At 40.2% G+C, this 288358-nt stretch overlaps 1 protein-coding gene across 1 annotated transcript; it reads left to right on the top strand.

The window, feature by feature from the left end:
- Nucleotides 1–124605: 124605 nt before the first annotated feature.
- On the top strand, nucleotides 124606–249140 carry LOC308386783 (polypeptide N-acetylgalactosaminyltransferase 10-like). The gene is made up of 12 exons (XM_080866559.1): nucleotides 124606–124903; nucleotides 158430–158532; nucleotides 159569–159707; nucleotides 169641–169807; nucleotides 204753–204938; nucleotides 209833–210016; nucleotides 220302–220419; nucleotides 228211–228318; nucleotides 236851–237072; nucleotides 237709–237825; nucleotides 242624–242773; nucleotides 243515–249140. Exons 1-12 carry the CDS (start codon nucleotides 124745–124747, stop codon nucleotides 243677–243679), a joined length of 1818 nt encoding a protein of 605 aa, XP_080722685.1. The 5' UTR covers nucleotides 124606–124744; the 3' UTR covers nucleotides 243680–249140.
- The last annotated feature ends 39218 nt before the right edge of the window (nucleotides 249141–288358 follow it).

Raw genomic sequence — 288358 nt, 5'->3', positions numbered from 1 at the left:
AGAGTTCTGGGCTGAATTATAACAACAGAGGCAGGTGAGGGAGGAAAAAAATCACCCTGAGAAGTTCAAACGGATTCTGGGAAGGACACAGCAATCACTGCATCTGTCACAACTGCTTTGTTTAATCAATATGTTTGTCAGTTGAAGACAAACACTCATCAGGTCTAAAACTCATTCCGGTTATACAAGGAAGTGTCATACAATGGATTAAATGACTTCCATTTACTGCTTCTCTGTATGCAAAAGCCATTTCTTTAATATCTGACTTCTTTCAAACATAAACGACTTTGTTGTCTTCCCCAGAATCGCCATCACTTTGCTTTCTGTACCTAGCTTTTACCCATACATGAATGTTTAAGCCACAGGAAGCTGGGAGAGAGAGATGCTGTATTTTGTTGCAGCTACCAACTTGTGTTTCACTCGGTTTTATAAAGTATAATTATCTCTCGTTTCCAGTTTGTTCATATTTAAGGTGCTCTGCTAACATGAGGAACAGGTATCTGCATTCAAAGCTGCAGCACTGCTGAGAACATTTCCCATCTGTTGCCTTTCATTTATCTAATCCAAGGTCGCAGGGCTCTAGGACAATGTACCTGCTGTCGAGAGGCAGGAGAACCCCCGGATGGGGACCACTTTATTCTGTTTTTCTCAGTGAGTGGTGCAGGATTTAAACATTAACAGTTAATTAGCTTCAGTAAAGAAGGCAGCGCCAGTTCTGGTTGATTCATATTTTTGCTGCTATAAATGACCACTCTAGGATTTGAGTTTCATTATATGTATTATATGTTACTGAGATGGCAGTTCAAATAAACAAGGCTGTCATCATATTTCTTTATAAGACTTTTAAACCCACTCACACAAATGCCCACAAGGATTTATTCAAACTTCATGTTTGCAGTTTACATGATCATCTTGAAACTAAAACTGAAATATAATGTAAAGTTAAAATATATATTTCTATAATGGCAGAAAAAAAACCCAAGTTAGTTGGTCCATTAGTTAATAAGCTGCTTTCTGATTCCTTTAAAAGAAAAAAAAATGGGTTGAATTAATACAGATCTAATGCTGTGAGCCCAAAAAATGAGCAGGATGGGAATGTCACCCTGGGAATACAGGCACGACTGTGCTGCACTCTGGCTCCACACAGCTGCTGGAGCTGATCGCATCTATTGAAGATGAAGCTTCCACCAGACATTCCGCAGCACGCTTTAGAATTACCCCACCACTGAGAATGAGGAGGGTAGGAAATCAGAACGCTAAAATAAAATAAAAACACTATGCAGACTAAATGCTCCGGGGTGATTTGAAAACAAAGATGAAATGAATTAACAAAAATGATGCCCAAGACACACACACACACACACACACACACACACACACACACACACACACACACACACACACACACACACACACACACAAATAAAATGCTAAATAAACTATAATATCATGGCACTGTGTTTTCATACAAATTACAATCACATGTCTAATTTACATTCAGATATACACTTACCACCCACTCCTTAGTTACACCTTGCTTCTGCTCGATCGGACCCAGTGCAGGGTTGGCAGAGATCCAGTAAGGTGCTGGAAACATTCTCCAGAGGTTTTAATCCATACTGACATGATGGCATTAAACAACTGCTGCCCATTTTTCAATTGCACGTTCCTTCAAACCTCCCATTCCACCACATCTCACAGGTGCTCTGTCGGATTGGCATCTGGTCACTGTGGCGTGGGGTGTTGTTTGAGAACAGTGAGCTCTATGCTGTCTCTAAGGATGAAATCCAGCAGTTTCTGGAAGACTTGGATTAACGTACTAACAACTATGCGACATTCACAGTCACCCTAAATCACATTTCTCCCCCAATTCTGATACTTGCATTGACCTTCATCAGGTCATCAGAAAGTACAACTTGTACAATGTATTTAAACACAGAGGTATTAATGCAAACAAGTTATGTTAAATGTAAGTTGTGTCGGTGGAATATGGAGTAGGTGTGCATGTAGAATTTATTACTTTGATATTGAACGCGTCTGTTCCGACCATTGGAAGTGTTTCACCGAGTGATATCTTTTCCTTGACAGATAAGAGCTAAATAAAAAGCTTTATGACTTCATAGGTCATAAGCTTTGTATTTCCTGAATGTCTTTTCTCTTTCCTTTACTTCTTCTCCCTCCAGTTCTCCCTTTTTTTTCCATCATTCTACGTTTCTCTTAGATTTTTCCTATCTTCTTTCTTGTGCCCCTTTCATCCTCTCTGGTTATCTTCTTCCCTCCTTCCCTTCACATAGCTTTGCGTTTTGTCTTTCCTCTCCTGATTGTCCTCAGTGACTACGTGTGTCCCTCTGCACCACAGCTCCCGCCTCAGCTGAAATATGAGGAACACTAGGCTGTATATCATCTCAGCAGGTTTCACTTAAGCTGTAGTTTAGTTTATATTGATGACTTGTTATATTTTTAGCACTTTGAAAAGTTGAAATGAGTATCATCCAATTTTAATTAGGATGTTTCAGTAGCAAAATCAAACAAAAAACAGACTCATTAGGACAGTCACCTCTCTTTTACACAGTGTAATTGATCACAATTAACTAATCCAAAATCCAGTCTGCTCACTGATTAAAAATGTCTAAATGATTTCATTGCCAGTTTCTTTTATTTAAGTGTGCCTCACATTTCAGGATGATATAATTTTCTCAGAAATACACATCTGTAAAGCTGCTTAGAAATAATAAACTCCAAAAATCATCAAGGCTGAAAGTTTTTTTTAATATCGAACTAGCTGACAAATAATACATGTTTCAAACAACATTTAATATTAGACAAAGATAAACTAAGTAAAAATGCAATTTCTAAACTATGATTTCAAAGTCCAGACTTACAGTTTTTTCTGAATGCTTAAACCCTAACTGTGATTCCTGTAGCACAATCTCTAAAACTATTCAGACTTATAGCAAAACCACTCACTGAGTTTGCAAAACTAAAAGCACAAAAACTGCTTTGCACTCAGTTTGCAATTTTGTAACACACACTTTGCAAAACTGTAGGCACAATTCACTGCACAACACTCAATTACCAAATTTCCAACACACTCCTAGCAAAAGTATACACATGTATGGCTATCATTAACACTAATTTGCCAACTGTCTGGCACACTTTCACATGTGAAAACTTTTTTAGATAATTAGTTCACTTTGCAATCAGCCTAAGCACTATAATACAGGTAAGCTGTGTGTGCGGAGTACAATGGAGGGAGCAGAAAGAGTGAGAAGTAGAGGAGGCCGAGGAAGAGGACGTGGAGGTGAAGAAGTAGGATGAAGAGGACGACAAGGACAAGGAGGAGCAAGAGGAAGACGAGGAAGGGGGAGAGGAAGGGTAGGAAGAGTAAGAAATAGAATTGCTGATGACATCAGAGTTACAATAGTGGACCATGTCATCAACCGTGGAATGACCCTGAGGGTAGCTGGCCAACGGGTCCAGCCTAACTCGAGCCGCTACACTGTAGCAAGTACCATAAGGACATCTTGAAATGAGAATCGGTTAGTACAGTCACTTCGCACAAAGATTTGTAGCACTGCCATATGCCAATGAGAAACACACCAATACCATTGATGTAAAAATACTGAAATTGTTACTTTACAGAATTGCTAGATGACCAGATGCTGGGGGCAGAGGAAGCATGTTCACTGCAGACCAAGTAACCCATATAGTCATTATGGCGATTGCAAATAATCCTATACTTGGAAATAAACACTTGTGTTTGTTTTGATGTGTTTGAATAAACACCAGTACTTGAAGTTTGGATCCCTCTATGCTTATGGATCTATGACAGAAGTATGAGCTCAAACTGACATAGCCTACCTTGTGCACAGAGAAAGCAAAAGCCAGATGTGTTTTGTATTCATACCATCAGTGTGCAGTTGGCGCATTGTGTGCTTAGTAGATGATGGCTTGTGTGTACTGTTTGATACGGAAACACCATTTTTACGAAGGTGTGAAGAGTTAATCCAGCTGTGTTTGCTTTTGCAAGAGAACTACAATGTTTTGATTATTGGGTGACAGGTTTTCTTATTTGTGTGAAGAGTTTTGCAAAATTAGCCAATAGTTACAAAAAATGTGCTTAAGCAATCAGAAAAAACTGTAATAAGATTGAGCTGCTTTGACATCACCTTAACAGGCCATTCATTCTTAAAAATGTGTTAATATTGTTAAATAATATGTTTTAAAAAAGGAAGTAAGTAAAGTAAACAGGACACTGTCTCTACTGTCAGAGTTTTTCAGATTCATTATCTACCCTGACCATTTCCAGTTACATATCCTTCAAAGGTTAGTACCTATTTTACTTGAAGAGAAACAAAATCTAAAGCCTGACCGTGAACACGAAACAGACAATTCAATTTCCCATCAAACCATAATTGTAATAGCAAATCAGAAGCAAATAAATGCCACAGAAGTGGAAATATGTGGAACCTTGCTCTAAAATATTTTTCTTCTCAGTTGGCTTCTGTGATTTTGTATTCAAATATATACGCTTTCACAGAATAACAATTATGCCCCTGATGTTTGCTGATAGATGTAGATGAGCTAACAGGGTATTGATTGAATGGCAACAACAGTTTCCCGTATTCATTTGAATGATCCTGCTGAGTGGAAGCCAGTGGTGGCACGTTCAGAAAAAACAAATCACAAAAAACAACTTGGGTTTTCTCATCCAAATAGAAAAGAAAATAAACTGGCAGATAGTGATTTACTAAGTGGAAAAGGGCTATTATAAAATCAGAGCTAAAAATTATGAGAGGACTACAGTATATCAGAAATTACTGATGCTGCTCATGAAGGCAGAGTTGGGATGACAGCGTGTACCAGAAGTAGAGTGAATTAATTTTATGTGAAACTTGACAATATTTTTTTCCCTGTAAAACTTTAATAAAAATTGAAAGGCGCCGAGTTTCTTCTGTCACTCTTTTACAACTTTCTAACACTTGTATGCTTTTCACCCATTTTCAGCACGTGTTGCTAGGCAACAGCACTTGCACCTTATATATATTTTTTCAAATAATACCACATACTAAGACAAAAAGTAATGCGTAATAATATTTTTATATTATGGATGTTTTGTAAATAAAAATAAAACCATTTTTATTGGACTGTCTTTCAGGGATGCTTTCTGGTTTCCCTTTAACAAACATCACAGGGACAGAATTTTTTTTATTTTTTATTTTTAAACAAAGTACAGCCTCATGGCACAAAGAAAGAACCCAAACTAAATCTGCACAGACAGACCTTGTTGTCTAGAATCAGTTCATTGGTGTTTTGTTTTTTTTTAAATCAAATTTTTTGATAGTAAGAAAAATATTGTCAGAGCTCTGGATAATGTATTGTTCCCTCTAAGTGCCAAAGACACTGATTTTCGTTAAAGGTTCATTTTATGTAAACATTTTACCTAACATCGCATCTGAAATCCCATAATATGCTTCTTATATGTGAACTGACAGTCATGACTACATTTGTGTACATTTTGGCAGTATGTTTCCTTTACTATATGTAACACGTCACTGTTTAACAGACACAGTGCCAGTTGGAGATGCATTACCATGGTAAAATGTGATTATTCAAGTGTCAGTTGTTAAAATTGATACTGTTTTGTTCCTTCAAATTCTCATACCCAGAGTGTTTAGCTCTGCATGGGGTCTTTTATTTTGAAAATACTGTAATACAAATCTCTTTACCCTTCCTGTGCGTGACTCCCTGTTCTTCCTGTGTGTGCTCTGGGCAGCTAGATGTGGCTTAGTTAAAAATGTAGTCTCTCCACCATTTTTAGTGGCACAGAGAAATATGCTGTGGTGATGGACTAGCAAAAATTGTTTGGAGTTTGTGTGATCAGCTCCAACAGCTGTGACGGAGCCAGAAAACAGTGCAGCTGCACCAGGTATAATTCTGAGGTATGCACTGTCCATACTTCTGGATACATACAGAGCTTTTTTTTTTTTTTTTTTTTGGAACATTAAAAATCTTTTCGAATGAAATTTCAGATAAAGAGTTTATTCATCTTTCCATCCATTTTCTGACACGTATCCTGGTTCATGGTACACAGGCAGCAGCCCAAGCAGAGAAGCCCAGACCTCACTCTGCCCAGCCACTTCTATCCAGAGAAGATGCTGAGGTGTTCCAGGCCAGCTGAGAATATAATCTCTCCAGCATATTCTGGGTCTGCCTCGGGGGTCCTTAGGTCATTCACAACAGACCTCACATAGGAGGTTTCTAGGAAACATTCTGGTCAGGTGCTGAACCACCTCAACTGACCCTTTTTGTGTAATACAAACTAGTAGTTCCAGTCGCTCTACTCTGTGCTTCTCCAGAATAACTAAGTTTCTTATTTCTAAGGCCGAGCCATTCAGAGAAAGCCAATTTCCAGAGCCAACAAAACCACATCATCTGCAAAGAGAAGAAATCTAGAGGCCAGCAAAGAGAACATCTTGCGTTTAAAGATGGTCATTCATAGTGGACATAGATGGCCTCTTTATTCCTCTCTGAAACCAGCAAAATTAACACAGTGGCAGCCTTGAAATAGTCACTTGAGTTAAGGAAGCTCTCAATTCCTGTTTTGCCATTTGTTTCCGGTGGTCTCTAGTTCATTTGGCAAATATAGCTTCAATAAAGGCCAAATTGTTGATAAAATATGTCCTGGTAACATCTTGAAATTAATTGCACCCCACAACCATATGTCCACATATATTAGCACAAGGGCTCGTTTTGTTTTTTGGGTTTTCTTTCTATTACTGTATTTCTGTCTTTACCCTACAAAATAAAGAGCCTTGAAGTGGCTGTTGTCGTAATTCGGTGCTATATAAATAAAGCTGAGTTAAACTGAACATTTTGGAAAAAAAATATTCTCTGCATATTTCTAAACTACTTCACACAGTAGTTTCGCGTCACTGTCTGCCATGAATGTCCAGCCTGGTCCAAAGTCAATCGAAACCCAACACAAAACAAACTTACAGTTTTTTCTGAATGCTTAAACCCTAACTGTGATTCCTGTAGCACAATCTCTAAAACTATTCAGACTTATAGCAAAACCACTCACTGAGTTTGCAAAACTAAAAGCACAAAAACTGCTTTGCACTCAGTTTGCAATTTTGTAACACACACTTTGCAAAACTGTAGGCACAATTCACTGCACAACACTCAATTACCAAATTTCCAACACACTCCTAGCAAAAGTATACACATGTATGGCTATCATTAACACTAACTTGCCAACTGTCTGGCACACTTTCACATGTGGAAACTTTTTTAGATATTAGTTCACTTTGCAATCAGCCTAAGCACTATAATACAGGTAAGCTGTGTGTGCGGAGTACAATGGAGGGAGCAGGAAGAGTGAGAAGTAGAGGAGGCCGAGGAAGAGGACGTGGAGGTGAAGAAGTAGGATGAAGAGGACGACAAGGACAAGGAGGAGCAAGAGGAAGACGAGGAGGGGGGAGAGGAAGATGAGGAGGGGGGAGAGGAAGGGTAGGAAGAGTAAGAAATAGAATTGTAGAGCTACAATAGTGGACCATGTAATCAACCGTGGAAAGACCCTGAGGGTAGCTGGCCAACGGGTCCAGCCTAACTCGAGCCGCTACACTGTAGCAAGTACCATAAGGACATCTTGAAATGAGAATCGGTTAGTACAGTCACTTCGCACAAAGATTTGTAGCACTCCCATATGCCAATGAGAAACACACCAATACCATTGATGTAAAAATACTGAAATTGTTACTTTACAGAATTGCTAGATGACCAGATGCTGGGGGCAGAGGAAGCATGTTCACTGCAGACCAAGTAACCCATATAGTCATTATGGCGATTGCAAATAATCCTATACTTGGAAATAAACACTTGTGTTTTTTTGATGTGTTTGAATAAACACCAGTACTTGAAGTTTGGATCCCTCTATGCTTATGGATCTATGACAGAAGTATGAGCTCAATCTGACATAGCCTACCTTGTGCACAGAGAAAGCAAAAGCCAGATGTGTTTTTTATTCATACCATCAGTGTGCAGTTGGCGCATTGTGTGCTTAGTAGATGATGGCTTGTGTGTACTGTTTGATACGGAAACACCATTTTTACGAAGGTGTGAAGAGTTAATCCAGCTGTGTTTGCTTTTGCAAGAGAACTACAATGTTTTGATTATTGGGTGACAGGTTTTCTTATTTGTGTGAAGAGTTTTGCAAAATTAGCCAATAGTTACAAAAAATGTGCTTAAGCAATCAGAAAAAACTGTAAACTGCCATCTTTCAGCATGCTGCCACCTTGTGACCAAAATTTGTAATATCAGGTGAACCTCTGGAAATCTATTTGCACCCCAGAACAACAAATCAACAACAAATGTTACAGTCAAAAAAATAATAATTACTTGCACCTCAGCATCCTGATGGAATATGTATTTGACCCAAGAAGGAATCTATATTAACAAATAATGATTCACGACAGAGCTACACAAATGCTCTCTCTCTCTCTTTTTTTTTTTTTTTTTTGTTCAGCTCCTCAGATCATTTTAATGCATTGGGGGTTTGTACTCAGCCTTACTATGCAAGTTTCAGTCTGTTTGCTGTTTGCAAATTATTTGTCAGAACAATAGGAAACGACAGCACATCAGAACATATCCAGTGTTGATCCTCTCTATAAACTATGTACAAGAGCATATCGAGATCACAGACGGCGGATTATTGATTTAATTATTTCTAGCATTAGCAGAGATAAAATCCTCAATGGCCAGGCTTTAAGGAATGGCAGAGTTGCTCTGTTTGTTTAGCACAAACAAAACGTATTAAGGGCTCACAAAACACTCAGTGCTCAGCTTCACAATACAGCTGAATGGATGAGAACAATATCTGTGACGCAGTCTGGATATCTCCTTCATGATGGCTCTGTGTACATTGCTCGAGCTCAGTGCAGCAAATCTGTTGTTGGGAAAAACGACAGGGGCCTTTTAGTGCTCTATTACCAAAGGAAGGATTCTTAATTGGTAAAATCTGCAAATAGGACAGTGACAGACAATAAGAAAACATGTTAAATAAGGTGTATATTTTAAGACAAAATATCCAGCCTGGCACTTCAGTGATTACGAGTAAATACAGTGAAGTGTCAGATGCATAATCCCCAAATCAAATTAGGAGTAATTTGCGTCACTTAAAATGAATGAGCTCTCACTTAAGAAAGAGTTTTTATTTGATCATTTCCCAAGCACCATTAGGGCCTGTGGAGAGGATCAAAAGTAACCCTGACTTGTGCATATCCACTTCCTGAGAGCACTCAAGATGCATGTAAATGTATTCAGAATCAGTGTGATGGGAGAATTACAAATTAATTTGATATTTGTGTGGGTGTTCTGTTTCACAGGTGGTGAAAATGGAGCCTGACCATTTGTCACCAATCACAGCATCAAAACCTAATGGGAGGCGTTGTCAGACCTAATGGCAGAAGGTGCATTCTGTGATAAAACAGGGTAATTCCACTTCACAATAATCACAGGGGGGCTATCAAGTTGATAACTGCGTTTACAGCAAATGTCTTTCTGCACAGAGCAGGCAATTTTCTCTCTTGCAATAGCCGGAAACCCATTTTATTCGGGGAGTGTAGGGAATTGGTGGGTGCTGAAAGCAAAATTTCCCAGGAGGGTCTGGACATATTGTGAAAATCACTCCTACTGGAATGTAGCCAACATATTGTCACACAGAGGAGGGTGAATTTGGGAACAATATTGTGTGCGCTCAAAGGAACAAATGCGCTCCAAGGTTGAAAGGGGCAGCTTGTCAACTCTGTGGCACTTTTTGGAATAATCTATTTGACGAAGGTTAGAGATAATATTGGTTTACCAAAATACTGCAATTCAAATTGATATCAGACTTGGTCTTTATTTGTCCAAGAAAGACTTCCCATTTATCTTCTGTTTGACAGCATTTAAGCAGGGACACATTTACCTCATGGGATTATATCTGAAAACAATCCAGACTTAAATATGCATTATTCTGTTTAAAGAAACCAATGGACACAAATTCTTTGGACACATTTGGCATCTTGCCTTCTCTAAAGGTCAACAAACCTAACATCATAATGGTCGGTCTATAAATCTGAAAAAGCCTTTGAAATTAAGAGTTTAAATTAAGCCAAGAGCCAGAGGTTGATATGATTAACCTCGTGGTGACCATTACTTTACCAACAGTTTTGCCACAAATTATTTATATTACAACTTGCAGATATGCCTTTCCTGTTGGTATTGTATAAAACATGAATGGAACTTGAATAAATATTAATATGCCCCCAGTACTGAGATAGAATCAATCTTGCTCTAACAGTAAATGGCATTGCGTTCCTCAATTCAGCTGTCTAACTGTCTAAACACAAGACGTCCACAGACGTTATTTTGGTGAGACATGACCTTTAAAAATATCTCACTATTTTCTCTGAATTTATTTGAAAAGTCAAATGTGAAAAGTCTCCAACAAAAACCATTTACCATTGTTCTACCAAGCAATTCTTTTCTGTCAGTTAGAGATACATAAAATCACAATATTATTCATAATAATATTATAAAACAATGATATGATTCAGGTGTTATTAATGTTTTATTATCAAAGATTTTCCCATGTATGCTGCATTTTGACACTATTCGGGCACATCATTAATCACAATCACAGCTACTTATTCCTTTTTATCTCTTCGACTGGTCACTTCCCATCAAAGAGATGCCAACAAGTCATTTAGAGTTTCACTGGATGGTGCAGAATTTCTTCTTCTCAGAACCTCTTTTGATGTGACAAATCACTTTGCCGACAGGCACGGTAATTTAAATGATAAGAACTTCTCTCTAACAAAATTAATTTTGATATGTATCTGGCAAGCGTAGCCACGCTATCGCAGAGAAGCAGCTGGCCCCAAGCTAAGGTAAAGCGCTCATTATTTTCCAATTAAACTCAGTGGTATCTGTCCAAATAAATGCTAAAGGCAGGTACAGGGAACCCAAGTTATTTGTTAAGTTGTCTAAGTGAACCTAATTAAAATGTTGTTACAGTTTTACGTGACCTAGTTACTATGTTTATTGTGTTTAAACTGCACATACAAATATATTTTAATACCCCCTTTTAGAGAGTTCTTTAAGGGATTTCCAGAGAAGTGAGGGTTTCCTCTTTTTGTTTGTTTTTTTACATTTTACATTTTACATTTTTTCATCTCAAAAGGTTTTACACTGGCGTGCACTGAAGTGGGGAATCATCTTTTTTACTCACTGGATACATTTAAGCATCAAAAACTACTTTTGTTAGATCTTGGAGAAGATCACAATTTCTGTGTAGTCATGAGTTGTGATAATGGATATGTGAGACCTTCTACATAAACCTGGTATGTGACAGCACACATCCTAGGTTCTTCTGGCAGTTTTAACATTGACCAATGTTATGATGATCATATGAAACTGTGGTGTTGTCTGCTCAGACTCCTCATCAAAGGAGGTGGTTTTTCTCCAGTCGGGTGAGAACTGTGCACAGTGATTCATTGTGCTTTGTTTTTCCCATATTTTTTAAACGTGATTGATTTTTCGATTTGACCAAGGCGCAGTTTTGCTAGCAACACGTATTTTAGTTGCTTCTCTGATGTTTTTGATGTTACCCTTCTTCTTCTCCTTTGTGTTGTACAGGTACAATGTGAGTTCAACCATGTGGGGTTTCTGCAACCCCTGGCTTGTGTTACAGCTGATGGGGACAATGGAAAGGCAAATACTGATCTGTTTTTGTGAGTTTTCTTTGTATTTGAGGCTTTTACACACCTCACAGCCCAAGACAGTCAGAATATTTTTCTAATACAGTCAGTGGACTTGGTGGGGTGAGTGTTGTCCTAAAATAGTTGTTTCTATATTGCTCGTTACAGTTTTTAGGTGCTGGAAGTTTTAGTTTATTACTCTTCGTAACAGAGAATATGAACAACATTGCTACTCAGCAGGTCTTTTTTATATAGCTATGTATCACCCATGGTAATTTCAGGATATGGTTTCATCTCCATGAGTCCAGTTTGATGGAGTTGTTTGGTACAATAATAAGCGTTTTGGATATAGAGAGTTGTGTTGACTGTCTGGTAATCCTGTAGCTAACAGAGTTATTGTCCGCTCGTGAAAAAATCAGCAATTCTGACTTCACAGTTGAATTTTTTTTTCTGGAACATCTCCTGAACTCAGATTTTCCACTTGGAAAGTTGGAGTGAATCAACATACCCCAAAATCCATAATGGCAGCACTGAACATAAGCAGTAGTAAAACTGGGAAAGTTTAATCTGTACTGCCACTGTTGTGTATTTTTGACTCACTAAGCCACTGATTAGGCTCTATGAATGAATGTGTTTGTTCGGCATAAAAAAATAAGTAATATGTTGTATTGCTAGTGATATCTTAATGGCTCTACCTTACTAAGAACCACAACAAATCCTGTTTTTCCTTGAACGCGCCAACTCAATTGTGATGTCACTCCCGAGTTCAAAAATGCAAATAACCTGAAATGAGGATTAATGCTTCACATGATAATGGATTCCCACCCCCTATCACTGTAGCTTTCCTTTTCTTGTTTCCCTGCATACATATAAACAGTTAGGCTGTACATCTTTACAGAGCACAGTAAGGTACAGATATGGAAGTCTGATGAAAGGTTTCAGACAAAATATGAAAAGCTGTCAGAGAAAACAGTTAATTATAAGTACTGAAGTAAAAACCTCACCAGTTTGCACATATATAGTGAGATGACAAAGAATCAAGTATTTTGGATGTAGTAATATAGCAACCTGACATTTTGAAGAACATGACAGCAGGAATGACTGAATTTATTTGGTAGGAACAGAAAATTGCAATAAAATTATATTCTAAACAGTTCATAGAGTATGTGGGCCACATCAATAAATCAAAGAAACAAATCCCGTATGGTGATCAGTCAGCTCATCAGGCAATCTGTCAAGAGACTAATGCACAAATATGACATTTATCTGTCAGTTAGCTTGTCAAATTGATAGAGCTAAGGATAGAACTGACAGTAATTTATTCTCTTGTCTGTTCTCTGCTATGAAATATCTTGGGTACAAGTTTCACTTAAAAGGAAAAAAGTTTTTTTGCAGTAAGTAGCAGTTCCTAAAATGCTGTCCCCTTACTACACAGATGTTACTGAAGATAGAAAATGTAAACAAATCTTTGCAGTAGCTCAAATGTTTTCCTTTCCCCTGCTTCCACTCTTTGGACTACACTGGTTAAACACGTTGTGGAAATGATTTTCATCTTCTCCTCGCTGCAAAGTACACTGCAGAGATGGTTCTGTTCCATGCAATGTCAATGAAAAGACTCAAGAGGCAGAAATAAAAGTCACTACAGGAGGTAGACACTGAGGCAAAAGTGCAGTGAGCTGGAAATGTATCGCTCGAGCAAAACTATATACTTCATGTATCTACTTCATAAATATAAAATATAGCGCTACACTCTCTCACATGTGGATGAAAAAAATGTATTAATGTGCATCATGCTGTTTCCATGACACGGAAAAGTGCTTCTGTATTTCTTTCAAGTCTTCTACAGCTTGCTTTGGTGGGTTTGTGTCGTGTTTAGCTTTTATGTAGTTATAGTTTCTTATTTTGTTCTGTACATGGTTTCTTTTGCAGGTAAACCCTTTATTCAAGATGTATTTATTGTTCTTTTAATCACCCACAACAGAGTATAGCCAGTACTGTTTGTGGTTATGTAAATTACATACATAACTACAAGTGTCTTATATGGATGCTGTGTTTTTCACAGTGAAAACTGATGCAGTCCAGCCCACGGGGTATGTAATGAAACTGCAATAACTATTGGACTTGTGCTAAGTCTGAAACTTGACTCCACTTCCTGCACGAATTGAGTTCCTGGATCCATAAGAATATCCATCCATCCATCCATCACTACTTCTCATCTACATCTGGATTGATTTTTTATTTTATTTTGTCTACACATAACATCAAGACAATGTCCATCTTTCCTTCTCATTTTTATATGAAACATGCAAAGTGTGGGGTTATCCTGTTAACTTCCTGAGTTCTTGTTTTTAGGTTTTGTTTTTTGGCTTCCCAGTGTTTATTCTGTGCTCCCTCTTCTCTGTGTTCCTTCTGTCTGTCCATGGTGTTATTTTGTCTGCTCATGAGTCTGCGTATGTTCTGTGTCTCGTCTGGATCTCTCTGTCTGTGGTGTGCTTCCTGTTTTACTTCGTAGGTCTGTGCCTTATGTCTGTGTGTTCAGCTTTGCGCTCTCCCCGTCTCGTCAGTGTAATCAGCATCAGCCGTGTCTCCCAGCTGTTTCCTCTTAGCTCTGTTCACCTCTTGTATTTTTGTTGCGTCATACCCTCATACCTCCCCTGTGCGATCAGTTTGCATACCTGCCTGCTTGCTAGTTTAGTTTTGTATTCCCAGTTCAGTTCAGTTTGTGCACATCAATACAGCTGCTTAAGGTTCACCCTTTAGTTCCTGCGTTTGTGAGTCCTGCATTTTGGGTCCTCTCTCCCTGCCTGCCTGCACACAGCCATGACAGTTATTCCATATTTGAGCTATATGTAGCAGGTTGAAAAAGCTACATGTTTATTTTTGTAAGAAAACCAATTACCCCCTTATTTTTTTGTTTATTATTGTGACTTATGTTGACATTGTTATGTGTTGCCAGACCATGGTTATATTTCATTATGCCAGTAGATGGTGCTCTTGCACTGCTGTGGAACTACCAGAGAGACTAGCTATAGGCTCTGCGCATGCGCAGCTCAGAAATAAATGAGCTCCGGCCTGAGCAAGACGCTAACTTCGGTGTCCTCTCTATTAATCCACAGGTACTGACAAACAAACTTTTATGTTACCGAACTGGTTCTAAATGTCATGTAAGTTGAGTAACAACTGTTCGGCTATATTTTGAGATGAGAGTGATGATGTTGTTTTGTGGTATTTCGTTGTAATGAGTATTAGTGTATCATCGGCATAATGCTATAATGCTACGTAGCACTATAAGTATATGCTATGACAGTGGCAACCTGCGACTTCCGAAAATGTGTTGTAGTGGTTGTTTTAGTGTTAGCCAAGCAGTACTGAGTACATGTATTAAGGGGAAAGCTTTTTGTTGGTGAAACAACGTTTGCAGTCGTCTGCCGCCATGTTGTGTTGCGTTCAAGGGACGCCATGTTCAAAAGTAATAGCGTATATGGCGCCAATGTGGGGAAAGGTTGTGTGAATGTGGTATGTTGTTATGCTTTAACCGTGAGTGTTTTGTTTAAGTTGTGAGTATGTAAAGTCATTTTGAATTAGTTTGTATTTATTTTGCTTTTGAGAGAATGCTTTTTGTAACTTCATTTTTGTTTATGAACTCTGTTATTTTATGGGAAGAATGCATGGTCTAGTGTGATTTGTATTGTGTATATGTAGAGAAATAAATGAGCTCCGGCCTGAGCAAGACGCTAACTTCGGTGTCCTCTCTATTAATCCACAGTTTGCTCATATTTGGCTACGCAGTGCTCTCTAGCCTGTGTGCCGCTTGCTGCCGGTCCAGATTCCCCTAGGTCTGGTGCCGGTAACAACTGGGGGCTCGTCCGGGATCGTCTAGTGGTGACGTGTGTGCCAAACGACCAGAACTGGTGTCCAAAGTCTCAGGGAAGGCTGCATTGAGTGTGTCATCCAGGGAGCCCAGGTCACAGTCAAAACGTCAAGATGGCCACTGTTACCCCACGGCGGTTGTTGATAGTAAAGATCCAGAAAAGACTTTGTGATTTGAGTGTGAGCCAGCTGCGCACTGTGGTTTCTTCAGTGGAGGATGGCAGTATGACTCGCAATCTTGATGGCTTAGATGAACCAGAACTGTATGACCTGATCGTTGAGTACATCAGAGGTGAAAAGTTGAGAGCATTGGAGGATGAAGGTATGGCCCAGCTCTTGCTCCTCGACGACATCGTGAGTGACCTGCTGTCAACGGACGTCGGAGGGGCTGGAGATCATCTGGCCGTGCCGCTTGAGATGGAAGACATTCCTAACCAGCAGCAGGAGTGCCCTACTTCACCCCACACTGACCCCACACATCCTGACAGACACCTGGCTATGCCAGCTGACCACATCCCCACTCTACCATCACACCCTAACAAAGACTCTCACACACAGCCCATTCTACCGCAGGACAGAGACATCTCTACCTTTCCCTCATCCGTGCTAAGAGACACTGATACGCCCACCAAGAACTTCAACATCCCAGCTTCAGTGTCACCGGCGCCTAGTGTCGCTGGGGTTTCCCCTGGCAGGGTGAGTCGTCCGTCCAGAGGATATGACCAAGTTTTGAGTCTCAGTGATGTGGCAGCTTTGTTTCCACGCAGAGAATTCAAGTTGCATGGTGGACAAATTTCAGATCTTGGCTCGGATATGTCCTACAGTAGTCTGTGCAAACAAATTGATGAGGGGTTACAAGAAGGGTTTACTGAGTGTGAAATAATCAGAACCGTGCTAAAGATAATGAAGCCTGGTACTCTCAAGGAAATGTTAACCAACAAAGATGATTTGACAGTTGATGGTTTGAAGAAACTTCTCCGCTCTCATATTCGAGACAAGAATAGTGCTGAACTCTTTCAAGAGCTAAGTAATGCTAAGCAGCAAGACAAAGAGAGTGCACAGCAGTTTTTGTACAGAATTATAGGGTTAAAACAGCGTGTACTATTTGAGTCACGACAGCCTGGTGCAGACTTTAGCTATGACAAAAAGCTTGTGCAGGGCACATTTCTTCATACACTTTATCAAGGGTTCAATGAAAAAAACAACTATGTGAGACAAGACCTCAAACCTTTTCTTAATGACTTGCAGGTTAGTGACGACTTTTTGCTTGAACAGATTACAAAGTCCACCAGTGAGGAAGCTGAGAGACTGAGGCGACTGGGTACAGCATCTAAAATTAGACCTGTGACTATAAGTGCCGCTCAGCTTGCTAACACTGACTTGACTGAGCAAGCGAAGGTTGACACTGAGCTACAGGCTAACCGTGCAGCTATTAGAGAACTGACTGCCCAAGTGTCTTCATTGACCAGACAGCTAACTAAAGTGGTGAGCCAGACTGATAGTGTGACATCTGGAGACTCCTGCTCGCCCCTGAACCACCCTCCAACACCTCCAGCTGAGAACCGGGGCAGATGTGGTGATTGTGTACAGCAAGGCAAAGTGAGCTGCCCCCACTGTTTTGCGTGTGGCCAGCCAGGACACCGGGCTATTGGCTGCCTGCGGCGTAAGGTGTCGGGAAACGGGGTGAGGTCACTGGAGAGGGGCTGCCAGTGACCGAACAAGCCGAGGAGTCCCCAGCACACACCAGTTTTACTAAGACTTCAAGTGTGGTGAGATCAAATGCACCCAGTCCTGCACCACCAGTGAAACCCACTGCACAGCTTATTGGGAACAGATGTATGGTCTCATGTGCCATCAATGGAGTACCACTTAAGATGCTGCTTGATTCAGGGGCCCAAGTGACCATGGTGTCAAGAGCATGGATAGAGAAAAACATCCCCCACATTAAGATCAAGCCACTTGAGTCCCTCCTTTCAGACGGAACTTCAAATTCAGAGTGTGAACTATGGGCATGTCGCCATACAAGTGCCAGTGCTTATCAGTCAGCACAACCTTAACTGTCCTATTTTAGGCAGCAACGTAATAGCTGAAATCCTAAAAACCAATAAAGAACAGAGAGGTGGGGCTGACCTGTCTGCGCTCCTCAAAGAAGCATTAAGTGTCAGCAGCAGTGCAGTAGATGCTCTAGTTTCAGCACTTCAGATGCCCACCCCTGATGAAATAGATCCTGAGTGTAGTGTGAGAACAGGAAAAAAAGGTGTAATGATTCCTGCAGGACAGATTTGTGAAGTAAAGTGTAGAGTCAGAGAATGGCCAAGAGGTGGCCCACGACTCTTCCAACCAAATCTAGAGAACAGCTGCCCCGAGGGTTTGGAGTTGTTCCCAGCTTTGGTAGATGTCCCCAGTGGGTTGACAAAAATTGTTAAGATTCCCATTCAGAATCCTACCAAACATGACATTTTTCTCTCCAAAAGAACAGTCTTAGGTACATTGGAAGAGGTGACTGAAGTAAAACCTGTCAAGTATCTCTCCGCTGACGCAGGGTCATCAGCCCATACAAATGTAAAAGTGTGTTCAGTTCAGCTAGGTAACGAAAAGCACCAGACAGAAGTCAATGAAGGTCAGAGATGGCATCCACCTGTTGATTTGTCCTACCTGACAGAGGATGAACAAAAGGTAGTTAGAGATATGTTGTATGAACAGTCAGATGTTTTTGCCCAAAGTGACTCTGACATTGGTTGCATCCCAAGCTTGCAGTTGAAAATTAATCTGAAAGACGATACGCCTGTCCAGACATCCTACAATTCGGTCCCCAAACCTTTGTATAAAGAGGTAAAAGAATATGTTCAGAATTTGCTGGACAACGGCTGGATCAGAAAGTCCACATCACCCTACTCATCTCCGGTGGTGTGTGTCCGAAAGAAAGACAAAAGCTTACGCTTGTGTATTGACTTTCGGGGCCTTAACCGTAAAACCATTGCTGACCGCCACCCACTACCACGCATCCAAGACCTGCTGGATAATTTGGGGGGCTATTCATGGTTTTCAATACTCGACCAGGGTAGTGCGTACCACCAGGGCTTTGTTGATGAAAGCTCAAGACACCTGACAGCATTCAGCACGCCGTGGGGGTTGTACGAGTGGATCCGCCTCCCATTTGGCCTTACCAACGCCCCAGCAGCATTTCAGAGATGCATGGAGGGGGTCCTTGATGGTCTGAGGGATGAGTGCTGCTCACCATATTTAGATGATGTGCTTTGCTTTTCCAAGACTTTTCATGACCATGTTGATGATCTGAGGCATGTGCTTTGCCGCCTGCGAGAGCATGGTGTGAAGCTACGTCCCAAAAAATGTGAACTGTTTAAGCGTCAGGTCAGGTATGTTGGGCGCTTGGTGACCAGTGAAGGTGTCCAGATAGACCCAAAAGATCTCGAAGCAGTGGAACATTTGAGAGACCGAGAGCCAAAGAACGTGGGAGAGGTCAGAGCACTCCTAGGGTTTCTAGGTTATTACAGGACATTCATTCAGGACTTTTCTAGAATAGCGAGACCACTGTTTAAGCTTATTGAGAGTCCCAGTGATCCTAGCCTGCAATGTAGCTCAACTAGAGCCAAAATCAAGTTAAAGCGCACAAATGGTGGTCAGCTTCCTTCCAAAACACCAGTGCAATGGACCGCAGAACATCGTACTGTGGTGTCACGTCTGGTGGATATGTTAACCAGTCCACCTGTCCTGGCTTACCCAGATTTCAGTTTGCCCTTTGTGCTACACACAGATGCATCAAATGAAGGCCTGGGGGCTGTGCTTTATCAGCAACAGGGGGAAAAGCTCTGTGTCATTGCTTATGGTTCCAGGACACTCACGCCTGCTGAGAAAAATTACCATCTCCATTCTGGCAAGCTTGAATTCCTTGCCCTGAAGTGGGCAATTTGTGATAAATTTAGGGATTACCTCTACTATGCACCCACTTTCACAGTGTACACAGATAATAATCCCCTCACATACATCTTGAGCACAGCAAAGTTAAACGCTGTGGGACATCGGTGGGTGGGCGAATTAGCTGACTTCCATTTCACTGTAAAGTATAGACCAGGCAAGTCCAACACAGACGCTGACACGCTCTCCCGCTATCCATTGCCACTCCAGGAACACCTCATGGAGTATACTGAGACACTGTCCCCAGAAGTGGTTTCTGCAGTCTGGCAAGGAGACAAAGCCATGAGAGACGGTGATGTACCATGGGTGGCTGCACTGCACTGTGTTGATGACACACCCCCTGAAGGTGCCCCTGTCATCACCCCAGAAAACATCAGGGCTGCGCAGAGGGAGGACCCCCCTATCTGTGAGGTGATAAATTTGAAAAGGAGTAGATGGAGTCCTAATAGTAAAGATAAGAGACAGCTAGGACAAGAGACACGTAGGCTAGTACATGAATGGAACAGACTTGTACTTGAGGAAGGAATACTGTACAGACAGACTGGACAAAGAAAACAGCTGATTCTACCCAGTAAGCTGAAGCAAACTGTACTGAAACACCTGCATGATGATATGGGACATGTTGGTGCTGACAAAGTCATTCAGTTAGCAAGGGAGAGGTTTTACTGGCCTTTTATGCAGCGTGACATTGAGGACTATGTCATTCGCCAGTGCCCTTGTATCAAACAGAAACGGCCAAATGTCCCAGAGAGAGCACCAATGGGCTCGATAACAACCAGTGCCCCCTCTGAACTCATTTCGGTTGACTATTTACATCTAGAACCAAGTAAAGGTGGCTTTGAGTACATTTTAGTCTTGGTAGATCACTTTACCCGTTTTGCCCAAGCTTACCCGACTAAGAATAAATCTGGCAAAACAGCAGCTGAGAAAATCTTTCTTGACTTTATCCCGCGTTTCGGGTACCCTGAAAAGCTGCATCATGACCAAGGCCGGGAGTTTGAGAACAACCTTTTCCAAAGACTCAAACAGCTGGCAGGAATAGGCCACTCTCGAACAACCCCCTACCACCCACAGGGAAATCCTGTTGAGCGTCTAAATAGAACACTTCTACAAATGCTACGGACTCTTCATGAGGAGAAAAAGGCAGAATGGAAGGATCATTTGCCCCATATAGTCCATGCATATAACTGCACAAGACATGAGGCAACGGGCTATTCACCTTTCTTCCTCCTTTATGGAAGAGCCCCACGCTTGCCTGTTGATCTGCTTTTTGATTTAAAACCTGAAAAAGAGTCACAGTCCAGACAGGAGTATGCACAAAAGTGGGCTGCACGCATGCAGGAAGCCTATAAAATTGCTTCAGAAAACAGTGCAAAGTCCTCTGCAAAGGGGAAAAAGCATTATGATCAGCACATCAAAGGCATCGCACTGCAACCAGGAGATCGAGTGCTTGTCAGAAATCTCTCCGAGCGAGGTGGTCCAGGCAAACTACGTGCCTACTGGGAAAAGAAAATTCACAGAGTTGTTGAGAAGATTGGAGATGGACCTGTATATAGGGTACAGTCAGAAACAGGAGACAAAACCTTTCGTGTCCTGCATCGAAACCTCCTGCTGCTTGTGACTGATTTGCCGGTAGAGCAAGATCAGCAGGGACGTCAGAAAAGACAAACACAAAGACTGGGAGAGACAAACCCCAGTGAAACAGTGGAACATGAGTCTGATCATTCGGATGAAGAGGAAGGGTACACATACAGCCTGAGAACTATACCTGTGTATCAGTGGAGGAGAGTTAACCCCAAAAGGCCTCAGCCGAGACCACACAGTGAACTGAGAGCTGTAGCTCCTGAGTTTCAGCCAATAAGACACGAAATGGAATCAGTGGAAGTGCAGCAGGGAAGTGCAGTCCCACCAGCTGTATCTACAGAACCAGCAGATTTCCCAATGCCTGTTGTTTCATCACCAACTGTGGAAACCCAGGAGGAACCTGCAACTGAGGATCTTATGGAGGACACAGGGTCGGAGAGCTGTGTGGATAACAGGGACCCTGCCCCAGAGACACCAGAATGGGATGTGCCACCAATACGGAGGTCGACCAGAGCTGTGAAACCGAGAGAGGTTTTTACATATAGCCAAATGGGACAGCCTTCATATCAGCTCTGGAGACCTGGAGCAAACATGATGCTTGCATATGTTCCCTGCCACATGCCACTTTACCCAGCTGTTCCTGACTGTTATTACCCCACACCAGTATGGACATGTTAGACTGGTGACCAAAAGACCTTTTGACATTACTCCTGGAACTGTAATAGTTTTGACTATTAGACTTTAAAGACTTTGGGCAAATGCCATGAAGTGTGTTAGTTTGGTTCCAGATGTCCGGAGCCATCTCTTAAAGCAGGGGAGAGTGTAGCAGGTTGAAAAAGCTACATGTTTATTTTTGTAAGAAAACCAATTACCCCCTTATTTTTTTGTTTATTATTGTGACTTATGTTGACATTGTTATGTGTTGCCAGACCATGGTTATATTTCATTATGCCAGTAGATGGTGCTCTTGCACTGCTGTGGAACTACCAGAGAGACTAGCTATAGGCTCTGCGCATGCGCAGCTCAGAAATAAATGAGCTCCGGCCTGAGCAAGACGCTAACTTCGGTGTCCTCTCTATTAATCCACAGGTACTGACAAACAAACTTTTATGTTACCGAACTGGTTCTAAATGTCATGTAAGTTGAGTAACAACTGTTCGGCTATATTTTGAGATGAGAGTGATGATGTTGTTTTGTGGTATTTCGTTGTAATGAGTATTAGTGTATCATCGGCATAATGCTATAATGCTACGTAGCACTATAAGTATATGCTATGACAGTGGCAACCTGCGACTTCCGAAAATGTGTTGTAGTGGTTGTTTTAGTGTTAGCCAAGCAGTACTGAGTACATGTATTAAGGGGAAAGCTTTTTGTTGGTGAAACAACGTTTGCAGTCGTCTGCCGCCATGTTGTGTTGCGTTCAAGGGACGCCATGTTCAAAAGTAATAGCGTATATGGCGCCAATGTGGGGAAAGGTTGTGTGAATGTGGTATGTTGTTATGCTTTAACCGTGAGTGTTTTGTTTAAGTTGTGAGTATGTAAAGTCATTTTGAATTAGTTTGTATTTATTTTGCTTTTGAGAGAATGCTTTTTGTAACTTCATTTTTGTTTATGAACTCTGTTATTTTATGGGAAGAATGCATGGTCTAGTGTGATTTGTATTGTGTATATGTAGAGAAATAAATGAGCTCCGGCCTGAGCAAGACGCTAACTTCGGTGTCCTCTCTATTAATCCACAGTTTGCTCATATTTGGCTACGCAGTGCTCTCTAGCCTGTGTGCCGCTTGCTGCCGGTCCAGATTCCCCTAGGTCTGGTGCCGGTAACATATAGCATTGGTAGAAGGAGCTTCTGGGTTTGGAAAGGCAGTCCAACACAGAAGTGCCTAAAACCTGCATTCTTTTTAATGTTCAACAGAGGGACACATCTGTGGTTGCACAAAGACTAATGGGCTTATAGAAGTAAATTGGAAAACAGCCATCAGACCATACCTCTGTAAATACTTTAATGGTAATTTATTGGCTCAGTCACTTATTTTCGGTCATACTGAATAACATAAGTCTTTTTTTTTCTTTTTACAATTTTAGGATTCAGAAAAGAAAATCATCCAGAATAAGCTCACTAGCCAAAAACATGTGCTTGACAAGTTGCTAGCCAATGAGCTTGTGGGTTTACAGTCAGAACCATTATTTGACTTGCAAGTTTCAAAACAAACAGCTTTCATAGGCAAAAACGCAACTGTAGAGGCTTCACAATGGGACATCACAAACCAGCAGGTGATGTTAAGTTAGGTACATGAATCTTTTATACTTCCTGTATTCTGTCTATAATTAAAGCTTTTTAGAAGCTGGGTGTGGCTAAATAACTAGTTTCCCTTTACACTTTTAATTATTACTGATTTATAGAGATTGACAGACCACGTGACTTGCATGCCGTGAACTCGTGGCAAAACAATCCAAGTACCACATCAAATGCAAGCATTTGCAGCACCGCAAAACGTTCATTCTCCGGTTCCAATAAATTCTTGCTTTTTCTTTGCCCCCCAAAAAGGAATGTACAAAACGAAGGAGAACAATGCCGGTCCGTACAAAGACAGACTTAATGAAAAGTCAAAGAAAAGATACGAGGAAAAAAAATCAAACCAGTGAAAGGGTCAGACCCTTACGAGCACACAGAGTGGACAAAATATGTTAGCGTGCTGCCCAACTTTCACCACGCTCATATTTATAATTATACGGTTCTTGGAGTGAGTGCACACACTCATGAAGTTTAGTAACTTCAGGTCACTGCAACAAGCCCAGGTACAGTTTACCGACGGATGGGTACAGGACCTTGAAATGCACCGTGTAGAACGAAAGACCATCGTACATATCATAAGTTTACCAGTCTCACAAATCGTCTTCATAAATACACATTCGTTAACCGTTTATTAATATAACCTTTGAGCCCAACGGTAATTAATTAGTAGTGGAAATAATTTCTGGTTCATTACAGAAATGTAGCAGTGACAATAATACTGTATGCTGTAATCGCACTGGACAATTAGTGATACAAGACAACTGTTTTATCCTGTGAATAAAAGTATAGGTTTTAATCAGTGTACCATGGTAATAACAGAAGCGAAACGCAATATTGTGTCAGGACAATTCACTATTTATGCACAATAAACAAAGGAGCATAGCGCCACAATTTCTGTTCAGCGCCAGACTTGCTTGTAACCTATATCACCAATTATGTTATGAAAAATGACGCATTAACTACAACAGCAGACTGACCTCTGTGTAAATGCTTGGAGCAGACTAACATGTGAGCTGGAGGGTTCTGGGACGTTATATTTGATCTTTGAATGGCTGCAATCCAGGCCATCCGTTGCCTCTTTGTTACTTCGGAAACATGGCTCGAACAATTTCTCTTCAACGACGTAATCCGATAACAACCGATCTCTTTACCCGTCGGCTTCCCGTGGCTGTCATGTGACCGGCTATTGCAGTTAATAATACAACAGCTTCTTGCCATTTTTTGTGTTTGTTTTTATCGCTGTATAACTGATTTCAATTGAAAGCCAGCGTGCGCTAGTACCTCTTGCCACGAGTTCCCAGAATTCTTTGCGGTTTTACCCCTGAGTGACGTCACATTTTCAATCTCTATTGTGACATTTCTGCAGTCTCAACAATGCAATCAAAATAAATGTGCCCGTTTCTTTAACACAAGTTCTAATATTACTTGCTATTCACACTTCAGTTAAATATTTAAAGGCAGTTTGTGGATGACCAGCAGTTTTTTAATGATTCTGTTTAGCACTGCTGCACAGAGGAGGTTTTTACGATTCATATATTGAATCATAAAACTCATATTTTTTAATAAGAAAGGATTATATTTAGTGTCTGGCTTGGTAAAAGCCTTGCTGCAATATTTATATATGCACATGTAAATTTTATCTAGTTTCATATTATTTATGCAGAAACTTTGTATTAAATCACACAGAGCTGAGAGGCTATAAGGCTGCAATATATCATTGTTCGGCTGCTGTCACATGATGCGGCTTTCTACTCTCTGGATAATACTTAAATTACTTTGGCTGTGGTGTTCTGAAGGTAATGATGTCATTTATTTGAATTATTATAAGAAACAATGTGGGGTGCTGCTTTCTGTCAGGTGACACAGACAGTCTGTCAAATATGTTTGCCTACACAGTTTGATTTGGTGGATGGTGAACTGAGCAGCTCATTCTGATGGCTTTGAATAAAAAAAAATGGGCAAAATTTACAGCTGTTCTCTCCAGGGAGCAGGTAAAACTTTGATTAGTTCTTTGGGAAGTGAAAAGGGTGGAAGTGGAAAGTTAGGGGAGGATCTGTGTGCCATGTCACTACTAAGACTGAATTATTACTCTAAATAACAGATTCAAAGCCTGCACTAACTACCTCTTCTATCACAGCTTGTAGATTACACATATTCATCAGCACATAAACAATTGTTCTTTAATTACATATATTGTATAATTTATTAACTCGCTGGCACATCTTTGAAACAACTGCTGATGGATTTGAAGGCTCCTATCTGAAAGAGCCGAGCTTTAAAATAGCAAAATAATTCATGTCCTTTTTGTCCCAGTGACATCAAAGAAACCACACAAGGCTGATGGTGCTTTAATGGATTTTTTTTAAGCTGTAGCTCATAGACTGCGCTGTATTCATTGCAGCATTCATGAGACAAGGATGTGGTATGAAAAAGTTCTGAGCGGAAAAATCCTTAACCAACATAAATGTCTGTGTTCCTGACAAGCAAAACCTCTTTTTGGCCTCTAAGTAACAAATACTGAGGTAGCATGACATTTTTATTGCCACAATAACTCACCAAAGTCTGATCAGTCACAGCGTTTGAGAGTGACAACTATAATTCATGTCTATCTCCTGGAAGCACTTTTTGGTTTCACTGTTGAGTATCCAGAGATAAACAGTAGCACTTCCGTCAATTTTCAGAAAAATCACTCATTTATTCTGGTCTAAATCAGAGCTTTGATGGTCAAATGAAGATCACAGGATTTTGGTTTAGAATCATAGATGAGAAACTGGGGAAACGAGAGATTCAATCAATTAATGAATAGGAAAGACACATTTGCTGCACTCACCTCAAAACCGATTTTTTGCATCTGAACTTGCTGTGTGTGTGTGTGTGTGTGTGTGTGTGTGTGTGTGTGTGTGTGTGTGTGTGTGTGTGTGTGTGTGTGTGTGTATAATATATTAGTACTGTATGTTTGTAAGTTTTCACAGAGTCTATAATAATTGTAAAGAAAAAAAAGTTGTCACCTATCGCGGGTTATTTTTAGAACTTAACTCCTGCAATAAGCAGGATATACAAGCTGAATGTGGTCGTAGGCAACCATGGGCAGTGATGAGCTGTCATTGGGAGAGTCTGAATTCTTGTTGGGAATCCCGCAATTGCGGCCTCAATTGTGGGAGAGGCAGAGGAATACTTTCATATACCTGAGTAAGCAGTGTCAAAGGTAAAATAGTTTTTTGTTTGTTTTTTACTACTGAAATGTCATTGTGTATTCAGCACTGGTTAACGTTTGAACTATGAGCGCACTTGTTGCCAAATGAAGCCATCTTATTGGTCAGATTTGTTTAATCTTGATAAGAAAAATGGAAAAAAATGGTTAAATGGTCAGAGTATCATTTTTTAAATTATTATTAGCATACCAAATTTACCAATTACCATAAAACACACACAAATATAGAAACCTGATTGGAGGTTTGGCACATACAAACACCACCACCTTATTGGTGCTACAGCCATCTACTGAAGAAACTCCACCCAATGATTCAATATTTGACTCATATTTGGTAATAAAGTCCTGTGGCTGCAAAACAAGCTCAAATTATGATCTCACCACCACCATGCTCAGCACTTAAGGAAGAAAGAAAGTTAAAGATTAAGGATTTTACACAAAACTTGACAAATGGAAAACCCTTTTTTAATCAATAAATGAAATGTGTTCCACAAATGTATCTTTGACAGCTGTGTGCTTTCATTTAAACTGTGGGGGAGCTTGTTTTAGGTAGGCAAAAAACAGTGGCTGAAACAATATAACACGTAAATAAACAAATCCTAGTAGACTCCCTAATATGAAATTATGAGCCAGGAAATTAGCATTATGTAGGCATTTTAATTTGAATGATAAAACGAGTCTTTTAATTCAAAGCTAAAAGTAAAAAAGGTCAGATGAAAGTGGTTTGTTTGTTTTTTTTAAATAAATGAAGCCCTGTAGCAGCAGCCACCATCTGGCTACCATAACTGCCCACAGGCCATTGTCTGGATGAGAACCATGAGTCAGCAGGAGGGAGGCAAGCAGAGGTCAACTAGAGCTCTAGGCAAGGTCACCTGCAGGACTGGACAAGCTGGCATAGCTCTTGGAAGACACACACACACCACAAACAGATGGCCAAATGGTCCACTGACGCTTCTGTCGATCCATCTGCGGATTATTCTTATCATTTCCAAAAGGTGAAGATATTGATTTTTCCAGGGTTTGGCTGAAAGTGTTTGTGTGTTTGACTGATGCTTATCTCAGTATGCAGCATATCACCTGTCTGTCAGTGCCAGCCTGCAGAACCATCCAGTGTGGAGAAAAATCTGCAAAAGTTTATACCTGAGAGATTTCGCAGTTATCACTGAGCAAAATGTACATTCCTCTTCTGTACGCACAATGAACTTATGGCTTTGAATAGCAATTAGCAGCATATTACTAATGTAAAAGATTTTTCATATAGAATTTCTCAAAGTAGCTAACAGAGCTGTAAGGAAGCCTAATGATCTGTGTGTGTTCTGCAGGTGCACTGGTCTATAAATAATTAATTAATTAAAATAATTATGTGAAAGGCAGCAGCTTGAAAAATCATCCCAGCATCTGCCACACATAGATAAAAAGCAAATAAGTGCTCCATAAGCAATGTCAGTAGAACAATTTTTCATCATATCCATTTTACTGTGAACAAAACAAACCACAACCAACCGTAGTCACTGTGATGTATTTGTGTGTTTCCCATGGGGAGCATTAAACTGAAAAATTCAATTTGCCAGTTTTCAAAGTGTTTCAAGGATTTTACTTTATAGCATGTGTTACTGACTATAGGGAAGTCCAAATTAGAAACATCCTAGTCAAATTAAATGAACAGTATACTTCCAGCTTACAGAACATGTTGCATGATGTTCATGTTCTCCAGTGGTTATTAAATCAGATTTACACACATGAAGCCCTCAATTATTTTTATTAGTTATCTAACTATCATCCATTTGAGGGGGCCAGCTGAAATTGGGCAAAAGTGAGCTATACCCCCGACAGACAAATCCCAACAATAGCCGCCTCAAGGTGCTTTATATTGCAAGACATTACAGTAATAGAGAAAAAACACCAACAATCAAACGGCAAGCTGCCAAGTGGGAGCAGTGGGAAGAAAAAACTCCTTTTTAACAGGAAGAAACCTCCAGCAGAACCACTCCCATCCACACCTGTCTTTAAAAAAAAGGGACACATTTTTTCCACAGTTCATGGCTAGCTTCTGTCAATGGCCAGATGTGTTTGAGGAGTGGACCCAAAAGCAGACTGGCGAGAGACACGATGAAGTTTAAGAAAAAGCGAGCCATTTATTCAGGCTGATAACTGTCATGGTCCGGGGTCGTGTTTCCTGTTTTATTTTGAAAGAGTCTGTTCCTTGTTCACTGCATTTATTTTACTCTCCCCTGTGTTGTCATTATGTTTCATTCTAGTCAGCTGTGTCTCCACTTTCCCTGATCACCTCATGTGTGTATTTAGTCCTCAGCCTTGCTGTGTTCAGTGTCGCGTCGTCTGTGTTCTCACCCACCATGTTTGTATTCATAGTTTTCTGAAGAGGGAAGTGGACACACATGGGGAACACAGCTGACACAAATGAACATGACGCCACAGGGTAAACAGGAAACATGGAGAGACGTAGACACCTGGACCAGACAACATGGAAACAAACTTAAGTAAACATACAGTTGGTGCTAGAAATAACATAATACCAAATGACAGAAAAAATAAAACAAACACAAAGAATTCCAAAAAAATCATAATCTCAAAAATGCTGGGTAACATCCACATACCCCCTGACAGCTTGTACATTTTGAATGGCTCCTCTGAGTGACCATAAAAGAGTTTTGTTTTTGTTTTGTTTTTTTTGATAATTGTATCCACTTGTGAAATATTTCTCCATAACTTCAAGTTATCTGCTGCACTACTAAGCATTTGTAAAAATGTTGTCTACCCCTGTGCTGTTAGTTTTTTCACCTTTTTCAACTGGCACTTTTTATGGACTCAAATACACTTGCACTGCATGAACAACCTGTACCACAAACATTGGTTTGACGCTTTTTCCACTACTAGAACCTCTCAGCCGGCACCACCACAAAGTGTTTTTCTTTGTAGCTAAACCTCTGCTTACTTCACTTCTATTCAGCTGCTCTGTGCTGCTTTTTATTATATTTTATTTATTTATTTATTTATTGTGCATGTCTTGAGAAAGTCATTTTTCTCTTTTGCTGCTTTCAGCATAGTGTAAATGTTGCTTACAGCTGCATAGCCTGTGTGTCCTTTAAAGGAAAATATGCTTTATTTTATATTTTACATGCAGTAAATCATGTTTCAGTGTTAGTTGTTATACAAATACATGTATAAATTTTATTTGTATCCTCACGTTGCTGTGTATGCATTTTTGTTATGTATTTTATGTAATACTGTGTGTACTATTATGCAACAAATACTTGTTTCTTTTCTGAGATAGTCCCCTATCATAAATATCAGTTTGGTGGTTTGCAGACAGGAATCAATCAGATCGAAGCAGTAAAAGAATAACTATTTAAGACAAACCTAAAACAGACAATTTCTTGAATCAGTGATAATAAATAAATAAATAAATAATATATTCCTCATTTTATTAGGGAATGACAAAAAGGGAAAACCAAGACCAGCTGTTTGTCAAATCCATTAAATTAGTGTTTTTTTACCTGAACATGTTCTCTAACACTGAATGAAGTTCTTTTTTATACCTTATAACTTTCCAGTTGTCGACATGTCATTAAAGTATTCTGAACTGCACAAAGAAATTAATGTATTTTCAGTATAAAGTCTGATTTTTGTACTAAATGAGGCTGTTGTTCTGCAAAAGTATTTCACAGCAGTCGTGCCAGCCTGGAAAAGTGAGATTACAACATGTCTGGAATAATAAACAATCAGCCTGTCATTTGTTCAGACTAGTACATTCTTTCCTGTTAAAGACATTTTTGTTATTTGTTTTTAATTAGCGCCACAATTTTTCCCTTCAACATATTTTTTAAAGTATTTACGAGTGTTCCAGGGTATTCTTCTCATATTTTCTGGGTTTGCCTGACAGTCTCATCCTATAAACAGCAATGCCAGACAGCCAAGACTTAAAGCTGCTATCTGATTTAGTGGAGAGCTGTATTTGGTGCCGCAGTAAAGTATTGAGCTGCGTGAAGTTGGTGTCACAGTGAGACGGGAGATGCTAGTTAACCTGCTGTGATGAAGTGCTTCAATGCCATTTGCCCAGCAGCAGACTGTGACATTCCAGTTAAACTCGGGGGGGGGGACAAAACATATAAATAAAAGACTTTCATACAGCACTAAATGGTGTAAAAGGTCAGATTTATTTCCAACACAAATCAATATTGTTATCATCCTGCAGGAGTTGGGCTTTCTTTCTTTTCTGTAATTTGTAACAAACACGGGCTTTGATCACAGAAACACTGTCTAGGCAGTGTATTTATGAGTAAAATCAGAAATTGTTTTATTGTACATTAAATATGTACTGTGTAATTTATAAAGGGTGAAAAAAATGTCACACCAGGGAACACACTACCTGAATAAGAGTAGTTATAGGCACACAGGCCATGACAAAGAAAGGTAATGCCCTACCAGCCATAAAATTGCACACAAATTTCATAGAAATTGAATTCTTATTTATTTATTTTTTACAGTCAGCAGCATAACTTAAAAACTAATGAAGTTAACTTGGAAGTATGTTTCTTGTAGAGCTGTCGAATGGAAGAGTCACATCATCTCCCTTCCCTCCAATGAACTATTTTTTTTACAGCAACGGTGGATCATGGAGCTTCTCAAGAGTTCTGAAAGTTAGCAATGTATGCTAGCTAAACCATAGAGATATAGCAGTAAAGAAGTTTGAGATGCATTTTTAAAAGGTAAGAAATGAAAAAACAAGTCTGTTTGTTATCAGCACACATTCCAACTGCTCGTTCAGCACTTGAGGGAACTATTTGAAGGCTAAATGACCCACATGATGACCTTGGATTCTGAACCAGACTCTGGACAGGACAGAATTCAAACTTACTCAAGGCCTCTGGATTTGGAAACCATTATTTATATTAATAATATTTTAATCCAAACCATCATCTTTTCCTTAGCAAAAAACATGTTTTTTATATTGGTTATTCTTAACCAAGTACTTTAGGTGCTCATTCGACAAACCTAATCACAAAACAAAGTAAAGAGCAAAAGAAAAAGCATCTGTGTAAAATATGTCTGTGAAGGTTCTCAGTCATCCAGGTCATCGTAGTCAAAGGAGCTTGCAAAGAAAAGCGTCTGGACTTCTTTAAGTTGCTTGAAGACGTTTCACCTCTCATCCGAGAAGCTTCTTCAGTTCTAAGGTCAAATGGTGAAGAGTCCCAGATATAAACTTCACAATGAACACACCCGAAACTCTGGCTGATTGGGACCCACGCCCAGTTTCCCACCTTGGCTCAGGCGATTAGAGGATCATCAGGGGGTCCTTTTCTCCCTCTGTGGGGGGTCACTCCCACTAGGTTTATATCTGGGACTCTCCACCATTTGACCTTAGAACTGAAGAAGCTTCTCGGATGAGAGGTGAAACGTCTTCAAGCAACTTAAAGAATTCCAGACGCTTTTCTTTGCAAGCTCCTTTGACCATCTGTGTAAAAGTAATATCAAAAGTGTGAAAATGACCAACTCAGCCTGAGGTCTCTTGTGTGAGGGATGGAAACATTCCAACAAATCTGAACTTGTAATTTGGTAAAAATGCTTCCCCCAAACCCTTAAGTCTGGCTTTTTAATGAGACACCTGCAAACTTACCACAGCATCTCCACAACATGATGACGGTGCTGCCATACAGCAGTACCTGGTTCTTTGCTTCGCTGAAGGTCTCACACTGAGGGAAATGAGCTGAGCTTGTGATGTGTTTTTTGTTGTGGAGGACATTCTACAAGGTTCAATCTGCTATGAAATAAGGCAAGATCAATACAGAGGTAAATGTTACACACACAGACACACACACACACACACACACACCATTTGGACAACATCACATCTACAAGAAAGTGCAAAGGGGTTTTTCAGTTGGTAATGCAATTTTTATCTGCCTTGAGGTTCCTTTGCAGAGTGTTTCCTCATATCATTTTTTTAAAGGTTTTTCCGTTGTCATTTCAGGATGTTGTGTGGCAGATTGAGATGATGGAAATCAAACAGTACGTCAGGGGTGGGCAATTCGAGGCCTCGAGGGCCGGTGTCCTGCAGGTTTTAGATGTCACCTTGGGTCAACACACCTGAATCACATGATTAGTTCGTTACCAGGCCTCTGGAGAACTGCAGGAGCTAATTTAGCCATTTAAATCAGCTGTGTTGGTTCAAGGATACATCTAAAACCTGCAGGGACACCGGCCCTTGAGGCCTGGAGTTGCCCACCCCTGCAGTACGTAGTCTATGTAGCTGTGCACAAATGTATACAAAATGAGCTGAAGAAGACTTGAAATGTTTATACTGTTGTTCACTCATCCAATGTCTAAGGCAATAAACACTAGAATAATATGCAAAGGACATCGGCTCAGGTCACATAAATTATACTTCTCTAAATGCTTCTGAGACCTTGACAACGCTATAGACTCTAGTTGCACTGTTCCTATGTCATCTTCATGTTTGCACAGTCAATTCACAGCATTTTATCAGATTAAGGAAAACACTCTCTTTCTTAGACTTGCTGCTGTTCAGAGAACCTGGCTTGAGGACAGTTATTGTAAAATTCCAACTAATAAAACCACAACTATGAAGAACCATGGAAGAGCTTCTTTTACTTCATCAGTGAGATTGATTTGCTCCACAAAGCTTTTATTTTGGGCAGAGAGAGAATAGATACAAAACTCTTAAACTCCATGTTTTGCAGCAAAAAGGAAGTTGATTAAGGTTTTAACGTTTGTAAATGAAAGATTAAAAAGTGAAAGAATAAGTGAAAAGATAACAAATTTTATAATTCTATCACAAAAACTCAAATTCATCAATTCATGGTCAGCTGAGGTTAACATAACTGGCAAGAGTTCTTACAGTTTTTGCTCGTTGCTTGAACACTATAAACCCATGCTTAGACTAAAGTAACACAACTTGAAGCTTTTGTTACCATACCCCAAACACATGTACCCATACCTTAAACAAAAGTGCTGCTTTGCACTCTGGTTGCAATTATGCAACACACTTACTCCTTTATGCAACACACATGGTCCTGCATACTACACTCTATTTCATACATAAGACACTTCGTTCAAAAATGAAATTTCAGGGTGCCATTTGGAAAACACATGTATCCAAAATACAAAACACATCGGGTAATTGCAACCACTCAAATATACACCTGAAGGCACTTACTTGCAAAACTGAACACCAATTAGCCAACCACAAAAAGCCCTCAGTTTAGCCATTTCAAGAACTTTGCAAGCATGGATGGAGGGAGAGCAAGAGGAAGAGGAGGAGGAGGTCAAAGAGGCCATGCACGAACCCATATTTCTGATGATATAAGAGCAACTTTGGTGGACCATGTCATCAACCACGGCCTGACTATGAGGGAAGCTGGGCAGAGAGTCCACCCACATCTAAGCCGCTTCACAGTGGCATCTGTAATAAGAAAATTCCGACTAGAAAACAGGTCTGTCTTCATCTCACTGCCTTCTACTCTACTCAGATGGTTTTCATAGTACTGTTCTACAGTTACCATATCAAGTGTACAGGGTATTGCAGGGTGCTAATGCTCCTTTTGCAGCCAAAGTGGTAGTTTCTGTGAAACATACCATGATTACTTATATTGAAGTACAGTGTTGTACAGTGGATGATACAGTATATACAGTGAAGTACTGTAAGAAAAATAAGCAAACCGATGACAATATGTGGTTGTATTTCTCTAGAATGACTCGAAGACCTTCTGGGGGAGGACGCCAACGCCTGTTCACACAACAGCAGGAACTTGCTGTTGTGGACCTAGTGAGGGCAGACAATGCCATCCGTCTCCACCAGCTACGACGGAAAATACTTGCAGACAGGCGAGTGTTCAGCAACATAGACCATGTGAGCATCACCACCATCAGACGCATCTTGGGTAAACACAGCATCACCATGAAGCAGCTCTACAGAGTCCCATTCGAGAGGAACAGTGACAGGGTCAAAGGACTTCGAGCTGAATATGTACGGGTACGTGTAACTGTCCCTTACATTTACAATAGAGTATTGGTGAAGTCCAGTAGCAGCTGAATATGTACCATATCAGTACCACATGGATCTATTCTGAGAGCTACACAGGTACCTGTGTGATGGGGTGAGGGTGCTGTATGTGTAGCACTGTAGTACAGTGATATGTTCCCCTTTTTTTCAGAGAATCTTGGCCATGGATGGAGCTGCACAGCCTCATGAATACATTTTCATTGATGAAGCTGGATTCGACCTGAGCAAAACAAGACGACGGGGTCGTAATGTAATTGGCCAAAGGGCAATTGTGCACGTCCCAGGGCAGCGCGGGGGAAACATCACATTATGTGCCGCCATATGCCTTCGAGGGCTTCTGCACCATCATGCAATACTAGGTCCATACAATAGCCAACACATACTCACATTTCTAGATGCTCTCCATGATATAGTTGTACAGAACAGACCAGATCAGCCCAGGTTTGTGGTGATATGGGATAATGTCAGTTTCCATCGGGCTGCTCTGGTCCAGGCCTGGTTCTCCAACCACAGTCAACTTGAAGTGGTATGCTTGCCCCCTTACTCACCATTTTTAAACCCTATAGGGGTTACATGAATTAGGCGAGTGGCTCCAGCAGATCCCGGGAACAACATCGGAGATCTCTGTCCAGAAGAGCGCAGTCCTGGGAACAGCTAAGATACTGCAGGACCCTCAAGCTCCCAGGCCTCTGGTAGAGGACCCGAGCTTGAAGGATAAACCACCCGCAGGGGCGTGCTGGGTGTTTTTATATAAAATGTGCAATATACAAGACATGACTAATATGTAATAAATAGTGTTATGTATATACAGTTGAGTTATTGCACATAGAATTGGTATTGCACAGTGGTGGTCCATAGAGGAAGTGGGAAGTGGGGGGCTGTGTTATCTGTGCATGTGTGAGTTCAGGGTGGTTATCGCTTTGGGGAAGAAACTGTTTTTGAGTCTGTGGGTTTTGGTGCTGATGCACCTGTAGCGCTTCCCTGAGGGAAGCAGGCTGAAGATGTTGAAGCCAGGGTGGGAGCTGTCCTTGATAATGTTTGCTGCTCTGCTGAGGCAGCGGGAGGAATAAATGTCCATCGGGGAGGGGAGAGGGCAGCCGATGATCTTTTGTGCTGTCTTGACCACACTCTGAAGCCTCACTCTATCTGCTTTGGTGCAGCTGCCGTACCATACCGTGATGCAGTAGGTTAGTAGGCTCTCAATGGACGAGCGGTAGAAGGTCAGCAGCAGGTTGGAGTTCAGCTTGTACTTCCTGAGGACTCTCAGGAAGTGAGCCACTGTTGGGCCTTCTTGATGACCGCTGAGATGTTTCCTGTCCAGGAGATGTCAGCAGAGATGAGGACACCAAGGAACCGGAAAGTGTGGACCCTCTCCACACACTCCCCGTTGATGTAGACGGGGGCCAAGTCAGTGCTGTGTCTCCTGAAGTCAACAATGAGCTCTTTGGTTTTCTTAGTGTTCAGTGCCAGGCTGTTCTCTGAACACCATGCTGCCAGCTTCAGGAATTCCTCTCTGTACTCTGCCTCGTCTCCCTTCGAGATGAGTCCGACTACCGTGGTGTCATCAGCAAACTTGATGATGAGAGTGTTGTTGTGGGTCGAACTGCAGTCGTGGGTGTAGAGAGAATACAGGAGGGGGCTCAGCACACAGCCCTGTGGGGAGCCGGTGCTCAGTGTGCGAGTGGAGGAGAGATGAGGGCCGAGTCTTACAGTCTGGGGCCGGTTTGTGAGGAAATCCTTTATCCAGGCACATGTGAGAGGAGGGAGGCCAAGAGCGACCAGTTTGGTGATGAGGATGTCCGGGATGATTGTATTAGAGGCTGAGCTGTAGTCCACAAAGAGCATTCGGACGTAGCTTTGCCGCTGCTCTAGGTGACTCAGCACAGCGTGGAGGGCTGTGGCGATGGCGTCTTCTGTGGATCTGTTTGCACGGTATGCAAACTGGTGAGGGTCGAATTCTGGGGGGAGGTAATCCTTGATGTGTTGAAGGACTAGTCTCTCAAAGCATTTCATGATTACCGGTGTGAGGGCCACAGGGCGGTAATCATTCAGGCTGGAGATGGGAGACTTCTTCGGCACTGGGATGATTGTGGCTGATTTTAGACAGGATGGGATGGCTGCCTGATCCAGTGAGAGGTTGAAGAGTCTGGTGAAGATGAGGGTGAGCTGGTGTGCGCAAGGAAGAAAGAAAGAGGGAAAGTAAAACAGCGGGGAAGAGGAATGGTGATAAAGGGCAAAAAACAACAAAACAACAAAACAAACAGACAAAAAATGCATATATCAATCACCTGGATCACCTGTTGAGAAAGAAAAAAGAGAAAACAAGCAACAAAGAAGAGAGCAATATAATAAACAACATCATCGCGATGATCTATGTGAATATACCAGTAAATACTAAATATTGAATATTATTGTGCAGCACGTAAGATCGACAGCACACCGTTTGCTTTGAGGTAGGAGCCAAAAAAGGTGCTGTTTTTGTGTGTGAGCGCCCGTGTGTACACCTGTGAGCATGAACACGCTTGTATTTAAAAGGTTCCTTCATGTAATGATTTGCTAGAGGGTGTGGGGGGAGCCACAGCCCCGTCCTCCAGGGCATGAGGCAGGTATGGAGGAGATCAAAACTCCAGACATCCAGAGGCCCTCAGAGCACAAGAGAACAAGGAAGACCAACAGAGGGGCAACCGCGCCACTCTCCCCGATGTATGTCATGTATGTTTCTCAGGGTGTCATGCCTTATTGCCTGAGCCTCTGGAATGCTTAACTCTGCTGCACCAAGGGAGGAAGATCCTGCATCAGGTGATCGGAGGAGTTTGTGGAAGTGTCGACGAGGGCAAGAGTCCTTTCACTTTTATACCGAATTCAGGCCATTTCCTTGACTCCTCAAGACACCTTCCACTTTTTGACCTATTTCCAGATTTATTTAAAGGTATTGCAGAGTTATCCTCCGCATTATTTTAGTTAGTTTTAATCACTTGATAAAAAAGTAAAATCATCATGAAACTCAAGACAATTTTATATTGCATATTTTTCTATTAAAAAAAATGAAAAAAAAAAAAAGTTTCATCCACTATATAATAATGGGTAGAATAATGGGTCAAAATGTTAGTATTAATAGGGACATCTACAAGCATAAGGAGACAAGCTCCAGCAAAGAACACTGGGTAAACTTCAGCACCTTGGACAGAGATGCAACCAATCAAAGTGTCTTAGCAAGATGAACAATACCATTGTCTGCATATGGCCATCCAGACCCATGTATGGCCCCATGTTTTTCTTCGTTTTTTGGAGACCATACACTGGAGCATTTTATGCTGCTCAGGTACACATTAATGATGTATAGTAGTGTGATTTAAAGCGATTCCTTGTGCACTCAAATAAATCTTAGTGTAATGGAGGCTTTAAGCATTATAAACTTCTCTCAAAGTGATATTAGATCATATTTTTCTCTTTGAATTGGACAGCGGATACAAGCAAGTGATGGGACAATAATAACCCAGCCTTTCCAATTGCAATTTACTACAGTAGCTGGAGAAAGCAATCAGTGGCTGTGTGCATTGATGGGTTTGTCTGATATTAAGGCACAGTTTCACTGACTTTTCATTGACTTTGACATACACATTTTTCACATACACTAATGAGACCGTGGAGTTTGTTTTTGTACAAACATGCACAGATATCCCTAATCACAGAGATGACTGCATCTGATTATGCTTGATGCACCTTTGTGATGGAATTCTAATGAATGGGATTCAATGGAAAGGAGAGAAAGCACATCCGCGTCTGCATAACGCTCTCAGAGGGGGAAAAAAGAAAAAAAGGAAAGCAAAACAGGGACAAATACACAAATTTTTCCGACATAACAATTTGTCATTTCATTAGTTTGCACAATACCAGCAGGATAGGCACCTGCTGGCCCTGGCTGTACCATCCATCATGAAAATATGCCACCAGTGTCCATAATCACTCTGTGCAGACAGAATAACGAAACAATAGGCCACATTGCATTCACTTCTCCCTAACCCCACCCCCCATCTCTCTCTTCTCTCCCTTTTTTTCTATACCCAAGACGAGGGAAAGGTTGACCCGCTGTTTTCTGTTTGCCATTTAGTGAGCATCTATTATGGAGATGTCAGAGCACAGAGACTTGGTCTCCAGCAGGCAGATATACGTGAACTTTGTTGCCACACTTCTCTCCATCTCTCCAGTCGCGAGCAGCTTTCTTATCTAATAAAGTAGAACCGACGTGAAAAACAACCTTTAATAACAGAAGTGACCTTTTAGCAGGGAAGATGGTGTGTGTGTGTGTGTGTGTCGTGGGAGATGGTGGTTGTGAGTTGTCTAGATCACGACCTCGGGTGCTTTCATCTGCCTGCATGGCTCTGTCGACATGGTGGATGTATACATTTTTAACATTTCAGGAACCAAAAAGCATACTTGTGATCCAACAGAATATTGGTGTGAATACAGTCTGGTGACGGAGAAATTACCTCTTTAGATGATGTTAAATACCAACATTTGATCTACATGAGGTCATGTAGCATGGTAGCACTAAATGGGTTTTTGCATCAGTGCTGGTTATGCTGCCATCACATGAACTCCAAGGTAAATCATATGTTTGAACAGTTTGTTGTGTTTCTTGAGGCTTTGTTCTGGCTTTTTTGACCCAGTAAAATAACATAAAGCGAAAAGAACAATATAGAAGAGTATGTGGCTCTGTTGTGTTAATTGATTTGATTCATTCCCAAAGTCAAGAAAATCTTGAGAAGAGAAAGTGTAGATAATCATTATGGGCATGGAAGCCATGAAATAAATTCTACCTTTACAATGTATTTAAAGAAAAATATGAAATTCTAAAATGAGCAGTAAGAAAGTACACATTTGCATTAATAAGAAGAGGGACTGGAGGGAAATAAATGAATTCTTACATCTCCACTGCTTCCAGCATCCACAGCTTGTGCCTTCACCTTTTTTGTTTACCGAATAAATCTGTTTCCGTTCCTGCCTACACTTCAGGCATCTTTGTATGCGTCTCCGGCTTTGATGAAGTGATTAGCACCATGCTGTTACCCTTAATTGACTGGCATCAAGGAGAGAAGGAATGAATATTAGGAAGCCCGGCTGAAAGATGGAAGACAGGGGTCACAAATTGCAAATAATTTTGTGAGTCCTGTGTTTATTCGGGGGTAGCAGGAGTCACATGGCATATGGTGTTGTTGTTTTTTTCATTAGCAAAAAAAAAGGAGGTAGATGTTTGGAAAATTAGTCGAAAATTTAGGCCAGCTGCATGCTCCGCAGGAAGAAATGGCATCAATTAAATATAAGGGAGAAAAGTGAGTGCAGGAGCTGTACTTGTATACCTGCATTCATTAGAAAGTAAACCTTTTTACTCCACTTAATGCAATTGTGTTGTCTTGATTTCCTAATGAGAGGTTGTACTTGAACCATTAAAGGACTGTTTCTGTGTCTGCTTTTCAGCATCTGGATGAGATATTTTTGCTGCCCTCGCTTCAGGCAGCTATTTAATGCTATTAAGGCTCTGATGAAGTGATTAGCAGCATGCTGGCTCAAAGACAAAGAGACTAAGCAGGGAACTGTGATAAATAGCAAAGGTCAGATTTTGAGATTTTGTTTAAAATAAATATATGGATCCTGAATTGGATAAGCAGAGGAAAATGGATGGATGATTTTAGGGCTTCGCATTTTGTTCAGTGTCATTTACTTAAAAAAAAAAAAAAACTTCACAGTTAGAATATAACAAAACTATTTTTCATATTAATATGCACTAAGGAATATGTTAATAAAAACACAGGGTTATTATTATGTCTGTAACACCACCCAGAAATCCAAAGGCCTTCATTCAAATTAAGCAACCATTTGGATTTTCCCTTTAAGTGTATCAACCATGTCGGGAACATTTGTCTATTTCATTTAATAAAAAAGTTAAAATATTTTTAGCATTTTTTTTAAACGTACATCATTTACCTTCCTACAGCATACAGTCACTGATGACTGTTGGGCTGAATATTGAAGAGTTGAAGTAGTAACGCAGAGTAACACTTGATAATGGTTATAAGGATATTCTCTGGGCCAAGGGGAATTCGAACCGGATTTCCTGATCTAGATAGTAGTAGGATAATTAAAATAAGAGATGTGTTAAAAAAAAAAGAAGCTAACTTTAGCTAGCAAAAACGAGCTTAAAAAAACTGAGCAGATAACTCCTTAGACTACTGCTATTGTTGTTATTATGATTATTATTTGTAGTTGTAGTATCAGAACATAACAAAGTGAATGTAATATTGTCATCATAGCCATACACAAGCATACAATTAAAGGATGCACATTTTAAAATATAATTCTGTGGGAGTTGACTCACTTTAGGCACCAGCCTCAAGTTGTCATTTGAGGAAATGCAATTTTTTTGTGCCACACTTTATTCTCCAGAACCAGAGGTTGCCACGTGGGCAAAGCTTAAATTGTACTGTATACACAACTCTCCCAACATTTAGCATGCACAAGATCTTAGTGCTGCTTTCTTATTGGCTGAATGTTTACAAAATAATCCAGCACAATATTTTAAGAAATGTTTGATCCATTTGTTGATTAAATGCTTTCCTTCGAGAATGTTTTTCAGTGAATATTTTGTTACCATAGCAGTCATTATTCTTAAAATATGTAAAGCAAATATGGCAAACATAGTTTAAATTTCCATTAAATTAGGATACATGAGTTACAGTAGCTAGAGGAAAAGAAACTAGCTAGCAGAGAGGGGGGGACAACAGGGGGCCATAATTTAGGAGTGACAGGCCTCTGTGTTAGCCTATAAATAAGCTGATTTGTGGAAGGCTGCGTGTCTGTCATTAGAGTGAGCTGGCCTGAGAAATGCTTGCAGAGAGGGACTTTAAATCTAGATGAAATCTTCCTTTGTGGCTGCACCTGCTTGTGATGGAGTAAATATTAGACAGTAAATGAATCACCGTGGATGGAGAAATGGTGGGAAGGTTCTTGTTAAATCAGGGCCCTTCGAGAGCCTCTACAGCCTGCGCTGTTCCAGAACAATAGCGAGAGAATGTAAATCACATGCAGAAGTAAACATATGACAGGACAGATAACGGTGAAGAAGGCTGGTTGGAAATGTCACCCTAATGAAAGCAATGGTTCAGCTCTCCTCCTTGTTTAAGTGCCATATATATATATATATATATATATATATATATATATATATATCTTGAAAGAAAAGCGACAGCAGAGCCCTGTCTGTTGGAGGAAAGCAACTGCACACCCTGCTAGAATCTGCAAACATAAAGAGGTGGCTTGGCTGGCTTGCACTGTCCCTCCAAAGCCTAATAGCTCAGCATAATTACTCTGATGTAAAGAAACTGCCTACCACCCACCAAAAGTAATGAGTCAAATGTGCTGTCCTCCCATCAAAGTTCATTTATCTCAAATGAGGGAATCCATTACTGCGGCATCTTAGCATTGCAAATGCATCTCATGGAAGTAATTTATTGTACAAGGATTTACTTAGGCCAGCATAATGTTGTCATGATTCACAGTTAAAACACACACACACACACACACACACACACACACACACACACACACACACACACACACACACACACACATATATGTATATATATGTATATATATATATATATATATATATATATATATATATATATATATATATATATATATATATTCTTTCGAATGTATCTCCCCCCAGGTCAGGGGGGAGATATCATCACCCCCACCCGAGATTGGGTACATAGCCCCAAGTGTGATAGGAGAAGGATCGTTGAGTGCGAGAGGAACTGACCTGAAAAATAGGATCATGGCCAAGCTTGAAACCTGGATCCCGCGTAGCCGGTTACCAAGATTACGTGAAGTTCCCTCAGAAGGTCTGCTAGATGATGTTAATGCAGCACTACGGGCAATACCTACAACCACGATTACCGACACTAACAAGCTGATCTACAATACGGCAGCAGTGATCAGTGAGATGCTTGGCTACAAGTTGAACAGCGACAAGGGGCAGTACCCTCCATGGAGAAGGAGGCTAGAGGGCAAGATCAAAGTAGCACGGAGGGAGGTTAGCCAACTAACGGAGTTGCAGAAAGGTGCGACAAATAAGGTGCCTAAGAAATACAGCAAGCTGTCCATACCTGAGGCCTTGGAAACTGCCAAGCAAAGACTCACAGCCTTGGCCAGCCGCTTGAGGAGGTACACCAGAGAGATAGAAGGCAGGAGAATTAACCAGCTGTTCTCCACAGAACCAGCAAAGGTGTACTCTCAGTGGCAAGGGAACAATAAGAGAACAGCACCACCAAGGCTGGAGACGGAGCAATACTGGAAGAGCATATGGGAGAAGGATGCAACCCATAACGGCAATGCTCAGTGGCTAGAGGATCTGAGGGCTGACCACAGCGACCTCCCTGAACAGGGTCCAGTAACCATCACAGTGGCAGATATCCAAGAAAGGGTCTCCAGTATGAAGAGTTGGACAGCACCAGGGCCCGACATGGTTCACGCCTACTGGCTGAAGAAGCTGACTGCACTCCACGAGCGTCTGGCAGCACAAATGAACCAGCTGCTAGTTAACGAGAGACACCCGGAATGGCTAACTGAAGGCCGGACGGTCCTGATCCCCAAGGACCCCAAGAAGGGACCGGTCCCCTCCAACTACCGACCAATAACCTGCCTCAGTACTACATGGAAGCTCCTGTCAGGCATCATATCGGCTAAGATGAACAGGCACATGGGTCAATACATGAGCGGGACACAGAAAGGAATTGGCAAGAATACCAGAGGCGCAAAACACCAGCTACTGGTAGACAGAACAATCAGCCGAGACTGCAAGACCAGACTGACCAACCTGTGCACTGCCTGGATTGATTACAAGAAGGCCTATGACTCAATGCCCCACAGCTGGATACTGGAATGCCTAGAATTGTACAAGATCAATGGGACCCTAAGAGCCTTCATCAGGAACTCAATGGGGATGTGGCGTACAACACTAGAGGCCAACTCCAAGCCCATAGCACAAGTCACCATCAAGTGCGGGATCTACCAAGGAGATGCTCTGTCCCCACTGCTGTTCTGCATAGGCCTGAACCCCCTCAGTGAGATCATTAACAAGACTGGCTACGGATACCGACTACAGAACGGAGCAGTTGTCAGCCACCTCCTGTACATGGATGACATCAAGCTGTATGCCAAGAGTGAACGAGACATCGATTCACTGATCCACACTACCAGGCTATACAGCAATGACATTGGAATGTCGTTCGGACTGGAGAAGTGTAGTCGGATGGTAACAAAGAGAGGGAAGGTAGTCAGAACTGAGGGGATTGAACTACCAGAAGGCAACATTGCAGACATAGAGGACAGTTACAAGTACTTGGGGATCCCACAGGCGAATGGGAACCATGAAGAGGCCGCTAGAAAAGCTGCAACCACCAAGTACCTGCAGAGGGTCAGGCAAGTCCTGAGGAGTCAGCTGAATGGTAAGAACAAGATCCGGGCCATCAACACGTACGCCCTGCCCGTGATCAGGTACCCTGCTGGGGTAATAGGCTGGCCAAAGGAGGAGATAGAAGCCACTGACATAAAGACAAGAAAGCTCCTTACCATGCATGGAGGGTTTCACCCCAAATCCAGCACCCTGAGGCTGTACGCTAAGCGGAAGGAAGGGGGCCGGGGACTGGTGAGTGTCAGCACCACAGTCCAGGATGAGACAACGAACATCCAAGAATACATTAGGAAGATGGCCCCAACTGACCGAGTGCTCAGTGAATACCTCAGGCAGCAGAAACCCAAGAAAGAGGAGGGAGACGAGGAACCATCATGGAAGGACAGGCCCCTGCACGGTATGTACCACCGGCAGATAGAGGAGGTGGCTGATATCCAGAAATCCTACCAGTGGCTGGACAAAGCTGGACTGAAAGACAGCACAGAGGCACTAATCATGGCAGCACAAGAACAAGCTCTGAGCACAAGATCCATAGAGGCTGGGGTCTATCACACCAGGCAAGACCCCAGGTGCAGGCTGTGTAAAGATGCCCCAGAGACAATCCAGCACATAACAGCAGGGTGCAAGATGCTAGCAGGCAAGGCATACATGGAACGCCATAACGCCATAACCAAGTGGCCGGACTTCCAGATACAGACGGACAAAATGGTGGTGGCTAACCAACCGGACATAGTGGTGGTAGACAAACAGAAGAAGACGGCCGTAGTGATCGATGTAGCAGATCCGAATGACAGCAATATCAGGAAGAAGGAACACGAGAAGCTGGAGAAATACCAAGGGCTCAGAGAAGAGCTCGAGAGGATGTGGAGGGTGAAGGTAACGGTGGTCCCCGTGGTAATCGGAGCACTAGGTGCGGTGACTCCCAAGCTAGGCGAGTGGCTCCAGCAGATCCCAGGAACAACATCGGAGATCTCTGTCCAGAAGAGCGCAGTCCTGGGAACAGCTAAGATACTGCGCAGGACCCTCAAGCTCCCAGGCCTCTGGTAGAGGACCCGAGCTTGAAGGATAAACCGCCCGCAGGGGCGTGCTGGGTGTTTTTTTTTTTTATATATATGGCTGTTGACATGTGTCAAGACATGTCAGGATAAAGACTGGGTGAAAGTCTTTATCCTGACATGTCAAGAATCCAAACATTTCTGTTTGGAGCCTGCTTGTGGTTCAAGTTCTATTAAACAGTCATTGTTGAGGTTGCTTCGGTTGAATTCAGGTAAACTGTGTGTGTAAAACAAATGCACCCAGAAATTGCCCACAGAGACTCAGTCAGCAGACTAGCTGCTGGGATTCCTGATTGCTTTCATTCCAGCCAGTTTAGTTGAGCCAATCCTCTAACAGACAGACACATGAATAGCAACAGAACCTTGCTCCAGCACCAGAAGATAATGTGTTCTGTGCAAACAATCTTGAAGCAAAGAGGCAGGTGTGTTTCTCTGTATCAATCTGCCACAGCACTCTGGCTTAAAAAAGGGCATCCAGTACAGTTTGCCTAAAACAGCTTTGTTTTAATGCCAAGGGACTATGTCGTGCAAATAATTAGAGGCCTTTCTCACTTGCGATGAAGCACTGCGACATTCTCATATGGCCTTAGAAAGCATGAGGGATAAGGTCATTGAGGATGACTGGGTAAGCCATGTGCCTAAATTCAACACGGGCAAATGCAGAGCATTTTTTAAAGGCATAGCCCTGCTGTTGGCTTTTCATCATCTAATTGTCATCAGCTTCTTACAGTTAAATCAAAATGTTAGGGATTACAAAGAGATCATCTTTATGGGGATTCAGTCTTCCAACTCATTCCTTGTTGCTGCTCAGAGATTTTAAAGTCACAGTATTTAAAATCTCACAGCTAAATCTCAGTAGATTGAAGTCAGCTGAATTCTGTTTTCTTACCTTCTTTCTCAACTTCTTCCTATCTTTTAAGTACTTAATCCCGACTACTGTGGCCGCTGTAGGACAAACATGATTTAGTCAGCCACAAGAGCTCAAAACATTAAATTTAAACGGTTCCCCATAATGATCATGGCTGGCATGTTTCTACTATTCTTTGCGGAAAAAACACACTTTTTCACTATATTTTAAGATAGTTAAATGAGATCAACACTTAGCAATAAATCAGAATTGCTGCAATTATTGTTCGGCCGTATTTAACACTTTTACCTCATAGTCTCCTCAACAATGCAAAAATAAAAAAAGTGAGCAAGGCTATCAGTCCACTGTTTACCTCAGCTTGTGTTCATGTCTAATTGTCACAGTTAAATGCAGGAAGCTGTAAATTTTATGAAAGCAGTCTGATACAGGTTGATGAGTCGGTGAAGCTCACTTACGGCTAACGACAGCAATACTGTGGTGAGAAAGATCTTGAACTTTTCTGTTGGAAAGCACTGCTGTTTTTCTCACTGTTAGCTGGCATTAGTAAAACTTTCTTTGAGGTTAATCTAACATTGTTGGACTTGGACACTTAGCAAATAAATAATACATTCTCATATAACTTGAGAATGTAAGTAAATTGCTTATCAGATGGAAAATGTTTTAGGACATTCAAGCATAACATTAGGTCTCTGACACACTGTGTACAATTATAAAACTAAATAAATAAAACAACTGAGATTTGGTTGCAGTGAAGACTTTATTCTTTAATTCATTGAGTTGAGCAAAAAGATTCCATAAAAATGTGACGAAACAAAGCATTTTTTAACACAATCCCTTCATTTCAGGGACTCAAAAGTAATTGGACAAATTAAATAACCAAAAATAAAATGTTCAAAAGAATGTTTATTGGATTAATTCTTATGAGAACGAATTAATTTGTTGGATTGTAGGATTGTAATTACACACTAATTAATGTATATTTATTAGTAAGATTTTTCTGACAGTGCTCCAGGTCGGGTCTCTTGTCACGTGGAGTGACCTTGAAAAGGACATGTGCAATTATATCACTACATCTCGAAGTCAGCAGTCTAAGCAGACATGCCCAGACTTCCACTCTACAAGGTCACTGCCTTCAGTTGTGGATGAACACCAAAGCAATCAAACGCCAGCCTGGTGACATGTGCCCAGAACACATCAACTGGCTCTTCATTGTGGAAGAGCAGCAACTCTACTCCAAGGACCTTCGATTGACCAAGATCCTCATCCTAAGGCTGAGTCCAGCCACCTTTCTAAGAAACTCATTTTGATCATTTGTATGTGCAGTCTCATTCACACCCAGTCGATCAATCGACAAGTCTTGCTTTTTTACTCTCACCTCAGTCTTCACCACAACAGACAGCATTTGCATCACTGCAGACACCACTAATCCATTTGTTCTGATCTGATCTATCAATCCTTCTAGCCTCATTTGTTAATAAGGCCCTGAGAAACTTACATGTTTCCACTTGAGGCATCAACTTGCCCCTGACCCAGAGTGGGCGTGCTAGCTGTTTCTTCACACTCATCCGCAAACGACCCCAGTGCAAGCTGGAGGTGATTGCACACTGAACGACGTCATGTGCAAAATGCAGAGATGAGATCCTGAGGTCAGACACCTTCAGAAATATTTCATTTTGCATATAATGAATATAAATAACATGAAAGATTTTAATTACATTTTGAAAAAATATTATATTCTAAGATATTCAGATGCACTAATAAATGTTTGGTAACTGCTGAGAAGCTCTACTTAACATTTTGAAAAGAAATCAAGAGTCTTGGATCTTGAATCTTGAACACATGCATGTCTAGTAAAGTTAAGGTAATGAAGCTGGTGCTACAGCCCAGAAACTGCAACAGGTTTCAGTGTTTCCCAGGAACACATTTCAAGGAAATGTCAGCAGTATCAGCTCTCAATACTGACACTGTAACCTAACATTTCCTTATTGTAATGTAAAACATTTCAACTTAATGGGATTCCAACCCCAAGCTGACAGTTCAATTTTATAGTTAATTATAAAGAAATGTGTAGTTTTTGTTGGCTTGTTTGTTTCATATGAAACCATCATGAGCTCCAATGTGTTTATCTTTTTAATAACAGCCAAAGAATATCGTGGTTTTGTTTGTTAAGTTTTATTCAAAGTACACATCTGGCCTCAAATGCTCTGCATCTGGGCCCTCTCCCTGGAAAACTAGTCACACCAGCAGTCAATTCCCATTTGTTCTCTTAGGAAGAAAGAAATAATCAGCAGGAGGGTGATCCAAAAGTATTAAGTGTTCATGAATAACTGCCTGCGCCAACGGGCAAAGATTACCAGATAATGTTTTCATGTACTAGCAGAGAGATTCTCGCTTTCATTGAGCACAGAGTTCATCCTTAACAAAGTGCCTTGGCTTTAGCTTAAAGGCAAGTTTTCACCCAACCCTACTGACAAAAAAAAGAAGTACTAACCCTTCACACTTTTTTTCTGTTCTGACTGCCGGGAAAACAGAGAAACAAACTACTGCAGAAAGCGATAGGCAAAGCAAGCACTATGTTGACAGTAGAAAACATCTTCCAAAACAATGTCACCCAGTAAACCTCAAAAAAAATACATATATATCATTTAGGTTTTATCCGATACCGGTGCCAAATCGGTACTTTTGAAACGGTGCCGGTGCTCAAACGCTGCTCAAACGGTGCTCAAACCGGTGCTTAAAGAATGGAGAACACAAAATTGGTCCAAAAACCTCTCATGTTCAGCTGTTTTTTTGTAAAAAGATAACAATGTTAGCCTTTTCTGCAGCTATAGGGCATATATGGTATCACTCTTGGCTGGAAGCAGTGCTTAAACAATGGAAAAAACACAAACTTTGTCCAAAAACCTCTCATGTTTAGCTGTTTCCCTCTTTTTCTTTGGTCATTTTAGCCTTTTTTGCCAGGGTGAAGGGAGTATCTGCCATCAAAGAAGAAGACAGCCGCATGTAGCTATGATGATGTTTGCTAGTTCACCTTACATGCATTAATCTAATAACGTGGTTAGCCTACTCAACGTAAATTACACACGAACAACATTAAGCTACTCACGCAGAGAAGAACGGCTGCTGCTGCCATCATCATCCATCATCATTTCTGCTACACTGGCAGGGCTAGGGCCCAGGACTCTCCTCCTCGGGTTTTTGGGGGATGTTGCTAAATCCGGGTCCGATAACAGGCACCACACCCGCAGTAGATGTGCTCGTGTGAGGTCTCGCAGCAAGCTATCAAATACGGCACATTTCTCGGCTTTTAAAAAAAACCGCTATGCGTCGCCAGGTGTTTCATCGGATTCGAGGTGTTACCTCCTCTGACAGTATCACAGTATCAGCTTAAAGCACTTGTTGCAGGCTGCTGAGTTTGCATATTTTGCTGTGAAGTACAGCCAGACTTTTGACCGCCTCGCCTTGGGCATTTTTAATCTGTTGCTCTACTCTAAAAGAACGTACGTACCTGGACCCGCCTACTATCCTCGGAAACGTAAAATGATTGACTAGAATCTGAAGTGTATCACAGCTCAGGAAAAGAAAGCACCGAAATAAAGCACCGAAATAAAGCACCGAAAGGTGCGTTGCTTTTCGGTCTGGTTACTACCGTTTATGTCAGAACCGGTGCCATCATGGCACCGGACACCGGTACTCATCCCTACTCAGGGATTTCCCAGTCGTCTTAAGGTTTTCACTCATGTTACAAGCTTTTGCTCCCATGATGACTCTATCTTTAGCCAAAGCTTCCAGTTTTGCTTCCTGCAGGAATCTCAAAACATGTTGCCTTCTAATACAGTAACAGCCCCAGGCAGCACTCCACAATATTCACATTGCAAGGGAGCAAATTTATTTTTGACCTGAGAAACAAAACCAAAAAAAATATGCCTAGTATCGCTAGTATCGCACATAGCAACATTGGTATGGCCTGGATCTGGTGGATCTGGCCCAAACAATGTGCTTACATATGGCCCACATACCGCAAAGGATGACGGCCATTTGGTGGCCCAGATCAGGTTTGCCAGAGGTGGCCCACACATGGGCCAGCACAGGGCCAGTTGCAGACACACTGGTGGCCCTCATTTATCAATGAGCACTAGAGTATAAAAGCTAGGGAGATTAGCAGGCTGACCCCAGCTGGCCAGCTAATGTGCTGAGCTACTAGTGAATTGTGGTGTCTTCAGGCTGTAGAGAAGTCGGAGGGGGTTTTATGACTCTTAAATCCCTTTCTTTCCGATTTCCCCATCATTTTGGGGTTTGTTTTTGTCTTGAAAGACATGGTAAAGCCATCTCTTTAATTTAAACCTTTTAATACAATCTTGTTTTATTTGTTAATTTACCTTGACACTGTTTTTTCCACCTTTTTAAATGTGTCCCTGCTGAAACACCTGAATAAATTTAGTGGATCATTAGCAAGACTTGAGTGCATGCTGAGGTGGCAACCCTTGACTCTACTCAAGTAAATTTAACCTCCTAGGAGCTGGCGTCCACATATGTGTTACCACATATCTGCTGTAACGTGACTGAAATGGCTGAATAGCCACCTCAGCATGCAGCCATGTTCTATAGAGTCTTGCTAGTGACCTACTAATTTTATTCAGGTGTGTTGCATGTACCATTGCTTCCAGTCTACACCCTGCCAGTTTGTTAGTTTAATTATTAGGGTGTAAACTGTATAATTCTAGTTTTTCCTTTGTGTAAATTTGCTTCTGTTCAAACTTTCCTGTGGCTTTTGTCTCATGGTTACTACTCAGCCTTGCCCGTCACTCTCCACTCATAACAGCCAGCCAGACTTCCTGACTTCCCTCAACTATGCCCTGACCTCAAGGCCAAGACTCAATGTGTGACTCAGTACTTGCATTAAACATTTCCTGTTTGCTGGAACATCAATATCTGTGCTCTGCTTCTGGGTCTCTTTAATTTGTGTGACAGTTATTGGATTTTTTTTTTCTGTGGGTTTTTTTTTCTGTGTGCCAAAGGTAAGACTTCCACCCAAGTATTCTTTCACTTCTTTTTTTTTTTTTTTTTTTTTTTTTTTTTTCCGCCTGTCCCATTTGGTTCTTTAGCCATCAGAATTGTTGTCTGAAGACCAACAAGGATACCCAATGGATTTACTTTGCCAAATGGATCATCGTGGCATTGCCGTATTGGTCCATTTGGTCGATCTTTGTTTTTATTATTTATTATATTTTATTTTCAGATGTTACAGACGGGACAGACATGAGTGAGAGATAGGAAAGGGAGAAAGAAAGAGGAAGGAAAGGAAAAACAGAAGGGGAGAGGGACAGTGAGAAAGGGGGGGAGAAAAAAAATCTCCTGGATCACCTGTTGAGAGAAGAATAGAAAACAAGCAAAAAAAGACAAAAAAAAAAAAGAAACAAAGCAACATACTAAACACAACACCATCGCATTAATCTAGCTAAGTGTAAACAGCAGTAAATACTAAATATTCAATGTTGTTGTGCAGCACGCAGGACAGATGTGCTTCGAAGTAGCAGCCAAGAAAGGTGTAATTTGGGTCTACGAGCAGTGAACACCCGTGTGCATACCTGTGTGGATCAGCGCGCTTGTATTCCAAAGGTTTCTCCATGTAACAATCTGCTAGGGAGTGTGGGGGGGCCACAGCCCCGTCCTCCAGGGTGTGAGGCAGGTATGGAGGAGATCAAAACTGCAGACATCCAGAGGCCCCCAGAACACAAGAAACCATGGAAGACCAACAGAGGGGCAGCCGCGCCACTGTTCCAGTAAGAGCTGAGGAGAGTCCCAGATGAGGGTTCACTCAGCAGCCGCGGAGCAGAAGCCAGGGGGAGTTGCAGTGACGCGCCCGTGAGCTCCGCCGGCCGCCAGCTGTGCCTGAGTGACCGAGCCCCAGGCCAAGAGACCGGGGGCACCCCACCCCCGAAGGGGCCCGAGCGAGCTCCAGGCCCCGATAAGCGGCCGCCAAGGAGTGAGCCGGTGTGTACCTGGGCGCCCACCCCCAGACACAAAGAACCACCAACGCACCGACACCTGAGGGAGTCCGCCACCGGCAGGGGAAGTGGTGGTAGGTGGAGATAGGCCTCCAAACCTTGGAGGGCCTGAGGTGTCCCCAGAGAGGTGGCGTCTGATACCCAACCTGACATATAGACACAGACATACAGGCACACACAGACACAAACATCCATTCCCCCCCTCATGCTCTCATATGCACTCACTCCACACTCAACCAACGTGGAGACAGACATAAAGAGACGCTGTACACCCGATCACACTCCCCAAGCGTACTCTACAAACCAGGTCTAGGTACCCTTGCCCCTGGAGGGGGGAACTGCACCCAGACCCAGGTGGTGTTACCCTTTTCCCTGCGGTGGGGAGAGGCAGACCACCCCGACTCCGTAGCAGCAGGGAGGCCCCACACTCCAGACCGCAGTCGGACGGCCAACTCCACCTAGCCCTCCCGCTCCAGCAGGCCGCAGAGAATGGGGGTGGGAGAAGACTCCAAACCTCCCTCCACCCGCTCATTGTAGTGTTGATGCATATGTGTTCTAAGGTGCAATTAAAACCCAGGAGGGCATGGAGCTACCTGCCAAGGAGCAGCAGGTAAGCGCATAGTCCCTCCTGATAGCCCTCAATGTCTAAGTGTATTTAAAATTGAGAGGTGGGCAACGACGCCAGGGGTGAGGTGTACACCCTGATGGTAATTTGGACTCCGTGATTGTGCCCACCCCCAAGATCCTATATGTATGTGTAATGAGAGTGTGAATAATGTGAATGTATAAGTTGTGGGATAAAATTGAGGCAGAGGCAGCCAGAAGGGGACAGAGGGGGGGGTAGCCTCCTCTGCACCCTGGTGACATACCCCTACTCCAAGGCCCTGCATGTGTGGGTGGTTGTGGTGGAGCGGGAAGAGAGAGGCAGCTGGAGATGGGGAGGGAAGGAAGGGAGGGGCAGGTAACCCCTCCCTGGGGCCAGCTCCCCCGCTGACCCCAGTAGGCACTCCCACACTCCGCGACCCGCCAGGGAAAGGGGGCCCAGGCCCATCCAGACCGGGGCCCAGTGCAGCAGCGCCTCCCGGCCCCACAGAGCCCGGGACAGTCCACCCAACCCCACCACAGAGAAAACTGCACCCACCCCACCATCCACTCATCTTCCAGACTACATAAGACAGTAAACGCCCAGGCTGAGATCTTCCTCCACCTCTCCTGTATCTCCCCCTCCTGCAGAGAGAGTTCCTGAAGAGAGGAAAGCTCCTGCAAGATGTGACCATCTCCCCCACCAGTTGAAGAGCCCCCCAGGTGGTTCGACGCACCGGCGGCACCCTGCTCCAGGGCCGGGCCCCCATGCACCCACCCGCCCACAACCCCGGTAACACACCAACCAGGATCCAAGCCCCCGAGGCCCGGCCCGGGCCCCAGCCCAGAGACGGAGCGCCCCCAGAACCTCACGCCCATCCCGGACCCACCCAGGGCCAGCCAGGCTACCAGGTCAGTAACCCACGTCCGTCAGCACAGACCCTCCCCTAGCCCCGCTGCACGCAGCCGCGAGGAAACAGTCACCTGAGAGCCAACAGAGCCCCCAACCGGACATGACCGCTACCCCGGGTTGAGCCCCCCAAGGAAGATGCCTCCGGGGAACCCCCCGACGCCCTAAGCCTGTCCCTACCCCCACACCAATCACAACAGTGAAGGTGGGACCAAATTATGACCCCCCACCCCCACTAGGTGATGGAGCTGATAAAAGGAGTCCAGAGCAATTGATCTGATGTGGTGGCAGAGGCTGTATCAAGACTAATGTAATCTAATAGATAATTTCTATATTGGTTAGAATTAAGATTATTTTTATTTTTCCAGTTCATGAGGACTGTTTTCTTGGCTATGCATAGGGCAGTGAAGATCATATGGGCTATATTCTTTTCTGAAGTGACATTATCTAAGCTGCCCAGTAAACACACTAAGGGGGAGGTTGGAATGTTACATTTCAGACACTTTGATAAGTCTTCACATATCTCGCGCCAAAACTTTTGCACTGGTGGACAGAACCAAAGAGCGTGGATGTAATTGTCTGGTGTACTGCCTTGACAGTGTGAGCAGTTGTTGGAAGATGTAAAGCCCATCTTGAACATCCGATGACCTGTATAGTGCACTCTATGTAGTATTTTGTATTGTATTAATTGCAGACTGGGATTTTTAATTAATTTAAAGGTTTTTAAGCAAATCTGAGACCAGAAGTTTTGGTCTAGGTTGACTGATAAATCTGCTTCCCACTTTGCAATAGGAAGGGATATTGATTCATCTAATTTAGAAAGTGTTCTGTATATTTTAGATAATAATTTGGGGGATTTAAGAGTAAGAAAATGTGCCGCACTTAGTGGTGTTTGTAATTCAACTTGACTGAGGTTAAATTTCTTTTTTACTATGGATTTAATTTGTTGATATTCTAAAAATCTTGTCTTGTTGATCCCATATTGTGCAACTAGTCTGTCAAATGGAATAAATTCTGTTCCCTCTAATATATGTTCTAAGTATTTAATTCCTTTACAACTCCATTCTGGGAAATTAATCATATTATTGTTTTGTAATATGTCAGGGTTATTCCAGATAGGTGTACGTTTGCATGGGATTAATGAAGACTCCGTTATTTTTAGAAACTCCCACCATGCTGTCAGAGAAGAGCTGATGTTGATACTTTTAAAGCATTCATGTCTTTTGATGTTTGAGCTAATAAATGGTAGATCTGAAATCTCTAGATCCTTGCATAGTGCCTGTTCAACATCTAGCCAGGGCTCAACTAAGAAGGTATGTTTTAACCATTCTGAGATGAACTGAAGCCTGTTGGCTAAGAAGTATTGGTGAAAATTAGGCAGATCTAATCCTCCTCTATCCTTGGTTCTTTGTAGCGTTTTTAAGCTGATACGCGGGGGTTTATCTTTCCAAAGGAATTTGGAAATATATGAATCCAGAGATCTGAACCAATCTTGTGATGGTTTGTTAAGGATCATCAAAAATAAGTAATTTATTTTTGGCAAGATCATCATTTTTATAGTGGCGACCCTTCCCATGAGTGATATGGGTAAAGATTTCCATCTAGTCAGATCGCCTTCTACTTTCTTTAGAAGTGGGATGTGGTTTAATTTAGTTAAGTCTGAAAGCTTAGGAGAGACATTAATACCTAAATATTTAATATTTCCGGATTGCAGTGGGACAGAGGAAGAATTATGGAAGGAGCAGTTAATGGGGAGAACTGTAGGTTTTGGCCAGTTAATTGAATAATCTGAAACTCTTGAAAACCAGTTTATTAAAGTAATTACCTCAGAGAGGTTGGTTTGTGTGTTTTGCAGAAAAAGCAACACATCATCCGCATAGAGACTGATTTTATGTTCTATGTTCTTACATTTTATGCCCTTAATTGTTGTAGCCTGTCTAAATGCTGCTGCTAGAGGTTCGATAAAAATTGCAAAAAGTGAAGGGGAGAGTGGGCATCCCTGTCTGGTGCCCCTCAGAAGATAGAAGCTGGAGGATGTCTGGTCATTTGTTCTGATACGAGCTGTTGGGGAATTGTATAATATTCTTATCCAGTTTATGAAAGAGTTTCCAAAACCAAATTTGTGTAAAGTTGCGAATAAAAATTTCCAGTTAACTCTGTCAAATGCTTTTTCTGCATCTAGAGATAATATTATGGTTTCGATGTTTTTATCGTATGAGTAGTCTATTAAATTAAGTAATCTACGAGTGTTTGTTGAGGAGTGCCGACCTTTTATGAAACCAGTTTGGTCAGGATGAATTAAGAGGGGGGTCATTTTCTCTAATCTCTTTGAGAGAGCTTTGCAGATTATTTTAAGGTCTACATTTAAAAGAGAAATTGGACGCAAGATGGAAGGAAATTGAGAAAGAAATCGAGGGAAACAACATTCAGATTTTTATCTCTGACAAACATTTAATGACAAAGAATAAAAGTGGAATGAATCAAATTGTGAAATTTACATTAGACATATGGCACACAGTAATAGAAAAATGTCAGTTAAAAGAACAATTATTTATACTCAGATGGTTTAGACATGATAAAAATTTCAAGGCAGGACAATTGGACCAAACATTCAAACAGTGGGAACTAAAAGGGATTACAGCAGTTTGTACCCTTATGAAAAACGGAGGACTAATGAGTTTCCAACAACTAAAAAACAAATACAAATTGGAAAATAGAGATTTCTTTAGATATTTGCAAGTTAGGGACTACTACGCAAAACAAATAAAATCTGACTGGCTTGGGAAACCACTGGGGGTTGTCGGAAAAGTAAAAGATTGCTATGAACATAAACAATTTAAAACTATTTCCACCTTCTATAGGTCATTAGAAGAAAATAGACAAGATTCAACACTCTATATTAAAAAGAAATGGGAAGTTGAACTGACCATAAAAATAACAGAGAAAGAATGGCTCAATATGTGTGAATTGCAACACAGTACAACTAATTCGCCGTTGTGGAGGGAATTTTGTTGGAAAAATTTGACACGTTTTTTCATTACACCCAAAATAAAAAGCAAACTGACCTCAAGTTTACAAAATTGTTGGAGATTGTGTGGAGAAATGGAAGCGGATCATTCTCATGTATTCTGGAAATGCATTAAAATTAAAAAGTATTGGGAAGACTTAAAAATGAATATGGATAATATTTTGAGTTATACATTCCCAAATACTTGCCAAGTGATGTATCTAGGAAACATAAAAGAATACATACAAAAAGAGGACGTGTATTTAGTCAAAATAATTCTGGCCGCAACAAAAAAAGCAATTACAAAGAAGTGGTTACATCCAGATCCTCCCACCCAGCGGGATTGGATCAGTATTGTAGAGGATATCTCAGAGATGGAAAAAATAACACTCAACATTAGACTGATGGGAGGTAAATACGACAGACTATGGAGGAAGTGGAAAACATTCAGAAGTGACACAAATGAAATAACATAATAGGTTTTCTTTTCTTTTTTTTTCTGCAACGTGATAAATGGAGAAAGATATGTAAACTCCAGACTCTATGTTTGTTTATATGTATGTCTGTTTGTTATTTTCTTTACTGTATGTCCACAATGTCAAATTAACCTAATAAAAATCAAAGTAAAAAAAAAAAAAAAAAAAAAAGAGAAATTGGACGATAGCTTGAGGGAAATAAAGGGTCTTTGCCTGATTTTAGCAGGAGACTAATGTTGGCAGAATTCATATTTGGTGGTAGTCTGCCATTTTCCTCGATTTCCTGCAACATGCCGTGGAATACTGGTGCCAAAATTATCCAGAATTCTTTGTAGAATTCTGCAGGGAAGCCGTCTGGACCTGGAGCCTTATTATTGGGCATACTTATCAGGGCTTCCTGGAGTCCACTTGGCGTCAGTGGCGAATCCAGTTCCATTGCTTGACTATCTAGTAATTTTGGAAGAGTTACGTTGTCAAGAAACAGATCAATTTCATTTTTAGATGGGTTTATTTGTGGTGAGTATAAAGTTTCATAGTATTCTTTCACTTCACTTAAGCACTGTTGTCAGTTGATTTGATTTTTACCTTCATGCACTGGCCTCTGGAATATAGTATGCTGACAGTTAAAGCTCTGTTTTAAAGACATTTAAGGGTACATTTGTAGGGTGAAGTGGTGTCACAACATTTGCCTTTTGTTTTGCTTTGTATCCAGTTTCCAATTTATTTTCACCACATGTCACTGGTTCAAGTTCAGGCACTAAAATATTTTAATAGTTTTACACAATAAAAGCATTCCATTAATGAAAAGACTGAAAAGATTGGATGGTTTTTCAGGTTTACATTAACCCAGCAAAATTTATATTGTGAATAATGCCCCAGGAATAAAAAGAAAAGCGACTTAATAGACCAAAACATACTTTAACTTTGAGATAGACTGAGCAGCAGAAAGGAGAGAATGATTAGGAAATGTGGCTGATGTCATCTGATTTCAATTCAATTTTATGTATGTGCCACCAAATCACAATAGCATCACAATAGCATTTGCAATAAGGCGTTTAATATTTTAAGGTAATAACAGTGAGAAAACCCCAAGAATCAGACTACTACCCCCTTTGAGACTGGTGTATGCACACATAGTGAGTGAACAAGAAACAAACAATTACTCAGGGTCACCTGATCAAGTCTTAACTATATAACTTTATTGCTGTATTTAATCCGTTTAAATCAAACTCTCCTTCGTTTCCTCACTTGAAATGGTTCATTTGTGCACGTATGAACAGAGTAATTGCACTCGTGTGAGGACCAAAATAACCACACCGAGTGCACCGTTGGAACAACTGGCCTCCTTACAGGTCCAAACAAATTCCAGAGTGGTTTGTTTATGGTGTGAACATGATGCAACCCCTATCTGAACCAACTACCAGGTATACATTGCAGCTTTGCATTCTCAGTACTGGAAGGTACCGCAGATGTGCAAAGGTCTGTACAAGCTAGCAACTAGCTTTTAAATGAACATAAATTCTCTATGTTCTCCAGCAGTCCAGACATAAGCACCTTCTTCCTGTATTTACGTTTGTTGTTCCTGCCCCAGAGACATCTGGACACTGGTTTGTACTGACACATTTTGGTTGGCTTGGAGTTCACTTGAATTTTTCTCTGTGTGAAAATAATTAAAACCACTGGAAATAGCTACAAGTTTACATGCTCGTCAACTCATTTGGACCAGAGTAAACGAACTGGAGGTGTGAAAACTCCCTTAGACTTCAAGCCTATTTAACAAAAAGTACAATTAAGGACCTCTTAAGGGATATAATGTTTGACCAAACATTTGCAGTCAATGCAGCGTGGAGGGTTAATACTAAAGCGGGCAAAGAAATACTAATACTTTATAAAAAGCAGGGCAAACTGGGAATGTTTATATATAGCTTTGTTGGGGTTTTTTTTATAATAAGCACCTTTTTTAACGCTGTTTTTGTAATGCCTGAGTTTTAAACAGACTGGAGTTGTACAACACATTACAAATCCATTACAAGGCATGTGCTTTTAAAAGGTAAACCCATTGTGAAATAAATACCTGGAGGACAAAACTGCTGCTGAATTTCACTCTTTTGTGCAAAGGTCATGTCTTTACATCTGTGCGGGTGAATAGACTGAAAACCCTCTTTAGGCCGTCATGTCTCTTTCAGCTTCACCACCTATTCATCACTAAAGTGGTTTTAAAGAACCACAGCTTTTCTATTTACCTGCACAAGTGTGCTTACTTGACTTAATTTAGAGAGCAGGGCAGGTCATTGTTTTACCTTATTCTACTTTGTACAGGTCCCTTTATTGTTAAGATAAGATAAGATACCTTTATTAGTCCCACGGGTGGGAAATTTCTGCTTGTGCAGTTTTGTTATTGCACAAGCAGATTTTAAAGGTGTTTGCACTGAAAGGAATGCATCCACTCTAATCATGTTCATAGTAAAGGAATTAAAAATATGAGTGAATGAACCAAAATTACAATTTGACAATAAAAATGCATTTAAAATTAATGGAAAATAGATCCATAATGCATTAATATGCGGTGTTTTCTTCTCAAAAACACTATAAATGTTACCATTAACTGATCTAAAACCATGTATGTTTTTTTAATTCTTCATTTAATTTCAAATAAATCCAGCCAGATAACAGTAGTCACCATTCTGCTCAACATCCCCATCATCTTATTTTCACCAGGAACCACAGCAACCGGGAAGTTTAGCTGATCAGTAATCACAATCTCAGATCTCCTTCTTCAGAGTCTCTCCCATATCCAAGGATTAACTTTAACAACTCAGCAGGAACTGCTGTAGATAAAGCAGTGTGGTCTGATTCATGCAGTGGCTGCAGGTACAGGAGTTTCTGTTGTAATATATCACCATCTATGTTAGAGAGATTCTGTTAATGTACTATTGCGTATCATTTGTTTTCAGATTTATCAACACAACACAAATTAGTGCTACATAAACTGGGATAAGCTGTGGCCCGGGAGGTATTGCCCTTTATCCACTAAGTGATTAGTACATAAGTGGTTAGTAAAGACTAGAAAAACACAATCTATACATGCTGGTACATTTACCATGGATATTCCATTTACACTCAGCTTCTTAGGACTCATTCCTGGAAGTTTTGTGTGTTTCTACAGTATATGCAGACTATGATTCTAATGAGTCCATCTTAATTAAAAGAATTATTTGTGTATTGTGAGATCCTTTTTAAAACTCTTTACCATTGCATGTCTTCAGGAGTAGCCTCAAGGCGCTTAATGTTGTAAGGTAGACCCTACAATAACCCATACAGAGAAAAACCCAACAATTATATGACCCCCTATGAGCTAGCACTTTGGTGACAGTGGGAAGGCAAGGCAAGGCAAGGCGAATTTATTTGTATAGCACAATTCAACAACAAGGTGATTCAAAGTGCTTTACAGAGACATTAGAAACAAAAACAAATAAAAAGCATGATTTAAAATTGATTAAAACAAGCAAACAAACAAACTAACTAAACACACACATTTCACACCTGTTCGCGCGATCTGAACCCTTATCGTAAGGGGAGCTACCAGAAGGAAAAACTAGATAGAAGACATGCTGTGGAAGAGAGACGGAGATTAATAACAAGTATGATTCAATGCAGAGAGGTCTATTAACACATAGTGAGTGAGAAAGTTGACTGAAGAAGAAATACTCAATGCATCATGGGAATCCCCCAGCAGCCTACACCTATTCAGGGTCAGCTGGTCCAGCTCTAACTATATGCTTTAGCAAAAAGGAAAGTTTTAAGCCTAATCTTAAAAGTAGAGATAGTGTCTGTCTCCCAAATCCAAACTGGAAGCTGGTTCCACAGAAGAGGGGCCTGAAAACTGAAGGCTCTGCCTCCCATTCTACTTTTAAATACTCTAGGAACAACAAGTAGGCCTGCAGTGTGAGAGTGAAGTGCTCTAATAGGGTGATATGGTACTACAAGGTCATTACGATAAGATGGGGCCTGATTATTTAAGACCTTGTATGTGAGAAGCAGGATTTTGAATTCAATTCTGGATTTTAACAGGGAGCCAATGAAGGGAAGCCAATACAGGAGAATTATGCTCTCTCTTTCTAGTCCCTGTCAGGACTCTTGCTGCAGCATTTTGGATTAACTGAAGGCTTTTCAGGGAGATTTTGGGACATCCTGATAATCCAAGACATTAGCATAGTGTTGGAATACACTGAGGTTGTTCTTTGTCACTAATCTTGTTTGTGATATTCAGAGACAGGATCTCAAATTTTAGCCAGTACAGAAACGATGGTCATTTGTGGAACTGCAGTTTGGCAACTTTTCTTTTGGAAGATGTTGGCTTAATCAGAATAAAACTGACAACACACACTAGAATCAGCACTTCCAAATCTATATGTTTCCTCCATAGGCTGGCTGGACTCATCCTTAAAAATCGAGATGCTTCTTAAGTACCTCCCCCTTGAAGGTTTTACAGAATTTTACAGAAATACCAGCCAGGTCAGTCTTGTAAAATGACTATTAGAGATGCATTTATAGTGCAAGGGCTGGAAGATATTGCTTCTCACTGGATGTACTGCCTTCAGATTTGGACACTGTGAGTCAAGTGAAAACAGTTTTCAATTGAAACCTGGTTGAATAGTGAAACTGCAGTGGCACTGCAAACAGTCAACACTGAATTTCCAAGAAGCAATGGAAGAAATGTCCAGATATGCCAAAGAGGTTGTACAACATAGAGGTATCGCCATGTAGCCGTTTGGTTTCTAGTTATACCAGAGAGTTCAGTTTAAATTAAAATATACAATCATATCAGTGCTTTTAGCAGCATCTGATAGTTCGCGTGTTATGCAACTTTGTGGACATTTAAATTAGAATTTGGACAAAGAAAATCAAAATAGAAGCATGAGGCATATGGATGGCAGATGAAAGAAGAAAAAACAAACCAATACAAAATAAAAAACGCCTGTTCTGATAATCTGCATTAAACAACATTTTGCATTGTCTCAAGTGCCTGAGAAATCACAAAAGACATGTTTGACGTAATTCACTTCGTTATCCCTGCAGAGATCTCCTTTGCATCAAATAAATGTGATAGGCTGTGTGCAGCAGACAAATCACCAAGCAGCTGATAAATATTCACTTAACCTTGTGTATGCTAGTGGCTGTATGGAGCTGTGACACAAACAACCAATTATAATGTAGGAGCCTAATTTAGTTAGGAAAACTGTCAACCGATGACTTAAAAGAAAACATTTGAAGTTAAAATCTCATGTGTTCCCCTTACTTCCAGCATATCAGTGACGCAGATCTTTTATCAGTAATCTGATCTTTCATCTCCGTTGAAGCCAAAAATAACTCACAAAACTCATCTCTTTCTGACATCCGTTACTTTGTGTGTGTTTTCTCTGATAACACCGCTGGGCTGTGTTCACCATGACTTGTGCTTTTAATCAGATGTACCTCCCAGCAAATGCAGCTCCCTCATTAGCATTCACTGTGTTCACCTCAGTGCACTGCTGGCCGCTCACACTCCCACTCACAGTGCTGTCTTCTTCACTGTAGGATATGATACATAATGCATGTACTCCAATGGCTCCCCCCTTGCTCTCTCTCGCTCCTATTCTATTCCCTTATCCTCCGGTCCAATGAGAATAATGGCGTAAGGGACACAATATTAACAAGAAAAGAAGGAGATTCATTACCTGGTTATCCACTCAGCTGAACTGACCTCAAGCACTATATGAGCAGCCAAATGGCCTTTATGCAAATGTTGTTCAAGTCAACAGAACTTGTGCTGTGATAAACTGCTGAGGATGGGAAGGATAAAACATAACGACTGGGGAAGAAAAAATCAGGTTTGCTCAAGATAAAGTAAAATAAAGCTAACAAAACAGGCACAAACATAAAAGGGCTGTCAGGAAGTAACAGCACTATGCAAAGTTCTTAAGCCACTGCTCGTTTCTTTAGATTTTCACTTCCAAGGAGTCAGACTTGCTTGTATTGTTGTTTTAAAGTGGTCTTAAACAGTAGTTCTCCAGGTTTTCTTAAGGTGTTTCAAAATGTTTCTTTGGACATTAGTTCCTTTTACACTCATTTTCAGTCTAGTCATTGTTCTTGATCATTTTCAGAGGAATGTGGGGTTTGTTAACTTGGACGTATTAATTAGTCCATCTTCTCCCATCTTATCCTGGGCCAGGTCATGGGGGCAGAAGCCTAAGCAGAGAATCCCACACCTCCCATGTTCCCAAGCAAGCCGAGAAATATAATCTCTGAATTTTTGAATAATTCAAGCATAAAAAAGACACCTTATTTAAGAGAAGTGTCATTGCTAGCAACCTGTCAGAAACCCCCAGGTTGGACTGAAAATCAGTGGCAACAGGTTATATGGAGTGATACATCCAATTTTGACATTTTTTCTTAGAACCTTTGTGAACATGTATGGAGTAATAAGAGTAGTACAACAGCAAGTAGCTATCTCTAAAACATTATGGCTACTCTGCCATGATTTGGCACTACATTTCAGCCAGTGGTGTCAGGGATCTTGATTATCAATATCACTTATTGATTCTAATTGGCTCCATTTTGAGAGTCACCACCATCTCTAAGAAATAGAGAGAAAATAAAGGAGGAGAAACAGAAAACAGCAGGTGGACAAAGGACAGTCAGGGGACACTGACAGTAAAGACGTGAGTGGCTCACAGTTAGCCTAAAAAGTAGCTAGCTAGCCAGCTAATATCAATTTTATCCATTCAGTGTCAGATGGATAAACATCAGTGTGGGACAAGATGAAGGGACTGAAAGAGAAAGCAAATGAATGTGGAGGTGAAAGAGGAAGAGCCATTACTGCCCAGTGTCTGCAGGACAGGAGGACCATTATATTCTGGTATAACAGCTGGCCTGATTACATTCAGTCTGAGATAGTTACCGCAAAGATAATGCACGTGTGTTTCAGTAATTAAAGCGTAAACCACAGGCTCCATAAACACCTAACCTGCTTAGAATTTAAATGTGGTATCAGTGGGATAGCACATTTAATTTTTATCTAACTGAATTCAAATCCATTCAAACTCAAACACAAAGTCTAAATAGAAGTGGATTTCACAATTCTTTTTGTATGCTTTGGCAGAAAAGTCAAGTGAGAAGTCATCGAGAACTAATACAAATGGATGGAAAGGACAACGAGGACACCGAGTACGAGAACACTGAGACCGAAATGCATGAAACAATGTAAAGTTGAAGGCAGAGAGATAAAAGGAGAACAGAGAGAGGGAGTAGAGAGACACAGTAAAGGAGCTCAGGAGACAGAAAAAGAATCAAAAAGAGTCAGAGACCACAGAAGTCATTTTTACTCTCCAAACATCTTAAAATGCACATATAGATCAAGGAAATCCATTTTTCCTTCTGTACACACTAGTGCACCTCTGCTAATTTCAGATGCACCCCAAGTCATTTTTTTTTCCAGAAAAAGGGTTGATGGTCCCTCTGCTGTCCTCAGGTTGTGCAGAACCATGCTAAAAAAACAAAAAAAACAACAACAACAACCCATAAATAAAATCTTAGAATGTGAGGTTCATTTACACTCAAGGTCAGGATCTGTCAGCCTTTTTTATCCTTGGGGAGAGGGACTAAAGGACTACAAGGACTAATCCTTTTAAATAACAATAAATCTGGTATGGAGGAATGTAATCACCTCAATATTAACAATATTATCCACTTTTATATGACATCTACAGTGTCTGAGGGCTACATAGAAGAATCAAAGTTTGAGAACTTCTGGAAATTTTGAGAAGTCCTTGACAACACCGACCTCTGTAAAACCGTATATAAGACTTATAAGATGTTTTTATTTCACTGACTTGCTGTGGAACGAGGACAATTGTACATTTAATGATGCTTTTCTTTTCCCTGTGCTGTTTATTCTACCAAAAAAGAAAATCAATAATGTGTGGTTTGGACTGTTTCATTTGAAACAGTTGTTGGCTGTTTGCTTTTAGCCTGTGATTGACAATAGCTTATGTGATTAGATTTGTTTCTTAGCAACAATAAAAGGACACTGCTGGTGCTTTTGCCTGTGCGAGGTTGTGAGAATACTGTGAGAGTCGTGCTCATCCGTACGTCTTTCCTCTTGGCTTCCATCACGTTCTTCTCGCACCGCGAACACCTTGTACGAAGTAACTAATTCCCTTCAGATTGGAAATTCCATTAGCACTCTTTACTCCTTCTCCCTCTCCTTATCTGTCAGTGTTCCTCTCTCTGTCTCCCAGCGTTCATTCTGCTCCTCTAAATAAACCTCATCAATCCACTGCAACAACAAAGTCGCTACAGTCTTCAGAGGCGGTGAACATCATGCTCTGCTGCACCTCAGACACCCCTCCGATCGAGCCTGGAGGTGAGAATTCACATTTCGGCCGAGAAACTGCAATTCAAGGCTGTTCGTTGGACAGTGGGAAAACAAATTTTGTACCACCAGCTCTTTTAGAGGGTAACATTATCATTTTGTATTGGAATTTGTAAAAAAAAAAAAAAGAACATCTGGAAACCAGAGTTGGTCGTCTACACGACTGCTAAAATTAAACTGTTATTCTAACATGTGGCCTTTCACTGATGTCTCTCTAACCTCGACATATGAGACAGAAAATCAAAGAGGAAACTCGGTGTGATTCCATAGAAATCAACCCAGCAGTTGCTTTATATACTTTTGCGAAATTGAGAAGAGTTTGTTAAATTTCAGCCTTCACTGGCTTTGCGGTTGTTTTTCTTGGCTTCTCTTCATCGGCTCCCTGTTTAATCCAGAATCGAATTTAAAATCCTTCCCCTCGCATACAAGGTTTCAAATAATGTTATTGTTGCAAAACCGTGCAAAGAGAAACACAGTAGTAGTAAAAACATGACAGGCTATAATTTTATAAATTCAATCCTGTCTCAAAGATGCTCATAGGCTAACTTTGTTTATATCAATACACTAAAGCAGCACAGTGCATGCCCCAAATCCTCACATTAATTCTTTTTGCAGATACAATGCTAACAATTAGCAAATCAGACATGAGGCTTCCATCTAATATGATCACTATTTTGATGATAATGGAGTTGTTAGCAGCCATGCATGAGAAGCACTATATTGTGAATTTATTACTGAACCCTCTGTTTCTTTGGTTTTATAAATATTAGATACTTTTGTATCCCCAAGCCTGATAAATGTTTGTCGAACTGGACCAGAAAAGGATCCAGCTCAAAATAATAAGAGCTAGAATATCAACAAGGGCACCTTGGGACCAAGAACCATGCACTCCTATTAGTTCAGCCTCAGTGTTTGCTTAGGGCTCCCACTAGGTCAGGAAAAGCCAACAATAAAATCAGAGCCGCTGGTTTACAGTCACGTAAAACATGATTTAGGTAAAATCAATAGAAGTCGTTTAAAGAAAACCAAGAACTAGCATGATAAAAAAAACAACTACACAAATAAATACAAACAATAAAAATGTAACTATGATTAAAACGAGGCAAAACAGTCTGTGGCAATCTTTGTTCTGCCGTTACATGAAGACTTACATGAATTTTGGACACGTTTAATCGCATATATAATAAACCAACCTGACCAACCATACACAGACAGCACTGAACCACTGGATGAGGTTTTTTTCTCTTGAGCTCATTTCGGGGGTTGGAATAGTGGCGGGAGAGAACGAAACAACTTTGTCATACTGCGGTTAGTGTCTCATTTTATTTTGTTTTGTTTTTATTCATATTTTTTCTCCTGCTTTCACTTCTTAGTTCAGTTTAGATACAAAAAAATGGATAGTTTGCCATATCACAGTAAAATACGGCATAACTGTCGCATTTAAATATGACTCATGTGGGTCATTTGTGACTGTTCTTATGGGAAGATTTGGGAGTGACAGCTAAATTGTTATGCTTAGCATGAGCAGGGACACCAGGGAGCAGTAAACAAAAAACAGCCTTTTTTCCAGCAGTCAAAGAGGAAGTTCAGCTCTTCTATTACTACGGGGTGTTTATTTCCAGGGGAGTGATGGAAATTGTGTTACAGTTTTTGCCCGTTGCCTGAACACATTTTGCAAAACTTTGCTCATTCTGCCAAAACCCTAAACACAAGTAAACATGACACAACACTGGGAAATATACCATTCACATCTGCACCAAATTGAAACTCTACTCTCAAAACCTAAACTCTGCTATCAAAACCTAACATTCCTTTGTCAAAATGTAACTCTGTTGACAAAATGACACATACTTGCATCATATGCAAACACTTACAGAGCAGGAGGAACACACTAGTCTACTTTATATAAAGCACTGCAGTCTTTGATTTCCATTGTTCATTCAGAAGGCATTTTTTCAGGAGACACATTTGCAAACAACCAAAAAAGCAAATAGACCTACTCAATATTGTACATTGCAGTACCATGAATTCAGATAAAGCAAAAAAAACCAAAACATTAAAAAAAAACCCATAATACAGTAATAGAAAAGACACTATACTGTAAACAAAAAATCATGACAATTGTGCATACGTGGGCTCATGGATCCCGCCGTCTGTTGGGGTCTGGCCACAGGACCTCATCAACATCGCAAGCAATGTCTTCTCCCGCTGGGCACCGGGGAAAATATCCTCTTGCATGTCGAAACCATCCATGGATTGCTGTCACCTGAATGTCGCCGCAGGCCTGTTCCATTGCCTGCAGAAGAGGCAAGCAGGCATGTAGTTGGCGGTCATATACACGCCATCTCCAAGCCGAAAAAAATTCCTCTATAGGGTTTAAAAATGGTGAGTAAGGGGGCAAGCATACCACTTCAAGTTGACTTTGGTTGGAGAACCAGGCCTGGACCAGAGCAGCCCGATGGAAACTGACATTATCCCATATCACCACAAACCTGGGCTGATCTGGTCTGTTCTGTACAACTATATCATGGAGAGCATCTAGAAATGTGAGTATGTGTTGGCTATTGTATGGACCTAGTTTTGCATGATGATGCAGAAGCCCTCGAAAGCATATGGCGGCACATAATGTGATGTTTCCCCCGCGCTGCCCTGGGACGTGCACAATTGCCCTTTGGCCAATTACATTACGACCCCGTCGTCTTGTTTTGCTCAGGTCGAATCCAGCTTCATCAATGAAAATGTATTCATGAGGCTGTGCAGCTCCATCCATGGCCAAGATTCTCTGAAAAAAAGGGGAACATATCACTGTACTACAGTGCTACACATACAGCACCCTCACCCCATCACACAGGTACCTGTGTAGCTCTCAGAATGGATCCATGTGGTACTGATATGGTACATATTCAGCTGCTACTGGACTTCACCAATACTGTATTGTAAATGTAAGGGACAGTTACACGTACCCGTACATATTCAGCTCGAAGTCCTTTGACCCTGTCACTGTTCCTCTCGAATGGGACTCTGTAGAGCTGCTTCATGGTGATGCTGTGTTTACCCAAGATGCGTCTGATGGTGGTGATGCTCACATGGTCTATGTTGCTGAACACTCGCCTGTCTGCAAGTATTTTCCGTCGTAGCTGGTGGAGACGGATGGCATTGTCTGCCCTCACTAGGTCCACAACAGCAAGTTCCTGCCGTTGTGTGAACATGCGTTGGCGTCCTCCCCCAGAAGGTCTTCGAGTCATTCTAGAGAAATACAACCACATATTGTCATCGGTTTGCTTATTTTTCTTACAGTACTTCACTGTATATACTGTATCATCCACTGTACTTCAATATAAGTAATCATGCTATGTTTCACAGAAACTACCACTTTGGCTGCAAAAGGAGCATTAGCACCCTGCAATACCCTGTACACTTGATATGGTAACTGTAGAACAGTACTATGAAAACCATCTGAGTAGAGTAGAAGGCAGTGAGATGAAGACAGACCTGTTTTCTAGTCGGAATTTTCTTATTACAGATGCCACTGTGAAGCGGCTTAGATGTGGGTGGACTCTCTGCCCAGCTTCCCTCATAGTCAGGCCGTGGTTGATGACATGGTCCACCAAAGTTGCTCTTATATCATCAGAAATATGGGTCCGTGCATGGCCTCTTTGACCTCCTCCTCCTCTTCCTCTTGCTCTCCCTCCATCCATGCTTGCAAAGTTCTTGAATTGGCTAAACTGAGGGCTTTTTGTGGCTGGCTAATTGGTGTTCAGTTTTGCAAGTAAGTGCCTTCAGGTGTGTATTTGAGTGGTTGCAATTACCCGATGTGTTTTGTATTTTGGATACATGTGTTTTCCAAATGGCACCCTGAAATTTCATTTTTGAACGAAGTGTCTTATGTATGAAATAGAGTGTAGTATGCAGGACCATGTGTGTTGCATAAAGGAGTAAGTGTGTTGCATAATTGCAACCAGAGTGCAAAGCAGCACTTTTGTTTAAGGTATGGGTACATGTGTTTGGGGTATGGTAACAAAAGCTTCAAGTTGTGTTACTTTAGTCTAAGCATGGGTTTATAGTGTTCAAGCAACGAGCAAAAACTGTAATTTGCAGGTGTGCTTGACAGTGACTGAACCTGGCAGTTATAGCTGTAAAATGTCAAAAAAAAATAGAAGAAAGAAAACAAAACATACCACATATATATTTTGTGGATGATGAAATACATTTTAAAGATACATACAATTATTTAGCGAAACAAAAAGAACTCATTGTTGTGGTAGTAATGCCACTAATGGAAGCAACACTCCCCACTCATGGAGCTGCAATATTTGAAAATGTCTTTTGTAATACTCAGTAGCATTCACTTCATGCAGCAAGGAAATAGAGATAAAGGGAGAAAGGGAGAGGCAGAGAGCATAAACAAAGACTGAATAGGCAAATTGGAAGCAGAATAGTTTAGCAAATTAGGTGACAATGAGTGCTTCACCCATCACCGGGCCTCAAGGCTCCCCTGCTGTTTGCTTGAAGTCGTTTAAAAGAAAAGAAAAACATGTCATAATGATAATAAGCTGCTTTGAAATGAAGGAAAAGCATTTAAGGTCCTGCGTTGTTGTCTCTCAAAACTCAAAACAACTTGTAGCCAGTTGCACCTCAAGTGATTTATATAATCTTAGGTGAAGAGGTTATAGGTATAAAATAGCCAGGTGATTATTTAAATAAATTGTTGTTGTTATTGTTTTATTAAGGGGGCGGGGATTATTTATCTGTATGCGAAATAATCACATTAGCATTACTAAGCAGTTATTACATTACATGCATTACATAATTTCTTTAATTATGCTGTGCATTCACTCTTTTAGTCCAAAGAATGATTTTAATAGATTCGATCCACCCCACATAAGGGTGGATCTTTCCACTGTGTCCTTAACCAAACAAAGCTAAGAGCTTTATGTGCAAAGTGATGTTAAACCTGAGTTATCCAAGCTTCATCTTCAGGTAACGAAAACAGTGATGAGCAGCTCGGCTTGTAGCATTAAAGCCTCGATTCCTACACATTTTCGTTTTCAGCTTTTCACAGTTCCTGTGTGTTTCCCTATGAGGAATTGTGTCCATGTGTTGGATTGTTTGTTGTTAACTGATAATTATGTGACTGTATCTGAGGCCATGTCAGCAGGTACTAAATATTTTTTCAAAAGTATTAAATACTGGGTGATGTAATTTTTAAATGTACTTTTCTTTATATGTAATCCTCTAAAGTTACTTTTTATGAAAACAATCATTTTTATGCATTAACCAAGTTTGAATGCTCTGTGCTGTTATGTAACTGACAAAGTTCCAGTACAAGTATACACAGCCAGACGTGGCCAACATAAATAGCCCACACAGTCACATTTGTATTAGATAAGGCTCTGTGGGTGGGAGGGGCTGCCATAATGTCACTGCAGCTGGTGGATCATCTTCTAAGGTTAAAATGTCCACTGCTCTGGGTGACTTTAATCTGCCCTGGTGCTGCTGGAATGCAGCAAGCCTCATCTCTGCCCGACCTAATCTTCAGTGTAATCCACAGACCGACTGCTTTCCCAGCACTATCCTCTGCACCCACCACATGAGCTATTTGGAGGCATTAGAAAAAGCAGAGAAACTGTCAAAGGCGCTGGCTTTGTCTTTTACTGCAGAGTAGACCAGTGCTTTTTAGATTTAGCTGGCCTGAAAATTCACTGGATTTTTCTGTCTTAAAATCAGATGCCACTGAGGACACGCATAAAGCCATCGTCTGAGACACCCATATGGCTTAGGAGGCAAACGCCTTATCTTTTAGGCCACTGGGGCTAATAATACATATATAGCAGACTTTCGTTTATTATGCCATTACAGATGCCGTTTCTTAAACTTAACCAAGACTATAAGACTTGACACATGTTTATGCTAGAGCGAGTTTTAATGTCAACTGGAAGGGAGGAGGGCAAGTTTGGGTTTGACTGTGAACTGAAATCAGCTGAAAGAAGCCGAAGATTTGACCTGTGTACACAAACTTTTAGGTCAATTATTTTATACTCTTACAATATCATATGTTTCATGTTAGAGAGTAAAATGGTGAAAAATGATCAAGACTAATAGATGGCCTCTTTTTAAAAATTTCAGAGTTCAGTCTGCGCTGAATTTATTTTATTATTTGTAAAATAGTTAGTACAGCCCTTGACCTCAAAATTCTGCTGGACTCTCAGATGGCTCCGCCTCTATAAACTCTCAGTCTGACACAGACTGCACTGTATTTTATTTTATGTTATTGCTTATCCAAAGCCATGACTGTGAGGTGTGGCTCATAAATGAAAAATGTGGATGCTGAAACAAATCAAACAGACAAGGCCAACTATTATCAGCAATTTGAATCAAATGTGAAACCCTCCACCAAAGTGAGGACAGGCAAGGAATTATATATTTAGGAGAGCCACGGCAACTCTTGAGCCACAGAGGTGCTCGCGTGGCTTCACGAGAGCGATATTTTTATTTGGAAAAGCGGCTCACGGTTTATCAGTGTGTACAGTGGTTTTAAACTGATACACGCTCAAACTTTAATGGATTAGTCTCACTCATTACACTGTCTGTCCGCTCTACTTACCAAAATACACGTTTATCTTCGGAACAGGAGAGAAGGTTATCAAGCTCGGTGTAAATAATTTTACCTGTGGCACTGCTGCTTTATGGTGACGTTCAAGGTGAGAGCAAATTGAAATTTTAATGAATTAGTTCCACTTGTTTCATTGTGGTGCTTTATGGATGTGGGTCAAATGGGGGTTATCGGGATGATAGTCTCATGGCGTGAAGACAAAAAGGTGAGGGAGAGCTGAGAAGTAACAAACTGAAACTTTGCTTTTATAACCTCACAACATCTGATAAGATGAAACGATTCGAAGCTGCGATCGCACACCCAATGAAACTCCCAGTACCTGCTTTCCAGATGGACAAAGGGCAGAACAATGAAAGGAAAGTGTCTCCTGCTGTGTCTCTACAGTTCTTCTCCTCTAAGCAGAAAGCTCCACAAAGAGAGGGAATTGCGACAAATGTAATCTGGGAGAAGATTGAGCTGCTTTTTAAAGTCAGCACCGTCTCACAATGAAATGCAGCACGCCGCGGCGAGGTGTCTGCAGCTCCCAGGGGAGTTATGGACATCAAGTAAACAGCAGTTGAGTTGTAGCTGTCAGGGATTTGAAGGTCAGCTACGCTTTCCTTTTTATGCGTCCATCACCTAAATGCACATTTTCACACACCAGTTAACGTCACTCAGAAAATAGTGCGCTGTCAGTTCTGCGATCTGGTGACTTAAAGGTTCGTTTTATTTTAGCTGGGAGGGGAACTGATCCATACATCGTTAAATGAGGGAAACCTTTAAAACAAAGCCTTAGTGGAGTCCGGGTGCTGTTAACAGTTTTTACAGACTCGATCAGCTAAAAGTTGAATCTTTTTATGCATCTTTATTCAGATAAAAATAAAACTGAGACATGCTATCAAGTTTCGATCTGAAGTCTCCAAACCTCATGGAATTACATGTTTCATAACGTGCCTTCTTCTGTCCCCTTGTTGGAATCTGAAATTCCCGATCCATCCAATATCTTGAACATCACAAGAAAGAGGTCAAGAAGTCACCTGAAAAAAAATCTAGATCGATCATATGGCTGTGGCCAGTGTGCTTCATCACTCTAAAGCTTTTGTTTTTATTAAGTCTCAGAAAGTATGAGATTAAATGAGAGGGAGCAGAGTTTATTTCTCTTAAATTGTCTTGCTATTGATTTTTGAAGTTCCTGTTTCTCTTTTTTTTCCCCCCCTCTGGGTTTCTATAAGAAATTAGGCACAACAGTACAATCACCTGCACAACAACATAATCAACTTACAGGGGAAAGAGAGCCGTTCGATGAAGCCCATATTTCCAAAGAGTTGATTTTACAAGGTTTATGATTAGTTCAGTAATGGAGTGCATTTTCACTACGGACCAAAAGCAACAAAAACAAAGCCTACTCTACGAATCCCTGGAGATCTGTGTTGAGTCTGACTTCTAAATGTACTCTTCCCATCTCCTTCCCGACTTTTCATCCTTTCTCTCCGTCTATCTCTGCAGTTTTGGAGGTTTGTGATGCAGATCTCGGCTCCTGCGCCCCTCTGCCCCCGAGTTATCAGTCATTTGTGTTCTAATCGCTGTGTCCAGGAGCAGCCCTGGTCTGGCTCCAAATGGTGGCAGCTCGCCCTTTATCACAGCACAGAACCCAGCCAGGTTACACACCGCTGAAAAATCAACATGACGGTGAACAAACAGCGAGACATGTTAATATCTGTTTACACAAAACTGTTCGAGTTTTTGATGTAACAAAAGAGAAAAAACATCCTCTTCATTCACCTAACTCGTCTATTTTTACATAGGTAATGAATATAAACATATATCAGATCCACTTTGAGGGGTTTTTGGAGGTTTAGTTCCTGTTGGGGTTTTTTACCTTTAATTACAGTTTTTGCTCGTTGCTTGAACACTATAAACCCATGCTTAGACTAAAGTAACACAACTTGAAGCTTTTGTTACCATACCCCAAACACATGTACCCATACCTTAAACAAAAGTGCTGCTTTGCACTCTGGTTGCAATTATGCAACACACTTACTCCTTTATGCAACACACATGGTCCTGCATACTACACTCTATTTCATACATAAGACACTTCGTTCAAAAATGAAATTTCAGGGTGCCATTTGGAAAACACATGTATCCAAAATACAAAACACATCGGGTAATTGCAACCACTCAAATACACACCTGAAGGCACTTACTTGCAAAACTGAACACCAATTAGCCAACCACAAAAAGCCCTCAGTTTAGCCAATTCAAGAACTTTGCAAGCATGGATGGAGGGAGAGCAAGAGGAAGAGGAGGAGGAGGTCAAAGAGGCCATGCACGAACCCATATTTCTGATGATATAAGAGCAACTTTGGTGGACCATGTCATCAACCACGGCCTGACTATGAGGGAAGCTGGGCAGAGAGTCCACCCACATCTAAGCCGCTTCACAGTGGCATCTGTAATAAGAAAATTCCGACTAGAAAACAGGTCTGTCTTCATCTCACTGCCTTCTACTCTACTCAGATGGTTTTCATAGTACTGTTCTACAGTTACCATATCAAGTGTACAGGGTATTGCAGGGTGCTAATGCTCCTTTTGCAGCCAAAGTGGTAGTTTCTGTGAAACATAGCATGATTACTTATATTGAAGTACAGTGTTGTACAGTGGATGATACAGTATATACAGTGAAGTACTGTAAGAAAAATAAGCAAACCGATGACAATATGTGGTTGTATTTCTCTAGAATGACTCGAAGACCTTCTGGGGGAGGACGCCAACGCCTGTTCACACAACGGCAGGAACTTGCTGTTGTGGACCTAGTGAGGGCAGACAATGCCATCCGTCTCCACCAGCTACGACGGAAAATACTTGCAGACAGGCGAGTGTTCAGCAACATAGACCATGTGAGCATCACCACCATCAGACGCATCTTGGGTAAACACAGCATCACCATGAAGCAGCTCTACAGAGTCCCATTCGAGAGGAACAGTGACAGGGTCAAAGGACTTCGAGCTGAATATGTACGGGTACGTGTAACTGTCCCTTACATTTACAATAGAGTATTGGTGAAGTCCAGTAGCAGCTGAATATGTACCATATCAGTACCACATGGATCCATTCTGAGAGCTACACAGGTACCTGTGTGATGGGGTGAGGGTGCTGTATGTGTAGCACTGTAGTACAGTGATATGTTCCCCTTTTTTTCAGAGAATCTTGGCCATGGATGGAGCTGCACAGCCTCATGAATACATTTTCATTGATGAAGCTGGATTCGACCTGAGCAAAACAAGACGACGGGGTCGTAATGTAATTGGCCAAAGGGCAATTGTGCACGTCCCAGGGCAGCGCGGGGGAAACATCACATTATGTGCCGCCATATGCCTTCGAGGGCTTCTGCACCATCATGCAAAACTAGGTCCATACAATAGCCAACACATACTCACATTTCTAGATGCTCTCCATGATATAGTTGTACAGAACAGACCAGATCAGCCCAGGTTTGTGGTGATATGGGATAATGTCAGTTTCCATCGGGCTGCTCTGGTCCAGGCCTGGTTCTCCAACCAAAGTCAACTTGAAGTGGTATGCTTGCCCCCTTACTCACCATTTTTAAACCCTATAGAGGAATTTTTTTCGGCTTGGAGATGGCGTGTATATGACCGCCAACTACATGCCTGCATGCCTCTTCTGCAGGCAATGGAACAGGCCTGCGGCGACATTCAGGTGACAGCAATCCATGGATGGTTTTGACATGGAAGAGGATATTTTCCCCGGTGCCCAGCGGGAGAAGACATTGCTTGCGATGTTGATGAGGTCCTGTGGCCAGACCCCAACAGACGGCGGGATCCATGAGCCCACGTATGCACAATTGTCATGATTTTTTGTTTACAGTATAGTGTCTTTTCTATTACTGTATTATGGGGGTTTTTTTGTTTTTGTTTTTTTTGCTTTATCTGAATTCATGGTACTGCAATGTACAATATTGAGTAGGTCTATTTGCTTTTTTGGTTGTTTGCAAATGTGTCTCCTGAAAATGTGCCTTCTGAATGAACAATGGAAATCAAAGACTGCAGTGCTTTATATAAAGTAGACTAGTGTGTTCCTCCTGCTCTGTAAGTGTTTGCATATGATGCAAGTATGTGTCATTTTGTCAACAGAGTTACATTTTGACAAAGGAATGTTAGGTTTTGATAGCAGAGTTTAGGTTTTGAGAGTAGAGTTTCAATTTGGTGCAGATGTGAATGGTATATTTCCCAGTGTTGTGTCATGTTTACTTGTGTTTAGGGTTTTGGCACAATGAGCAAAGTTTTGCAAAATGTGTTCAGGCAACGGGCAAAAACTGTAAATTAACAGCATTGATTGCTATAAAAAAAATCATGTACTTTTAAATAATGTGTTATTTGGACTGCTGCTATTAGAAAATATCATTTTAATTTGATTTTTGTTGAACATTTAGAGCAAGTTGACATTTTGTAAAAATCTGTGAAAGGACAAAAACTATATAAACAAAGAGCCTGATAGAATTGGATGTTTCCAGTCTTACTGGCTATTCAAAGCACTTTGAACTGCAGTCTACATTAAACATGTTTTTATCTACCTCACACGGTTATACGTGGCTCATTCAGGACATAACCGGTGTTGGGCAGGTTACTTTGAAGAAGTAATTAGTTATAGTTACTAGTTACTTCTTCAACAAAGTAACTGAGTTAGTAACTGAGTTACAATGTTACTAAAGTAACTAATTACCAGGAAAACAAACTATTGTGTTACTTTAAAATATGTTTAAATATGTAACTTAGATCCCCTCTTAATGGAATTTACTAAAATATCAATTACTAAAGAAAGGAGAATAGCAAAAATAATAATAATTATGTGCTAACATGCAACTAAAATTAGAAATAACTACAACACAGGTTGTCTTTCTGCTTTGGTTCTTCACTGGGTGCCAGCCTTCTGTGAGGAAGGATAGGAGGAGCTGTTTATGAAGACCTGGACAACAGGAAACAAAAACAGGCCCACAAACAATAACAAGGCCGGAGCCATCACAACACAAGTGCCCTATTTTTGTAGCCTTACATGTCCTACCCTGCACGTCCTGGGCTGGGAGAAGACCCAAACAGCTACAGGGCAAACGTGCAAACTCCACAAAGAAAGGCATCGGCAAACCAGGAACCGTCTTGCTGTGAGGCGAGAGCCCTAACCTACAAGTACAGTGTCACAGCTTAAATAAGCTTCCTGGCTGACAGCAGTCATATTTGACTATAAAGAAATAAGGACAGTTTCATTTTGTGTTATTCAGAGTTGCAAAACTGCCAAAAAAAGGCACAAGCGAGTACTGGAGATGATGTGGCTGACAAGCCAGAAAATGACTCATTCTAATTACATTTTCTACAGCTCGAATAAACTCAACAACCTGTAGGTGAGTGATTGATACACTGCTTGGCCTGAATATACACATTACTCCACTAATGCATTCTGAAAATTTTACAACAGTCTTTAGACTATATGAAAACAGACAGGGAAACACCTACAGAAGCACATTAATCCCATTTAATCACAGGAATAATATTCTTTTACGAAGCTCACAGAGAATACAGAGTGTTGTTGATGGAAATGATTGAACTAATTTCACGGGGAAAATTGCAGGTTTGACACAGATAGCACTTTGAGGCATTTAATTTGGTTATTAGAATTTCTAATAGCTCTCGCTCATACACACATTTTCACTGTGAACTACTCACCACGCACAATTGTGTAGATGCGTCCTTTCTAGTCGAGCATCAGCACCCATTGTGTTCAAGTCCCATTGTCAGATTTGACACATGATGAAATGAGTATTACAGCACTGAAAGGGAGAGGACCCCTCTGACAATAGCCACTGCTGTGGTATGACAATAATGAGGGATAATGGAGAATTGAGCTCACCATCCTGCTGTGTTCTGACCTGACAAGTGACTGTGGAACCATGGTGGAAAAACACAGAACGGTTAACATTTCACCTGATTCTCCAAGAAGGCTGACAGACTGACCTGAGCCAAGTCCAGTGATAAAAAACAGAGAGGAACACAATGACAGTATCAGTGTGCACATATCACAGAGTCACAGGTGAATTGGTCACACTGAGTGATTTTTCTTTCTGTGCCTTCTGAGAGCTTTTCAGAGTCCATTCCAAATGTGTGTTCATCAACAATAGGTGTAAACATTTAATGAAACTCTGAATCAGTGGCGCATGATACAAACACAGTCAGCTTCATGCACTATTGTTTCCATACCTTCTGCATTTACTCATCCTGAACCGGTGATGCTATCTTGAGCTTCACCACTATTGGTGAGTCAGACCTTTGCAGGTGAATGCACTTGTCATGAAGTGCTTGTTTACACTTAATTAGTGTCACTTGTGTGTAAGTAAATGTGCATTAAGTTGCATTAGTAAGTGCGAGGCTTTATCATTAGCATAAGAAACACTCCTGTCTTGACTGCATTAATGAAACATTACCCCCTTTTCTTCATAAGAAGCTGTTGTATGGAATTATATTTGTGTTATGAATAGCGTGCAAGCTAAAACATAATCACAAGCAAACAATTTCCCTTCACAGGTGCAGGTATTCATTCCCATTCGTGCAATTAAAATCCTTGTGCGTGAATTCAACAACCCGCACGTGTAGAACTCATCAGCCAAAGAAGCAGAAAGTACAAAGAAGCCATCGCTAAGACAAGAGCCTCCACTTGATGAAGGCTGCAGCAGATTCAAGCAGCTCTCACATGCAGGTCTGCTCTCAAAGCTGATTTCTGTTCGCTCAGATTAATCAGACTTTTGATATTATGAAAGCAGAAGCCGACGGGAGGAAGACCCCTAATGTGACTGGTCACTGTCAATGCAGTCACGCTACAACATCTGTGATTGATGCGTTCAGGCTACATCAGCAACATGTTTTATACCATATTTATTTACAATTTAAAGGCAGAAATTTCAGAATTTGCTTTTGAATCCTCTGGTTTTTAAGATTTCTCCAGCATTAAAATATTCCACAGATTGTTGCCACAGCAACAAAGAACTGTTATTAATTCATCAAACTTCCTATTCCAAGTTGTAATCACAGTAAAATGAACTCAGTGACAGTTTGTTTAGCATCACCACTTTGAAAATGATCGGTCACATTAGAACTCTGGCCTCCTTCAGTGTGACTGTTGTGGATTCACTGCAGATCTCCACATGCAGACTCTCTTTTACACACCTGGTTTGTTTACACAGGAGCACTGTTATTGCAGTGTGCACCTGTGCCTGTGAAATAACATTTTTTGCTCATGATTACGTTTCATCTCACATGAAACTTTTGACACAAATATAGTTCCCTCGGGGTAACAACTACTGGCTAACAGTTCATCGTTTCACTTTTAAACATGAACACAGTTCAGAATCTGACTGAATGTAAACCTGGGGCATTTGTACTGAACTATTTCGCTACTTTCTGCTCCACTTCCCTGTCTTCTTTTCCTTCACTCTCCAACCAGTAGCAGCAGATGCCCCAAGAGCTGAGTTGTTTTAGAGGTTGTGCTCATTCACACAGAATTGTTTGTTGGAGTTTTCTCTATAATATTGTAGATTCTCTAAATTAAAATACCTTAAAGTAACTAGCAGCTATTTAAGTTGTACTGAATTGACATGTTTAGGTGATATGTGGAAGGTTTTTCCATACATTTACATTTGGAAGAGAGGCTGTCAGGTTAGTACCCAAATGCATGGCACTGAGGCATGAGACTCGGTAGATCAAGGATCAAGCCTATATTCTGGCTACAAAATACTAATCTAACTCAAACCTAAAATGCAGAGTAACAAAGGAAGCTAAAAATCAAACTGAATACTTGAATAATCATTTAATCGTCCAAAAATATAAAAATCCTCGGTGCAAGAGTCAGGTATATCTGTGACGACCCACTCCACTCTGCCCTTCAGCCTGTTGTGTGGCAGGTCTCATCTGCAGGCATGGACAGGTGGTGTGGCTTGTTTCCAGTCAGTGAGACTGGCAACACCTGGGCCCAGTGTGCCAGTGCTCAGCTGCTGTGTGACTCTCCTGCCTGGGACACCTTTTTGGAGTTTGGGGCTGTTTTGGTTTAGTTTTCTGCACTAAACAACGTTACATACACCATTTCTGTCCCTGATTGTACTGATTACATACAGAATGGTTACTTTAAGTTCTGACCTTGTTTCTTTCATTTAAAGTAATGTTTATTTCTTCTAATTGGCACTCGTGTGCATTTCCCTCGTTGTCGTGGCTGTGCGGCACGGTTGGTGACACTATGAAAGAGGCAAAAAGAAAATAACCAAAGAGGAAAAAACAAAGAAGGGAAGAAAAAAAGGATAATATGCTCAAAATCATGACGAAAACCCCTGCCTGCTATCATAAAATGGCCTATAAATAAAACTCCAGTATTCCTCTTTTAAGCATCAGCTGCTCTCTGCATGTTATTTCACACCATGTTGTGTGACTGCACTCAAACACAATCCTGTACTCAAAGCAGTTTGCACTAAAATTGCATGTTATACATACATAAACCCATGAAAATCAAAGCATTACATCCAATAGCATCAATAATTGGAAATCAGCTGCTTTTCACATTTGGAATACTGAAAACTCCCTAAAGTTCATGCATTGGTTCGTTTTTCTAAAAAAAAAAAAAGAAATTATATCAAATAAATGAAAATCGTGTTTTCTGTCATGTTAAAAAGATGTCAAATATGTGTTTCTCAAATATACATCACATCAAAAAGAGGGTTTCATCAACATACTTCTCCTTATCATGCAGAGACAGAGAGGTTTCTTATGAAGAAAAAGGGAAAAAAACACTTTAAAATAACTGATGGTTTCATTACCAAATGCTGCACTTCAATTTAGGTAGAAACGCACTGCTCAGGACTTAATAGTTCAGAACAGCAGACGATTGTGTCTTTGAAATGTAACTATTTTGTGACTAAAGCATCCCACTTTGCAAATCACTTCAATCCCCCTGCCACACGGAGTTTCATTTTCATGGCAAAAATCATTTTGTCTGAGCAGGCGTCTCATTTCAGATGGTGAATTTCACTGTGAAATGAGGCTTTTCAGAGGAACAAGTCGCTGTTTGCTGTGATTACACTTGAATGTCAAACACTTGCAGGAGCTATCCGAGTACTGCGTACCAAGTATGGAAATAAAAACCCAAGGAAGAAAAGGCATGTATGGAAACAGACAAATTCATATTCAAACTCCGTGATGATATTTTACTGATTAGACTGAAAATCACAAAAACAAAGGACAAATATTTTTTGACATATAATTTTTACACTTTGGGGGGTTTATCTGGAGAGAAACATCAGGAAGAATTTGACCACCTAAGATGACTCACTTGTGTAAAATAAATAGGTACTTGCTCTGGTAAATTTTATACTCTCTGTCCATATCTGTTTTAAATGATGTGAGTGTATACACACACACACACACAGAGGGATGCTTTAAAAATAATGTTGGGACTCTAGTGTGTGGAATTACCTTTGTTTGACTGTAAAATCTTTATGAAACTATCCCATTTTTCTTTTCATTTTAAAATAAAGTCAAAGGAACGAGCTCATCTGTCGTCTTCACAGATCGCAGAAGGAGGTACTATAGGTCAGCTTTCGCCTGCATACAGTTCCTGCAATACTGCAAACCTCTTTGAAACCCACCTCTGCCACAGCTCATTGTTTCATGTTGCACATAATCAAACCAATGTGATATGTGTTGTTACTAATGCCTGCTCTGCTGCGTGAAGGGGACTTTTTAAAGTGCTCTTCTATAAGCACTCCAGGTACACACATGGGAGGTTTCAGAATAGAGCCCTATAGCCAAATGTAATGACAATGGTAGTAATAGAGGACTTGACCGAAATAAATATAACACACGTGTTCGTGGCCATACCTTTTCCACGTATCGGAGCAATAGGTTCTTCTAAACAGCTTAAAAAATGAACTACAGTATTTTTGTGGATTTGGATACAGTCTGTCTCTTCATCTAATCCAGACTAGCCCATGGTTAAAGTTGGGGCGGAGTTGGGTCCAGACAATGTGTTGCAAGTCACTTTGTTCCTTTCGTCATTGAAGCTCTGTCTTAATATCTTAGTATGTTTGGAATCTTGCTTCAAAGTTAATCTGGGAATCTAAGTATTATTTGTAGTAGTACATGGCAGCAGCTGCAGTGACAGATTATAACAGGAGATGGTAATGTGGCGTCTTACCAACTTTTGCTGTTAACTATTCATTTTGTTTCCTCCCAGCTTGTTGAATGGGTTACTGGCAGAACCCACTGGTGGTAACCCACTCAGTTTGCTGTAAATTTTTATTTTCCTAATGTGAGCACATTTGTCTTACTCTGTTTTGACAAATAAAAAGAAAAAACAGCAGCTCAAATACTTCAAACAGTTAGTATTTGTCTTTGAAGTATTTAGACTATTTTGCACTCAGAGAAAAGTTAAGCTGAGAGGATGTGGAGATCTCTCCACTTTTTCTTTACTTATCTTTATTTGTACCTCAGAACACTCCACTCTCCATCTTTGGCCCCTTTTTTTTCCTCTCTCTGTGTGTCTCTGCACCAGGCATAATTAATCGTCCACAGACTGCTGTTTACACTGTCTGATGGTTTCAACAGAAGGAAGCTTCTCTTAGGCAAAACTCTCTACCTCAGCAGAATCAAAAACACTCCTAAAAGAAGAGAAGAAGAGTTTATTTCCCGATGAGTCCTACAGGGGGTCGGTTGGGGAAACATACACCCGCATTTAGGAATTTTCACAGACTTTGAATGTGCTTTATTTTTCTTTTCATTTAATTAGCACATTTCCATATGTGGAAAATATTTTTTTCTCGACATTTACTTGGATATTAAATAAAAGAGAAGAATTACATGATGTAGGTTTCTGTTTGCAAGCTTTGTGATTACATCTGTGTTTTTAGCTGACATACTCCCACTGACGCATTACATAGATTTAAGTTTCCTTCATCAGCATCTGTTTAAATGTATTGTTCTGAAGTCATTTAATGGTGAAAATAAATTGTACTTTGCTTGATTATATACAGCAACGCTGCTGTTGAAACTTCTTTTCTGTCACAGTTTTGGATTTTGCTGTGTTTCTGTGATTCATCATATTAGGGAAGCATGATAGCCCATAGTATATATGTTACCTGTTATGCCAAGTGAATCAACTGAAAGGGATACATTTAACCTCATTAGCAAATATTAGCTTAGTATATTGGTTAATTCTATTTAAAGCTCTATTTAAAATATGTTTAGATTACCTAACTGTTTATTCACTACATTTAGCTATTATGCTCTAGCATACAATTTCAATTGTTTCTGTTTTTTTGGACATAGTATGTATTTATTTATTCATTTATTTATTACCTAGCTATTTCAACTTGTATTCCATTACTGACCCATTTAAGTTTTCTTTTTTGGCCTTGTACTAGTTATCCATTTCTTTTATGTAAGTGTTTTCTTTCTTCTCTAAAAGCTTCCCCTAAAGACCTTTTGGAAGTCACTTCATTGATGCTGTGGCATCATAATGTTCTGATACATCTCCTGCAATTGAATTTGGTGTTTATATCCAGAATTGTACAAATCTTGTGCTCAGTGGAAATAAAGGAAATCCCATAAATCAAATTCTGCTTATTCCAGTTCAAACATATTTAACATTTGATGTTTATATGGAACATAGTGCAAAATGTCATGATAAATACTAACGTTGATGAGCCTTTATTTGTCGCTGCAATGTTACACGTACATGTTACATGCAGTGAAAATTGGACCCCTTCCAACCATATATACAAACGAGGCTAATCAAGAGCAGCTGTGTCCTGGGGAGAGAGGAGAGTGAGAGAGACAGAGGGGGTAGGAGTGGCAAGAGAGGAGGAGGCAGAGAGAGCGGGCAAACACCCCACCCACACACTCCCACAGCCTCACAGGATGTAACATCCCCCCCCCCCCCCCCCCTTACATTCACGCTCTACCAAAACAACAACAACACCTTATTGTGAGCTGCGTGACAGTGCATCAGCTACTATATTGTTAGTACCTTTCTTGTGTTTGATCACCAGATTATAATCCTGGGCCAGCAGTGCCCAGCGCATCAGTCGCCGGTTGTGGTTGTACATCCGGTTCAGAAAAACGAGGGGATTGTGATCTGTGAACACTGTCACAGGGGAAGAGCTGGAGCCCACACACACTGCAAAATGCTGCAGAGCTAAGGCTTCCTTCTCTATGGTAGAGTAGTTCAGCTGATGGCATTTGAACTTCGCAGAGAAATAACAGACCGGATGGCACACACCCTCCTCATCATCCTGCAGTAGAACAGCCCCGGCTCCAGTGGCACTGGCATTGACCTCTAGCTTAAAGGTCGAAAGAAGTTAGGAGCCACCAAGACAGGGGTGCTGCACAGGAGGGATTTTGCTGAGTCAAAAGCATCCCTCTTGTTGTCCATTTCCCTGATTGCTCCCTCTAGATATTTAAGCCCTGTGTTCCCGTTTGTCATGTCGTTCTTCCCCCCGGTTGTATTTGTTTGGTGTTAGATGTAATTAAATGGCCTATTTTTGCTTTGATGAAAGTCTGTGTCAATACTTTCGTTTTTTTGGGATTTTTTTGGAGACCCGTGTTAGTCTTTTTTGCTGGCTCGCCCTCCTCAAGAGCGGTGAGCGTGGGGGCATTTTTCCCTTATTTCTATTTTTTCTGTGTTGCACGCCGGTTGCCTAGGCCGGGGTGTAACAAACAAGTCAAGTACATCTTTACACTGGGACGGAGGAAGATGAGACAGGTGGGCCTCGGCCTTAGCTAAAAAAAACAGAATTTGACAACCGCCCACATTGCTGTCCCTCAGAAAGGGTACCCAGATCATCATCACCCTTAACTTCTACACTTAGCAGGGTAACAGGGACTGAACCGGGGACAGCCGTCCCAGCGGTGTCGGATGGTTCTGTCATGCTGGTGTCTCTGGTATGGTATGATTTCAGCATGTTAACATGACATAGGCGAGTCTTCCTTCTGCGTTCTGGGGTGTTGAGAATATAGCTGGTGTCAGACACTTTTTTCACTATCACATAGGGGCATGAGAAACGAGCCATGAGGGCAGAATTAGGCACGGGAAGCAACACAAGAACTTTGTCCCCAGGCTGAAACTGTCTTTCCACTGCTTTTTGATCAAATTGTCTCTTCATGTTTGCCTGGGATACACAGAGAGACTCTTTTGCTAACAAAGTGCCCGTTGCCACCTGTCCTTGCATGTTTTCACCACATTAGTTTTAAGCACACAACTGCTGAGAAAACTCTCCTTCAGCACATCATTTCGTCTCCCTGTGGCTGTGTCCTGACTGCTATTCGCATCTTTGTTGCATCACAAGCCTGGAAGAAGCTGTAATGTTGTAGCTCAGCGGTCCCCAACCCCGGGCCTCGGACCGGTAGCAGTCCGTGAGTCGTTTGGTACCGGGCCGCGAGACTTGAGGCTCAGGTCTGAAATGTATGTTATTTTGTTATTGTTTTTATCGTTAACACGGTTTTCCTGGGTCTTTTCACGTGTGTTATGAACAAATCTTCTTTTTTTCGGTAACAATACTAGTTTTATTTTGTTGTATTTATCCGCGACACCTTAAGGGCTGGTCCGTGAAAATATTGTCGGGCATAAACCGGTCCGTGGAGCAAAAAAGGTTGGGGACCGCTGTTGTAGGTGGAGCAGTTTTGTGGTTTGCTGTTTCAGATAATTTTGAAATAAATGTTTAGAAGTGCAAATGCAATCATGAGATGATACATATTTGCATATAAGAATAGATCTACGGTGAGCACAAACACACAGGTATCCAGGTTTTTGTGGTTTTGTCCATATTCTGAATATGGCATCTACAGTAGAGCATAGTTTTGTTGATCAACACTCCTAACTGGCCATATATCGAAGCTCTGCAATTAATTTTATGTTCCTTGTGCACAAACAAAGGGCAATTACTGCTGTTTTTTTCACTTTAGGGTACAATGTGTATATGGTTCCTAGATTAATTATTGTGCATGGAGGGAATGACTCACTTCACTTGAACTATTTAATTTAGGTTTGGTTGCCATAAGAACACAACTGGCATAAAAAAACACAGTGTAAATTATTTGACGGGTAGTTTTTCCATCCACACTTGTGCGCCTTCTCATTTATCACTCTCCTTATTTTCAGATTTTTACTAACAGTAAAGTGTTGGGTTTTTTTGTTCAAATTCTTTTAAATGTGTAAATAGAACACAGAGCCATTTGGGAGAGATGGAACATAAAGGTGTTATGCAAATGTAAAGCTTACACTAAAATATCACTCAATATTTGCAGTTTTAGAGCCTAAAAAAAGAGCGGAGGAGAACTGCACGATTCGATTCAATTCGATTTGAATCTGGGAAATTTTGCCTCAGACAGTCAGAAATATTATAATTCAGATCAGTACATTGACATATTTTTGTATCTATAAAAAGGAAGCTGACACACGCAAGACTTTATCAAAGGTGTGAGCATCACAGCAGATGCCTTTGTCTCAAAGTAGCTGAAGATAAAACACAGAAAAACATGAAGGTGATTTTCCTGGGATTTTATAAAAATATTCTGCAGTACATCAAAAACGAAAGAAAACCATTAATCATCATATGAACATTACCTCTGAAGTTACAGCGGTTTTATTAGAGACACAGCTAAGCATTTTGCATTTTGTATAGTTTTAAAAAGTTTAAATTTGTTCAGAAGCCTGTTGAACGGCAGAAATTAGGTTTTCTTTTTGGAAGTATGTAAAAGGAAAATAAAACAGCGTCCGACAGCGCTGTAAACAACAGTAGACTTGTGCGTAACAAACAAGCGAATAATGCAGAAAACAGATTTCGGGGATAGATGGGAAACTGTTCTTGAAGTACAGAGAGAGAGAGAGAGCTGTGCATGAAGTGTGATTTTTATTGTGGTGGAAGCAAAACAGTAAAAGTCAGAGTGAATTCATGACGATGTTTATGTGAAGCGTAGTTTGGATCTTCTTTTGCTGCTGGTTCAGTCAATATTGTTTGGAGAGAGATAAAACTAACAGCTTTAGAATCAGTGCAAAAAGGACGTAAACACAAAGCGCAGACCCGCCGAAACATCAGAATCAGCGAGCTGTCGTCTTTCAGCCCCGACGGTGTCCGTGCCGTCGGGTGAGAAAGGCGACATCTCAATGATTCTGATCCGTCGGCGGGTCCGCGCTGTGTTTACGTCTTTGTGCAGAAGCCGTGTTCCTGCTCTCATTTACTGTTTTAGCTGTTTGGTGGTTGTTGAAATTTTGTGACGTTTCACCTGAGATTCTGGAATTTTGGGCAAAATACATTTATATAAAAAAATCGATTCAGGATTTTAATGAATCGATATCACGTTATCCAAGCCAGAATCGATTTTAATCGATAAATCGATTATTAAAACCCACCCCTACGCTACGTCTGCCTTCTGTCCGCAGCTCGGACACAAAACATTTCACTGCATCTTGTACTCTGTATGATTGTGTATATGACAAATAAAGTTTGTTTATAAAATTTGGACACCTCTGGACACTGGCAGAGGGAATTATGTTAGGATGCTGTTCGTGGACTACAGTTCAGCATTCAACACAATAATTCCCTCTAAGCTTTTCACCAAGTTGACGGATCTAGGACTCAGCTCATCACTGTGTCAGTGGATCCTCAACTTCCTCACAGACAGACCCCAATCAGTGAGGGTGGGAAAACAAGTCTCCCCCTCCATCTCACTCAGCACTGGAGTGCCTCAGGGCTGTGTTTTAAGCCCCCTGCTGTACTCACTGTACACTTATGACTGTGTAGCCACATCCGACACCACCTCCATTGTCAAGTTTGCTGACGACACTGCTGTTGTGGGCCTGATCTCCGACAACATCGAGACGGCCTACCTGGAGGAGATTAGGAACCTGGAGACCTGGTGCCAGGAGAATAACCTCCTCCTAAACATCAGCAAGACTAAGGAGCTGATCGTGGACTTCACTACAAAGCAGGCGAGGAATTACAAACCCCTCATCATCAGTAGCACGCCAGTGGAGAGAGTGGACAGTTTCCGATACCTGGGTGTCCACATCACTCAGGACCTGTCATGGTCCTGTCACATCAACACCCTGGTTAAGAAAGCCCGTCAGCGTCTCTTCTTCCTCAGAAGACTTAGAGACTTCCATCTGCCACTGAAGGTGCTCAAGAACTTCTACTCCTGCACCATCGAGAGCGTCCTGACGGCAAACATCTGCACCTGGTTTGGGAACAGCACCAAGCAGGACAGACGAGATCTGCAAAGGGTGGTGCGCTCGGCAGAACGCATCATTCAATCAGAGCTCCCTGACCTGCTGTCCATCTACACCAAGCGGTGCAAGTCCAAAGCTAGGAAGATTATGATGGACCTCTCCCATCCCAACAATGGACTCTTCTCACTGTTGAGGTCTGGGAAGCGCTTCCGCTCCCTTAAGGCCAAAACAGAGAGAATGAGGAGGAGCTTCTTCCCCCAGGCTATTCGGGGCCTGAACCAGGTGTAGGACTGGACTCTCACACACGTCACTATAAGACTGGACTCTCACACACGTCACCACACGCATCACCACACATTTCCTATAATCCTATAATTCCTATAATTTATAATCCTTATCTTTATAATCTCTTCTGCTATTTGCACATTCTTTACTGTAAATTCCTAAGCTAATTTGTAAATTTTTGTAGTAAACTGTAAATTGTAAATATTGTAAAACTTTTCTTCTGTCATTTAATGGTCGGGCATTGTACAGCTACAAGCATTTCACCCCCATGTCATACTGTGTATGGTTGTGTGTGTGTGACAAATAAAATTTGAATTTGAATTTGAAATTTGTTTGAAAAAGACAAATTCGACTCTTTATAAACATGGAATAACAATTGAATAAGGTGAGTCATTAAACCAAATTCAAAAATCTTCATGTTTTCATGAAAATCATATCTTCATGTTCATACTTGTTTGGCCAAAGAAATTTCAAAAAACTTTTTGCTCTGACCAAAACAAAATTTGTGTTTTTTGTGCAAATGTTAATATTTTGAGTTTTTCCCCAGCCACACTGTTCACTTTACCCCACATTCTTTACTAATCATTTTCATTATTGATATTATTGGGGTTTTTTAAGATCTTGTATGAATCAACTTGTATGTTTTTGATATTTAATTTCAGTATACCATTTCTATTTCATGAGATCTCTGTATAGTACATTTTTCTTTTTCCATGCTTTTTGTCATTCACATCAAGTCAGTACATTTATGTTTTCCACCATATACTTTAAATCTATTTTTGAATAAGCACAAACTTGTAGAGCAATGCTAAATGTTTTCAGTAAAATATCATATAAAAAGCTATTCTCCCAGTTATGCATGCACTTTTTCCAGAGACCGTTATTACACCAAATGAAGTAAGCATTTGGATTTGACTGCCTTTGAGTTTTAATCTCGGTTTGCAGTTCGACTCTGCAATGCAGCAATCAATAGTGTATAATTTCTTTCCTGTGGTTCCAGTTTACTCATCCCCAACAAGTGCATTAATATGCCAACTGTTTATATGTTTGCACTCCTTCCTCGACTCAGTCTCGAAATCTCTCTGCATGAGAAGGAATTATTAATCAGATACTAGTTTCCCTGACTGCTTCCTACTGTTATACATTAACTGTTGCATCAAAAGCTGTTTGTGCAGCTTATAAGTCGAGGATGCGCTCTCCTCTGTGTATTGCTTCTACGTGCAAGAGGAGGAGAAGGAATACCCTTCAAACACACATCCCAAAAGTAATTATATCTGCTCCTCTTTTTAGTATTTTGTAAACAACAACTGAGCAGAAGTTGGATTTGTTTTGCCTAAAAATGAGATCAAAACATAAGACACAAAATAGCCCCTACACTTCTAGTTCATTTTTAGGTTTGCATCGCATCACATTGGTTAAAGTTTTTCATCTTTTCGAGAATGTCTTGCCTCGGCTATCAGTGGTTGCTGAATATAATGTTCTGTAACAGTTTATGAATATCTAGATGTTAAATTGTCACACATATATTTAATCTGGTGCAACTTCTTATATGGATTTTACCAAGCATACAGTTCCTTTATATATTTGTGCACAATCTGGTAACCAGAACACGTATTTGCACTGGTATGTGAGTGTAGGTACTTTTCCACAGACATCAGAGACCGTAATAGTGTTTGTGTCACACTCCATATATTTTTGACAGTTCCAAAATAAGAAATGAGGGAGGCACAGTAATCAGACACTATCTCACCATAGCACTGTAGTGCAAATGTCTGTTTTCATTATAAAGTCCAGTTGTGAAGTATTAACGAGACTTGATTTCCCTGCATGCTTTTATTGATGTGAATGCAGAGAATGCAGGGCCATTCTCACACAGACTCTATCAGCCAAAGTATTCTCTCGTCTGCCTTCACACGCATATGAATTTAACTGACATCCCATTCTTAATCTGTAGTGTTTAACATGATGTCGGCGCAACCTTTGCAGCTATAACAGCGTTAACCCTTCTGGGAAGGTTACCACATGGTTTAGGAGCATTTACAGGAATTTTTGACCATTCTTTCAGAGCCACATTTGTGAGGTCAGACACTGTTACTGGACGTTGGATGTTGTTGGACCAGTCTCCGCTCTAATTCATCCCAAAGGTTTTCTATTGGGTTGAGTTCAGGACTCCGTGCAGGCCAGTCAAGTTCTTCCACACCAAACTCGCTCATCCATGTCTTTAAGGACCTTGCTCTGTGCACCGGTGCACAGACATATTGGAACAGGAAGCGGCCATCCCCAAACTGGTTTCACAGTTTGAGGATGAAATTGTTCAAAATGTCCCGGTATGCTGTAGCATTGAGTTCCTTTCAACTCCTGAAAATCGCCAAATCCAGATGTCAATGGACAAGCAACTACTTTTGACAATATAGTGTATGTTTCACACTATGATTTACTCATGAAAGGTATCATCAGTTCTTTAAGAGTTTTGTCATTGTTTTTTCTTTGTTTGCCCATTTTTATTTATTTATTTATTGTACCTTGTGTGACTCCTTATTTTAGTTTCCTGCCTTTTTAATTGTCTGGCCTGTCTGAATTCATTTTCCCTATGTATAAGCACCTGCTCTCATTTCCCAAATCCACACTTTCAATCCTTGGACAACAGACATTTAACAAAACCTGGAGTCTCATGTTAAAGTGATGTCAGCTAAATACGATGATTGACATAACTCCGTAAAAGTATTGTGTTATAACACGACTACTGCTGTGTTGTTTAGGGACAATAACATTTCCGAGGAAACACGTAACCTTCTGAGTTTCATGTAATCATAGGTGATAATCCCAACTCTAAGCCTACACTAACCCTACAGTTTGGAAAAAGGCAAAACTGACTTTAAGGGGGGGGGGGGTGAAAAAGTGTTTATCTGTGTCAGTTAAAATATTTTTCTTCTTAGTTCTGTGATTGCTGAAACTTTTGAGAAAATTTATTAAAGAACAAAAGTTAACCTAGATGAGAACATGCTGTACCGAGACAAATTAACATGACACAGGCAGGAATGACAGAGAACACAAGAACGTACAAATTAGAGAAATTAGAAAAGGTTGTAATTTTATTTATTTTTGTCTTTGTCACTAGCAGTTCTTTATCTGGTCTTTGCAAAAGATTTGTTCACTAACATTCCTGGTTTCAGATCTGAATATAGATCAATAACTCTAAAGACTTTCCCCACGCAAATCTGTCCAGAACTTTGAGTAATCCTGCTATCTAACAAATACAGAAAGAAAATCAAATCACATTCTGTACTTGATGGAGGGAGGTGAGTAAAGAGATGCGACAAAGAAGAATTTTTGAGGAATTCAAAACAACAAGTCCTATAAGACTTGGGAATAACCTAGCTGTCCCCATTCCCTTCAGTAGTGAAGGCTTGTTTTATATTTCTATTCCATACGTAGAGAGGAATATTACATAATCTAGATTGTATCATATAACTATGTCCCAAATGGTCTCAGCTTCTTAGTCACCACAGGTCACATTAATGTTTACAGATCTTGATTTTTAGTTTGAAAGCACATTTTCAATCATTAACCATCTGAACTGTACAGATGGTTATTCCAGGTGTCCAATAAGCACAGTAAAATCCGCTATGCACAGCTTTTTCTTCTCATTATTGGTTAATGGCACAAAAAGTTTGAGCCGAAAAGCCATGACACTGAAATTACTGATGGTGCAGATTGTATATGAATATATTCTTGTTATCAGCCCACTGAGAATACAGGATCACGTTCAGATCGGTTAAGCCATGACGATGAAACAGATGAATAATGTTTAGGTTGATCATGCTCTGGGACTCAGATTTAAATACTGAATTTAGATGGTGATGGGAAATAAAGCGAGTTGATAGGGCTCAGGGGTAGTATCTTTGAAAGGATGAGCTCATTCCTAAATAATGGTGAGCTAATTCCTATACACACTGTAAAAGTTGCACAACCAGCAGCTTGTGAGACTGTCAATAATGAAAGAACGAAGGGGGGATGCTGAGGGGTTTAACGTTCTGATTATTGCATATCCAGTGTGCTGTCAGCTTTTTTACTGCTCCAGCAGATTTGTGGCATCTGACAAAGCCCCGGGTTTAAAATCTTGAGTCAAGCATTGTTTCCATTGACATAAAGCTCATTGATTCCACACTGGACTGCCTCACTCTTGATGACCTGCTTGACTTGCATTCACTGTTGCCATTGTAATACTGTCCTCCTGCACTGGTTGCAGAGGGGAGGCATAGGGAGCCATTCAGACCTGAGAATCCCTATTTGCGATGAAAAGAGACAGAAATTTCTTCTTTAAATTGGACAATTGTTAGAATAGAGTCCAAGCAGAGGTAAAGGCACTGGTACTCTACGGTTGCTTTGTGGTTTCTGGCACAAAGAAGTTGACAATGGTCACCTTTCAGCCCAGTGGTTAGAGGTGTTGGGCAACCAGGTTGGTGAACACTCTTGGCTTTCTGTTTCCTGAGCAGATTTTTTCATGTTTTATCGTGTCATATTGCCTCGATTAAGAAGGTAAATAACAAAAGGAGGTGTAGTTTGCATCAGAGAAGAGGTGACCTGAGTGTAGTTTGGATGACTTGATGATGAAATCCCACATGTTGGGAACGATCATAAAGGAAACCCTTTTATTTTAGGCATTTGTACAGCTAGTTTTGTAATGGAGAAAAGCTTTTCCCAAATTGGGCCAAAAATAAAGTGGTGCATTATTAATTTAGTTCAATTCAATTTTATTTACATAGCACCAAATCGCAACAGCAGTCGCCTCAAGGCAATTATTAAATCCTTTGAGTGTATTATTTACAAAGTGAATAGCTTATTCACCTCTATCGTTTTCTTACTGGTTTTTCAGCTATGGTGGAAACGGTCCTGGAGCAGGTCCCACTTTTTTTTGTTCATCACAATCTGGGCAGGACTGACAGAGAGAGTCACAGAACCATTCAGGCTCACATCCACACTAAGGCTACGTCCACACTAATGCATTTTCGTTTGAAAACGCATCGTTTTCTCTCCGTTTTGGCCTTCCGTCCACACTGAGACGGCGTTTTCCCCAAAGGAAAATGCATCTTTTTGACAACGCTCTTGAAAACGAATCCATTTGAAGACGGTGCTTTCGCGTCACAATGTGGACAGCAAAAACTGAGACTTTTAAAAACGATGATGAATTTTAGTCATGTGACCAATTAAACAAAGATAGTGGAGGGGATTATACAGCACTTGTTTTGTTTGCTCTCAATCTTGACAGCCCTATTAAAGATTAATGGCCTGTATTTATATAGCGCTTTACTAGTCCCTAAGGACCCCAAAGCGCTTTACATATCCAGTCATCCACCCATTCACACACACATTCACGGCAAGCTACATTGAAGCCACAGCCACCCTGGGGCGCACTGACAGAGACGAGGCTGCCGGACACTGGCGCCACCGGGCCCTCTGACCACCACCAGTAGGCAACGGGTGAAGTGTCTTGCCCAAGGACACAACGACCGAGACTGTCCAAGCCGGGGCTCGAACCGGCAACCTTCCGATTACAAGGCGAACTCCCAACTCTTGAGCCACGATCGCCCCAGATTAATATCAGTCTGTACATGCTCCAGATAGCTTTTCTTCAAGTTCTTTAATTCTCACTCGCTTTTGCAGCTTTGTACTTTTGTGTTACTCGCAGCAACAACTCCACCTCATTGTTAGTCCATTTAAAAAACTCGGTGCTTTTCCTCAACATTTTGCCGCGACGTTTTGAGCCGCAAAGTAAATAAACGGCAGACAAAAATGAGGCAAGCCGAATTTTCTTGCGTTTCACGCATGCGCAGTACAGGAATGTAAGCGTTTTCGGCCGTTTCAATGTGGATGCACAACTCTGTGAAAATGACTGAAAACGCTAGTGTGGACACGGAGTGTTTTCAGATGAAAACGCCGTTTTCAAATCTATCCGGGCTAGTGTGGACGTAGCCTAAGATTAACCTAAAATTCACATGTCTGCACTGTGGGAGGGACCCTACGCCACCCAGGCACAGGGAAAACATACAATTTCCATTCAGAAAGGTCACAACTGACCAGCAGGGTCAAACCCAGAACCTTTGTGCTGTGAGGCGACAGTGCTAACTACTGCACAATCATGCCACGTGTAACCTTCAAAGATACCGTATGAGTCACTTCTTTTTTATTGCTCAATCCTGATAAAAGATGCTTCCTATAAATCACATCAGTTTTCTTCCATACTGTAAAAAGTCCTTGCTGTAAAAAACTCTTGTGGTTTGGCCATATTTCAACCATCCTCTAAACATGTTGCTGGTAACAAGCATACACTGTTCCAGCTACATACAGACATAATTTGCTCTCGCAAAGCTGTCTTGTACTGCAGACCTGCCTTGTCTATACAAATGACCAGTGAGATGATGAATGCTGTTGTCATTTCTACACAGCACTGCAGTTCTGGTGAGAGACGAATCAATGTAAAAACTCCCCAGGGATCCATGCTTCTCTCTATATCCCTGCCACAACACATACACTCACAATGACCACAGCATGACAGTCCCAACAATGCCTCGTTTATCATTCAGTCTTTGTGCCCCTCTCATTGTGAGCGACAATGAGAGGGGCACACTTTTCTCACCTTGAATTACATGCATGTAACAAATGAATGCCACAAACACGCTCCTCTGTCCTGTGAATGTGAAAACATGACCTACACTGTAACTCACTTCCCCACTGATCTCACATCACAGTGTTTTCAAACCTTTAAAATACTTTATCCCGCTTAGTATAGAGTGAATAAAATACCTGTTTTTTTAACTGTACATTATAATTAAGGGAACCTGACTGACATATAGAAGTCATTGACATTTGTAACCTAGCATCTGATCAATCACAAAGCACCCGTGCATGAACCAAACCCTTATTTCTTGATTATTTTACTCTAAATGTCACCATAATTTATAAAACAAACATTGTGCTGTGTTAAGTAAAACTCAAAACTTTCCAGTCCAACAAATAAACTCATCAAAAAAGTTTTTAATAGATGGATCAGGTGAGTGATAGTGTCCTTCTGCCATAGACCTCAGACTTGTTTTTGCTAGACGATTGGCCCCCTGCTGGCTATTATGCAGCTTTATAGAACATGACACTGTTTTCTGACCCCACATCCATATTTTATGGACTCTTTAATTTGTGAAAACATTTGGTTCTTAAAATGTAAGAAAGCAATAAGACATATTACATTTTTTGTTTTTGACACATGTTGATTGAACCATGTTCCTTTCTTGTCTAAATTACATGTATTTTATTTTAAGTACCTATTTTAACTGCCAACACTACAGTAAGGGAAAGCTTAAATCAAATTCCTTATTCTTGGTTAAATATGTACAATCCCACTTCCAAAAAAACTGAGACGCTGTGTAATTGTTTGCTTATTTTACCGATTAAAATGTGTCCTGTTTTGGGAATTGTGTTTGTTTTTCACTATGCTGCTCTTGGTTGTATTTGATGTAATTAAATTGGAAGGAGCCAATATATTGAAATACTTGGAGCATCTTAAAAAAGGCATTTCCAAAACATAATTACCACTCTCATGTCTGTAAACTAAATGTGAAGAGAAGCCAGGGTGTGAGTTTAGCCAAGTGCTAACACTGGGGAGAACGACGGGCTCTGCGCCGCTCTGTCCAAAATGACTCTCTCTACAAGCATCTGTCTGGATCATTTATGTCTATTTTTGCTGGTGTTTATATGACACTGTATACATACACACAGGCAAGTTTGTGTATGCCATCTGTCTAACCATACAGACTGGAAGAGTCCAGCCCAAGTCCAACTCTCGGCCTCACACACTAGCTCAGGCTATTTCCCCACTAGAGAGATGATATTCCATGTCCCAAGAACCAGTTTCAGCAACTGGAGACCAGTCTGCCAAGATACACATTGCACCGAAACCATACAGCACTCCAGGAGGTGTTGGGTCCACCTGGAGGGCTGACCCATGTGCCTCTGTTAAACTGAACCTACCTGCTGGGCCCCAGTGAGCTAGACCTCAACTAGCAGGAGCTCCCCAGTGAGCCCCTTCCTGCCTCCAGGGACGGGCTCCAGGGTAGGGCCCCAGTAACCCAGATCCAGGCCCATGGTTTTATTTTTCATCAAATTAGTCTTTTAAAGGCTTGTTCTGGCCTCTTACTCAGGACCAGTTAGTCTTGAGAGACCCTAGCACAGACAAATTTCCCCCAACAAGATAGTCCCTGTGATCATTAGGACATACAGACTCCTGTACTACAATAAAGTGGTGATTTATGAGGGGAGATATATATTTTTTTTTCTAATAGAGTTTTTGCATGACTTTTACTAGTTCACTTTTTTGTCGTTGAGAGGGTGTACATGCTGACAGCCTTTGGGAAGGTAGGGCTTTTCAAAAACTGCAGACCTCAACAAGCAAGTATACATTTAAGTGGTGTGGCTTCTTGAAGTGACACAGAAGTCTGCATATGACTGCTGTCAAGTGTGACTAAATGTAGGCTTATTTTTGAGTTATTTCAAAAGTCTCCTGCTGTTCATATTTCAGGATTTTGCTCTCTGGCGTTTCCCCTTCTTCCTCTTCTTCAGACTTCCTGCTGTTTTAGAAAAAGAACAAAAACACCGTTGATGAATAAAAGAAAACAACTTTCCTCAGCACATAGCACCTCAAGCTTTTTGTGGCCGACACAAATCAGTGTGATATCGGGGAACACAACAGGTGATCGCTTTTTTATCAGAACAGTAATAAAATATGATATATAAAAACCTACAGTTTAGTTCCTACCTGTGGTTTTATTATACATGATTCTGCTGAGATAGTGTTGTTTACTTTCCCACACTGTGAGGGAGATGTGGTCTGGAATTTGGCATTTCACTGTCAGGAGTTTTATTTAGTTAATCTCAGACCACATTTTCATTGTTCTTCCCTGACCAAAGACTAGATGATAACAAGTTAGCAGACCATCACAAACTGGAGAAAACGGTATAAATGCACAGCACACTTCAGCCGGAGCCTCGCTTTTAAAGTTTCTGCGCATAACAGCAGCTCCAAACAGCACTGAGAGGGGGGTTTTTTTGCTAGAAATTGTTGAGCAGAAGTCCAGCAGTGTCTCGTCAGTAAGGTGCACAGACCCTGCTCTTGTTTTTCCAGCCCAGCCACTCTGTGCTGTTTTATAGAGACAAGGTAGGGAAAATATTTGATGTTATTTACTGCAGCTTTCTCTTAGCAAGGTGCTCTACTGACACTGGTGTCAGCCAGTATATACCACAGTCGATGTTAATTTCAAATGTAACTCCATTGCTTTGTCATTGGAAATGACAGCATGTTGGTTCAATTAGTGAAAACTGGAATTAGGATGTCTTGTACTGGATGAATGTAGAAGCTGGCAGTAAGTTTGAAAATACATGACTGAAAATAAAGTTTTGCATACAAAACTTACATTATGTTCACTTGTGCTCAGCATGCTGTTGTTATGTAACTACGGGCAACCATGTGAAAGTCACAAATCCCCCCCTTTCTAAAATTATCCTCAAAGAATTCAAGGAAGGAGGTATTAATTGTGATATTGATGAGTCAACCATTTAGCACAGAGAGCAAATATCAACCTCTGTGTCAAACATGTTCACCTTTCACTGGTGACAACAGCTGATACAGCCCAGAGATATTAAAACACAAAGACGGCACAGCTGAGTGGACACAACCAGTCCTCTCTTTTTCCCCGCAAAATTCACGTACCTTGAATGCTTTCCAAAGGGTCAGACAACAAACGGCCTCCACAGTGCACCCATGCATGCCAACGTACAAATCTGAATAGGCAAAGTTTGTTACCAATACAGCAACGTTGCCACAATACCATCAACTTTTTCCAGAAATGAAATTAAGGTTAAAGGGTTCTCTTTACTAACACACATAAGTACCTCCAAACAACTCAAACACCACAAACACACTACTGCTAGGACTCTTTATGACTAGTATTGACAAATTGGTGTCAAAGGAAAAGTTATCACAATGAGGAAATGGGCGGTGTGAATATTCATGAAATTCCACACCACTCTCACCTTCACAGAGGGACTTCACCGTGAAAACTAAAGTTTGTATCAAGTTGTAGACATTTTTCCTCACTTGTCAATTAAATATTATAACAACGGAAAACATAAATAGGTCTTAAGTCTTTTCATGCCTGAAATAGTGAAAAAAATCTGAATTCTCTTTTGCACTTCAGAGTTTATATCCTCTAGGACACATGTCTAGGCTCCAAATTCATCACGAATATAATGCGGTCCTGTAATATATCCATAGTCCTTCCCCCGCTTTCAAAGCTGGTGTGACAACTTGAGCATTACACGACATCTCATGAGACTCAGGGAAATGGGCCACGCTGCAAAGGCAATATCTCCCAAACTATGAAGACATCACTGATTGCTGCGGACTACCAAAGCTCATAGGATGCCAAGGGAAATGATTAAGGGATTAACGTTTAGAGAAATAGTGCTTTAGCATCATCAATGAGGGAGACAATTAAAGTAATATAAAACCCACAACAAGAAGTGACAAGGGAAGGAAATTAGAAAGCTGTGGGCAGTAAATGTTCCCAAGGAACTTATTTAAAAATGACTATCATGTCTGGAATGATGGAAAACAAAGGAGGAAGGAAAGAAATGTTTGCCTGTGAGAAATTCAGAAAGGACAACCAGAAGTTTGTACATTGTAAGAAAAGGAACTAAAATGTATTATATTTATATTCCAACATTTTAAGTTTTTTTTAAACTGCATGCCACGGTGATAGGGTGATTATCCCAGCTGTCATAGGAGGGGGAAAAGACGGGTACATCCTGGATGGGTTGCCAGTCTAGTCCACAGTACAGTGACAGACCCTCACATTCACAAGTACAGACATCTTGGAATTACCAGTTAACCTGATATGCATGCCTTTAAAAAGAAGATGCAAATACATAACAAAGAAACTGGTGCTAACCACTATACCACTTCTTCCCCATCTGAGGCCATACTTGTGCTTTTCATGCAGTCACAGGTATGCTCTTAGATTCCATTTTGCTTTCTACCAGATTCATCAGTATTTCACTGAAAAATGAAAAAGAAATGCGAGAGCATACCTGTGCTTTTCATGCAGTCACCCAGGAAATGCAGCTCACACTAAAGATTGAAATACATCAGAAGGTCTGAAATCCAAATTCCTCAAAAAACTGGAGATGAGTCATTCAAAGCACAAACATTACAAACAGACATAGAATTATATTTCTGTTTCTGTATTTTGTTTAAAAAAAAGTCATCTTTTGCCATCTTGCTAACTAAAAATCATGTAGCAGTCAACAGCTCTGTTTGTGATCCGCAAGTTAGCAATTTTAGCGAACTAGTTTGGAAACTTGCTCCTGAATAACACATCATAATATTAATAATCATAATAATAATAATATTTCCCATGGTGGAGTTTGTGAAAAACTGGATAAAGTCAGCTTATACATGTGCACCCATGTATCTGTATCGCCTGCTCTGCCATTACAAGCAAACCTGTGCTGTTCATGGTGGAATTGGAGCTAAAACCAAGAATAACACCATATGTGCACTGATGCAATACCTTGTTATAAAGCTAATAAAGCAGTACTTTATTATAAAGCACACTGAGCAAGCTAGTTTTACAACCCATCACCCATTTGGCATCATCGTACCTTCAACGTATTTTTACAATTGATATCTACAGTTAAACATTTAAGCAATGCCACATCACTTACTACATATTACACTAAAGAATTCTTAAATAACATAAGAAAATACAATATTAAAAATATTAGTTAACTATTACAGAGTGGTTAAAGACAGTCTTGTTGCTCCTTCCAAGCCTAGCCTCCCAGTACTTGTGCCTACTTTTTTCATCTCTCTATCTCAGTTTTTTCCTAACCTCTTTGTTTGGAATACTCTGTACTGTAACTTCCTCTTTCCACCACCAAGTCTCACCTTCTTGGCAGTTCCCGTCACCACTCCAGCTGTGCTTTTCCAGTCATGTGATAAACCTTTACCTACTACTGAGTCTGTCTCAGCCCCTCCCTGAACTCTGTGCAACCTATTTTTAATCTATTTTTAAATTTGGATTATCATAGCTTAAATTTCATGTGTTTGAAGAGCAACACACATGCATTCATTCATACATGAATTTTGCCTTTCAGACTTCACTGAAAAAAAAATGGAAGGACAGAGGAGAGAGAGGGGGCAGCTAATTGACTCTCAAAGGATATCGCCCCTGCAGGATTTTATCGATCTCTGTGACAATTTCACTGACGAGCAGATAAGGACCCGTGATCCGATCATTCCAGCCTCACCTGTGCACTCTGCCTGCAAGCTCAGTGTCCTTGACGTTTGTGCTGCAGAGAACTAAGCATTAATTATCAACAAGGGAAGGGTAATTGCAGTGACACAGATAATATGTTACCATGCTATTACTTATACATAAATGCATTTCAATACAGAGAAATCATTTGGAAAAACTGAACATGTTTTGTTGAGATAGAGAAAATAACTAATGTATGTGGTGATTAGATTCCAAGGATCTCAGCAATGATTTAAGAGAGGACCTCCCAGAGTCTAGACTGGACGTGATGAAGATGATTGGATGGAGCTCTGAGTGACTTGGTTGGACTAGTGTAATGATATTAGTTTGGAGTTTGATAGTGTGGGAAAGTAGCAGTGGTGTAAAGAATAGACTAGCAGTTTAACATCCAGGAAAGCAGGGAGATGAGTGATTACAGATCTTCTTTATTGAACTTATGCATAATCTTGTTTTCATTGAATTTTATGTAAATTATTCGGGCATTGGTTCAAAACAAGTGGTAAATATTTCCTAGATTAAACAGAAAAGGCCAAAGGGTTCAGTTTTTGTTAGTCTCCAGAAAGCGAATATGCCCTCGTTCCAAAGAGCTTTATCACTCAGGGATAAACATTGACCATGTATTGATTTATATATGAAAAAAAACAAAACAGAGAGTATCGATGTTATGTCTGCAAACTGCCCAGAAGCTGCCGAGCCTTTGCGGCTCAAAACGCCGTGCATTAAGATGTCACCATGGAGCCAAAAGTGCACCAAGTACACAGACTAAATCAAACACCTAAGCCACTGGCTCGAAGCAGCAGATGAATGTGTTAATTGATCACACAATCACAGCTGTCTGCCTGCAAAGTTTTTCTGCCACCAAGTGGTCAGAAAAATCAATCAGTGCAACTTTAAAGAAGCAAATCAAATTGTCACCCAGGTTGGTTTATCTGTTGTTCTTTAAGAGTCATTTTCAAACGTTCAAGCTACTGCTGAACATTTTCAAGGTAATCAGCCTGCTTCTCTGCACCTCCATCCACATCTTTAAAGTTTGTGCATGTGTGTCACGAGTAAAGAGAGGATCAAACATGAGTTCATGAATTTGTTTGATGTGCTTAAACCGCAAAATATTGACGTGCAAAAAAGGAGCTATGGATCTTTCCACCTGACAGAAACAATTATGCTTCCTGAAATGCTTCCTAAAATGCCAGCATTCCTGTTTGCATAGCATTTGCATCACAGTCAGTGATTCAGTAGAATATAATAAGATTAACTGGATTAGTTAACCGGAATTGATTTTTCCAGCCCATAAACCCTAATGAAGATTCCACTGAATCAAGCCATCAAATAACAAGCAATCCAGATGCCAACAATAAACACCAATTGCCACCTTCAGTGGCAACTGCTGTGTTACATTCTCACTGTGAAGGTTGAGGACAGTGTGCATGCCAAGCTCTCCATATGGAGCAGCTGTTCCAATCTAATCAGATGCTTCTACTGAGGCCTTTTTATTGCATCAATATCTAGAAGATTATTTGGGTTTAATGGACAGGTGGCCTCAAGATAGCACATGTGAGAGGTTTAAAATGCCAGACTTTGGGCCACAGGCGTTATTTAAAACTGTGCACGGAAAAAGACAAACTGTCTTACTCGGTCCTTTCAAAGTTCCACAGTGTAAGGCTCACTTGATATTTTTTGTTGATATTTTGTGTTTTCTGATACATGAAACACAGTGTGGTGGATCCACATACACCGTACGTTAGTGCCGAGAATTTAGACATTTTTCAGATAAATTTTAATAGCTGTTTTCTCAAATTCCCAAAATCAATTATTTAATACTTGAGTGTTTGTATTCTTGTTAAATTTGAATATATATATATAATATATAATCAATCAAATGCAAAAATCTTTGCCAGTGAATTCACTGGTTTCAGATCTTTCACAACTAACTGTCAAACATCCAAGCATGAACTGAAACTTACAGATAATTAGAAGGTAAAATAAATCCAATTAAAATCTTCTCTGGAAATGTGGAATTGATCATGCATCCATCTGGTGTTAGACTTAAGTTAATTTTTAACAGGGAAAAATGGGAAAAATGAAAATCAGAAGGTTGCCAGTCACTGAAATTTTGGTAAATGACCTGCGATGCTGTTACCAAAAGATGGGGGTGGGGGTCAGGGAGCTTGGGGGGTTAGGGTGCTTGACAAAAATAACCTTTACCTGATTCAAATGTGTTGAATTTCCTATTCATTGTCAGATTCTCAGACATGTTGAGAGGACTTCCTGTGCAGCAGCTGTTTTTAGATCACTCCATCAAAGTTCTGTTATTTCTCCCTGTACTTGTGATGTGCAAGTCAAAGATAACCTTTAGTGATCTTCAGCTTGACTTTCATTTTCATGAAGTTGGTAAAGTGAAAGGAAATCTATCCAAGTCTGGCCAGCAGGCTGTTTGTCAAAGATTGTGTTTGTGTGGCCCAAAGCTTCCTGCATTTTCAGACTCTGCTCGTATATAAAGGCACTTTGTCACAGACCAAACTGCAGGTAGTTTAGACTGAATGTTTTCCTTAGAAGCGCCACAATGTTACAGTAGAAACTGCAACTGATATAAGGTGCGGTAAGCTGAACACAGCTTCAGCCGACTGTTTGCTGAAAAATAGTGACGTGACCACACCACATTTTCTTGTTAGTAACAGTAACAGCATTGTAATGATAACGAGTAATTAGTTAGATTACTCGTTACTGAAAAAAGTAACGCCGTTATTCCCATCACTGCAGTAGAACATCACATTTTGAATGTTGTCCTCAGGCTTGGAAAGTGTGGACTTTTTAACTGAAAACTGCTTGATTATAGCCAGAAACACAGCTGTCCTCATCAGTGATGATGCTTGATATGAAATTCGGGTCATTCTGAAGAAGAAGTTGATGCAACCCACGACATGCAAACGGTGAGAATGGGACATCCAGGTAACAATATGGAAAAAAGGAAGGTGCACTAGTCCCACTAGAAACATGATTTTGTTTGTTTTTGTTTTTTTGTATTCCCAGATGCCAGGGACCAAGCAGTAAAGCATAGAGGACACAGGTGTTTAATTCAAAAGTGGGGTTTTATTTACCCAAAAATATGAAAAATAATTAACAAAGCCAAAAATTTAAAAGGGCAGATCAATAAAAGAGGTCAACTCAATAAACTAAACTCAAAATAACAACTAACAAAACCTCCAACAAACATAAGACAGAATGCCTTCCTGAAATGACACATAAGGGAACTTAAATAATTGAATATAAATAATAATTAACTAATTTTCTCACTCACTATGTGTTAATAGACCTCTCTGCACTGAATCATGCTTGTTATTAATCTCTGTCTCTCTTCCACAGCATGTCTTTTATCCTGTCTTCCTTCTCTCACCCCAACCGGTTGAAGCAGATGGCCCCGCCCCTCCGTGAGACAGGTTCTTCCTGGTAAAAAGGAGTTTTTCATTCCCACTGTCGCCATAGTGCTTGTTCATAGGGGGTCATATGATTGTTGGGTTTTTCTCTGTATGTATTACTGTAGGGTCTTTACCTTGCAATATAAAGTTCCTTGAGGCGACAGTTTGTTGTGATTTGACGCTGTGTAAATTAAATTGAATTGAATTAAATACTGCTTAGCTAAACCATCTGACACTCGAGGGGAAGCCTGCCATATAACCAACTAACACAAAAAAATAAACAAACTCCAAACACCCCCCAGGCAATAAAGCATGAGGCTGTCAGCAGTACTTCAGGTCCCTCAGCCCTTTGACACATTTTGCCAACCAGGAAGGAGAAGCCAAACCCCTAGGTAACTCAAACAAAGAAAGATGTATTAATACAACATAAAACAGAACTTTGACCTTGCGCTGTCCGTATGTGTGCACCCAATAGAATAGAATAGCACTCAGAATAGAATAGAACTCAACTTTATTGTCAATGCACATGTCACAAGTACAAGGCAACGAAATGCAGTTTGCATCCATCCAGAAAGTGCTTCAGCAATAATATAGATATATTACAGAATATGGATCTATTATAGGTATGTTACAGTGTACACGGTATGAAGGTATGTTATGAATATGCTATAACTATAAGTATGTACAGACATATTTATATATCCATATCCATATTTATATAAACATTGTAAGGTGTGATGGAAAAATAATAAACCAATTTAATAAAGAAACAATACATTGGACAATAAGTAAAATATATTTAAAGTAGTGACTGCAAAAACAAAATAAAGTGAAGCAAACTAGTGGTGAGGTGTGGATCTTACCGTGTGTGGCTTGCCATCACACCAGAGCACTTCAGATTATGTGTTGTATACTGGAAATTACTATCAGCTTTTTATGTACAGGTTCTGAACACCAAAACACAGCAAATCACACTCCTCCATATTCTTATATGATCCACTTCCATCGTCAAAGTTGGAAAAACTCCCAGATCAGGAACAGATCAGAACAGCTTAATACACAGTACATATGCATAATTTAACCAGGTCCTTGACCTTTTGAAGAGAATATGAATGTAGCCCAGGAGTGTAATTTATTTTTATAGTATAATATGCCAAGTGAGGTTATGGGAGTCAAGGTGGTGACAGGTAATGGTTCAGACATCCAAGGTTGTGACAAGCGTTTGCATCCTGTCGTGAACCTGGAATTAACATCTGCCCTAGTACTAGCTACAGTTAGGATCCTTCTGCATGATGTTCAGTTGACTTTCACTTAATCAGATTTTATTTGTTATAACCTTGATTATTCACTGACATTAACAATAATGAAAATTCTATGCACAGATATTGCTGAGTGTCAGTCAGGCTTTATAAAAATCCATCAAATCTGACAAAAGCTATTCAATATTTTACCTTCATACAATGAATGTTTTCCAAGTTACAGCCAAGTTACAGGCCCTTACTCTAGATAACTGGATGCATTTGTACTGTATGCTGCTTCAATTTTCCCAGCATTTCAAGCCCTCAGAACTTCAAAAGGACACAAGAGAGCCACATGAAATTTTTAGGACTGAAAAATACTTTTTGGCTCTTTGAAAAACTGTAACCAAATTAATTTTAGACCAACACCAAGTGTCCCAGTGTAATTTCAAATCTTGTTTTTATTATCCAAAATTTTACATCAAATATGGACTATATCAAAGATTCAGTGGGAAAATTGCACCAGTCTCGTGTGTATAACACAGAGGATTTTTTTTTTTTAAAAAGCATTGGTGCTGAGGCTGTTTGATCTGTTTAATGAAAATTCTCTGGAGAAAAATTCAAAAAGTGCATTCTGGGTAAACTTTAAAGGGTTACATTATCATGTGGGATATGTGGCTGATCAGAACATGTCATAACATGTGGAAGGGTTTCTTTTTTAACTGCATTTTGCTACGTGCGCATCTTCTACCTGTGATTTCATTTGTGTCAAAGTCATTTTTTTAATTTGGTACTTCCTCGCAGTCACTAGCCTCCCATACCCACCTTGTGTACCATTCCTCCCTCAGCCGTGTTTCGCTTATATCATCAGTCTTTTCTGTCATTTCTACTTATGTTGTTATACTTTTGTCACTTAGTAATCTGGTCATGTTTTCTGCCAAGCCAGTAAAATAAAGTCACTGAACTGAGTCTGCCTGTTTGCACACTCTTTACCTTTTGTCATAGTGGGGACAATTTTTCTTTGAAAGGTACACAACATCACCAACAGAACACACATTAACATAATAACATAACATAACTTTCTATGCTCGCTTCGAGGCTGCAGCTAAGGTCTCCAACAATGCTAGTGTTAGCGGCGCTAACAGCTGCAGACAGGAAGATACTGCCAGCACCGGAAATGTGCTCGTCATCTCCGAGCATGAAGTAAGGAGAGCCTTCAAGAGAGTAAACACCAGGAAAGCAGCAGGACCAGACGGCATCCCAGGTCGTATCCTAAGAGACTGCGCATACCAGCTAGCTCCTGTGTTCACTGAGATATTCAACATCTCTTTATCTCAGTCGGTGATCCCCACATGCTTCAAAGAGTCCATCATTGTTCCTGTCCCGAAGAAACCCCACCCTGCTTCTCTCAATGACTATCGCCCTGTAGCCCTCACCTCAGTAGTGATGAAGTGCTTTGAACGCCTGGTCAGAGACTTCATCATTTCTTCACTACCAGACACACTGGACCCACTACAGTTCGCTTACCGTCCAAATCGTTCCACAGACGATGCCATCTCTCATCTCCGCCACACATCACTCACTCACTTGGACACTAGAAGGGGGAATTATGTTAAAATGCTCTTCATAGACTACAGCTCTGCATTTAATACCATAATTCCCTCCACACTCACCACCAAGCTGGAGCATCTGGGACTCAGCTCATCTATGTGTCAGTGGATCTCCAACTTCCTAACTGGCAGACCACAGGCAGTAAGGATGGGCGGACATGTCTCAGCCTCCACCACTCTCAGCACTGGAGCCCCCCAGGGGTGTGTTCTGAGCCCCCTGCTGTACTCTTTGTACACATATGACTGTGTGGCCACTACCAGCTCCACCACCATCATCAAGTTTGCTGACGACACCGTCGTGGTGGGCCTGATCTCTGATAACAACGAGACGGCCTACGTGAAGGAGATTAGGAATCTGGAGAACTGGTGCCAGAGGAACAACCTCCTTCTAAACGTCAGTAAGACAAAGGAGCTGATAGTGGACTTCAGCACTAAGCAGGAGAGGAACTACCAGACCCCCGTCATCAACGAGTGCCCAGTGGAGAGAGTGGACAGCTTCAAATACCTCGGAGTTCACATCACGCAGGACCTGTCATGGTCCTGTCACATCAACACCGTGGTGAAAAAGGCCCGACAGCGTCTCTACCACCTCAGACGCTTGAGAGACTTCCAACTGCCCTCCAAGGTGCTCAGGAACTTTTACTCGTGCACCATAGAGAGCATCCTGGCGGGAAACATCTTAACCTGGTTCGGGAACAGCACCATGCAGGACAGACGAGCTCTACAGAGGGTTGTGCGGTCAGCTGAGCGCACCATCCGCTCCGAGCTCCCTGACCTGCACTCAATCTACAGCAGGCGGTGCTGGACCAAGGCCAGGAAGATGGTGAAGGACCTCAGCCATCCCAACAACAGACTGTTCTCTCTGCTGAGGTCAGGAAAGCGATTCTGCTCCCTGAAGACCAACACAGAGAGACTGAGGAGGAGCTTCTTCCCGCAGGCGATACGGTCTCTCAATCACACCACCACACAGTCCTGACCCACACATATGGTTCTTACACACACACTGGACTTTCTGGACATTGGTTTTGCACAACACTGGTCACTATATTCTTCATTTCCGGTTAATACTTGTACAGCTGCTGTTATTGTGTATATATTTATTTATATTTAGATTTCTTCATACATTCTTATATAGTTCTATATTGTGTATTGTGTATTTTGTTGTACAGTTATTTTATTTTCAACTTTAATTTATATATTTTATCTTATTCTTCCCAGTTAAATTTACCCTTCATTCTAATTTGTGTTGTACAGTTATTTCATTTTTAACCTTAATTTATATTTTATTCCTTCCTAGTTAAATTTACCCTTTTTAATTTTTCATATTTATTTCCTATCTTATTCATAGCCTTTTCCTTTTTTGTTTTCTTTAGGTCACGAGCAGTTGTCCAAGCATTTCACTACATATCGTACTGTGTATGACTGTGTACGTGACAAATAAAATTTGAATTTGAATTTGAATTTGAATTTGAATTTGAATTTGAACATCACCAACAGAACACACATTAACATAATATCACTTCTTGCTGGGAAGAAAAAACATGTTATTGACTTGAATTGAAAAGTCGAGTTTTTCCTCAAAGTATTTTTGTGAAGCCAGCACTGGACAAACCACGGAGGCAACGCATTCATCCAATTCAATTCAATTCAATTCAATTCAATTCAATTTTATTTATATAGCGCCAAATCACAACAAAAGTCGCCTCAAGGCGCTTCATAGATACAGAGAAAAACCCAACAATCATATGACCCCCTATGAGCAAGCACTTTGGCGACAGTGGGAAGGAAAAACTCCCTTTTAACAGGAAGAAACCTCCGGCAGAACCAGGCTCAGGGAGGGGCGGGGCCATCTGCTGCGACTGCTTGGGGTGAGAGAAGGAAGACAGGATAAAGACATGCTGTGGAAGAGAGACAGAGGTTAATAACAGATATGATTCAATGCAGAGAGGTCTATTAACACATAGTGAGTGAGAAAGGTGACTGGAAAGGAAAAACTCAATGCATCATGGGAATCCCCCGGCAGCCTACGTCTATTGCAGCATAACTAAGGGAGGATTCAGGGTCACCTGGTCCAGCCCTAACTATATGCTTTAGCAAAAAGGAAAGTTTTAAGCCTAATCTTGAAAGTAGAGATAGTGTCTGTCTCCCGAATCCAAACTGGAAGCTGGTTCCACAGAAGAGGGGCCTGAAAACTGAAGGCTCTGCCTCCCATTCTACTTTTAAATACTCTAGGAACAACAAGTAGGCCTACAGAGCGAGAGCGAAGTGCTCTAATAGGGTGATATGGTACTACAAGGTCTTTAAGATAAGATGGGGTCTGATTATTTAAGACCTTGTATGTGAGGAGCAGGATTTTGAATTCAATTCTGGATTTAACAGGAAGCCAGTGAAGGGAAGCCAAAACAGGAGAAATATGCTCTCTCTTTCTAGTCCCTGTCAGGACTCTTGCTGCAGCATTTTGGATTAGCTGAAGGCTTTTCAGTGAGTTTTTTGGACATCCTGATAATATCCGGATAACATCCAGGAGCACGTTTAACATGCTGGGTCAATAAGACTTTACATTTCTACTGCCGTGGACCTGTCGATCACAGAGTTATCATTGACTGGTTTCACTGCAGGAGAAAGGAGAGGCCGTGCTCCACACTGGGGGATCAAAATGAAACATCATCAACAACATATGTTCAATCAGTCTTGCGCAGCAGAATGTCCATTAGAAAGACGTGCATCAATGTTTATATGGGTTTAATGAGCAGGTGAAAACTAAGTCTGGGAATTCAAGGCCCATTCACACACAGATGCACACTCACACGCAATCTTTACAAACACAGTGAACAAGTCTCCGAGGATTGTGTAGGACTTTAGTGGGATTATAAACAGATGTTGGGTACTGTAAAAGTCAAATGAAATCTGTACAGTGAATGAAGGTCAAGGACGTACTTAAAATGTGTCGACATCACACTTTAATCATATTTTAACTCCGTAATGCCAAATGTATCATATTTAATACATTAATTTTAATAGATAACTAATTTTAATTAGTTTTTGAGACCTCGACATTATCAGTGGGATTCCCTACTGAAGAACCTGAACAAATTGCACAATGAATTTTGAAGGAATAAATTGCACAGAAATACCAAAAAATATCAGATTCAGCTAAAATTATACTTTTCTTTAATTTATGTATTTATTTGTCAAAAGGTTAAAAAAAAACTCTGTATGACATTAGCTTAACCACAGTTTAACACTGCAGCAATAATGCATTATAAAGCTTAATCACAGACTCTATAAAAAAGATGGACATGGTTACCGTGCTGTTTTCTTTTACATCCATCCTCTTATCCAACTTTAGGGTCACAGGGGGACTAGACCCTATCCCAGCAAGAGATAGACGCTGGACAGAAGGTCAGTGTGTCGCAGAGCCGACACCTACAGTTAATTTAGAATCACCAGTTAACCTAACCCCACTATCTACAGGTTTTCTAACTGTGGGAGGAAGCCAGAGTACCTGGAGAGAACCCCCAGAATTGTGGGGAGAGCATGCAAAGTCCACACAGAAAGGCCCCGGCCAAATGGTGGATTCGAACCCAGGACCTGATTTAAGTTACCAGTGCTAACCATCATATCCTCACCATCGCAATGTTGTTGATTTGAAGCCAGATGTGATCACAAGGTAATGTTTATAATTGTGATTTGGATAGTTTTCCCCTTCATAACTGTGCAATGGGTAATCTTTTTTATCTTTTGATACCTTTGAGCTTCAAAGTTGGCTGCTGTGACTGTCAGATGTCCTGGCCGGATGGTAAGGCCCAGCAGACAGTTATCAGCTGTTTGGCTGCTCCCTTGTAAAAAAAGAGTTGCTACAGAGGGACATGCTCTGCATGTTTGATTTGACAGAAATTTATGCTGGACGTCTCCAACTGGAATTGAACCTGCAACATTTCACTTGCCACGAAAATGTGTAAACCACATACCCCAAATCTGACCAAATCAGACCTCGGGTACATGAAATTCCAAAGATGAGGCTTAAAAACGGTCTGTTTTAACCTTTCGGTCAAGTACATCATTTTTTTTCCTTTCCTTCAAAGTAAAAGCCTGATTACTGCCATCCTGAAAAAAAGCAAAAAGTGATGTGGCATTCCTCCTAACCATGGTATCATAAACCAGCTGGGTGTATCTTTTGGCCTGTATGAATACTCATGTTCAACATGCTGGCATGTAACCGGTCATTGTGGGCAAAGATTAGCTCCATTAAAAGACAGAGTGGAGCTGGAGGTGTTGGAATTGCTCTCTGTACTAATTCTGCTCTCTCTATTCAGGACTTACAGGGAGATAATGGCTCATTCCTTTCTCGTTCTCCTCGTCTGTACCAGCCCGAGTTGTGACAATTCAATCTGTTCAGTGTCTTCCAGCATGAATTATGGATGAACCCCGCAACCTCTGAGTGTGGTGGGGATTTACGTTGATCGAGCAGCCTTTTGCTCCGTAACTCCTCCTTTTTGTGTCAAAGGCTCGGTGTGGATTTGAAAGAGGTCAGAGAGAGAGAAAAAAAATCAAGGTAATTTGCAGCGCATCAAAGCAGAGTATCCTGTTAACATGCCGTTACTCCCGCGGTGGCAGACTAGTGATTGACTGCTGGGAGCTGAAACCCATTAGCTGTGTTCATCCTGCCATCGAGCCCCTTCTGACAAACAATTAGTACACATCAGCCCATTTAAGCAGACAGTGCTTTGATGGTGCAGCCCAGGTCAGGTAAATAAAAGGCACTGATTTGCAGAAAGATGTTTTTATCTATAATCCTGTGGAATGCAACTACAAAAAATTCTGAGGGTGAAGATCAGTGCTAAAAGTTATCAAAAAAAACAACTGCAAAGCATGTCTGTTTCTATTACCAGCTTTGGAGAAATTCTGACTTCTTCCTGTTTTTGTGGCTATACTCTAGAGATGCCAGTGTCGACTTGCCAGTTAGTCAGCAGGCCCATCACTTCAATACATCAGCAGCTATGGGACGGATTAAGATTAAATGCTTATGCCCATTTACAGTGTCTACTTTGGTACCCAGACTCTTGACCTTCCAACGGCTTAAAATAATTCAATTTTGTCAAAGGCTCCAACAACCCATGGTGTCCTTTGATACTAATGCCATAATGCACTGGGTTATTAAAATATAGAGATGGATGTCACTCCCACTTCATCATATTGTTAGGGACCCCTTTATTAAATTTAAATCTACCAGGTAAGATAAAGGATGTGTTTTTAATGAGGGCATTTTAAAGTAGACTATGATCTTTAACCTAAAAAAAGAGTAAAAAGCAAGTAAAGAAAACTCCACTAATCAGTGTGTGAAAACTAAACAAACGGAGTGTCGAATCTGAACTCTGGGTGACAATGTTGTAAATTTCTCAGCCAGGAAACCAAAGTGTTGGACTTTGCCTCTCAAAGCCTGAGCCATGAAATAATTGCCAGAAAAAAAAGTAAATACCAGCTACATCTGACATTGTTTGTGCATTTTGTTTAATAATGTAGTGTGCAATTTATATGCTGATGATACAGAAGGCTCAAACACTCACAAAAACTCATGTAGATGATACACTTACAGGGTTAATTTCCAAATTTAGCTGTTTTCAGTCCCATTACCACAGATGTATAAAATCAAGCACCATTTAAGAGCTCACTTTATTTGAGCACGCTACTGTAATATGATGCCCCCATTACTAAAGTCATTTTGTGAAATTTTGCTAAATCCAACAAGGTTAAAAGCCATTGATGACTTTACTGACACAATGTACAGCTTATCACTATATCCAACAATAACAAAGCCAAGCAGAATAACTTCACATAGCGCCACTATTATTGACAACATTTTTACTAATGTCATGGATTTCCAAATTAATAGTGGTCTGCTTGTCTGTGATATAACTGACCACTTACCAGTTTTTACTTTGTGTGACTGTGATTTAAAAAAAATAGATACCAAGATCATGATAGCAAAGCGAACAATAAATGAAGAAGCAATTCATGCCTTCAATTTCGATTTAGCACAACAAGATTGGAGTTCGGTGTATGAAGAGTCAGATGTGGACAAGGCTTATGATAATTTTCTAGATATTTTTACTATGTGGTACAATAAACATTGTCCTGTAAACGAACACATGACAAAGAAAAAAAAGATAAAAAGTCCTTGGCTCACAAAAGGAATTATTAATGCTTGCAAAAAGAAAAACAATCTGTATAAACAGTTTATCAAAGTAAAAACAAAAGAAGTGGAACAAAGATATAAAGCATATAGAAATAAATTGACTGATATTATAAGAACGAGCAAACAACTTTATTATAGAAGAAGATTATATGAAAATAAAAACAATATAAAAGGAACTTGGGATGTGTTAAACAACTTAATTAAACAAGGATCTTCTGGAACATCATATCCTGAATATTTTACTGATGCAAATGGTGAAAATCACAACATGAGTAATATTGTCGATGGGTTCAATAAATTCTTCATAAATGTTGGCCCAGAACTAGCAGCGGACATCCCGTGTCATAAAAATGAAAATATCAGTAATATAAAATCAAATCCCTTTTCACTGTTCCTCTCAGCTACAAATGAGCAAGAAGTAATAAATATCACATTAAAATGTAAAAGTAAGTCTTCAATGGATTATCATGACATAAATATGTCTGTAGTTAAACAGGTTATTCTGAATATTGCTAGTCCCTTAACATATATCTGTAATTTATCATTTCAGTCCGGTTGTTTTCCAAAAAAAATGAAAATTGCGAAAGTAATACCACTATATAAAAGTAATGACAAACACAGTTTTACCAATTATAGGCCTATTTCTCTACTGCCTCAATTCTCAAAAATTCTAGAAAAACTTTTTAATTCAAGATTAGAAAAATTCCTTGAAAAACATCAAATAATAAATGTTGGTCAGTATGGTTTCAGAACGCAAAGAACCACTTCAATGGCGATAATTGAGGCAGTAGAAGAAATTACTGATACACTGGATAAAAATAAATATGCAGTTGGTATTTTTGTTGACCTCAAAAAGGCCTTCGACACAATCAATCACTCAATTTTACTGGATAAATTGGAAAGATATGGTATTCGAGGGAAAGCTGGTAACTGGTTAAAAAGTTACCTAACAGGTCGGGAACAATATGTTAGCATAGGGCATTACCATTCAGAGAAACTTGGTATTACATGTGGTGTTCCCCAAGGGTCAGTGTTGAGACCAAAACTTTTCAATGTATACATAAATGATATTTTTGATGTTTCTCAAGTACTTAAACTCATACTGTTCGCAGATGACACCAACATATTTTTCAGTAGCGATGATTATACTGATCTTGTAATGACTGTAAACAGGGAGCTAAAATTAATAAAAAAATGGATGGACATAAATAAATTATCATTAAATATAAATAAAACTAAAGCAATGTTTTTTGGTAATTTAAAATATAATATAGAATTACCAATTATCATTGAAGGTGTACCAATTGATAATGTGAGTGAAAACAAATTTTTGGGAGTTATAATTGATAACAAAATTTCATGGAAACCCCACGTCAGACACATAAAAACCAAAATTTCCAGAAGCCTCGCAGTTTTGAACAAAGTGAAACAATTCCTTGATAAAGATGCACTTCGTACTCTGTACTGTACCCTGGTTCTTCCATATCTTACATATTGTGTGGAAGTGTGGGGAAATACATATAAAAATACAACTAATCCATTAGTCACAGTACAGAAACGAGCACTGCGTATTATTCACAAGGCTGGTTATCTAGATCATACTCACAAATTCTTTCTTCAGGCAAAGTTACTTAAATTCCAGGATCTGGTTAATTACAATACATCCATAATTTTGTATAAAGCTTTTACTAAACTTTTACCGGCAAATTTACAAACTAGATTTGAAATTCGAGAAAAGGTTTATAATGTGAGAGGCTTTGGAGAATTCAAATTACCCAGAACTCGAACAACCCGTAAAGGCTTTTGTGTGTCTGTATGTGGTGTGAAAATCTGGAACAGTCTGAGTTTACAATTGAAACAATGCAAAAATATTCATAGATTTAAATTTCTCTACAAACAGTTGGTCTGGTCACAGTATACTCAATGATGGGTTTTAGTGTGCTCTGTAATGTCTGTCCTCTTACCATTGCTGGTATGGATTCCAAAATAAAAAATAAAAAATAAAGTGTGCGTATGTATGTACATATATGTACTTGTGTGTGTAGATATATATGTATGTATATGTATGTGTGTCTGTTACTTGTAGTTATTACTGCCTGTTACCTGTGGTAATGCAATTTATAATTTATATATTCTGTATTCAGTTATGAAGGCTCTAATTGTTGGTTGCGAGCTGCCGCTTAGATGCTTGTATCTGCCCGGGGCTGTTGATGGGTCTGTATGCAATGATGGGCGTAGCTGCGGGAAGTTTATTGTTTTTTTTTGTTGATGAGTGAGTATAGGGGTGGGATTTAATAAGTTTTCTTCGTCCCACTCCTTTTTCAGGCAAGTTTTGTTTTTTGTTTTGTGTATTTTATGTTCAATATAGGTATTTGTTGTGCCTGAAAATGAATAAATAAATGAATGAAATGAATGAATGAATGAAATTTCCTAAAATCCTAGCTATTCCACAGTTGACTTTAAGTGGTTTTACTGCAAAGTGGGAATGTTATGAGTTATGATGATCTGCCATTTTAATGTGCAGAAAGAAGTCTCCCACTGCTGCCAGTGCTCCTCTAGCAAGAATATGTATACATATAAAACCATCCAACATATTTATGCAGCACTGCTGCCTCTAGATAAAAGATTTCCCAGTTCATCCAAATGGGTCTTTTCTGGGCTTTTTAATATCCTCCCAGGCTACCCCACCTCTCACCCTCTGACAGCTGGGACAGGCTCCGCCACCATTAACTGGCTAAGCAGGAAAATAGATGGATGATGTCATTAAAAATGGCCAAAAATTCAAATATCGAGGTCAGTGTTTGTCCAGATAATGAGCCTAAAGCTCAAACTGTTCTAAACATTCTGTTCATGGCTTGATTTTAAATTATTGGTTGTGTTTACTGTTAATGAGAGCAGCAATTCCTAATATGGTCATCTTAAGCACACGGCTCTGGCTTTGAGCTCACGTTTGTTGGAAAACCCAAATAAATATAGATTCCTTCCCTCGTGCAGAAACAACACACAGACAAGCAGTTGTTACAATTAAAATTATATGAACATAAAAGTGACAAATCACATTAAGTCTAACAAATCAATACGTTTAATGGGCATAAACTAGAACTAAGTCCACAGTCATGTACCTGCAAAGGCAGCAACACTCACTCTTTTTTGAACTTAAAAGCCTTACAAATATGAACAACAGTATAACAACATAAATCCAGTAATCACATCACAGTTATTTCATTATCTGGTTATTATTTATCACAAACACTGTTCAGTTATCTGCACACTTGCACTACAATCAGCTTACAGGAAGGAGGAAAACGATGGCGTGGTCTGCAGCTGCTGACATTAGTTTTATTTTTATTGCATCAAAGGACAAGAACATGATGGCAAAATACAAACTGTAAAAGAAAGATGTGCTCCCTAAGTCTAAGGTTTTGTTTGTTTAATGATCTCAGACCACGTTAGAGAGTAATGCAAACATAATGTAATGAATTAATTTCCCCAGGATGTAATTAAATAATAATATAGTACTTCATTGCTTTTTCAACAAGGTAACATGTAAAACAATATATATATATTGAGAAACAACCCCTGGGTCACAGCCTACGTGTGGTGCTTGCACATGAGCCTGAAATGATTTCATTTCTTTCCGATGAATCAGCTCTGTCTCCAGCTAGTACAGTCTAGGAGTCATTAGGGATGATCTAACGTCAGATCAAATTTTATTTAGCACTGAAGAAGAGTGATATCACTGTGTAGTTTGTCATGTAGGATGGCCGGGGCCTGCAGGATACAATTCATCTTAACAAACATGTCGCTGGGACTTTATGTCTTTAAGGGGAAAAGCTGACAGGGTTGATTAAAGGATTGCTTTGTATTTTCTTCCCGAGTCTTTCTTAAAGCAGCACTCCCATGCAGTTTTCTGTTGCTGTATTTGTCCATACTGGGCGTGACATGATTGCTTCCTAATGCATCTCTTGTACAACTGATAGATATGTGCAAATTTGCATCCTAACAGTTAACAAGACTTAAACACAGCAGTCATATTATCAAATGTTTAAATAAAACAAGAATTGTGCGCTACAGGCCATGTTACGGCAATGCCCACACCTGTTTTATGAGGAGATTTGCTATTTGTTAATCAGTCACAATGTTGTGCACTTCGCACATCAGTATCAGCTTATTGTTATCCACATAAATCCAAAATGTTACCCAACCCAACATCTATTGGGGCCGTAAAAGAGTACGTCTTTCCACATCAGATCACAATATATGCTTTCCAAAATGCCTAATTAAGTTAATCTTTATTATCTAAAGCTTATATATTATTTTAAAACATCCTATAGTGGTGGAAGGATGTAATCTTTATATAATATAGAAATTAATCTATTCAGAGATTGGGTTCAGTACTGTCTGACAGCATGCTGTATGGCTGTGCATGTTTCAAAGAATTCTCTGATAGTAGGTCATCCTTCATATTTTCCTTTTTGTTCAAGCCTGTTGTGGTGTCAGCCACACCCTGTGGTCTGGTGTCACATTGAGTTTTGCCAAGTTTTTTTTTTTTTAATCCTTAACTGTGCTGGTTGCATGCAGAGACAGACAAGCAGCAGTGGTGTGGTGCTAACACTGATGCAACAAACACTGAATAAGAGAAAGTCAGCAGGCATACAACAGGGCATCTCAAATTAAACTGAAAGCACCTTCTTTCCCCTTCCTCTAGACCATCGTATTGCCATACTGTATAGTATGTAGGAAACGGATATAATGCGTTCCAATGCATAGTACAAACTCAACTCTGAAAAAGCTGTAACACTGTGTAACATGTAAAGAAAAAACACAATGCCATGAACTGCAAACTTTATAAACCTATATTTTATTCACAACAGAACAAAGAAGACATACCAAATGTCTAAAATAAGAAAATGCAGCATTTAAAAAATATATATTAGCTCATTTTGAACTTGATGACAGCAACATTTGTTAAAGATGTTGGGACGGGGCCATGTTTACTTCTGTGTAGTATACCCTCTTCTTTCAACAGTCTGTCAGAATAATGTTCTGAAATATGTCCATCAAATTGAAAATGAGCCAATATTTTTCTTAAATGGTAAATTTTTTTGTTCAGTTCAAATATTTTCTAATCTTTTCTTTCCTATATTCTGTGGTGAATAAAATACAGGATTGTAGATTTACCTGCTTAATCACAAACACAGACTGTATATAAAGAATGGACGTAGGCACCACAGCATTACCCACTGGTTAACTGGCTCCAAATTCTGAAGTACCAGTGTTGCTGTTCATGTTTGTTTTTTGGGCCCAAAACTCAATATATTTGCAGGAGAGGATTAAGGCTTAAATAATCAACTTAGGCTAGCTAGCTTATAGGGGTGGTGGGGGGGGATCGATGCAGCATAGTATCACGATATTTTGTGTGCCAATGTTGTATCGATACAGGGACAGCAAATATTCACCAGATAAATATTTTATTAAATAAATTAAAATTCTCTAGATGGTGGTTCATGAGGTGAGCCCTCATGTTCTTAGTATTTCCAAAGATAAGGTTTGCCAAGCAAACTTAAAGTTAATCAGCTCAACCAAAAGAAAAAAACAAAAAAACAAAAACACATCCCACACTGGACACACTCAGGTTCACAAATCTGCCTTCTAATTCAGAGCAAACAGTAAAGTAAGTAAACCTCCTTACATCTATTAAATACATACATTGGTAAATGGCCTGTATTTGTATAGTGCTTTACACTACATTCAGTCATCCACCCATTCACACACTGGTGATGGCAAGCTATATTATAGCCACAGCTGCCCTGGGGTGCACTGACAGAGGCGAGGCTGCCAGACACTGGCACCACCGGGCCCACCACTAGTAGGCAACAGGTGAAGTGTCTTGCCCAAGGACACAACAACCGAGACTGTCAGAGCCGGGACTTGAACCGGCAACCTTCCGATTACACGACGAACTGCCAACTCTTGAGCCACGATCGCCCCATTGTTCACATTTTTGAACAATGGTGACTTCCTGGTGATTGTACTGAGGGCGAGGCCCACTTATGGTCAATTTTGATAGCAAGGGATTGCACAGATCGCCTGATGGGAGGCAACCTTTCAGCAAACAGTTGCACTCAGACTTGGAAAGACTGCAATCACTCAGAGAAACTGTTGCATGTTGACCGATAATTGCTATCTAATTTATGAATACAGATGGCTTGCCAACATGTTGCCATCAATCTGAATGAGTCTGTCAATGAGGACAACTCGAGAGGATTCGACTCAACTAGCTGCCTGCTGGTTGTATTCTGGTTATATTTCTGTACAGCAGGAAGGTTGCTGTGAAGTTCTGTTAAATGTCATTTTCTTTGTAGACAGCAGCAGTGTGATTTTTGATAATTTATCACAGTGAATTGCTGTATTATCAGAAACAGATTGCATGTAATTGCCAACTTCACCCTATTCACTCTCAGATTGATAGCACCAGCCATAAGTGATGGCATAACATTTATAGCAGGTTTTACAGAGTTGCCATGTTTGACAGTCAAGATAACTTTATCTTATCAGATAAAACAGATACTGACAAAGTTTAACTGTGACGACCTTGAAAAAAGGAGATAAACTGTGATAGATGTGCAATACTCATCATAAATGGAAAAACACAATAATATTGTCTTGTGAGTGAGGTATTATGATAATATCGTATTGTGGGGTGTCTGGTGATTTCTGCCTCAACTAGCCTGGTTAGCAAAGTACATCCATGACTCTTTGGATGAATCTATACTCCATAACACACAAATAGTATAGGAGTATTTCCCTCTTAAAAATGGAGCACAGGCTTCTCGGACAGTCTACTGATCCAATTAGCAGCAAGAATATTCTTATTATTGTTATATATAAAAAAAATTTGTTCAGTTCAAATATTCAGCCACTAGCTGTCTCATTATGCTAATGCCATCTGTTTCTGTGCTTGACTGTTAGTCAAAGTGGCCATCCCCCTAATAATGCAAACCTTTATACTTCATCGAAAAATAAATAAAATAAAATAAAACTGGTTAATTATTCAAAGGTTCAGACTTTGCACAGATTTCATGGATGGAGAAGTTTGCACTTCAGACCAAAACTACATTTTTGCCCCTGTGCTGTAAATTAGCTTATTTTTGCTGTAAAGATGAGCATTTTAACACGGCAGTTTGAAGAATGACTCACAGTCAAATTCAACATGTTCTTGGGACGCCTGGTTTCATAAGACTAAGAGGATGGTGGGAAAAACTGTTGAAAGAGGCTTTGCAAACTAGTCCTGATGCCACAAGTCTCAAGCTAAAGGCAGCGACAGAGATATAGGACAAGAGGATGAATGATCAAACCCAAAAGAAAATCCTTGTTTCCTGTTTGTTCACACATAAATAACGACTGAAAAGGTATTGAATGGTGGGACGTGAACAGCTCCCAGACATTCCTCAAGTAATTCCAGCTTGCAGCTTGAACTTTTGCATCAGCCCTAACCAAGCCCAGTGTACCCAGAATAAAAGCTACAGGCCACAAATCAATTTTCTCGTAGCAAGTTGCTTTGCAGGGCATTATGGGTTTCCAGATGACTGGAGACAAGGAGTTAGTCAGAAGCTGTTTTAATGCAGATGAGGTGGGAAAGTTGTTGATTTTTTCTTTCTGTTTGTCAATTTGCCACAAGACTGACAAAATATGTGATATACTGGTGGGTCAGGAAGTTCATTCATTACTTGTTGTAGGTACATGTCCACCGGGGAGAAGATAATTATTATACTGTGTTTATTTCATGCCCAAACATCCAACTAGGCCAACTCATACAGAATTGATGTTAATTAGCTGCAGCTGACTTAGTCGTCATTTATGGCTGGTAAAATCAATGGCAGTATAGCTGATTAATTTCACCTTGGACAGCTCATTAATACACTCTTATAATTAATGATATTCTGTGCATATGGCTTTGCCTTTAGAAGCTCGCACTATGAAAACTCATGTGACAGTCTCTTCTCTGCTAACAACAATTATTTAAAAACTACACTCACACATGCCCACAGCAGACTACAATACACAACTAATGCTTAAAAAATAAGTGTGCTGGCTGCTTCTGTCTCCATTACAGGCACGGTTGCTTAATTTCTTCCACCACTGGCTCTACCTCAGCTGTATTAAAGGGCTAAAGGTTGATTTGGACCATGCTGGATCAGTAAATACTAGGGGTGGGTTTTAATAATCGATTCATCGATTAAAATCAATTCTGGCTTGGATAACGTGATATCGATTCATTAAAATCCTGAATCGATTTTTTTATATAAATGTATTTTGCCCAAAATTCCAGAATCTCAGGTGAAACGTCACAAAATTTCAACAACCACCAAACATTTAAAACAGTAAATGAGAGCAGGAACACGGCTTCTGCACAAAAATGTAAACACAAAGCGCCGACCCGCGGATCAGAATCAGCGAGATGTCACCTTTCTCACCTCACGGCACGGACACGGTCGGGGCTGAAAGCCGACAGCTCGCTGATTCTGATGTTTCGGCGGGTCCACGCTTTGTGTTTACGCCCTTTTTGCGCCGATTCTAAAGCTGTTAGTTTTATCTCTCTCCAAACAATATTGACTGAACCAGCAGCAAAAGAAGATCCAAACTAAGCTTCACATAAACATCATCATGGACTCCCTCTTACTTTTGCTGTTTGCTTCCACCACGATAAAAATCACACTTCATGCACAGCTCTCTCTCTCTCTCTCTGTACTTCAAGAACAGTTTCCCGTCTATCCCCAAAATCTGTTTTCTGCATTATTCGCTTGCTTGTTACGCACAAGTCTACCGTTATCAGCTTCCTTTTTATAGATACAAAAATATGTCAATGTACTGATCTGAATTATAATATTTCTGACTGTCTGAGGCAAAATTTCCCAGATTCAAATCGAATTGAATCGAATCGTGGATCAAATCGATTCAGGACCTTGTGAATCGATATCGAATCGATTCTCGAAATCAGTGACGATACCCAGCCCTAGTAAATACCTTCTCTCGCTCTCTTTTTTTTTTTACTGCGATGTGCAATAGCTTTCTTTGAAAACTACTCCCAATACATCTTCCAATACAATCGTTACACTGAGATTTTAATTTAAAAAAACACCACTGACAGTATTTTATTAGTGATCTGCAATGATATGATGAAGTTGTGCATGCATAAAATAGAGCACATAAGTCAGTTACTACATGCAGAAGGCCAGGGGTTTTCTTTTCTAACTGTAACATTCGTAATTTGTTAAAAGAAGTTTTGTAAACTGTATTTTTTGTTTGTTTGTTTGTTTTTGTATAGTACATACTACATGTTTCACACATCACCGAGATGTAGTGAAGATACCAACTCTGCATCTGTGGCATTGCTCAGTTTAGTAGATATGTTTGCAGTATAGCTGTTTGGGGTGTATTTCTTTACTGTGACATCACTGAAAGCACAGAGGTAATTCCCTCCTGAGTGGCAAAGACAAAATAACCAGCGTCATTCGCAAACACTACTAAAATTGGAAAGTCCTGCCTGTGAAATCGACTGCACAAATATCCATCCATCCATTCTCTTAACCACTTATCCAATTCAGAGTCACAGGAGGGTATCCCAACTGACAGTGCGCAAGAGGTGGGGTACACCCCGAACAGGTTAACAGTCCATCGCAGGGCTAGCACGTAGAGAGAGACAACCACATGCTCTCACATCCACACCTACAGCCAATTTAGAACCAGTTACCTTAACAAGGTTAGGTTGGGATCGTGGCTCAAACATGGAACCTTCTTCATATAATGGTGGAAATGGTGGTGCACATTATCACCTAACTTCATCAGAGTTCCTGGTTCAAATCCTGGCTGGGGCCTTTTGGTGTGGAGTTTGCGTATTCTCCTTTTGCATAGATGAGTAATCTCCAGCTGCTCCAGCTTCTCCCAGTCAGACAAAGTGGTGATTTTACATTTTTCATGGATGTGAGGCAGTTAATTGCCTTAAATCAAGCGGTCTACGCATGGTTAAATGGCTTGTAGTCTAAACTGCTTTGAGTGGTCAGTAAGACTAGAAAGCACTGTACAAATACCAGTCCACTTCCACTACACCTGTGGAAATGCGCTGTGGACTTTACACATCAAACGACTAGCTGTATAGAATTTCTAGAAGCAGCCACCCAATAGCAGGAATCAGCCACCATAACAAGCGACTTCTTATGTAGCCATCAAAGGGAGTATATCCAGTCTTGACTTCCTAATAAAATTAAACCTAAATGTTGTATAATTTCAGTTGTGACATAAAACATAGAATTTTTTTCTTCAGAAGCATGAAATAATTTTAGACAGCTGCATTCACTTCTATTCATTTAAGACGATCTTCTAGGTAACCTACAAACAATTTCAGTACAATGCCACAAATAAGATTAAATGAAATATTACCCAAATTAATGCTGCTTCATAAATTACCAGGGGGCATCAGCTGAGATGAGATCTGGTGATTCAGAAGGTCGCACCATGTGACTCATATGATTTATTTAAATTCATACTAAATCATTAAACGACTTCCCCCCTTCTCTCTGTGGTAGACAAGTAATTATGTCTCAAGCAATGCTGGATTCCCAAGTTCAGGATAATTTTTTGAAAACTTGCCTTTCTGATTATTTAGCTTTCAGCTCATACACACAAATCGGTCAACGAATTCAATATCAAAGCAACTCTAGCAGTCGTACACACAATCAGGTGCTTCAGGGTCAAAGTTCACGACTTTATAATCTCTCAGTTTCACGTGCAGAAGCAACTCGAATATGGCGGGTTTCACATGTGTGCCGACACTTTCAAGCAAAGTTGCAAAAATAAAACTGGACTGATAAGGAGAAGGCAGCAAACGCTCTTAAAGTTTGGCATATTTACGAGGCGTATTTAAAGGCAGCACAGGCCGTCGGCTGTTTAGAGAACTTTCCGGGCTCATAGACGGGATGATGGTGCTGTAGCTTCACTCTGTTGGCTATAAGTACACAACAGAGACTTTTAGTATGAAGAGTAGTCTTAGTTTCTCTTCGGAAAAAAAGAAAGGGAAAAAAAGTCATCTGTTGAGGTTGAACCTCCAGCTTCCCTCCTCCCCCCCCCCGCTCTGGTTTAACTCCTCACTCCCCCTAGCGGCGGAGCTCCCAGCCGAAGAGCGTCACAGTGCCGGTGTCGGTCCCCACAGTCGGAGTGAAAGTTGTCTCCGCTCGGAAAAGCGGGGGTTCGGGACTCGCCAGTTCGCACCGCCGTAGATTCACGCGCTTACTCCCGGAGAGATGAGGCGGAAAGAGAAGAGGCTGCTGCAGTTCGCTGGGCTGCTCATAGCGGCTCTTCTTTTTCTCCCAAATGTCGGGTTGTGGTCTTTGTACAAGGACAGAGTCTTCGACAACTCGCCCGACTCAGTGGACGGTCCGGGCGGCATCCCCCAGATACAGGTAAGGGAGGCTCGGCCGTAGCGGCTTCTGTCGCCGTGTGACCGCGGTGGAGGTGTCCGCGAGAAACACTTCAAATGGGAGTTTGTTCGCACTGAGGAGGCGCAGATTCCGCGGAGTACACACTCCACAGTGCCCCTGTTCTCGCTTCGGAAGGTTTAAGCCCGATATATCAAGCTTTTAGCTGCATTCCCATGCTGTGCGTGCGTGTAACATGACTTGCCAAGATGGACTGTGTTTTAGCGCTGTCTTAGCAGTGGGAAGACAGCGGTTAGAGCGACTAGGATGAACGGGAAGCCACGTAGCTAACCCCGACCTGAGCGTGGCAGTAAACTTACAATAACACAGACTTCAGGAAGTTGTCAAAAAATGTGAAGCTCGCCGTGCTGCGTTCACAGGGTGACAGACGTCAGATCGCGGTTAAAAAGTGCAGGGAAGGATTACTTTCACGTGATCGTTCCTTTGTATCCAGACTCTGTTCTTTATCACCTACAATGTATCGCTTTATTTAAAGAATATGAAAAGAACCACCTATGTGTAGGCCTACATAAACGCATGTAGCAAAACGAGGCTCTACAGTCTGCTGGCTAGTTTCAACACAGACGCCCAACCTCTTTTCCCCCCACAGCTCAAGGTATCAGCTTCAAACTGCGTGTACTGCCCAAGTAAGCGAATGACAACCAAAGATGTTCAAATCAGAGTGACATAAACCGTGAAACACTCCCGGGCTTGTCATACTGGGAAGCAGATACGTGGTGGCGGTGTTGTGAATCCATTTTTGAGCGCTCTGTAGAGAAATTGTGCCACAATTTGCAAAATGTTACTCATTGCAGAGCTTCTGCAAGTTCTTGTTTGACAAGATTTTCATGGGCAGCCACTCATGAGAAATAAATGAACATCCTTACAGGCTCTCCGGTCAGAAAGTAGTAGACAACTTTCTAGCTCTGTGAAACTTCACATTTTGCCTAAACACAGTTTTTCCCTCAATGCTTTCACATTATGTGTATTATGTGTTCAGTGCGTAGGTTCTCATTGGGCCTTCATCTTAAGGTGATGTTGAAGCAGCTGATAAAGTTGGACTGAGATATTTAGCAGTAGCTGCTATGGTTAGCATCAGCTAAAGTATGAGTAGGAATGTTAGACGCCTGCATGTGTGTAAAAAGAACTTTGCGTTGTTATATCGCAGCATTGTATTTGCTGACACAACCCTTTTTTTTGTGCAGTGAGTCATTTCTGTTACATGAAACTGACTGAACCTGATGGGTCACATTTAGAATAGAATAGGACAATAGCTTTTAGTTGTCATTGTACATGTACAACAAAATTGTAGGTGCTTCCTGTGTCTTTGCAGTAGCCTACATAAATGTAGTGTGATGGCACACACCCACATATAGCACTGCTTGAGTGCCATGCCATATAGTAGCTTGTTATGCCCCTCTGCGGCTGCACTGCCAGAGACTTTAGGTGTTGTCTGGGTCTAATTGCTGATTGTCTAGCTGGAAAAGCAGGTCTTTAAACACACCTCGTCAGCTGACACAAAGGCGTGTCTGAGGTTAGCTTGGAGGAGTTGGCACTACTTCTAATCACCGTGCTTTTTTTTTTTTTTTTTTTCTTAAAAAAAAAAAGCTTAGGTTATTACTTAATTTAAAATAAAAGCCAATATTTCATCAAACTCTGTCAGTTTCCACTTTATGTTGCAACTTTGAGCTGTGTTGTAACTGTATCTTTGATTCCTTTGCTCTAAGAGACTATGAGAATTAAACCAACACATTGGTTGTGCAGGCATGCAGTCGTAAAAGACAAGACGCACAGCTCAGGGGGGATGCTCTGGATGCTACGCATTGGTCACATGCTAATTGGCACCTACAGACTAACAATGCACAGCTGTGTGGGGTTCTTCTTGAACATCACTCATCCAGCGTGTGTGGAGACGTTGCTGGGTACTCTGGCTGCCCAGAAAGACGACAAATGAAAGACTGCCAGAATATTCCTAGTGGAGCTCATGCTCAATAACTTGGATATAGATTTCTGAAAGTAATTATTTGGCTTGTATGGAACACCAAACTAGTGTTACATGATATTTGAGATTTTCTCTTACATTGTGCATTTGTATCCTAATGTTGTATGGGTAATGTTGTAAATTTGTAACCACACCCTGAAGGTTCAGCAGCTAACAATGACTAATGATATATTATGATGTACTTGGTTTGAAAAGTGCACTAAACTGGCAACCTGTAGAAGCCAAAATAAAAATCTGTTGACAGATGCCTCCACTTTCAGCCTGTAAATGAACATACAGGTGGGGATAACATGACATTGAATTTGTCTCAACAGCCAACAGAATGTTTCTGCAGTAGGGTAGAAGAGTAAAAAGCTTTTGGAAATAATGTCATCAGATTCAGTTAGCATGGGCTGACATAAGTTAAAAAGGAATGAACAAGTGAGAGGCCCAAGCTGATGCTGGGTAAGTTATGTTGGTCCACTTTCCTTTTTTTTTTCCCCAAGAAAATGAAAGGGCCCAACAAATCAGACCACATTTGGTAGACAATGGCAGCTTCTCTAATTCAAATGAGCCAAAATCTGCTGAATAGAGGCTTTCATGGATGTACGGGCTTGCATGTGTGTTAGTGTGAACTTTGTGGTGGTTGCCGATTGCCAGTTGCCCAGTCTAGCAAACTTGGCTGGAGTGGAGAGGACAGAGAAAAGGCAGCTTTGGTGCATCAGTTAGAACTTCTTTCATATCTCTGAATTAATCAAACCACTTTGCTATTTAGCCCGCAGATGTTAATAAATGCCCCCTCAGAAGTCCACAGTGGTGTCTTCTGTGTCTTGTTGTTATCTGTGAATAACATTGCATTGTGGGAATGATAAAGCCAGCCTATTCTGCACAGATCTCTACGGATTACTTTCCCCCGCTCAAGTTTGTATTTGATATCTTAAATGACAAAGAAATGTTTTGAATGGGGATTAAAGGACATCCGCAAGGCAGGGAAAGCCTGTTACATATTAGCAAGCTGTGTGATAACAGCTGTCAGCCGCCACAGCGGTTTGATAAGGGAGTAGACGGCCTGATCTGAAGAATGAAGCCAACTTATACCATTAATAGAAGAGCATTTAATGGCACAAGAATGCTGCAAGTCATTTAACAAGTTCCGTCTTTAACAAAGACGCCAACTCAACTTTTTCGATGTGGCACCTTCAGTGTAGATGGACATGTTCATCCATGGCACTCTGCACTCTGCTAATATAATTCTGTCTGCATCAGGTGCACGTAGTGTAAGCTGTAATCATGTGCCCGTGCATATGGTCTCTGAATGAGTAGTCCACACTGCTCCAGAAAACACAAGCTGGCTTAGCTCTTCCCCACCGTGACAGTGACAGAAAGGTAATTTGCACATTTCCTGGCTCATATTAAGGACTCGTGTTGAAGCAGAGGTGGCTCAGCTTCCTCCTGCCTGCTCCAGCAGTTCAGGTTAAGTGGAGGTTAGAGAAGATGAGAAGAGAGGGTGGAATTAAAAAAAAAAAGAGGCTGTGTGGTCTGACCTGCTGCCGGTTGTGCTGAGCAGCTAACTGATTGCATGAGTGGACTGGCTGATAAAAGCATTTATGCTAACTTGCTAAAGCTTTTAATTGTTCTTACACAGTGTTTTGGTATTTTGCTAAAAATGTTTCTTCATAAGCAGAGTTTTGGTCAGGTCTTAACTTCCTCATCAGGAGTGACATCATTGACCTTTCGAACTTAAATACTATTCTTAATGGTCTTGAATATTTTTAAAGCTATTCAAATCAAGTTGCCTGATTTTTTTTTTTTTTTTTTTTTTTTTTTTTTTTAAACATTAATCTCATTTGTAAAGGGGGCCTTTAATGCTCATTTTCAGAACATACTTTTATCCCCCTTTGGCAGGCAGCACTGTGGGCATCCAAGTTTGTGAATACTAACTCGAATGGAGCCACGTAGGAATATTCAAATTGACACCATAGATTTATCCACTAAAAATCTCAGATGAGTTTGAATATGAGTGCCCTTGAGGTCAGGTTTTCTGAGAGTCTTGCCATAACCAAAGAAGGAAGTGACCTAGGATTTTGAAATTGATACGATAGGTGTATCAACTTGAAATGTTGGATGAGATCAAATCTTGGTGATTTTGACTGTAAGGTCAAGTTTTATGAAGATCTCATGAACATGATTACTCAAACGATGCAACTTAGAATTTAGAAATTGATTATCATAGATGCATCAACTTGGAGGCTAAGGGGTAGCCACTATTTTTATCTTTACAGTAGCTTTACTGAAATAGCTTCACATCATTGTGTGGACAAAATAATCTGTATACTCAGGCTTGGTGTAGGCCTTCAGGTCACCCTCTGTCTGTAAGTTCTGCTCTCCTTCTAAGGCTAGTTTTCCTTTAGCTCGGCTTTCTTCTGATTGGCTTCTGCTAGCTCTGTGCTTGCAGCCAGAGTTGAGTGCCTGAGATGACCAACGTTATTGTCATCATGCTGAGCTGAGATTAGGAAAAAATGTGTAAAGTGATGCATTTAGAGCAGTCTGAATCCTGAGCTTTTGGCTGCGGCCAGCATGATTATGAATCTGAATAAAAGGTCATTTTAAATGAACAATCTCCAAATGTCACCGCTTATAGTTTGAGCAAAAACCAAACACAGGGGACAGCTGTACAGCATCTAGCCTTTATTGGTAAACGTGAGTTGGGGCGATGTGCAAGTGTAAGGCAGGTCTTACAAGTCTATCACAGGGTTAAAAGAGAGAGACGGAGACCAATTCACACCCACTTAACATGTATCTCTGTGGATTGTGGGACAGAGCCGGAGTACCTGGAGAGAACCCACTCGGGCACAGGGAGCACACACAGGAAGCCGTCAGCTTTATGACAGGTTCAGACTCTGCTGTGAGGCAACGCTCCTATTCACTGCACCAACGTGCCGCCCACAATTTTTCAGAAAACCGCTGATGATCATTTTATGACTGGGGCTGCTGCTACCAGATGTGCCCAGCTGTTATGTAACAGATAACTATGTTTGGGCCAAGACTTTCCATTCATTGCACCTTTCGCTGATAGAATCTAAGGATGAATGCAGGTAATTAAAGCTAGCGAACATCGAAGGCCTGCTCGAATATCATTGGTCAATCATGCCGGGACTACAAATGACTAAAAGCAGAAACTGGAAAGCTTTGGCACAAAGTGTCATCCCTTGGCTGCAGATTCCTCGCTGCCACTATATGTTTATAGAGGTGATGATGGAGAGACTCATGCTGTGTTTACTTAGTTTGTTCAACGCCTGGAAACAGCTGGTTAGCAAGAAGAGATGTTCACAAATAGTGTTGCAGTCTGTCAATATTTACTGCCAGTGATAAATGTACTCAGGCCAGGGGAGTGTCATTGATACAGTATATCGGTTGTGTTTTAATGTCACTGGAGATGTGTTACACCTTTGTGCTGCAGGCTACGTCAACATCACCATCGCAGTGCTGCTAAAATTACCAGTACTTGTTTTTTGTCTTACAGTTTTGGTTGTCGATTTTTTTTATTTATTTATTATTTTTTTAAAGAAAGTCTTTGAGGTATGTGTGTGCGTTTGCTGATTTTGGCTGATTCGCATTTCTGGTAACATCTTTTTACTTTAACCTCTTTTTGACTGTTTTGCATTGGGAAACCTGATTTATAATATTTCTCGGTGTACTGTGGAAGTTATAGGAGTGACACTTTCATTACACGCATACTACATGTAAATGTAGTGATATGAAAACAGGCTGGGTCTTTTTTTCTTTTTATGTGTTAAAGTGTTGATGAAAAACATGTCATAGCGGCAGTGATTTTTAGGTAGCTCTGCTCTACACACAGCTCTGATTTTATGGCTCTGAAGTGGTTAAAACTTGAATTTTCACCATTGCAGATACTTATTGTTTTGTTTTAGGCACTGATGTGATGTTTGTGAAATTTCATGTGATTTTTCTATTGCATTCCAAAACAGCTGATGGCAGTTTCTTTGTGCCTCCTGACTGTAAACAGAGATATAACATTAAGGTTGAATATGCAGCAATAAGTACTCACCACATCAAGTAGCTCCACATGTTGGACTTTTTAGCCTGGATGCCCTTCTTGATGTAAACTGCAAAGGGATTTGTTTCTCCTTCCTTTGAGCTTTCACTTGTTAGGCGAGTGTGTAAACAACTATGGAGCCACTGATTATGCAGTTATTTAAAATTTTCAATGATCATTAGGACAAATACTGACCTGGAGGAAACTCAAGCCCAGCTGAGCCTAAAACTAGATTGAACTCCATATACTTGTTAGTCGTCCTAGGTCAGGTTCCATTTATACTGGCTCCTGCTAACTGGATGTGATCAGTTCTGATAAGTCCAGAAGATATAGTGTGCACTTGGAAAGAAAGTTGGCCAAGATTCACAACCCTGTCACAGCGAAATGAGAATCATACAGGCTTCTGTACACTGGAGGCTACATTTATGAGCCACACACTATAGGGTGGGTTACTGTTCATTCATCACTGCAGGACCTTGTGCATTTCGCCTCTGACACATGTGCAGTGCGGTACACTCCTTGACTCACACGTACTTGCATATACTGCTTTTACAGTCAGCAGAAGGTCACTCAATGACAGCCTGGTCTTATTAATGAGCAGAGCTCATAGTAAACAAGGACATTTATGTAGAGTGCCTCAGGAAAAGGGGAATCCTAACAGGGGAAAAATATTGCAAGAACATCTTGTTTAAAATTTTTTTTTTTTTTAAACTGCAGTTTGTTGAACCACAGCTTACTGGACAAATTACTCGAGCGCACGCTAGTTTCTGTATAAATACCCCCAGTGCTTCAGTCTGATTTTGAATTCCCTGGCTGTCTGCTTGTGATGTATTCCTACCCCACAGTCACAATGCAAATCAGATATTTGTTTGACCCTTCTGTCCTCCAGGCTTCCCACGGGCCTCGAAAAACATTGAAAGTCTGACATTTGTACTTTTGGGGGAAATAAACAAACCTTTGATGCTTTATTTACTTTTTATTAATTCCAAAGAACCATTTACGGGCTGTTATGTAGCTGCGGCTTCACAGACGTATGATTCGACCCAATGAAAGGATTTTAATTGGGAAACTGCATTTTTAACCTACATTGTTATAGACGAGCAAATACTTTAATGGCAGTGTATTGTACGCAGAGACTCTCTGTACATATTAGCATAATGTGGGTGTTACTTATGAAGCCCCTTGAAAAACATAACACGTTAAATAAATGATATCTCCTTTGGCAGCCAAAACTTCTATAGGGAGATGTGTAGAAGTAAGACTTGACATTTTTCTCATCTACAAAACTAAATTCTAGGAACTGGGCCAGCTAGACACAAAGTCATCTAAATGCCCCAGATTCCGATGCCCCGGAACGATCGTCTTCAGGGCCTGGTCCCTGCTTTTCCTCAAACTGTTTGACCTGGAGCTATGTGTCTGTTTCCACTGTTGCTATTCTGATAAACATTAAAGTTGAATAAGAGTTTAGCCTTTGGTCCTGTGAAAAAATCTCTTTTCTGCTCTATCGACATTATGTGGGAGAGAGGGAATGATGTTTCATGCCAATAGCAAGCAGCGATTTCAGAGTGCTCGGGAACCTCGAGGCTGCGCCTACAGGAAATCTGAATCCAAAGTGTGCAGAAACAAAATTGAAATTGAATGGATTTAGGCTGCCCTCGCAAAACATGTTCTTGCACCAAAAATACACGCACACAGGTCTGGCCTTCCAGGCACGTTTCTGGAATTGGGAGTAATTTTAGGCTGCACTGAATTTCTTTATTTAACAGCAAGTGTAGGAAATGCAAGCTCTCTGCAATTAAGGAAATCACATCAACGCTCCGAATCCTGTGGGGTTAAGAGCAATTAGAGGGGCTGTGAGTGCAGGATTAAGACAATTTAACATGGTTTATGATAACCGCTGTGCGAGTTCATTACACTGCACACAGCTGTACATTAGGATTTGGTGAAAATAAGAGCTCCGCACTGCATTTATTTTGTACTCGCTGAGGTAATTGCTGAGATCGTGAATGTGGATTTAAAAAAAACAAAAAAGAAAGATGAAGAACTTGTTGGACCTTTTTTTTTTTTTTTTTTTTTTTTTTTTTTAAAATTAGGATTTTTGTGTGCATGTATTGCTTAGTTTTAGATTATATGAAAATTAAGTATTTTAATGTAACTCCTTACGTGATTTGCTGTGTTGGGCTGTGCATTTAAATAAAATGCTGCCAAGTTCAAAGATACGAGCACTTCTTTGTTGTTGCTAGCATGGTCCTTTACTTTAGCTAGAGCTTAAACACGGATGTGCTGCATTTAGTCACATATTTCATTCTTTAACTTTTCTTTTTTAGCTGATGCACTGAATGCAACACTCTGCTGCTGATTCCAACACGCAAACCTGGCGCATAACCAATGCCAATATTTATTCTGCTTTTGTTTAACGTTTGTATTCCAGTGAAACAACTGTTGTTATATGTCATTTACCCGCTGAGTGATCTTTCACCTCTTAATCATGCTATCACCAGCACAAAAACACTCACCCACCGATGACTGTAAATTCCTATATATCGGCTGATTTATGGAGATTGGCGCGCGGGTATGTAGTAAAAAATGCACTGATTGCAGTTTTCTTGGTCATTCTGGTGTTTTTAAACATTAGTAAGTTGCACGATCTTCTCTCACTTCCTCACAACAACAGGAAATAAAGCACTCTCTTCTATAGGAAAGAAGTACAGATAATTAACAGGGGAAAATGTTGTGTTTTCTCACTTTTGCCTGACATATTTTACTTTACTAAGCAAAAGTAGGTGCAACAGGTTTGTATAACAAAAAGCCAGCAACTCCATTTTCTGGTGTTTCTAACTTCACAACGTAACGTGATGTCAACTCCTTCTGTTTGTCACTCGGCTCCATAGTTTTCCTTGTTTCTGCTTTGATCCTGTGACTGTTCATAATGAAGCTCCTGGCTTGCGGCTGGCTCTGAGCTCTGGGAAGCTTTAGCTTTAACCACTTTTTCCCTTGTTAGCTGCTTTTAAAATGTCCATGTTGAGCTGTTACAACTCCACGGTTTGCTTCACTAGCAGCTGCCGACCTGTTAGGTGCGACTATTTGCCTGTGACGCTGGCTGTGTGTAAAGCATGAAAGGGCCCAGCATATAAACAGACTTGCGATCACCAGTCTGAGCTGAGAACGCTAAAAATCATCCAGCTCTGGTCAATCTCTAATGTGAAAATGTCAGGGGGCATTCTTTTCATATTTACATATAAAAACATACAATGCGTTAAAGTGCAGGCAAACACCTTTGCCATGCTGTGTAACCCCTAGAGGGTGCTAAAAATACAAAGCAGAAACCCCACAGATGTCAAACAGGATGAGGGTACAGAAACTCAAAATATGTTGAAATGACAGTGAAGACTACTGATCATCTCACAGCCATGAATGATCGAGGCGAGGTAGGTAACAGAGATGACGTTGTGTTAGCAGCATGCATGTATGATTTATTGATTAGAAATACGAACCAGCAGTGAGAATATGCCACTTGCATCTTATCTGAATCTTCGGTGGGAAGCTGTGACTTCTTTTTCTGGACTGAACGTATGAAAATTGGACAGTTTACTGTTTCGTATGGTAACGATGAGCAGCATATTCTGTTTTTGGAGAAGATGGGAACTGAGAATGTTTTCTGCTTGTTCTGCTGGAAATTAATTAGTTGCACGATCCATCGAGTGCTTGTTTCAGCAAACACTAATGCGATGGTGCTGTTTTCATACAGTTCCACAGAGGGCTTTTTTTTTTCCTGCTCTGCAAAAGCTGAAATTTTCAATGAAATGCAAAATATGTAATAGAAGCAGCGAATTGTAACATGAGATGTGGTCGTAGTGAGATTAGAGCGAATCACCCGGCTGCAGGATTTTGCGATCAGGAGAAAAGCTCTTAACATCAGTACCTGATGCAGTCTCACTGAGCTGTGGGCTAGCTGTGCTGCTAGACTGGGAAATGAGATTTTATCTTTAATGTGTTAAGCCTCTGGAAATGAGGGAGACTGAGGGGTGAAAGTCATTTGCAAAGACAAGTGGAGTTACTCGCTGCAGTCTCAAGTTGTTGTACTTTATCACTCTGAGCGGAGAGAGAGAGAAAGGAGGGAGGAAGGGAGGGGAGGAAACACCTCAGGAGAAAAAGGCAGAGCACGCGGGTAAAAGAGGTGTTTGTTCACAGTCTGACTTTGTTGGAGAGCGTTTCCTCCCCAGGTTCCTCACACAAGGCAGACGTTGAATCGCTGCTGGCTGCGGCACAGACTGAGCGCGTGCAGAGGCTGCTTTGTATGCCTGGCAGGGATCTGCTGCCCCAGATCAGCACAAGGAGCCAAAAGAGGGACAGGTGCAGCTGAAAGCCTGTGGATACAGAGCAGGGAGTCAGGCTTTTAATTACAGCCACGTGGGTTATGAAGCCGCTTTTTTTTTTATGTTCAGATGATTAAGCTAATCCCTGGATGCTAATTTAAGGCCCACACTGTACTTCACTGTGCTGAGCCTCACACAGAAGAAGGTGCACTGTTTTATGTGGACTGTATAATATGTGTTTATTTATATAATTAGAGTGGCCTATTTCTAACATAAATTTGTCTTTAAATCTACATAAAGTCACACTAACCACTGGTCAGGTGTTTTAATTTCCCCTTTCAGAGGTTTTTCCAGAAACTGTTCTTCCGTATTATTTCACATAGAAATGGTGGCCTGAATAATTTAATCACTGATGCAATAGTTTTTCTGTTAGTTTTAAACACAAGCAGAAAACCTGCGTTATAAACTCTGGAACTTTAAAAAATCTCAGCACAGAAATGAATGATTATATTGAATTAGTTCCTATTAGGTTATCGCTGAGTGTTGTTTGATTGGATACTGTTTGTGTGGTACTAATTTGGTGTCAGACCACCTTAAGAATTCCACTCAATGGATAAATAGTTGGAATTGTGTCACAGGTTGGGACTGCCCTCCTATCTTTTGTGTTGAGCTTGAATACAGACAATGAGTCTCAGCATGCAGTAGCAGCCAGTGGGGAAACCCTGGACTGAAGGCATTTGTGTAATGGGTGTTGACTTGTTCCCTCATGAAGACGACCTTTGATGACCTTCCTGTACCCTTAATGAGGAGCTTTGGCACCTTAAATATATTAATAAAGTTATGGCTTAATGGCCATTAGAATAGACTCTGAATTTTTTCCAAGGGTAGCTGTAGAGGCAGATACTGTCACTAGTTCTGATGCTATTAGCAGACTTGAAATGTGACGTGTTTCTCCTAGTAGGGTTTTAAGAGGTAAAGTGTAAAATACTGTAGGACAAAGCACCAGTGTTGACACCCCTGTTCTAGGTTATTCTTGAGTGAGTGTCATGTTGCTATATTTGCTGCAGACACCATCATTTAATAGCGTATGTTACACCTAGGGCTGCTCGATTATGGCAAAAATGATAATCACGATTATTTTCACTGAAATTGAGATCACGATTATTTGACGATATTTATTTAACCCTTTAAGACCTACTATAGAACCAAGTCCACCAGAGCTTATATTATTTTTTTTACATGCTGTAGTGCCATTTGTGGGAGCATTTCAAGTTGCTATACATCAATACAACTGTTATAGCCCATATTTTAATAATATGTATGCATTAAGTGCATAGTAATTACATAAATTGCAGAAAAGTGCAATAAACTACAAAAAAAATTGAAAATCGCTTTTGTTTATTTTACATATATTTCTACTTGGAGAAGTTTAAGAGGTTTATCCCTCAAAACTTTAAATACAATAAAGTTGCAAAAAATAGTTTCCCACCACAGGAAATTTATTTTGAGTGTCTTCATAGTTTTATTTTGGAGATACAGCAATTTTTATACACTGCAGGAAAAACAAAAAACAATCCTATGATGCAAATTTGCAAAGAAAACAGCATGTGCATCATTTCACTGTGGGAAGTGTTACGAACAGCTGATAGGAACGGCAAAGCGTGTTTCTGGAATATTATGTTTTTGTTCCTGCAAGCGCTTTTTATGCAATTTTTGCAAAGCTATATGTGGAACGAAACCGTGACCGAGGACAAGCTGATGGCATCAGATGTAAGTACAACTCCTCCGGTTTCATATGCAAAACAAATTATTGCGCTAGCTTACACGGTTCAGGTTCTACAGGGATTTAAAAATAGTTACGCAAAACGGAGCGTGCAGCTCTGACCGGCTTTAAAGGGTTAACAATGACTTTAAAAAAATAATATAAAATAGTGTGCAACACCACTGAAGTTTTTTTTTTTTTTTTAAACTCTCTTTTCAACCAGCGGCAGTCACTCTCCAAATAACTTCTGCTTAGCTTTCCGAGCTTCCCTCGGGTCCTCTTAATCAGCGGTCTCCAACCTTTTTTGCGCCACGGACCGGTTTATGCCCGACAATATTTTCACGGACCGGCCTTTAAGGTGTCGCGGATAAATGAGGGAGGGGCTAATAATCGGCTCAGTCATTTTTAATGATCGTTGAAAGCCCAGATCGTAATCGTGATTAAAATTCGATTAATTGAGCAGCCCTAGTTACACCCACCTGTTTTCTTTTTGGAGCCAGGTTTGTAAAAGTGCAGCTGCAGGCCAGCCATAATATAGACTAAAACTTCCTAACACTGACAAATAAAAAATGTACAAGCTGCTGATGGTTTTAAAAAGCAAACAAATAAAAAAACAAACAAACAGAAATTAACACAGGCTGACGGATGCTAGTATAAAGCAACACTCTGGTTACTCACATTATATTTATATTTTGTACTGAAAGTGTTTGACTGCCACAAAGAAGAAGAGAACACAATGATAATCCGGCTCTTAAAATTGGTACTCAAAGCGTAGAGAACCTTTTTTTTCCCGTTTAAAAACAGTAATAATGATGCAGAATGTTGTTTTGTTTTTCTTTTCTGCTTCAGTTTTGCTTCTGGAGGTGTCAGCGGGTGGGCTGAACATGCACACATGCATCCACCCACCGTTTGGTAATGTATCAGGTTTCTGGGTGATTTTAAAATATGACCCAACCCTAATCTACACTAACCAAACAGGTTGCTGTTGCCATCTGGATTACCGTACCATGAGAATGGATGAAATGTTTTCAGTGAATGGAAATCCCAAAGCTTCCTGTCCAAACCATTACCGATGTGTCTGTGCCGGTGGGCGATGGGGAAATATTTTCAGACTGCCAGCGAGCTATTGTTGCAGGTTATCTGTCCCGCTCCAAACGCTGCCTACATTGTAGATTATCTGTGTTTGTTACATTAACCATGTGAACACTGGCTCTGCCCCTTGTACTCCTCATTATCAGCTGCTTGTAATTGAGATGAAGTAGGAATTAAAGGTCACCTACTGCTAACTGCACTAGCCATTAGTGTTACTCATCAGCTGAATTCCTGAACTGTAAAACGTTCCTGATTAACTCGTAGCACTGAGAATATGTTATTAACTGTTGCTTGAGCTCTTCTTCAGACCAGGTTGTCGGTGTTGTGTTTGCTCACAGAGCAGAGACTCGGTTTCCTTTTTCTTTGCTGCAAAAACTCAGTGTGCACTTGACCGCAACGCCTGACTTGTGATGAGTTTATCTTTCTCAAGGGAAAAATGCACCATTGTAGTTTTTCTAGAGAGATTATTTTTGTTTTTGCTTGTGTTCTTTCAGTGTTGAGCTTTAAAGTGTGACGTGTGTGTGCCTTTCTGCAGCATGTTCTCTGAGTCTGTGCCTTTTAAAGGTACTCCGCTGTGGGCTTTGTGCATATGAGATAAAAAGCTCTGTGTGTGTGCGCACAAGCACAAAAGACAAAGCAAGATCTTTTCTACATCACCTGCCTGGCTGCACAGCAGTAAAGATAAGTTGATAAGGCAAACTGCAGGCATGGCAGTTAAGTCAGCCAAGCATCATGGAGGAGGAGGGCAGGCGTCGGCGTCCTTAGCACGTGATCCACTTCATTCGAGGCAGGTTGCTGCTATGGTATGTTTTTCTCATTCAGCTGTGTCCATTAACAACTGAGCAGAACCTCAGAGCACTGCGGTGTGTTCACATGCCTTTCAGTATTGTGGTTATTCTCCTCTCTGGGGAGGAATGTGAATCAGAAATGCCAGTGGGAAATCCGGCTTCCTTTTCCAGGTTCAAGGATTAAGAATAAGTCAGTGAAATAAATGTGGATTTCTGTGAGAGAAACACATTACACGGCTTATAAAGACTTCCTGACTGAATTTATTCAGGTCCTCCAATATTTATTTTTTTTCTCACAAAATTTACATAAAAGTTTTTGCAGAGCGAAAGCACTGCCTCGGCAGGAGCATAGCTGAACCATGGCACAACTAAGACTGTAGTGAAAGACAACTGGTTATATAATGGTGCTCATAATTGAATAAGTGTTTCCCCAGATTGTTCAGTGATAGAACCAGAAATGTAGGGGTTTGTTTTTCAACACTTCTGAATGCTTAAAACACAAAACTCATGTCTAGTGTTGAAGTGATAATGGCTGATACTGCATTATATTGAACAGTCTAATATTCTGACCCATAAACGAGGGGGGCACAATATTAAAAAATCCAAGACCTTACCTGATTTCAATTATGACACCCTATTCCTCTTCAGCACGTCTCCTTGGCTGGCAGTGCACTGCTTCTAGTGCTCCTGCTTTAGTTCACTTCCTGGAAGAATGACCACTTGCGTTTGAGCATGTGAGCATCCCCCCCCCCCCCCCCCCCCCCCCCCCCCCCACACACACACACACACACACACACACACACACACACACACACACACACACACACACACACACACACAAAAAAAAACCCTGCTTATTCATTGAAATGTGAGTGGTCACTGATCATTATTCAGGTCAGCTGCTTGTGGCAAATCCTCTGGACTTTGTAGTCAAATTCTGCATGGACAGTCTGGCCACTGGTTAGCCTGCTTAGCTTCTGGGGGTAGCCGGCAATCATCCAAAAAAGTGTAGCATTCCCCCCTCAGCTCGCCAATGAGACAATAGAACAGGGACTACAAATGTAAATGGCGCCAACGCCCCTTGCCTATGTTCATTACTATAATGTCATAACTGCCCAACCTAAGTTTGGAGTCCATATTAGTGAGATAAGGATGTTTTTTTTTTTTTTTTTTTTTTTTTTTTTTAAATTAAATTAAATTTTATTTATTTAATTATTAAAACCATTGACTCACTTTTTCATTCGCAAGACTCTTCGCTTAATGCTTGTCATTATCAGCATACTGGATTTATTAAAGGATCATTTTTCAGCACTAGAGTTGTCGCAATGAAACTATTAACACAGCAGTATTAAAAGCATACATTTCTCCATCCCTCTGCTTTCAGTAACACCTGATTAAATTCAAGGAAAAAAAGAAAAAAAATCTGAAAAACCTGCTCGCATATAGAGCCCGGTGGGGGCTTCCAGCGTTCCTGCATAGCCTGATTATCCAGAATAATCCATGTATGAATGAATGTAAACATAGCAACGAAGGCTTCGGCTCTCTCCTCGGTGGCACATCAGCAGCTGCTTCTTGCATAGCTTTGTCGAGCTTGCCTCGCTTGCATTCCCACAGTCGTGATTCATGCCATCAAGTTTCCAGAATGAAACCTTTCTTCTCTCACCATTAGGCTATTGCCATCCCGGTTCCCTGTGAAGTGTGATGCCTTCATTTCATTTCTGACAGACTGTGGTGCAATAGATGTTTCCTCTAGTTCAGACGGCTTCAGAGGGCTGGTTTGAACTGAGGTAGTCGGCCTCGTTTCCTAGTCTTAAAGTACTTTTTTTTTTTTTCTCCTCAAACTGCAAAAAAGGCTGCCACCACACCAGCACTTCTGAACAGCTGTTTGAAGATTGACATGCTGTCTCTGGAAGAAATTGCTGCATTTTTTGCTCTGCTGGACCATGGCCTTTCTTACTGAGCCACTCACCGAAACAGCAGATGATGTCACTGCCAGAATTCATGAGATTTGAATTGTGTGTATAAATATATATAAAAAAGAAACACCGCCACCAACAGAAGCAGCCTACTGGGCTTGAATTATAGTAAGGAGAACATGTCCTATTTTCCTTGTCTAGGTAAAGTGAATAAATTGATTAGTTATGCAAGCTGTGTGGGTGAGGAAAAGATAAAATAAGCAATAAATGTTAAGATTTATTTCTAAGCTGAGGCAATATGGTAGCTGATGCAATGTACAACAAGTCCAGTTTAATGTCAGCACCCTGTCGCCTATCAGCTGCTTTGCACTGAGCAACTTTTTGCCGTTTTCTTTCTGCAAAATTGCTCCAGATACCCGTTACTTGTACAATTTGTGGTATTATGGACATAATTTAACATTTGTTAACACGTATACTAGAACAAGAAACCATGAATGCAGATCACTAAATAAACCAGTGAGCCACTCAGTAACTGGAAGGTCAAGAAGATCAGCACGAGTTGCTGTTGCTAGTTGGCACAACGTTTTCTTTCCTCTCTCTCCTCAGGTTTGCCAAGCTGAACCAGCATGACAGTCTTCACTAGTGGGGATAGTTACAAAGCTTTCTTCATTATGAATGAGCTTACATGTTTTTATTGAACATTTGAAGAACTAGCAAAAAAAACACAAACTCTTGTAGAGGACACAAAGTCCGAGATAGAAACGACAAGGAGCAGGTGCATCTAGTACAGGTAGAGCTGCTGCAAAAACCCACAGAGTTCAGCAGCCAGCGCAACAAATTCTGGATCCTTGGCTTTTAGTTGGCAGTTAGCAGCACATCCTGCGTCCAATGTGAAAGGACCTTTATGCTGTGCACTGTAACTCACAGCCATGGTCCTGGGTCAGCCCTGACTTTGTGTTAAAATAATCCTAAAGTAATAATGGTATTTCTAACCACTGATATACTAAAACTTTATCCTTTCAACAGCTGCTGAAAGTTAGGGGATCTAACTGCTATCGGATATTTATATAGAGATCCTCCGGCTTCAAACTGTATTACCCTTCAAGGACCTGCAGTTCAAAAAAGCGCCCTTCCGACAGCCAAACCATCTGTTCTCTGATTTGATAGTTACATTTGTGATTGACATGACATTGGCCAATCAGATGAAAGGAAGAAAAATAGGGTCAAAATTCGTACTTGTAACTTGCAGAGTTTCACCCGTATTTTTTGGCTAAGCCCACACACAAATTCTTTTTACACAAAACTGATTTACAAGTACAAAATATTTATGACCACAATTTGAGCCCATAGATGTCTGCCTTCTCGGAAATGATGAGCACAGAGCTGATTGGTGAATCACCTGTGTTGCTGCATGTGGAAATGGGATTTGAGTTTCTTTCAGCTATGAACGGTTGACTGGCACGTATGAATTAAGCTCATGAGAAATATGTCATGCTGCGTGAAAAATAACTCATCATCTTAGCTGTCATTTAATTTTACCATCCTGCCCCTGAGAAGATCCCACACGCCTTTAGTGTCAGCATGTTTCCAATTCTACTGGCAGCAGTTCAGCTTCTATAAAAGTCGGATAAATAATCTCGGCGTTAGATTTACCCTTTCAGTGGAGGTCAGAAGGGTTCTTCTTTATGTGTGTCTGGTGGTTTTTGGACATGGACGACACCCAGCCTCAGTGGTTAATGTCTTTGCTTAATGTTTACAGGTTTTTTTCTTTCTGCACATTAATGAATAAGAAAAATACTGTTGATGTGAAATGAAAATGCAATCTTAATCTCTCAAAGTAATAATGATTTTTATTTTGTATTTTAATTAAGATTACACCGTGCCATTTAGGAAAATTGCTGCTTTCATAGAAGGAGGCAAACTTTTTCTTTAGCGAAACCTTCTACTGCCCTTCTTGAGCAAACCAAATGATAAGGAATGATGGCAACAAAGTCTGTAACCTTTAGAAAATGCTAATTGCTCTGCATAACTGGGGGGAACAAAGAGCGAACCACGGTTCTAACAGGCTAAATCGTTGAGTGCGTTAAATGTCCTGCCCTGCATTATTTGTCAAATGGTATTTCATTTGTGTAGCTCGAAATATTAAAGCATAAAGTGGGATGACTTTCCAGAAATCTCTGCTGGGGTCAATATTTTTCTTTTTGCATCTAGAATTGTCCTGTAAGAAAAATGGTAACTAGCTGCATCTATGAATCACCGAACTTTCTGTAACTGATCAATCCTTTGATTTGAAGAGGGGAAAAAGATATTAATGACTATTCTACTCAAACCCTAGAATAATAAACATCCTGAGGGTGTTGTTTTTTTTTTTTTTTTTTTTTTTTTGGTTCAATGTTGTTTTTAGAAAAGCTACTGATAATTGAAGGGAGGTTAATCCCTTATTAAGGAATCAGCTTAAATTATTATTGTTGAACACCCGCATTCACAAACCAGTAGAGTGGAAACTACTGTGAACTTTTCATTTTTTTATTTGAATCTTGAATCCTTCCCCATTTCTTCTTCCATTGTTGGGTCCCTTCATTGCTTAGGGGAACTGGTGCTTGTCATTTGTCTCTGTACCCAGCCCTGATGTGTGCAGCAGGCTGAAACAAATTTGTAGATGTTCAGCTTGTTATTCTATTATGAACCAGCCACTGAATAGGGTCTTTCTAAATATTCACAAAGCGTTGCCTCTCCCTACTTTGTTTCACATTATGTTCTCATATTGGACTGTTGTCTGCTGAACCTCGAGCTATCATCCGGTGGCCTGATTGTCCCTTTACTGAAAAATGTTGATAATTGCCTTCCAGTGGAGCTGTAAAAGCTCTCCCTGCTGAGTCCATTGATTGGCTCTTTCTAACCAGTAGTGGGAAGGAGCAACTTGCCTGGGGCTCTCTGGCTCTGCACAGCACAGTAAGCTTGGCATGGCTTGGCGAAGCAGCCGTAGGGAGATGTATGGAGGGATGCTTGCAGGATTAGGGGCGCTGAGAACTGATTTGCTGATCATTATGTAAGCCACATCTGTCCTCTGTCCCCTCAGTGGCAGCCGGCCTCCCACGCTGAACACAGCCAAACCCGGCAGCAACGTGAAGCGATGAGACTGAGTTCTGCTTACAGAGTGGAAGCCAGGGGATGGGGGGGGGCGCTGAACATTGTCCTGGCTACTCGTCAGGAAAAAACATGAAGCAGCACGAAGATAGGGGTAGCTGGAAAAATGATATCCATATAATGGTGCTTTTAATTTTAGTATAAAAGCCTGCAAATGGATGTAGTAAATCATATTATCTTTGATTTAATGCTGTAAGAAAGTTGTTTTGTTCAACAATTTGTCTATATTTTATCATTTAGTCTGGAATTGTCATGACTGTTGATTATTCAAATAGTCACGATAGTCATGGCTCGTTTGAAATTTTACCGCATTTTGCTTTCAGAACTACCTAAATGTTTTCAGATCCTCCTTCTGGGTTGCTGAAGATTTGTCATCTGCAATTCCATCACATCCCATTAGTTTGAGATTATTTGAGCTTTGTGACCTAGTATCCTTCTTGAGGCAGCCATTCTAACATGGGTACACTGTGGTCATAAAGTGATAGACACGATGAAGAGAAATAGACCTTCATATGATGCTCACCTGGTAGCATGGGGCCAAAACACTCATGTAGACAACTTGCTGGAAAAATGCGTCCTTTTGGTTTTCTGCAAAAGGAATGATATGTAGCGTGACAGGACAGAAATTTATTGCCTTGCTTAAGGATACCACATCAGTGCACGTGGTTTCTATCGCTGTACCTTGATTGGATGTAGGACTGAAAGCAGTTTGTGCTTTTGCATTTTAAAAAAAAAAAAACGAGGACCGTGGGATGACGACATCTAGCTCAGTTGGATCAACAAAATGCTCTTTGAGCTGGCAGTATTATAGTAGTGTAAAGTATTTCCATTCATTCACTTGCTCAGATGGGATATTAAGGAGCTTATCTGAATGTGTTTTCTCTGATAGGTTTGGACAAGAGCCAACAAAGGCTGTGATCACAGCCATGGCATTACTATTGGAGTGCCTTAAACATCCATTATATTATCTGTCCTCTGATAATTACGTTCTTTTAAATGGCACGGTGTAATCTAAAACCTTTCTAGAAACAAGTCCTGTCACTTGGCAATCATCTCAGTAATACCTCTTGGCAAATTTTTGGGCAGTTTTGTTTTTTAAGCATTATCTAAATTAACTAACTTCAATGGTTATCCTAAAAAACAGACTGCATGTGTTAAATTGCCAATTTCCTGACCTTGGTCCAATTTAGGGATTTATTACTGTTAGTTTACCAGGAAGTCCCGTTGAGATCACAATCTCACAATCAAAGTGTGATCTGGGCTAGGTAGCTGAAATACAACCCGACATATCTCAAAAATGGTACAAATACAACAAAAAAATATAAAATCTATAACAAAATGCACTATATATAATATCCATAACATAAAACGTTAAGTGGCTTCATGAAACAAACGTCCATAAGTCTTCTTCCCTGCATCCGTATAACTTCATTCATGTTCAAATTTAGGCCTTTCTGTAAAGTATTCCATGTCCAACGTGCATACTCAGAAAATGCCATTTTCCCAAGATCTGTCAGAACTCTTGGTTCATAAAAACAAACCATTCAGAGAGTGAAGCTGGTGACTATTGGTACTGGGAACAGGGATGGGTTTATAGGTAAACTATTAGTCTAGCCATTTAGAGGAAAATATACAAGTGCTGTTTTCTTTCATTGGTTAGTCAATGCCAACATGAAAAATCATAAGACATGCAATTATGAATCAGAGACGTTGCATTTGTAATCAAGCATGGTTTTAAAATTCTGGTCCCCTCAACCAGATTTTCGCAATCCTTGCTGTTGCAGAATCCTTCCATAGATTCCAGTACCTCTCTCACAGAGTCTTTGGTGTAATTTCTCTTTTTCAATTGCATTCCTCAGTCTCTTCATTAATAGATGTATATTTCATCTGGTACTAATTTTTTTTTTTTTTTTTTTTAGTACCTTCAAACTGTCTTCACATTAATGAACTAGATAAAACACTGACAGTTTGTTTTTTTTAATTGCAAAATAAACATCATGCAAGCGGTGAAACTGTTCACACAACATTTTAAAATCTCGAAATTGCCTTTTTTTGTGTCTGTGTGTCACGCTTCCAAGAATTAAAGAGTTTTGTGCCAGGAGAAGGCAGAGAAGCAGCCATCTGTCATGGCCTTTGTCCAGTCCTCTGCTCAGTATCTGTGGTTGCAGCAAAGCTGTGGATAATGACTCTTGTTGGTAGCTGAGACTGTGTGGCAGAGCAGCTGGGCTCTTTTTTCAGGGAGGTCTCAGCGCCTCAGTCGCCGCCCTGAGAGCCTGGTCTTTAGCAGTGGAGCTGGAGCCCAGGGGACATTTGAGAAGAGTCAGAACTCCCAGTCGGCTTTTCTTAAACTCAGTTTTTGGGTTGATGGGGGAAAAAAAGCTACAAACACTTTATTTTTAATGGCATTAAAATATTCTACTACTTGTATTATGTTTGTACTCTTTACTGTCGCAAGTTGCTCATCTCTTAAATTGCATTTTTTTTTAGAAGTAATAATTTATCCTTAAGGTTTATTTATCTATTACCTGTTCTCTTGCATATTGGTTTGACACCAAAGGAGATGCCCACATCTACAGTTTTGTTGAATCTCAGGCAATTTTGGCTGGTGGTATTTACAGTGGTACAGTGCTCTGCCTTTAGAAAGTACAGTCTAATGCTTCTATGTGATGAAGCAGGACAGCTGGCGCAAGCTGACGTGCCCGTGAAGAGGAGGGAAGAAGTGGAGGTAGAGGAGGAGCAGGGGGTGAGGTGAAACAGGAAAGGCAGGTAATTGTGTCTCTTGGGGTTGAGGTGGATCTGCCTGTGATCTGACAGAACAGGAAAAGGAATTAAAAAAAAAAAAAAAAAAAAAAAAAAGCACAGAAAGGTTTCCTCTTCTCACGCTGAGCTACTGACTGCTCTCAGCAGGTGGAGAGGAAAGAGAAAAGAGAACTATTGACCCAAGGTGGTCTGATTCATCCTCCTCTGAGAATGAATGGGAAGTTCTGTTCTCATCACATACCGCACCGCTGGTAATACCAGCTTTCCTTCTACTTCAAACATTATCCCAGACACCAGATTTCTTTCTTTCTTTCTTTTTGTCATGAAAATTCAGTTCCTCAAATGCAGGAAATCTTTCTGAAGCAAATACACGATTAAATTGCAAAATTCACTAACAGAAAGTATTCACGAATATTAGGTGATCTTGATCCTGACTTGATTCCTAGTCTGTGTGATGTCATATTACGTCGACGTGTGACCAGAGTAGTGAATTTTCCAGCGCGTGTACGACTAGCTAGCGCGCATGAGGTTTGCCCATCTCCTCCTCCAGCTCTGTTCAGCCTGTGTTGGAGTCCTTCTATTGGAACTGAAGCAGGCTATTTCATTGGCCTGCGATTCTCCCAAAATCCAAAAAGTGGTCACCTTTCATTTACCATTTGAATCTTTGGTAAAATGATCAGTTTCTTGGTCCTCCTCCTGATTAAAGCTGTTCCTCCTCGATTACTAGTTTCACAGTGTGTCTTTTGTTCTGTCTCCTTCTCCTCACCTGCCCCTCACCTCCAACGGGTCGTGGCAAATGGCTGTCTCTCCCTAAGCCTGGTTAAGGGAGTTTTTCCTTCCCGCTGTCACCAGGTGCTCATAGTGGGTCATGTTCTCCCCGTGTTAGCGTGGGTTCTCTCCGGGTACTCCTGCTTTCTCCTGTAGTCCAAAGACATGCAGTAGTAGGGTTCTGTTAATTGGTCATTCTAAATTGCCCATAGGTACGAATGGTTGTCTGTCTCTGTGTGTAAGCCCTTCGACAGACAGTCAACCTATCCAGGGTGTTCTGTCTTTCACCCTATGGTAGCTGGGATAGACTCCAGCCCACCCGCGACCCTGAAAAGGATACGCAAAAGAGAATGGATGGATGGATATATGAAAATAAACATGGATTTACTAAAGTCAATTGTTACAATTTCATGTGCAGTAGCACTCAGCGGTCACTGCGGATGAGGCTTTTTTGTGGAACGGCGGCTGCAACTTCTGAACAAAGGTGTACGTGGATGCTGGGTTGGATCCAGGAGTGGCTGGGCTGGATATGAATAGAATCACTGAGAGTAAAATAAATTAGAAATTTTTGGAGGACATTTGCTTAAGGACTACTTTCAGCTGCGGTCAAAATCCAGAATTGAATAGCTATGATCTTTGTGCAGCAAAAAGCAAAGTAATCAGATTTTGAGCTAATTTTGCCTGCAGTTTGATTGCAATCTTTGTGGGTTAGGAAAATCCATCAGGTGGACACAACAAACAGGAATTCAAACATCTGACTTTCCTCAAATTGTCTTTCTTTTAAAAAAATAATTTTATTTTTATTTTATTTTTTTTTTACAGTCAGTAGGCAAGAAAATGAATTACAAAACGAGAGGAAGAGGGAAATACGGGACCAGTGCTTTTATTTTCTTCCGTCCTTTTCAGTCCTTTTAAGGTGGCACTATTACCTCGGCATTGTATCCGTACAAATAAAATACCAGTCTGAAAACGTGTCAGTCGCCAGCTCACATGTGCAACCGATTCTGCCGTGGGTGTCACAACAACCTTAGTAGAAAGACTGAATTCAGCTTACATGAGGGGCAGTGTTTTGTTCAACTTTCTAGTTGGATTTAAAAAAAAAAAAAAAAAAAAACTGTTCCGGCTTTCATGAATTAAAAAAACAACATCTGTGGTTCATCTGTGAAATCCCAAACCTCAAGCAGTCTCTGTACCCACGGATGGGAAAGAAATAATAAGACACAGAGCGGAAAAACAGAAATGAATGTAAGCCAGACATCTGTCTCTGAGTGACCACACATACACTACCTTTGATTCCTTTGCTCAGGCAGAAGCAGACCTACTGCTGCTTTTGTGAGCGTCTCTGGCATGTTGGAACTGTGTGGCTCTGATGTCCCTCAACAGCTGCTGAGAGTCTAAACCCACAGCACCAGCATCAGTCCCACTATCTGACCAAATAGCAGACATAATCTGCTGTTGGGCAGATTAGCAGAAGACCACATCTGCATGGAAATGAGGTTAGGCAGCCAGCGTTTCAGAGAGCCTCGCCATAATCTGAAAATCCCTCCATCGAGGTCACCAGGAGGAAAACCGATGGACCAGTGACTACAGTTTCACTACCCTTAAAAATGCCCCCAATTCAGGTGATGCCCAGGCTGAATATATGCTATCCTTATTAATTTCCCTCATATCATTAAAACATGTGGACTTCTTTTTACGCAAGATGTTTGCATGTAGGTCATCAGTAGCCACTGGCACATTAAATCACATCATTGCTGTGGAAAATGCTCCTCTTTGAGTGGCTACAAGTCGTCATAGTTGCCCTGCCACATAACAGTTTGCCTTCATGTTGCAGCCTATGCTCTTTAGGTATACATTTTTCTCTTTGAGTAAACTGATGCTATTGTAGTATGTGAAAAATGTGCAAAACACCTCTCCCACGAGGCATCCTAACCCTGTGCCTGAAACACATCAACCCCTTTCCAGAACAGAGGAACGGCAGCTCTGTTCCCACCTCTAAGCGAGTGAGTTCCTCAGCATGCTTCAAAGGAATCAGAATTCTACCACATGTATCTACAATTGACTTCTTCCTGTCACTAACAACAGTCCATGGGCACAGGTGAGGGTAGGAGTGTAGATGCACCTGTAATCTACAGGTTCAGCTTCACGCTCAGTTGTCTTTAACAAAAACAGATCGGTTCTACGATGGCCGAGGCTGCGCCGAGAGCTCTGTAAACCGTCTGATGTTTGGGAGGAGGAATACAGGGAGCAGTCTAGAGCTCAGTATTCAGAGGGAGACACCTTTTTAATAATGCGTGTCGCTCCAAGGAGACAAATTCGTCAATTTGGACAGACTGATATCACATTTTTAGGTAGATTAAGGAACGCGGCTTTGTCTCCATGTCTTATGCAAATACTCACACATTTGCTGCCTGATACTCTCGGTCTGTCTTTTATGAGTCTGTGTGCAAACACTGACTGACATGTGGCCTTTTGTCATCAGTTAAATAGACCACTAAAAGGCTACATTAAATTTAATGAGGGCTCATGGTGCCAGGTGACAGGAGTTACATCCCTGTGCTTTCAGCTCTCTCGCAGCTTTTCTTCTTCTCTTCCCTCTGCTTTCCTTTAGAGCATTTGTTCCTGTTTGCGTTGCATTTAAGACGTTTTGGGGGCCTGTCAGTTAATATGAGAGTGCTGCATGGAGACAATGTGCCCTGTGAGGATCATGGTGTCACTCTTTTAGTGACTTATCAGGGTGTTTGGGCTGAGTCTTAAATATTGATGGAGCCGAAAAGTGCCCAGAGTGGAATGAGTTTGTGGCAGCGTGGATGCTTTGTGATGATGGTGATTAGCAGAAAGGAGGGAGGCAATACTCTGCTGTGGAGTACCGCAGAGACGCAGATGATCATGTCTGGTATCGCCTTAGTTTCCGTTCCCTTTCAAGCCGCCTCTGGTCCCGTTGTGTGTTGCTCATGAATATTCATTCTCCGGCTGAGATGAAACTAAATTTAACTTTCACTATTGTCAAAAAGATGGTTTAAAGGTACTAAGGTCATAATAAAAGTAATCATTTATATTACAATATTTTAATGTGGTCGTTTCACATTGTTTAACAAATATACAAGGTAGAATATGAAAGTACTTTATACAAACTGTATGAAATGTACTGATGCTTGAGAGGGTCTAGACAAACTAATTTATAAACATTTTCTTCAGTAAAAAAAACAAAAAAACCTCACAAAAGAATGAAGTCGTTAAAGGGTTTGTGTTCTGTGACAAACTCTTTGCTGCTTCTGGCTGCATGCCTGCCTTTTGATCAGCGGTTTTACATTTTCTTCAGCAGATTTAGCAGCTATTCAAACCAAAATCAGCCATGCATTAAAGCAGCACAGCTGGCTTTGTTGGGAGAGTCTTGCTTCAGGTACTTACGAAACATGAAATACAAAAGATTTAGCAGGTGTTCAAACCAAAATCGGGTTCTTGAATTTTAAGCTTTTTCACATCCTAAATCGCTGAACAGTAGTGTATCAGTAGTTTGTCTGGGTAGACCCGGAAGTTTGGAGTTCTGTGTCTATCCTGCGGTCGTCTGCCAGCTACTTCTGTTTGAAGCAAAGGAGCAGGGGCTATATTTTAGGGTGAGGCTGGACATCTATCGCTAAGGCAAAAGAAACTCATTCTGGATGCTTGTATCCAACACACCGTTCTTTACTACCCAATCTCATCACCAGAGCTGATGAAAATAGGTTAATTGATTGACGAATTAAAAGTTTGCTCTCGCTTGTCCACAGTGGGCCAGTGCATCCGTATGAACTCGTCAGGTAGGACCTATAGTGCTATACCTGGAATCGAAAACCCAGGCACTACACCCTAGACTACGGGTGTCAAACTTGTGGCCCCGGCAAACGAAATAATTTCACGTCAGCCGGTATGTGTGAGCCAAATCTTCAGCCCTGCTAAGAATCCATACAGGCAAATGCGAGACTTTATTTTGATGGGCACATGTTGTAACCAATCACGTGCAAAGATGGACTGGGGTCAAGAAAGAAAGAAGGAAGGGGTGGGCAGATGTTCTGGGGAGCAGAGATGCAGAAATGTGTGCATGTAGCACAGAGTCACAGCTCAGTGTCTGAGTGTCTAAATGAGGTTCGCAGGCCCAACTGTGTGCTTGAAGCCATTTATAATCTAACTCGCCGTAAACAAGCAAGCAGAAATTTTGGACTTTTAACTGTATTTTAATAAGTTTTACAGTTTTTTTTCCTACGGATTAAAAACCTCCCTTGGCCATTCATACTACTCAAAGTAATGAAGCAATAAACAACTAAAGATTGAAACGTTTGTTTTTCACTTTCTACTATAGAAATGTCAGTTGTTTAAAAAAAAAACAAAAAAAAAACCAAAAAAAAAACGACTACAGTTAAAAAAACAAAAAACGAAAAATGGGGAAAAAAAAAAAAACCTGACCAGGCTGGGCAACGAGCTACCAGAAGTTTCTTACAATTTGAGTTCAGAGTTGTCAGCTTTTTCTTTATCGCGTAGAAAATGCAGTTAAATGTAACTTCTTTACACTGAGAGACAGGGGAGTTTCACTGGTCTGGCCCACTTAAGATCGAAGTGGTCAGTATGGACTGATTCTTATATAGCGCTCAGTGCTTTCTAAGTACATTCACACACACTCATACTCCGATGGATGCACCTGCTCTACCTCCTGAGCCACCCCTTATTATGTGGCCTATGAGTTAAAATGAGTTTGACACCCCTGCTCTAGACCCTTCGTGGAGCTCTAACCTGTGTCTTTCGTAGCTGAGCCTTGAGCAGTGTTTCAGGTTCAACCTAAATAAATGACATAGATGCAACACCCTGGGTCACGATCCCTGCCATTGCAAAGTTGTAAATTAAACTACACAAATTTGGCACCCTCATTACAAAAAGTAATTTACCACAAGCTTGTGTGATTGGACAATGCTGCATTCTTTCATGTGCCATTGAATTTGAGTTTGGCTTCATTAAAATTTGTCTGCTACTGTAAATCAGCTCTGGGGTTACTTGTAGAGCTTTAGGAAAATGTGTGAAATGTAATGAAATCCTGCTTAATCCTGTGAGGGCTAAATCCTTATAACAGTCACTGTAACCTTAAACATAACTGGTGTTTTTGAAGGGGGGGGGGAATTTTTTTGTAAGAATTGCAGATAGTTTGTATGTTTCAGAATGTTTCTCTTCCTCTAAGTCCAGTCTGAATAATGAGCACAGCATATAACCTTGCAAGGAGCAGCAGTAACCAGTTGGTTGGTATGACACGCAGTGAAGTATTCAGGTCAAGTTGTTTTATTTTCCCGAAGTAATGACATCTCCATGAACCTTAGCAACAAGAATGACTTAACTGTAATACTCCATGCCTAGCTGTGCCACAATCCAGTTAACTAAGAAAAAACAAGTAGATTTTAAATGAATACACTCAGTTTATGGGGTTTTCTGGTGGCCCTCCTTACCTTCTTTTACTCATCCAGACCATGTGGGCATCACTGTTAACCATGGCCACCTTGAGCTGAATTAATCCTGTTTGCTTGTTGTGTAGAGAGAACTCTTTTATATCCTCTACCTGACTCTAACCAAACCTAACAGTTTAGTGCGACTCTGATGTGAAGGTTTTTGCATCTAGATATCAGCTTTATTAGTTAGTAGAGATGTTCACTTTTAACTGCTGTTGTTCTTCACATTTCTAGCTTTTCAGTGACAAACTTGCAGGCTGCTTTTAGTGTGAAGCTCTTTTAGTCACTGTGTTGTTTTAACCTGCCACCCACAGCACAAAACCTTAAAACTTTGCAGACTTTTACTTTTTCTTTTCCTCTTTCATTACCCACGTGTGGACAGTTGTTTTCATGCCCATCCTTTTCCCGTCTATTTCAATTACTTTCTTTCCTTTAACCACCCGCCCACGTCCTGCGTCCACAAAACTAAACATGTGCACACATTAGCTGAAAACTTTCCCCCCTCTCCTTGTCTTGTTTTTCAAGGTCTTGTTGAGCAGCAGGAAAAACCCCAGAGGAATATTGTGGCGATGTGCGCTGAAATTTTAATCAGGAGGAAATGGGGCGGCACAGTACTGTTCCTTTATAGTATGAATTTGCACAGATGGACTCTTGCTGCTTGTCAGATCCATATGCAACACACTGAAGGTGTCTGCAACAGAAAGGGAATGAAGTAGTGAGATCATGGGGTCGGAAAAGGGAGACCATGAAAGAAAGGAAGGACGAGTAAATGGAGCGGAATCAGTTTAAAAACAAACAAAACTTATTTCATTTATCCACACCGTCTAGTCAGTCATCTTACAAATGGGCTGAAGGTTTTCTTCGGTTGACCTAAGAGGTTGAGTACTTCATGAAGGGATGATGTCTTGGAGCACACAAGTCTTCATTGGAAAAGTCAGAATTTAGATTGAATCGTGAGTTGATGCAGTTTTCTTCACACAATTTAATCTGCTCTAATCAATGTACGAAAGCTGTCCAGTACAGTTATTACAGCTATTAAAGTTACAGAGTATTCAAGTACAATTCAAGTTTACCATACTAAAATTGGAAGTCTAATTCAGGCACTGAGAATGTTTGCGGTGCCATTTATCAACAGAAGCTATTACTGGCTGCCCCGTTATTCTCAAGGGGTTGTTACAGCGGGCAACTCCGCATGTCTGATTTACCAAATCAAATCAAACCTTTCCTTCTGCAACCCCAAAGGGATTTCTCTCTCTCTCATCCTGGGACTGAACCGCAGATTTTCTGCTTGTTAGCCAAATGTGTGAACCATTAAACTATGCAGCCATGCTACGTATCAAAAGAGGATATAGTAGTAGTTCCTGTATTTCAGGCAGCCCCAGTTGCCTAAGTATAAGGCCTCCCAACTCGGGGATTGCTGGTTTTTGAGCTTCGTGTGGTGTGTGAGAAGCATGGCAGGTTATTTACTTGGTTAACTAATTAACTGATAAAACATAAGCATTACAGGGTTAGCTGGTGGTTTGATATCCACTTTCTTCAGTCTGTATGTCACAGTCGATGAGGATCAGTTTATCGCAGTGTTGCATACAAATATTGCCTCTGACATTAGTGCCAGTTTTGTGATACCACGCCAATGGCAGCATTTTGGCAGTAACTGTTGTCTGATAGACTGGCATAGAATCTCTTTTAGTTTGAGGAGGGTGTTGGTGGAAAACTGGTATTTGAGTGGTCAAAAAGACAATAAATATGCTGTTCAAGGTTTTCCACCCCAAAGTTTACCAGCCAGTTTCTATGGTTTGCTTGTTTTGTAGTACTCATGGCCCCAAGCTAGAGCATGGCCCCTGGATGTGTAACTATAAATTCCTCTTTTGTCAGATTTGGTCATCTTCAACCGTCATATTTGTTACACCAGAAACGCGTTGTTAAGCTTGTGGGAATGTTTTGCCCCCAGATGGAGCAGAAAATTTCCCATACAAGGTCATACTGAGTAATAGAGCAGGGCGATATGGCCAAAAATATTTATCACGATATATATTTGAAAATTTGCGATAACGATATAACCGACGATATAATTGATGCGAGACAAAATACAACTCCACAACATTACTAGCGCAAAAAGACAACCTTCCATTTATTTTCACTTAAACAAGAAGCTGGTTTTTATGTACATTAAAGCTTTATAAAAATGTAACAGTGCAAATGCAAATTCCTTGCTGAAAGTTTAACCAAAAGGCATTTCCAGTAGAAATGGGCTGACATATCCTGAGCATAACCATGTATAATATCCACTGAAGTTAAAAAGAGGTGCTTTGCAACATTAAACTGCAGTGTGCAGTATGCATTTTTCGGACCATAAGGTGCACGGGATTATAAGGCACATTAAGTGAAACAAAGCAGTCAGATAAATCAAACTTTATTAAACTCATTCTTCTTGCTTCCTCCACTTCTGTACCATTGATTCATTAATGTTGAATTCTCTGGCAGCTGCTCTATTTCCATGTTGCTGCAGTATATTAATGACTAACCTCGTATTGTGGATGGATTATCTCAGTTGTTCTCCTGACTGAAGTTTGGTCCGTTTACAGCATCCTGCCATGCGATTGCATTTGTCTCTAACCATGAAGAACCTTCACGTTAACTTTTATAAGTGGAAAAGTGTTAGTGTTCGTCCTCCAGCTTCACTGTTTATGTTATGCTAACACGTAGCACATCATTATATACCAGCTAGCCCAACTTCAGTAACCCTACAAACGTCACTGCTGTTTAGTTTCCTGTCTTCATTTATGTTGGAAGTGATAGCAGAGCTGTACGTTTGATTTTTTTTCAGAAATCTCTCAGTCAGAACATGCAATATCATGCTTAGGTAACTAGCGAAACTAGCGAGCTAACTTCCGCTAGCTTCCTGCTAACTTCTAACTCCGTTAAATGTAATAACTTTTGTTTTCATGGATGCCTGGAAGTTAAACTTTATAGTTACACCTGGTAAAGCAGCAATGCTGATCGTTTTATTAAAGATGAAAGAATTTAGACAGTTTTTAACTCTAAGTGATGCTGCAGTGTTGTTTGACCTGAAGCATACGGAGTTTAGGACCCAGATTACTCCCAGATTTAAGAGCATCTTAGTCCGACAAATATGACAATAACAACGGCCGCTTGCATGTTCTGCAAAAAAATGTGCTTTGTCGTGTATCTGACGGACAAACACCAAACCAGTTCCACATCACGGAAGTTGCACCATTTTTACAAACCAATTCTGGTTCATCTGTTTCACTCAACAATCGGCCATGTGCGTATGAAAACAAAGGCACTGCGCATGCGCGTTTTACTCCCATTCTATCGCGATATTTCATTTTCCTATCGTTGCCTAACATTATACCGGTATTACCGTGAACGGTATAATATGGCCCAGCCCTACTGAGTAATGCATATATTAACTTGACAAAAATCTAAACCTAACATAACCCTTAAATTGTCAAAATGATCTCTGGGTCAAAGGGGTGGGGGTGGGGGGGGAGTCTGTGCCTGAGTCTGAAGGCTTAATCAAAAAGATTAACCTAAAACGAAATCTTTGTGGTTATATACTGTCCATTAGTTTGTTATTCAGGGTCGTATTCCTCTAAGCCAGCAGTCTGTTTAATAATTCATAGTATTTCATGCAGTCAGTGGTGCCATTTGTATTTAAAGTGTTTCACTAATTGCCTCCTCCCATCGAGCTAATTATTTCTCCATTGTGCTGTGATCCTGTAATTCACAATGCAGAGTCACTGAAAGTCACTCAGCATGTAGAATGACTAAGTGCAAGAAGAAACAGCCTCCACCTTTGTGTGTGTGTGTGTGTGTGTGTGTGTGTGTGTGTGTGTGTGTGTGTGTGTGTGTGTGTGTGTGTGTGTGTGTGTGTGTGTGTGTGTGTGGGCATTGATATTCTCCTCACAGGGTTGTCAAGCATGAAATAGAAGAGTACATTTTCTGTGGATGAACTCTCAGCAGAGCATTGTTAGATAGTGAGAGCTGATGCTCTGGAGAAATCTCTTAGCTGACACAGATACTGACGGGGTGAGGTAAAAAAGACTGAGTGTGCTGCTCTGTTGTGTAAACGACTTATGTTGGTTTTTCACATTTTATCTCATTAACAACAAAAAAGGTGTCTTTTACCATCCTCCTGACCATTTCTGTGTGCGAGGTGGCTGAGCCTTTGCAGGTTTGGCGTGGGAGGTTGTGCGCTGGTTTGGAACAGAAATGTCTAGCACTTGAGATTCAGCTTCAGTCAACTGGACAATCAATGATTATGTGACTTTGCCGTTTTTACTCTTCAATCAATCTCCAATTTTCACTGCACTTCCACATTACTAACCGCTGGCAAACGTTATTTTTGGTGCACATCCAAATTGATCCCCAATCACTGGATTAGCAGATGTTTTAGAGACGTGCTATTCTTCTGTTAGTCAGTCACAACTCTGCTCATCCTTGTTACCACATTCATCTAAGGGCCTCCCCATGCCTGCCGCCTAGTGCCGGGCAAACGGCACCTTACGAGAAAGCTGACGCCAAATTTACATCACATCCCCTGTCGCAAGCCGCCATTTTTGCTGATCGTGCACGTTTCAACTGACTTTTACTGAAATGAAGAGATGAGTCGACAGTCATGTCTCTTTTATATATATCAGTCCAGAAGCTCAGCGATTCTACAGGTGGAGGTGCTGCAATAGTTTGAAAAGATGGGATCACTCTGTATTTCTTTTGTTTCTGTTTTTGTTTTTTGCTTCCACTTTTTTTTCATATTCACCTTCTTGTACCAATCCTGATGTGGAGGTTTTGTCTGAGTGATTTAGTTATTTACACAGCATTACAAGCTTGGCCCAGAAAAGAACCACTTCTTTTGGGCTGCCAGCAACCATTTGATGTGGTTTGCGTGTCTGGCCTGGGTGCCACCTGGATACCTCCTTGGTGAAGTGTTTTCGGCATGTCCTACTACTTACTGGGTCAGTTAATGCGTTTCACCTAAGCATTTACTTCATTGATACACAGTCTACGATGTGGCACTTATTTCCAAAGAATTACTAAAATAGGAGGAACTTGAGGAGCAAAGTTAAACCAAGATACCAACTTGCAAGCGTGCATAAGAAGCAGCTGGTTGTGACTGAAGCTAGAAGTTCTCTTACATTGCTTGCTTAATAGCTTCAAGCTGAAATTGGTTGAACATGTTGTGAATGATTGTTATAAATCAGGAAGTTCTGGAAGCTCTTCCCTACTTAAAATATCCTTTTGCCGTACAGTTGTAAGACACACTGGAGTACAAAATATGAACATCTGTGGAAATGTGTGCTGTATGTCCACATGGCAGCCAATATACTGTTCACTGGTTAATCCAGCCATCAGAGCAGAGCAAATGCAGATGTGTCTGTGTGTATGACGGTGCTCATAACCATCCCTCTGTCCAATTCTGTTTTTTCCATCAGGGAGTGAATCGTGCGGGGAAGGGCGCTCAGCTGGGACGCAACGGTGTGCGGCGAAAAGACTGGCATGACTATGAAGCAATCAAAAGAGACGCATCTCGATCTGGTTTGTCAAAATCTCTTTTTACAACTCCTGAAAAAATGAAACTTAATGAAGAAAGATGCTTTTGGATTTGCACACACACACACACACATCCAGAGCGTTGCTCTCCTGGTATCCAGCAAGGGTGTAAATCTGTGCTTTGGATACATTACTGGTGCCATAAATACTGTTTATATCTTCTACAATCATCACTGATTGGGTTTAATTTTCTGTTCAGGGAAAACAGCTTTTACACACGGAGTGTAAATTAGTCCAAATGGGTTTATCTCCTGAAATGAGCCGTTAAAGGCTAAAAGTTATTTTCCACTCTTCTTTCCTTTTGGAGGGAAACGTGGGTAATTTCTGCTTAATGAAACATGCATGTCTGTAGATGATTAGAGTTGTTTTTTGTTCTCCACAGGACCATACTTCTTCTTTTAATGAATCCCCAAAATATGGTGATGTAATATTATCCTGTGTGGCTTTTTTTCTTTTGTCGTTTTGTTCTCAAACATTAATCTCCGATTTATATATCCAGAGACAAACTAATATATTTTAGATTAGTTTTGACTTCAGCTATAGTTAACAAGTGGGTGTGGAGAGTGTTCTAGGATGGATGCAGCTTCTAGGTCTAAAAGGTGGAGCTTTCTAAGCATGAGAAGGGGGCGACTCCTGTGGGCCCAAAAGGGGTGGGTGTGTGTGTGTGTGTGTGTGTGTGTGTGTGTGAGAAAACATTTCCTGATGAGGTCATGGACTCAATTGCTAATTTGAAGTGTTCTTAAATAAAACACAGCATTCATTTGAGTAAATTGGTATTACAGTGAATATAATTTTAATTCCAGTTATAATTCTGTAATTCTAGTTCGTTAAGTTCTTTTCTTTATCTCGTGCACGCCTCTCTTCCTGTAGTGATGCAGTCACTAAAAGCCCAAATTCACTTACTGTTTAATTTCTCCCCTCTTGTTGAATTTCTGTGAAGAGAATGACGTGTGAGATTTGCTTGCTCCCTTTTGGTCTGTATAGATTGAAGTTTTTGTGATGAAATGTTGTTCATTTGTAGGTAACGGTGAACAGGGGAAGCCGTTCCCCCTGACTGATGCTGACCGGGTCGATCAAGCCTACAGAGAAAACGGCTTCAACATTTACGTCAGCGACCGCATCTCCCTGAACCGCTCTGTTCCTGACATCCGCCATCCAAAGTGAGTTATGTGTGTTTTCGGTAGAACACCAAAAAACTTGTCACTTTATAGTCTTATTCATATGTTTAAAGATAAATCTGCAGAGTCTCTAGCGTCACTCTGTATATGAGACTGCACATTACTGGCCTGCGTAGTAAAACACTCAAAGTTTTACTACACGAGCTGCCATTTGATTAGCAGTAGAGTTTTTACAGAGGTAGACTTCATGAGTCAGTGAATAACTGAGTGTTGTTCAGTGCTGTTCCAACAGGCTTATGTTGGGGATTTTTATCACATCTCAATCTGCCATATCAGTCATTTCTATTGAGTGTGAGGTGGGCACCAGATGAAAAGAAAAAGAGAAAACACTTCTTAAAATTTCTAGCGAAGTGGCCAGTAGCCTCAGGCAAAACTGCCATTTTCTACAAAAAATACATCTCTGTTGGTGTGAGCATTTTCATCATAGAGGCAAAAATGGGCCACACAGGACCAAGGGTCTGCAGGTTTTCATTCCAGCCAAAGACTGCAGCAGGTTATTTTACAGATTGGCATTCCATCAACCGGAGAGGAAAAAAATGAATCACCTGCTGCAGTCCTTTAGCTGGATTGAAAACCTGCTGGTTCTCAGCTCTTTGTGTAAGATACATGTTGTGCAAGGCTAATATTTGAAATCAGTGATTCAGATAAGCTTTCTGCTCAACAAGATGCTGATTTACACTAATTAATAGTGAAGGTCAGTGGAAATGTTTTGTTTTTTTTTGCCTTGAAAAGGACGGGAAAGGCGTTCATAATGTTTAGGTTTAAGCATAAAACTGTGTATTACAGTGCTTTACAGAACAGAACACAGGCATACTCGCACAAACACAATCAATGTGTTCATTGCTGTTTAGCTGAGAGTACGGATGTCAAACATGAGGCCTTGGGAGTAGCCAGCAGGCTGGCTTTTGGCTTGAAAGAAAAAACAGTGAAACTTGCAGTGAAATATATTTTAAAATGAAATGCATTGCTGTTACCAGCATGGCTATGTTCAGACAGTAAGACTATACAGGAGTGAAAATGTATGGAAAGTCCACACATCCTCACAGGAAGCTGGCAGCAATGTGGTGACCACAGGCCATAGAACCAAAAGAAACAAAAAACAACTTAACTTAACTTTGGACCTACTTTAAGCTTCGGCAGAGTGATTCAAGCAACTACTGATGAGAGTGAAGGATACTGCTGATTGACATTAGAGGGATACAAATAACCACTAAACTGGTATGCAGTTGTAAGGAAAGTAAATGTAATTAATGTGGAGACATTATGATGCAATTACATTTATTTTACTGAGACATCAGGCTGTTCTTCATATTTGTAGGATGCACTTGTAGTTCTTTAGAGAGGGCATTTTATTCTGTTCTTTTCTTCCTTCCTTTTGATGTTTGGTTTTACTACCTCAGGGATCGATTCGGGCTGTATGTGGCCCATGAACTAAAATAAGTGTGACACCTCTGGCTTAGAGCTAGCATATAGTTGGTACATTCGCTGTTTGGGTCAGATAAGGAGGTCAAATTCCTACCAATGATTAACTGTGTCTGAAGACAACTTTAGGCTTAAACACTACATTTGGTTTAGTTTGAATGTCCAAAAAGAGCCTTGATATGTCCGTCCGTAACGTCATCTGACTGGTTGTGTTACTTGAACAAAGAAGAATCGACTCTAAAGTTCAGACCTGATGAAATTCCACAGCAATAAAAGAGGAAAAATGTTGTAAAGCTGTTTAACCAGAGTGAAAGTTTAATGAGTTTGGAATGGGTACTTTTTCTGCAGTATATGGTAAATGGCCTGTATTTGTATAGCGCTTTACTCAGTCCCTAAGGACCCCAAAGCACTTTACACTACATTGTATAGTAGTGTATAGTGTATATATAAATATTATGCTATTTAGCAACTTCAAAATCCAAATGGTTAAATATCCTTCTTTTAATGCACTGTTTAAAAAGTCTCTTTAGTCTAATTTATTTTTAAACATAACAATTTTTAACAGATTGAAATCTTTTGATTAAGTGACAAATGTTCACTTAGATCCACAAGTTTGATGTTTGACAATCACCAACAACTGCATTATGTTCACGTTATTTTCATTTTACAATGACCAGAGCTTAACTGTATCTGTGCTGAAATGGACGTATTCATCAACCCAGCAATCCACAGGTTCCATACAGGCATCATCCAACTCTCCTGACACGTGCAGACATGATAAAAGTAGTCAAAACTGAGAAAATTGTCACAGAAACTCAAGAAGCTTAAATTAATTTAATTTCTGAATTCATTAACACTACTTATTGAACTTAAAGAGTAGGTGCATTTGGGTTTAGCGTGTGGTCAAAATCTGCTATGGAGGCTTGAAAGAGTTTAGTGATTTCTAGAGGAAAAAATGCAAAATGTCCAAAGTGAAGCAAATACCGATTTCAATGTAAAGCAGAAAGCCATTATTAGACACCAGGACAATTCTGCCCTAACCAAAACCTACTTGGTAATGTTTGCACCTTTATTATCCAGGCTGGCTTTGGTCCAACTCATTACGACGAGCACTGTTTCGAACAATTGCTCCGATTATCAACCTGACCAGCCTATTAACAGGAGAGAGTTGGCTTTACACACAGAAGTTGATAATGCACCATGTGTCGCCCATGTACTTGTAAACCATGTTCTTGATAGTAATTAACAGTGTCATTGATGTCCCCCTGTGTGCAAGGTGTTAGGAAGTGACAGAACATGTGTGCCACGTTGTACGGGAGCAGCTTTCCGTCTGGCTGCTGTGGGGCTGCGAATATTTTTCAACCAGGATTTTCTTGGGAGGAGAATGAGTGCAGAGGATGGAGAAAGTGGAAAGTCTGGCTCTTTTTGATTGGTCACAGTGAAGCAACAGGGAAGCTTAATAAACGAGACAAACTCAAAAACCCTTTATGACCCCCATTTCCTGCCATGGTTATTGAACTGGATGGAATGAATAACATATTGATGATTTTGCTAATCTGTGGCCAAGAGGCCATTAGAGTCCAATGGGATTATCTCCTTTGGAGTTTAAATAAATGTCTGGCTTTACTGTTGGAGTCTGCAGAAAGCTCGTGGAATAAAAATGGTGTGAAAACAATTTTGTTCTGTGGGAACATGAATGTGCATAGCAAACGCCACCCATCAGTTCTCATGTTTCTAGTTAAAGGAGGGGTTCATTTGTAGAAGCATTCAGAAGGCAGATTTTATGAGCAAGAAGTGTAATGTGTTAACTTCATTGATTGGAGGTCATTTTAATCAATTCTGTCATCTTTGTTTGATTACTCCGAGATGGAAGATGATCCCAAAGGCAAAGCTTTGCTCAAACTTCTAATAAAGCCAAATTCTGCAATTCCTGAAATGGCCACTTGAGGCTCTCTTCAAAAGCAGGTCTATTCCCGTAAACATCCATGGAAAATGCCGCAGCTTTGTAGCAGAAATGAATGCCTTACTAGCCTGGTACAAAAGGCGGTTATATCTCGGTTGCTAGTTCAACATCTTCATAACATCTTTATAGGAGTTATGATTTTTATAACGCATCTTTTTAAATTTTATCGAGGCCTGTTCATTATTAAAGGTTTTACCTGTTTTGAGTGACATATTCGTGCGAAGTAGGCTGCTAGCAGTCCACTAGGCCTCACTTCAGCTCACTGACTGGGCCTTGTTTTGTTTTTGTTTTTTTAATGCTGTTGCCTTATGTAACGCATTTAATATCTGACAAATAAAAACTGCTGTGTGGTACAGTCCATCCAAAAAGTCTGTGCTTCAGTTTGGACAATGACATTGTAGAATATTAAGCTGTTTTGCAGCACTGATTAGCAGAAAAAAACAAACCATGCTGGGGACCAGAATTGGGAGTCGGACCCAGCACGCTTTTGTTCTAGAATTTATGCCTAAAACTAGAAAAGACCAGTTGAAGAATAACATGAACAAACAACAAGTGCAACAGCTAGCACTTAACTACTACTTGGCTTGTCTCATCTTATTCATGAAGAGTAAAGATGTTTGCTTCTTTGTTTACTGCCCCGGTGTCGTGGACTTGATGCGATGACGAGGTGCACATTAAGCTGAGCATTTTCTAGTATTCAAAGTATTCAAAGACAGATGCTGTAGAAGCACGGTGAGCCATATGGGCCCGTGTTTGCAGTACAGAGTGCTGGGTTCTCTCCAGCTTCTCCTCTGACTCATTTAAGAACAAAATACTGAAAATAAACTCAACGGCAACATTATAAATATCATCTGCTTAACAGCTTTGGATCTGGTGACCCGATTCGTCACAGATCAGCCTTGAGCTCTTTCCCTCTACCTGACAGGGCTGTTCTCTGACCCTGCTGTCACTTTCTTGTGGGAAGCAGTTTTAAATGCTTTCCCTCGCAAGGTCCCTCCAGGACAGCATTTATGTTCTTTCTGATCCCCCCCCCCCCCCCCCCCCCCTTCTTCAGATTTATAAAGTTTCCACATCCTGTGACCTTTATGAAGCATTTTCCATCACAGAGCCAGTTTCCACCAGTACGGCATCACGGTGGCACACTTTATCAAGTTTATATTGGACAGAGAACTCTTTGCTTGTTATAGCTGTCAAGGGAATAGAGTTCAAACTTTGCAAACTCACAGGCAGCAGTATTGTGAAGCAAGCGTGGAATCAAATGTCAGAAAAAGCAGATAAGTGAGAAATTTCCAGTCGAGAGCTTCAGGTGTGCCCGGCCTGCTAATGGTAGGATGATTTTAAAGGTTGAGCTGTTGTACATAGACACAGGGATTACTTTAAATTAGTCTTTAGGTCTTTGGTGTTATTTTTATCCTGATTGCATCAAGGGAGCTTTCTGAATATGCTAAAATAATTTGGCAATGGTTCAGAACATAATGATTCTGCTAAAGTGAGCTGAGGGAAAGTCTTTATTCAGTAAAGGTACAGGTGCTGGCACAATGATAACTTAATAGAAAAACTTGGAGTTCTTGTTCTTGCCTTTTTTCTGGTTCAACATTTTGGACATGTCTTTCACAACCATTATTTTAGAAGAGGTTTTTCATTATATATGACAGCTTTGAGTTCATAACTGGATCTTTGCTCAGCCAGAACCACCAACGGGCGATGGTTAAAATCTGACTCAACAGAGTTCTGTTGAAGACTGAACATTTTTATTGTCTAGGCCACTTGGGCTTGTGGGAAACTAGCATGAGGACCCAGATGTAGGGCTGGGTATCGTCACTGATTTCTAGAATCGATTCTATTCCGATTCACAAGGTCCTGAATCGATTTGATTTGAATCTGGGAAATTTTTCCTCACACAGTCAGAAATATTATAATTCAGATCAGTACATTTACATATTTTTGTATCTATAAAAAGGAAGCTGACACTTTCCAGACTTTATCAAAGGTGTGAGCATCACAGCAGATGCCTTTGTGTCAAAGTAGCTGAAGATAAACACAGAAAAACATGAAGGTGATTTTCCTGGGATTTTATAAAAATATTCTGCAGTACATCAAAAACGAAAGAAAACCATTAATCAACTTATGAACAACCTCTGAAGTTACAGCGGTTTTATTAGAGACACGGCTAAGCATTTTGCATAATTTAAAAAAGTTTCTTTTCGGAAGTGAGTAAAGGGAAAAAAAAAAAACATCGGCCGACAGCGCTGTAAACAACGGTAGACTTGCGCGTAACAAGCAAGCAAATAATGCAGAAAACAGATTTCGGGGATAGACGGGAAACTGTTCTTGAAGTACAGAGAGAGAGAGAGAGAGAGAGAGAGAGAGCTGTGCATGAAGTGTGATTTTTATCGTGGTGGAAGCAAAACGGCAAAAGTAAGAGGGAGTCCATGATGGTGTTTATGTGAAGCGTAGTTTGGATCAATATTGTTTGGAGAGAGATCAAACTAACAGCTTTAGAATCAGTGCAAAAAGGACGTAAACACAAAGCGCAGACCCGCCGAAACATCAGAATCAGCGAGCTGTCGGCTTTCAGCCCCGACCGTGTCCGTGCCGTGAGGTGAGAAAGGCGACAGCTCAATGATTCTGATCCGTCGGCGGGTCCGCGCTTTGTGTTTACATCTTTGTGCAGAAGCCGTGTACCTGCTCTCATTTACTGTCTTAGCTGTTTGGTGGTTGTCAAAATTTTGTGACGTTTCACCTGAGATTCTGGAATTTTGGGCAAAATACATTTATATAAAAAAATCGATTCAGGATTTTAATGAATCGATATCACGTTATCCAAGCCAGAATCGATTTTTAATCGATGAATCGATTATTAAAACCTACCCAGATACTTCACACAGGGGTAACGGGGATGGGGGAGGCCAGCAGGTGTATCTGTTTTACTGGTCAAAGTAACAGAGTGACGGGTGTCCGACAGCTGTGTGCCAAATCTATTCACATCAGGCCCGGGCACCTCTACAGGATTCGTATATCCATTTCGCTCTCGCTCACTACCTGAATGACATGATGGAGAGACACAGAGGATGGGTTTCAGGCAGCCACACGGGCCTTGAGAGACTTAATTACTGCCGCGATAGATTCTCCTCTTGATCTTTCAGAGAGCGAGAGAAAGAAGAGACAAATGTCTAGAGGGGCAAGCCAGCAGGTGGTATGCTTCATTAGATCTTATTAAAAGAGCAGCTCATTGTTCAGGTTGGGCTGGTAGAGGGCGCACAGCAGTACAGCAAGGTAAAGGGCAGCTCCACAGGTTCCAGAAGAATTTCTACCACGCTCTCCATTAGCATTTTAAATAATAACCCCAGCACAGAAACACATGGAGGATTATTCTAACTATGTGGTAACTGCATTTTGGTAAAGGCCAAACAGACATGATGATGAGGCTCTATTAACCTTTGTTACAAAGAGAAGGGCTTACATGTACAATGTACCCAAAGAAAAGGTTGTATAGAAAATCCGATGAACTTGCAGAGTTAAAGGTAAAAGAATAAAACATTTTACAATGCTTGCCACTGAACTAATGAGTGTGGGCATGCCTGTTGCTAACACAATACTATAGTACGCTAGTATGCTACATTATACAGTGGGGCAAAAAAGTATTTAGTCAGCCACCGATTGTGCAAGTTCCCCCACCTAAAATGATGACAGAGGTCAGTAATTTGCACCAGAGGTACACTTCAACTGTGAGAGACAGAATGTGAAAAAAAAATCCATGAATCCACATGGTAGGATTTGTAAAGAATTTATTCGTAAATTAGGGTGGAAAATAAGTATTTGGTCAATAACAAAAATACAACTCAATACTTTGTAACATAACCTTTGTTGGCAATAACAGAGGTCAAACGTTTACTATAGGTCTTTACCAGGTTTGCACACACAGTAGCTGGTATTTTGGCCCATTCCTCCATGCAGATCTTCTCGAGAGCAGTGATGTTTTGGGGCTGTCGCCGAGCAACACGGACTTTCAACTCCCGCCACAGATTTTCTATGGGGTTGAGGTCTGGAGACTGGCTAGGCCACTCCAGGACTTTCAAATGCTTCTTACGGAGCCACTCCTTTGTTGCCCGGGCGGTGTGTTTTGGATCATTGTCATGTTGGAAGACCCAGCCTCGTTTCATCTTCAGTTCTCATCAGTTCTCACTGATGGAAGGAGGTTTTGGCTCAAAATCTCACGATACATGGCCCCATTCATTCTGTCCTTAACACGGATCAGTCGTCCTGTCCCCTTGGCAGAAAAACAGCCCCATAGCATGATGTTTCCACCCCCATGCTTCACAGTAGGTATGGTGTTCTTGGGATGCAACTCCGTATTCTTCTTCCTCCAAACACGACGAGTTGAGTTTATACCAAAAAGTTCTACTTTGGTTTCATCTGACCACATGACATTCTCCCAATCCTCTGCTGTATCATCCATGTGCTCTCTGGCAAACTTCAGACGGGCCTGGACATGCACTGGCTTCAGCAGCGGAACACGTCTGGCACTGCGGGATTTGATTCCCTGCCGTTGTAGTGTGTTACTGATGGTGACCTTTGTTACTTTGGTCCCAGCTCTCTGCAGGTCATTCACCAGGTCCCCCCGTGTGGTTCTGGGATCTTTGCTCACCGTTCTCATGATCATTTTGACCCCACGGGATGAGATCTTGCGTGGAGCCCCAGATCGAGGGAGATTATCAGTGGTCTTGTATGTCTTCCATTTTCTGATGATTGCTCCCACAGTTGATTTTTTCACACCAAGCTGCTTGCCTATTGTAGATTCACTCTTCCCAGTCTGGTGCAGGTCTACAATACTTTTCCTGGTGTCCTTCGAAAGCTCTTTGGTCTTGGCCATGGCGGAGTTTGGAGTCTGACTGTTTGAGGCTGTGGACAGGTGTCTTTTATACAGATGATGAGTTCAAACAGGTGCCATTCATACAGGTAACGAGTGGGGGACAGAAAAGCTTCTTACAGAAGACGTTACAGGTCTGTGAGAGCCAGAGATTTTCCATGTTTGAGGTGACCAAATACTTATTTTCCACCCTAATTTACGAATAAATTCTTTACAAATCCTACCATGTGAATTCATGGATTGTTTTTTCACATTCTGTCTCTCACAGTTGACGTGTACCTCTGGTGCAAATTACTGACCTCTGTCATCATTTTAAGTGGGGGAACTTGCACAATCGGTGGCTGACTAAATACTTTTTTGCCCCACTGTATATCTCCAGTCCATCTGCAATTTATTTAGGTTACACTTCATCGAGCAGGTTGAAAAGGAATAAAGCTATTTTTGCAACTTTTTTGGTCATTAAAAATATTAAAAGTTTATTAGGAAAAATGTGCAAATCTTCCTCCTAACTTCTAAAAATAAAGATTTCTTCCTCTTCTTGTAACACAACAGCTCATTGAATGTCCTTGAATGTTAGACTGTAGCTCAACAGAATAAGACATCTGAAAATGTCGTCTTCACAAAAATCAAAAACTGTCCCTGATTTAAATTTGGCCAATCAGTGCTCATAGGTCATGTCATTGTGTGCTTCAAACTTGCACTTGTACACAGAAAGTATTTAAACTGTTAATCTGTTTTAAGCTGGCCTTTTCAAGTCAAGGACCTTCACTGGTGATGAGAGCTGGATCTCAAACTCCAATCCAGAGACCAAACAACAGTTTTCAGCTCGCAGCATCCAAGCTTGAAAGCAACGGTCAGGTGACCAGTAACGTGTTTGTTTTTCCAGCGTTCACAGGGTTTTGCTGTGAAACTTGATGTTCAGACTGTCAATGCAGTGTTCTGCTTTAACAAACTGAACTATGGTGTGTATCTACCATAGTGTTTTGGCACAAAGTGGATGGAAAATGCAGGCCATTACTGGTCACACCAACACAGTCGTTGCTCATCAACCACTTGTTCCAAGATTTATCTCCTGTAGATGTATTACCCATGTGAATACTGTAATAGGGACAACTTTGATCAGAACAGACCAATAGTGACCAATTCCAGGGAGCAATCCAAAATTACATTTCTGTTGGGGCCAAACGAAAAGGCCTATAATCCTTTATGGAGTTGGAGGCCTTTGTTATCACGCCTTGAATTATAGCAATTTTTCACTATTGTCTGTCATTTTCTAGATGAGATTTCAGAGTACTACTGAGCATTGGATTGGTTTGTCATTACTGGTACCATCCAGTGTTTACTTGGTGGCAAGGTTCCCTTCTAGGATCCCCCGCCCCCCACCCCTTTGCATGTACTACACAGAAAGCAGAAGGCGGGAACCGCAGTAGCAACAACCGATTTCAGAATACCACTGAGCTTTGGATTGATTTTTCCTAGAAAGAAGTGTGTGTCGAGATTGTTCGTGGTTGTTAGTATTACTAACAGTAATTGGGCATCGAAGTCATCAAACTTTGTCCAGTAGTTAATGAGATACTTCACACTGGCTAAAAATATATTATTACATATTTCCCTTTTGTCTATTTCCCCTCTTATTTGTGTCTTCCATGTGTTTGTGTAGCTGTAAACACAAGCTGTATGCAGAGAAGCTGCCCAACACCACAATCATCATCCCGTTCCACAACGAGGGCTGGTCGTCGCTGCTCAGGACGGTTCACAGCGTGCTGAATCGCTCTCCCCCACAGCTCATAGCCGAGATCATCCTGGTCGACGACTTCAGCGACAAAGGTACACAGCGCACACACGCTCATCACTACTGAGGAGAAAACACCTGCGTTCGTGTACATACGCACAGTCTGTGTGGCTTGCTACAGATAACTGAACTTTAGGTGAACTATTTCTGCTGTTCTGTCCTCCCCTGCTCCTTTCCATGCACAAACACAAACCACTGAATCATTTGTTTGCTAGTAATGTTGACTGTTGCACAAATACCGAGCTGCTCAGAAGTAAACGTGGCGGCCAGCTTCTGCGGAGGCCCGAAAGTGATCCCAAGACACTCATGCGTATGTATATTATAAACAGACCGGGAGAGAAATGGAGACACACTCTCTCATAGTGGTGAGTCAGGATTTCAGAAATGTATCTCACTGGGCCTGTCGGCCATTTCTTAACAAGACTAGAGTCTTGTTGCTGAGAGCCTTGCCTAAATTCACTTCTGAGCATTTGGTTGTTCTTGCCAGTATGGTCAGTAAAAGTACAATAAAATAAGAAACATAATGCATACTGCAGAAATCTTATTTGTAACCCATTCAGTATAATTCCAAGAATATTATTTCTATCTGCAGTAGTAATACTTGGGGTCAAGGCTGTTTTCTAGGTCCTTCCTATTAAGCTGGGCCATATCATACCGTTCATGGTAATACCGGTATAATGTTGGGCAACGATAAGAAAATGAAATATCGCGCTAGAATATGGGTAAAACGCACATGCGCAGTGCCTTTGTTTTCATACGCACATAGCGGCGACGGAGAATGAGAAGAGCGAAAGCGGATTGGTTTGTAAAAATGCTGCAACTTCAGTGGTGTGGAACTGGTTTGGCTTTCGTCCGTCAGATACACAACAAAACACTATCTTTGGTAGAGCATGCTAGCGGGCCGTCGTTATTACTGTTTTTTGGAAAATACGGCACACTTAAAATCAATCCTTTGATTTTTCTGAAAGTCGACAGTGCCCCTTATAATCCCGTGTGCCTTATGTATGAATTCTGGTTGTGTTTACTGACCTCGAAACGATTTTATGTACACGGCGCTCGAAAATCTGTCAAATGTTTCAGTACGACTTTGCTGAGCTACGAAGCCGCACCGCTTGATGGATTGTCGGAGCATTACAGCTATCGTAGGCAGGCGCCTCGCGGAGTGATACGTACTGTGCTTCAACATAATGTTACTGTATTGTGTGTGTATAACCTCTTTTTAAGTTTTGTGCATATTACACATGGTTATGCTGAGGATGTGTCGGCCAGTTTCCACTGGAAATGCCTTTTAGTTAAACTGTCAGCAAGGAATTTGCATTTGCACTGTTAAATTTTTATATAACTTTAATGCAGATAAAAAACAGCTGCTTGTTTAAGTGAAAATGCATTGATGTTTTTTTCCCCCTAATAAAGTTGTGGAGTTGTAAAGTATTTTGTCTAGTGTCAATTATATCGTCAGTTATATCGTTATCACAAATTTTCAAATGTAAATCGTGATAAATATTTTTGGTCATATCGCCCTGCTCTACTTCCTATCCTCGTTTCAACTTACTTTACGCAGGCAGCTGTAGCAAAAACCCAACACAGACCACTTAGAACAGCTATGATACTGAATAAGGCAGAAACAGCAGGAAAGGGACAGCTGGGTTTCAAAGAGGCTTGCAGTGGCGCAGCAACTTAGAGGAGTTGGTGTGGTTCAGCTAATTTGGTGGTGGCCCAAACTAATATTACACTTGGTTATATTAAATGCAAGTCCTAACCAAGCTCTATGTGCGAGCTCGTAACATCAGCTGAGCTTTTTTGTATCATTGTAATAATGCCAGGGCAAATGTTTAGCTTAAGCAGCTAATGCTAGATGTTTGTCATGGCTGTTTGTGTATTTTCCTTCTAAAATCGACACCGTGGGTTAGTTTTCAAAGCAAAGCCTAAAGCTTCCCTGTCTGCATAAAAAGAATTTATATTGTTAATGTGTTCGGAGCTGCTGCCTGCAGCCGTCTCTGAACAGATGCTGATGATGAGGGGGTTCTGTGGCCCGGCTAGTGTTAGCGAGGTTAGCAGCAGAATAATCTACTTTCTGGTGTGAACCGGTATTCTCACACAGACAGCTTAATCAGTTTGAACTCTGGAATTAATGTACAGCTTTGAACCCTTACATAATAAATCGGGGGGACAAGTGCAATGTTATCAGCAAGGCCTCGATGGAGGTGAGAACACGATATTAATCACGAAGCCTGCTGCAAAGCCACCGTGTGATGCATAATTTCAGGTTCACTTTTCCAGCTCCTTAGATATTAAATAATTTATGGAGAAAAAAGAAGAAGAAGAAACTGGCATGAAGGAGGATTTTTACTCGACTTTCAGAGGTGAACTGCTCTTGTCGGTTGTTAAGGAGACAGGTAACCGCTCACATTTTATCAAACCCTGTCACTTTCTTTCAGGCTGATTAACAATCTCCGTGCTCCATGGCAGCAGGCTAGCCCGCAGAGTTACTGATGGCCTGTTATATTAATTGGCGCTGTTTTGTTTTGGTGCCTCACTGCTGACATGAGGAAGATAAACAATTGATGAGATGTTTTTGTCAGTGCAGTTATATTTTCTGAGGTGCTAATTAGTACCAGGTTTATATGTTGTGTAATTATAGCCTTGTTGCAGAGCGGCGTTTCAGGAACAGCCTCTTCTCTCCTTTTAATATCATAATTAATGCAACTATTCCTGTTTGACTTAGAGGATACCTGATGATTTATATTATCTCTGTGCTTGCTGTGCTCAGCTTTGTGTTGTATTGACGCAACAGAACTTTTCTCTTTGGGTTCAGGAAAGTTTTAAGTGGATTGTGAACTTCTGCTCATTTCAAGCTAATTTAACTTCTTGTGATGTTATTTTTAGATGTTAAAAGTGTAAGAATCTTAAAATAGATTAAATTAAATGTGAAATTAGAGTACTGTTGTTCCCAGTTTACATAAATTGCAATTTTGTAATGTGCGTGTAGGTGTGTGTCAGCTTCAGATCAGTTCTTGTGCTCAAAAGTTAGAATTCAAAAGACTATTATTGGAACCGAACATCATGTTTAATGAATATGCAGATGAAAGATGTAGCTCTAAAGTTATATACTCGATTAAATCCTCCCCTGAAAATCATTTTCTTGCGTCTTTTGAAGATAACATTGTTTATTTAAGTTTAATGTGTTGCTATAGATTTTCACTTTCTTTGGTCAACCAAAAAGGAAAGGGAAGCGGTTGCTGGAGCTGTACGTGGAAGTCATCATTATTGTAAATACTAAGAAGGGAGTTTTGGGTAGGAGATTTTCTTTTTTTTTTTTTCTTTTTTTATTCTAATGCATTATTTTAAAAAATGGGACCAGACATTGACTTAAGATACTTAAAAACAAGTCGAATTAGTACAAGCACTGTGACAGGTTAGTGAGAGTGAGGGTTATTGCTTTGTAACAGAAGGCTGCAAAAGGAGGTGGGAAAGAAGGATGATGAAAGTTGAGGGGAAAAAAGGCACTAGGAAGAGATACTTTAAAAAAAAAAAAAAAAAAAAAAAAGATTATACCTGTCAATATTTTAATCGTTAAACTGTGGCTGCCTTGTTGGGATGCATAGGTGTAAGATGCGTTACTTACAGGTCTTTTTGGTAATTTGTCAAACTGTGGCACTCTGGTTTGGGGCATCTTTGAAAATTTTGAAGTTATTCCTGACGTGACTTTTTGTTTTGGTTTTTTTTTGTTGTTTTTTGGGGGGGGGGGGGTTGGTAGCATCAGAGAATCCTAAATAATGTAGATGTCCAATGAATAATGCCAAATTATTGTTTCTTAATTCATCAGCTGTTTTGAATTTGTGTGGTAATGCATGTATTGTGAAAAGAATAGATAAATTTACATATTTGAGTCCCAGTTTGGTTGAAGCTTTAAAACATTCAGGTCACTCAGTACTCCAAATCATTATTATTGCAGCTGGTCCACCACTGTAATTCTGCCTCTAGATGACAAATAAACAAGCACGTTTTTGTTTTGTGATTCTGAGAAACTGACAAATTAAATCTGTCTCATGCAGTGTTGTAAAGTTTCAAAATCCACTCTTTCCTTGTGCTCCTTCTAATTTGAGGGTTTGAACTTCTTCACTCCAGCTATGGAAGAACTGTGAAATCTAATACAAGCTTATTGTAGGTTATTTCTTTCTTTTTTTTGAGTGACTCAGTCAGTTATACTTTTTTGTATATTGACTGATTGCAAAGCACAGCCTGCCTCCTAACACAAAGAACAAAGCCACACAGAATAATTGACTGTGGCTGCTGAGCATTCACACCTATAGATGATTTCAGGAATACCTTAATGGGTTCTGATGCCTAGTGGTATTTAGTTGAAAGAGACTTGAATATCCACAAGTAATCTGAAGAGAAATAAATCAGTGTCATTATAAAATGAAGCCCAGAGGACGATCAATGATGAGACCTAGAAGTGTGACAATAATGTGGCTTTATAGTGTGAATTATCTAACTGAGTATTGCAAAGGTTGTTGTGATGACTCATGCCTATGACCACACAAAGGTCACTGTTCAGTTGTTTTTGCAGTACCATATGGCATTTCCAGGTGTCAACATTTTATAAAAAAAAGAAAAAAAAAAAGCAGACTTTATTTACCCTCTAATATGTTAAAGAAGTTTTATTCTGAGCATATTATCATAAAAAATTCAAATAAAATTGAAGGAAGAAACTGGGTAAATGGAAATGTGCACAATTTCTGATGATTTGGTAAGATTTTATTTTTATAATTTCTTACTGTTAAAAAAAAAAAAAAAAAAAAAAAAAAGTTAGACTAGACTCTGTATTGTCATCATACATATACAACCAAATTGTGGAATATTAAATACAATCTTTGTAGTATCTTCAGTTCTCAACTGTGTTCAATCCAGGATCATTCATGAATTTTAACCAATGGGAGATGAAGTGAGGATAATGTCATAGCAATACCAAAAACAGAAAAAACACTTATTACATTACATTTTTGTAATACCATTTACAGGTGTGGATTCAAACGGTAAACTTTTAGATTTTTGTATGTTAAAGCAATTAATAACTTCATAAGTGAGTTATGCCACTACTGGGCAAGTAAAGTACTGTAATGTACATAAACAACGTCTTAGTATATAGAAAATAATGTCGTATAATATAGAATGAATGGTTTACGGTATAGCTGTAGCTGTATATACATAATTTCTCCATAGGCATCAGTATTTACAGTGTTTAGATGTGTTAAAATGCGCTACGTTGTTGTCAAAATGTCCTATAATTGTACAACAGTTTGTTACAGTGCAGTAAAAATGCAGAAAATCTATTTCCAGAGTTAATTTATTGTGTTTAAAAAAAAAAAACACCACTTAAATAAGTAGTGTTGGGGAGACACAGTCTAAAGTTCTATATACAAGAGAAGTGCACTGTGGTAACCTCGTATTGTACATTTTGCTTGTACAGGCAGCAGTTCAATAAAGCTGGGACTGTGACTTGAAGCTTCTCAAAACCAGCAAAGACTGCTCCTCCCAAACTGAATAAGCAATGTAACATTCACAGATGTTTCTTTTTTCAGTTTATCAGGCGCAAAAAAACACATACTGAGTGAATCAGTTATTACAGAGACAGCACACTGGGATAGATGGGGTATGATTACAGTGGTGTCCTCAGGCAACCGAACAAAAGTGCACAAGAACATAAATTCAGTTCCACTGCAAAGCAGACATGGGCGTTTATCAAGAGGTTGATGTGCAAATTTATGCATCGCTCTGTGATGAAATGGGAAATAATTATAATGGGGGGGAAAGGGGAATTTAATTTGGATGAGATGGAGGATGGAGAGATATGGATAAACTCATCAGAACAAGCTGGAGGAGAGAACTTCTGTTGTAGCTCTGAACTAGAACACATCAAAGTGGATTATAAAATAAGAGCACTTTTTATTTTTTATGGTTTCCCACATTATTTATTATGCTCATGCATTTATGTCTTCATTTCTAAATGCCAAATAATGTTACAAAAAGTCATGAATATATCTGAGCAGTTCAGCAGGCCATCAGTTACCATGGCAGCTTGAGGTGATCATTTATTATGAATAGGAAGAAAAGTTTTTTTTGTTCAAACTATAGAAGGGGTGTCAGGTCCCTATGCTGTAATCCAGGTAAGAACATCCCAGGTTGATTCTGCTCATCTGAACACAACATATTTATCACGCAGTTGATAAAAACACTGCAGTCAGATGAGCAAAATCATCTTTGTGTCTATAATCATGTAAATTTCTACTGATGTTAGCATTTGATTGTAAAATTGAATTCAAACTGCCAATAATAGCTTGTTGATCTTCAGGGGTTTAGGTTTGGGATATTACAGGTTGTGCTGTGCTTGTGTCACCTTGTTAGCGGGCTAGCAGCTGAAAATGTTTTACAGGCATTGCCTGATAAACTTGCATGTGGTGTTGTTCTGTCTTAAGTGGCATCTTCAGTGCAGAAGAATTAGTTATGTATTCATCTTGTGTCTTTTATAAGAAGAAATTACTTAACTTTGAAGCCTTCTTTTAGATTTATTAATCTCATTTTAAGTCTATAGATGTCATCACAAGTACTAAACAAAACAAATTATTCATACTTATTTTTAGCTAATGAGAAAACATTTGTTAATTCCAGACATTGTGTGAACTTGACATCTTAGCAGGGTGAACATTTGTCCACATTGGTTTGTCCTTCTGCAGTGGGAACCAGCTGCACCAAGGACAGCACAGGTAACTTTTAAAATAATCTGCACTCTGAGCACCGTGGGAAATATATATAGACTTCCCACAAAACCCATCTGACCCCTGCCTTGAGTGTTATGATCCTAGACTCATGAACAAGCCTAAGCTACAGGAAAGCTTTTTGCTACTCCTTTGTTCTTTGATTCTCATCGTTACTGTTTACCTTTAAACAAAACAAAAAACTAACTTGCACAACATAATCTCTCTTTAAACCAAAGCCCAATGTAAACCAACCCCACAAAATAAGCTATTTAGTGTATCCGAAGCCAATGCGGTCAACACAGCCAGACTCCAAAGCAGCAGATTAAAATATACATTTGAAGTTGTCCTTTTAAATGTCATCTTTAATTATGCAACCTGTTTGGGAAAATACAAAAAAAAAAGAAACGTTCACACTTTTCTGTACAAAATGTTCGCTGCCAAGTAATGTTTGTGTAAAATCTCTGCTGTAATTGTTGCCACCCACCGGCGTGGAAGAAAAATATTACATTTAGCAATATTTGCATCCACATTCATCTGTTTTTCAATACGTTGCACCTTGTCAGGGTAACGTGATCCCTACCTCGCTGTACCCTTCTCACACACGCTCGCCCACGCTTACCTCTGAGCTGCTGGAGAAGTTCATTCAGGCAGAACACTGACTCATAGGTAACACGCAAAACACTGAAACCTGCTGTTTTTGTCTTCTGTCTTCTTTTATCTCCTGTCTTCCCTCCCGTTCTTCTTCTTTTTGCTGTTCTCCTTCTCTGCATTTTCCCTGCATGTCTCTAATCTTTTCTTTGAGTGTTCACGTTTCTGTTTTGTCATTTGTTTTGTCTTATCTTTAGGATAAGACATGTCTGCCCTGTTTCATCTCTTTGACGTCTCATCTTGTTTGTGCTTCTCCTTTCTTACTTTTCAACTGTACCAAAAATAAAAAATAAGATGAGTTAATGTAACTTATTTTAACACAGCTGTTACTAAATTAAATAGTAAAGTTAATCCAGCACAGTATGTGAAATTTGTGTGGCTCATCCTGTGTTTTAAGTCAGCTCTGCTTATTTGCAAGTTTAATGCACTTAATGCTATTTTTTTTAGTTAATGTTTGCACTATATTCCACACTAAGGCTGTTCAATATAAGGATATTTATCGGATGATAATATAAAAACATCTATCGTTTCATTTTACGCTATCGTTTGTTTCATGGTGTCGCAAAATAAACTGTTTACGGAAATATTTTTCATCGTTTTGATGGTCATTATAGTGGCTATATTAATTTGTTAAAGTTCTCTCTTATATTTAATATGACAACACTACGGACAGACAAGCAACTGTTTTTACGCGTTGTCGTTAGCAACCACGACGGTAAAACAATGGCGTTGCTCCGCCTTCCGCTTGTTTGTTTTGCAAATAAACCTTTCACAATAAAGCTCAAGATCCTGTTGAGGCTTTTCAAAATAAACTAAATCGTGAAAGAGTATGCGGAGTTTTACGGATGAGAAACAAAAAAGAGGCGTTAGGTGCTAAAAAATAAACCTTAGACTCAAACATTAGAACAGGCTTTCTAGAGCACGCCGTGTAATAAATACTCGCAAAGAAAACGGCGTCCGTTACAACTTATGTCTAAAAATGTATAGCTAAAAGTCTCAACTTTAGGTACACAGCACCCAGCTGAACACACTTCATGCAAGTCGAGCTGCTCAAGATTCACAGAATTTACAGAAAATGTAAAAATTTTGTGATTTATATCGTTATCGGGATGATAGATGTCTTATATTGGGATATGAGATTTTGGTCATATCGCACAGCCCTATTCCACACACTGCAGAAGTACAGTGACACGGTACACAACATAAGTTATTGGGGAAAAAAATACAGTCCCGATCCAAAGTTTAAGACCACTTAAAAGTTTAGGACCACACCTCCAAAAAAAACTCTAGTTCAAGAAGACAAGGCCTTTGTTTTTGAAGCTCTTCAGTCTCAGATTCTGATGGTTATGGGTCTGCAGTCGACACCAGTAACACCCTTAATTTGGGTCGACGATCGTCCAGTGTCTTGACGGACGGCCAATTGGAACCATCAGCGCAGTGCTGGTTACATTTCTTTGGGGGTCTTCCACTTGACTTTTTTTGTTCCATAACCATCAGGATCATTTAAGAAATCCCAAAAACCTGTCTTACTGCATCCCACCTCAGCAGCGATGGCACACATTCAGCAACCCTTTCCCCTTTGCCATCAGAACATCATGACAGTGTGACTACCTGACAGAAAATGACACATTTTTGCACAGATTTGGCCTTTTTAAAGGCATGTGGTCTTAAACTTTTGATCAGCTGTGAAACTGCTTGTTTCATTTTAAGTGTTGTTTTCAGTAAATTGCATGCTCAAAAAATGTTTTGTCTCAGTCCCACTTCTTCTTGTTGCATGTTGAAGCTCTACTTTGGAACCTTGTTAAGATCCAACCATGCAAAGTATGAATTTTTTTTCTTCTTTTCTTTCATTTTATTTTTGGTGCCATTTTTTTCAAGTGGGCTTAAACTTTTGATCAGGACTATATGGGAACACACCTACAAAGCTGAGTGTAGGCAACTACGCTCTTCTTTAAATGAAGTTAAATGCACAAATTTAGCTCAAGCTATGACTGCATTATGTGGCTTTGAATCCATTTCAGTGTGGTGGGTTTACTTTTTTTTTTTTTTTTTTTTAGTGGTTTAATATCATATGTTATCTGACTTTGACATTTCTTCATATTTCAATTCTTGGTTATTTCTGTTGACTCTTGCTTGCTTGTTTTATTTGCCCTGACTGTTGCAAAACTTTCCAGCGTCGTTCATTTGTCATCTCACATTAATGCATTGTTGTCCTTTTTATTTACATTTTTTTTTTTTTTTTAAATTAGTTTTCTTGTGGTCTTTTACCTCACGGCTGTGACATTTTGCAGTTGCAGACAAAGAACAAAACCCGCCAATGGGCAAACTATGTAATGGATCTTATTGGAACACACAAACCTGACATTCAGAGAGTAGTTCCTGTAGTGCTTTTTCCCCTTTTTAGATCTAAACAAACATGTTTCCTGTCTAATTGCTCGATGTTGTCAGTAATGTAGTAACAGCAGTTCTGAGCAGTCTCCCTTTTCAAATGACTTCCTGAAACAGATTCCCTTTGTGAGCTAAATGGAAATAAATTTCTTTGTATCAAGTCTGCTGTGTTGCAGTAAAATCTTGGAGTATTTAGTTAACAAGTAGTTTATAATCACTTTTCATTTGTTATTTGTTATTTTGAGTATTTTAATTGCTGTATTTTTTTTTTTTTTACGGTATTTTTTTACTGTTGCCTTCAGCTGCTGTTTCTCAATAATTTTTCAAATTTAGGATAAAACGTTCTTTCATTTTTTTTTCTTGCCTTCCTTCCCTCCTTCCATTCCTTTCTCCATCCTTCTGTCTTCCTCATCCATCTTTGCCTTCTTCTTCTCTTCCATTGTTCTTCTTCTCTCTTCTTCCTTCTTTTCATGAACACATTTCATCAAAAGTCATCATATATAAAATCATAAAATTTTATTTTTAATTAATTTTTTTATGCAACGGTTTCAAAAGGACAGCCATCAAATTCCAAAGAGGTCATTTTCCCCCCAGTTTAAACCAGGTTTTCTTTTGTAAATGAAATATGGGTTAATGAAACCTATAAATCACTACATCATGTTAATTTACACACTGTCACGGCTTTTTTTTGCAGTATGATACATGTGAGCATGAATAGCTTTATGTATCAATATTCGCTCAGTACAGCAAATTACATTAGGTGAAGAGCAAAGCTGAGTTTAGTGCAGATCAGGCATCTAATCAACACACAGCTTGCTGGTTAAGGTCTCAGTCAATGTACATTGATCTGACAGAGTGGATTGGTGGATCTTTTCTAAATTACCACCACTGTTAGTCATGATATGTGTACACTCAGTGCTGTGCATGCCTGTGAGAAGCTAAAGGAATATAAAACTGGCCACGGTGATGCATTGGTGTGAGTCTTAAAATGATCCTGAGTTGTCATCGTAATGTTTTCTGCTTGTTTCTTCTTCTCCTCTTTTTTGGGACTGTGATATGTGTAATCTGTGGGAGTGATCTCCTTCTCTTCCAGGCATCAGATCAACAAAGCTCCTAAATCTGACTCTGGTGGAGCCTTGAGCCTGATTGGCTGCTGGGATTGTTGGCTGCGACATTACTAACCTCAATTCTGCTCTCTTCTAATCTCTTTTGCTGCCGACATGGAAAAACTTTAATCATTAGAAAATGATTGGCAGTAAATATCAGTTTTCATTGTATTTCAATCAAAGAACAAGTGTTGCTCTTTTTTTTTTTCTTACTTTTTTTTTTTTATTGCCACTGACATTCAACAGTCATAAAGTAAGAAATTCATCATAGAAAAGCAAGAGGGACCAATTTCCCCTCCTACAATGGTCTCAGTAGAAAATGATATGATGTACCCTCAGCACCTGCTGGGTTTTGATTAAAGCCTACGACTGAAAGAAAGAATTCTGCTTCTGGTCCAAAATCAGCCCCCTTTCTTTTTCCTTCTGTAGATGAGAGGGAATCTCATCATATGATCTGTCATGGCATGCCTGAGGTTGATTACTCAGCAGAGTACCACGCACACGTTATCGTTAAAAGAACACATAAAGCACTTTTATTTGGTAATAACCTAAATCATTATCAGATGAAGAAAAGAGGATTACCTTATCTACTGTGTACGTATAGTAAATGATTAAAAACACCATGACATAGGCTCCCCTTATCCTTAAAATTGCACTAATCAACACTTCCTTTCCTACAATAGATGATATTACTGCAGGTAATTTGATTGGCATTGCATAAAGTGATTAACCCACGGTGCATTCTCACCTGATCCTGCAGGTTCCCTGAAAGAGTTGGTTTTCCAGCTGTTTGCTTTGCCATTTCAGCCCTTCATTTTACTTTGTTTCACGCCCATTGCTTCTACTAAGCTTTGAACCAAATGAGAATGATGGCAGACAAAGTTTGTAACTAGTTGGTGAGCATAATGGGGCGTTCAATGGCAAACAAAGAAATGTTTGGGTTTTTTTTCCCAATTCCGTATTAGAAAGCTGAGAAAGGTCATTGTTGAAGGATACTTATAAAAAGCTGTACTGAGATTTTTCAAAGAACTTTATCCATCAGAACCAATAACACCTCCAAACATGTCAGTATTTCAACTTTGCACTTTTAACAATCACAGTTGCTACACTAGAGAAAACCGTGGTTGAAGACCGTAGCGCCACCAAACTCTCTGCAGTGATGTCATTGACCTTGAAATTGTTGCTATGAATCTAAGATCAGGTCTTTGTCTTTAACTGATAAATTGGCAAAAATGTACACGGATGTCAAGCAGTTTAACCGCCAAATGGCGTAGGCAGTTGTCAGCCTTGCTCTGACATAAGAACATGACCTGAACACAACCGTTAGCTACTAGCTGACTTGGGTCCCCTAGTACAACCGTCCCCAACGTTTTTTGTGCCACGGACCAGTTTAATGTCAGACAATATTTTCACGGACCGGCCTTTAAGGTTTCACGGATAAATACTACAAAATAAAATGATACGACCAAGACAAAAACGATGGTGTTTTGTAAATATAATAATAAACACGAATTCATGTGTAATTGTGTAACTTTATTATCAGCGTCCTCCTGAAATGCGCCAACAACACTGAGAGTAACATCCTCCCCTCTGCCCCTTAATGCTCTCTGATCGCTATGGTAACACGTAAATATTTCTATCAAAATAAGAGACACAACTACAACACGGGAAAAGACCCAGGGAAACAGAGTTAACGCTAAAAACCCTGAAAACCATAAATTTCACACCTGAGCCTCAACTCTGGCAGCCCGGTACTAAACGACTCTGCCCGGGGGTTGGGGACCGCTGCCCTAGTGCAAAGAGATCTGCAAAGATTCTCTCAGACTACAAGATGTTGGGAGTCTGCTTGTGTTTATACATTGGACGACACTTGTATGCAATCCTTTATCAGTCTGTCTGACATTACACCGCGGCTGTTTGGTGACAGATTTCCATCCACCTTGCAATTGAAAGTGGTTGTTGAATGTTGAGGGTGTTGCACCCTTAACCGTCGACCAGTTGGTGATCACAACTGCAAATGTAATAAAACAACCAAGCAGCCACCGACTTTTTTTTCTTTCTGTCTCTTTCCCTTCCCTGTCTTGTTTTACTCTACAATGATTGAACCATGAAACGGTGGTAGGCACTTCAGCAGCCTTATCTCTGGTTCGAACGAGTCGTTAATGTCTGATTTGTCAGCTCTAAAAGTTGTCAATTATCACTTTAATGATTTTTCTCCTCTTAATGAAAAACTAAATTTAGAAAATAAAAGATTTTTTTTTTGCTGTGTTGTTAAAGATAAAAAAGAAAAACCCAAAGGATTTTGATTTTGCAGCTCCATTCTTTCTCTTTGGCGTCTTATCTCTGGCATATTATTGTGCTCAGACATCGTCGTAGCACAGTTTCATTAAACCAGGCACCATGTGAATCCAGATGTATCCATCACTGTTAACTGTGTTCTGTGACAGTGACGGTCCCGCTCAGCAGGACCACCGAGCCACACTGCAGTATTCACTGGAAGCCTGTCACTGACTTGAGATTGATAGTTGGATTATTCCCTCCGCTGCCTGATGGGATCAATTAGACAACAAACATAACATTTGATAACACTGAATTTTAATGAAGGGAGGAAAAAAATCGGTATGGTAGAACGAAAGTATTAAACTTGACACTGATTTGTATTCTCAAATGTTTAGTGAACGGCTCTAATTGTTTCCAAACATGTAATTAGTTCTATATCCTCGGTAGGAAATTTGTTGCCAGCAATTTGAGATGGCATGACACGTCCTAAATGATAGTTATCGTGTTTTGGCAGGAAAATGAAAGTGCTGTGTAGAGGCAGGTGATAAATGGGCATGGGAAATACATTTACTCACAGAGTGAGACAATCAAGAGGTGTGAAACAACATTCAAAGAGGGGAAGATGGGTGAGAGTTAATGGGAATGACAATGTCAGAGATGTGAGCTTGGTGCTTTGTAGAAGAATGAAGCGATTTATGACTTTCATCAGACCATATTAGTGAATACCTTGGACATTAGGTCGTCTCTGGCACACCTGATGGTTGACCATGGTTGATAGATTGGACTGTAAAAGGCACCTTCACATTTGAATGAATACAATGGATAATTAGAACAGAGGTTTAAGAGAAATATGTATAGAAGAGGCCTTTTTTCAGTATGCATAATTATTTTATTTTTTTTCCACTTTTTAGTGTGAGATCAGTGTTGACTTTATATTTGCAAGGACATCTGAGAACATCAGGACCTGAAAAGGGAGCAATTAAATGCTAGTGCCTGGCAAACATTGGCCACTTTGATCAGAGTACTTTACTGACACTGCAATCCGGTTGTTCAGTGATGATGCGACGAATCCTACTTCCGGGCCTAAAGTAGTCTGCGTTTAATATGGCTTTTGTGTTGATAACATGTTTAATGTTATGTATTTTCTTCTATTTGATCTCAAAAAGCTCCTAAAACAGTCAGTGATCACTGTTGACCTCCCTCGGCTTTTATTACCGCTAATCATTTATTTAAGCTCAGTTTTTAAAACCTTAGGATGTAACTACAGCCCAGCCCATGCAGCAGTACATGAATGACTAACCTCGTATTGTGGATGGATTATCTCAGTTGTTCTCCTGGCTGAAGTTTGGTCCTTTTACAGCATCCTGCCATGCGATTACATTTGTTCCTGACCACCGAGAACACTCACGTTAACTTTTATCGAGTGGAAAAAAAGTTAGCTTGTTTATATTATGCTAACATAGCTGTGTCGCTAGCACATCATTATATACCAGCTAGCCCAACTTCAGTAACCCTACAAACGTCACTGCTGTTTAGTTTTCTGTCTTCATTTATGCTGGAAGTGATAGCAGAGCTGTACGTTTTAATTTGTTTCCAAAACCCCGCAGTCAGGACATGCTATATTGTATTTAGATAGAAGCTAGCGAGCTAACTCCCTGCTAACTTCTAACTCCGTTAAATGTCATAAATTCCGTTTTCATGGATGCCTGGATGTTAAACTCAATTGTTACACCTGGTAGAGCAGAACGCTGATCATTTTATTAAAGATGAAAGACTTTAGACAGTTTTTCAACTCTCACTAATGCCATAGTGATCGTTTGATATATGGACCTGCAGCGGAGTTTAGGCCCAGACACGGCTAGTGACGTCAGACTGAACAACCGGATATCAATTGAGAACTTTAAATTTGGGAAAATAGTCCCCCTCTTTTGGGGGTTACAGTTATTATAGTCATCATACACATTCCCTTTTCCTCGCACCATAAAAGGTAAGAAAACTAAACCTTTTCGGTGGTTACTGTCAGTCATTTAAATGCATGAACTGTTCCTCTGCCTTAGTAAATGCTTTGAGTCATTGGTGTCAATTAGTCCTAGAATTTCATAATGGCATTTCCATTTGAGTGGATAGTTTGAAACAATCAATTTTGTGTCTTTTTATTTCCTGATTTTAATACCTGCTGTGTTTTTAGATAGATGGCATACTTTTAGTTTTATAGAACATTACTGGGAGAATCACCGCAGCTTTTTTTTAAGTCTCTGGAAGTCGAGCATATTATCTGACAGGATTCATCACAGGAACATAGATTAGAAAATGCAGTGAAATTATTTCATTCCATTTGATTTGATTTTTATTGAACCCTGACAGTTTGTGCTGCTGATGGGAACCTTTGAACACTCCCCAGACAACAAAGAGCCAGAAATGTATAGTGTGAAGCAGGGCTGCGGATAAACCACTTAGTTACTTTGGGGTACTTGGTTATTCTAAGCACTGAATGAGTACTTGATTATACGATGTCAGTTTTACCAATGAGAACCTACTTATGCTTATAAGAGACTATAGCATGAAGTATGTGCTGTTCTACTGGGTCAAGTGTTGCAGGGATCTTTCAATAGGTTGGTTGTGCTGCATGTAAATATTGTCTTAGGAGGGTTAGAGAAAGAGAAATTTCCAGAATGTCCAACTATAATCTGTTTTCCTCTTTATTCAGCAGGCTAGAAAGTCCACCTTCAGAATTGGTTTTGGTGTTCTTGCTATTGTTTTGTGGCACATTGTGAACTGGATGAAACACACATCTAAAGCATATCATTAAACACATCTCTTACTGTTTGGCTACCATCTTCTTCTTACTTTGAGGAGTCTCCACATTATGTGGCTCCCTCACACTATTCCTAACATCCACCTTTGTTACACCAGCCCTCTGTATGGCCCCTTACCGACACTCAAGAGTCTTCGGTGGTTTCTTTTTCTCTTACCTGGTGTTTCAAGTATCCTTTCCAGTCTATCCACTGTCTGCACATGTCCAGACCATGTTAGCTTTGCCTCTCTTACTTTTTCTCATAACTCCATAACCTCTGCTGTCACCCCGGACTCATCTCCCACTCCTCCCACTCATCTACATTTACTACCTCTACTCCTTATTTTACCGTTACATCTGTTCTGTGTTGCTTTAAGTTTTATTCCTCTTCTCTCCAGTGCATACCTCCACCTCTGCAGGTTCCCAGCATCTGTTCCCAGCTCTCACTACAGATCAAAATGTCATCTGCAAACATCAGTCCATCGAGACTCCTCCCTGACCTCGTCTGTCAACCTGTCCATCACACTACAAACAAAAAGGGGCTCGGAGCCAATCTCAGATGGAATCCCACCCCCAGCTCGATTCAATCTGTCACTCCTTCCACATACCTCACCGCTGCCTCACTGTCCTCATACATGTCCTGTATCACCGTCACACACTTCTCTAGATCCACAGAGACTCAGTAGTAGCGCCTTCTGACCTGCTCTGTACTTCTCCATCAGCACTCTCAAAGCAAACATCACATCTGTAGTGCTCTTTTTCAGCATGAAGCCACACTGCTGCTCACCTCTCTCCTTAACCTAGCTTCAAAAACTCCAGAGCTGCTTTGCATGTTGAACTGCTCTCTCTGCAGAGCAAAATTGCCACTAATTCACTGCACAGTTGAGAGCAACATTGGGCTGACACAGCTACTCTATATATCATTAATAAAGGTTGACGGTCCTGCAAAAGTCTTGGAGCTTTCTTTTTACAGTTACTATGATGTGGTGCATCTCATGCCTGGGTTCTACTACTTTGATGAGAGCACAAAAACTCATATTATCTCCAACTGACAACAGCTGGTCAGTGTATTGGGGAAGAGCTTGTTATTTTCACAGGCTGGGAGTCGTCTCTGGACGTTTTCTTTGGCTTCTTCAGTGCTTGCTCAAAAGCTGCCTGTTGTCGTTTCCTACTGTATGCTTTAGTAACTCCTTAAACTCTGCGTTTATTGAAACTGGCTTTTCAGATGTGTTTTTCATTCCTGTTTTTTGACATTTTAACACAGAATAGCAGAGCACAGGATTTGCTTTGTTTAGTCATTGGTAGTTTTACAAATATGCATGTGAGTAAATGAGAATGGCACAGTTTCCAATTCTGATATTTTGTGGTAAAGATAATTGGCTTGAAGAAACTAGGAAACAATTGCTCCAAGTACTGACCAAAATAATGAGCCAATTGATGTACAAATATAGGTATCAACATGACCCTGCTGACTATTATTGGCACACTGACTATTATTCATCATTTATTTCATTTGTGATACCTGAAGAACTTTAAAAGTAGCCTGTTATTTCTGTAAATACTTCCTTGTTACCTTTGAACAAATAGGGGAAGAATAGAAACAAAATCAAAACAAAGACCAGGATGTGAGGGAAAAATAAAAGATTGATTGGACAGGAGGTTATTCGTTCTGTATCAGTATTAGTGGGCTAGCGCTGAGAGCTTCTGTGACAATGATTGTGACAAAATTGAGTAGCCTGTTAGCCCTCAACTTAGTAAAGGAAAAAGAAGACAGATGGCAAAAAGAGAAGGATTTAGAAGGACAGAAATAACACAATAGGGCAGGAATCCATTGTACACAAACAGTGTAATGTCAGGAGACATGGATATTCTGTGGACAAAGATGCCTGCGGTCTCAGTGAAACCAGTTAGACCTGCCAACCTGCCCAGCTACAGTAAATGATGAGCTTCAGCTTGGTGAGAGGAGAGAGGGATGAAGGAGGAGGGGTGGCGGTGCGGGGAGGTCAGCTCACTCTTCATTAGGCTGTAATTGAATTTCCACAGCCCGTGCAGGGAGGATGTTCAGCTCTCGCTCTCCCTGCAGGGGACTGTTGGCTTGCTCCAGCTTCCCAACCTCCCCAGTACTTTCAAGGTTAGCTCAGCTAACGGGCTAGTTTCTCCATGGATTTTTCTGCTCACCATCTGTCATCTGCATGTCTGACCATGTAGGCGAGTAGGTGCACACTCCATTATGTGATGCTGTGGTTACTAGAGAAAGAATACAGTAGGGGTGGGCAAAATAGCCCTAAAATTAATATCACAGAATTTTGAGAATTTACACTAACAAAATTTCTGAAATGATATAAAAAGCTGAACAGCGTTTTATTGATGCTCACAGCATGCAGACAGCAACATAAGTAGATGCATTAAGTAAAGGCATTTTCCATTATTCTTTTCCAGTGAGCTACTGTCACTGATGACATTCTTCCGAATTTGAAATGAGAATCTATTGAAACAAGATGCACCAGCAGCATTATAATGTAATAATGGTGAAGCAGCAGAAATCAAATGTAAGCACAAACTGTAAAATAACTGCTTAACACAAGTTTATCCATAACTGTCACATAATAAAACATACATTTTGTACAGATCTTGGTTTGAGCCTTTTAACCATTTGCTTTAACGCCCTCCTTTACGTCAGTCATTTCCATCCACCTCATGTCATATGGAGCGCATCTACTGAGTGCTCCAACGACTGGTGGAGTCATTTTAGATTTGGGTTGCAAAAGTTCCTAAAGTAGTCAAAAAGTTTGTTTCCACTTTTAGAGGATCATTTTCGTGCAAAGTACTGTTTTGCTGGAGGTTGTTGAAGTAACTCGCTTTCCTGGCACTAAATCACTATCGGAGGCTGACACGCCCGGCCTGGTCTTATTGTTGTGCGCACCAGGAAAGGCATGGTGTTGCTATAGCAATATTATTGCCATTACGATGACATTTTTATATTATATAAAAGTTCATTGTGAAATAATCATAGAAGATATGATATGGAGCAGCTTTACTAGGAGTGCAGAAGGCCACCTCTGTCCTGACTCAGAGGACTCAGCAGTGTCTTATTGTTAAAGCTGTTCACAGACTCCAAAAATGAGTCTGTAGGTGGCCTGTGTCTAAATCCTCAAGTGACTTTGAACAGTTATAAAAGAGAGTTGGTGTAAATTTTGTATTTTTGTATTTTCTTTTTTGTATTCATTGATAATGTGCAAAATAGAACTTCATAAACCTCTGCAATCTTTGTCTTTGTTTTTCACTGGTGGTAGACTATGGTATGGACTATGGCAGATTAAATGAATGAAAAAGTGCTAAATAATGTTTTAAAACATGAAGGTCCAGTGGGACACAGGCAAATGTCTCCTGGCTGCTAACCCTACAGAACTGGAAGCTATGCCACCAGTCTATTTCAGTGTCCTGACTAGATCCCTACGATGGGCACGTTACCTCTCTGTGGTCGCTATTGTTTCAGCCAGTGCAAAGAAGAGCTGCAGGCAGTAGCCTCAAGGAATGGAGACTATACTTTAAAATCCATATAAATGGTGTACAGCATGTGCTTCTGAGAAGGTGACCCCAGTCGTTCTCAGTGTTCTTGTCTGCATTGCTCACCTGTCATGTCATGTTTAATTTGGGGGAGCTAATGTTGTTTCTCTAATAAAGCCGTTTTGAGGGCCAGGGGGTAAAAGGCGGTGCTTTTTGTATTTTTTTTTATATATTTTTTTTATGTTACAGGAGAGGCTGTGCGAAGTAGTGGAGCATGTTATGTTTTATCAAGTGTTTGCCTTTTTAATTGGCGTATGCTTTAGAGATGAGAGCTGTTCTCTGGGGAGGCTGACTTCATTAGCACCTGTAAGCATCCAGATATGTTGGAGAAAAGTGAAAAATTGAGCGAGACAGAGAGCGGCACATAAAGATCTTTGTTTTCCAAAAATTCTTGCCACAAAAGATTTCGATTCAAAACGTGTCCAGTGTTCTGTACCCAGCTGTGACTTACAGGATGAACACCACCACACAAAAGTGAAATATTTTGCGTGTTTCTTTTTTTTTTTTTTGGGGGGGGGGTCGTTTCCAAAGAGGTTGTTACTCCAGTTATGTCTTATTAAAATTTTAATTGAGAATAACACTGCTGTGCAAGGGATCATTTGCATGTATATTAGTGCAAATGTCTGGCACTCTGCCAGTGTAAAGGAGACAATCTTAGTATCAAAATAATTATCCATATAGGTTAACAGTTGAGCACAAAACAAAAGAGAAGGGGAGGAACAGGGGAGAGAAATGTACAATGATATGAAAAATGGTCAATAATACAGGGGATAGTTTGAGCTGGAGAGCTGTTACTGTGCTTTAATGGCCTTCTCTGGAGAACAGAGCCCATTTGTCTGCTGTGCAATTTGGAGAAGGAAGAAACTCCAAAGTAAGCACCTGGAACAATTAGTGGCTGTACGCTAGCTGAATGTTCAGCTTTTCACCAAATCTGAGACGTGTTTTATTACCTCCTATGTAGGGATGGGTATTTATAAGATTTTCACGATTCCGATTCCATTTTCGATTCTGTTTAACGATTCGATTCTTTATCGATTCTCTTATCAATTCTTTTTTAAAAAAGAAGATTAGCTTAGAACTTTGTTTTATATCTTCTCTTTGAACAAGATAGAAATTTAGAGGTAACATGGCCTTACAAACCCAACTGTGAGATCTTAAGAGATCCAGCCTACGGTTCTTCCATGGGGTGTCACAGGGTCCCCAGGAAAAAAATTTGTAAATATAAATTAATAAAATGAATACTCTTCTGTAGCAATAACAAAGTATAACATAAATTATTCTGTAGCAATTACACAAGAATATCCAGTAATGTCCCTGCCTACAATTAAACACATTCACTTACCGAAAATCGAGGGCATCTGCTGTGGCAAATGGGTGCAAGCCTTTGATTGATTGATTGGTAATTTATTTCAACATGTGAACAATATACAAGTACATTTAGAAAAGAAATGAGAGAAAAAAAAATACTATACAAATTACATACAAAAAAACATTCTGATTAATTTACATGTTGAAAGGGAGTGGGAAGAAGTATACACTTATTTAATCCCACCCCTGTCCCATAAATTCAGTGAATATTTAGTCAGCTTCCTTACTGATATAATTTGTAATAAAAATAGTGAACAGATTTCTGATATACTATATACTATAATATCACATCATGAATTTTTTGTTTGTTTGTTTTTAAATAGAGACATTCACTTAATTTAAATATTTTCCTTTTCTTTATAGATCGAGAAGATCATATTTTTATAACTCTTTTTGAACAGTTTTATGTTTGGACATTGCTTTAATTCCATATTCAGTTTGTTCCATAGTTTCACTCCTTGAACAGAAACACAAAAGCCTTTTCTTGTAGTACGTACCTTCATTGTTTTGAAGTTACAAAAACCCCTTAAATTATAACTTCCTTCTTTCAAAAAAAACATACTCTGAATATTACCTGGCAGTTCTTTATTTTTTGCTTTGAATAGAATTTGTGCTGTTTGGAATTTCACTATATCGTCAATTTTCAATATTTCAGACTGCAAAAATAGTGAGTTTGTATGTTCCCTATAACCTGCATTGTGGATGATTCGAATTGCTTTCTTTTGAAGAGTAAAAAGTGAATGTAATGTGGTTTTATAGTTATTGCCCCAGACCTCTGCACAATAGCTTAAGTATGGTGAAACCAGTGAACAGTAGAGAATATGAAGTGATGTTCTGTCGAATACCTGTTTTGCCTTGTTTAGTACTGCAATGCTTCGTGATACTTTGGAATGAATATATCTTACGTGAGCTCTCCAGTTAAGTTTTTCATCTATTATTACCCCCAGAAATTTATTTTCACTGACTCTTTCAATATCAACACCATTTATTTGAATCTTTGCATTTGTATTTAAACTACTATTTCCAAATAACATAAGTTTAGATTTATTCAAATTTAATGATAATTTGTTTTTATCAAGCCAGAACTTCACTTTACTTATTTCATTAGTCATATCCTCCAATAAATTCTGCAGATCATCACCAGAGCAAAAAATGTTTGTATCGTCAGCAAAGAGAACCATTTTTAATACTTTGGACACTTTACAGATGTCGTTAATGTACAAGTTGAAGAATTTTGGACCCAAAACTGACCCTTGGGGTACACCACAAGCAATGTCCATACATAAGGAGCAACCACCATTTATTTTCACAAACTGCTTTCTGTCACTTAAATAACTCCGGACCCAATCTAAAACTACCCCTCTGACACCATAACGTTCCAGTTTTCTTATTAATATATCATGATCTATAGTGTCAAATGCCTTTGTCAAGTCTATGAATAACCCAGCCACATATTGCTTTTTGTCTATGGAATTTGTGATGTATTCTATTGAATCTAATAGTGCCGATGATGTTGATCTGCTTGATCTGAATCCGTACTGACTCTCAGTGAGTAGTTTATGTTTATCTATAAATTTTTCCAGTCTGTTTTTAAACAGTTTTTCAAGAACTTTTGAGAATTGAGGTAGTAAAGAGACAGGCCTGTAGTTTGTGAAATGGTGTTTGTTTCCAGATTTGTATAGAGGTATAACTTTTGCTATTTTCATTCTGTCTGGAAATCGACCAGTTTGAAATGATAAATTACAGATGTATGTAAATGGTTTTATAATAGCCTCAATGACTCTTTTAACCACTATCATATCAATATCATTACAATCCAAAGATTTGTGATTTTTTTACATTTTTTGACAATTTCAAGAACTTCATTTTCATCAACGGCTGTGAGAAACATAGAATATGGATTTCTGTCAATCAGTGTATCGGGTTTTTCCTGTGCTTTCCCAGGATGAGTGATTGTTCTTGCTAAATTTGGTCCAGCAGTTACAAAGAATTCATTGAGACTATTTGCCACAACATCCATATTGTATTCTTCATGGTCATTACAAATGAAATACTTGGGATAGTTCTTTTGTCCAGTCCCACATTTTATAACACTGTTCAGGATTTCCCATAATCTTTTATTATTATTTCTATTTATATCTAATTGCTTCTTATAGTATTCCTTTTTACTAAATCTAAGTATATTAGTTAACCTATTTTTATATCTTTTGTATCTGATTTCAGCATCTTTAGTTCTCGTTCTTAAGAACTCTCTGTATAGAGCATTTTTCTTTATACATGCATTTTGCAGACCTTTTGTTATCCATGGACAGTCCATATATTTCTGTTTCCTACTATATTGCTTTATTGGACAGTTGGTATTGTACAGTAATGTAAATATTCTAAGGAATTTATTATAAGCACTATTAACGTCCTGTTCCTGATATACTTCACCCCAGTTTTCCTTCAATAAATCTTTTTTAAATGCATTCATTCTTTCTTCTGTTCTTACTCGTCTGTACTCTTTTTTTTTTACTGTCCATTTTATTGATCTTGTAATTCCTATCATAGATTGTAAAAATTGGAAGATGGTCACTTATGTCGTTAATCAGGAGTCCACTTACAGTCTTATTTTCAATGTCATTTGCAAAAATGTTGTCTATGAGAGTTGCACAATGTGATGTAATCCTGGTAGGTCTAGTAATTTTAGGGAATAGATTCATACAGTGCATTGTGTTTATAAATTCCTCAGTGGTTTTATGTTTATTTGGGTTTAGCAAATCAATATTGAAGTCTCCACAAATGAAAACTTTTTTGCGAGCTATTTCAATAAATGTTTCTTCTATCCAGTCTTTAAATGTCTCAATACTACTACCTGGAGCTCTGTATATACAGCTAATGATTACATTTTTACTTTTTTCTTTACAAATTTCAACTGTAATACATTCTAGTACATTATCAATCACCATCGTCATCTTTTCCACCACATTAAATTTCAAGGATTTGTCCACATACAAGGCCACTCCTCCTCCTCCTTTGTTTCGCCTAGTTATAAATGTGAATTCATAACCCTCCAGTTCAAAGTCTGTTCCTTTTTCCATATTGATCCAAGTTTCTGATAAGGCAATGACACTAAATGGATGTGAAAACTGGTTAAGATATTCTTTGATATGACTAAAATTAGCATAGAGACTTCTACAGTTAAAGTGGATAATTGATAATTTATTCTCAGTTTTAATCCTCTGATTGTAGTCTTTATTTGTATAGTAGCAGCAATTGTTATTGTTAGATGAGAAAAAGTTGTCTGGATCTATTTCATATTCCAAGTCGTGTGTATTGTGATCCATATAGTTAAATGTTTTCAGTTCCAATTGATCATATTCTGCAACTGTCTGACTGATGCAGCTGATTCTTCCAGATGTATCTGAGTTCTTCCTTCCAGTGTGTGTCATAAGTGAGTGTGTGGTTGTCTGTTACCTTGTTTGCCGTCCAGATCGTGTTGCTCACTGATATTTTTCGAGATCCGCCATATTTTTAATGGTCAGAACTCTGGCTTCCTCTGGTGATCCGTTTAGTTTAATGAATATTTTGCAGTTCGTCGTCCAAGTGCCTTGGATTTTTCCCAGCTTCTTCTTTGACCACAAACTTGTCTGTCCTGGCCTGAAAGGAGACTCTACCGGTAGACTGCAGCGACAACTGCCAGCATCTGAGCCAGCCAGACTCTGTCTGTCTCATCGTGGTCGCCTAAATGCACAGTAATGGCAGGTTTTGTAATAAGGCAGATCGCGCTAACATAATATGCACTGTTAGTTGATTATTTACCTGCCGCATTAACAGGAGAGGACATGCAAACGTTACCGCTGCTGCTGGGTTGAGATTCACGAGTCGAGCGGAATTAAAAACACGACATTCATTTAAGGTCATCATGTGTTTTGTGAACAAATACTTTTGCATATTCGTAGTGTTTCCTCCCTTAAATGAAATATCTACTTTGCAAGTATTGCAAGTTGCCCTGTTGTCATCCGTTCTCGTAAAGTATAATCAAACTTTTGAGCGTTTAAGCCGCTTAGGCGCCGTGTTTCCTGCCAGATAAATGACGCTCCGCAATGTGGTGACGTCATTCGGGGCGACTGGAATCAATAAGGGAATCATTTACAAAAATGGCAAACAATTCCAAGGAATTGGAACAGTGGGAACGGCAGTTTTCGATACCCATCCCTACTCCCATGCATATTGGTGTAACATTTGCTGCGGTCTGAGACTGTCTTGATAAATAGAACTTACCTTTAATGCACACCAAGTCACGTGATCACTCCTTGCTACAGCAAATGTTCCCTCTGTTTTCTTCAGGGCAGAGCTATTGTTTACTGGCCGCTTTATGTTACTAACCTGACCTGCAAACTTAGGGAAGTGACTAACAGAATAAGATGAGCAGTAGAACTGCTTCCCTGTGAAGCAGGGGTGTCCAACTCCAGGCCCCAAGGGCTGATGTCTTGCAGGTTTTAGATCTCACCCTGGGTCAGCACAACTGAATCAAATGATTAGCTCATTAACAGGCCTCTGGAGAACTTCAAGACATGTTGAGGCGGTAATTTAGCCATTTAAATCAGCTGTGGATCAAGGACACATCAAAAACCTGCAGGACACCGGCCCTTGAGGCCTGGAGTTGGACACTCCTGCTGTAAAGGGTATATGGTTTCAGCGAGGGTGAGGAACTTGGCTATTTGTGAGGGACTCAGATTTGAGCTGGTGCTCCTTCCACATTGGAAGAATCCAGTTAAGTTGCTTCTGATCTCCTGGACACCTCCTAGGTTTGGTGTTTTCGGCATGTTCACCTGGTTGGAGGCGGGGAGGGGGGAGTTCAATCCTTTTATAATAGGAAGTAACTGCTAGGAGGGAATTAAAGAAGAGACTAGAGAAACAAGATTATAACTATAAATATTTTTTTGGCAGATCAAGAACTAGACAGTCAAATTATGTGACAACAGGAGGCAGCTGACGTATCTTTAATCCCACATAACACTTCTTCAAAACAGACAATTAAGGAAGGCTTAAAATCACAAACCAAACCAATAAGTATATAAAACCCCTCCACTGACACTCAAAAGAGAAGTGTTTGTGTTTTAGTTTGCATCATGTACATTTGTTGGCATGAAGGTGTTTAAGCACACATGATAAGTGTTATTGAAAAATGACTTATTGATCCAAACATCCAGCGTGCCATTTCTTTCCTTTATTCCTAAACGGTACATAGAAGAATACAAAGTGAGCAGTTTGATGGCTGTTGTTGCTTAACAAATAATAAAGCACATCATACAAAGACTAAAGAACTGAAGCATAGTTTTGAGAATTGATAGTATGAAAAATATTGCTTATGCCAAAGGAAAAAAGCATTTGTTTCCTTTCTGAATTCTTCTTCGCTTGGCCTGAAACAAAGGTTGGGTTATGAAAAAGCTAAATGTAGTTGAGCCATCGAGTTTAATTGATTTAAAAAATCACATTGGGAACCAAAAGCTTATATTTTCAATAAAATATTTTTTTGCTATTCCATTGTCAACAGAACCTGGATGATAGTATCTGTGACAAAACTTAAATTCTCAGGTCCAAGCTGGCAGTCTGTTCAGACCATGGAAATGACTCTCAAGGACTAACAATCCCCACAGGGATATTTTTATAGCAGTCGACAGCAGCAGTACGGGGCTGCTTGACAGGATGAGGTTTGGAGATTTAGAGTGAGCACAGCATCAGTGCTGCCACGTTAGCAGTGACTCTGTCTTTGTAGCTGTTGCTGTTCTGTCTGTTTGGCCACTGGCTTCCTCTGTCATATCAAATGCTCCCACTTCTGCCCAGTTTCATCTTTTTTCATTGTTTACATTTATTTTTGTTTTTTGCAGACTACTTCTACAGCTTTAAGCGCAATGCGTAAGCATTTAGAGAGTTGGTGTATTTCAGAGAGTAAACATGGAAAACAGTCAAATGCGTCAATGCATGCATATTCCTTTCTCACTGGTCCAGTCTTCCCAGAAAGCTCTTCACACCCCAATAATATGAGCTTGGTTTGAATTATAAAATGTTTGATTTTTGCTTGTAGCTAGTTGGAGAAATTTATAAATTCAGTGAATCAATATGTGAAGCATTTGTGATTCCTTCTGGGCCAACATGGAAACTATTTTTTAACCAGTTTTGCCATTTGGCTCCTTTCTGCTGTTTCTGTGGATAGAAAAGCAAAACATGGTCTGAATCAGGGCAGACTGACCTGATCAGAAGAGCATGCTCTCTGCTAATGCCTCGCTTTTAATGGATTCCCTCTTAGACGCACTGACTGAATTTTTTTGCAGACATATAAGAGGTCAATTTCACTCGTAGACCAGAAGAAATGGAATGCAAGAACAAATTTTCTTTAAAAAAAAAAAAAAAAAAAAAAAAAAAGGAATACAGAGACAGGAAATTGTCCTTGAAACATTACCACCTATAACCTAGAAAACAACTGGAAAGCACGGATGAACTTTTAGCCTTTAGTCTCTTTAAATCCAGATTCTGAGCTTGCTTGTTGGTTGGATGAAGAAATATGTTTGACTGTGAAGGATATTATTTAGAGTGGGTCTGAAATAACTACGCTCTAAATGCGGTCCACCGATATAAAATCCAAATAAAAGAGAAAACCAACCATTAGCTGTAATAAAACCAAAGTGGTATCAACCATTAGTGAAGTCCCTTCTTCAGGCTTCAAGGTGAACATCTGGGCTATCTTGGTGTTTTAAAAATGAATTAGAGCAATGGGTGGAACTGAGTCACAGAGGGCAATACGACAAAGTATTTTCTAGGGGGTTACTGATTAAGTGGCAATAAGGTCATTTTCTGTACTAAAAGAAGTCTCCAACAAGTGTAATTACCTCCTGCTTGGATCTAGTATCCTCCTTTTTAAGGCAACATTTTCCATGTACATGGTCCTACATGTATAAAACACATCTTACTTCTAGTGTCCTATTTAAGGGAAATGGAAGAAACATGGAAAAACCAAAGAATTGAAATATGCAGGAGAACTGAGGCAGCCCCATAGAGGCGGTAGTGTTTGCTGTGAAGCAGGAGCTTGTGTGCCTGTGCTCTAAATGTTTGACAGTGCTTGAAGGCAGAAACATGAAATTGTCCGTCCTCTCCTTGCTTTTCAAAATATTGCTTTCATCATTTTATGATGTGACAGCAAAGTGCACATCTGTAATACATCTCTTATCATTGGCTCAGTAGATATTTAAGCAGTGTATATTTTGTGTGACTGGGGAAGATGAGGGGGAGTGTTCTTGAAAAAGAAGGGGAAAAAAATCCCTCAGACTGGCTTATGTCATCACGGACTTTCCGTCAGCATCCTTCTTTTTTTATGACTGTTGCCAAAAAAAAAAAAAAAAAGCTGCTTCAGATGTTTTCAGCTTTGGCTCAAAGAGAGGATGTGTGATAGAGTTCACAGAAGCAGCCAAATATTTTGGAGGAATAAATTAGCAGCTTGGTTCTTTGGTGCTGTGCCAAGACTTCTGGGAAGTAATCCAGCACGTTGGAAAGATGAGATTTGGATGACACATTGGATTCACTCTAATTTGAGGTTAATTGAATTGAAAATCCCCCCAGCTTCTACCAACACAACATATACAGGAAGGAATGATGAACTGTGTTATGGGTGTGTTGGTTATTTTATACAGCTGGCGTTTCTGAACCCCTCAAAATATTCAACAAATCTGGATTATTGATCAGGATTACAGATGCTTCAGCTTTTTAGTCTTTGTTTTTTCTTCTTACTCTAAGGGGGTCTCTTAAAACTTTTTTTTTAAACAGGTTGCCGAATAGCTACAAGTAATGTAGAAAAAGTTTCCAAATAAGAGTCAAAATGAATGAATTCATATATGTAACAGACAAGAAAAAAATTTGTCATATGTTTAAAAACAAATTAGAATTTTGGTAAAATAGCAATGTTAATTGTTAGCTAGAGGATCAACAATCAACCAAATTGGTAGCTAATTTAGTCCATCAATGGGTAAAATAGCTAAAATTATAAAACAAGAAGACTGAAATTTATAGTAAAAAAATATGGTTAACATAGGACATTCCTAGCTAGTATAATGTCCAAAGTTGAGATGGCTACCATCATCATAATCATCTTAGTTAATAGTTAATTATGGTTAGCAGTTTGTTCTTTTCTTTTTTTTTTTTTTTTTTCTTTTTACCTACCAAGGTGGATAAATATGTTTTAGCAAAATCAATAAATAAAATGGATAGCTTAAATTGTTATGAAACTAGTTGTAAAGTTATATTTTAAAGTATGGCCAGCAGTTGATGGCTAGCTGCACTTGGGTTACTTTTTTTTTTTTTTTTTAAATATTGACATTTTAGGCTAACAGTTGAAATAGCTAGCTAACAACCTAGATTAACTCTCAAACGTTTTAGCTTGACATAATGAAAAACTAGCAAGTGGGATAGTAGCTATTTAAAGAAGATGAAATACTAAGGCAACAATTAAACACCGGTTAAGACAGAAACCATACCTGTTAAACGGTAACCTGAAAGCAATGCATCAGTAAATGATGAGTTGTAAACGTCGACATACGGTTTAAACTGAATTTAAATTAACACATTTGCCACGTCATATCCACATCAGCAAATGTTTAAGGATTTTTATCCATTAAAATGGGTAAATATGCCATTGAAGGCGGAATATTTACCCTCATGCATAATTTTCATGACAAAACTTTTGTGATTTCCCCCAACCCCAGGTTTCTCATGGTTATAATACAGGGGATTTTTCATCTTTATATTAAACAAAAGATATTGCACCATAAGACCCTGTACACTTTTTAAATGTTGAAAGGTAGTTTGTTCCAATCTTTGCAAATTTGCAAAACATTTTTGTTAAGCAAAATGAGGCGCGTTGAAGTTGTGGATAAAGTTAAGTTGATGTGATTAAATATTTTTATAGTTGATATTGTGATTTTTTTTTTTTTTTTTTTTTTTTTTTTTTTTTTTAAGTGAGTTTTTTTTCTTGTTTAGCATAGTTTCTTTGCTATAATGTGTTTGGAAGGTGGTCTTCATGATTACTTTTGAGGTGCTACTAAAACTGGTATTTATTGCATGTACAGTATCTTGGTCAAATTCATATTAATCTTTTCTGTGATCTGGTGGTTCTGGGGCTGAAAGATCTTGGGAACCACTGTACCAGTTAAATACTTGCTCTGGTGCCCACGTTTCACCCTGACCTCTTCTTTTTTTTTCCCTCTTAGTTTTATTGTTTGTGGTTTAATTCTAATAAATGACTAAGAGGAAGATGCATTCCTGGAACAGAAAGAGATTGAAGGCAGCGATTGTTTGTTAGTTCGGTAAATGGGGTCTACAGAACTGACCCCGGCATCGACGATGTCCGAGCCCTCTTCATGTCCTGGATTTCACATTCTAATAATGACTAATGTGTTTGCCGATGTCAGCCTGCTCTCATTAGAGTGATTTATAGCCCTGGCAGTTTTCAGTAAACCAGAGGAGCCGTATTCCAATTTATTCAGGTCAAATTAACCATTCATAATTAGACACCATAACCTTTCCCGCTTTCCTTTCCTAGTCTGAATGCGCTTTACATGAAATGCAAATGTTCATTGTTTAATCTCCCTGCTTGTCATTAGGGAGGCTATGTAAGAATCTCCCCATGCAGGGAAAAAGTTTAGCCTGAATCAATCTCCTAATGCTTAATAGCTAATGGGCCGATTTATTGCCATGTAATGAAGGTGAAGGCCTTCTTTTCTCTAATGGTGGCATTGACCCTATGGAGCCCCTCAGCCATTATTCCAATGTCAAAACTGTGTAGCTTATATTATTGCTGCAATGACTCATTTTAATATAAAGTATATCACCTATAAACTTACTAATCTCCAATTACTCTACTTGGCTGTAGGAATTATTTGAAAGATTTTACAAGTACAGAATTGGCAAGTATTCTGAAATCTGTTACATTATATTGATTTTTTTTTATTATATAATGAGACCTGAAACACACACACAGAAACATTTTGTATTAAGGTTGGGTGATTTTTTTTTTTTTTTTTTCTTCCCCCTCAAAAAAATTTCCAACCAACCATAATCCGTCCAACCACCAGTAACTGGTGATACATCCATGGAGATGTATGTATATCTGTGTCACAAGATTATGTTAAAGGCACATAAGTCATCAGGAGGGAGAACAACAGTGCTTATATTTTATCTCACTACATACATATTTGTCAGCCACAACATTAAAACCTCTGACAGGTGAAGTGAATAACATTGATCATGCAATAGCCTCCTGTGAGTCTTTGGGCTGTGATATGTCATGCATTTTGAGGTTACCTAGGCATGTACAACCTAGCTAAAGGCTATTGTACACTCCTCAGTGTCATTGGCTTCCCCCAGCAGGACATTATGTTCTGCCACAAAACAAACTGCCCGGGAACAGCTGAAGAAACATGACAATGAGCCCAAGGCACTGACCCAACCTCCAGCCTCCCGCCTCCCCAGATCCCAATCCAATCTAGAATTGGCAGCATTCAGTGGACCTAGCCTCCTCCATAGAGGCTGCAGCCCACAGCCCACATGTCCCACAGGAGCTACTGCCAGCATTTTGGTTACAAACACCACAGGATATCCCCAAAGGTCCTGTTGTAATGCCCCAGACAGGTCAGAGGCATTTTGGTGGCGTATAAGGAAACAACCCAATGTTAGGCAAGTGCTTTCAGAACTTTTCCAACTATCAGAACTTATGCCAGTTTTAATTGGATTGAGAAGTGGGGCACGTCGGGTTGTCGGTCTATCACAGGACCAACAGGGAGAGACAGAAAGTTGGATTTCATTATCACTTTGCTAAATAAATTATTTCCTGGCTTTAAAGTATTTTTTTTAATATTTCAAATTGGATAGGGCTAATTAGAGCCAGACCACTTGAGGCGGGCTGCATCTCAATTGAGGCCTTCAGGATTACGTAGCGGAGACCTCTGTGACAGTTTGATAGACAGCACCTCTCACTCTGGTCTTGATTACTGCTGTTGTCTAATTCGCTTTGCTTTGCTTTAATAATGTCTGATTGGGGAGTGTTTGGACCAGGTCCTGTCTTTTTGGACTAACTGGGAAATGATGGTGAATTTTGGTGTTAGGCTTCAAGTGATGAGCTGTCATCTTCTTAGCCTCAGTTTCATTAAAAAGTTAATGAAAGTTAAAAAAAAAAAAAGGATGAAGGGAAAGTGTGAGGATGGAGACAAATCGGAGGACCAGCTGGTGTCTGGTTTGTTGGTTTTGGCCAGTTCTCCCATTTTCAGTGCCTCTGATGTCTGTTGGGATTAGGAGTACCTCTACAAGAGGCAATGGCTGCCAAGCAGCATCAGAACAGAGACGAGCGGAATGAGGGATGAAGGTTGGGAAGTGAAGCAACAAAGGTAGAACAAAAAGTGAAAGAATTACAGCTGGAAAGAAACAACTGAGTGCAGAGATAAAGACACTGTCAGTCATTTGAGCAGCTGCAGATTACAGTTTGAAGGTGTAAAAGGACTGCCGCCTTTCCTCCTTCTACCCTTCTGATATTCAAAATCCAATTAGTGGACGTGTTAGAGGGAGCTCCTTTGTGACAGTGGGCCATTTGTAAGGAGGAACACTGACAGAGGTAATATTTTAATGTAAAGCGTATCTTCCTTTATTATGTATATAATGTTCTCTTTTTGTAGTCCTGAGAAATGTTCTTGTTCACATTTTTGATGTTGATGCAGAGAAGAGGTGCAAAAGAGAAGAAAAAATGGTACAATGAGGCACATTTATTTGTCTGAGTCACACTGGACCTCATTCGTGTATTACTATGAATGATTTAGACTTCTTTAAATAGAGGCGATATAGTGATGGGCTTGTGATGTGCCTGCAAAAACTTTGCTTGAAGCCTCAATGGTGTCCCTTCTATGTTAGTTAGTTCTGTGTTAGCTTTTTGGGGAGCTGGAAGCTACCATGTTTGGACAAGAGGGTGAAGTACCAAAATGATGAGCTTGGATAGGTATTTGCACATGAAACTTGTATGAACAATTCACAGAAACACATGTTTTACTCTGTTAATTGGTGTTGAGAAACTATTAGTGCTAATAAAATGGTAGACTCTAACTTAACAGAATGGAAACACAACCCATCTTTGCTGTGTTTGATACTTCTGTGCAGGCTTCTTTTTTTTAGCCCCAGAGATTGCAGCATGGATATTGTTCAATGAAAGCAGAGTTTGTTGGGTTTGCAAGGTCTTAACTTTATAATGTAATGTGTCCTAATATATTGTGAGTTAGCACTAAATAAATACATTTTTAATTGAGTTGGTCAGTACCTTAGAATGGTGAAGGCACACTTTGATCATGACGTCTTTCTTCTTCTTCAAAAAACCCAAGCCTCTGCAAATGATTTTTGACCTCAAACCATGTGCTCAAAGAGACTTGATGTGACATTTGTTGCGTTTTTGTTTTCTGGCGCTGTAGTTTGACTGTTTGGTGAGCTGGAACATGATCCTCTGCAGAGTCACTGTAGACGTCAGATTTGGAGGCAATTAAATCATTTGTCTAACAGTAGACAGATGGATTAAAAGACAGTGCTGAGTCATGTCTGTCTGTTGGAGACTATTTAGGAAGCACAATTTGTGTGGTTTGCTTTTCCAGTGCATCTGTTTTGTCTTTGCTCACAGTGGATAACATTATAACTGCGACCATTCACGTCCAGTTGGTTTGTAACATATAGCGTCTTATCAAGATGTTCCCCTTTTGAGGTGGTGTTAAGTGCAAATGATTTTTTTTGGTGGTTACTGAATATTTAAACAGAAAGTGAAAAGCGATGGATGGATGGATTGAGGTGGAGTACATTCAGTTTTCTACTACAACACTGGACTTTCTGGGTTTTTCTCTGCAATGGTTGACAGCTTTAGAAACATTAACACTAGACAGATGGCCATTGAAACATGGCTTTAAGTGTGACTTATTTTTATATTTATTGACCTGTCACAGCTGACTGGGCGTTTGAGCAGAAAGACTTAAAGGCTCCATTTAGAGCAGGATTGATTTCTGTCAAAGACGAGCTGTGATGAAAGATTGGAGAAAATGTGCATGTATAAGCCCAGTCTCTGATTGATTGACGCTTTCAAGTTGCCCTGTCTTTATATATATCGCCATATATATAGATCCCCCCCCCCCCCCCCCCCCCGACACACACACACACACACACACACACACACACACACACACACACACACACACACACACACACCATCCACCCTGTTCCAGTGTATTTGCCATTTTAGGCGATGGAACTGACCATTTGACTGACACCTCACTCTGGGTTGAGATTTACTGTCACTGCTGCTAGAGAAACACGGGAAAATGGCACAGCTGCCATGCATAGGACCAGTGGCTCAGACATGAACTTTAATAAAACACTTTGATCGTGTAATTTACTCAGTGAAGGGATTGTTGTTGGGAAAAGGGTCCATAATGGGACATTATGAGTTTTGGGTAGAATGAACATCATCACAATTTTGGCAGCAGCACTGTTTTTCTTTTTGTTTTGTGTTTTTTGTTTTTGTTTTTTTTTATTTCTTGCCAAAAGCCTTTATGACCGCACATTAGAGGGGCTGATTTAATTCCTTTTTCATTCCTCGCAGTTGGTTTCTTCCTCTTGAGGGTAACATTCTGTCTAATGACTGCAGATATAAAAAAAAGGGGGAAAAAAAGTCAGTGAGTGTAGAAAAGTAAGTAATATAAAGTTTTTCTCTGTATGGGTGAAAGTACGTTATGATGTAGAGGCCTTAAGGGGGACATTTCAGTGTGGAGCATGTGGCAGCAGCAGATGTCGTGTTTGATGGTGACAGCTAATGGGTTAGTTTTCTTTTCATGTTTTTTGAAGAGCATTTTTGTTGTGAGGGTTTCCTATTTGTGGACAGTTTTCTGAAGCAGTTCATGCCAGTAGATCCGTATTTACCTGCACGCATTAACAAGGTATGATATTGATCCTCTCTATACCATTATGGCATTTTTTTTCCACTCTTTAAATTATGCTCTCTCTCATGTTGTCTCTTCAGAACACCTTAAGGTGGCACTAGAGGAGTACATGGTACGGCTGCCAAAGGTTCGCATCCTGAGGACCAAGAAGAGGGAGGGTCTGATCCGGACTCGCCTGCTTGGAGCAGCTGCTGCTAAAGGAGAAGTCCTCACCTTCCTAGACTCGCACTGTGAAGCCAATGTGAACTGGCTGCCTCCACTGCTGGGTGAGGACTTCATTATTGAGCCATGACCCTTAACATGAGCCCGATCCTCAACCGGCCTGCACTGTGTGCCTAGGTCATAACCTTAGTGATGGCTGCTCTTTACGTGTGACGTTAAACTCATTTTGGGGAAAAATAAAAATTCAAATTCAAATTTTATTTGTCACGTACACAGTACGATATGCAGTGAAATGCTTAGACAACTGCCCGTGACCTAAAAAAAAGAAAAGGCTATGAATAAGAGGAAATAAATATGAAAAATTAAAAAGGGTAAATTTAACTAGGAAGGAATAAAATATAAATTAAGGTTAAAAATGAAATAACTGTACAACACAATTTAGAATGAAGGGTAAATTTAACTGGGAAAGAATAAGATAAAATATATAAATTAAAGTTGAAAAAAAAAAATAACTGTACAACAAAATACACAATACACAGCATAGAACTATATAAGAATGTATGAAGAAATATAAATAAATAAATATAAAAAAAAATATATATATACACACACACACACACACACACACACACACACACACACACACACACACACACACACACACACAGTGGGGCAAAAAAGTATTTAGTCAGCCACCGATTGTGCAAGTTCCCCCACTTAAAATGATGACAGAGGTCAGTAATTTGCACCAGAGGTACACTTCAACTGTGAGAGACAGAATGTGAAAAAAAAATCCATGAATTCACATGGTAGGATTTGTAAAGAATTTATTCGTAAATCAGGGTGGAAAATAAGTATTTGGTCACCTCAAACAAGGAAAATCTCTGGCTCTCACAGACCTGTAACGTCTTCTGTAAGAAGCTTTTCTGTCCCCCGCTCGTTACCTGTATGAATGGCACCTGTTTGAACTCATCATCTGTATAAAAGACACCTGTCCACAGCCTCAAACAGTCAGACTCCAAACTCCGCCATGGCCAAGACCAAAGAGCTTTCGAAGGACACCAGGAAAAGTATTGTAGACCTGCACCAGACTGGGAAGAGTGAATCTACAATAGGCAAGCAGCTTGGTGTGAAAAAATCAACTGTGGGCGCAATCATCAGAAAATGGAAGACATACAAGACCACTGATAATCTCCCTCGATCTGGGGCTCCACGCAAGATCTCATCCCGTGGGGTCAAAATGATCATGAGAACGGTGAGCAAAGATCCCAGAACCACACGGGGGGACCTGGTGAATGACCTGCAGAGAGCTGGGACCAAAGTAACAAAGGTCACCATCAGTAACACACTATAACGGCAGGGAATCAAATCCCGCAGTGCCAGACGTGTTCCGCTGCTGAAGCCAGTGCATGTCCAGGCCCGTCTGAAGTTTCCCAGAGAGCACATGGATGATACAGCAGAGGATTGGGAGAATGTCATGTGGTCAGATGAAACCAAAGTAGAACTTTTTGGTATAAACTCAACTCGTCGTGTTTGGAGGAAGAAGAATACTGAGTTGCATCCCAAGAACACCATACCTACTGTGAAGCATGGGGGTGGAAACATCATGCTATGGGGCTGTTTTTCTGCCAAGGGGACAGGACGACTGATCCGTGTTAAGGACAGAATGAATGGGGCCATGTATCGTGAGATTTTGAGCCAAAACCTCCTTCCATCAGTGAGAACTTTGAAGATGAAACGAGGCTGGGTCTTCCAACATGACAATGATCCAAAACACACCGCCCGGGCAACAAAGGAGTGGCTCCGTAAGAAGCATTTGAAAGTCCTGGAGTGGCCTAGCCAGTCTCCAGACCTCAACCCCATAGAAAATCTGTGGCGGGAGTTGAAAGTCCGTGTTGCTCGGCGACAGCCCCAAAACATCACTGCTCTCGAGAAGATCTGCATGGAGGAATGGGCCAAAATACCAGCTACTGTGTGTGCAAACCTGGTAAAGACCTATAGTAAACGTTTGACCTCTGTTATTGCCAACAAAGGTTATGTTACAAAGTATTGAGTTGTATTTTTGTTATTGACCAAATACTTATTTTCCACCCTGATTTACGAATAAATTCTTTACAAATCCTACCATGTGGATTCATGGATTTTTTTTTCACATTCTGTCTCTCACAGTTGAAGTGTACCTCTGGTGCAAATTACTGACCTCTGTCATCATTTTAGGTGGGGGAACTTGCACAATTGGTGGCTGACTAAATACTTTTTTGCCCCACTGTACCGTAATTGTCGGGCTATAAGCCGCTACTTTTTGCACAAGCTTTGAACCCTGCGGCTTTTAGTCAGGTGCGGCTTTTCTATGGATTGTCCATGATTTTTGTCATATCGTAAGACGATTTGTTTTGTGTGTTCCGCTGTTGTATGGCACTACGTTGCCTGGCGGAAGGATCGGGGTTCAAGAGTGGTATGTTAGTCACATGTCCGTCCGCCAGGCAACGTAGTGCCGTACGAAGTAGCGCGAAAAACAAACTTCAAAGTAGCGGTACGCGTTCAGCGGGAGTTGTGGATGATGAGCGGCGATAAACTTGCAAGTTATGCCCAAAAAGCAAGTTATGCCCAACTCCACCGGTGGATTCTGACAGCGTGGAAAAGTGTGAAAACATCCACGATCACCAACGGATTTTGAAGGGCTGGACTCCTGCATGATGGAGAGGAGGACACCGCCACGGCCCTTCTGAGGGTGTTCGACTCTGACACTGACAATGAGGATTTCTTTGGTTTTGAAAGTGACAACGAAGGAGAGAAGCGGAGAGTGGATGATGAAGCCATCCTGAGCCTGTTTGTATCCGACATTGGAGAAGAGGACTTTGGTGTTTTTAGTGCGCAGGAAGAAGAGAAAGATGGTGGTGAATGACTGACTTTTCTTCTTGTTAAAGCCGTGTCACTGCACCTGAGCCTAAAAGGTAGTCCGAATCTATTTTTCTGGTGTGCTGTAGGCTACTGTTATGTACTACATGTGCAAATATGTACCCATAACTTGTTTTTCAAAATATTAATAAAAGTGATGTCTCCAAACAGCCATCTCTTTCCTGACAATTCGCTTTGTGCATATTCTCTTACATATGATAAGTCAACATTGAAACACCTGCGGCTTTTAGTCAGGTGCGGCTAATGTATGTACAAAACAGGATTTTCCCCTGATTTTAGCTTGTGCAGCTAATATTTAGGTGCGCTTTGTAGTCCGGGAAATACGGTATATACACAATAACAGCAGCTGTACAAGTGTAAAAGTGTCCAAAAATCTATTAAATACGATTTTAAAAAATAGAATAAAATATACCAAAAAGTGGGAAATTTGCTGGGCCAAAAAATTAGACAACAGCTCTCACTCTTCATTGCCTCATTACAACAACCATCATGTTTGTTTTAATGTTTCAAGCACATCTGCTCTTCATCAGATAATGAATGTTGTTGGTCATGTGAGCTCATCACGTGAAGATGTCCATTCAGAGCCCATATATTACATAGTTGCTAGATAAATAACATCTCAAAGTCATGTGTGGGTGGTGCATTACACACTGTTAACTGTCTGAAATATTATTGAATCTCTGAATAAGTAAATAAATAAATTCATCCAAGAAAGAAAAATGTAACACTTGGGGGGGAAAGCACTAAAAAATAAATGAAAAATGAAATAAAAAATGAAGGTTGTATCATTGTATACAGACAGCCAGAAGCTGAACCAGCCAGACATAAAAATACAAGGGATCATAAAAAAAACTAAAATAACATCAATTTATTGATTGAGACCTTTAGGAGCCAAAGTGTAAATCCAGAAGTGTTCTTATTGTTAGAGTAAAGTGTTCTCTCCTTGGGAGATGTACATGCTCAGTGCCAGCATAACTCAAGCAAGCCACAGTGTGATTCATACGCTTGGTGATTAGCAGCTGAACTTTCCTGATCATGCTTTCTTGTAGCACTCGATGTTTATGCCAGCCCACACAGACATTTAAGCATACATATCACATTTTGAAATCCAGGATATGAGTTAGAATGAGTAAAGAATACTCATTCTATGGGCTTGGACTGCATATGGTTTCCATGTAATGTGATCATGTGACCAGCAGCATTTGATCTAAGGTGCCTCTACTCTGTGTATTGCTGTCTGAAGGGCAGGTCTGTTTGTTATAACTACCCGAGGTGTGTGAGCTAAAATGGTAAATGTGCTTATCAGAAAAGTGTTTGATATCATTCAAATGAGAAGTAGGGTCATTTTCTGACTCCTGTGGGATCTAACCTGCTGTAGTCAGAGGAGTGGCTCCCTTACTGACGACTAGAAAAACCGCAGGTTTACGACATTTTTACATCTGTACGCTGCTTCGATTATGCGCACACAACTAATGACAACACAATGACACATGTAAAATAAGTGAGCGTTATAATTCATCCATTAGATTTCAGCCAGTCACAAAGCAATAAATCTAAGCTAGATGGAGCTGAGAGATATGAGGCGATGGTTACTGATTTATACTGAAACCTTTTAACCTTTTTTCCTGTAAAAGTAAATGGTAGAAAAATAAATTAATATTTTGTAAAAAATTATCAATCATTTTATTTGTTCCTAAAAACATGTTTTTTACCAATGGTAAAAGATAAATCATGGTAAAAATGGTCAGGATTGATACATTTCAGTTTGTAACACAGGAGCAAATTTTCATTTTGTGTACACACACACACACACACACACACACACACACACACACACACACACACACACACACACACACACACACACACACACACACACACACACACACACACACAGTTTCACCAGTTGTTTAAACAGCCCACCGACCCCTCATAACCTGCAGTCTGTGGACAGGAGGGTGAGTAGGCTTTGCTTGGCTGTAAAAGGTCTAAAGCCACAAAGCTTGGAAACGACTTTTCTGCACCATCTGTTGTCATAACCTGCTCGCCATCGTGTGTGCCTCCTTCTGTCCCTCTCAGACCGAATCGCCCAGAACAGGAAGACTATCGTATGCCCGATGATTGATGTCATCGACCACGACAACTTTGGCTATGAAACACAGGCGGGCGACGCCATGCGAGGGGCGTTTGACTGGGAAATGTATTACAAGCGGATCCCGATCCCCACAGAGCTGCAGAAGGACGACCCCAGTGAACCCTTTGAGTGAGTGACTCTGATACTTGGTTAGGGATTTTTTTTTTTTTTTATACCCATTATCTGATTGTGCCATGACTAAATGCATGCATCTGTTCCATGGGTGACCCCAGTGGGACTTAAAGCTTTTCAACTGGGTTTGTCTGAGCTGTGCACCTCTGAATGATTTACACCACACCGTGTTTATTCACTGAAGGTCTTTGTCGGCACTGCTATGCTCATACACGCGTTTACACATGAGTGTTGCATAGGATGGATACTAAAGCACTCGACTACTGCCCCATTAAGCTGCAAAACATGAAAATGAATTCCATTTCCAAAGTGGATAAATGCCAAAATCCCAGTCTTACATTCCAGAGTGTACAGAGAAATGGAAACTTTCTCGGATTTCAATGAACGAGTGTGGCGGTGAAGTGAAGCTGCCAGCTCGCTGTCTTAAATGTTGTCTCTGATTTTTAATGCCAGTACAATATCTATATCAAAAGCTATGTCATTATAAAAGACTGATTATGTTGCAGCACTGAACTATGACTTACTTGGTTTTTCTTGTCAGGTAGGGTTTATGAGTGGGAAAAGAGCGACATTCAGCTATTTTTATATTATTTTGCTACTTCAGTTAGGGCAGAGCTCTTCAAGGAATTACTTAACCTTTACTTTTAGCTGCTATTGTATTAGCTTTTATGCAGCAATAGCTTAAAAACAGATCTATGTAGATCTGTGAGTTCTAGAGTTAAAACAATTTAGAGATCGGTGGATATTTAGGTCATTTCACAGTCACCTCATGTTTTATACAGCATGACAATTCCAAAAAATGCAGTTTGTCAAATGGCCTCAAACTAAGTCAAACTCTAGCTAATAAGACGAAACTTTATAAAAATGAAATGGGAAGTGATTCATTTATTTATTTTTCTAACTCAGCCATATAGAGATATTGAGAGACGGGTGCCTTCGCTGGGCTGCAGCTCAGCTTATTCAAGTCATTAGGTCCACTTCCAACAAACACAGTTGGAAGTGGACCTTCCAACTGTGTTTGTGCTATTTGGAGCATTTGTAATGCAGTTGTCTGGCAAATCATGTGGCCCACTGTGTGGTTAATTGTACTAAAAACCCACTGAAAATGTCTATGCTTCAGGTTTGGTGAGTGAAATTCTACCCAATTATTTGTACCTGCAGTAATTAGCAGGTATTGGTGTCTGTGTTGGACCCATGTGGTGCCTGGGTGCTCTTTGCACTAATTGACATTGCTAGCTTAGATGATAACTGGCACTCGACTAGGGCTGGGCCATATCATACTGTTCACGGTAATACCGGTATAATGTTGGGCAAAGATAAGAAAATGAAATATCGCGATAGAATATGGGTAAAACGCGCAGGCGCAGTGCCTTTGTTTTCATACGCACATGGCGGAAAAAGCATGGCGGCGATGGAGAATGAGAAGGGCGAAAGTGGATCGTTGAATGAAACGGATGAACCAGAATTGGTTTGTAAAAATGCTCCAACTTCAGTGGTGTGGAACTGGTTTAGCTTTCGTCCGTCAGATACACAACAAAGCACTATTTTTGGTAGAGCATGCTAGCGGGCCGTTGTTGTTACCGTATTTTTTTTGGAAAATACGGCGCACTTAAAATCAATCCTTTAATTTTTCTGAAAATCGACAGTGCCCCTTATAATCCCGTGTGCCTTATGTATGACTTCTGGTTGTGTTTACTGACCTCGAAACGATTTTATGTACACGGCGCTCAAAAATCTGTCAAATGTTTCAGTACGACTTTGCTGAGCTACGAAGCCACACCGCGGCGTAATTGTCGGAGCATTACGGCTGTCATAGGCAGGCGCCTCGCGGAGTGATACGTACTGTGCTTCAACATAATGTTACCGTATTGTGTGTGTGTATAACCTCTTTTTAAGTTTTGTGCATATTACACATGGTTATGCTGAGGATATGTCGGCCAGTTTCCACTGGAAACGCCTTTTGGTTAAACTGTCAGCAAGGAATTTGCATTTGCACTGTTACATTTTTATATAACTTTAATGCACATAAAAAAAAAAAACAGCTGCTTGTTTAAGTGAAAATACATTGATGTTTTTTGTTTTGTTTTTGTTTTTTGCACCAATAAAGTTGAGGAGTTGTAAAGTATTTTGTCTAGTGTGAATTATGTCGTCAGTTATATCGTTATCGCAAATTTTCAAATGTATATCGTGATAAATATTTTTGGTCATATCGCCCTGCTCTACACTCGACCCTCTCCCTTAAAAGCAGGATCCTAAAAAAACAAACAAAAAACATATTGGTGATGACCACGATGCTGAAAGTGAACATCACAACCCAATGAGTGACATCATTGTGACTACAGTTGTCCCTCATATGGAGTTTTTTTTAAATTGTTTATGTTGACGTTTCAAGCTGTTGGTTGGACAGAATGAGCTGAGACATTTTTGTGTGTGTGTTGTTATTTTTTGATAATTTGTGAGTCTCTTGTTTAAATGATTGGCTGCACATGTAGTTAACCATTTGAGTGTTGTCTATAAAGTTTCTTTTAAACAAAGATCAGTCACAGATTAATGTGTTTACAGTGTCATTGGATATTATTGGAATGTTTTGACCTTACAATATAAAGTGCCTTGAGGTCACTTTTGTTGAATTGATTCCTCGGCAACACTGCCTCTCTGCAAAGAAGCCTAATAGGTTTTTGCCATACTTTCTTCCCCTTTCTGTACCTTTTAAGTAATGGACGCTGAAATAAATAAATAAATAACCAAATAACTGCATGGGATGCCAAACACTCCATTTGTGAGCTTTGAGGGATTAGTTAGACATTTGTCTATGTTTGGATGCCAGAGAATATTTGACTATCCTGGGGAAATGCTGTAGGCATGATCAGGCGGTGATGCAGGAGGATAAGAAACTAAAGAAGAAATGAGCTGCAGAACAATCAGAATCAATCCTCATTTCGTGAATTAGTCTGCTCTTCTTACCCAATGAAATGACCTTCATCAGTGCAAATCCAATTTGAGTCGCAAAGATTTTCATTTTCACTCTGACATTGCAGCAGTGGAGAACGAGGCATGGTGGGCTGGCAAAATCCATCTCGGAGGTGTGCGTGCGTGTGTGTTTGAGGGTAATGGAGTATGATTTTTATCTCCGTCCTCATGCCTCTGTCACTGTCCCTGTCCCTTTTGTTAATGCCATCAACACTCCCTTCATTTGTCCCCCCCCCCCCCCCCCCCCCCGCTCTCTGTCTGTCTCTCTCTCTCTCTCTCTCTCTCTCTCTCTCTCTCTCTCTCTCTCTCTCTCTCTCTCTCTCTCTCTCTCTCTGCTTCTTTAAGTTTCATTTAGCAGTTAGCTCAGGCTAACAAGGTCAGTAGACTGAAATGGAGAATATCAACTTGAGCATTTGTAGTTTAATCTCAGTTGTTTGTTAGAAAGACCTGGACCATGCTGTCCTTTACCTCAAATACACCCAGAGATTCTGTTCCTTTGTAGGAATTGATACTTTGTCTGAGAAGATGGTCTAAAACGAGCAAACTTACCATTCATCAGTTGCAGTTAAAACAATAAATAAAAGTACAAAACTAACAGGACAATAAATATAATTTTCACAGGTCTGACAAATGCTGTTAACAACTTTGCCAAAATCAAATGTAACTTAAAGGTTATGAAATCATGATTTAATTTAAACATAATTGTTGTGGTATCATCAATCTGATTTACTCTGACAGCAGTCAAATGGGTACAGAGATTTTATATTCTGGCAAATGTACATGTTGAGCCCAGTACTTTACTTATGGTGTTGCATTTTCTTGCTGCTTCTGGCCTGTTAAGGTCACTTTAGTCGATGCCGGTCAATATTAATTCAGTAGAGCTGCTCTGTGGCGGAGGGCTGAAGTCTGTACTGTGCAAATCCAATTTGCCATTTCCATTTCTATTGTGATTTTCTTTTATTGAAAAGAAATAAAGTTTAATGTTGACATGCGTAGGAAGGTAATTACAGGCATTCAGAGTGGTGGAATTTCCGTTCTCGTCTTTAAACACTACAGCAGTGTTTCGCAAACCCGGCTGGACAAATTTGTGGCCACCATCACACCGGTCGATGTTCAGCTTGCACTTCACAGTGTGGGTGAACAGGTAATCAAAAAGAGTCTGTATGGGGTCCTGGTACTAGCAGATGGTCTGCAGACTTTCACTGTGTTTGTGTCTGTTCAATATAAAGTAATGACATTTTTAAAGTAAATAGACTGTGCTGTCTGCACATGAGACTGGGACCCACGCTCTGGACAGATTGTTTTTAGTGTGCTACAACACTGAATTACGTTGACAAGGCGAAGACGGACCCACATTACAAAAGCAAAGAGGATCTTCGGTAGTGCTGGCTATCCACTTCATCCATCTTAAAAGGTTGACCGAGTCAGGTAAAGCATGAGATACTTAAAGACCTTTCAGGTAGTGATTGATCTGGAAATGGATCAGAATATATTTTTGTTTATTTTGTGGTTATTATCAAGAGATTGGGGTATTTTTGTCCCCCCTTTCTTGTACTTTATCCTCACTATAGAAGAACCATGTTATGGAGAGACACATTGACCCAAAAATAATGACGTTAACTGTGGTTCTGCACAGTTGCTACTCCTCTAAAAACCACAGTACTAAGAGCAGTGATGGGATTAACGGTGTTGCTTTTTTTCAGTAAGGAGTAATCTAAAGAATTACTATTCCTGTTGTTACAACGCCGTTACCGTTACTAACAAGAAAATGCGGTGCGGTCGCGTTACTATTTTTCAACAAACAGACGGTTGAAGCTGTGTTCAGCTTACTGCAGTTTATATCAGTTGCACGGAAGTAGCTGTAAGTAATCTGGGCGCTACAGCTTTAAGCAGCTGTGCGCGCTCCCGCGGGCGGCAATCACTGTCTGGTAGACGATCACTTTTTGGCACAACACCTGGGGCTAAAGGGGCAAAACAATCGCATGAGTGCTGCTGTTTGTCTGAGGAAGAATAAAGTAGTCGTGGTAAGCCAATCACATGACCACTTTAAGATGACAAAGCAACAAGGTGAGAGAGAGAGAGAGAGATAAAGACAGCAGAAAAAGAGAGAGAGCGAGTTTTGAGATGTGAGAGATTTGTGATGTTCAGCGTGTTTGGAGTGTGTAGTTACTGTGATGTCTTGTAGTGTTGTGGATAGTTTTGTGTTGCGTCAGAACAATGAGGCGACTGCTGTCTGCAGGTAGAAACAGGAGTGATACACCTGCTGCTGTCAGACCTGCAGGTATCAGGCTGTGATGTTCTCCTTTATAGTGGACAAATTATTTTTTTGAAGTGGCACAAATAATTTGTGTGGCATCTTATTGAATGCAGAACAGCTGATTGTTCTGTAAATGGTTTGAAATGGTTATAAAAAAAAGGTCAAAGGTAAATGGCTGCAAATAACTTTGTTGTTTGCAAAACTTGTGCATAGGATTTTGAAATTGACAATTTATATTTGCATTTAAAGTTATGAAATATGATCCATTAAACATGTTTGTGGTTGTCACAGTAAAAAATATAACTTTTTCTACTCGGATTTTATGTTTTTTGTGTGATTTCTAGATCAATTGTGTTAATACAGTTTGTCAAAATGAAAACATAACTGTAAATTCAGACACGTGAGGTTGTGCTGAAAAGAATGATACCAAACAAGGGAAAGTAAATAGTTTTTAAAGGTGAAATGTAGAGGGAAAATCATAAGTAGTCAAAAATGGCCAATTAAACCCTGGACCCCAGATAGATAGATAGATATATAGATATATAGATAGATATAGATATCTATAGATATATATATATCTTTTTTTTTTTTTTAAGTAACGCAAACGTTACTTTTCAAGTAATTAATTACTTTTAGAATCTTGTAAATCAGTTACTAACTCAGTTACTTTTCTTGAAGAAGTAACTAGTAACTATAATTAATTACCGTAATTGTCGGGCTATAAGCCGCTACTTTTTGCACAAGCTTTGAACCCTGCGGCTTTTAGTCAGGTGCGGCTTTTCTATGGATTATCCATGATTTTTGTCATATCGTAAGACGACTTGTTTTGTTTGTTCCGCTGTTGTACGGCACTACGTTGCCTGGCGGAAGGGCATGTGATCAGACACACAGTATCGGGTTCAAGAGAGGTATGTTGGTCACATGTCCATCTGCCAGCCAACATAGTGCCGTACAAGTAGCACGATAAACTTGCAAAAAGCAAGTTATGCCCAACTCCACCGGTGGATTCTGACAGCGTGGAAAAGTGTGAAAACATCCACGATCACCAACGGATTTCGAAGGGCTGGACTGCTGCATGATGGAGAGGAGGACACCGCCACGGCCCTTCAGAGGGTGTTCGACTCTGACACTGACAACGAGGATTTCTTTGGTTTTGAAAGTGACAACGAAGGAAAGAATCTGAGTGTGGATGACGAAGCCACCCTGAGCCTGTTCATATCCAACACTGGAGAAGAGGACTTTGGTGGTTTTAGTGGGCAGGAAGATGATGGTGAATGACTGACTTTTCTTCTTGTTAAAGCTGTGTCACTGCAACTGAGCCTAAAAGGTAGTCCAATCTATTTTTCTGGTGTGCTGTAGGTTATTGTTATGTACTACATTTGTTACTCATTCATGAAGCACAGTACATGTTTCGTACTTGTAATTACCGCTACTTGTACATATACCTGAAAAGTTATGCAAATATGTACCCATAACTTGATTTTCAAAATATTAATAAAAGGGGTGTGTCTCCAAACAGCCATCTCTTTCCTGACAATTCGCTTTGTGCATATTCTCTTACATATGATAAGTCAACATTGAAACACCTGCGGCTTTTAGTCAGGTGCGGCTAATGTATGTACAAAACAGGATTTTCCCCTGATTTTAGCTTGTGCGGCTAATATTCAGGTGCGCTTTGTAGTCCAGGAAATACGGTACTTTTTCAAAGTAACTTGCCCAACACTGCCAAATAGTCAAGGCACCTAACTGTAAACCCACAATTGTTAATCCCATGTTTCAATGAATGAGATGTTTAGTTTGGCTTTAGAGATACAGATAACTTTGACACAGGTGGTGCTGAATAGAGGAACTAATTCGGGAACGCCAAAGTCAGAGTCATAAATTCATTTCAGCCACTGGTGTTCTCCTGGAAATGTGAATACTCCATGTAATACCATTTGGAGACCAACCAGTAACTGTCACTGACTTCATTTTTCAGCCCTCAGCCATGATGGGCTGCTAGAGTATTGTGTTGACTTTAAAGCTCATAAGAACTGAAAAAGTCCTGTTTGCCCAATATACTGTGTTACTGAAGTGATTTATGTTTCAGTTAATCACTGCATGCATTTTTCATTTCTCTAGCAAAATATAAAGAAATGAGGGGCATCTCAAGACTTTTGCACAGTACTGTGTATACGAAACGCTGATTAAATTATATGCCTGAATAAAATGAATTAAATATGTCCTCCCAAAACGGTTTTTTTTTCCTTCCACAAACAGATTTTTTTTTCTGCACAGCGGCAAAACAAAGTAGTTGCTAAGCAACTCAGGAGCAGCAGTGTGAGTAGTGACTGGGTCAACTCATTATCATTTTAAATTAAGTGTTTTGCAGCAACAGGGTTTTTTCTGGCTTTGAGTAGTGGCTCCCTGTTTGAAAGAGAATGGAATTCATTGTTTTCAAGAGGTCTTTGTGAATGTTCACGTGTGTGTTCAGGCATTTGTGAGAAACAAACACGACAAATGACCACGAAATGATGAATTAGAGGTTCCACAGAATCTGACAGATACGGAAGCTGAATTCAGTTTTATAATACAGGTATTAATTGGACATTCATGCATAGAATAATATGTCAGATGTATTCAAAATTGCGTATAGAATTAAGTGAAATGCCCTGTTTTTCTTTGGTGTGCAGTATATCTGATGATGCTAACCAAATGTGGATTTTGTTTTCAATTTAATTTTATATGAATCAAAGATTTAGCAATGTATAATAATATCCTACAGTCCAAAAACAGCTTTTTGATCTCATAGACAAAGACAATGTACTGTCAAGTCAGTCCACCATGACATTGGACAAAATCTAAACAAATCAAGCCATTAAAACTCAATTCCAAACATTAGAGGCTGTACAGGTGCAGTCATTAATACCATACACTAGGGCTGGGCAATATGACCCAAAATTCATATATCGATATTTTTTAAAAAACCTCTATATATCGCCCAGTCCTACCATACACTACAAATTATAATTGACTGTGAAGTCAATGACCAGTTCTTGAGGGGGAGGCTGCAATTGAAACAATCAAAAGCTGCTGATCCATTGACCTAGTCAAGCTAATTGATACGAATGGAATAGATGAGACTATCTTGAATGGGACATGGTTTGTTTCCATCACCTGAAGCATTTTAAAGCATCTGCACCTGAGATGATGTCGCCTGGCCTGGCGTACAGTGGAGTGCAACTGGCTCCCAGGCAAAATCAATAATTGTTTTATTATGTTTTATGCTTGTTATCAGTATAGTTGAACATACATGTGGTTGTTACCCTGCCAGATTAAACTTTAACTTGTGGTTAAGCGATCTTCATATTGACTAGCTTGCGAGATGTCAGTGCTGTCATTCCCAAAAGCCGCTGGGTTTCCTTCCACGCAACTCTGGGAAGAGTGTTTGTGTTTTCTCCCTCCGGTGAACAAGAGCTAACAATCACCACCCCATAAATCAGTGCCCACGCAGTGTCTACGCTCTCTTTGCTAAACTCACACAGTCTGCTGACCATACCCACCATCAGCACTCACACACAGACATGCAGCACTGTTTCTCTGTGCCCCTGCAGCTACTGTTGTTCACCCTTTGTCCTGTGATGAAAGTCTGTCTGGTGCATTTCACTCTGCGCTATTCCAGGGAAGCAGATTGTGTGTGTGCGTGTGTGCGTGTGTGTGTGCGTGGCAGCTTTGTTTGCTTCACTTTGTTTCCTCCAGCATACAGCAGTCACCAGTTATGGACAATGAACTGCACAAGCACAGTTATCTGGTCAGACAGGTCAAGTATGCCTGTGTGAAAGAATTATTCAAACTGTTGCAGAAAGCCGCGCTTTATCAGAACAAACGTAGGCAGGGGAAAACAAGAGCAGCGACCTCAGCTCGTGTTTTTATGGCCTTTACGACGCTTAATGTGTGATTTAGGCTCAGTCTCGTTTCCATTTTAGTTTTTATCACTACGATCACAAAGCTGGTTGTTAAGGAGCAGTTACGCATTACGGTTTATATTCACCGTTACCACCATAATACATACTTGGACTAACGGTAAAAAAATGGAAAAGTGCTGCTGGTAAGAGGCAGATTAACTTCCATGTGAAATTTCTTTGATTTAATGATTAATTTAAGGGGAAAAAAGCCAAAGTTGGCAAGCGATCTCTCTGAACACTGATGGGACCTGAGATTATGGTCCAAGCCCATCATATCGTCCATGCTAACCGCTCTAGACTCATAATTCACTAACAATAGTATCCACCTTGGTTGCAACAAAGACAAACGTGGTGTTTCAACATGAGAATGATTGGAAAATTAATTCTGTAGTCCTCAAATTTATTTTCCTCTTATACCCTTTGCTATTAATTCCCATACTGCTACAATTTAGATTAAAATAAAAATAAAGCTCTGAAATTCTGAGCACTAGTGTATCACTAGATAATAACTCTGGGCACAAATGCCTTGTAATGTTTCAGGAAATAGAAGGAAACGAGGCTTTTCTTGGATTTATAATGCTCTCTGTGAGGTTATGTTCTCACCTGTCTTGCATTATTTCATAGTTCAATACAGAATATTCCCCGTGGATAAAACTTTTCTTTCTCTGCCCGCCTGCTCCTCCCGTTTTCCTCTTGTTGTTGTCGGTGTCCTGATGAGAAGCTGTTCGATATTTTACGTTCAGTTTTGCTGCAGGGAGAAGCTCCCACTGCACTCTGAGCTGAGGACTATTATGTTGTTTGGCACTGCTGAGCTTGTCATCCCAGTCAGTATTCTCACTGGTTCAGATGGGTTAATTGGTTTTGTGCTGTGAAGAGTGTCACTGGGTTGCCACACACACGTGGGGATGTGAAAAACACAGCTCTGGAGTGGGATAGAGCCGGAATTCTCTAACACACTTTTCTGTTTATTTAATCCTGTGTGCATTTAGCAAGTCACGGGATGTTCAAACCTGGCACTTTATGTGTGTGGCTAGCCTGGAAGATTTGAAGTCATTTTAATACTTCCTGTTGTATTCCAATATATGCTCAACTGTGCCTTTGTGTCTTTTAGGTCTCCAGTGATGGCAGGTGGACTGTTTGCTGTCGACAGGAAGTGGTTCTGGGAGCTCGGGGGATACGACACCGGTCTAGAGATTTGGGGAGGGGAGCAGTACGAGATATCCTTCAAGGTAAAAAAAAAAAAAAAAAAAAAAAAAAAAAAAAACAATTTAAAAAGAGAAGAGTGCACACAAGTGCAGTGTAGCGTCGAAAATAATCAATAAAATCACTTTGACGTCCGTGAAGAAAGCTGACTTGATTCCCAAGACCTGTTGGTCCTGGTTTAATGTTTGGATTCAGGCATTTCAGTTTGGTACTGAATATACTAAACCCAGGGTTATGAACTGTGTGTGTGTGTGTGTGTGTGTGTGTGTGTGTGTGTGTGTGTGTAAGCAGAAAATGACAGCACTGAAACCTCAGTCATGCTTGTCACTGACTCATGATCTTGTAAAAATTGCTTTTTTCCTATTATTTAAAAATTTGTATCCAAAAGTCACATGACTAATAAGTCATAATAAAACTGTATAGAAGTGATGACATCATTCTTGGCAAAGAAATTCATTTGAAATTGAGATTACAGTGTTGAATCATTCTCTAGTATTTTGGTGCAAAATCTCCCTTATGCATTCAGCTGGGTTGAGATTTAGAGACCATGAAGGTCAAATTGCATAATTCACATCATTTCATAAACCTCAAGCCATCCAGTGAGCCCTGGTGCCCTCGGATTACCTGTGTCCTGTTTCGTCATAGGATAAAGATGATCACGCTTCTAAGAGGACCCAAAATGCTTGCTGTCAGAGCTTGCTCAGAACTTTTATGGTTTTCTTGTGGAATTCCTTTGACCTGCCAGTTTTTAACAGACAAGTCAAATCATCCATTAGCAGGAAGCAGTGGTGATTCAGGAGACTGGGGTCAGTAAGAAAACAACAGTTAGACTGTATGCTGTCTAGCTTTTTGCACATCCTCTAGCACTGAGAGTGGGCAGAGGAAGTGGTAGAAAGTATAGTCATCTGCAGTGACTCAGTGTTGCTGTCAAAGATTAAAGCCGAATAAGCCCAAAATCACCAACAAGTATATGAAATACTGTTTACTGATTCAAGGTTAGCCTGTGAAGGGGAAAAATTTGAAGTTCATGTGAGTACTGACATACTCAGAAAGCAGACACACTGGAAAAAAGAGGCTGTCAGGAGAGAATACGTGTTCATGGAGATATTGTCAAATTTGATGAAAATCAGAGAGCAGAGTGTTCAGAGGAAATGGGAACAGTAATGGCAAGGTGCAACAAAAGGAGAGGGTGGGGGGGATAATATCAGAATCAACAGGAAAGACCACGTCATTGTCACTAAATTGAGAATTGGTTACAGTCACTTCAAGAGATGTCAATGTCAGGAAAAGAGACGAAGGAGAGAGCTTGTGAAGAGAAAAGAGGCGAGAACAGGTTAGAATGCATTAGAAAGCAACTGGACTAAATAAAGACTGCAATAGAAATGGGCAGACCTGGATGAGAAGAAGATAGTTGCACAACTTAAATTGCTGTAAAGCTATTAAGAAAAGAGGTCTTGTTGCTAAGTGCAGGAGTAAATGAAACATTTTTCATTTTTCCTGAACCACCTCCTTCTTAATAAGCGCTTACTGATTTTAATGCTCATATGCTCAGCATTACTATATTTTGACATTAAACAGCTTTTAAAGAATTTTGGTCCCATGTGCTTCCCTCTCTTTGGTTTTCCCCGTATCTCTTTAACTAAGCAGTTAAAGACTTGTAAAGCAAATGGTGCTTCCCTCATTGTGGTTTCAACTCATGAGCCAAATATAATCTGTTGCATCTACGACTCTCCACATTAATCATACTCAGAAGTCCCTATTAGATTATGTTTTTGTCTGGTACTTCACCATGAATTATTCTACAACACAGCCATAACTGCTTGCGACTTGGCCAGTATGTTAAGCAGTGGTCTCCCCCTCCTCTCTGTGTGCGCCGGACAGACAAAACGGCCCGTCACAATAATTGAATTCTGGTTTGAATGAGTAAGGACTTTTGTCGTCTCACTCAATTAGACACAAAGGCCACTGCTGTGTAGTTTGATGAAATTGGACATATGCTCCTGTGTGATAGTACTGCGATTGTTCCTTAGAGTGAAATTTCCAGCACAGAGGCATTGTTGTTTATACAAATTGAACACCTAAATCTAATTTTCCATCAAAACAGTTTTACTTGTGACTGCCTCTTCATATTAACATAATGCCATTTTGCTATTGATACGGAATAAGAGAAATTTTAACGTATGCCTTGCATGAAATGTTGCCTATGTGAAAAGTTTTACTTTCACATAGGCAACATTTATGACCAAAGGGAAAAAAATATATATTTTTTACATCATTATATACATAGATTTACAAATTTATTAGAGCATCTGTCATAAAAACAAGGGAACACTATTAGTTAGTATACTATACAGAAATATTTCAAACATGTTTAAGACTAAAATTGTTACTATTTATTATATAAAACCAACTGAGTTCATATTCTTATAACTAAACTTGAGCCAGCATACTGGATGTCTCTGAGAAGTTGGAAATTAATCAAGCGTAATCTACTAAAACTGATTTTTAGATGAGTAAATAACTAATCTGGTCAAATTCATGGATAACAACAATTTTGAGCTTTTGCAAACTGCTGGATTAGTAAAGAGCAATATTGTTAGTTTAGGACAACCGTGGCATACATTTTAGATGGTGGTAATAATTTTGTAAACCAGCGGTCCCCAACCTTTTTTGTGGCACGGACCGGTTTATGTCCGACAATATTTTCATGGACCGGCCTTTAAGGTGTCGCGGATAAATACAACAAAATAAAACTAGTACCGGTACCGGAAAAAAGAAGATTTATTCATAACACACGTGAAAAGACCCAGGAAAACAGAGCTAACGATAAAAACGATAACAATAACACTGAAAACCGATAAAAACCCTGAAAATTATACATTTCACACCTGAGCCTCAACTCTCGCGGCCCGGTACCAAATGACTCACGGACCGGTACCGGTCCGAGGCCCAGGGGTTGGGGACCGCTGTTGTAAACGCAAAAACTCCTTGACAAATGCCAAAAAAAAAAAAAAAAAAAATAGTCAAAGCATCCATCCATCCATCCATTCGCTTCCGCTTTTCCTTTTCAGGGTCACGGGGGGGCGCTGGAGCCTATCCCAGCTGTCATAGGGCGAGAGGCGGGGTACACCCTGGACAGGTCGCCAGTCTGTCGCAGGGCTAACACACAGGGACAGACAACCATTCGCACTCACATTCACTCGCACATTCACACAATGGCAATTTGGATTTTCCAATTAACCTATCCCCACAAGCTGCATGTCTTTGGACGGTGGGAGGAAGCCGGAGTACCCGGAGGGAACCCACACAAACACACAGAAAGACCCCGGCCTGATGTTGGAATTGAACTCAGGACCTTCTTGCTGTGCGGCAACAGTGCTAACCACCGTGCCACCGTGCTGCCCTGCCCTGTAGTCAAAGCATGCATTGATTTATCTCTAAGACTTTAATTCTGTTGGTAGAATATATATTTACATTATTATATTAGCATTAGTTCAGTCAAATAAATAACCATTTTTTCCACATCTCCACAAGTTTTTGGTTAGGTTCCTGAATTTCTTTCAGTGCTAAACATAAGCTGATACTATAATTTTGCATCAATAATCTCTTTGACTTATTTGCCCAGTTGCTCCGGTTGTCCGTAGTTGCTTTGCAGACCTCAACTTGTCTGCAAACACTCACCAACTACTGGCCAAGCAGCAGTGGAACATGAGAAACACTTGAAATCACTCTGGTCAGTGTTCGCAAACAAGCTGGTGTCTTTCATGCAACTAGATGCAAACTTGGTCGCCATGATCACTTGCAGATCTCTGGGCCTGAGTGATGGAGGCCTAACAACTTAATGTCATCATACAGAGCCTAATCATGGGTTCTTTCACTTGCATCAACATCTCTTTGACTATAAATTTGTAGTTGCAGTTAAATGCTATCAAATGCAAGTTCAACACTTACCTTTTATCTATTGGACGTCACTACGGAATGACAAGAAAAATACTCCAGCTAAATGACGCACGAGCAAATTCAAAAGCACAATAATAATATACAGGGAGAAGCTAAACAATAAGGCAAAGGGTTGCTCTTAGGAGTGGTTGATCCATATGAACACTAAGAAAGGTCAAATGTTAAAAATAGTGCTGTCATCTCATTAAAATGACGTTTATGAGCTAACTGCGCTAACGCGTTGACACCGTGCAGCCCCACACGCGGGGCGATCTGCAGTAACTCTCTAACAGAGATTTGCCGCATTAATGCGGTTATGGCATTAACGTCATGTTAACGAGATTAATGTTGACAGCACTAGTTAAAAATAAAAATCCTTCAAAGATAAAGTGGGTTTAGTCTTTTGTTACTATTACATTACAGCGCTCCATGTTTTAGAGCCGCTGCATGCAGGAGACTGCAGCCTCATTGTTCTTGATACCGGTCAGAGGCTTGTAACAACCGCAATCAGTCGGATCACATGGTTGTATTACAAAACCTGTTTTTAAACAAACAAAATCATAAAGACTTTGTTTGATTCTAGCTATGCTACCATGTAGCTACAGCCAAGATAACTGCCACGTTTCTTACAAAATGCTGTTGTTGTTTCGTTCTTCTGACTGCTATCCTAGCCATCGGTTATCTTTTTCACCTCAGTTTCTCTTTGTTCTTTTCAAGCTTGACTCTTGTCGTTGTTGCCCTCCCAGTTCTGTACATGGGTCTAGGTGTGGCTGTTGTGCCTTGGTTCATTTTAAAAAAACACAGTTCATTTGAATTCTGACATCAGCAGCATCAAAACTTGCTGCTGATCAGCAGATGAAGAGCTGTGGTTCAGTTTTCAGTTTAGAGGTGGTCTAAAAACAAATGTAGGAGGAAAAAATATATGAACTCACAACTTTAAACCATTTGCTGGCTGATGAACACTGCTGCCCGGCTGACAGCTGTGAAAGCTTGAAAGGAGTTTTATGAACCACACACACATTTTCTGTGCATCAGGCTTTACTAGCAGACACCATTCATCTTTAAATAAATGCGCCGTTCATTTTTTGCTTAATTGGGCAAGCAAACTCTGCATGAAAGGTTAATGGATTTAGTGACTAAAGCTTTGAGTTGGTAACAGGAAGATTGAGAGATTCTTGGGTGAGATTAGTTTTATTTGGACTAAAAAAAGAGACTCATTCTTCCATCATACTGTTGTTGCTATAGCGTTTCCTTCCCTCTTTGTCCTTTTAAATGAAAAGACATCAAAGCCCTTCAAGAGACATTTGCAATGCTGATTTGTTAAAAATAATTTAAGAGCTACATTGCTTTCATCCATGTTTACTCGTTTGCATTCTTTTCCCGGGTCTTTTTTGTTGGTATGCTAGATTTCTTGGCATCTTCTCCTAAAAAACATCGATCCGTAGCACCACTGCAGTTGGAGTGCAGAGCCAAAATATCTTCTTAATACATTAAGAAGGATTCCCTTTCTCTCATTAAGGTAACCATTCCTCACTTTACTTTTCAGATGTAAGTTAGTGCCAAAAGTCAGGTATAATCAGATTGATTATGTGTATGGAATTATATTATTGAGGTGTTGGGGCCTTCAGCATTATGCCAGTGTAATTGCATTCTATAATTTGTTTTTGAAAGGAGCTATATAAACAAGATGGTACTTTAAAAGGACACAGCTTTTAAAGCTGCTCTGGGCCGCCGTGCTGTGGTTTCTGGTGTTCATGTTTTGAGGCGAGCAGATTGTAGAGGTTGAGGTGTTAGAGGTGAGTGATAAGACTTTTAATTTAATCTGACTGCCACTGAACCCGAGCTCTTGATCCCTCCTGCGGTGGGGCGCCCCTGTTATTAAGCTCAAGTGCTTCAGTGCAGGGATAAAGGGGATGGAAGGCACCAGTGCAGCAGGTCAGACTTTTCCCCCCTACAGCACAGTGTGGAGAGGGTAGATTCAATCTCTTATTTCCCCCGATTCTGTTTGTCCAAGCTGGAGCGATGCAACAAACTTGACAAGGAGTAATTGAATTGAAATAGCAGCCAGCTGATGTCCACTCTGGAGAATCGGGAGGGGAATGAGAGTATAACAACATTCAGGTGGGAAATTATAATTTTGCTCTCGTTACTATATGCCTGAGCTTAAATACAGCCTCTATCTTCATCACCAGAGAGGTTTCTTTCAGAAAATGTCTTGACCTTCAGCCGAAGGCAAGGAAGACTTTTCTAGATTAAAGTGTCTGAATTTCAAATTGTATAAAGACAGCATATTATGACTGTTATATCATCAGACGTTCAGGCTTCAGAGGTTCAAGTCACGACAGAAGTAGGAGGAATGCAAGATTTAGGCGGATATGGAGGACAGTGTGCTGTAAAGGTCATGGGAGGTTTTGGTGGAGATCTCATATAAAGTACACTCAATAAAATCTTACATAAATCTTAAATCCTGATTTAAAGTAGATGTATTTTAATCTGGCTTTTAGACAGATTTTGATCTTCTTCCCTAATCTCCTGAAATGCTTTGTCCATAATATTCATAATCAACTAGTATGTAAGCCTTAAACTGGCTAAACGGGCCAAATATTTATTGGTATTTCATTCACTGGTATTGATGTTAGTTTTCTAAGGTGCTATGAAAATGAGTTACACTAGTTTGTTTGGAAGAGCAGATTTTTGCATGTCTATATATAGACGAGAACACCTCTACAACCCACATGTCCCATCCGATCTCCTTAACTGGAACATCTAATTCCCAGTAGCTTGTGGAGAAGTCAGCAGCACACATTTCTAAGTAACATGTTGTAGCCTAAACACATCTGTATTGGATATTAGTTTGATCGTTATTGTGCAGCACACTGTGTTAATGTTTCAGCTGAATCTTTATTAGTTTTTTTTCTTGCATATTTTATCGACACGTTTATCTGTTAGTCAGATTGTGTTTGTGCATAATTGAGACTTAGATTAAGATCAGACTACATTTTATGGTTGATACCAAAACTCTGATAATTAGGTGGTAATTAATTAATAGGTGGTAATAATTAATTTCTTTCAACTGTTACACGTCTGCATCATTCAGCTAAATAAAAAACGGGTTGACATCAACAGCACACTGAGAGAATAAATTCAAAGCTTGTAATGTAAAAAAGATAATCCCGAACTCTTTGGGGTCAGAAGTTCATATAGTCAAACTTTTGACCCCAAAGTCTTCTCATTAATTTAAAGTGTCTAATCACTTAAATTCTAGTTTTAAATTACTAGATTTTCACACCCTGTAGACTTGAAAGGTAGCTCTGCTTTTGCTAAGTAGCATACCAAATCCAATTTGAGTCTTTGTCATTTAGCTAAGCATGATTGACTTGTCTCATTCTCTTCGGTGTAATTTCCTCTCTTTGGTCTCTGAAAAAAGTTCATGTGTTTCTAGATTGCACAAAGTTCTATCACCTCTGCAGTCCTTTATAAAATAGGATCCATATCTGTAGTTCTTTGAAGTTTTCAACTCTCTTTGTGCTACTTGAACCTGCTGCTTTTGTTCCTCTCTCCAGGATTTCATGACCAAGTCAGCATACCTTGCACCCCTGTGCGTACCCTATACAGTCCCTACCCTTCTTCAGTTTAAAGGTCCCTCTCCTACTTCTCCCATTTATCCTTTTTTTTCCTTTTATGTTTTGACCTTGTCTACTCTCAGTTGCTTTTTCCTGGTCGTGTCTTCCCACATTTTGTCTTTCTCACATAGTTTCTGTTTCATCTCGGAAATGTTAACCTCATCTGCCCCTCTCAATTCCAGGCTGTTCAGTTACACAAATTCACTCTCAGATATGATCTTTATCACTGCTGAGTCCCCGTCTCTCTCTCTGTAGGTGTGGATGTGTGGTGGTCGGATGGAGGACATTCCTTGCTCCAGGGTTGGGCACATCTACAGGAAGTATGTCCCCTACAAAGTTCCTGGTGGTGTCAGCCTTGCCAGGGTAAGTCTCAGATCTGTCTTAAGCATTATGGGAAAGCTTGATGTTTTCCATTTCTGGTGCCTTGTATTTGTTCAGTGACCTCATGGTGAAATGTCTTGCCTTGTGCAGAGGTGTCGGTTAGGAATTTCTCACCTCAAAAACCCTTTCTTCTCTTTACTGTCCAAACAACAAAAGCCAATGCGCTTTGGAGCGCCACAAACATAATAACCAGTCAGTCTAGGTGGTGCTGAGCAGAGTGTAATGAATAACTACACAAAGTAAATGCAAAGGAAATCCATTAGTTTCTTTAATATGAAAGGAAACAAAATCCGAATCAGGTTTAAATAACTAAATATCAGTATCAGTCTTAATAATGCTGCATTGGTTGGGCTCTACAGATGTTGTGTGAAAATCTATAATGTGTATGACTTCAACTTTGGTCTCTAGTGTGAGTGTTAAACTCCTTCCAACCTCCAAAAGTGGATTTCTTCACGTCTCCGTCTACGCGCAATATTGATGTGTATTTGGACACAACTCGGTAAACAACAGACAGACAAAAATCGTGATCAGGGACATTAAATGTTGGGCCATCGCATAAAAACTGTTACACTGATTTGTGTTTTTGTGCATGAATGTATTAAAAGTTGCAGCTATTTCACAAACCCTGCTTTCGAACTCGGTTGACATGCATGACCTCCACCTGTTTCTTCATTTAACTCCATCATCTCAAAGTTCTTCATTTAAGTCTCTCAGTGAAATGGGGGAATGATCGTTGCCATGCACACACAAACATCAGCAGCCTGTGATTACTGCACTGATGGTGGCAGTTGGATACTTTTAACACATCGCTCAACCCTTCCTGGGAGGTTGCAGAAGCATTAGCATTAACAACTCCTATCTGTGACTGGGCGTAAAAACCCGATTACTATCCAAAATCTACCATCTACTCAATACTGAAGGCTAGCATTACATGAAAAGACCACTGAATTGCAAGCCGCTGTGAGTGTGATGCAGGCTTTTAGCAGCTTTTGTTTCCTTTACTTTGCATTTCTAAAAGTTGTCACCTACACACACAGCATACAACTTAGGGGAGCTAATTATGAGAAAATTCTTTCTTTATTCCATGGCAGCTTTAACACTGTGAAACAGTATGAGAAGTGTTAAAAATGGCTTTCTGGCCTGTAGCTGAACATTATTCATTATGCATGACTCAGCCTCATTCTGACACCTGGCTCTGTTTGGCTCAGATGAATATGTAATTAATCCCTTTGGCCTCGGTTTTTGCCTTCTTGGTCTGACCATTAGCCCCACAGTGAGGCTGTATTGAATACTGATAGCAAACAAACAGGCTGGTTTTAACAGTATAAAAGTATTGACTGTACCTGGGGCTGTTATGAATCTGGTTTTTGTTGATTTCTCTACTAGTTTACAAAGAATCAAATAATAATACAGGTTTTTATTTACTACTGACTTGCCCCATTAGACTAGATGAATTAGCGCGATCTTAGGTCAAGATAACTCTGAACACCAAAGGCTCTTTTTGTACCACACAGTGATGGCTGAAGTCACTGACCAACTGTTGTATTTCATTTTAATTTTTAATTTTGGTATTAGCTGGTATATTTTATTTTGGCCATGGCTTATTGTAAAAATGTAAATAATATAACAAAAAATCTTCATGTTCGGCATGTATGGCTCTTCATTTATATCTGTTTTCAAACACACCTGATAGAAGATCTGACGGAAAAAATGTTAGGAAGAGTGGAAGGTGTTTTTTGTGTGTGTGTGTGTGTGTGTGTGTGTCTGTGTGTGTGTGTGTGTCTGTGTGTGTGTGAGAGATCTACAGAGCTTTTTTTGTATGTCAGCTTGGGGGGAGAAAAGATTGGCATTTTCTTGTTTTGTTTTTTAGTATATTTTTTTTCTCCACATGTCATTATCATGCAAGTCATTTTTAAAATGACTTACATGATAATGACACAAAGCGCTGTCACACACAAACAGCACTTTAAGATTTACCTCTGTTTTGTGGACCTTAGTTATCAGTTCAGCTCTAAAAGCATAAGGTTGGTTAGCACAATTTACAAAGTGCTCTTAAGCTGTTATTTTTTGTTTTGTTTTGTTTACTTTTTATTTGTGATTTTTCTTTTTTTAAACATTGGTGTGAAAAACACTGACCAGTGTTTAATAGACACTGAATAACATCCTTATATAAGTAAATACTTACTGTACATGGCTGGCAAATTTGAGAGTGCCCAAGTCTCATTACTATATATATACATGTTCACTTCCACAGACATGACCCCCTCCAAATGACAGTAACAATCACTGAGCGTATTTTGGATCATTTGTGTTGTCCAGACTCTTCAGTAGGGACTGGGGGGAAAAAAACAACAACAACTACAAAGAACTGCTTCTGTATATTTTATAATGGATTAGTTCTAAATTTATGAAGATAAATTTAGAAGTTCTAAATTTATGAGAATGTGTCAGTTGTTTTGGAAAACATAACTTCAAATATATCCTCCAACAAAACATTCAGAGAGATGGAGCTAGATATTTATTTCTATATATCATATCAAAATAAATCAAGTCAACTCGAGCTCTAGTATGATCAGCAAAATGATGGAAAATTTCATTTAGCAGCACAAGTATAATGTTGTGTGAGGAACACAAATCAATAGATTAGTGCAGGGGTGTCAAACACAGCAAACATAATCACGTAATCAAACAGCCCATTGCATGACTTTGCAAAGTGTGAAAACTGCCAAGGAGGGCATAAATTTGCATTTTTAGCTGTGTTTTTGGCAGTTTCACAGTCGTCTTACTAACAGACATTTCTTATTTAAGATCATATTTGGACTTTATGTACCCCACCATGTAAAATGAGTTTGATAGCGCTGGATTAGAGCTTCGACTATTTCGCAAACATTCGACTTGTGCAAATCCACCCCTCTATCCCTCTGCTCACTGAAGCATAAAGTTCTCCTGCAACATGCAGGAAGACAGCAGACGGCTAACAATTCATAACCCCAAAATGTTAAATGTCACAATGTGACACCATAATATAAAATAACCAATCAAAACAGCAGGAGGTGGAAAAAGTTTAAGATTTTGTGTGGTAAAATTGCTGGGGGGGCAGGGTTGTCAATCTGATGATGTGCTCTGGCTTTGTGGGTAAATAGGGCATAAACTTAAACCACTATTGATTTCCCTTAGGTGGCTAAAATCCATTTTGTTGCTGACTGTGTCGTCAACAGTCCATGACTTTAGTTCCGGTGCCGGTCAATGCTCCCGTCTGCTTGGCAGCTTGACACCACCTGCTGTTGATGACACACTGTTTGTGGCTCTCACTTCAAAGCAACTGAACCAACCCCAACTGAGTAAAAAGAGTTTTCCCAGTAAAAAGCTTATCATTCTAAACATCCACCCTTTTCCCCCCCGCCACTTTTATCAAACTTAGGGTTGCAGGGAGGCCAGAGTCTGTCCCAGCTCCCATAGTGTGCGAGGCGGATACACCCTGGAGCAGTCACCAGTCCATCAGAGTGCCTTAACTGTTTCAGTTTTAATAGTAGAGATCTGCTGCACAAAATCCAGAATGTATATCTAGACATGCAGAACTAACGGACTGAAGAATTCCCTTAACAGGACTCAATAAAGACTTTGGTTTGTGTAAGGATTTAGTCATGGCTCACTAAGAGACACTTCTCCCGTGCTCTAAAAATCTTTTGCCTCAGGAAAGAATTAAACCTTCAAGACTTTTTTTTTTTTTCCATTTATGTTGATTTTTTTTTAAGTATCGTGGTGAGAGAAGCATTTCAGCAGGTACAGATAAAGAGAACAAAGGATCTCCAGACATATTTATAGAGTTTTGTGTGCACGTATGTGTGTGCACATCAGGGAATCTCAGCCCCCGCTAAGTCCAGTCGGCACACAGGAAGATAGAACCACTGAACTGCACTTCACCTAGGGAGCACAGAGCTTGAGTTTTGCTGCAGGCGATGAGCTTTGCTACAGGGATTTTATGTGTGCCTGTGTGTGTGTGGCTGGAAGCTTTTCTTCACTACATCTGTACCTCCGAGGGTTGGAGGATTTGTATTTATTCCTTCCTGGGAGGATTGCTGAACTTGTATTCTCATTCCTTTCACCATCCCTGCCTCCAAGGCTGCTACCATCTATACTCCCAGGCATGCGTGCGCACCCCAGAGGCTGACACCTCAAAGGCTTCAGATGGATGGATTTCGCATTGCTCAGGCTTTTATGTTTGCAACTCAAAGCAGGCTTAAAGAACCTGTGTCAGATGTTGTCTGTGCTGCCATTACTGTCGCTCATTTTGCATCGGATTTCTCTCCTCCTCACCTGTTTTATGCCTCTTAGTCATGAATATTAATGCTCTTATAATGAGACAAAAAGGGTGGGGCTTTTTCTGTGAGCTTATGTCACTACATGTATAATTTAGTGGCCTAAATGTACAATAAATAATGCATTCTTTGTAGCTGATGTCTTACATTTGGGTGTTCTTGTTCATTTTAAGTTGCTCTCATTAGATCTTATAACAATCTCTGTTGAGCGACGGTTCACAGTGGACATTGATGGAGTCCTTTACTCCTCTCTCAGATTCTCAAGACTTCTATTGTCCTGTGCACTTACTCCACCTACACAGAGAAGGGAAACTCTTTTGAGGATCCGAGTGTTCAATGTTGTACCAAGAAGTCCTGGAAGTCTTCTCGGGTGATTCGAGCTCTACTCGCATCTTGACATGTGTAGATTCTACAGTGTCTCTCAAATGATTCACATAATGACCAACATCTTAAGATATGGTAGGTCAGGAAATCTCAGTGCCTTGCAACCAGCACCATATGACAAATTTGATATGAAATTGACGACACCGCTACTGTCGTTAGCTGCTGTTTTCAACGGGTCGTGCACATCTTGATTTTTATAACCTGGCAGGTTGTGCCAACGGTGCGTTTGCCGAGTGCACAATCGTGCCGTGCACAATCGTGCCATGCACCTATCGTTCAGGCGAATAACGTAATGGATGTGGTTGTGCAATGATATTACCAGCACCACATGAAGCAACCAACACAACTCCGCTAGCAGTTAAATATCTGGAACTCTGTCGGCTTATAAAAACTAAAGAAGCATCTTGTTTGCCCAAACAACCTACATGGATATATTCTGTTTATTTGTTTTGTTTATGTAGCTTGCAGTAAGTCCATATTCTATTTTTTTTTCCTCCTTGGTTTTCTATCAGTATCTGATGGTTTAAAAAAAAAAATTGTTTTTCCTCATGATTTTAGCAATTATTTTTTCAAGATGTGATCTTGTAAAAAGACATTAAATCAGACCTTTACGTGTTTCACTTTTTCAGAAGGGCTTCTTGTTTCGTAATCCTTATTTTTTTATTCTCCAATACTTCCTTGCACTAAGAGTAGCTCTTAGTGATGAAATACCAAGAAAAGTCTTAAAATTACCACTTTTTCTAAGAATTTCACCTTAAGGTTGGGGTTATCGAAATGGTTATTCCCAAGGCATATTAGCCCTTAAATCTGGTTGGAGTGGTGACTTTGACCTTTGGGTTTCTTTAGGGGAGGAGAAAAGGTGGAGCCACTGTAGTGCATCAAAAGAAGATGCCCCCCCTCTGAGTAAAGAGGAAGAATGAATGCAGTTGGCATTTGGGTTTTTCTTTCCTGATAATTCATCTTTTCAATCTTTAGTGAATAATGTCATCAGTATATAAATATAAAATAAAAACAAGTTGAATTGACAAAGCAGTAATACTTAAGTGTGGATTCACAACATCAACTCACATTATGCATATTGCTCCTTTTCTTCTGTTAAAGCCAAGCCAGTCTCACAGCTGATTTCAGATTTTCTTATTTCATAAAGCTACAAAGAATGTTTCAGATCCATGTGTAATGTCATTAGAGACCTAATTAGGCGTAACAGCTTCCCAACACCAAGTATATAGAAAAAAAGAAAAGAAACAGACAGTTTTTCATCCTTTATAAAGGCACCTTGTAAATTAGCACATAATTCAGTTCAGTGTTATATCTGCTTTCGTGACTAGAGACAAGGTACTTTTTTCATCTCTCGCCTCCCGGGGCACGATGACAGGTCCTGTATGATGACTGGCCTCCTTTCTACTGAGCGGCTTTGATCATTTTGTCATGTCAAATCAATCAAAACTTCAAGGGTGGCAGGATGTACAAATGATGGCTTTGTTTGTTGCAGTGAAGACACGATGCCCAGAAAGGCAGGAATTTAGCTAACAGGCCAGCTAACTGTAAGACATTAAAGCAGATTTTATTTATTTATATATTTATTACAAATATTTTCAGACAGCAAAAGCAGAAAAAAAAAGGCATAGGGGAGAATATTAAATGTGCTGCACAGCGTGACAAAACTAACACAGAATCTCAGATAGCTGTTCTGCAGATTACGAGTCTGGAATTAATCTAAAGGGAATTTCACCACTTTGATGATCAAACTGGTGGTTGGTTAGGGAATAGACGCAAGTACAATTGGTCCAGTTTCTCATTAGATGACTTTGAAAAACTGAAACTTCACAAATATTTAAATTTCTAACATATTTCATGACTTTTTATCAATGCATTTATCATAAAGAAAATTCATTAGATTTCTTCACCTATTTGCAGCTTTTGTGAAATCTTTCATGGCTCTTTTATGGAACAAAATATATTATTGATTTACATATGGTAAGATGGTAAATATATTAGAGGGTTACCTGCACAAACAAAGCCTGGAATATCCATTAGTAACCAACTAGTAGCCACAAAGGAATGTAATGTGCATGTGGACACTTGTTGCAGCCAATAGCCCAAATTGTAATACACTGAAACAGCCACGTTATTAAGAAAAAAGAGGAAATATTGGCTATAAAGGCTTTAAAGACAAAAACAACTTTCTCTACCTGAAAGTTGTTGTAAAGTTAACTTGGGCGTCTTTGAAGTAAAACTCTTAGTCTCCCACAACATTTTGATGAGATGTGATGCAGGAAAATGCTCCATTTTGTTGATGTTGGACCTCCGCCTTTGATACTGTGAACCATCATGTTCTGCTAGATAGGCTAAGACACTGGCTGGGTATATCAGGGTCTGCTTTGGAGTGGTTTGAATCTTATTTGCATGAACGATCCTTTTCTGTGGCTACCTCTGAGTACAGCTTCTCTTCTACTTTTCTTGCCTATGGTGTGCCACAAGGTTCCGTTTTGGGGCCTTTATTGTTTTTGTTGTATTTACTTCCTCTTCAGCACTTATTGAGCACTTTTAAGGACATTTCTTATCACTGCTATGCAGATGATATTCATTTATATATCTCCTTTAAGCCCAAGATGTTTCCATGCTACAGATTTTGCATAAGTGCCTAGACTCCATTAGAGGTTGGATGGCTGAAAACTTCGTTCAACTAAATGAGGGGAAGACTGAAGTCCTTGTTTGTGCTCCTAAAGGATTTGCATCTAGTGTTATGGAAAACTTGGGTCCACTTGCTACATTTGCCAAACCTTCTATCAGGAACCTCGGTGTAACTTTTGACTTTTGAATTATAAATTGTCATTCATGCATTTGTTTCATCTCGTCTGGATTATTGTAATTCTTTGTTTGCTTGTTTATATAAAGCCTCTTTGGAGCATCTGTAAGTTGTTCAGAACGCTGCTGCAAAGCTTCTGACCAAGTCCTCCAAGTACTCCCATGTCACACCCCTGCTGATTCAGCTGCACTGGCTCCCTAATAAATTCAGAATCCACTTCAAGGTTTTGACCTTGACATTCGAGGCTCTGCGTGGACAAGCACCAACATATATCAGGGAACCTTTACATCCATACATTCCCAGCAGGTCCCTGAGGTCATGTGATTAGGGCTTGCTGGTTGTCCAACACACGAGGCTGAAAACTAAAGGCAACAGAGCTTTTGTAACTGTGGCCCCTAGACTGTGGAACTCTCTCCCTTTGAGCCTGAGATATGTGGATTCGGTGGTCTCTTTTAAAAACAGCTAAAAACGTATCTTTTTAAACTTGCCTTTGGTTGATTTTTGTTTTTATGTTTTAGCTTCTGTGAAGCACTTTGTTTTGGGTTTTTTTTTTCTTGAAAGGTGCTATATATGTTTTTATTATTATTATTATTTTTTACTTTTAACTGCATTTCCTGCATTACTTGATTGTCAACCAAAGAGGCTGCTGTCTGATGAGCCAATTCAGGCACTACATACACAAATCACTGCTGTCAGTCAGTTTGTGACAGCTTAGCAAATTGGGGTATTTGTTGGTCCAGTTCGTGCAGAACTTGATCATGTAGTTGTGTAAGAAGCAGAATTTGAAAGAAGAATTTACTGCATATACAAAGAACTAACCTGATGGTAGCAAAGTTATTCTGTGAGCCTCGGCTTTTGCCAATAAATGAACCAACAACATTTTTATAAATATAGTCATTTATTTGATTGGTGTGAAAACTTGATGTCTGTTGTTCTGACAGTTAACAGTGTGAAATGTGGTCTGTAACTGTAGAGTTAACTGAGAAACCATTCTGATCTCAGAACCTGAAGCGAGTAGCAGAAGTGTGGATGGACGAGTACGCTGAGTACATCTACCAGCGCAGGCCTGAGTACCGCCACCTGTCGGCAGGAGACATGACTGTGCAGAAGGAGCTGAGGAACCGGCTCAACTGCAAGAACTTCAAGTGGTTCATGAGTGAGGTGGCCTGGGATCTGCCCAAGCACTACCCACCTGTGGAGCCTCCTGCTGCTGCATGGGGAGAGGTACAGTTGCTCTTATCCTCTAATTAAAGGCAGCCTAATTGAAAGATGGAACTAGAGCTACCAAGAAATGTGTGTTAGAAAGTCATGACAGTGAGTACTTTGAATATGTAATGTGAAGCTATTTTTTTCTCAGCTTCATGTAGTTTAGTTTTAAAATGCCACTTTGTGTGCCAGAGGTTCAGTCTAAAGATAGTTGGTCTTGTTACTGGTGTCTTAAGCAAATTCTTCCTTTTCTCCTTTGGTATGGCAGGCCAAAAGATAAGAGTAATTACCAGCGGTTTCCTCTAAAATAACTCAAGAAGCTGTCAGAAATTCTCTCCATTTGGCTCTAATATTCCTATCTGTCTGTCATACCAGACTGCTGTCTGGAGCTGTGGACCGGTTACACTCAGTGCATGAATTTAATTAGAGCTTAATTGCAGTGTTCTTGCCTCCTGAAATAACCCAAACTAATGGTGTAATACTACTTGAAGCTGCCTGATGATTTTTTTTTTGCATTATATTCTTTGTGATTTTGGTAGTTAAGAAAACCTCTGATCTCTGTTGAAGATGTACAACTCTTATTGCCTGAATAACGTCTTTCTGCCGTCTTTCATGCTTATGTGACTCTGCTCTTATGTGTGTTTTTTGGTGAAGATCCGTAACGTGGGTAGCAGCATGTGTATGGAGAGTAAACATTTTGTGTCGGGGAGTCCTATCCGCCTGGAGAGTTGTGTGAAGGGACAAGGCGATGTGAGCTGGAGACATGGACAGGTACGAAAAAGTCACTGAAGTCAGTTATTAATCAGTGTAGCTTGAATGGAGCCTGATTAAGGTCATGTTATTAGTTCACCTTTAACGTCTAATTATTACTCATTTAACCCAAGTTCTTCTGTATACAGGGAGAGTGGTGAGAAAGAAGTCAACCTGTGTGCTCACAGTGAGCACGCCTAACACGGTCCCATTGATACAATCACTGTAGGCGTCAATAAAGAAAACCTGCAAATCCAGAGAATTAATGCGCTGACATTGTCCAGATCATAACAAAATGTGCATCTTCATTAAATTAAAATCTCAAAATAGAATCCAGACATATCCTGAGGGGAAGCGTAAGCTGCAGCGTAACTGTATTAGGCAAACTCGGCACAGCATCATCGCTGCCTGTGCTGCTCGCGTTGGTAACCTGGAGTGTGTCTGCCATGTTGTCAGATCTTTCTACTGACCAAGCTGAACTTGCAGTACAAAGCTCAAAAAATGTGGCCTTTGCGTACAGATTTATAGGCGTCAACATGGTTTGACTTTTTAAAGACAAGCCCAAGTGGCCGGTGGAGAAACTGCAGGTTTTGCCAATCTGTGAGTCCCAGAGGATGTTATGATTCCAAGGATTTTGCAACAGAAACGGCCTTTTTGTTTTTTGTTGTTTTTCTTTATATTTTTCAAATTTCCCACGTGTGGGACTAATAAAGGTTATCTTATCTTATCTTTTTCTATTTCCATGGGAGTTTTGGTTCATCCATCATAATGTTTTTTTTTCTTTCGTGTTTTTGTTCAGGTTTTTTTGTTTTGTTTTGTTTTCATCAAAGACTTGCGTTCTACTTTATTTTACTTTTTTTCTTGTGGACCTGCCCTTAAATATTGGAAACCCTTGCACACACAGTTCCCTTTTTATTTTTAAAGCCTGTTTTTGAAACTTTTAACTGCCTCCTTTTTCATACATTAATTCAACATTAGGCATGCAGAAACCATACTTTGATCTTCTTTTGATACCCGGGCCAAAAGTCGTTATTTTAGAAGTTTTTAATAGTTTAATTTTCCCCATATAATTTTAATAGTTGATGTAATTGCACCCTTGATTTCATCAGGATCCTGGCACGCTTTATTAAAAGAAGTTGCTCTTTAATTTTGTCATTTTGTCAGTGATGTGTTTCACTCTCCGCCCCGTACTTACTCAGAAGATTCATTATACTGTGGTCAGATTTCCCAGCATTCCCTACATTGGGAGTTTTCTGTTAGCTTCGATAGTGTGGGCCAGTCCTTACATTGCTGAAGGTGGCAGGTGTACAGGTAGGAGTGATTTATTATAACGGCTATTTTCTTGCTGTGTCATCAGGCTGTCCAGGATGTAATAAGCATTATAGCGATCACCTATACTCCACAATGTAGATTTAAAAAGAAATCTAAAGGAAAGCGTAGTCTGGTGGTCCACAAATGTGCCTTTCAACTACAAAGTTGAGCGATTTTAGGTTTTTCCTAAGGGCACATTTATGAAATCGCTTAAGTAATTGGATTTTGTCAGCTAACGAGACATAAATGTCAAAAAAAATAGTGCCCGCATAGATGGAAAAGCTTCTTCATTATCTCTGCATTGTTCTAAAAGGACTCTGCACTCACACGTCACAGCGTAGATCTTAAAGCACAGCTCATAATACAAACTTAATGGATTGAATGTCCCCTTTTGTTTCCACAGCCAAAATACTGCGCCTCAGAGCTCTGACAGTTTAATTGCTTTAATCTGAAGATGCATTGTAGTTTAATTTGTGTCACAGTCTCAATCTGTATTCAGAGCCAGCACGAAATGCATTCGCTGCAGCTCACAGGTGGCCTCTCTGGCAGCTGTCCTTGTCGGGGCTTTTCGATCCTGTACAGGAGGAGTGGAGCAAATCATTCAGACAGTGTTTGGGAGCCAGAGGGGCGACAGTCACCTGGACACAGATGGAGATTAAAAGTTTCATTTTGTATGTTTGGTTTTAAGTAAGAGCGAATTAGACTTTTTTTTTTTTTTTTTTTTGGTCTGGATATGTCTGGAATCCAGAAATACTTCTACATTTACCAAATCAAAATGAGTCATTTGCTGGTTTTAATGAAACTAAATGCAAAAATCTAATATGAGTTGTTAGCTGAGACGTTTCAATTCATTGAACATATCAAGATTTATCATAATCGTTGATTTCACGGCTAAGGCAGCTTTGATATCAGCAGATTATGATATCAATCATTCTGATGAACTCATCGACATGTAGACAAATGGATAAGGATCATAAGAAGCTGCGTTAATCCATCACTGTCACAGAAAACAAACTAAGGGTCAAGAAAAAGAACAATTGATACAGCACACGTTGGTCTTTGTTTTTTAGGTTTAGAACCATGAATAAAAACTGTATGTAATTATGGATATACTCTGTATTCATAGATATAAGATAAATACAAAATTATTGAATCAAAAATAAAGCAGTTTTTACCAGAAGTCCCAACCGATTCTTATTCTTCACCGTCAGGTTGCCAAACCAGGCAGCGATACAAAAGAACATCACAGATTCAATAAAACTTCTATAAAACAAAGACAACATCTCAGATGAGACATTAAAAGATCTCGTTTTCCTTAAAAAGAAAAGTCTTTGTTGAACTTTTTTAGTAGTGGCATCAGCATGAGATTGAAAACACAGTTAATGGTCAAGTACCACACCTAGATATTTATAACTCTCAACTATCCCAGCTTTAATGATAATATGTGATGAGCTATCAGAGGACTTCCTAAAATCAATAATCATAGTTTTTTCCCCTCCTTTAGTTTAGTTTTAGACACATTAAGTGAAAAGAAGGACTCATCACACCAATTTACAAAATCATCTACAACCTGTCCATGGCCTGACTCGTCCCCCACTAGAAGACTGACGATCACTGTGTCGTCAGCAAACTTCAGGATGTATCTGTTCGTGAAATTACTGCGACACTCATTTGTGTACAGAATGAACAGAAATGAGTGTCGGCTATCAAATAAAACACAGTAAAATTCAGCAGTATTTTAAAAATTATTACTAATTTTCCCAATGACCTAAAGGCTACTCTAATAATAAAGTAGTAAAGTGTTGTTCTCATTTCAAGTAAAATAAGGCTTCTCCTTAAAAATAATAAGAGCTTGTCTTCAAATAGTGTTTAATTTAAAATAATGAACAGGTTTAGTTGGGGTTTCCCCTTTTCTTCATTGTTCTGAACTAAATTTTCTTTAAGCCTCCTTTCCCCGCCACCTGTTTCTCCTCTTCAGACTTCTGCAGCTCGTCCTCTGTTTCCTGTTTTCACGTGTGCTCTGAATAAAAGATTTGATTGACTGCTTAGAGAGTTACAAAGCTCGCAGTTGGGTCTGTGTTTCCTTTGTACATATACGTGACTATAGTAAAGACAAAGGAAAAGGCTGCACACATTAAAATAACCTTTGCAGAGAAAGATGGAAACAGTCTGTCAAAATCTAGTAATATGTCTGCGTCTGTGAAGAATGACGGGGAATCATAATAACAAAAGGTACACTATTGCTCATCTGTCAAAAACATGATACCTTGCTTAAGCACCTTCTATGACACCAGCAGTCCAGAGAGGAGGGTTTTGTAGCGATTTGATTATATTGTGGTCATAGACTGAACCTGACTCTTCTTTTACAAAACTGTGGTCTTCTTTCAGACCACATGCACTAAAATGCACCCAGTGTAGTGTATTATATTAGGACATTTTTCTGCATGCAGACATGTTTATGGGCTGGTTGACATGAGGACAAAGGATAAACATTTTCAGTAAACGGTTAAAAAAATATCTGCTGTGTACATAACTCTTTCATTTGGTTAGTGTATATATATATATATATATATATATATATATATACACATATACATATACACACACACACACAAAATGCAGTGCGAGTTGAAAAAATCTGCCTATTTAAAAGCTGCTCCCTTTTCACAAACGGGCACCACAGCAGGTAACTCCACGTGTTGGATTTGGCAGAGTCTTACACCAGATGCGTTTCCTGACATTTGTGTCTCCGGCTGGAATTGAACCAGCTACCTTTCGGTCATCAGTCAGATGTGTTACCCTCACTGGATATGGGGGAAAAATGGTGACTAAAGTGTAGTGAACTCTCCTGTCAGTGCTGCACTGCTTCCAGTACGGCTGCTATTTTTAGATTGCTCCCTGAAAGTCTGATTCACACTGAATGGACACAGACTGGCATTTGTATCGCACTTTTCTTCTCTTACTGACCATTCAGAGCACTTTGCACTGCAAGCCAATTTCACCCATAGCACTTCACACCTACAGCCAATCAGAGAATCACAAATTAACCTAACATGCATGTTGTTGGGTTTTGGGAGGAAGCCAGAGTAACCAGGAGAGAGGAGAACACAGGTTTCATACAGAAAACTCCAGAAACCGAGGTGTTCAAGTCTCCTCCTGTATAAAACAGGTCAGAAGTTCCCATCAATAATCAAAGGCCACAACTATGATAAACTTTTAGATTTTTATAAAATTCAATTCTGAACTCTACAGAAGCAAAACAGCACAAAGGAGCAAAAGCAGCTTAATAGGAAAGTGAAAGTTTCTTACAGTAGGTTATAAAAACGATTTCTCCCACATTGATATTTTAACCCTGTATCGCTCTTTTCAAAAGTTCTGACCTACAAAACAAACGATTCATTTCAAGTCCCCTGCAAGTCCCTTCACCCTGTGCTGAGAATTTTTCATGTCGCGTAAAGATCATCGCACTTCAAAAAAGGAAAAAATCATTACGTTATATCTCCTGCAGGTGTTTACGTTTGGCTGGAGAGAGGACATTCGGGTGGGCGACCCCATGCACACGAAAAAAGTTTGCTTCGATGCCATTTCCCACAACAGCCCCGTCACCCTGTACGACTGCCACGGCATGAAAGGCAACCAGCTGTGGCGCTACAGAAAGGTATGACAGAGATGAAGCGGAGATCAGAGTCGGAGCCTTCGGCGTGGTTATGTGTAATGTTTGTGTGGTGAGCTCTTTCTCTGAGCCTTTTTGTTTTCCTCTTACAGTACAAAACAGCAAAATTGCAAATGTAATTGCTTCAGAATGAATGACTTCAAGAATGCTTAATCAGTTCCCAAAGCTTTGCACTTTTTAACCGAATCTACGGGGCTCATTATGTTGTTGTGCTTTTATGCTCTGCTATTACAAAGGGCCACGTTTCTATTTTTGTAACCATTGTGGGATTTAATGTAGCCACAAAGAAACATGCTGGCAGCAGTAAACAACACAAGTTGAAAGCGTTACTTGCAAACATTGGTTTAAAGTGGACCTGTTATACCCATTCCCAGCTCTGTATATTCATTATTTGATTCTATTAGAATATCTTTGCATGAGTTACTGTTTAACATGAGCTGAGTTTTAGTGCAGTCTTTATCCTCCACCACAAACAAGCCATTATAGTTCCTGTCCTCCACCCTTAACCCAAGATTATTCTCATTGGCCGTCCCTCACAAACAGAAGGTTTGAACAGTCGAGATATCCCCTCTCGCTGACATAAAACAGACGAGACATGAAAATGTTGAGCATTTAGAGCAATAGCTGTCAGGGAGTCATTGTTTCAAACACTGTCCATGTTTCAAATGAGCTTCCAAAGAGTTTCTCTTTGACGCAGCCCGTCATCTCCCTTGTTTCTCCCTCCAGGATAAGAGTCTGTATCACCCCGTCAGCAACAGCTGTATCGACAGCAGCCTGAACGAGCGGCGTGTCTTCATGAACACGTGTGACCCGTCCTCGCCCACTCAGCAGTGGCTATTTGAGAAAACCAACGCCACCGTGCTGGAGCACTTCAATCAGGGCGCCAAGTGAAGTCCTGCAGCATCCACGAGGAAGGACTCACGCAGAAGTGGAGCTGCTGCTGCTGCTATTGCGAACTGGGGTATTTCCCATTTACCTCGCAATGAGGTGACAGCTGTTTCTCTTTGGGGTGCTGGGAGTGAGGCAGGACGGCACGCAGAGGGGGTTAGTTAAACGCATTAGTGTGAGGGAACATTGGGTTTGAGTTTGATTGATGGGATTTGTGTAAAAGTTACTCTGTGAGAGATGGGTGTGTTCTGTCGGGGTGCTGCTGTGGCAGTAGGTCTGTCTCACTTCCTGATTTTTATTTAATTTTTTTATCGTCTGCCATTCCTCTTTATTTCTTTTGCCTGTTTCAAATCTCCCTCTCTTCCCCTGTACTGTTTCCTCTCTGGGGGTTTGTTGTTTGCAGTTCTCTCTCCCTCTCTTTCTGTCCATCTACCTTTTATCCTCCAATCTCTCCTCCCTCGTTTCTCTCCCGGTCTGCCACTGCCTGCATGTCCGTCTCTATCTGCCTGCATGACTGCACCTTTGCCCACCTTTTTCATTCTCCCTCTCAAATATCCTTATGTCTCTCCAGCTCTGACAACCTCCCTGGGGGTAGATGAAGGGGGGGAGGGGCTCTTGCTGAGCCAAAGTCGTACTGACACCTGGGTGAAGCCAGGCAGAACCACTCTGAAAATCACCTGGTGAAGTGATTCTCCTTTACAACCTTCTGTTCCCTCCCTCATCCTTCCCCTCATGTGTGTAACTCCTGGTTTGCGGGCAGAGCTGCATTGAATGTAGTGGGTGAAAGTTGACAAAGACGGTCCAAGGAGATAAGACCTTTTGCACGTGCCTCACTTATTTGTTCCTTATTCTCTGCTTTCCTGTCTGTATTTATTGATTAGTCCTTCACAGATTTGTCACTGTGCCACGTTCTTCTTATATTCCTCAGAGGCGAGCGCTATCCGATGCCAGGGTATGTGCAGGCTGACTCCTGCTGGGTATTGGTGCAGTCAGACTAGATTTTGCTTTCTTCATAGAGGTCCTGCATCTCTTAAAATAGCCAATAAGAATGCAGGCTGTCTGAGGCCTACGCAGAGATAAAAGCGACAATGGCAAACAGAAGATCCAAGGTAAGGTCATCGCACTGCAACAAGGCTCCAACAAGTGCTTCCTGTGAGATCTCACCCTGGAGTGGGTCCATTTATTTGAGAATGCTTTGAGAAAAGCTCCTCAAAGCAGTGACCACTAAATCAGGAGGTATTTGTTCAGAATTTAGTTTTAAGGTTGCGTGGTTACTGCGGTTTGTTAGCTAAATAGCCGTGCTACTTCGCATCACTACGACGACGACTCATTATTCATACTACATCTCATAGGATTTGCAGTATACAAGCAAGTGTGCTTTTTTGGCACTACGCACACAGCAAGATGTTTAAAGTTTGGGGCTCATTTGCCTGCTACATTCAACAGTGTGTACTTTGTTGGGGCTGTACCAAAAGCAAATGGAGAAAACAATATGCAATTATTATAATAATAATAATTATAATATGCACTGTAAGTTTTCCCAAGCCAAACTTCTGTCTGACTGCACCACGAGAGCTTCTTTGTCATTATTGTGGTGACAGTGGGAGTGGGAGTAGCTGTCACACCTCTTTGAGTTTCTCCTTTGCTTTCTGTGCGCTATTTGCCGCTTTCCACTCAGTCACTAAAGCAACCCGGTCACAGACGGCCAAGCAAGGGGTCTCGTCAAGGTGCGGAGCAGCAGGCAGCACCACAAATAGACCCCTGCGCGCCCGGATGGCTGGCCGTGTGACTGACAGGCCAGCTGATTCTCAGCAGGGCTGCCTGATTGGCCGGCCGCCATGCTGACACATCACTTTAGAGTACAGTGTGAGCGGGAGTAGAGACCAAAAGGGGAAATTATCCAGGATAGCCTCGCCAAGGTAGCGCTGGGATTGAGACTAACGTGTGTGTGTGTGTGAGTGTGAGAGGGGGGTTTAAAATGCATTAAGCACTTATGGAATGATAAACTTGAATGAAATCTTAGTGCCTTGTTAGAAGAGGACTAGATGTTGCTGTGTGTATTTGCAGAAAATGTGTGTGGCCTGAAATGTCCAGATGAAAATAGGGAACAATTCCTCAATTCAGGAAGTGACTTTGCTTGGATTTTTTTTATGCTGTAAAAGACTCCTCAAGTCTTTGAACTGATCATGAATTGACTTCTGGTGCAGGACCTTGAACGCACCACTGGCTTTGTGAACACACGTGTAACTGCTGGCTGTGAATAGAGCTAAAAAGACTGTTTTTTGTTGTTTTCCCAGCATATTTGCTCCTGCTGTCAAAAGTAAACCACAACCCTAAGAAGACCTTTTGTTGTATTGAAATCATGATATGATGCTGTGTTGTTTTCCCACTTGTTCAATCCAGAATATTATAATGAGAGAGGAAATTGCTGTCTTTGTTTACCAGTGTCGCCATCCGCCTTTATAAATCCTTTTCTTCATTCTGTTTTTAATCAAATGTGCTTTCATCCTTTCTTTGATCCTGTGGTTTAGCTGATGGTGATTTTGCTTGAATCCCTGTTTGACACTATGTTTTGGGATGTTCTGGTCTGTCGCCTGCGCACATTCTCTAATCCCATTTTGTGAAGCAGAACAATGTTCAGTGTGTGCCATTTTAATCATCAGATCCAGGTATTGGGCTCTGGAAGATATTTACATGCAGTAGTAGACCAAAAGAAATGGTAATATTCACTATATATCACAATATTTCAGTATTTAAGTCAGATATTAGAAAATGTTGGGGAAAAATATATATTGAGCTCCTTGTTGTGTGCAGATTAAAACCTTTTCCAACACAAATGCAAAACGGATTTTATCACAATCAGTGCAAACAATGATTTGTTGTTTCCAATTCTGTCTTATCACATAAATTGTTCACACAAATGTTAACCAAGAACCCATATTTAGATAGCAGAGCTGGTAGATTTGCAATGAGATTATTGAGAGGTGAAGATAAATAACTATCACAAGTGTTTTCTAACCTGTTCGACTGTTAAGTTGTTAAAACCTGATCTACTTTTCAAAAAACCCTTCTTGAGTTACAGTAAATGGTTCATTTACCAGCATGTAACTGTTATTTATTAGCAGCAGGAGCGTACTAAATGTAAACCTTTTTGTTGTACACTGTACACTGTCAAATTGTTAAAAGATGACTTAGAATTATTGTTTCAGACCACCGAGTAAGATTACCAGCAGATGATCCAACAGGAACAATTTGTTATCCACTGTATATCCAGATATGATTTCTTTGAATTTCTTTTCTTTGACATCATACTAGAATTGATAATGGGCTGGGCTGTTGCTGGGATTGTTTGTTTGTTTGTTTTTTCTAAAGAATTGTCAATACGAACACTCTTTGTGGAAGTTTTATAGAAGGTGGGTACATAAGGCAACATTTTTGGTTCAAATGAGACTGTCGAAGTACTAAAAGTTACTTTATAGTTCTCTCTGAGAAAGTGTACTATTCTTTAATATTTCATCTTGTTTTTCTTCTCTCACATTTATCCTGCAGAACAGTTTATTGCATCTGTTTTTCCTTGAGTCTGCCAAGCCCAACTGTCACATAAATCTTGGATAAAAAGAAGAAGATTATCATCATTACAGACTTTTGGCTGTGTTGTATAGAATTAGTAAGAAAAGTGTTTTAGGTAGCTGATGTGTTAGCTTGTGCTTTTTCAAAGATGTTTTAGGCATGAAGAGCTGTAGTAGGGCCAGAAAATCCCTTATTCCAATAAAACATCAGGGGCAGCAGGATCAAATGCAGTAGGACGAGCTGATTTTAGAGAAAATGTTGAACTTAGCTGTCAAATAGAACGCCATGATTAGTCAACTGGAAGGCCAGTGTTTAAACAGGTATCTGACAGTTTATTGACAGTAAATCATGATATAATTTGACCTGGAACGTGCTAAAATGCTTTATAGAATAGCCAAAGTCCTATTTTTAAGTAACAAAATATAAAATACAAAATTACAGCAAAAGTCTTATTTAGATGTCCTAATCTTCCCTGCAGAGTAATCTTCATGTTCCCCTTGCCTCAGCTGCGCAGAAAAGAAGCAGAGGTCATTGCTGGTATTTAGAGTTGAGTCTTTTGGGTCTCACAACCAGAATCGTCATTAACATGACTTCTTTTTTTTTTCCCTTCAGGAAAATGTTTGGTAAAGCCCCAGTCACACAGGCCTGGATCCACCATGATTGAGATGTTGGTGCTATCACTAATAAATCTGAGGTTAAAATAACATTATCAGTATAACAAATTAAGCTATCTCACTACAGTCTAAACTCAGCTCTCTGTCCCTGTTGTTGAAAGAATAATCCCAAGCTTGGCATGTTTGCCTCGAGGGCAGGAAGACGAGGAGCACCTTTTTGTGAATTTTTTTTTGACAGTTTAGTGAGTCGTCACAAAATGATGGGAACTGCATTCTGCAGATAGGATGATAGCAATGATAATCAGCTGTTCTGCAGGAAAGGATGGGGGAGGAAACGAGATGATGGCAAAATTGCGTTCATGCTCTTCATCTTTACTGTGTTTTGTACAAAGTGCATTAAATTAAAAATGAACTTAAATGGATCTGTGTCTCTGGGGAAATTTCACAGGATGTTGCCAACTGTATCCCTTCAATTATGTTTAATTGAATAAGCTTTTAAAAGTTTGGGTTTTTTTTCAATCAGAGTAATATGTACCTTTCCATTGCACATGTAAAGTTTGTTTTATTACATCAAAGGATAACTTGGGTCGAAGACTTTCAGGCACTGCTTTATTTCAGCTTTTATCCACTGTGGTAAAGTATTTAAGTAAAGAAAAACTTCCTTGCAGACACTAGGGATACGAATTTAGCAAATCGATTTCACTAGCACTTAACATAGATCGGTTCTCATTGGCACCGTTTTTAGAGTCGACACCATCACTAAGAAACATATCAAAGGAAAGGAATTGAACTACTGGGAACTGTTCCCTACAAGACCCGATCCTCAATTCCTGTCCCTAGCTGGCACCCATATAATGGTATAAACCACAGTTCAAGTACACAAACACTTCAAATGTAATACTTTTCCACAGCTGCTGGGATAGAGCAATCGTAAATGTGCTGAAACGTTTTATAACGTTAAGATCCAAATGCATTTTTACGTTTTTTTTTTTTCCCACCTTCACATGTTCAGTCGAAAGTCTGTTGGGCAGAATAATCGTAATTTACAGGAGCAAATGTTTTTAATGTCAGTGGCCAACGTGGCCCATCACACAATGTTGTGTAGGTGTGTGAGCTTTGATGTGTAGGGAAGTGTACATTTTGTATCTCAAAAATATCCAATATTTTTTTTCTACTGACATTGCAACTGTAAAGGTGTATTTAGGTATTTAACAAACTGTACAATTAAACTGGAATTGTATGATATTTTTTTCTGAAAATTGTAAAATAAAAAGGTTTCTATATTTGGATGAACGTCTGTCTGTGCTTCTGGGACTTAATTTTTAAAAAAAAAAATTCTCCATAGTTGAATAAAATAGTTATCATCAAATCAGTTATCACACACAAATGAAGTTATCATCAAATCAAGTCTTTTTATATAGTTTTATAATGGGGGGGGACTTATACTAGAAGCCTCTCGCCTCTAACCACCTCTTTAAGCCGGGAGTGTCACTGCGATCCTGCACCCAGGGCACTTGGGGCTTGGTCCAATCTCTTGGGTTGGGGTGACGATGTCTCCCCCCAGCATCGTCCTGACTCCCCCTTGCTGTAGCATGCATCTTTTTTACCCCCCCCCTTTCCTAACATCCAATCCATATAGCTTTCTCAGTTTTGCCCTCAGATGAGACGAAGACATTCTCAGTCTGTGTGAGGCAGTGACCAATCAGCGTAAGAGATGACAGAGCACCAGGTGGGCGAAAAGGCTGCTCATTCGTCTTCCCTAAATAACTTCAGCGTAAACGTCTGGTGCTCACAGCTTTCTAATTTCCTCCCCTTGTCACTTCTTGTTGTAGGTTCTGTATGGCTTTAATAGTTTCTCTGACTGATGGTGCAAAAACACACTTTCCACATGCGTTAATCCCATAATCATTTCCCCCAGCAACCCGCTAACTCTGATAGCTTTCAGGTTTCAGTGATTTATCCGTGGCTGGAGTGATATTGCTTTTGCAAGTTGGCCCATTTCTCCCAGAGTCTCCTGGGATGTGTCGTAACTCAAAACTTTTCATGTTGGCTGAGAAGGACTGAGAACGTTCTGGTTTGGTAAGAACACTTATAGTGTCCGTGTTATGGGAGCTTTCATGTAATTGCACAGTCACAACACTCGAGCAGCAACATGCTGATCAAAGGACTGGTTTTAGGTTTCTGAGAGTAAAAAAAGAGAAAAAAAAAAGTTTCAGTGATGATGCAATGTATTCAGGGTGTGCAAACCAGACTGATGTTATCTGCATACTAATTGTTTTCATATTCATATTTATTTCCAGTTAATTAGCAAATAATCAACATTCCCTGAGACTCGGGAGCTGTAACTGGGACAGATCAGGCTATTACATTAGCACAGTGTTCCTCTAAAGATATCCATTAAGTTTCTTTATTGGGCTCAGCACCATTATAAAAAGAAAAACACAATCCAATTGTCTCCCATAATTCACTAATACCCTCTCTCTGTGCTGCTTGCTCTCTGGGCCAACAGCTCCTTCAGATTACACAACAAAATGGGAAGACGTTTCAATGACAGAGTGTCACGGTTTTGATTCCACGCATCTTCAAAGAGTACAGAGGGTTTGTCACATTGAACTGCACAATTATATGGGGGTGTGGGGAATATGGTTGCCTTTTGTTTTGCAATTTCTTGTCTCACGTCATTTTGTTCCATCCCACGCTGACAAGAAAAGTTTCGGATGGAGGAGGAAGGCTGTCTCACACATGAAGGCTTAAATTGCAACTACCTTTAAATACAGCAATGCAAGGGTGGCCACATCATATTGCATCTGGCATTGCTGTGAAGCAGTGCTGGGTTATCTCATTAATTCATCTAAATGCAGATGACAACATAGTCCAAATACATACTGAGTTGTAATGACAGTGATGCCATGTGGTCTTAAGGCTTAGCCAAGTATGGGTTCGCAAAATAAACTAAATGTCATATCAAATATATAATGTACTTCATTTGATGCCCTGGGAATACAAATGGACAGCCATTTAAGAAATTGCATTAAAACTTTGTAAGTAAATTTGAACCTTTGGTAATGCAAATTCTGTAATATCTGTACAAACTGCATTATGTATGTGTAGCATCCCTCTTCATCCACAGCATTTTGTTCTGTATCACAGGCGTATAACCTGCAGCATCAATTACACCCAGGTTTCATAGTTCTCAAAGCATAGTTTTATGCATATGAACATGGGGCGTCCTTGCTAATGGGAAAGTTACACAGCTGTTGAAAAAGAGACACACCCACGCACATCTACACATCTGCCAATAAATCTGTTATTCCTGTAGGAAAATGGGGGGAAAAAAACATGTTGACAAAGTCTTTGGTCATGCCTATCATAACACATTTTTCCCTGCAGCAAAATGTGAAGAAGGCCTCATCGCCTCACATAAAATAATATAAGAGATGGGAAGAAACGAAAAAAACAAAAGCAAAACGTACACACGCCACCGCATGAACAAATATAATAAAAAGGAAGAACAAGGGACTAAATAACATTGTGTTTGTTTCCCATGGCGTCGCCCTTCTTCTCTCTCTCAGCTATCAGCCCTTTGCCCCTCAGTCTTATTATCTCGGTCTTGGGTCAGTGAAGGATAATACAACTCCAGCCTGAGAGATAATACATCTCCGGTCAGACCTCACTTCAAAGCAAACTAACAAGCTCCACAGACAGACACACTTAGCTGGTCCATGAAATTCAAAACGATACAGAGCTTGGGCTGAAGCGGCGCCCGTCATCGATTGATTCATTGTTAGTGGGAGCGTCTGTGGGGAGAAAACAGAGGTGCAAATTCACGGTCGGGAGGCAGAAGGAACTTAAATGTGGGATAGGGTTCTTGCCTGTGCTCTCCTTCTCCACAACTCAAACAAAAAGCAAATGAAGAACAATAGTGCAGACTTAACACTTCGCCACAATGTAGTTCTGCTTAACTCCAAACCACTAACATCTGTGTGTGTTCCTAAGAGTAGAGAGTAACTGATGCTAGCTGTTATGCAGGTGCTGTTTTGGATGTTGAACATCAGAGCAAAGCTTTTTAGTACTCTCCAGCTCTCCGTTTTTGCTTTTCTTCTCAGTTCTCAGACATTTGCTTAAAGCAGCTTCTTTCCTTATATTTTCTTAGTTCGGCCTATAGACTACAGTAAAAACAACAACAGCATACTGTGAAATGTGTCCATTTCTCTGTGCTCTACAAGTCTTTGGTGTTGCTTTGGTGACACCAGCTTAACCCTTCCCTCATGTCTCGATTCTGAACATTATTAGAAACATCTTCAATGAAAAATAAGCTATAAATTTGTAGAAGAATACATCATGTCAGTAGCTGTCGCTGGTAGATGTCTGCTTATATAAGTGCTGCAATGCACGGGGAGTTTGGGCTTGGTGGTAGGGGGTCAGCCACGTCCCATGGATAAACCTCTGGGACCGCTAGATCAACTCTCACTTGTGGTTCCAAGATGTTGCTTGTGCACAGCAGCAGCCACACCTCAGTAAGCTACTATTTTGGTTAAGTTGTCCACATCTTCTGCTTAAGCCCAGTTAAATACAGTAGACAGATGCATGAGTATATAGTGAGACCCATGCATGCGTCTGCCAGGAGGAAGTTTCTCTTTTCAAAGATTACTTAGAAAGGGAATCAAACATAAATAGCACAAAGTTTCTCTTTTCAATCACAACTTCTTACCTTTGCTGGTAAGGAGAGATTGCTAGAGATTTCAGAAAGTCACTGAATCAAAAAGAGGTGTGCAAGTACAACAAAATGTCTTTCTCTGACACCAAACTCGAGGTGATGGAGCTGTAACGGCAAGTTACATTTTTATGTGCGGCCAGACTCGTGGATGAATGAAGGCGATGTATGATCCTGGCAAACATGAACACGGGTGTTTTGCTTTTCTCTGTTTTAAATGAAACTTTATCCTTTGATTTTACATCAAATAGTCTTTATCTAAAACTAAGTGTTATAAGTAGAGCAGGGCGATATGGCCAAAAATATTTATCACGATATATATTTGAAAATTTGCGATAACGATATAACCGACGATATAATTGATGCGAGACAAAATACAACTCCACAACATTACTAGCGCAAAAAGACAACCTTCCATTTATTTTCACTTAAACAAGAAGCTGGTTTTTATGTACATTAAAGCTTTATAAAAATGTAACAGTGCAAATGCAAATTCCTTGCTGAAAGTTTAACCAAAAGGCATTTCCAGTAGAAATGGGCTGACATATCCTGAGCATAACCATGTATAATATCCACTGAAGTTAAAAAGAGGTGCTTTGCAACATTAAACTGCAGTGTGCAGTATGCATTTTTCGGACCATAAGGTGCACGGGATTATAAGGCACATTAAGTGAAACAAAGCAGTCAGATAAATCAAACTTTATTAAACTCATTCTTCTTGCTTCCTCCACTTCTGTACCATTGATTCATTAATGTTGAATTCTCTGGCAGCTGCTCTATTCCCATGTTGCTGCAGTATATTAATGACTAACCTCGTATTGTGGATGGATTGTCTCAGTTGTTCTCCTGACTGAAGTTTGGTCCGTTTACAGCATCCTGCCATGCGATTGCATTTGTCTCTAACCATGAAGAACCTTCACGTTAACTTTTATAAGTGGAAAAGTGTTAGTGTTCGTCCTCCAGCTTCACTGTTTATGTTATGCTAACATAGCTGTGTCGCTAGCGATCACGTAGCACATCATTATATACCAGCTAGCCCAACTTCAGTAACCCTACAAACGTCACTGCTGTTTAGTTTCCTGTCTTCATTTATGTTGGAAGTGATAGCAGAGCTGTACGTTTGATTTTTTTTCAGAAATCTCTCAGTCAGAACATGCAATATCATGCTTAGGTAACTAGCGAAACTAGCGAGCTAACTTCCGCTAGCTTCCTGCTAACTTCTAACTCCGTTAAATGTAATAACTTTTGTTTTCATGGATGCCTGGAAGTTAAACTTTATAGTTACACCTGGTAAAGCAGCAATGCTGATCGTTTTATTAAAGATGAAAGAATTGGGACAGTTTTTAACTCTAAGTGATGCTGCAGTGTTGTTTGACCTGAAGCATACGGAGTTTAGGACCCAGATTACTCCCAGATTTAAGAGCATCTTAGTCCGACAAATATGACAATAACAACGGCCGCTTGCATGTTCTGCAAAAAAATTTGCTTTGTTGTGTATCTGACGGACAAACACCAAACCAGTTCCACATCACGGAAGTTGCACCGTTTTTACAAACCAATTCTGGTTCATCTGTTTCACTCAACAATCGGCCATGTGCGTATGAAAACAAAGGCACTGCGCATGCGCGTTTTACTCCCATTCTATCGCGATATTTCATTTTCCTATCGTTGCCTAACATTATACCGGTATTACCGTGAACGGTATAATATGGCCCAGCCCTAGTTATAAGGTATAAAAACATTTTTTTGGACCGGGTGAGGGCTTTATTGAGACATTACTGACATACTTTGAATTTAACAACTGTTGCGTCAGACAGTTTGGTTAAAAAAAAAAACATAACCAATGCCTCCAGGTGGTTCTTCCGATGAGCGTATGATGTCTTTGATCATTTAAGAATTTAACCATGGTCAACTTTTGTAGCAAAAGTCTTTCAGGAAGGTTTTCTAAGACATACTTCAAATAGCGATGAAATAAAGAATGAAAACACAGACTAGAACCAAAAGGAAAAAAGACCGTTTTCAGGTGCAACAATTTGTTGACTTTGAATGCTTCTAACCAGATCTGTGAAAACACGTACATGTGTAAAAGGAACATTTTCACATCAAGAATGCATTGAGATTCCTCCTCATTGAGATTCCTCATAGTTTCCTCAAATGGTCCCCGATGCTGTAGTGTGGGCTCTGAGGACTGTGCAGCGCCAAGGTGACAATGACAAGAAAAGTGAGTTTTATCTCCCTGCATTGATTAAATAAAGGTCAGAACATTTATTTTTAGAATCATTACACACTCTAAAATACTGATGCTGAATTGATTTTGGTTGTTTTCAGCTGGTTCTGATTGATGAATGGGGCCCATTGGTGATTCTCATGCGGGTCGTGTGCCGTTGCAGGGATACATGGAGCCAGACTAGGCTGCACGGATTTTGCATCGATTTGTCTTCTACTAAAACTTGAGCTATGTAGAGAAATGACAACAACATTCATCATCGTCTTTGCTGCTTTAAAGAACAGAGATGAGAAAAAGTTTTAGAAGCGCAAGATCATTATTGTGTCCAAGTCTGGATGAGCACACCGAGCAGAGTCTGGTGAAATACTGGGAAAGGGGCATGACGTCTACATATGTTAATGACTCGAGAGGTGACTAATCCTTTTTCCCCAGCATGAAAGGATTACACAACGAGAAACAGGTAGGAAGAGTTTTGACATTTGAAGAGCCTGGAAAGTAAGAGGATGAAGATTTATTCTAAGAGCAGCTTTGGCAATAGAGCAAATTTAGTTGCCTAATCTTCGAGCTTTTACTGACTTTCTTGCATTATTGTCATACTTTTAGCAAGTTTTTCAAGTTGTCATGTTAATTTGTCTGACAAAAAGAAAGCAGGAGGGCAGGAGACCAAGATAACTGTATAGTATGTATAAATACACACACACATACATGTATACACACATGCCACTCTGCGTGGTTTAAATCATTCTCCCTTCCAGAAACTGACTCATGCACGCTCACCCAAGTCACTCAGAGCTCCATCCAAGGCTCAAATTTTCATCTTTGTCACCACCAGCGTCCAGACTCTTGGGGGTCCTGTCCTTGCTGGATTCCATTCTGCCATGGAGGGTCATTGGAGTTAGACCCCAAATACAATCATTCATCTCTCTCTCTCTCTTTTAGAATCTCTATGAGGGTTAAGGTTAAGCCTAGGGGTTTGGGTTAAGTAATTCTTTAATAGAGAGAGTCAGTCGGCCCATATTAAAACAAAAGCTAGCAGCTACAGTAGCTGTTGACTAACATACAGTTATTGGTTGGACTCCTTTTGCCAACATGCTAAAGTCTTACCTTGTTTTCACTCATGAGTGTGAGTTTGGAGCTTTTCATTGCCAGCTCGCATTTTTTTTAAAAACCGAACAATACGTAGCATCACACGCCGTAAATCTGGTCAACTCTGGAGACAGAAAATAATGTTTAAATCACCTACTTTGTGTGCCGATCATCTGTTGCCTGTAGTCCCTTCCATGAGCACTGATGCTTAGCAGCAGTTATTTTAACCAAGCTTCTGAGCTCCGTGCTGCTCCTGATGGTTGGGCCAAAACCTTGCATGGTAGCTCACTGTGTGTGTGAGCATCTGTGTGTGTGGATGTGTGAATGAGCTCCAAATGTTTTACCTCAATTTGCGCTGAAGAGAAAATACAGATTCTGTGTACAAATATCAGCAGCTCATATCTGTCGTGTTAATGTGTGAATGCCAAGCTGTTTACTCAGTATTCAAAGACTATTTTAACTCCATGAGGTTCCGTTTAAAATTCTATACTCATTCCTAATCTTTCCTATCTTTGAGGGTACAAAGTCAGATAGAAGCTATTAAATCAAGTACAAATAGACAAGAGATTAAAGTGGCAAAAAAAGAAAAGTGAGCGATGAGCACATGGTCAGATTGCTGAGCTGAGGTGATGAGAAGAGAGATAATAATGAACAGCAGAGAAAATTAGATGTGGGGAGGAGAAGGGGAGATAAAAAGGTGAAGTGATGCACTTTAATAATCCCCACAATCACTCACACTTTTTCCAGGTTTACGTTCAGGGAATTCGAATACTTTGCTGCAGAATTTGTAACAGATCATAAGTGATATGACAAGAAAAAGCCTTTTGAAATGTATTCCAGCAAATAGAAAAAAATGGGTAGACCACTAAAATAGTCCAGTGCATGAATAGAAACCTATAGAAAACAGGAAGGAGGAATGATCTGTGTTTCAGATTCAAAACACTGTAATCTATATTTAACTGAGCCAATGAATTCATCCGGCCAACATAAGGACTCTAAATGAAAAGGAAAGCAAAAAACAGGAGAAAGTAAAAAGAGAATGGAGCATATGTACCATAAAAAGGATCCAGACACCAGAGAAAGAAATAAAGGCAGAAAGACTGTGAAAGCAAGTGGAGTTTGGACAGTGACTAGGAGGCACAGGAACACAGGTGGATAAAATATAAAACAGATAAAAGACAAGCAGACAGTGCAAATATTTCTGGGCTGAAGACGTGTACAGCCTCATTTCCACTGCCGCCTTTCGTGCTCAATTCAGAGTAACCACTCATATCTAATTTCTGCAGTCGGTTTTTCAGCCCTGACATAAACTGACAGCGACACGTGTGGGCACAGCAACAATAACACAAGATGTCACATTTGTTTTTCTACCATCGCTTCCCCCGGCCTGCGCTCGAATGCATTTCAGTTCTGGTATCTGAGCTTTGCTGTTATGTGCTAAAGGATCTTCCAAGAGGTCTGTGCTTAACCCAGAGAGTAATTTAAATTGTAAAATATAAACTACTAGAATTTATTATGTACCTACCTGTATGATGCACCTAGCTAACGGTGCTAGCTAGAAATACCTTATATATCTCTCCATCCTCTAGTTTAAACATGATGACTTCTGGCTACACTAAACAATAAACAGGCCAACAACTAAAATGTGAAAGATTGGGTTTGCTAATGCTAATGCTAATCCACAGACCAGGATTGCTGCAGTTGTCTTTTATATCAGAATCAGAATCAGAATCAGAATACTTTATTGATCCCTGGGGGAAATTATTTTTTGTTACAGTGCTCCATTTTAAACCAACATTAAGACAAGACAGACAATACGCTAACTAAGAATAGTACAATATATACATATATATACATACATACATAAGTCACTTATAAATAAATAGTTGGAAAAGAAACATGTGTAGTTGTAGCAGCAAACAGTGTGTTAAGTGGATGCGTTGTACAGGGAGATGGCCACAGGCAGGAATGATTTCCTGTGTCGTTCAGTGGTGCTTTTCGGTAATCTCAGTCTCTCACTGAACGAGCTCCTGTGACTGACCAGCATGTCATGGAGTGGGTGGGAGGTGTTATCCAACATTGTCTTTATCTTGGACAGCATCCGCCTCTCCGACACCACCTTGAGGGAGTCCAGCTCCATCCCCACAACATTGCTGGCCTTACGGATTAGTTTATTAAGTCTGTTGGCATCTGCGACCCTCAGCCTGCTCCCCCAGCATGCAACAGCATAGAGGATCGCACTGGCCACCACAGACTCATAGAAAATCCTCAGCATTTTCTGGCAGATGTTGAAGGACCTCAGTCGCCTCAAAAAATAGAGACGACTCTGGCCCTTCCTGTAAAGTGCTGTGGTGTTTTTAGCCCAGTCCAGTTTATTGTCAATGTGTACTCCAAGGTATTTATAGTCCTCCACAATGTCAACACTGACCCCCTGGATTGAAACAGGGTTCAAGTGTTTCCTGGTCTTCCTGAAGTCCACGATCAGTTCCTTGGTCTTTGCCACGTTGAGCTGCAGATGATTCTGCTCACACCACGTGACAAAGGAGTCGACCACAGCCCGGTACTCTGTCTCATCATCCCTGCTGATGCATCCAACCACCGCAGAGTCATCAGAAAACTTCTGAAGATGGCAGGTCTCTGTGCAGTGGCTGAAGTCTGTGGTGTAGAGGGTGAAGAGGAAGGGGGAGAGGACAGTCCCCTGTGGTGCCCCTGTGTTGCTAATCACCTTGTCAGACACACACTGTGGGAGACGTACATATTGTGGTCTTCCTGTCAGGTAATCAACAATCCAGGACACCAGAGAAGCATCCACCTGCATCGCTGCTAACTTATCACCCAGGAGGGTCGGCCTGATGGTGTTGAAAGCACTGGAAAAGTCAAAAAACATGACCCTCACAGTGCTCGCCGGCTGGTCCAGATGGGTGTAGACACGATTGAGCAGGTAGATGATGGCGTCCTCTGTTCCGAGACGAGGCTGATAAGCGAACTGAAGTATTTTTTTTAGTATTTATTTATTTATTGTCATTGTCAAGAACAATGAAATTGCGTTTGGGGCTTCCATACAACCCCAAAAAAAGAAGAAAATAATAAATACCCCTTAAAACCCAAGTGTACATATTTAACCCAGTGTGACTCCAATGCAATAAGACAATCCTTAGCAATAATGTTCGTAGAAATTCAGACAAAGACCTGAGAAACATGACAAAATACAACAATGCAACCCATTCAATATTATTGTACTGTGAGATATGATATCAGATATGATAGTTATCTATTTAAGAAAGAGGGGGGGGGGGGCAGGAGGGGGAAGAGAATAAAGATATGATGCACCAATGCAGACCAGTTCATTGCTATTAAGAAGTTGGATATGGTTATTGTCCGTGAGAGGGGGGCAGAGAGTTCAGGAGCCTCACAGCCTGTGGATACAGGCTGTTGGCCAGTCTGGATGTTCTGGCCTGTATAGACCTGTACCTTCTCCCTGAGGGCAGCAGATGGAAAAGGTGGCGCGCAGGGTGATGTTGGTCCCGCAGGATACTGTGCACCCTCCTCAGACAGCGAGTGGGGAAGATATTACTGATCTCTGGCAGACTTGTTCCAATAATTCTGCCAGCTTCCTTCACCACCCGCTGGAGTGCTTGCTGATCGGCCTTGGTGCAGCTGGGGAACCACACTAGAAATCCATACGTCAGAACGCTGCTGATGGCACAGTTGTAGAAGTTCAACATCAGAGATCTGGGAATGTGTGCGCTCCGCAGTCTCCTCAGGTAGTAGAGGCGCTGTTGGGCCTTCCGTACAACTGAGGTGATATGGTTGCCCCAGGACAGGTCCTCGGTCACAGTTACCCCCAAGAATTTAAAACTGCTCACCCTCTCCACTGCCTCACTGCCAATGAAGAGAGGCAGATGGTTGTTATGGCCCCTCTTCCGGAAATCTACAATGATCTCCTTGGTCTTTTTGGTGTTTAAGACCAAGTTATTGTCGTGGCACCATGACTCTAGTTGTTGCACCTCTGTCCTATAGTTTGTCTCATCATTGTTGGATATAAGTCCGAGCACTGTAGTGTCATCTGCAAACTTAACAATGAGATTGGACGCGCAGGAGGAAATACAGTCATGGGTGAAGAGAGTGTATAGCAGAGGGCTCAGAACACACCCCTGAGGGGCACCGGTGTTGACCACAAGGGTGGAAGAGGTGTTCTTACCCACTCTGACACTCTGTCTACGGTTAGTGAGGAAGTCCACAATCCAGTTGCACAGAGAGGAGTTAAGTCCCAGTTGGTGGAGTTTGGGACGTAGTTTGTATGGCCGGATGGTATTAAAAGCCGAGCTGTAGTCTACAAAGAGGAGCCGTGCATAGGTGTTCCTGTGTTCCAAGTGCTTCAGTAATGTGTGCAGCACTGTGGCGATCGCATCCTCGGTTGACCGGTTCTCCCTGTATGCAAACTGGTGCGAGTCCAGGGATGGTGGAAAAGCAGCTCTGATGTGTTTAATGACCAGTCTCTCCAGGCATTTGGCGGGAATGGGGGTGAGTGCCACAGGTCTGAAATCGTTCAGACATGTGACATTTGACTGTTTTGGGATGGGAACGATGGTTGCTGCTTTGAAACAGGATGGTACCAGTGAACAGGACAACGAGGTGTTATATATAGAGGTGAAGACGTCCGCCAGGTCCGCAGCACAGTCTTTTAGCACCCGGCCCAGCACTCCATCCGGCCCAGCCGCCTTCCTGGTGTTAATGCTCCGGAACACATGCCTCAGCTCATGAGTGCTCAGGACCGGAGCAGGGTCAGTTGAGGGGAGAGGGGACAGGACAGGGTCGGTGTTCTCCCTGTCAAAACGGGCATAAAAGAGATTTAGATCCTCAGCCAGAGTAGAACTGTCGGCTGAGGGTGATGGTGTTCTTCTTTTGTAGTCCGTGATAGCCCTGATGCCCTCCCAGACCTGCCTTGGGTTTGTGTTGTTCTCAAACCTGGCCTCGATACGCCTCCTGTGCTGCTGCTTGGCAGTCTTGATGCCTCTTCTCAGGTTGGCCCTGGCAGCACTGTATGCCTCCTGGTCCCCGGATTTGAAAGCGTTGTTCCTTGTTCGAATAAGTTGTTGAACTCCGTGTGTCATCCAGGGTGGATTATTAGGGAACACACGGAATCGTTTCCAAGTTGTTACATTGTCCACACAGAAACAGATGTAGTCCAAGACAGTGGAGGTGTAACTGTCCAATGCGACACGATTGTCAGTGTCCTGCACCTTGAATACATCCCAGTCTGTGCAGTGGAAACAGTCCTGAAGCATCGGAATAGCATCCTGCGGCCATGTTCTCACGGTTTTGGTTGTAATCCCAGTGCTCTTGATCTTTTGTGTGTATATTGGGTGTAGCAGAAGGGAGAGATGGTCTGACAGACCCAGGTGGGGATAAGCCTGGGCTCTGTACGCATTCGCCATGTTGGTGTACACCTGGTCCAACGTTCTATCTCCTCTGGTAGCACACTTCACATTACGGTGGAAATTGTGAAGTACAGATTTCAGGTCCGCGTGGTTAAAATCCCCAGCCGCAATAAAGACACTGTCCGGGTGTGCTACCAGGCTGTTATTGATGCTGCTGCTCAATGGTCCATAGTAAGACCAGATGTGGTCTTACTATGGGTCGCAGCTGGTCCAGGATGAGCCTTTCCAGGGTCTTCATGATGTGGGAGGTCAGTGCCACGGGCCTGTAATCCTGGGGGCCACTGGGACGAGGCGTCTTTGGTACAGGGACGAGGCATGATGTCTTCCACATCACCGGGACCCTCTGCAGACTCAGACTCAGCATAAACAGTTTATGAAAGACTCCACACAGCTGGGGGGCACAGGTCTTGAGGACAAGGGGACTCACTCCGTCTGGTCCAGCAGACTTGCCTGAGTGAAGTCTCCTCATTTGCATCTCAACCTGGTATTGAGTGAAGGTGATGGGTGGGGGAGGGGTGTCAGGAATCTCACAGGAGGCAACATGTGAAGAGAGAGGCTGGCACAGTGGTGTGGTTCTGGATTCCAGGCTGACTACAGGTGAGGTTGTGGGGGTAGGAGCAGACACTGTGGTGTCGAATCTATTGAAAAACAGATTCAACTCGTCGGCTCTATTCTCACCTCCCTCAGCTCCCCTGCTGTTGGTTGGCCTGAATCCAGTGATGGTCTTCATGCCCCTCCACACCTCTCTCATGCTGTTCTGCTGGAGTTTCCACTCCAGCTTCCTCCTGTAATTGTCCTTAGCCTCTCTGATCTTGTCCTTTAGTAACACCTGGATCTTCCTCACCTCCTCTTTGTTGCCCCCTCTGAAAGCCCTCTTCTTGTTGTTGAGGAGAGCTTTGATGTCCTTAGTCACCCACGGCTTGTTATTTGGGTAACAATGAACAGTCTGAGCTGGAACAATGGAGTCGGTGCAGAAAGTTATGTAGCCTGTGATACACTCAGTAAGCCCATTGATGTCCTCGGCGTGAGGCTCACAGAGTGTTTCCCAGTCGGTCACCTCGAAACAGCCCTGTAGTTCCGCTATTGCCTCCTCTGACCACCTCCTAACAGTCCTGGTGGTCACAGGTTCCCTCCTCACATATACCACCTGGGTTTTGATCCCAATCAAGAACTTCAGTCACACCAGGACTACTGGTAGTGTTTTGACTTTTCCAGGTTTAAACTCGTGTTTAAACCAGGATTAAGATGGTAACTGTGCCTCTGTCAGTCGTATAATTGAGCATTTAGCTCAGAACACTGCTGTGGATACACACAACAACACAGAGGAGCCAAAAAGGACTATATTCATCTTTTGCACACTGTCTCTAGTGTGACACAAGGCTGCAATAAGTTTTCTCTACTTGTCACCGACTTGGGTTTGAGCATTTGCGTCACCCCATGAACGTCCCTACACCAGGTGGCCTGAAGCCTGCCCGTCTTTTGCTTTCCAAGAGGAGTCCATCTCAAGGCAGCTTTTGGAATTTTTTCCACTGGCCATGCCTAAAAATGCAGCAGAGCCAAGTCGCAGAAGCTTGTAATGAGCCAACAAGGACCGTCTGGTCCAAATATTCTTGGGACTTCTAAGGTCAATTTACATTTATTTCCGTTTGTCCAGCTGGGAATCATAGTGTATTAAAATACTTAACTAGGAAAAGTGTTAGCGTATAGAGGCAGATTTTCTCCAGGTTAACCTACATTTGTATCGACTTCAGCATTCAGTTCCTGCTTGATCACAGATGGAGTGAAAGAGCCTTGGAGACTGAAGGAGAAACGAAAGCTTCAGAGTGAATAAGCTCTGTGTCAGATTGCCACTGTGGAGGGATCCTGCTCAGTGATTACAGGCACAGTGTGAGGTGGCTCGCTCTCTGACAGCAGAGAAGGTGGCTGTCAGCCTCACAGCCCTTTGTTTTTATTGGATCAGACCGAAGGCTTGATGTTTATGTAAGAGTACACCTATCTTAACAGCCTAAATCACAAGCTGAGGGGCATCACATCACCGCTAATTGGGGTTCAGAGCCTAAATTGAAACCTCATGCTAGCTGGGCACTGGAAGGATTATTCTCTGCCAGGGAAGCCACAGATCACATTTTAGGAGCAAAATACAAAGTGGCAAACAACAGGCAGCTGCTTTGGCTGGGAGAGAGAGAGAGAGAGAGAGACTTTATATTCAGCAATCATTACTTCACAAAACATCATAAACAGTCTGAATAAACACCAAATACCTCACTGATGTTTCATTACAGGATGTGGTCACTGTCAGGGTCCTGAATTTATTAGACAAAAAGAAACAACATGAATGAGTAAGGGCAAAGACTGACAGCTCTTACATGATGCAGGAGGACTGGCCAGGCACGCTTGGTTAAATCTGCCTAGCAAGAACCTGCAAATCAACACAAAGGGAAAAACAGACAGCAATTCTAGCCCAGGCATGAGGGCCATCACATCATCTTATAGCACAATCAATGGTACAAAATATATGGCAACTCTGTTATAGTAACTGGCAGTGAGTGGTAATAAAATGAGGCCAGATTAATTCATTACAAGTTACTTATGTTACTTTTTTATATCCCTATAGATTTTCCATATCCCATTTCTCCATTTAAGAGCATTGCTACCAAACCATTGACATCAGTAGTTCAGGCTTTTATGTTTTAGGGTTTACCCCAACTTTAAGCCGAACCTTTCTCTATGTTGATGCCATGAAATAAGAGTTAAAGTAAAATGTCACTGAAAATCAAAAATGAACAAAATAATTGATGTTATTCATGTACCATTCAGTGATCTGACTAATCCACGTTAGCTGCATCTTGTCTCTAATGGGTGAACATCACCATGGTAGCATGATAACACAAGACAAACATGATGAATAGAACTGTTAAAACTTCAAATTAGCACTAAGCGGGCTAGTGTGGCTGCAGGCTCTTGGCTTTGTTGTTCAATAAATGGGTTACACCATCATTTCAGCACCAAGGCAAGTTAGTACCTTGCAGTCACAACTTTGTTAGTGCTCCAAGGAGTCACATATTACACATATTGTTTTGCTACAGCCACTGCCATCAGAGATATGAGACATATCAAGTCACGGCAGTCATCTGTCACTCCCATCTCATCATGGTGTTACTTTTAACTGCACTGTGGTGAGTGTCATTTTTCAGCCTGCCATCTCACAACTTCCTAATGTGGACTTTATTGCACTTTAAATAAAAGAACTGTTATCTTAAGGTAGACAGTGCATCAAGATGGCAACACCAAAGGATCCCTTGTGCATATCTTAGCATGCCTAATGTGTTTTCATCCCAGGGTGTTGAATGCTGCCGTTGCAGAGGTTTTTCTTTAGTCCTGCTGCTGTGTCATCTTTCCCCTCAGGATCTGACCACGCTGTTACTTTCCCATGTAGGAGTGTCGTGGAGTGCAGAACCCTTTTTCTGTTAATCTAAATGTGTACTGCCACTGTCATCATGCAACTGCAACGATGTAAGTATCAGTTTGTCTTTTCAAATTTTAGATGAAATAAAATGAGACGAAACAAGCTTGCACTGGTGAGCACATAGTTTCATTTACAAAACAGACATTCATTGTAATGAAAATGCCTGAGCTAATCATAATACATATATATAAAGATTTTTTTTTTTAAAAACCCTGATGAACTGGAGTTGATGTGAGGTAATGGAATCACAAGCTGTAGCTTTAAGGTAATCAGTGTCCCACGTTCAGTTGATGGTTTCAGACACACGGAGGAGGAAATGGAGGAGGACGTTTGTGACTCCAAATTTTACTCGATTATCTCAGCACAAGTATGAGGTAAATAAGAAAATGACTTTGGATCTGGGTTGTTGACAATACAGACCTGTGTAGTCCATTTTCGACAAATTCAATCTTTTATGTCCTCTCTCTGTGCCGTTTGCTTCATACTGAGCAGATAACAGCCGGCCTTCCACTCATTTACCACCTTATTTCCTCTCCACTGCTGCCTTAATACCTTCATCAGCCTCTAAACAAATAACAGCATTAATGGGTTTGGGCTGACATTTGTGTGACAGTGTGAAGCCAATTTTCAACAGGTTTTTTTTCAGCTTATGAAAAAAAATTAAATCAAACAGCTCTGTAGGAGTTTTGAGTTAAAGTTAGTTCTTCACACAGCATGCAACAGCACCATAGATCCTCATACCACCCATAGAACAAATAAGGTAATAGCCACTTTCTTCAAAATGAATTGAGCCTTCATATTCATTTATGGGAATTTATAAAAAGCAAACAAAAAAAAGCTTATAGCCTATATGGCTCAATCCTGGAGTTGTAGCCAGCCGCCAGTCTACTCTGATGCACTGCTTCAAATCCGTTCCACTGAACTGGAACTGTTGGAACGCTTCGTGTGTTTAGTGCAGTTTAAATGCCTTTTCTAATTAATAATTTGGCTTATAACAACATGGCTTATAATAATTTGGCATCTAAGAAGCTTATGTTTCAGTTTAGGTGTAGGAAATGTTTATATATTATTAGTCAGTTACTTAGCACTATTAGCAAATGCAGGTTTATGTGCATTGCATCTGTAGTATTTGTTAGTAGCTTGAACTGCGTGCACAAGTTTTGCACAAGTGGTGCTGGAGATGAAGATGGAGGCTTAAATGGAGCCTGAGTGGTGAGGGAGAGGTGGAGATGTGGAGGATGTGGGCTGCACAAAGCCATCTGCAAGGAAGAATGACAGATAAGTAGTGAGATTTAAAGTACGCTGAGTGAAGGCCGATTGGCCTGAAGAAGGGTGGCAGAAAGATGATTGGACTAGACCAGTGATGTCACAATCCGCTTGACACTGTTGGAAAGTGGAAGTTAGTTGGCAGCTAATCTATAAAGCTTAGATTAACTGCCAACACCTGGGAAGCAGACAGATGTGTGACTACAGATCTTTCTTATCGAACTTATGCATAAGCTTCCTTTGGTTTGAGGGGAAGTTGAAGAATTTGGAGGTAGTCTTCCTCCTTTGCACAGTGAATGGGGAAAAACAATGTACCAGCACCACTGGGAACAAAGCAGCATGAGAGTATACCTACCACCATCATGCTTGACAGTTGGTATATTTTTAGGGTGGAAAGGCTCACTTTTACTACTCTACTACCTCATCATTGTGGCCAAATAGCTCAATCTTTGTACTTTGTATCTTTGAGCTTGAAAAAATAAATTTGCTATGCAGTCACTTAAGGTTAATACATTTAAAGGCAAATGTAGTCGGCTGCATCGTTGTATAACCATTAAAGACCGCACAAAAAAGGGAGTGAATTGCAACACTCCACATTAATGGGACATGTACAAGGTTTCAGAACTCACCTTTAAGCTTCCACTTGGTCTCTGCAAAACTAGACAATTTCTGGAGAAAGTACAAAGTGTTTACGCCACTCTCATCGTTCTCATCCTTCTCACAAAGACAACGTTGATCATTCCAGTAAATGCCCTGTAATAGCAATTCCTTTGACTCTGGTAACAGAGCCCTGTAGCCCTGTGAGGAATTCTGATCACTTTAAGCAGAGAGAATATTAAGGAATAGCGATGGTATTATATATGACCACTGAGAGAGGGTTTGATTTAGAACGATGCTGATCCTGTGTCCTACCAACAGAAACCAATTTAACACTTATTAGTGCACTCTCGCAAACTAATTACAACTCAAGGTAACTTTTGGCAAGTAACTTCCAATCACTGGGCTTTAAACTCAAGAGGACCAACATTATACTACTGGGGAAAAACAGTCTGCAGCTTATTCTAATTGACTTAGAACCGTATTGAATTCTCCCTACAATTTTGATTCACTTCCCTTGCACTTTTCCATAACAAACAAAGCAAAGGCTCATGGGTATTTATATAAAATTGCTATGCCAAAATGAGAGAAAAAATATCTAAGAAATAAAGTTGAATTAATTACAACCAGTGGGCATAGCACAAAACTATTGTTACAATAAATTTTATTGTTTAAAATGCAAAAAACATGAACTGGGAAAACACTGGTGGAAACAACAGCCAACCCCACTTTAGATGTCAACTTTTTACTGTTGAATTATGATATAGCAACACAATTGCTTATTTTCTGCGGGATCCATAAATGCGATCTAGTACCAAAAACAACTATTTCAAGGCATGAGCATGAATTTGCTTTTTTTACCCTTTAAATTGGCAACAGATGATAAATGAAACCTGCATCCAATATCTATCCATAATACCCGTGTTTTCAGGATTTTTGTCTAAATGGGGGTTGCTCATGGAGGGCTAACATCCATCCATCCCAGAGGGGATGCTCGCACCTATCCTCACTGTCTGAGTAATCACACATTGTGGAAAGATTGCCAATATGTTGCAGGGCCAAACACCAACTGACACAATACTAAACCAAACCCCTTAAAAAAAATGTAAATTTGGCAACACTATGATTTTAATTAGGGACTCTGTCAAACCCCATCCTAATCAAAGTCTGATTACAACCAGACCAGAAAATGGATTTCTATTTGAAAACTGTACAAATACAGACCAATAGAAAATGGTATTGGTGAATATTAGGCCACTGAACTGCCATTAGCTACTGTACACTGCACCTTATTATATCGTCTGGAATTCTACTGGAGAAATGGGATGGTTCTCTCCAAAAGATATTTCCTCATTTTGCTTTGATAATAGCGATGGAGAAGCTGTCCATCACTCTGGTCCAAAAATCTTCCACAACAAGTTTAAATATTTCTACCTAGTCATATTTTGAGAAAGAAAGTGAGGAACAGCGGAAGAAACAAGAGTGCAGGGAATGATGGAAAAAGATAAACATGACCAGAGAAGAGGGGGAAAAGGTAAAAAGGAGAGGTTGTAAGAACAAGGAATGGAATGGGAAAAAAGGCTACTGCCTGAAGTTTTATTGATTGAAATATATTTTTTGTTCAATGCAAAAAACAGTCATGTGCTGTGGGAGGACTGAGGTTGGAAGGTGCTGCAGTGCAACGAGAAAGTGTTTTAAATTGAGCTGCAATATATCATTCATCTGAGTCAAGCGATGCAGGCCCACATGTGACACTCCTCGTTGTGTGCATGACCTTGTGAGTCAGAGTGAGAGTGGAAGAGTTTTGTGTTCTCACACTTTCTGTGCAAACAGTTCAAAGTCATCTCTTTGTCTCTCCTCGAGACAAAAACCATCTACGGAGCCACACTGGAGACTTCGGCTGCATGAAACCATATTAGGGCGAGATATGAACTATCACACAGAGGGAAATCTGAATAAAATGAACTCATGAATAACAAATATTTCATGCTTATTTTGTTTTTCGCCTTTTCTGTTTTCCCTGGTGTTGCATGAAAGCTGAGGAAAGTGAGCATCACTCCAGCCAGAGAAAGAAAAAAAAAAGCCAGAGAATGATAATCAGATAGCGGCTGCAACGACTGTCTGATTGGTTTGATATTCAGCTTTAATCACAGAGAATGCCGAATTCATTATTTATACATTTCCATTCTTTCCTTTGTAGTTATGGCCTCTGAAACATTGAACTTTGGGAGCTGTGTAATTAACGGATTGCCATGCTGTGCTCTGGATTCACAATGGCAGCCTCTGTAGTGCATGACTGCGTGCGGTGTGTGTGCGCGCTCACGCGTGTGTGGGGGAGAGATAGAGAAAAATCAAAGATGAATACTAACAGATGTCTCGAAATGATATCATGATAGGTTTTGCCTCTAAATGTCACAGCATCATAAACAGAGAGAAGAAACGGATTTAAAAAGAGGGAAAAAAAGATGACAGATATTTCAAAACACCACACCATCACTGTCACTGCCTTAAGAGATGCAAAACTGTGTGCTACTTAGTAAAATTAGGAAAAGTTTCTGTTATAATGAACGTGTTATGTGGGGAGATTTTTCTTGCTCTTGTTCAAAAAGGATGTGAGGAAAAATGTAAAGGGGAAAAAATCCATGAGAGAAGAAAAGCTAAAGCGGATGAGTGACTATTTATTTTTATCCAGAAGGTTTAATTAATGCAAAGGTTAGTGATTAGCCAATCAGTGCCAAGGGCTAGATGAAATGTTAAAGTTGTTGTCCAGTGTTTTCAATCTTTGCAATGCAACACCGGGGGAAGGGGCTTGTCCCAGCTGAGGTAGGGGAGACCGGGGATAGTTGTAACGTGGGTCAGTTGTAACACTTCCAATTTCTCCAATCAGGGCTAAGTTTCAAATGATGTGACTCATCCTGTGCATGCCCAACTCAGTTCTGCTATCACATGTGAAAAATCAGCACATTTTGTCAAACACAGACAATTTAACATGAAAAAAAGTAATTTGTATGCCAAAAAGTAAGTTTTTCTACTTTATTTCAATTTGTAATAGCATTATCTGCTTTGCAGTTAAACTCATCAAACTTAAATTATGTTATTTGTATGTCTATGGGGATATATTCTGTGTAGGTCTTTAGTGCTAATGTTTTAGCCGTTGGCTGTAATGTTAGCTAGTTCATGGCTATAGGAGTCTGGGTCAGTTGTAACAGCAACAGTCTGGGTTAGTTGTAACAATAATGCAGATGTTACAACTTACCACACTATTACTTTAACTTATATTAAACAAGTTGGGGCAACGACATCAGCAGAGAGAGGTTCACTGGTCACCTTTGTATATGTGGTTAATGCCATTGGCAACACAATTCCTCCACTGTTTGTGTTCCCACACATACACATTCCCACACTGTGTCAGAGATGGACCAGTAGGAAGTATTGGTAGTGGAAATAAATCAGGATGGGTGCAAGAAACAGATTTCCTCATCTTTCTGAAGCACTTTGCAAACCACACCAAGGTAAGCCATGATAAAAAGTAATGGAATTGCGATGCTGGTGAACAACTACATTTTTTCAGCTTCATTGTTATGTTCAAAATTGGTGCAAGAGTTGTAGGTTATAATGCCCACTGAGCCAATGAGGCCAAACTCAAGGAAGACCAACCAAAATTAATGAAATATTCAGTTGCAGAAAACAGAAAATTCCATAATTTGTCTTTTTTGGGGGGTTGGAATATGTTCAAAAGCTAGATTTCTGCATTCTGTCACACACACACACACACAGCTACATAAATGGATGTAAGTGCATCCATGTGTTGAATAAACAAAGATTACATGTTAATATTTTGTCAGTACCCTTATTTCATTGTGTTACATTTCACCCCAGGATATGTTACAACTAACCCAGACTATGGGGTTAATTGTAACATTTCACTCTTTGTGTTTGAGACCATACCAGGCAATGGGTAATTGTGCTGCAGAGAAAATAGCTGCACTATTTAATAGCAGAGACATGTAAATACTTTGCATTACATTTTGAATCCACTACCTTAAAAGAGCTCCAATTTACAGACAGAAATGTCAAAAATGTTACAACTATCCCCGGTCTCCCCTACTCTCTGGACGTCTGCACTTTCATCCAGTTAACCTAACGACATGTGTTTTGGACTGTGAGAGGAAACTGGAAAACCCACAGAGGCATGAGGAGAACATGCAATCCCCACACAAGAAGGCTCCAGCCAACCAGGAGGTTCACACCAAGAATCACCTTGCAGTGAAATGCTCTACTATTCATGAGAAATGACCTCTTCCCAGGGACTCCCTCAGGAGTTACAGGTAACACTCTGCCATTAGTGATGTTTTCCCTCCAAGAATAACCTCGTCGATAATCCCGTATTTTGAGCATGTTTTTTTGTAATTTTGTATAAAGTTGCAGCATTATCATAATGTAATAACAAATGAAAAAAAACCTTCTAGATTATGAATTATATTCAGCTCATTATCAACAATTCCTTTTATGCAAAGTATGAAATCTGTTATATTTTAAGGTAATATTGGAGTTCAGTCTTGTTGGCCCCATATTTTCTGATTTTGGAGGTAATAATTAGAAGAACATGGAAGGCTCTCATTCTGAAATGCCTCTGAAAACATTTCAAGTGATTTTAGTTTTTTTCTCACGGATAGATCAAAGTGGGCAAGGCTTAATGCTGTTGCCTCACAGCAAAAAGGTCCTGAGTTTGATTCCACCACCTGCCGGGACCTTTCTGTGTGGACTTTTACATGTTCCCCCCATGTTTGCGTGTGTTCTCCCAGATACTCCAGCTTCCGCCCAAAGTGAGTCATCCAAGTGACTTCTTCAGTTCAAGACCAAAAAACTCACTCGGATGAGTAACGAAACATTTCTCACACAGAAAACACCATGACCAGATGAAGAGAATCATCTTTTTGGGATTTCCTTATTACGATCAAGGCCTTCCCAAAGTCTTGATCATAACTCCATTGAAAATGTATGGACTACGCTTGAAAGCCAGGTCTGTGCCAAGAAACCAACCAATTTAAATGAACTCCAAGAAGGTTGGTCAAACATCCAGTCAGAATTTGCCAGAAGCTTGTTGATGGCTACCAAAAGCATCCAGTCAAGGTGCAAACAACTGTGTTCGGAAAAAACAGAACAGTTCAAAGAAATCATTAAACATCGTTACAGTGACGTACATGCCCATGGTGAGTGTTTGTAAACAGCTGTACTTACTGTAACTGACTCTAGGATCTTCCCAGCGGTCTTACCAATCACTCAATATTTATCACTCTGGTGATACTTTTGGAAAGTACATGAAGACTGTCACTCAAACGTCATCCAGGAGGAGGATATCAGAATTAAGAGCTCTCATATGTACACTCTAGATGATAATATTGTTGAATAATTTACAGAGGTTTTTTCTCCTAGAAATTCATGCACTACTAATCGTTTTTTCTAAATATAGTCACACTTGATTATGGACCACTGGCAGCGTTTTTGTGTGTGTGTAGGAAGCACTGATACAGGAGGTTTTTATGCTGGGTGGTTAGATTTAGGCAACATATACACTTTGTTTGAGGTTAGAAACATATGAAAGTTTTAATGGCAAATACAAATTCATGTTGAACACACTGGGAAATGTTTTTATTTCCACATTAAAACAAATAAATAATCTTTTTTTAAATGCTTCTCAGCCACAGAGGTGACAGAACAGGTAATCCTGCCAGCTGCAGAATCATCATCACCATCATTTAAACCACATTTTGTCAAATCTATTTGTGCAGTTCAGGTCAGTCTGCCAGGTGCTCCTCAAATTGATGCATACACAGCTGTCCTGAACAAGGACAATTATAATGGATACGAAAGATTCTGTGTTTTCCATTGTGTTTTGTTGGTCTTTGTCCCTCACAGCTGTTGGTCAAGCCTGAACACAGCAGGCTGCATGAGCCAGACTTTCCATTATCCTCAATTTACCCCCTGCTATTGCTCACCAACTGTGGTTACTTTCTGATGTCTGTGCTTCTCCTGAATGACCAAATCCAACCATCAGTCCTGTGATTATAGAACTAAATGGATGGACAGCTGTTGGCATTTATGGATGACATCTGGGCACAGGACAAATTAGCCAACCAATGAAACAGCTAGTTTAACCCTCATCCTGCCCACTGTTTTTTTGTTTTGTCATTCTTAATTTTTAGGACTTTAAGACAAATGTGTTCCTAATGGAGTGTTACATTGCTGCTTTGATTATTGTGTTTGCTGCCTTCATCGTCTGGATGGGGGACTTTCCAGACTGGAATTTAATATGTTGAAGAGGTCTCTTGATCTACTGTACCTGAGAGAGCTGTGACATAACGAGCCCCAATCTGAGCAGCAATGACTCTCTTGGGATTAAAAATTCACCTGCTGATGACTCAAAAGAAGTTGCATTTGCTCCTGAATCACAGACAGGAAGGTAACAACTGTTTGTTCCTCCTGTAACAGGGCAGCATGCTCCGAGCCTAGCAGGAGGCAAATTCAGTGCTATAGCTGCCTGTTGCGTTTGATTATCCTCAGTTGTTTCTTGTACAGCCACAGAGAGAACTTGGTTCACATTGCCAGCAATAAGTCAGATACAGCAGACAAGCCTTCCCTTTTTTTCACAGAATCTGTTCATAATATTTATGGACAGAATTTCTAAATACAGCCACAGTGTGGGGGGTTTAGGGCTTTCGGCTTCAGGCTCAGAGATGCTAATTCTCATCCCATCTGCTTCCCACTTAGCTGCAAACCACCCCCATTGGTCTCAATCTCATCTCTACTTCCTGAAGAGGATGCGCTTCTCTGGGCTTCATGGAGAGATGACCTCCAAGTTGCAATTGAGGCGGTTTGCAGTCGAGTGAGTCGGATGAGAATTAGTAGGAAAAGGTTGGAGTACCCACTTCAGGTCAAGGACGAGATGCTGCCTCAGGTGAAATGCATTGGGTCTTGTTCATAAGTGAAGGGAGAGGGGAGCAGGAAAAAGACAGACGGATTTAAGCAGCATCTGCAGTAACGTGGAATCCTGCTTGTTGTAGAGCAGAGCCCATTTAAAGGTTGCTCTAAATTCTGAACCTCACAAATGGTCACAAGCTCTGGGTAGTGAGTGAAAAAATTGAGTGGATACAAGCAGAAACTAGCTTCCTCTGTGGGGTGTCTGGGCTGTCACCTAGAGATGGGGTGAGTAACGTGGTTGTTTGGGAGGGGTCACAGTAGACAGAGTGCCTGCTAGGTGAGGACTTTTAGGCATCTTCTTGGAGGAAGAGGAGGTGGGCATGTGAGAAGACTCCAGGCAGATCCAAGACACTGGACAGACTCAATATTCTTGGAATCTATCAAACTAGATTTAGAGCAGGTGTATCAAACTCCAGTCCTCGAGGGCCGGAGTCCAGAAACTTTTAAATGTGTCACTGCTGCAACACACCTGAATAAAATGAGTAGGTCATTAGCAAGACTATATAGAACTTGAATGCATGCTGAGGTGGCAACCTCTAACCCTACTCAAGTACAAAACTATAAGTGTTTGAAAAAAATGTACTTCTGAAAGTACTTTTATTGCACCATGTTCATTCACTCATGAGCTGTTGAATCAAATGACTGAATTACCATGTCAGCATGCAGCCAAGTTCTATAGTCTTGATCAGTTTTATTAATTTTATTCAGGAGTGTTGCTGCAGGGACACATGGAAAAGTTTCAGGACACCAGCCCTTGAGGACTGAAGTTTGACACTTGTGCTTTAGAGGATTCACTTACAGGATTGTATGTTATTTTTTCAGGCTGTGCCTTAGGCCTAACCAAACCCCGTGCACACAGATGTTGCCACTAGACACTTGCCTTTGAGCTCCTGGGGCCCGAATCCTAGAGACTCCCCCAGGATTCCACTTCTGTTTATAGAAGTCTGAAGCCTGGGATTTTGGCTAAGTGGCCACTAACGCTACAGTTATGGGATATAAAAAGATGTTGCCTATTAAGCCTAAAGAAAGCAGAACCCATACCAGATTTTAATTTGGCTTTGGCTGTGTACCTCCATATTAAGATTTTGTCCTGATGACTCATCAACAGCAGTTTTGGCACAGACCTGAAATTGTGCAGCGCAAAACATCCACCTCTGTGTCAAAGCAACCCAACTTTCATGTCAAAGATTATTACCAGTAATGAGAGCTGGATATCTGGTTATGACTCAGACCAAACAGCAATTTTCAGTGGACAGGTCTAAGGGTGTGCTTCACGTCGGCGGCACAAACAGGAAATCATAATTTACTGTGCTGCTGCCTGAAACGTTATCACTACAAAATAAAATCCATATTGAAAGTTTGTTTACTTGACAGAGTGAAAAGGGTACAGCTAATATTACATCTGGGTGGTGTAACAATATATTGTGAGGCAGGCAGAGTTGTGGCCCCAAATGCAGGACTCAGACGCAGAACTGAACTCAAAGACAGCTTTATTGCTGGACTTGCAGGAACCGGAACACTAGCTAGGAAACTACATAGGAACCACAAAACAAACAGGACACACAGCTTAGAGGGAAATCACAACCAAGAACAGAAGAAAGCTAAGGGCTTAAATACACACATGAGGTAATCAAGGAGATGGAATACACCAGGGTCACAGGTGAACTAAATCTGACTAATGAGACAGGGGAAGCCTGAACACAGAGCACAGTGGACAAGAGACCCAGACTCAAGACATAAAAGCTAAAGGTCAACACAACAAACACAAAGACATCACTGAAAAGAGAAAAAAATAATCTGGAGAGCAGACAACCATAGAGACAGGGTACAGAGAGAATAGACATGGAGACAGGACAAGGGTCACAGGCTAAGACAATTAAATATTACAAAGCAAGAAGATAGATCAAAATATAAACAGATTAGAGACTATGAACTTGACATGAAGCTATAAACTAGACACAGACTAAGGTAAGCCAACATGGAGACAATGAAAGACTAAATACAGGAGATGCTAGGGAGGATGCACAGAGACGAGACCAAGGCAGACTGGAAATAAAAGTGAACTGACTAAATTAAACAACAGACTAAGACATAGAAATACAGATAACTAAACTAGGAAGAACTGGGGGGAAAAATACTAAACACTAAAGGACTAGTCAATGAAAAGTAAAATGTAATCACGTAAGACACTGGGTCCAAAACCCAGGCATACTAACAAAGGTGGTAGTAGCAGCAACACTTTAATGAAGTAAAGTTTTGGACTTTTGGAGAGGCACAGTAACAGAACTTTGATTGTACGTTGTGTAAATCCTCCAGCTTTTCTACAACTGCATCAGAGTTTAATTTGTTCTTTCTCACTGAAAATCTGCTCTTTCACATGAAAGATATTCCACCATGGTTTTAGTTGTAAAACAGCAGTTCCCTCAGAGTAAACAGATGTTTCCGTCTCCCACACCACTGGACATTTAACCACACATGATAAGCAAGAGGCAGCTGAATGTTGCCCCCACATTGGGAAAACATCTGTCTCTGGTTCCGACTGCTGGGGAAATGGATTTGCTTGGATTTTGCTGATTTTGAAATGACATCTGTGATAAGATGGAGAATCTGGTGCAAGATGTATAACAATTTCACACAACTGAACAAGTCAAATGTTATTGGAAATTCTTTAGTGCTTCCCTGCACATTTTAAACAAATAAAATGCGAGTGCTGTTGTGCAGTGCTGAATTCAGTGTTGACTGTATGATGACTCAGTGATTCAAGTAATTATTTTCAACTAATTTACCCCCTAATTTTGTTCTTTGTGTGAGAACATATTGTTGGTTAATTTTGTGTATTTATTTTCATGCTATTTCTGGCGGAGGGATAATGAGAGGCACCTTTGAATAGAGGCGTAATGAAGAACAGATGTGAGCTGCATTGTTCTGAGCACGTAATTCTCCACTGAGCAAAGGATGAGGTGTGCTACCATTATTATCAATGCTGTAATTGGGGGTAAGATCCTCTCTTTTTTAATGAAAATTTTTAATGAAAAATCACACACATAAAAAAAATGTGAATGGTACCAGGTGATAAGAAACTTTAGACAAGAGACACGGGTTAAACAAGCCAGGCAAATATTTCATAGTCTCTGCTGAGGCAGCAAGTTCATCAGTAAACATATAATATAAAAGAGATTTATCCAGTGTTTTTTTCTAATATCAATAACAGAAGTAGGACAGAGCAAACACAATCACAGCAGATCCTTTGTTGCCACAGTAATCTAAAAAAAAAGGCAGTTCAGGTATTACATCACTGTTATATGGTTGAGGGTCACAGATGCCAATAGACCCAATAAACTGATCTGCCACGCCAGTAATGTTGTGGGGATGGAGGTGGAGAGGCAGATGTTGTCCAAGATAAGGACAATACCTCCCACCCACTCCATGACGTGCTGGCCAGTCCCAAGAGCACACTCAGGGAGAGACTGAGATTACCCAAATGCACCACTAAACAACACAGGAAAATATTCCCGCCTGTGGATATCTCTGTACAACTCCTCCATCTAATGCACAGTACACACTGCAATATTTACAGTCTTTTGCACATCCTCTACAGTAAAAATAATTTTACAGTTTAGAGTACACTATGTGCACAATTATTAGGCAGGTTCCAGTGCTCTTTGTCAATTGAAAATGTAATGTTTGGTTCTTCTCAAATCTTTGGTATTTAATATATGTCTTTTTTTTCTCAATATGTTCTTGAAACCCTGTTTGCTATTTGCAACAAAATGTTTGATGGTTCTGTGGTCACGCCCCAACATCTTGGCAAGTTCAACAGTGCTGCATTCCTCTGAAAGACTTTTTACAATTTCCGACTTTTCAGAGTCCTTTAAATCTCTTTTGGCCCATTTTCCCAGAGGAAGGGAAGCTGCTAAAAATTATGCCCACCTTTATATAGAGTGTTGAGCTCCTTAGGCCACACTCTCACTCATTATTCAAATACACATCAGCTGACATGCTTACATCCAATAAGTACTCGAGTCTATACAGCTTGCAGTTGGAAAATATGCATAAAAATGATGATATGGCCAAACTACTCACTTGTAATAACTGTACACACAGTGTAAAATGTCATTTATGTATATATTTCACCTCTGTAATATTCTGGATATTTATAATCGAACTATTTGTATATATTACAGCTATCTCTTATATTTTGTAAACTTTGGAATACATTGTCTTATTTAATTAATACAGTCTGTTATTGTTCTTATTGTCTTGGAGCAACTGTAACCACATCATCTCCTTAATAAAGTATTCTGGCTGATGTGAAAACAAACAAACAAACAAACACTTTGGCATTAACTAAAATAAAAACAAAAACTAGACTAAGTGTCTGATATTTATTTATTTATTACCAAACTAACTAAATAAAATATAATATTAAATAAAACAAACATTACAGCTTGCCCAATGGGTCACTGAAAGACATGTTTATAGAAGCACTATGACACACTATAAGTCAACAGATTTAAAAAAATCATGTGTTTTTATTTTGGTATCTTAATTTCTCTAAATCTTGCCTCTGAGACATGCCCTCCCTCCAGTACAGCATTAGAAAGACTGAAACTAATAAAACTAAAATAAAAAACAAACATTTTCAAACAATAAAAACTAAAGTGAAACAAGAAAATCCCCTCTGCAATCTAAACTGAATTAAAAACAAAGTCAAAACGAAATAAAAATAAAAGCTAATTAAAAATACAAAACTTTAATAACTCTGTATGTTACTGCCAGTAACTCCCTTGAATTCGGCTATTTACCTGAAGTAGTTTGCATTGTTTACAGGTCAAACAAAACAGCTGTAAAGTTGCGTCAGGCGCTGTGGTTTTGGTCGCTGTCCGTGGTCCTGAATTTTTCATTGCATGTGTTGGGGTGCGGCTGCTGCTTTCTCTGGTGCTGAAAGTCTCCATAAACCAGTGGTTCTTAGCTGTTTCACATATCAGTAACTGATGGATGTGTTCCTGTAGTTCTTCAACTGAATTTAACCTTCCATGTTAACTTTAAGGTCATTGTTATATCATATGCTGGCTGGCTTAAGTGCAGTCATACTACTAGCATGCTGCTAAGAAACAGATTTGTATTCGATATCATTGCAGCTGACCATATGTTGCACATGTTTTGAATTCGCATATGTTTTGAATAACAGTGCGGGTGATGTGTTAAGTAAGAATCAGTGTTACATTGTTCATGGCAGAAACATCATGCATATATACAACTATCCTTCTTATCATCTTTGTAAAACTGCTCTTAACCCTGAGGAGCTTGTACTTCGTCCATGATCATAACTGTACCAGAGGCAAATTTCTTTAAATAAGCTCGACTATAGATTTGAAAGATGTCATTGATCAGTTATTACTGCACTGCCTGCAGGCTGTACAAAATGTTGCAGTTCGCCGTTTGGCAGGAAAGACATAGTATCACTCCTGTATTGACCTCCCTACGCTGGCTCCAGTTTAAAATTTTATATCTTGTTTTTAAGAGTTTCAGTGGTTTGGTAGGAGTGTGGGGCTGTAAAAGTTCAGTTACGTAGGATGGCCAAAGCCCAAGGGTCTACGAAGCAGCTGCTCGTGGATATTCCTGGATCTCTTGCTCAAAAACAAAGGCAACAGAGGCAACAACAACAGCATAAAAAAAAAAAGAAAAAAAGTTTACGTCACCTGCAGTGGACCCGCCCCTTACCAGTGAGCCCGCCCGCTGTTTGAGAACTACCACCTTAGGGAGTGACATGAAAGTTTTCCCAGTAATTCTAGATTTAGTTGTTGCACCATAGCCTATATTTTCTGGCATCATCACACACAAAGCCAGACCTGTCTTCTTGCAACATTGTGTGTGAAATACTTCTATAAGCTGTTCTTCTGTGACTTTTAGGGGTTGGGGGAAATTAAAAAACATTCGGGGAATGGATATCCCTGAAATGATATCAAGTCAATTTTTTGTAGTTTTTGAAAATGAAACTAACGACTGTTCTCAGTTCCCAAAAGACTGATTCTGTTCATTTGGACTGTGCATTTTCTGTGGGAGAAACGGTTCTTCAGTCTTCAGTCTGAGCTGACTGCAGGATTCCCCAGCTCAGACTTGATTTACATACACTGCAGAACCTGCCTTACAAAAATGCAGAACAAAGTGCTTTGCAAGGCAGGTTTAAAAGACTTGACAATAAAATATTACAGTTTTAAAAAGCTCCACAAGAAACCGTAAATCCACGGCACTTACAGTGCAGTCAGACACAACAGTATCTGAAGAGGATTACAACTTAAAAACTAAGGCTATAATATTCATTACTCTAAAGCCAAGTCTACAGTTTCTTTTTTCAAAATAGCAAACTTAATATTTTGATATGAAAAGGTGGATTGCAGTAATATTAAGGAGACGGGGCTGTACAGGATGTTCTTCTTGCCCCTTTGTCTTCTGAACCAAACACAAGCAATTATCTTTAATATCCTGGTGAATGTAAACACTTGTGCAACAGATAGTTTCCATGCATCACGCCTAGAACACTGCAACACATTGTTTTATCTGCACGGTGAACCTGCGAGTCACGCTGATGATTAATTCTGAGTCAGCGAGTCACTCAGTTCAATGAAGTTACTTGACACCTGCAGCAGTAACAGCACTTCACCGGCTCAGGTGATTTATAATATCTTCTGCCTCTGTACAGAGACTCTCTATAAGGCTGTATATAAGGGGACACAATGATGCAAGTTTACAGTTTAATAAAAGCTTTCTTAAGGGTTTTAGGTTTTTGTCAAGGCAGCGAATGCAGGCAGAGATGATGATATCATGATGGTAGTTATCAGCTCTCTTTGTTAACCCAGGCTTTCTGCTTCAGGCTCCTACACAAAAGGGGCATTTACCACATGATTTGACTCTTCTTCTGCATAAAATGCACTGATTGAGTGCCACCTGCTTTCAGCCAGAGGAGAGATCTGAAGAATATAGATTAAAAAAAATAGCAAAATATAACACAGGTGCTACAAATAAGGCAAGAGAATACACAAGTTGATACCAGCTTGTTGGTACTGCCTCTGCAAGTTCATAATCACTATGGCTTCAGGGTCAACACTGGAAGTAAACAAGCATATTTTCAGCAGAAAAAAATAAAATAAAATCTGCACATAGACACTTGTCTTCAGGGTTTTTCGGCCAAAGAGAACAGACAGCAAGGCCTCATGGTTAAAACTGTGGAAACTGAAAATTCATAATTTCCTTTTTGTTTCACAAAAGACTTTTGTGTTTGAATCGTTTTTCTTTCTGTCTCAGTACTGCCCTATATTTCAAACATAATAAAATAATAATCAGTTTTCCCCATTTATGTTCATTTTGCTGAAATATCAGCAGTGTTAAAAGTACATCAGGACTAAACATAAAAGCAAATGTAAACATTCTCTGCATCATGAACTGAATACATGTTAATTCTCAGGGTAATGTGTTGCTGTAACTTTACTGCCCAACTTCATTTGGCTGAGTTACTAAAGTGAATTTGAACAGGCTGTATACTATCTTCTCCCTGCTGTGGCTCTATAGTGATATTTGAGCATACTGTCATCAAAAGAATCAGACACGTGGAGCTTACAGATGATTTTAAACCCAAACTCTAAACAGAGCCAGGTTATGTAGCCAGGTCAAAACAGAGCTACCTTTGTGACATAAAGTTTGGCTTTAAATTCAACACAGCTCATTAAAAGCTTATTATTCTCATGTTATAGTAGGCCCTTAAGGATTGATTGCACTCTGTGTGACCAGACACCTTGTGCCTATTTTTGATACTGACACACTGGGAAAAGAGAACAGGCTACAAATTTCAGCTGTTTGTACATTGGCAACTCTGCATGAGCAACTGTACCTGCACATGTTTGTCTGTGTGTGCTTCTCTGGGTTTTGCATTTAGAGATGTGCTTTTTTTGTGCATGTAACCTGGTCAGTCTCTGTTTTCTGATAAAAGGCCATCTGCTGCCTCTGCTCTCTGCCATATGGAGTCAGACCAAGGCTGCTCCTGGACGGAGAGATTAGAGAATAAATGACTGATAACTGAAAGCCAGAGAAGGCTCTGAGAGCAGAAACGCACCACAACCCACCGTACGGCAGGTAAGACAAAGAGCTTTGAATTGGGACGATGAATAAAAGGAGAGCAGGATGGACACAAAAGGAAAGTTAAAGATAAGGAGAAAGAAGTAGAGCGTAGAGGAGACAGAGTAGGAGAGCAAAGCAGCAGAGGGCTCCAGGATTTATTTTTCTTTATTACATTGCGTCCACCATCATTTGCTCAGGAAACACTCTAGAGCTCTAAACAAGCTTCTCCACAGGGTCCCCCAATCCTGACTGACAGCAGGACACTGGGAAGAAAAAGTGCTCTTAGGTTTTTGTTTTCCTCGGGATCCTCTCCAATCCTCCGCTGATGTATAGCCATGCAATCACAGCCTGTATTTGTATTTTCTTTATTTTCCAGCCAACCTACTGCTCGTTAAGAATGTTTGTGCGGAAAGGATTGTCCCATTTCTCCAAACAAAGCTATAATCTTCCTGTGCCACAATATTAAACTATTTTGATAACAAAATACTTACCACCACCAGTCTGAATCAATACGGCCAAATGAGATTGGAAGCAGAACAGATAAAATCCCAACAATCTGCAAGCCTTTTCAATGAGCAGGCACGTTTTCTTTGTGAGGCTGACTGTTCTAATCCTTTTCCCTGTAGAATGAAGGTGCTTCTGCACCTGTCGTGTTTGGGAGCAGTTGAATGGAAATTTGAAACCATCTGGTTGAGGGGAAAATGTGGTTCAACTGTGCTTTCAAAAATCTACACAGATGTTTAAACTGCTTATTTGCCAGACTTTGCAGCATGCTTCACATTGATACCACACCAGCACTGTCGAGTTGAGGAAACATTACATGTGATTTTTGAGCTTAGTCTAGACCAGATATTAATGAGGGCTGCACAAGAATAATATCCACAACATATTTAATGTTAGTTATGCTGAATGTTGGCGTCGTCATATTTTTTTTTAGTGGAAATACTTTCATTGTTGAGAGAATAAAAGAGTTGAAGAGAAATGCACTCATGATGTCATTGTGAGCTGCTTTATCATAGTGAAGCTGAAAGAAAAGATGAAGCGAATAAAGGAAATAGGAAAATGTACAATTGTTCATTTTTCCTGCCTTATCGCACCTGCGGGCAGAACTCTGAGAACCCTTGGTTTAGACTTTGCTCCCAAAGACAAATGGCAGTTGAATTTATGATTACATGCCATGTGCACGTGATTGGAGAGTAATTCACCAATGAGAATAAGTCATAGCGTGTGGACATACACGCCACGACCAAGTTAAATTACGTTTTTTTTTTTAAAGGCTTTTAGTAATTCCACACTCTTTGTTGTTTTCAGTGTTTGCTCTGCATTTCATTATCATGTTTACTCAGAGAGAATGTCACCTGAAGAAAAGAAAGTGTCCTTCCAATAGAAATATCTCCATTCAGAACAAGAGCACTCTAACACTTTGTTGCAATAAAAAGCCTATTATTAGACGAGAAAATTACATACTCAACGATTCTACAAGTACTTGCTTATTGTTCAGTGACAACATTCATCCAATGCAGAGGTTTTTTGTGTGCTTTGTTGCAACTTCTAACTGCAGTATCCATACATAGCAATTATGATCTGACAAAGATTATGGAAAGACCAGTGCTATGACTTTTGAATGGTTCGCAGAATTATGAATGCACTAATTAGTGTGCGAAAAACAAACAAACAAAAAGATGTACTATAAAGCTTCACTGCTGGGCTATTCCCATAGACTGTATTTAAAAGATGGATGTAGCCACCACTGTGACATCACTGAGTGGTTTTGCATGCCAAAGTTTTAAGCAAAGTCATTGGCATTTTGAACACCGCCAGGTTGGGTTATTTTTGTAAACAGAGGATACCAGATTAAAGGGTACCAAAAGGGTGAATTATGAGCTAACATAAGCTCAGTCACTAACATTTATAAACTCCAGAGGTCCAAATGCTATCATATATGGATAAAAAGTTAATATTGTAAAATGCTGTAGAGCTCCACCCTGCAATGGCAAAAAACCCATTTTAGTGTCACAATTTCAGTTCATTTCAATTTTATTTATATAGCGCAAATGCATAGCAACAGCTGCCTAAAATAACTTAATATTGTAAGGTAAAGACCTACAATAATACAGAGAAACCCCAACAATCAGACCCCCCGCCGCACTTTGGCGACAGTGGAAAGGAAAAACTCTCTTATAAGAGGAAGAAGCAAGGGAGGCAGCCATCTGCCATATGGTTTGGGTGAGGGTAGGGAAACAGAACAAAAGACATTGTGTGGTAGAGAGACAGAAATAATAATAACTCTTAATTAAATGCAGAGCTGTGTATAACAGAAGAACAGGACGTCAGTAAACACAGACGTAACAATAACTATGTTCATTTTAATATACAGCCTATAGTAACGCAACGTGCAAGTTTTCCCTACAGTGAGATGATATAAAAATATAGTCTGAGCAAACAAAGCACAGACAGACAGAAGGAACAATACAGGAAAGGAAAACCATAAAGCAAGCAGGAAAAATAACCTTAAAGAGGTAGAGACTGAACACTTTACAGAGTTGTACAAAGAAATAAAACCCAGAAGTACTTATATGCACAGGAGAGTCTAAGCTGATTTGAGATCATGAGGCCAAAAATTGGATGGAAACTGAAGAAAGACTGGAAGTATTAAAGGTCAAAACAAGGAAAGTAATTAAAATTAAAAACTGAAGAAATGGCAGAAGCAATAAACATAATCCAAAAGCATGAAGGAAAGATGCTCAGTGATGGATTTTATTTTTAATCCAGTCACTCTTAGAATAACAACAGTTATCTAAATGAGTCTGTTTATTCTCCTAAACTCTTTAAAGTGGGTCTTTTTTGGCTGATGCACACGGACAAGAGGGTAGTTCTAGTTTTAGCTCAGAGGTCGCATCAAACAACAGTACTGAATACCATTCATGCAGTAAACAACCAAAACGTGTGTACACCACACGTGTAGATTAAGGGAACGTACCTGCTTGGGGTCAGCAGATGAAAGAAGTGACCTAGATGTAATTTTCAATGTGATGGACACAAAGTGTGGCTGACCTTGATTTTCCTGACAGAAACTCACTGCAGTTTATTTCCCATCCATAAGTCTGTGAGGGGCCTTACTCTAATGTGTTCCATTGTGTGTTATGTGCTGCAACCACATTGGTGCCTCAATGAGGCAGCGCTCGGTTTTAAAGGCAGCTTCATCCCAAATTAAATTTGCAGGTCTCTCTTCGATTTATGCTACCTTCTGCTTTATAGCAAAGAACCACAGGCTCCCCGGTTTAAACTTTTCTGTCGGCAGGCTGTTCTTGCCCTGTTATTGTTCCATTTATTCAGCTGCTTTGAGACTCCGAGGCAGTAAAGGTGTGAACCTGCTGTGTTGCGTGTTTCACCCGGTCTGTGTTCACATCTGTGTGCTGCTGCATCAGATCAGATGGTGTGAAGTTTTTAAAAGCAAAGTTTTTGCCATCTAACTTCTTCAGACTTCTGCCCTCGCCTTGAATGGCTGTTTGCCTCCGATTTATTCTCGCCTAGAAAACAATGTCTGGGCACAAAAAAACAAAACAAAACCTAAAACCAAACCAGGCAGTGTTGCATGTAAAAATTGTTCATTCAAGTTTTAGATGTCTCTTATCTGGAATAGCCTTAAAATGTTTAGGAGCACATGAAATTCTCACCTTTCTTTGTTGTTCATACAATGTTTTTGATTTCAGTTTTATTTATATATTTATTTATTTTTAATCAGTTAATTAATTGTTGATTTAGCATGTCATTAAAAGGTTGAGTAGGGCAATATAAGTAATAAAAACATTTAAATATTAGAATGGGGACTTCACAATGGTATTCTAGAGAATCTGATGTTTTAAATGTTTTGGATCATTTCATGTTATGCGATCCCTGTAAAGATATGAAACTGACATAAGCTGCAAGTTTATTTTACTTAATTACATATAGATTTTTTTTAATTAGCAGTGCAGAAACCACAACACAACATACAATCTGTAGCTTGTCGTCATGTTTTATGTCACTGGATGGTCTCAAAATTACCACTGAAGCTTAAATCCTCTCCACTAAGCATTCCTCTGGCATTCATACTGAAGCATAATCTCCAGAGACAGCTGTTTAACCACACAATGTTCCACAGCCATGTTTCTACAGTAGCCTAACACAGACAAATCAAACACATGGTGGCAAACAGGACCTTTTGGTTTGTTTAGTTGCAGCTGTAGGTTGTTGTGCATGTTTGGAAGGAGACAACCTAACAGGAAGAGGACACTCTGTCTTACCCTTTGCGCCTTCAAACGAAGCCTTTAATATTTTTATCTAGTATATCTAACTCTGCATGAAAACTATTTTTATTTTATTTGTTCAGTCAGCCTGCTGAAGATGCTTTGACCTGCTGCCCTCCCTTTAGCTCCTTTGCATTGGAGTCGGTATAGCTGAAATGGACTGCTGAGGTAGAATCTTGGTATCTCAGAGCCGCCACCAGATAAATTCACATTTCAGCTCAATGTCTAAAGCAGAAAGAAACTGATGTGTGTGACCTTTCCTCTTGCCTCAGGGGCTCTGGTTAGTGATTGGTTCCCTGATTAAAAAAAAACCCCCCCACAAAAACCAATGAGACTACTGGCCTAGGTCACAGGTGAAAAATAATAAGCAGTTAGCGTATGTGACATGAGTTGCTCCTTAATATCCAGGTGACATTCAATATGGTGGGGCAGAAACCTGCCTAAATACACGGTCTCTCAATACAGGAAGCCGCACATATCAGGATGATCTGTCACAGCACTTTTTTTGGTGGGATAGAAAATAAAGCTGGTGCTTTTCTGACCATTTCTGACCCACAGTACTCTGCTCTCAGCAATGTAAGTTTATTAGCCTGCCTTTAAAACATGCCTGTGCAGTAAAAGACATTAAGTTCCTGGGGAAACGCAGCTTACATGATGTTTTTAATGTCTGATGAACATGTGGGAAATTATATGTGCTGGAAGTCAGAAAAGCATGAACTCTTACTTTCCAACAACATATGATAACACAAGCATTTGTCATTGCTTGGCATTTCAGCCCACAGCTGGGTTCCCTTTATGACATTTTTGGTATATCTGTGGTAGATAACAGGCTGAGTGCAACCCATCTGGGTTTGAAAAAAAAAAAAAAGGAAGTGGAAGAACCTTTTCTTTAGTAACACAAACTTCTCTTATCTAATTTGCAAGATCTAAATCCAAGAACATAGGTCACCCCCAAGGAAAGGGGGGCAAAAGCAGCCTCGTGGAAATGCTGTCAGTTGATGGATGTGCCACTAAGCAGCAAGCTATCCATCACCCTACCAATACTTCTCTCTTTATTAGCTGGGAGACTGTTGTAATTTAAACTCCTGCTGTTAGTGGTCCAGTAATTCAGAATGAACACTATTAAGAAATAGATGAAAGGGGAAGACTCGGTCCTACACGATCCAAAACAGACAGAAAAAACAAAAAAAAAGCTGTTTGATCAGCTACAAGCTTTTTGGGTACGAGGGAGAGGCAGGAAAACACATTTATGAAACTGCTGGATGCATCATTTAACTTTTAACTTGTTTGTTTTATTCAACTCCTATTTTATGTTTATTTCATGCTTTTTGTTTAGTCAACTGGAGAGTGTGTGTCTGCTTTATTATATTAGCTTCGGCAGTGAAAATAATATTTATTGAGTGATGACAACAGAAGCTTGGTCTCCCATGGCCTTTCCAGCTACCACAGGCTTTACTGTTTGACCATATTTCCATCTGCATGTATCGGTTTCCTTTTGGTACATCTAGAAAGTCACCGTTGATGCAATAACTTGTGTCTAGCCAGCCTAGCAAACTATTGTGAAAGAACCACGGAAGACCCGACGACATATTCATGCTTTGCAGCATCTTTCTTTATTCACCGGTTGCTGTTACAAACACTCAGCAGCAGCTTTGCAGCTCGCAGCCAGACACATACCAACAACAACAACATAATGATAGAACCCAGTTCCCATTTTATGTGGTGAGGCGTGATTGCGGATGCCACTCAGGTGCTGCCTCCCCTGCAGCGGCACCACAGACCACGCCCCGTCACAACTATGTCTTTTTTCTTCTTTTCAACCACAACAATGGTCCTGAGTCAAAAGTAAAAATAAAAGTTATCAAAACAGTACTGTAACATACAGCAAAAGTCTTGCATTGCCTCTCATTTCTTCAAATTTCGATTCCAAGGAGCTACATTTACTTTAAAACAGTTCGGAGCAATAGTTCCCAGGGTTTTTAAAGATCTTTAGATACGATCTGCCTTTTCTCTCCAGTGCTTGTATCTTTGCCATTAGTGGGCTACTCTGGTTTGAGGAAAAACTGCAACACCTTTTTGACCTTGCAACACTCGTATGAGAACTACAAGGACCTGTGTACCTGTACAGTAATCCAATAACTTCAGCTCTTGTAAAGTTAAATGATATATGGACTGGTTCTTATACAGCACCTGAGCACTCCAAACACTTTATACAACATGCCTCATTCACCCATTCATACAAGCACTTTTTTAATACTTAAGTGGTTTCTAACATTCACACACAGAGGCCAACTTGGGGTAAGTATGTTGTCTAAG

This window comes from Rhamphochromis sp. 'chilingali' (assembly GCF_963969265.1).
Source record: "Rhamphochromis sp. 'chilingali' genome assembly, chromosome: 19".
Lineage (NCBI taxonomy): Eukaryota > Metazoa > Chordata > Actinopteri > Cichliformes > Cichlidae > Rhamphochromis > Rhamphochromis sp. 'chilingali'.
This window is presented reverse-complemented; position numbering and strand designations above follow the sequence as displayed.

Excerpts from the sequence above, each read along its gene's own strand:
- LOC308386783 (XM_080866559.1), top strand. The coding sequence starts at position 124,745 with ATGAGGCGGAAAGAGAAGAGGCTGCTGCAGTTCGCTGGGCTGCTCATA. Across the intron at positions 210,017-220,301 it reads GACCCCAGTGAACCCTTTGA|GTCTCCAGTGATGGCAGGTG; the intron begins GTGAGTGACTCT and ends TGTGTCTTTTAG. Across the intron at positions 220,420-228,210 it reads AGTACGAGATATCCTTCAAG|GTGTGGATGTGTGGTGGTCG; the intron begins GTAAAAAAAAAA and ends CTCTCTCTGTAG.